This window comes from Canis aureus, chromosome 24 (assembly GCF_053574225.1).
Source record: "Canis aureus isolate CA01 chromosome 24, VMU_Caureus_v.1.0, whole genome shotgun sequence".
Taxonomy (NCBI): domain Eukaryota; kingdom Metazoa; phylum Chordata; class Mammalia; order Carnivora; family Canidae; genus Canis; species Canis aureus.
Window position 1 is genome coordinate 21,040,370 of NC_135634.1, and position 231,662 is coordinate 21,272,031.

The 231,662-nt window shown below is 38.5% G+C and overlaps 1 protein-coding gene and 2 long non-coding RNA genes across 6 annotated transcripts; 2 read left to right on the forward strand and 1 right to left on the reverse strand.

Moving 5' to 3' along the window:
• Positions 1-2,496: 2,496 nt before the first annotated feature.
• On the reverse strand, positions 2,497-182,673 carry SH3RF1 (SH3 domain containing ring finger 1). 3 transcript variants are annotated; one of them, XM_077868519.1, is made up of 12 exons: positions 182,518-182,673; positions 180,532-181,019; positions 70,029-70,304; positions 69,103-69,198; positions 43,096-43,398; positions 38,078-38,188; positions 29,563-29,723; positions 28,240-28,410; positions 25,235-25,494; positions 23,907-24,268; positions 14,744-15,090; positions 2,497-4,942 (listed from the first exon to the last, which is right to left on the reverse strand). In XM_077868519.1, exons 2-12 carry the CDS (start codon positions 180,922-180,924, stop codon positions 4,774-4,776), a joined length of 2,649 nt encoding a protein of 882 aa, XP_077724645.1. In that variant the 5' UTR covers positions 180,925-181,019; positions 182,518-182,673; the 3' UTR covers positions 2,497-4,773. The 3 variants fall into 3 exon arrangements, with proteins under 3 accessions (XP_077724645.1, XP_077724647.1, XP_077724646.1); XM_077868521.1 differs by lacking the exon at positions 182,518-182,673 and adding an exon at positions 168,546-168,678 and having other exon boundaries at positions 180,532-180,669; XM_077868520.1 differs by lacking the exons at positions 180,532-181,019; positions 182,518-182,673 and adding an exon at positions 77,606-77,759.
• On the forward strand, positions 29,077-38,701 carry LOC144295894 (uncharacterized). 2 transcript variants are annotated; one of them, XR_013363013.1, is made up of 4 exons: positions 29,077-29,726; positions 29,951-29,984; positions 36,817-36,954; positions 38,427-38,701. It is a non-coding gene; the product is annotated as an uncharacterized LOC144295894 (long non-coding RNA). The 2 variants fall into 2 exon arrangements; XR_013363012.1 differs by lacking the exons at positions 36,817-36,954; positions 38,427-38,701 and adding an exon at positions 32,129-32,553 and having other exon boundaries at positions 29,078-29,726.
• A 33,509-nt stretch (positions 182,674-216,182) lies between the features above and the next one.
• LOC144296472 (uncharacterized) lies at positions 216,183-222,829 on the forward strand. The gene is made up of 3 exons (XR_013363582.1): positions 216,183-216,333; positions 216,551-216,691; positions 222,552-222,829. It is a non-coding gene; the product is annotated as an uncharacterized LOC144296472 (long non-coding RNA).
• Positions 222,830-231,662: the final 8,833 nt, after the last annotated feature.

Here is a 231,662-nt window from a genome sequence, read left to right on the forward strand (position 1 = left end):
ACCTGAGCCAAAATCAAGAGTCAGACGTTTAACTGACTGAGCCACCAAGGAGCCCCTTATTTATTTTTTAAGTGAGTTCTATGCCCAGTGGGAGACCTGAGATCAAAAGCCACATACTCCATTGCCTGAGCCAGCCAGGCATCCCTGAACTGTCGATTTACATTGGTATCAGGCAGGGCAGTTAAGGGTAAGAGATTAGACTCCAGTGGCTTAAAATCAAGGGACTTACTCTCACATAAATCATCTCTAAGGCTGAGTAGTGCAAGCTGACTTGAAGGCCATAAGTGTATCAACATCTCAGGCTCTTTTTTTCTTCTCTATCACATTAAAATGTGGCTTCTCTCTTGAGTTATCTTATGGTTCAACAGTTACTAGAGTATCAGCCATCAAGTCTACATTGCAGGCTGGAAGAAGGAAAAGCAAAATGGTCAAAGGAAGTGTGCCTTTTTAAGAAAACTTACCAGAAGTCTCTTTTAACACTTAAGCTGTTTTCTCAACAACAGCTTAGTAACAGAGATGCACCCAAGAAAAACTGGATGCAGTTAACTGAGGACATTGCCCAGATATCAGTTCGTAAGGGAGAATAGGAAAATGAATATTATAATGGAGGCAATTGTCAGTTTCTGTCACAATTTTACTTTTGGGCTTATGTTCTTATTGATTTGTGGGAGCTCTTTATATGTAAATGAAATTGTTTGTTACAGGAGTTACAAATACTTTTTTCCCCTATTATTTTGAGTTTGATTATGGTATTTTGTCATGTAGATACTTCTTCTGTATTGAATGTATCAATGTTTTCTTTTTTCATGGCTTCTGGTTTTTATGTCATAGTTAGGAAGGCCTTCTCACTCTGAAATCTCTCATGGTTTTCTCCAGTACTTTTATAAGAATTCAGACCTTGAAAGAGTCAACTCAAGGTCAGAGCCTTCTGGAACCAAATTTCTTATTTAAGTTGGAAGCAATAGCAGTGACGTATGGCTCACTGATTACCAGTAGAGATAGTTCTGCTGTCTTTGGAGACTTAACAGTACCACTAAAGTAGTCTTGCCATATAATAGTAGTATTGAATGGTGGCTCAAAGATTAACGTGAATTGCAGGTCCATCCTAAATGAGACCAAGGTGGTGTTTTCAAGATGGAAATCCAAACAAGCCAAGCCAGGAAGTTATTAATAAGAAATGCAAAATAAATAAAAGAAACATTCATTTGTAAATCAGAGAGAGTATTTTAAAACTGTCACAGTTCACATTGGCTGGTTACTGCTCCAAAAACTTCTTACTATCTCTGATGATCATTACTCCCAGGAACAGAGCAAAGTCCCATTAGATATATCCTATGTACCAGAGCATGCCCCATTACAGTCTGCAGTTGACAGGAGTTCATGAAGGGCAAGGCCTTGCTAAGCCTGGACACTGGCTAATCCTCTCCATTACTGTGGTAGCTCGGCAAATTCTTTCTCTTGGAAAGGAATAATTTCATTAGGATGCCACTTCGGTAAGAACATAGTTTAATTGGTTCAAACAAATTTTTAAAAAATTTCACACGGATACACACAACAACTTAGCCTAACATCTATTAAAAGCATTTTTTGAATTCTAATGTTGTGAAATATTCACCTGAACTTCTGGAGATATGAAAAAGGTCCTATTCTCATCAGGAACAAAAAATTAAATGCATAGCAGTTGGAAACATCACCTTAATATGTTCTTTCTAAATTTAATTAGACCCAATAATGGAATTACATGCATGTACTCCAAGAGAATAAGAGGAAATATCTGAAACCAGATATGAAAATAATGCCACCTACTACAATAGCACTTTTCAAACAAGTCTCAGTGTGGCAGACAGGGCAGTAACAGGGGAAACTAAGAAATAAGTAACTTGCCCAAGTGGTCACAAAGGTAGTTTTTGGCAAAGCTATGATTTATAAACTGGAATTCCTGATTTTTAATTCTGGTAAGTAATTTGATAGTAACTAAAAGTTAGGTTAGGAAAATATTTTTAACAGGATGTACATGGTTTCTTTAAATTTACAACTTGTTGGCATTCCATGGAAGAGTAAAATCAGAGTCTAAAGATGATGTTCCCATGCTTTGCTGAGGCCTACTGGTTATTATACAGTTGGTTATAGGTCTACTACTTCTTTCTGTGGCTAAGAAACAACTTCTAGTGGCCACCAGACATTTTAGTTGCCATGAAAGGTGCAGGGGAGCAGAAGTGGTAATACCTATAAGGTCTTTTAAGAAGACTTTAAGCTTCTTGGAGAACTAACCAAAGAAGGTTTGTTAGTTGGAGAGGTAAAATGTATCATAACCACTAAACTGATTATTGTAGACACCTTCTTTTTGAGGTATATGCAAAGGGTTTTTATGAAGTAGAATTTACGTCAAATGTGTCTTAGGTTTAAAAAAGGAGAAAGAAAATTTAAAAAATTAAAAAAAATTTTTAAAAAAGGAGAAAAAGAAAAATTTTAAGAATTAACACAAGGAACACATGATTGAACATCAAATTTTAATCTTGAACCTTTTCTCCAGTCTTCAAACTATTAACATGGAAAGGAATGATAAATTGCAATTTTATCATTGCCATATCACTGTGTAACAAGCCCTTGTTACAAAATCTCCATCTACTGTCTCCAAAAAACCAATAGAAAACCCATACATTATATTATCTAAGTGATCTATTAACAGATGAAATTTTAACCAACTTCATACCAGGAAACTATTAACAGAGGTACGTCAATCACATAGCTTAAAATATGGAGAAGACAGGTAAAAAATTATCTTAAGCTGTAGTAGTCTTTTTACTTTTTAAAATTTTTATAAAATACACTAATTTCCCAAAATAAAGAATATTATGACACATTGGTGTCAACTTACACAGATGAAAGCTGATGTCAGCTTTTTTCCTAACTAAAGTTCATTTCACCAAACCTTTATATATTACATGAATATCCAAGTAAAGTATTTTTTTAAAAAAATCAACACACAGGAACATAATGTACAGTGTTTTATATATATATATATATATATATATATATATATAAAAAAAACTAAAAGGTTAATTTAGGAATGATTTCATTTCAACCATATAACATCTTTTTTAAGACCATGAAACCTCTTGCTATTGCAAGAAGACTTTTCAGTTCATGTTTCTATATCCCAGTTGTAATTCTTAAGAGTAAAAAATGAAAAAAAAAATTTTTTCACAAGAAAACTGTAGCAACAATTTCATTCACTACCAGGCTGTCTTCCCTCCTTTTGTTTTTAGGACTACCCAGACCCACAACTGCAGTGGCCCTGGAATGTAATGGGGAGAAGAGGCCAATGACATCAAAGAATGGATATAAAAAGACAGGCTCAGCTGGATCCTGCTGCAATTGTAAGGTGTGGCCATTTTCCCTTGAGGAAGGCCTCCCAGAGCTGCAAGGGAGCATCAAGGGAACGGTAACAGCAACAGCCTCCTGGCTCATCCTTTACCTCAATTAGCTAGGAGGACAGAAAGGAACATTTTCATGAATGACTGTATAATGGCTGATGGATGCCTTAGCCAGGGAGGGAGGGCGTACACCCAGAGACCTTGGTCAGGAGCGAAAAGAATACTGTTTATTTTACACCTCCTGCATTGGTCACTTCTGAGCACAAACTAACCTCAACAGGACACTGCAGTGAAATATACACTCCATGCACAGTCGATATTACTGTGGGGATCCAGTAACACATGCAAGACGGTGGGAAAAGAACCACAATGGATGAATGTAAACTTTTCACAGTGTTTCTTATAGCCTTTAACTTCAGCACGAGGGCATCACCACCACGATCTCACAAACGTTTTATTGTGTCCTGGGCATGCAGATCACTTGGGGTAAAAATAGGAGATTATATCTCATAGCCACTCTCAGGAGCACAACTTCAATTTTCCCAATTTCCAACAATGAACTGAGCTCCTTCTGTTATAAAACTAAATATATTTCTGAATACATTTTTGTTCAAGGATTGTGCTTTATTTTTCCTTATCACTTCATTGACTTCATTCTAGGGAAATTTAAAACCCACTAAATTATACTGAGAACTAGGTCTTAAGGAGGATTCCTGACCAAACCAGAAAGACGGAACCACTAACTTCTTTCCTCTCAAGTTTCTGTCTCCCTACCCCAGGCCTTTACTGATACTTGATTCAGTTATATGTTTAGTTTCCAAAAAACGAAAACCAAATTAGAGAACTGGCATTTCTATCTTAAAGAAGCAAAGAGTAACACCGGTAGGGGGAGAGAAGGGGGGTTCTTTCTAAGTCAAAAACAATCTCTTGCTCTCAACAGGAGATAATCCAGCTTCTCCTTAGCTATCATTTCATAAATTAATAATTCCTTAAAATCACAATCCAATGAATTTATCTATTACAAGAAAAATTCAAGTTTAAAAAAGCAAATAAATTAGTTAAGCCTTGTAAACAATTGTCCATTTTAGCTATATATCTTTTTAAAAAAGGTTTCTCTGTATAGTAAATCAGACAGTACAAGGCACACCTTATACATCCGAATCCAGAGTGACAAGACACACACACACACACACACACACACACACACACACACACACACGCACCCCTTCTTCATGCTCTTGGCTGGCCTAACCATGCTGGGGGCACTGGGGTCACGCACCAATCCTTTGCTCATCTCCTGACTATCTGGAAGTCCACAGATGTGCTCTTTCCATTAAAATGCTTTGTGCTACTTTGTTGTATGATGTGACTTTCACCCTTCTCAGTGTTAGTCTCCTTAGATGTTCTCCACAAAGCTTCCCGGGAAAAGGCCAGTTTTCCCATTACGCTGTAATGTGCCTTTGAACCAGCCGTCTTCTCGCTTTTTATGCACAAACACTATATCTCCTTCTTTAAGTTCAAGTTCTGCCTCACTCTGAGGAGGATAGGAAACTACCACCCTGTGCCTAGAAAAAAGAGATATATTTTAGTTAAAGCCACACAAAGTAGTGAAAAAAAAAAGGTGTACTACTAATACACATAGCTTTAACATGAACAGAATAGGAAATAACATAAGTTTGTTTATAACATTTGTAAAATAACTCAAAATACACTATTCTCTGTTTTGTAGAGATTGTTGGAATTTGGATGTGCTTCACAGTCCACTACTGATGACTCAGACTGGTTTATTTGAGTGACGTTTACAGGGAGAGCTATTCTTGTCCCCTCCCATATGGAAAATGTTATTCCATTTCCTAGGAGGAAATGCCCTGTCCTTCCCTCTCCTCCAAGAAGAAAGGAGTGAATTTATTGGATTAGTGAGACTAGGAGAAGCTGAGTAGGTGGTTTCAGTCCTTCCTGAGCTACCTTCCTCTGGGCTCTGCTCTGCCTCTGCTGCCACATTGGAAGCATGCAATGGTCAGGGGCCAGGGGGGCAGACCTGCCTTCTGGAAGTAGGTCTTAAGTCTGTCTCTCTGTGTCCTTTACATTGGGTCTTGACATGGATGAGACAGCGATTCTAAGGAAGTTCATTTCCCTTACATAACCAAATCCACCCCTGGGCAGGCTGTCCTAAGCTCTAGACAGGGAGGGGAGCACAATGGCTACAAATCCAATCCAGTACCACCAATAAGGAGGTTGACATTCTGCTCTACGTTAGTCTGATAACTGTGTCTCTTTCTCTATTGGTTCTCAACTCAGATATTAGTAGGGAAAGTATGATTATCACTTAAAAACCCCAGAAGCCTTATTGGTTTAATATTATCTGTCTCCCTTCTTCCTCTCTCTTGAGTCTCCTGGAAAATTATGATTAGCAGCCATGGAAGACAGATGTTCTGTGCCTCATATCCTTTTATCTTTCTCTATTTTTCCAGCATTATTGCCCTCCCTTATTCCTCTCTTGCTATTCCCAACAGGTGGTATATGCTAGCCAACCTCTAAGATGGCCCCAGTGACCCTCGTCTCCTGGTATTCATTCTCTTGTGTGATCTCTTCCCATAAATGCACAGGGATGACTAGTAAAATACTGTGGAAGTGTGTGATTTCTGAGGCTAGATCATAAAAGGTATTGTGGCTTCTATATCAGTATCTCTTAGATCACACAGTCTGCAGAAAATTAGCTGCCATGTTGTGAGAAAACTCTACATTCCTATGGAGAAGATCACATGGTAGGTACTGAGGTCTTCTTTTCTTTTTTTTTTTTTAAGATTTTATTTATTTATTCATGAAAGACAGAGAGTGAGAGAAGGCAGAGACACAGGCAGAGGGAGAAGGCTTCATGCAGGGAGCCTGATGTGGGACTTGATCCCAGGTCTCCAGGATCATGCCCTGGGCTGAGGCAGGTGCTAAACCGTTGAGCCACCCAGGCTGCCCTTTTCTTTTTTAAAAAGCATTTAATTAATTTATTTTGGAGAGAGAGCAAGCAGCAGTAGGAGGGGCAGAAGGAGAGGGAGAGAGAATCTGAAGCAGTCTCCCTGCTGAGCATGGAGCCTATGCAGGGCTCGATCCTATGACTGCGAGATTGTGACCTGAGCTGAGACCAAAATTGGATGCTCTGACAGACTGAGCCACCCAGCTGTCCCTAACTGAGGTGTCTTTCTAAAAGTCAACTAACTACCCAATAGTGATGTGAGAAAGCCATCTTGGAGGAGAATCCCCCAGCCCTGGTCAAGCCTTTAGATGACTACAGCTGAGGCCAATATCTGGACTGCAACCTCAGGAAATAATCCAGGTCAGAACCACGCTGATAAGGCACTTCCAAGTTCCCAACCCACAGAAACTGTGGGGTAACAAAATGTTTGTTATTTTACGCCACTCAATTTTGGGGGTAATTTGTCACATGGCAATAGATAACTAAAAAATGTGAACATACATCTTTCTCCACTGGCTTTATGCAATATTTGGTCATAAAGGTAATTCTGAGTTACTACTTTTGTTTGGTTCTTAAAGTCAGAAAAGAAGTCCAAAGCCTCATAGGGACTCACTCTTGACTGTAAGTAAAGACTGGTATGGCTTAAATATGGTAGTCATAACAAGTACTATAGAACTGCCTCTAAAGTATGAAACCGATTAGAGCCCAGTCCTTTAAGAAGTTTGCTAGCTTCACCAATCTCCATCTCATAAAAACTAGAATAGACTCTCATTAAGAAAGACCACAGCAAGAGCCCCAGACTATTACTCTATAAACAAAACAAAACAAAACAAAAAAAAGGGGCATCTCTGCAAAAGTTGCATGGCTTCCCAAACAATTCCTGAGCTACTTTGGGCACATGAACCAAATTATCCTCTAAGGGGATCCCTGGGTGGCACAGCGGTTTGGCGCCTGCCTTTGGCCCAGGGCGCGATCCTGGAGACCTGGGATCAAATCCCACGTCGGGCTCCCGGTGCATGGAGCCTGCTTCTCCCTCTGCCTATGTCTCTGCCTCTCTCTCTGTGTGTGTGTGACTATCATAAATAAATAAAAATTAAAAAAAAATTATCCTCTAAGGTCTGAAGCAAAAGTACAGCACAGAGGCTGACTTATTATTTCTAAGAAAGATTCCGTTAATTCAAACACGAATTACAAGGCTCAGTGTTCAATCAAGCATGAACTGAGGGAGGAGGCCTGGCACTGTGTGCAAAAACACTGTATGTGAAGCTCTGGGCTGGGTTGATGTGGCCTTAAAAGTCATTTGGAGTAGTGTCACTTGGGCTAATTATCTCTGATCTCTTGGTCCCAGCTTCCTTATCTGTAGAAAAAGATTGCAGTAACTTAAACAGATATTGTCATGTAATGGAGTAATATTCTAAGTGTGATGCTCTTAGCATGGTGTCTCTTACAGAGTTTATATCCCAAAATACTAGCTCCTATTGGGATCACATGGCTTACGCAAAAGCAGGAGGGGTCTGGTACTTCAAGGAGGTGAAGGATGGGCCAGGAAGTCACTGGCCACTTCTACTATAAAGAGACTCAGACCACAGCCTAAAGAACTGCCTTATAATGACACTTGACACTTTAGAATGATAAAGTTAGGTTTTGGAATTCCTTCTTTGATACCTTTAAAAGCAAGACAAATAATCTCATCAGACACTTATCTGAAGGAAGAAATCCAGGTGAAAAGATTTCTCAAGTCTGATGCCAACAAGCTAAAAACTCATGTAAAAAGCAATATAACAGGTTGCTATTTGGGGCAAGTTAAAATTTGAGCAAAGCGTTGTAAGTCTGGAAAGAAGCATACAAGTGATTCACATTATATTCAGAGTAGATCTCTCATGAAATGTATTCTCTGTCGGTTCTCTGTGAGCTGCCTTAAAGGTGAAATGGAACAAAAATAATTCTTGAAAAACTTGAAGTGAATTAGATTAATATTTGCATTTTATAAAATGCACTAAACCAATTTTGTCAAAAAATTTTTTGAACTAGAACTGCTGCTGGGCTAAGAACATAATCTTCCTGCCAAGTTCCCAGTGGGAGCAAATTTTCATTGCTCAGTTATAAACCTCAGCGGGGGGGGGGGGGGGGGGGGGGGGTAGGGAGGGGAAGGTGGAATGAGAAACCATGTGCATAATGGAAACTGTGACACAGGCCTAATTGTATGAAGACTACCAGGTGCAGCGGTAACAGACTCTACTTAGAAATCTTCCAGCTCCGAAGCTGGCCTCGAGCCTTGTGAGGTAGTATGTACACAGATTTCTAACACAGACTCTTAAGGCCAAATTCTGGGCACAACTGGCCAACCATCTCAGGCATGGAAAGTAGAATGTTTACAGACCAACACACAGATGTAAGGCACAGCTGCAGAGGCCCCTCACATCTGTTCCTTCACCCTCTGCCTCACTTCGATTATGCTTGTCTTTGAGTAGGGCTTCTGGGAAACAGTGAACCTCAGAAGTCAAAGAGCCTTCTCCCATAACCTTCACGGACCTGCTAATCCCACTTTCAGAGCCGCGCCCTATCTATTCTTCATGGTCACTGCTACCATCCTGGTTGGCAAATTCATGACCTTCCACCTGGTCAAATAAACTACCTGTCCTCTCTGACCCCATTCCATTCTATACAGAACTGACAGACTCTTTCTTTCTTTAAAGATTTTATTTATTTATTCATAAGAGACAGAAAGAGAGAGAAACAGGCAGAGGGAGCAGCAGGCTCCATGTAGGGAGCCCCATGAAGACTTGATCCCAGGACCCGGGACTCACGCCCCGGGTCAAAGGCAGATGCTCAACCTCTGAGCTACCCAGGCGTCCTGACAAGCTCTTTTTTTTTTTTTTTCTGACAAGCTCTTTCTTAACTGGCAACTCTACCTATAGTTGCCTATAGCTCAAAAATCATTACTGGCTTCCAACGCCTGTGAATAAGCCTAATCCTCAGCTGGTGAATAAGGCTAATCCTTAGCCTGGTATGTAAAGCTCTCAATGATCTGACCTTCCCCTCTATCTGTACCTATGATTATCTCCATAAATGAACGAAACAGGTCTCTAAACCTGAATGTGCCCACCATACATAGCTTTTATCTCTCCACTCCTTGGCTCATGCGGTTCCTTCTATTGGGAACTCCCTGTGAGGATCTCTGCTCATCCACACCTGATCAGCCCCCCACAGCCTGGCTCCAATTTGCCCTGCAAAATACACTTAGTGTTCACTGTATTGGTATCATCTCCATCCCTGTCTCATTTATTATCCCAGACCATAAGCTGCTTGAGGGCTGAGATGACGGTAAATTCACTTTATATGCCTCATACCACTTAGTATAGTTCATGATAATTCTTTTTTTTTTTTAGAGAATCTTTTTTTTTTTAAAAGATTTTATTTATTTATTCATGAGAGACACACACAGAGAGAGAGAGAGAGAAAGAGAGAGAGACAGAGACACAGGCAGAAGGAGAAGCAGGCTCCATGCAGGGAGCCTGACGTGGGACTATCCCAGGTCTCCAGGATCACGCCCCAGGCTGAAGGCGGCACTAAACTGCTGAGCCACCCGGGCTGCCCTTTTTTAGAGAATCTTAACCAGGCTCCACACACAGCATGGAGCCCACCAATGCAGGGCTCAATCTCACAACCCTGACTGAGATCATGACCTGAGCTGAAATCAAGAGTGAGATCTTAACTGACTGAGCCACTCAGGTGCCTCTTGTGATAATTCTTAATAAGCATGTTGAATGACAAAAGAAAAAGCACAATGTATAGTAAAACTATTTCCAAAAAGTGCAAAGCTCCCTAAAGAGGAATGTAATTTGACAAATGCTAAAACATAGAAGGACCTTGAGGACATTATGCTAAGTGAAATAAGCCATGAACAATAGGCCAAATATCATATAATTCCACCTATAAAGTTCCCACAACAGTCAAATTCATAGAAAAGTAGAATGGTGGTTGTCAAGAGGTGCCAGAAAAAGGAATGGGGACTTACTGTTTAGTGAGTGCAGAGTTTCAGTTTGGAATAACAAAGAAGTTTTACAAATGGATAGTGGTGATGGTTATTCAACAATAGGGACTTACTTAATGTCACTGACTTTTACCTTAAAAAAATGGTAAACTTTATGTATATTTTAACACAATTTAAAAATAAGATAAATGAATAAGTGAGTGAATAAAAAAACAATGGAAAGATTAGGGGGAAGAAAAGAAAGAAAAATGAAAAAAAAAAAAAAAGGAAAGCTGAGTGGTAAGATGAATGCTTGTTAAGTATGCATTTGAACAGAGCACCTGAGAGGCAGTGTGAGGCATACAGCATGGCTCACAGACTTGGCCCTGAATGGGCCTCTGCATTTTGGTGGCTTTCTGACCTTCAGTTTTTGTGACAGTTACCAGGATGGAATTCAAGACACAGAGGCTTGCTACACAAAGAAGCTTCACTAATACAAGAAATAGTGAAAGGGATTATAAGGGAGAGGAGGGAAACTGAGTGGGGAAAAACAACCTGAGAGAGGAAGACAAACCATGAGAGACCTCTAACTCTAGGAAACAAAGGTTGCAGAAGGGGAGGTGGGTGGGGGCATGGGGTAACTGGGTGACAGGCTGAGGAAGGCACTTGATGGGATGAGCACTGGGTGTTATACAGGATATGTTCGCAAATTGAATTTAAATAAAAAAATTTGAAAAACAACAACAAAGAAGCTCCACTGACATCCCACTGCCAATCTTCCAGGCTTGGGCTATGGTGTTGAGGCTTCTACGTAATAAGCACTTGCAATCTTTTATTTGTATAAATTTTCTATTTCCTTTATTTTTCTGGTCTCTTGCATTCTCTGCAATTCAAACATTTTTGTTGTTGTTGTTTCTAATCTCTCCTGGTACAGTCCAAATTGGACCCCCTGGGGTTCTGGGAGGCACTCTGCCCATCACCCTGGGTAAGTAACCTGCACTGCTTTCTGCCAGTTGCTACAGCAATCTAATATCCAATTAAGTATTTCACTGGCAAAACCATACTAGCTTACTTTGTAGCTTTGCTTGAAGTCCAAGTAAATTATATCCATTGCTTCACTCAGTGGGTTCATTGTCACTAACTCAAATTAATCATGCTGGTTAAACCTGACTGACTCTCTGTAAATCTATCTCTATCCAATTTGTGTATTTCCAAGTGTTCTAGCTTAATCCCTGATCAAAGATCATAGGTTCTTTTCCAATTTAGGAGATGGGTTTATAGGTATGTGGTTATCAGTTTAATTCCTAAGCTTCAAAATACACAAAGAGATAGTGAGCTGTGTTTCCTTAAGCCCTTATCTATTCATTTTCAGTAGAGAGAGAGAAAAAAAAAAAAAAGCCTGTCACATATACTTTCTTTTATTGTCATCCCTTCCGAAGTATTATTTTATTTCTATTTTCTCTTCACAATTTTCGAATTATTTTTTCCTCCATTACCTAAAATAGAACCTAAAATATTTGTTCTATTATTTCTGCTGTCATCAATTATACATCTCCTGCCTCCAGGATATAGCATCGCTTGCTTGTTTTCCTCAGCCTCTCTAACAAACACAAAAGGATTCTTTTGTTCCTCAGAGAATTGTCTCAGCTGACACCAAGACCTGTCAACACACCTCAAGGTTCATCCTTTCTTACTGTGAGATTGCTTAAGTCTTTATGTCACGTGAATGCTTCTTTCCTTTGAAGGCACCAGCTGCCCTACTTGCATTCTTTTACCTTAGATTTATGGGACAGAGCCATGGTTTGAGGAGAAATTTTATGCTCGTTCTCATTATAACCTGTAGGGAATTCTATCTCACCCTGTACCAATACTACAGTGACAACCACTTCTACGAAATTCTATCAGTAAAAATTCTACCAGAAGAACCAGGCAGGCTTCTGCACTTTGCCAGAGCAGGAGCTGTTGATGTTTACATGGTGAATCAAGGAATCTAAGATCCTGAGATACTTTCAGAATCATACTGATGTGAAAGTTAATCTTCCCTTCTTTTTTAGCAATAAGCACTTTTTATTGTGTTAAAAAATTTGAAATGTCAAAACAGATAATCCCTAAATGATATACTTGGTAGCTAACTAACCAAAAAATTTAATTCCCAGTGGATAAGATGTTTTCCCATATTACTTGTTTCCGCACATTTTCCCTATTGTTTTTATAGTCAGGCAGACCTAAGAATACAAGTTAAATAAATACTATCATCATCATTGTATGAAGGCAAAGGGGCTGTGAAAAGTTGATCAGTCTGGCTATTATTTTTAATATGCTACTGAACATATGGATTATAAATATATAAAATCCAGCAGAAATCTTCTCCAAAGACCCCTTTTCCACTTGTAAAAATTGAAATGGTTATATAAAAAACCTGCCAGAGAATTCCAGAGTGCCTGTGCCCATCTGTTCCATCATTAAATTCTCCCTGTACCCTAGGTGATGTGAATCCCCTGCTCCCTGAACCACCATCACCTGTCTGCATTAGCGATTTCTCCTTTTCAGACACACTGAACAGCAGGGCCTGCTGTTAGAAATGAGGGCCGGAATGCAGAAGCCACAGAGATCCAGGACATCTGGCAACTGAAAAGGAATGCATAATGGGGGAGGCAGGCAGCAGTGCCAGAGCCAGTGCCCAGGGAGGGGCTGGGCAAAATGAACTAACACTCAGAACAGTCACACAAACACCACAAATGACAGGGAAAAGAGGAGACAGATACAGGGCACAAAGGAAAAACTGCAGATCAATGCCTGGGGATGGGAAGGAAAGAAGGAGCCTGTCTCGAGTGGTGTAATACTGCAGGAGCATAGTGGAAGAGGGGAAAGAGAATGATTTTATTTGTGGGAGAGGAACACTTTTTAGGGTAATTTCTCATTTCAAAACTGGTTCTATAAGGATGAGAACTAGGGAAAATTATCTCACTTAACCATGAAAATATATAATAAACCATGTACTTTGTACTTAATGTGCATAGGTTGTTCAAAGTTTATTCTTTTCTGGTTTATTTTTTGGTAAGTAGGTATGTCCCCCAGATTTTATGAATGAAGGCCTCAAGTTTTGGTGGGCACAAATGTTCATCTGAAATACAGACCTGAGGGAATTTAAGTCATTTTGAAGTGTAACATTTTATAGTCAGACTTCAAATCAGTAACCTAAAATGCTACCTAAGATGCAACACTGCCACAAATTAGACAATTGGTTCATTTATAAAGTGCAGGTACACAAGGAATAAAGCTTACAGACACAATAAAACAGATGGCACTTTTAAAAATAAATGTTTGTATTATTTATGCATGATGTGAAAATTGTCCACTATTTTTAGTGTACTTCATGATGCTTTCCTGGCCAACCAACAGTGTTTAAAAAAAATTTTTTTTTAAAGATTCTATTTATTTATTCATGAGACACAGAGAGAGAGAGAAAGAGGCAGAGACATAGGCAGAAGGAGAAGCAGCGTCCCTGCATGGAGCCTTATGTGGGACTTGATCCCAGAACCTCAGGCTCCTGCCCTGTGCCGAAGGCAGATGTTCAACCACTGAGTCACCCTGGTGCCCACAACAGTGCTTTTTATTTTTTATTTTTTTAAAAGATTTTATTTGTTTATTCATGAGAGAGAGAGGCAGAGACACAGGCAGAGGGAGAAGCAGGCTCCATGCAGGGAGCCCAATGTGGGACTCGATTCCGGGACTCCAGGGTCACGCCATGGGCTGAAGGCAGGTGCTAAACTGCTGAGCCACCCAGGGATCCCCCAACAATGCTTTTTAAATTCATGTAGTCCTAGCAGATATTAGTCTTACTCCCCATATAGTTTTTCCCAGCGTACTCCTGGAACCCCACTGGTTGTATAAAACAGATTTGTAATCATTATTCAAAGCCAGAATCACTACAACAGGACTCCTAGTTCCAGGTATAACCAAACCGAGTGCCTCTGTCAGCAGAGGAGTCAAGTCTCTGAGAACTGGGTCACACTGTCCTCGCTCAAGAAGAATACAAAGAGCCTTCTCAGTTGTCAGAATCTCCAGCTGCTGTGCAACTAGCAGGTACTGATGTAAACGTTTAATGAAAAAGGCAAAGGACAAAACAAGGGAGCAATTGCTGGCAGTGGAAGAGCAGCAAGAAGGAAAGAGATGTGAACCAAGTTCCAGGGATTCACAAATTTCATCTGGATGCAATTCTGGAGTGGTTGTCTGGAGAAAATACACAGAGAGAGCGCTGGCGGCCTAACCCATGGAAGAAACACAGCAAGTGGGAAAAGAAAGCCAGTGGTTGGTTGTTACTATAAACTCAGTTAAAAAAAAAACAGGAGGGTGTGGAAATGTATCCTAATGTCAGGATAAATAGTTCGGCATGAAGGTCACTAGGAACAACAGTGGACTCACCTCTCACAAACCACCGGCCTGGACTCATTCATGACAGGGCCCAGGGATGAGCATGGCTGGCGAGGTGGTGGGGCAATGGGAATAGCCGAATCCAGAGAGCTGGTCTTGCGATGCAGAGCAAGAGCATCCTGGACCACAGCAGCAGCTGGACCATCCCCATCCGTGGGGCAGGAGCCAACCCTGCCATGGGCACCCCCGAGCGGCAGCTCAGGACCCACTGCTCCTTGCAGAGGCAACTCGCTGCCCCCAAGCTCCACTTCCAGGGTAGGTGAGGCTGGAGGAGATGTTCGGGGCTTGCGTTTAGTGGAGGCGCCAGAAAGCAACTTCAATAAACCCTTTTTTTCTTTCTAGAAAAAAAAAAAAAGTACATTAATTGGAGACCAGAGGTATTGCTGTTATTGTAATCAGTAGGGTGTCACAGTTTCAATTTTGGGTTTAACCTTTTTTTTTTAAATTTTGAAGTATCTCTATAACCCAACATGGGGCTCTCACAACTCTGAGTCAACAATCGCATGTGCTACCCATTGAACCTGTCACGTGCCCCTGGTTTGGTATTTTAAAATTTATTTCTGTGGATATTTGGTTATTTGTGATCTAGCTCCCAATTCCTGTATGCTGTTAATCCAACGTTTTGTCTCTCCTTCTTTTCCCTTTCTGCCTGCATGTTGTTGCTTGTTTTGGACACTCCAATGTTCATCACTATCTTCTATTAAACTAGAATAAGCAGATAAAAAAGAAGTGAAACAAAAAAACTCACCAAGTCATATCTCAGGCTTGGTGAAGGCAAAAACAGACATTTTAGGACAAAATGGAAATTTCTGATTATGGACTTACTGATTTAAACATCACAGCATTTTACTCTCTATCCACAGACTTGATTCTTATCATATATAGGTAGTGATGTCTTGATCAGGGTTAAGGACTAAAACACTTCTCAGTAAGCCAATAATGACAGAAGTCAAACCATTTCTATTGTGCAAGAATATCTTGGATTAGACAGCCAAGACTCCACAAGATTTTAAATAAAGCTTCAGTATAATCGAAAACATTTTTATGTTTCTTTGCTAGCAAATGTAGAAAAACATTTTCTTTCCAGCAATCTTACTCCATAAAAAACCATCTCTTGAATCTTTGTCTCTTTTGACACTTTTGTTCTCTGCTCTGCTAGGAAAACCAGATTAGAGCTAACTTTTCTTCATTTCCAAAACCCATGTCAACGGTCTTTCTGATGACCAAGCATAGTCAACAATAATAATTTTACATCATTTTACTAAGATGTCAACATCATCATAAAGTCCTCTGAGTGGAAGCATTGCTTGAAAATAAAACATTTCATAGAGAAATAATTCTTTAGAAAACTCTATAGGCAAACTGGAATCATTATGGTCTACTAAAAAAGGGAATTAGATTATGAGGGGCCCATACAAAGACAGAACACTGAGGAATTTTTCTTAGAATATGAGTTAGTTTATGCTCAGTAAAAATCCCTTGGGGAAAGGGGTCTGAATCCATAATAACACAGTTCCATTAGAGACAGAATGGCAGAAAAAAGACAAGACAAAAGCAATGTTTAACTAGATGATGAAAAAGCATTCCGGGGAAAAAGCATCCTAGGAAACTGCAGGCTCCATTTACCAAATACTGTTCACAGTTCAAACTAAGCCACAGGTTAGAAACAGAAGACAGGGAAGGATGGTAGGGAGTGCTGAATTCATTTCTGGACCGGTCGACTCAGGCTGCAGATGAGCAGAATCAGTCAATTGATCCCCACCCCTTTTCTCCCCATCCCAGCCTGAGGAAGATTCTTTTGCATTTTTCATCAAGGCCTGGCCGTAACTCCCCTTTTTGGCTTTTGCTTCATTTTCCAAAGGGCTATTAATACATCCCACTGAATGACCCTATACACTTGGGCTACCTGCTTGAATGCTTGTACCTTATCCACCTGGTGCCTCGTGCAGAGTTGCACCTACTGAGCTAAGTGTGGCCAAGACAGAAAGAGGATGAGACAGGTGGGAGGAAGGGGAAAGATTTGGCTAGTCCCAGGGTAAGGGCCTAAGAGAAGGCATTTGCAGTTCCCAAATCCTGTGGAGATGAAGATTTCCCTTTATACAGTAGCCAATGAAGTAGGCTGACCAAACGTTTGCCAAAGCTACTACCATACTTCTTTAGGAGAGCTTGAGGTCTGGAGGGCCGACAAACAAGCTGAGAAAGAATAATGTCTACACTTCGAATGGCCTATCAGCCACAATTTCCAGCTATTCCTTCCATGATGTAAGAAAGCACACGCTAATCCCTGGATCCCGACAGATTCACTGAGATCAAGTGAATTACAATCTCAGCAAGCCACGGCTACAGATGTTTCTTAAAAGCTCAGTTCTGGGCACTCAGAAAAATTCAGTTAACTGAATGGTGCTCAGGAAAGAGCCTCTAAAGTGATTAGGAAGAAAGATGACTTGGTTCATCTAAAATGATTAAGCACATTAAATACAGCTTGCTTTAATGACTTCTAAGGGATTTGTTATCATCATTAGCTGATGCCGACTACCATGGAGCAGAAGGCAGAAGATGAGGTGGTGTGGCAGGGTGTGGGGGTACGAAGTGGGAGTGCTAACACGGAAAACATGCTGCCCTAGCTTCACCAAACTGTGCTTTTAATATCATATTCTGATGTTTTCTACATTAGCAGAACAGTTGCCACTGGAGAGAGATAATTTTGCAAACACAGACACTTAGCATCTAAGGGTACCTTTGTTTTTTTCAAAATCAAAACAGCAGAAATGAGAACTATAGATGAATAAAAACTACACTTCAGCAAAGCAATTTTTAAAATGTAGTGTTAGCATGCATGCAAAACGGACATATCTTTTAACATAAACCTTAACAATTCTCCTCCTATGGGTTTTCTAGGAAATTATTCCTAGATGGAATAATATTTTTATACTCATAATTTTTTCTTTAGAAGGCCTGATGATTTAAAATCACAACTCATATATAAAAAGAACTATTTGGGTCAGAAAATTACTAGATGATGAGAAAGAGTAACTTTTACATACAAAAATCATTTCTGAACATCACCTAAATAACTTTCTATTAGTCATATCATGGAGGATGAGTACAATATAGGAAATCTCAAGTTCTCCTGACCAAACAAAAATAAATTCATTTGAGCAACTTATATAGTGAACTACATTCTACCTCAAGTCTTCTTTATTCCTCTCTTTGCCTTCATATGTACAAAGAAAGTAGCAAGAGATAAACAGTCTTCTGGGCCATTGCCATCAAAAATCCACACATATTCCCAACAATCAGTCACTCTTCCTAGATAAGGGATCTCAAAAGCTTAACTGATGTCTAATAATAATCACTCCTTCAGCAAATATTTACTAAGTGTTGAATATGAACCAACAATGTGCTAGGCTCTGGGAATATAGTAGGTGAACAAGACAAGAAGGAGTTCATATTCTCTAGCAGAGACTAGAGACAGTAAATCAGGCACTCTCTAGAAAAATAAAGCAGGGGAAGGGGAAAATGAATGACCACGCCGTGCTGTCTGAGATGGGGGGGCTCAGGAAAGGCTTTTTTAAAGAAGTGCAGGGAGAGAGAAAGGCCATGTGAAACTCTAGAGATTATTATTCTCATTGCCTACACCTCTCTAAGCTTGCCTAAATCACACTGCTAGTAAGGGGTGGGAGTGGGACTTGAACCTAGCCTTTGCTCTTCTCTTCTGAGAGTTCAGCACAGGGAACATTTCTAGAAGCACATCTACTCGATGGAGTGAAAAGAGCAGGTATGTTTGCCTAAGGACTGTGCATCATAAGGGTCACTGTGTGCACATCCATACCATCCAGACCTGGATCCTAGTTATTGACAGGGGCAGGTATGTGACTCTGATCACTTAATATGGACAACAGTGGCTTCTCCTTGAGAAAATGAAATGGTGAAGCTCACAGATCAACTTATTTTTGACAGTGAACTAAGAACTGGGAGGAAGGAAAATCATGTGGGCAAAGAAAGTGATCAGTAGGGACTCTAGGACAAGTGTTCAAGAATAGAAGAAAATGGGTATTGGGGCACCTGAATGGCTCAGTGGTTGAGCATCTGCCTTTGGCTCATGGCATAATCCCGGGGTCCTGGGATCAAGTCCTACATGGGGCTCCCTGTGGGGTGTCTGCTTCTTCCTCTGCCTATGTCTCTGCCTCTCTCTGTGTCTCTCATGAATAAATAATACAATTTTAAAAAATGGGTATTTATTTTTTAAAGATTTTATTTTGAAGTAATCTCTACACCAACTTACAACCTTGAGATCAAGAGTTGTATGCTCTACTGACTGAACCAACCGGGGACCCCAAAAATGGATATTTAAAAACTAGATGGACCCTTGGCTTAAGAAAACCAAGAATAAGAGCATAGGTCCACAACAAAGGTTGGCTCCTTAAGGGTGAGGGTCACAAGGACTTTGGCGGTGGAACATCTGAGGCACTAAATGTTGACCTTTTGTGGCCTACTTGTAGAAATGTTATCGTTTAGGAACAAATCTAGGATGTGGTAGAGGGCATGAGAACCCACACCTACTTCTGCTGATTGGTATGGGAAATAAATGACAATGTCAGAGAAGACTAACACTGTGAAGGGAGGGGAAGGAAATGGAAGCATGTGAGGGAAAGTGGGGCCTCAGAGATGGTTTCTTCTCTTTTCCTATGTGAGGGTAAATTCTGTTAAATTGACTAAATCATTAGAGATTTGATTAGAGGCCATTAGGACTGAGGGGATTCTAATATCCTACCAGCCACCACTGGCAAATCCAAACCTAGGCCTGTAAACACCTCAAGGTTAAGAAATCAAACCTAAGGACAACCAATCATAAATAGCCAATGGGGCTTTCCCAAATAAGGCAACTGTGTGCAGACAGCCAATCAAATAACTTCCCTGTTCTGCTCTGAGGTGTCCTTTATGTAATCCTTGCCTCCAGCGCAACTGTTGGTAGAGTGCTCCTAAGCACTTCAGTTTGGTGCTGACTGATTTGTATACATTTTTTACTCAAATGAAGTCTTAGAATTTTTAATATATATCAGCTCACCTTCAAATAAAACTTAGGAAATATAAGAACAGCCAATTATGTAATTGGTGTTGGAAAAAAAGATTTTATTTTCTGGATAAAAGCTTAGCATACCAAAACAACATTTACTGTATTTTCGTATGTGAGGGGGGTAAAAAGTATATACACACCATAGTATTAATGGCTGTCTTTGAAATCTTGGATCATACTTCGGTTTTCTATCTGGATACTTAGATTTTCTTTCACATCTAAATAAATATGTAGATTTTAAATTTTTTATAATAAGAAAACAATAAAATATACACACATATGCACATGGGCCCAAGTATCTCATAAGGACTGGGAAACACATTTGCCTGGAGATTAGCTGGTCAAATAATGAAGCCTTTATTATTTTTTTAATAACGAAGCCTTTAAACTGAACATGCAGTTAGAAAAATGTCCAGACAAAGCTGTTAAACTGATAACTGTAGAAGACATGAAGAATAACAATGGCAGAAAGGCTCAGGATTTCAAAGAAGAAATAACTGAGATAATGTTTGGAAACATATTACACAGTTTCAGATGCTTATTTATCAAATCACAGAAGCAGTTACCAGACAAAATTAGCTACAGGGACAAAAACACTTTTTCTTAAAGTCAAGGACAAACACATTTGAGATAAGACTTCCAAATAAAATATTGTTCAAAAGGAATAGCTTAGTTAGGCAAGGAGCTGCAACAGTCCTGTGCGCACATCAAAAAGTTATAGGTCTCTATGGAACACCAGTGGTAGCTCACTGCAGATGATTTATGTATAGAGAAAAGGACAGGGCATTCGACAAGCTATCATTTGGGGGAAACAGTACACACTATCTAAGGAGTTTCAGTAAATGGATGATGCTAATCACAAAATGATGAAAGCAGATAGAGATAACAAGGGGATTGTCAAATCCCTAGCTATCTGCTGGAAGTCTCAACTAAGACTAGGGTCTCTATACACTTAGAATCTCTGATACACTTTTCCCTTGAATTGTTGATAATTTAATCTCAATTTGGATCTAATTTTGATCAACTGGGGAATGGTAGAGACCAGTAGGAGTTGCAAAGTTCATTAGGTGAAGCAGAAATGTTGAAAACTTCGAAAGTAAGCACCCAAAGAGAAGTTGGCTATAGTGAGATTTAAACTCTGAAGTTTAAAAGAACTGATTTTAAAAGTTCAAAGAAAATATATGAATGACCTGGAACTCAAAAGGAAAGATACTTCAAGAAGAATGGGAGGGATCTCCAGAATGAAATTCCAACATTACTACTGCAAATTATCTGAATAGATAAAAATGTAGAGGCATCTAACGGCGCTAATGTGATCCCCCAGAGAGCAGCCTAATGGGCTCAAATTTTTAAAGGACTCAATACAAAAAGATCAAGAGAAGGGACCATAAGAAAGAATGTATTATGGCCCATAATAGCTTAAACTTGGGAAAAAAAAGGGGGGGTAGCCTTAAAGTTATGTTTGAAATGAGAAGAACAGGAAAGATACAGACCTGCTGCTTGAGATGGATGGTGGTTCTCAGAAGATAAGAAGAAAGAGAAGGATAATCTTCAGACTAGAAAGACCAAACCCTGATAAGAGGGAAATGGGTGAAGAGATTGGGATTTAGAGATCCAATAATTACTTGCCAGGATGAATTCACCCCAGCATACAGAGAAAATTAACAGCTGAAATGCAACCAAATAATCTTTGATAGATGTGGGTGAACCTGAGATCAGGTCAACTCAACAGGGCAATAAGGGATGTATAATCCTAATTTTCAAAAAGAAGACAACAATGTACTTTGCAGACTGTCTGGAAAATTCTAGAACAATATATTAAATGAAAGGAAATGAGACTCTGAGGAGGAGACTTCTTCAGGAGACACTTGCTAACATGAGTAACAGCTAAAATGATGGAGGACTGGGGAATAGTTTGGATGGGAGAATATAAAAGACATCTGGATTTTGACAGGCATCTGATAAGTTCTCCCATGATATCCTTATAGACCTGATGGAGGAATGTGAACTAAATGACACTCCAGTCATGTTAGTCATGGAATTATGGATTTTATATTAACCAAGAGAAGTCTCCCTGTGGATCTGGAACATTAAATGAGGTAGGAGATTTAGGAAGGAAAATTTATAATCTGTGACATAAGTACTAGTGACAAAAACTTCAAGAGTATAGCCTTAAAAAAGAAGATAACTTGCAAGTAAGTCAAGGCATCATATAGAAAGGAGAGCAACATTTTCTATGCAGCCCCTCAACATAAGGAAAATGGCATGGGACACTCTGGACCTAAGGCATTAATGGTTGGTTAGGGTGTCCAAACAGAGGCCATTTGTCAAGGACAGGGACTCAACAGGTAACTTGTTAGGCCCTATATTGTTGCTGTAACAAATTACCACAAACTTTGTGGTAAAAATCAGGCTTTAAAACTAAGGTCTCAGCAAGGGCTACATCCCTTACAGAAGCCCTAGGTAAGAATCTGTTTCCTTGCCTTTTCCAGATTCTAGAAGCTGCTTGCATTTCTTGGTTTGTGGCTCCCTCCTTGAATCACTCTGATCTCTGCTTCGGATGTCACATCTCCTCTGGACCCAATCCTCCTGCCTCCCTTTCAGGAAGATCCATGTGATTATATGGGCCCACTCAGATTTATCCCCTCATCTCAAGAGATTGATAAAATCCGTTTTGCCACATAAGGAAACATATTCTCAACTTTCAGGAATTAGGATGTGGACATCTTTGGGGAGCCATTATTCTCTCTGGCACAGCTCCCTTTCAAGTCTATGATTCAATTAATTCTTTCCTGGGAGGACAGGAGTTTAAGAGCCCCTGTTCTCAATGATGAGGGTCCTGAAATCTTAAATTCTAAACTACAAAACAATTCTTTAAAGATATTGACAAAGTTGAACATGTCAGCTTGAGTACAAGTTTAATGTAGTTAATTATAAACATTGAACAGATACCAATCTTTTTCAAAAACACTAAGGTTAACTGAACAATTAAATATTAACTTTTTAGTAGGCTGTAAAGTTTATTTCCTTATAAACTCCTATTTACAGGCTTACCTAACCACTTAAAATAAGCGACGTACATTACCACCGAACCAAATGGTTAAGAGTTTATGATTACCCTAGAACTTCCCAGAATCGGGCTAGAGTTGTGGAGAAAATACACAAAATACTGAGGAAAACAGGATTTTCCTCAGGTTGCTACTTCCTTTGATTGTAATACAATTATCCAGACTTTGTTATCACTTCGATTTCTGTTCACGATTACTCACCATCAATTTCCCTTGTCTCAAACCACCTGTCTCCAAACCCAAAAACACGTTAGTCTTTCAAACCCACAGCTTTTTATTTATATTTTCTTTGAAATTCAGCCCCAAATGAGAGATTTTTTAAAGATCTATAGATTTAGGGCAGCCCAGGTGGCTCAGCGGTTTAGCGCCGCCTTTAGCCCAGGGTATGATCCTGGAGACCTGGGATCGAGTCCCACATCAGGCTTCCTGCATGGAGCCTGTTTCTCCCTCTACCTGTGTCTCTACCTCTCTCTCTCTCTCTCTCTCTCTGTCTCTCATGAATAAATTAAGAAAATCTTTTTAAAAAAAGATCTACAGATTTAGGAAATCATTTTTCACCCATACTTCAAATCAAGAGGAACACTATCCATGCTGATTATAATTAAATACACTGCAGAAAAAATAAATCCACAAATAACACTTCTGATCAACAATTCCAACCCTTTCATATATTACCTTTTTTTTTTTTTTTTCAGAACTGACTGAATAGGAAGAATTAAGGATGGCACAATGATGAAAAAATGAGTTAACTAAAGAAGTAAGGAAATTCCTTCATGAGACATAAGCTGCAGGAGAAATGGCTAAATCTTATTCACTGTGGTTTCCCTAAACACCCAGTACAAGGCCTGGCAACTAGTGGGTGTTTCAACGCACAAAAATCATGAATCTAGCACCTGGCATGGTGACTCACACATGGTAAGCACTTGAAGGATTGTTGGACAACGAGTCCTTTCATTAGTTAGAAAGGATGGAACACAACATAAGCAGAGGAGAGGGATGTTGGTCTTACTTTATTATCCTTGTCTGGCTTGGTTGCTGAACTGTTCCCACAAGCCAGTGAAGCACTGTCAGGAGAGGTGGGAAGTCCAGGAAGAATAGTCACTGCCCGGCCACTGGGCTCAGTCTCCAGACAGGCAGTGGTGATGCTCGGAGAGGTCAATAAGGCAGCTGAACCACAAGCTAGGGGAGCACTGACTCGACCCATATTGACGGCAGCCACATGGGTGGTAGGGCCTGCCACTGGAACTGGAAGTTGTGGGGAAGCCAAGGGATGATGAGGCAGGCTCACGGACGCAGGGCTCAGGCAGGCAGTGTTCTGTACCTGGATGGGTGTCACTGCTGCCGTAGGGCGTTCTTGGTTATGTGCCGCCACTAGTAGATGACAGGAGAGAAAACAGCAAAGTTCGACTTTCTAATAATAAATGCTACTCACCAAAACATGAGTCATTTCACTATATCAGACCATAATGAAAGGTTGCTATTGCATTTTTACAATAAATAATGGATGTTTGGTGGCTTAAAAGCACTTAATCTTAGCTGGGTCCCTAGACATTATTTTCCTTGCAGATCAGCTCTTAGTCTGTTGAGAGCTTAGAAGCTTAGCTATAACTCCATGCTGTTCAGTTAGAGAGAAGGTCTTTCCACATATTTATAGACATAGCCTGTCTTTGATGGTACTCTACAGTGTCAGATTAGTTTGGCCTCCAGGCCTTTTCAAAATGATTCTCTCTTTTCTTAAAAATAAATAAATACATACATAATTTAATTAATTAAAATAAAATAAAATAATACATACATACGTTCTTCTCCCTTTTCTTAGTAACCATTTTCCTTCTTTTGGTTTTTCTGATAGAATTTACAAGTTTACCCCACCATTGTTACCCAAGAATCTTGGATAGGTTTTCAAAACCACTACGGAAAATAGAAAGTTATTTAAGATCCTATTGGGTCTAAAACAGATTTGGGATTAAGCTCATCAGAAATCAGCACCCCAGTTAGTAGAGTACAATGTCGTGGTCACACAGCTGACAGCGGTGAGGTTTGAGCTCCTCCGGTGTTAACTGCAGAAGTCATATTTTCAAGTCTATTGCTATTCTTAGGATTGGCTTAATTCTTTCAGACTTTCAATCTGGAGATCAGGCTTGAATTAATGTGTTGGGCAGGCTTAGCCAAAATAAGCAGATGTGGAGTGCTGCTAACTAGACTGTGCCTACTTCATTTCCTAATGTTCTTCATTACCGTAACATAACATCTGCTTTTCTCAACACCTGTTGGAGAAGAGCTGGTTTAGGCTAGCAGCCCCTTTCCTGGTACTTTCCATTCCAGTCTCCCCCTTACCTGTCCTCACAGCATTGCGGGCCTGGTTGACTGTCATCTGCCCAGTCATGTGCAACAAGACCTTAGCCTGAGGACTTGTCTGGATGTGAGCTGCTGACACCACGGCTGTGGGGACAACACTGGGGCTCCCAGCCATACCATTTCCCTGGAGCTTCTGAGCAGGCCCTCCTGCAGTGGAAGGACTGACCACAGTCACTCCTTTACTTGTCTGACCAGCAGTAGACATAGGGACCTTAGCTTGGGAAGCATTTGTCACGGCCCTGCCAAGACAGAGACAGAGACAGAGAGCCCAATCAAACAGCAAAATGGGGCAGAAAACATTAAATGCAAGAAAAATGACTCGGGGTTTTAAAACAGAACATTTTAAAAGAATTAATGGATTTTTATATGTTGTAAAAAATGTAAAAATCACAAATTCAAAGTAAAGATGGCCCTGAGGGAGAGAAAGGTCTGGAAATATATTGTGAGTCACAGAACATTACACGTCATAATCTGCTCAAGAATAAGTGATTACTGGGTTCAGCTTTCCATATCAAGGCTCAGCACCGGCCACTGCCTTCCAGGTCCTGGATTCTTCTGCTTCAGCTATCAAAGAAGTTGATTTGTTTGCTATTGCTGCTAATAACATTAGCAGTTTTGCTACTTTTTCATAGCTTTGCTCATGTTTTTGGCCCTTTTCTCTGCCTGCTCCCAGCTCAGATCACATGAGTGCCTGTGAACATGTATGTGTGTGCATATACACATATGCACACACTCTTGGAATAGTCTCTTTAGCTTCTCTTTACCTGTCTTAATCTCATGTATGTTTCAAGGCCCAGCAGAAATCTCTTCTTTTAGAGAAGACATTCCTAAGGCTTAGACTGAAGACCTTTTGTTTCTATTGTTTCACGTGAATTTCTTCCTTCTATGGCCCTTGATCACCAAATGTGTTATTTTTAGCATGTAAATTCTTTATTAAATACTCCTGATTCAGTAGAAGTTTCTTGAAACAGCTCTAAAGAAGCATTCATAGGTTAAATTAAATTAAAATAGGTTCAATGTAGTTTTGTGTCATGTATTTTTTTATATCCTAAATTCATTTAAACAACTCTACATAGTAGAGTTGTATAGTATAGCTGTATAGTTACTATATTCTATATAGTATAGTACTGTAACTTTCTACAAAGTAGAATACTTCATTAACTCAAACATCCATATTATTTATTATGATAAATAACAGAAAATTTATTCTAAGTAAGCATATCCCCAGAGACTTTTAATAATTTGTTTTTGAAAGTTATGAAAATGCTTTCCTTCATTAACTTAGTCTTTTGTTGTGGTTTGGTTTGTTTTATTTCCCTCAGTTGTGATGGTGGTTTTTTGTTTGTTTTTTTTCTCACCAGGGAAGGTCTATCTGCCATCTTCTGGATCCTGAATGTAGAGTTTAACATACACAGAAAAGAAGGTTTATATTGATTAAAAATCTGCAAGTCAAATTAAAGCTAACATTCTGTCACCATCTGCAACAATAGTGATCTTCATTTGATTAGGCAGCTGGCCAACCTATAAATCAAGGCCAACAGCTGACAAACATGTCAGTTCATTAAGCCATTTATTTAAAATCAGGGTGTTTGAGGAATGATTTAACACAGCTAAACCTGGACCATTTATTAAAAGCACAGTGGTTAAAATCTGAGGCTCCCTCAATGCCATTATAGGTCTTTTCATTCAGTTTCCAAGGCTACTTTCTTCAGTGACTAGAAGGTGAGCTATCTTTAAATAAATTTTGAGAAAAAAAAATTAAAAAAAGGAATGAAAATTTTGTATAATTAAAGCTCTTACTTCCTATTATCCTATAACGGAGTTTTTTTGTTTTTTTTTTTTAACCTCAGGGATGTTTTGGGTGAGACAATTCCTTTTGGTAGGAGGCTATTATGTGTACTATAGGACATTTAGCAGCATCCTTGGCTTCTATGCAACACATGCCAATAGCAACATCCTCCCACATCCTCCATAGTAACAATCAAAACTGTGTTCAGACACTGCCAAATTCCCTTGAGGAGCAAAATCACCCTTAACTGAGAAGGATAAAGGATCGATGTCATATTTAAGGAATTTTATTTCTGACTTTATTAGAGAAATTAATTGGGAGACAAATCATAAGAGACTCTTAATCATAGGAAACAAACTGAGGGTTGCTGGAGGGGAGGTGGAGGAGGAGATGGGGGTAACTGGGTGATGGGCATTAAGGAGGGCATGTGATATAATGAGCACTGAGTGTTATATAAGAAGACTTATAAATCACTGAACTGTACCTGGGACTCCAGGATCACATCCTGAGCCAAAGGCAGACACTCAACCGTGAAGCCACTCAGGCGTCCTGACTGAATTTAAATTTTAAACAATTAATTAAATTTTAAAAAAGAAACTCAGAATTTTGAGGTCATCAACAAGCTATTGTAATGAATATAGAACTAGACACCTAGGTTAATCACTTCTTCACTGTACCATCTCAGATGAGTTATTTAATATCTCTGTGCCTTAATTTTCTCATCTATTAAGTGGGAATAGTAACAGCAACTACATCAACAAGTTGCTTAAGGACTCCGAGTTAATATGTGTAACATGCATTTCAAAATCTGCCTGCCTGGCATATAGGAAGTGTTACACAAACATGTAATAATATAGCTTTTGTTGATGCTAAACATGTTATTTTTTATTTTTGAGCAGAAAAATATTGAAAGTGGTATAGTTGGATCTTCTCACATATAACTTGAAGCAAATAATTTAAAACCTAGTACATTTATTGGTTGAAACCTATAATTTCACATATACTCATGTGAAAAGTAAGCTAAGAATTTGAGAATTAGAAGGGATTTCAGCAAGTAGAGATATGAATTTTTTAAATGTTAGCTATGTAACAGACAATTATAGTGTGAGAAGGAATCTTGGATAGGCTGAAAACCATGGGAAAGAACAAAGCTTCTCTGTTTAGAACTTAGTAAACCATTTATTCAAGACCATACCTTGTGACTGGTGCCACATAATTGCCAGGGAAAACCCCTATCTTGCTGGTATGCATCGATGTCCCTTTGAACCAGCCGTCCTGGCAACGCTCAAACACTAAAAACATCTCCCCTTTCCTCAGCTCCAGCTCATCCTCTTTCCGGGGAGTGTATGGATATATAGCAACATACCTAAAATAAAAAAGAATATTTGATTTCAGGCTGAGTAGCAGACAAGCCCCTGAATGCTCAAAAACTCTTCCTTGGTACAAAGTCTTGAATATTCCATACAAGTGTAAAGAGAAAATGTAATGGTTTAACCCGTGAGTAGCATTGGTGATTTGCCATTGAGAGAGTTTTTGCAGCCTACAATTGACAGAGGCCTTCCTGATTAAGAAGTGCCAACCTGGTCCCCCTCAGTGTGAAGGTGACTATCCGACCAAATGGTATTCGTGGGGTGTGAAAGAATTACCCAGCTTCCCAAAGTGTCTAGCTTGCTGCTGGGGATTAGGGACCTACTGGGAAACCTGAGCTCTTCAAATGGCACTTGTTAGACGTGGGAAGTAGCCCCAAATGAGGACATATGGCATGAAATCCCACTGGGAGGCACAACATGCTGCCTTCCACACACAAGCTGAACCTAGAGGTCTGGGGTGCACCTGCTTTCATATGCTCAGCCAGGAAAAATAGTGAATTTGAAAAAGTCAAAAGGAAAAAAAAGTCCAGATCATAGTGCAAAACCACCCCACAGTGCAAGGCGACTGTGCCACCAACAATGGAAACTAAGTAGGCAACACCAACCAATGAATAGTTTTTTTCTTTCTTTCTTTTTTTTTTTTTTTAACCAGGGCTCTAAACTGTTCCGCGTATAAAATCACACATGATGGGGCCATAAAAATGTAGCTCTTTTCTGCCATCAGTAAACTTTGAACGAGACAATGAGGCTCTTCTGCATACTTATTGCTGGGGATTTCCAGCTTTCCACATGCACGCTCCCTCTAAGTCTGATTTGTGTGGGAATACCTTCCTGTTCCTTAGCATCCTCATGCAAGAAACGAAAATGAAGACAAAAGGCGGTATGAAGAAGCAAACACGATGTTTCCCTAAACTGTAAAAGGGATGGCTGCACGATGGCTGCCTAGCGAGCTCATGTGTTGGACCCATTTTGTTTCAGCAGTTTCCTCATTATATGCATGACTGGGTGTAAGTTTGCAGAACACAAACCACTTTGGTGAGCCATAAGCCTGTCACCAGCTCCTATCAGAAAGGTGTTTCTCTACCTCTGCTGTTTGGGCCTAGCTTGAAGTGGACTTTAAAGCAGTAATAAATGACATCTTCACTTACACACTGGGGCGAGCCTGAGGCCGTAAATGTGCAATCTGGTCAGCGGGTCCCGCTGTGGGCCTCGGTCCCACTCCAGCAGCAGCAACAGCAGCAACAGCAGCAGCAGCGCCTGGAGGTGTAGAGGCCAGTAAAGGGGGCGGCGGAAGAGGAGGATTCATCGTCTGGTATGAGAGTGGAGGGGGGAGAAAGGCAGAAAAGAAAGAAAATAATAATGAATAGTTTATTTACATCTTTCGTGGGAAGTGGGAGGGAAGAGGAATCAGGAATCCATTGGAAAAGACTTTAATGGAATCCACAGGGAGCAGAACCAGCAGGCTACCTTGTATGAAAGCCTCTTTAAAAAAAAAAAAAAACAACAAAAAAACCTCGTCTCTTGTTCTCCTTTAAGATCTTAGAGCCACAGCAACTTTTTCAGCAAACAGGTAAGTAAGGACGCTCGGGAAGGGGGAAAGAAAAAAATGGAACAACAGCATGTAATTTTATGATTAATAGCATTTTTCAGTATTGACTTGGGTAAGAACGCCAACGCTTTTCAAGGGGGCAGCTATAACATCACACTGCTTGCTAGGAATTAATTTGTGATTGTTTCTGTAACTGGAAACTTAAAACACAACACAAAACAATTTAGCTGCACTATATCTCAAACGACTCTTTCAGAAGAAAATTTCCTTTGATGCCTGGTTTCCAAAAAAGCCCAAACAATAGCAAGCCACAATCAGTAGGCTATTGTTGCCACTTTTGCTTATTCTTTTCTTAACTTTGCCAGCTTTTGAAATTTAGTACTATCAAGGCTGGTAATCTTTAACAAGTACACCAATGAAAAGCTGCTGGTTCCTTTATGGGCACAGCCTAATGGGGTTCTGCCTACAGGATTCCATGCCTTTTGAAAATCAATGGAGCAATTGTTACTTTCTGATCTATAAACCCCAGATGATTCTTTAGGGTCTGTATACTGAAACTCCTGGGAAAACAGGCACACAAAGACTTGCCTGAACCCCCACCTCCCCAAATCTTTGAACCACTAAATGTAAAAACTGAATCAAAAGAGAAATAAGGAGACTAGAGAATGCACCTAAGAAAGCATAAATGGCTCTAAAATCAAATGGTCTCTAAAATAGTTCATAACAGTCACCTTGCTTCTATTTTTTGAAATAATAATTCACATCTAATCAACATTTGCTTCATCTGTTAATATACATAGTTCCAGAAACACAATACACTGAGTAGAAAAAAATTTCAGAATTCTAGACATATGTTACAACTGTTTCACACATTATATTTAATTTTTTGCTGAAATGACTTTCAAGAAGGATTTTTTCCCATACCGAAGCTGGAGGTGCTGTGGAATACTTAGTGCAGAAATAAATGAGGTGCAGAGCTGCTTACAGAGTACTAACTTGGACAAGGCAGAGGGCAGCTCAAAAAGTTAGAACCGCATGAACATCACTCACGCTCTCCATACAAAACATGGCAGCCATAAGATTTGCTACAATTCTGGAATTGCAGATACAGGGGCTTAGAGTCTTCAAAACCTTTAATCAGGAGAAGGTCAAGCATTCATTCCAATCGGGCTCCTCCCAGTGACAGAATAGAGAGAAACAAAGATAATCCTGGTAAAAACACTTAGGACATGTGACCTGGGCAGTTCACTGGTAATAACAACACATCGGTGACTTGTCAGGCAAGATAACAAGTCTAGACTCTACATGGGATAATATATGGAGATTGTAAAATTACCACTCAATTGATTTCCACTTAAATCTTCCAAAGCCCAATCTCCAAACAGTTGGCTGTGGGAAGGAGGAAGACAAGAAGACCAGTATATGAGCACACAAGGAGTCCAACAAGAACTGCTCCTAGAAATTACTTAAAATAGTACCCAAGGCAGAGAACTAAAAAGATCCACTTCACACTCTGAGTAGAATTCTATTCTCAAGAGGAAAGGAAATTAAAATAGTCTGTTATATCTTAACTTTATTAAAACAGAGGCTGCACTAAATTAGCCCTAAGTAGAAAACGGCAAAAACAAAAACAAAAACTACAGAGCTGATAAAAACATGTCATATTCTGTTACCAAAGTGTAAAAAAGAGAGACAGTTAAAAAATACAGTAAACAAATGCTTCATGTACATACATGTACATTCACAAAGAGTACTTTTAGAAGTCATTTGAGATACAGCTTAGAAGAGGATATTCTGAAAGATCCCAAAGGTTGTGCTTGAGAGAAAATGCAGTTATCTCTTTTTTTGTGGTTGAAATAGTTTTAATAAAATTGGGCAGATTTTTTTTTCCCACTCTTGGGTTACATATCTTTGGGGAAATGTGCACATGTGTGTGCATGTGTACTTGGAACATAAGCACACAAAGACCTAGAGAGAAAGTCTGATTAAAATCAGATTCCTAGATGTTGTTCAGCCCTGTGGGGTTGGTAAAATGATAGGGCTCTGGTGAGTCCAGGGCTGGGACAGACTAGGAAATTCTGTGGGTTGCTTTATAAACAACTTAAACTGAAATAATCTGGTGATGTGGAAGTTCAAAAGGTAATTCAGTATGTGTTGTGCTTCAGGCAGTTTGCTATCCTGCAAGACCTGAAATTTCTACAGAGCAAACCACAGCCTTTCATTCACCCGGAGATGACCTAGAGACCTGCTTATTATTTCATAGTCTAGCCCAGACCAGGCCTCAGAGGCCAAGATGCAATCTCCATCAGCAGCAAAAAACATCTATGGACCTGCAAGAAGTACAGATCATATTTTGCTAATAATATTTTGTTAATATCGTTGAGAACCAAATGTCGCACTTAAATGCCATTTTCACTAGACATTGCATACTAACTTAATAGGGGTTTAAAAAGCAGCTCACTTATAATTTTATTTTATGTAATGTAGCAGGTTTATATTATCAAAGCACAGGTGTCTACAAACTATGTGCCACATCACAGAAATACTAATGTAGAAAATTGGAAGTTATTCCAATATATATTAAAAATGAGCTTCCAAAAAAAAAAAATAAATAAAAAATAAAAATAAAAATAAAAATGAGCTTCCTGGGGATCCCTGGGTGGCTCAACGGTTTGGCGCCTGCCTTTGGCCCAGGGCGTGATCCTGGAGCCCCAGGATCGAGTCCCACGTCAGGCTCCTGGCATGGAGCCTGCTTCTCCCTCCCTCTGCCTCTCTCTCTCTATGTCTATCATAAATAAATAAATCTTTAAAAAAATATTAAAAAAAAAAAGAGCTTCCTCCTTACATTTTTATAGATTCAGATCTTCTGTTTATAGTCTGTGCTAATGGTCTGAGGCAAGAATTACTATTTCTGAATAACATTTAGCTTAAAAACAGGACTGTAGTCTGCTAATGTGTAGTAATCATCCTTTGCCATTGCCAGGTTCTGTTGCCCTGACCTACTGATCTTGAGAGCAGCATCGGCTTTACACAGTAGGAGTATGGGCTTTGGGGCTCAAAAAACACAGATTCCAATCTTGGCTCAGCCTCTTAGGGCAGCCCTTGATAGAATGAACACCAGAAAAGAACTGTCCTCTCTGAAAGGGCTGGATTCTAAGCCAGACAAGCAACAACTGCTAGTGGACATTGTGAGTGAAAAGCTTAAGTACATGGAGATGATACCACTCCTTTCTGGTGCTTTCTCCTTTTTTTTGCTCTTTCATGTGACCAAAGAGTCAAATTCAGCCAAAGGTCTGAATTGCTCTTTCATGTGACCAAAGAGTCAAATTCAGCCAAAGGTCTGAATGTGGCTAAAGAAAGGTGACAAGATCCAGCAGGTTTTAAGCCTGGGCCATGGGCTGTAGGCCACCTCACCAGAAAAGTAGTTTGGGGCACAAGTTCAACTGACAATAAAAGATTCATTTTCTTTCCAATTGCCCTTTAGGTGTGCATTTCCCTCACACCCATTTCATTTCCCAGGTAAGAGTGACTGGCAGGAGAGACTTTGGGCATTTCTGGGTTCCTGGGCAAACAGCATGTGATATCTCCCAATACCAGCATCCTTTTTTTCCTAAACATCTGATTTCCAATCAACCCACCTTCACCCTACACATCAACATCTCTGAACAGCCTCCCTGTGTACTGAACTCAGACGCATGTATATAGGCTGAGGGGAGAAACAGTTGAAGCTGCTGCATGGTCATGCTCCCTCAAGTCAGGAGTGTTGGCAATTTCGGCAGCATCGCTGTGTAAAGCAGTGTTTGTGCAATTATATAAATGGTCTGCTTTAGTTTATGACAATGAGTAGGAAGAAGAAAAGTGAGAATACTGACACTAGTAATTAAAAAAAAAAAAACTTAGGTGTCAGAATTCAATAAAATTAAGATAAAGATGGAAGGTCCTAAGTCTTAAGTTTCAACTGGATGCTCACCGAATTAAGCCCATCAGTTGTGGGTACAGCTATGAAGAAAAAGAAATAAAATTAAAGAATGTATAAAAAAATAGAAATAGGTGCTTAGATGATTATGTCTCAAAGGGAAGATGTAGTGAAGAATTTGGCAATTTTTAAAAATCTCTCAAGAATGGAATTTCTCTCACAAATGATGGATTTATTGTTCTAGATTTGATTTGTAAGAAGAGATACCTAATGCTAGTTAACTGACTTTGTATCTGTTACATAAGGTCTCTATGCCTTAATATACCAATCTGTGAGATGGAGTTATAACTATAATAGCTTAGGTAAAGTTGCCTTTCCCGGTGCCCTCAAGCACTGCACAAACCCAATCAATAGAAGCTGTTATTATGATTCATGAGACTCTGAAGTGAGAAAACTGTCTTACTCATCCTTATATTGCTGTCACCCAGCTCCCACAGACAGACGTTAACAGATCCTCAATGAGCTTTTTGCAAATGAGAAAACATTCTGTGCTTCTACCTCCCTTAGGACAATATGATACGGACTGAGAGGCCTCGGTTCCTGAGATGCCAGAGTCCTTTTCCGCTGCTGCTGTGAACATTCTGGCCACATCCTACCCCTAGTCCTGATTTTTAGAATTCCCATCAATTCCAAAGGCTCAACTTGTACCTCTCAAACTACAGAGGTTGGCAGTTCATTACCCTTCTTCCAGAGCCCTTCTCTGATGCTGACAATAGCAGTTAAGTCCTACTGAGCCTTCCACCATGGGCTCCAATGGGCTAAGTACATATTGGCTATTCTGAGAACCTGACCTCATTTAATTTACTTCTTTAAATACACACACTATGTGTGTACGTGTTAAATTCTTTTAGTTAGGGTTACGCATTTTTGGAATGCAATCTATCTATAAGTTGGCCATGGGCCGTATTTGGCCTTTAACTGACCTGCCTAACTTGTGACATCTTGCAGCTAAAACACCTCTCAGCTGGTACAGGGAATCAGGGATTATTAATCACTTATTTAAGAGTTCTTCTGCCCTTGTGCAGAAATACAAGACTAACATAGATCCTCACCCTCTTCCCTTCATAAAATTAATTGGAAAAAAATCCCTCGTTACTATTAATAGCCAGATGTCTACATTAGATAGAAATAATGCCAGTTTTGCTCTTAATATTAGATATCTAACATTTTAACTGTTATATGTGAAATGTATAGGACAATATGCTCCTAACTTCATTCTGCATAAAAGATTCCAAAGTCTCAATTCATGACAAAAATACTAGAAATAATTTTCATTTCCTATTCTAATAAATCCACACCACAAAAAACATGGTTTCCTTTCTACCAAGCTGCATACTATTGCTGTGACAGTGTTCAAATTCTTAGAAAATATTTCAGATTTTATTTTGAAGATTTTATTTATTTATTCATGAGAAACAGAGAGACAGAGAGAGAGGCAGAGACATAGGCAGAGGGAGAAGCAGGCTCCATGCAGGGAGCCTGATGTGGGACTCATGACCTGGGCCAAAAGCAGGTGCTAAACCGCTGAGCCACCCAGGTGTCCCAATATTTCAGATTTTAAATAGGATACTTGCCATGATTAATGTAAGATATAGAGGGTACATGCTACTGAGATTTTTTTTCCACTTAAACCTAACATATTAAATCCAAAACATTTCTGCCAACCTACCAGGGACTTTGAGATCTAGACATCTCCTGGGATGACAGACAGGTCTGTTTATAATTAGTTTTTCATTAAATGGAATTGGCACAGTAGACATACTGTTTAATAAACCTTCCTCTTGTTTAACATGCAGGCTTTCTTATATAATCCGAGGATGAAATGGTTGAATGTAAATTAATTTTTGTATATTCATACTCTCTTGTGACCTGTCCCATTGACTTGCCCTACAGTGTGCCTCTAGCGAAGAGCAACTGGCCTTTTACTACACTGTAAAATTTTCAGCCCACAAGGGCTGAAATTCAGCCAGCTCTGTCTTTTCCACTAATTAATTTTTCTAAGATCAGAAAAAGCAGCCTTTTTCACTCAAGAAATTATGCTAGAATTTTTCCATGTGAAGCAGTCATCTGGAAATGGAAATACCAACTGGTTGTGTATGTACTGGGGTAGAAGAGCAGGAAGGAAAGGAGAGTCTTTTCTGGACAAAGGAGGGCAGGGTGATTATGGAACTTGGCTCTGGTCAAAACACCCGAGGCTAACAGAATCTCATGGAAACCACATTTTAATAAAAGTTAACTGAATTTTTTCTACCCAGAAGAATCAACACAACTTTTCTTACACCAAACAGTGGTACTATCAAGGCAGCTGTAATTGTTTTGGGAACATTAAAAAAAAAAAAAAAAAAAAAAATACAACTTTAACTCCTAACCAGAACATTATTAACTTCCATTTAAATACAAGAACATGCTTAACTCTATAAAAAGTTTTCTAAAGTCTAAGTCAGGCTCAGTAATAACTCCACATTTATTTATATCCCACCTTGTTTCAAAGTAAAGTGAGACAAAAGGAACATGAGGACAATAAAACTAGATGGAGCCGACATCTTGACTAATGTGCTAATATGTTGTGAGGTCTTAGTTGGAGGGGGGTACAGATTTGGCTCTAAGCATTCTAGCAGAAGGAAACATAATCTTTACAACATATATAAAATCTACAACCTAAAAACAAACCAGCTGCTTAGAAGCCTCCCTATTCCTGGTACAGAGAGCAGAGAAACCATAACACAATGGACCAGGCAGGCCCTCCAAGGCATTCGCACAATCACAGGCCCACCTCGCAACAGTCCTCAATAGAGAGATCAGTAATAGTCATCCCCTACTACATTCTAGGCATGGTACTAACTCTTCAAAGTAGATAGTATTGGTTTCATTTTACAGGTAGAGGAACTGAAGCTTAAAGAGGTTGAGTAACTTTTCATGGTCATGTAAACAAGTAAGCGGCTGAGCTGGGCTTCCAATCCAAGTCTGTGTCCACATCATTGGGCCATGCTGTTTCTCTGAGAGCATCATAGCCAGGTGAGACTCTATAAATCAACTTATAGGGGCAGGGCCCACTGGGGAGATCTGATTTGGTCATCTTTTCTATTCTCATTTGATTTAGCACTGAAAGAAACAGTCTGAGAACATAAGCCAAAGCAATGGCCTGGATGAGAGATGTCTCACAATTGCTGGTTCCTTGTAGTTCAACTGCCTGTAACTTCAGGAAACAGGGATTTATTTATTTTTATTTTTTAAAGATTTTTATTTATTTATTCATGAGAGACACAGAGAGAGGCAGAGACATAGGCAGAGGGAGAAGCAGGCTCCCTGTGGGGAGCCTGATGTGGGACTCCATCCCAGGACCCCAGGATCACGCCCTGAACCAAAGGCAGACAGATGCTCAACCACTGAGCCACCCAGGTGCCCCAGGAAACTGGGATGTAAACAATTGTGTTTCTGCTATGTAAGGTTGAGTTTAGAAATTGCTTGTTTCTTCTCTTTTAATTTTCTCTCCATAGTGTTCTTCTATGTATCTATCTCCCTTGGCTGCCCTCATTTCTCCTATTAATTCCTCCTATGAGGGTGTTGTAAAGCAATTAGTGTTTAGACTCTGTACGATGCTATGTCTTCACAAAGAAAATCAAGACAATCTGAGAGAGGCTTCCAAGGCAGCAAAGCTGCAGCTATCGTAGAGGAAGACAAGAAACCAAAAGCTGAATCATAAATGGAGAGATTTGGAATCGACTCATCATGTGACTGAAAGCAAACAGCTTAGCTTTTGGGATTCCTGTTTCCTCAGTATTTCTATAAATGTGTCTTTGAAAGAAATAATTAAAGTCTAGAAACTCAAAAGAAATGAAAAAGAAATTTTAGGTTAAGCCTTTGGGAAATCAGGCTGAACGTTAATGAAAATTAAAAGTATTCTATAGAACTCTTCTAATGGCTTCAGGCCACTGATCCTTACTGTTAAAAATTATGCAGGCTGTAGGCAAGAAACCTTCTCATTTTTCCTGTAAGATTAATAGAGATAACAGATGAAAGAGATCCACCCCCACCTAGCAAGTGTCAATATAAACTGCAGGTGTTAGGAGGTGGGTGTGCCAGATTAATGGGACTAAATACCTAAGAGAGAAACAGAGACCAGAGAGGCTGTACTCACTCCAAGGGCAGCTGGGTAGGGAACATCCGATGGGAAAGTGAATGAGGGGCCAGTTGTCACTGGGCTGCTGGGGGGTGGGGTCACAATTAACCCGGTGGTACTTATATGAACCTGTCAAAAAAAAAAAAGTTAATTGAAAGACAACTACATTTAATACAATAGACTGTACAGACTAAACCTTGGGGAGATGAGTTATAATTTTAAAAAATAATATCTGTAAGTTTTTATGATTTGGGGAAGGCAGAAACTCTTTCAGTTTATTCAATCAACATTTACTGATGACCTAATTGGTACTCAACACTGGGTGGTCACATGATAAGTACTGGCCACTGTGATGTTTTACATACAGAATTCAACTGCTGTTGGCGTTTGCAATGACATGCTGCCTCACTTGGGATGCCACTGTGAACCAAACTGACCTTTCAGATGGTTAGTCTGATGCTTGACGAGCCCACTAGCAATTCTCCTGAAGATTCTGGGAAGGTACATCGTGGCTGAATACTCACCTGTCTATCAATATGCAAATCTTTGTGAAATGCTTAAGGTATTTTGTTATTCTCAGGATCATTTTTCATGACTTCTACTCTTCAGTGGGGATGCATAATTAAAATGCAGCTGCCTAGACATGCCTAGAGCAGGTAATTATTTATAAAACCTTTAAAGGAACAATGTCAAGCAAAATTAGCTGTTTTCAAAGGTGTCTTATCCCTGATACTATCCAAGATTAATTTACTAGAAAGAAATTGAGTTATTCAGGCCATTTTATTGCCTGTGTTCAGTTAATCAATTTCACTCAGGTTGCAGATCAGGTCCAACTGCAGAATGCTGTCATCACTTGATGCTGCAGATGGAGGCACGTGGGTTCCTGTACAAATGGGACAATTTTCCTCCACTATTAAAGGAATGTGGTTGGCTGGTGCCTTGTTTCCCCAAGGAAACAATGATACTCCAACAATGCAGGGCCTTTTGTAATAAAACTTAATCCCAAACGTAGTTCCCTCAATTCCTATAAATTAAGAAAAAGATTATCAGGACAAAGAAAAGCTCAGAGATTAGTTCTCAGAGGCCCGAAGGAAACTTGAGTTTCCCCGCTGAGTTAGGCCTCACCAAGGCCAGGGAAAACCAGCATCACAGCATACAATTTATTTTCACAAATAAATCTGTGTTATACATGGAATCCACATCCTTTTAAAATCACATCTGCACCTGTTTGCTCAGATACTAATTCAACCAAAGGCTTAAACTAAGCAGATCCAAGTGATGCCCTAACAAGAATTTCTCCCCAAACCCTCCTTTTTTGTCTCTCCTGTGAACCAAAGCCTATTTCCAATCAATTTTTAATGGGAAGTACAGTGAGTTTTCATTCTAGGATAAAATCCAATGGCCTTTAGCTGTTTTAACCAATAAATCTGTTTATATACATACACACCACAAGAACATTTGTAAGTTGGCACCACATAAAAGATGGAGTCTTTCTCAGAAGATACAATGAAGCTCACTTCAAAGTGCATGTCATTGTTATGGAATCTTTGGGGTAGAAAAAAAAACCCCACCAAAATACAGCTTCCTGGGCCTGACCCTATAGATATCTAAGAATGATCTCCTGATTGATCGATGTTTCTCTAAAAGCCACAAACTGGGAGTCAAGATAGTTAATTGCTAACGAGCTCATGGTCTTGGACAAAACACCTCACAGCCTGTGAGAAGCTGGACCAGATGCCCTCTAAGGTGTCTGCTATCATGGACACGGGAGGGAAGCAGTGAATACTGAGACTTCTGCAAACCCCAGCCAACACAGGGCCACTCCTAACACTGAGTAAAATAAGAGATAAAAGTCACCAGAGAATGACTAAAGCACAAGTAAACTGGCTGAGTGGTGAGTATGCCCAGAATAAATGCCGGAGTTGGGAACAACTTTCTCCTGTTTTCTCTCTTCCTCATGGAACTGCAAATTAGTTTTGGCTCCTCCACAAGGACTCTGTGGAGAGGGAAAGAGGTAAGGAAAGCAAATGGAAATGAGTGGGTGCACCTCTGGCTCCCTTGGAGCCATTGTTAATTCAAAAAAATGCCACAAAAACACTTAATATTATGAAGCATTCCTGCAGCTGGCAGAGACCAAAAAATATGCGTGGAGACAGAGAAGGAGACAAAAAGGCTTATTTATTTAGAGCATCATCTGCTTTCACAGATGTCACAGACATCTGTGCGTATTTGTTTTGGTGACCCACCTGGACAGCACAGTCTATAAATAATTTCCCAATTTAGGTATTTGAAAATTCTGCCTTCACTCAACAGTCACCAAATGTAATAGCAAGCAAGCCCTCTGCTCCTTTCTTCTGTCCATTTCCCCATCCTGCTGACTAGAATTTGGATGTCATTGAGAGATCTCTAAATTCCATATAGACACACGAGGATAAGGTTCTACCCCCATGCTGGAAAGGTGAGCTGAAAAGCACCATCACATCATCACTGACTACCTACATGTGGATTCCATTCAGGTGATAGAAAAATTGACACTCACTTCTTTGGGCTCCTTACTTCAGATTTTCTAAGTGCAACCAAACCTAATTAAGGAAAAGCAAGAGAGAAAATGGGGCAAGTCAGGATAATAAAACATCCTTCTTCTCAGCATTGTCAAAATAAAAAATAAAAAGAAAGAAAAGGAAAAAGGGTCAGAGCAGGAGAAGTCAAATCTCTTGACTGGTCCTTTGCAGGGCAGAGAAAAAGGACAGTCCTATTTTCAACAGTATTAACATGAGTCATCTTTCCATGTACACTGATCTCCACAGGTAGGAGAGTGTTTGCCCATCACCTATGCTACACACACGTATTGCTTGATCATGGACTGTGGTTCCCTCCAATGTACACAGTGAGCTAGACAGGGAATTGTTTTCTGTAAACCTGGGCTGGAGAAGCTAGGCAGCACTTGAAACATCTCCCATCGGAGATGTTCAAATAACTTATCCCTGAGGCAACACATTACCACCTAAAACAGAATGAATTAGAATACAAGAGGAGGGGTGGAACAGTTGAAGGGGAAGCTGTTTTAATGGAACACAGAGAGAGCCTTGTTTCCTAAGCTACTCCAACCAAAACAAAAATAGCTCTACTTTTATGGTCTTCATTCCCAGCTCTGGTGTGGCAGCGTCAGACATGCTCACACCTGACTGCTGAATTCTCTACAAAAGATATAAATGGTAGGTTTATCCTCCTTTCTCTTTTAATTTTCTCTAATGCCAAAAGATTACTGTCTATTTTTTAAAGCTACTCATATTCTGAGTTGCCACTGTCTTACCAGAAATATACCTTTTATTTTAACAAAACATCATTGTGCAAACGTTGCTAGGTCACAAATAAAAAACACAAATGATTCAATTTTCTTATACTGAATGGCCATCTTTACTAGCCACCTCCATCAGAACCTTATTCAAAAATCTTTTGAACCTTTCCAGAGCGACCTCAATTGGTATTCCTTACTCCAATCTATAACCCATGCTTATTTTTCACATAGGTGCCATTAGTTACATATAAAGTTACATATAAAGTAACATAGCTCTCCTTTCTACCTATTTTTCAAGTATCTCATTTATTCAATACATATTTACTGAGTGTTTATTGTATGTCTGACACTTGGGATATATTGGTGAACAAAAAACAAAGACCTCTCCCTTCATCACACTTATGTTCTAGTGAGGTATGTCTGTATATCCTCGTTCCCTCATAAGATCAAAAGCTTCATTTCCCCACCACCTAAAAAACACCAATAAATCAGAATCTTATTCAGAAAATGAATGCATTTAACTCACAACATGCAGGATGAATCTAAAGGAGCAAGGTCAAAGAAATGAGGCTGAGAAAAAAAATTTTTTTTGAGAAAAAAATTTTTAATAAAATTGGCAAGGAATACCGAAAACTATGTTGTACATATTTATTCTGTGGCCCAAAACAGCCATTTTAATTAAACTGAAAACTTTCTGAGGACCAAGACTATGTATTTGTTTCTTTTTCTTTAAAGGAAATAATCCTTGTGTTTAAAAAAAAACAAACTACAGCTATATTACAAAGTAGAATGTAAAATCTGCATAAATTTTAAAAATTAAATATGAGACTTGAAAGAAATTTCTTCCTTTATGACAGACTGCTTTGGATTGGGCTCTCTGACCTTTGGGTTGAGGAAAAATATAGCTGTCATCTAACTGGATAATTATAGTAGCCCTGTGACTTAGGTGGGCTCATTTTACAGTCCAGAATGAAGGCCTAATATAGGGAAGTCCTATAGCTCCTTATTGCAGTGTACATGGTGCCTAGGAGGGTCTAACCAATGAGGCACTCAATAAATGCCTGCTGACTGCATGCGTGTTTCCAATCACCTTGTGTATTCTTACTAACACAAGAATAATGTGCAGCTACTTCTGAAGATAGTCCAAAGCCTTGATGAACTTATGAGGTTTTTTAAAAAAATATGGTTAATTCCTAAATTAAATTAAATGTTTCTTCATGTCCTTTCTTTTTTTTTTTCTCTGTAACTCCTACTGGGAAGCCTAAGTATCAGGGTAAGGTACACAGATGAAAGCAACTGTCAACTATCAGTTTCAACCACAGCATCTTCAGTTTGGATGAAGATAAGATTTTAGTTGGAAAAAAAAAAAAAAAAAAAAGATTTTAGTTGGCAAGATCTTCCAAAGTAGTCCCATGACAAACAAGGTTCTATAAAACTGAGCAGTTGCTTGAAACTTATTACTTAAATCATTTTGTAATTTCTGATCCTTCCTTTGAAAATGACTGAGTAGTTTCAGGTTAGTTTTCTCTTCTCCATTTTTCTATCTACAGAATGAAGAAAGAAAAAGGCTTCCCAGGAGAGCTATTATTTTCTCTCTCTCTCTCTTTTTTTTTTTTTTAAAGGAAAGTTACTATCTTTTGAAGGCAAAAATAAATAGCATTTTCCAGCTAGTGAACAAACATGTTTGTGGGTAGGTTACTTTGTTTCCAACCTCTTTTCATACCTTTATATGATTTACCTGAGAAGGGGCACTGCAGGAAAGCCCGGACAGCTCACTGATCCGCGCAGCCGCTGTGGGGTTACTGGAGCTGATGAGGACAGGAGGGCTGATCTCCATGGAGTGGCGGTTCTGGGATGCTTGGGAGGATTTGCTGGCCATGGTGAGGGAAGTAAAGGAGTGCCGCTTTTTGGTGTTCTTCTTGGTATCAGAGTGCTTTGGGGCATTGCTGCTCTGGGCTGCTGCTGAGGTACATTCTCCAGCATCAACTCCTGGCACAGGAGGCTTATCCCATTCTATCAGCTGCTTAGCAGCTGAGTTAAACTGCAAAGCAAGAAATCGACATAAGACCGTTACACAATTCTCAGGGACTCACTGAGATTTATTTTCAACCAGATTTTTTTTTTCATTTATATATTTGAGAGAGAGAGAGCAAGAGAGCAAGAGCACAAGCTGGGGAGAGGGGTATAGGGGAGGGAGAAGCAGACTCCCCACTGAGCAGAGAGCCCAATGCAGGATTGATACCACAACGCTAGAATCATGATCTGAGCTGAAGGCAGATGCTTAACCAAATGAGTCATCCAGGTGCCCTTTCAACCAGCTTTTATCTACAACTTAACATTATCACTTTAGAGTTTGCATTTGTGAGTATATCTTTTCTTTTTTTCCATGTGAGATGTCTTTTCTCTCAATACCAGGATTTCATTATATCTGTCAGCAATAGATTTTTTTTAAAGATTTTATTTATTTATTCATAGAGACACAGCTAGAGAGAGAGAGAAGCAGAGACACAGGCAGAGGGAGAAGCAGGCACCATGTAGGGAGCCTGACGTGGGACTCGATCCCAGGTCTCCAGGATCACGCCGTGGGCTGCAGGCGGCGCCAAACCACTGCACCACCGGGGCTGCCCAATAGATTTTTTTTTTTTTAAGCAATAGATGTTAAATCAAGAACAAACCATTTTAATTTGAGACCAATAAGGTAAAAAAATTTTCCCCAAGAATTTTCAGAATATCTAAATTTAAAATTTACCAGTAACAAATGAAGATTCATTTCAGTTCAGTGATGAAATTTAAAGAACAATTGAAAATTTAGGGGCACTTGGGTGGCTCAGTGGTTGAGAATCTGCCTTTGGCTCAGGTCATGATGCCTGGGTCCTGGGATTGAGTCTTGCATTGGCCCACCTGCAGGTAGCCTGCTTCTCCCTCTGAGTCTCTCATGAAAAAATAAGAAGATAGGAAAGAAAGGAAGAAAGAAAGAGAAAGAACGAAAGAACGAGAAAGAAAGAAAAGGAAAAGGAAAAGGAAAAGGAAAAGGAAAAGGAAAAGGAAAAGGAAAAGGAAAAGGAAAGGAAAGGAAAGGAAAGGAAAGAAAAGAAAAGAAAAGAAAAGAAAAGAAAAGAAAAGAAAAGAAAAGAAAAGAAAAGAAAGAGAAAGAAAGTCTGACCAAATCTTCTGTTGCCTGATAATGGCCGGGTATTTGCTCAGAGCACAAGTGAACACTAAGGGGCAACTCTTGGGTTTGGTAAAAATGGGCAAGACGACAAAGAATGAAAGCATTATATGTGAACTTACCCATTTCCACATGAATTAACCTCCTGCCTCTGTGAATTTTGGGAGAAGTTCACAAAAAGGTTGGTAGACATTCTTGATATCTGTTTGTAATGTCATTGAATCAATTCTTTTCATACATGCTTACATTTTAAAATCACAAGGGGGTAAAACATGAAATCTAAGTGCTACTGGCAAGCTAACTTGTCTATTCGAAAAGTTTTCTGATTACAAAGAGTCCAAGGGGTCCAAAGTTGTGCTCTGGGCTGGTAACACCAGCAAGAAAGGAAAGAACAAAAAATTTGTTTTCCCTGAGCTATAATACAATGTTTCCAGAAAGCTGCAATAATAACAAGCTGTACAGAACTTACCTAGATATTACAGTAATAGGAAATCATTGAGCACTTAATTTAACCTCTCATAAAAAAAAAAAAAAAAAGTGTTAAAGTGAAAAAGAATAGACTTCTTAAAAAGGTAATGTAGGTAAAGATTAAGGACAATAGGATCTTCTCATCTCAGCTTTGCATGTTCAGCACTTCACAAATGCCCTTAGAAAAAAATATCACCATCAGATGTTATTTTCCACCCACCTAAATGGTTAGGATCATGTCTCTTTACCCGTTGATGAAAATTTCCTACTGGAAGAATGGAAATCCCATCAGTCAATATTTACAAAGTGAACTTGCTCTGGTACAACTAGCTGCTCACAACACTGCATTAATCGCAGCTCAGTAGCCACTGCTTCTATAGATGATTGCAAATTGATTATTTCTTCCTGTGGCTTCCCCAGGACTTGAATTCATCTGGCCTGTGTAATCTACAATTAGTAGGGTACATCTTTTTCAAACAGGAGCGTGCCTCTCCTTCAGACTTCAGGGTTTTTTCCACATAATAAACTTTCAAGAGTAAAAGGCTGTAATGCCACCATTAACACAATCAATGCCTCAGGTACAAATGGCAGGCAAAAGAGGATCATAAGGACTCTGTGTTATGTGTTTAGGAAAGAAGAAATGAAGTACTATTAAAGGCTGGCCTTATTATAACATTATAGTGGCATCTCCCAAGAGATCCATAATTCACACTTCCTTGACCTGCTATTCTACCCTGAAATTTTACCATTTGCATAAGATCACTGGACCCTCCAAAACCTGAATTTACCATTTGGAGGACACTAGGGATAACCAATACTACCAATCTGACTGACTGTTGTCATTACCTATAATACTGGGATTTTATATTTTGAAAAAAAAAATTAGGTAGTATTTATAAATCCTACTTTGGTCTATCCTCTTACCTCCTGGTGGTCCCCAAGAAAAACACATGCCCAAAGGAAGAAATGTAATGTTTTATTATTATGGTGAGAGTGGCCCAAACCTCAGCAATGCCAGAAGAAAAGGAGTCAGAAAATGCCTTCTAATAGAAGTTCATTTAGATCTCAAGGCACAAAGCCTCAAAAGCATGATGTATCCATATGCTGGAATCTGGCCAATTAACTTAGCATTCATGTTGCACTGAGTAAGAAATAAGAAAAGGAGCTGAGAAGACTTCCTCCCCATTAAGGCCAAAAATAGGAATTTTAAAAACTATGACATGTCCTTGATATTACAGTTAAATGAATCCTGGGATCAAATCATAGGTTCCATTGGCACTGTCTGCTTTGAAACAGTTTGAAATATTACCATAGTCTAGTTCTGTTCACATCCAGCCAAGTGTCAGTTATAGTTAATATTGTATTAAAATTTCAGGTTTCTGTATGCTGTGTCCTGGAATAAACACAGGAAATAAAGAATTGTTCCCTATATTTCCTATTGTTTTTCTCATTATAAAAATACTAGGTGCTTCCCTGTATCTTCTTCTCTATTATATATTTGCCATCAAAATAAATACATATTGATCACACGTTCCATTGCTGGATAATACACTAGATGCTAGAGATCTACACATGCAGACTAACGGTCCCTGCCCTCAAGAAGCTTACAAACAGACTTATAAAGAAACACACGCACTCTATATTTTTCTGCGTCTTGCTTCCTTCATTCAACAATATACTTCTTGAGATTCATCCATATGGCCCTATGAATCAGTCTTTTAATTTAAAAGAGCTATGGAATATTCCATTGTACAAATACATTACAATTTATTTAGGAATTCTATTATTGATTTATATTTGGGTTCCTGTTCCCTCTTCTTTTTTCCCCTCTCCTTCCCTTTCTTCTTCTTTCCTTCCTATAGATTTTGGCTATCAAGAACAATGCTGCCATAAATAATCTCATGCATATTTTTTGGTGGACATAAGCACTCATCCAGATATTGGCTATATGTCTAGGAAATGGAACTGCTGGGCCATAGTAGGCATGTTTAGAAACATAAAGTGCACATGCAGAAGTATGTGCATATAGGTAGACACATCGTGGTACAGTGGGAACCAGTGAATTGCAGACTGAAGACCACAGTTCTGATCCTCATCCATAAAATGAGACAGTTGGAGCCAATGACCGTTTTTGTTTTTTTAGCTGTCCATATGTGTAATGCATTATCTCACTTTAAGCAAATATAATTCATTTTTCTATTTCACATCATTCATTTCTCTTCCTCTAAATCACCTATTATATTTTTCCCTCATTTCATTTTTACACATGGGCAGTTATATTTGTTAACAGAATGTTGCTATAATTTAAAATTAAACTTTTTCTGAAGCAGCAGAGGTTAGTACTAAAAAATGCTATCTGCTGCCTTTATAAGTCCCAGAGAATATCACAAAGTCAAGACTATTTGGGAAAGGCATTAAGTAAATCAGGCAGAAACTTAAAGACACTTTTATTCTCAGTGTAACTTAACCTTCAGCAACAACAGGAAAGCAAGGATCTGGCAGCTTATAATTGAATTTTGTTAACATTCATTTATGAATGTTTATTTGAGCTCACTCATGTAGGCTTTCTGTGACATTTATTTAACCATGACCTTTAGGTTTAGGAGTGTATTGTCACCTGCAAAATAAATTTGTGCCCTAATAATATACCTTCTCCAAACACTTGGTAAGGAATATCTGATGAGACCTAGGTTGCCCACAAGGTAAAATTCAGTACAGTGGAGCTAATGCAGGGACAAATGGGATTTGGTAATCTCTTTAAACTGTAATGTCTGTTTTTGGGAAACTTTAAAATTCAGATGGAGGATTATTATAAGTATAATTAAATATGAGAAAGGAAATACTGACAAAATATTATAATAAAAATAACAAAGCAGCTGAAGAAATGTCTAAATAATCTGTGTGTGCATGTAGCTATCTTCTTTGCTAAAGACAATATGACCTTTTTAAAAGATGAAACTTATATGTCTTAAAAAGAGAAAAAAAATGTTTAATAAAAACTATGTTGAATAGTCACTATTTGATATGAAGCTTTATAGATGAATCAGTCTAGTTTTTGAGCACCAGAGAATATAAACAGTAGGTCTGAGGAAGGAGCCTATTCTAATTCACAACCCATTAGAGTGTCCCTTAAACATAAAAGGTTTTTTTAAGAGAGGCAAATAGACTTTAAAGAACATATTATAAAAGAAATGTATGTCTGTTATTTTTATAAGAAAGAGTATAGAATAATATGAAGTAAAAATGAAAAGCCTCAGTTTCCCACGTCTCCCCTCAACTCATTTCCCAGATGTATCAAAGCTTAATAGTTTAGAACATATCCTTCCATATATTTTCTATGTAGACATTGTTAATTATGCATCTATTTTATTAATTTTTACTACAAGTGAAACCAAGGAGTATATACTACTCTCTTCTATTACAATATCACATGAACATCTTTCTGTATCAATAGAGAGAGGTTGATAGCATGGTATTTCATTATGTAGAGCTGTCTTCATTTAATATATCTTGGCATGTTTGTGCAGGTATATATGCAGGGTGAACTCCTAAAAGTGAACTTGTTAGATCAAAGAATAGGCTTAAAACCCTTTTGAAGGAAGGGTTAATGCCTTATTGTGCTCCAAAAGGTGTCAAATTTTGATCATCTCCAATGGTCTGGTTCTTTTTTTTTTTTTTTTAAGATTTTATTTATTTATTCATGATAGACACACACACACAGAGAGGCAGAGAACAGGCAGAGGGAGAAGCAAGCTCCATGCAAGGAGTCTGATGTAGGACTTGATCCTGGGACTCTAGGATCATGCCTTAGGCCGAAGGCAGGCGCTAAACCGCTGAGCCACCCAGGGAACCGCAAAACAGCCAGGGTCTGTTTTTTATTGCAATATATTTGACATAAAACATTGTGTAAATTGAAGATATACCTCCAATAGTCAATTAAAAAGTCTCTTTCTCCACATTGTTAACAGTATTGGGTATTATCAATCATTTTCTTATAGATCTATAACTGGTCTTCACATATAAACCATTCTTTAATATAATACGTATGTGTATATATGTATATATATCCATCAAATTAAAAATATTGTTCCAATTTGTTACCTTGGTATGTTTGTTATACATACCTTTTTATTTTATGTGCCAAATTTATCAATCTTTTCCATTATGCCATCTCAATTTACCAGATTTTATTTATTTATTTAATTTAAAAAAGATTTTATTTTTTAAAATATTTTATCCTTTTTTTTTTTTTTTTTTTTTTTGAGAGAGAGAGAGAGAGCAGGTGCATGTGTGAGCGCAGGGTGGGAGGCAGAGGTAGAGGGAGGGAGAGAATCCAAGCAGGTTCCATGACTAGCATGAAGCCAACCATGGAGCCAGATCTCATGACCCTGAAATCATGACCTGAGCCAAAATCAAGAGTCACATATTTAACCAACTGAACCACCCAAGTGCCCCTAAAGATTTTTTAAAGTAATCTCTGCACCCAACTTGGTGCTCAAACTCACAACCCTGAGATCAAGAGTTGGATGTTCCATCAACTGAGCCAGCCAGGTACCCCTCAATTTACCATGCTTTAAAAATCTTATTCTATAATTATTTTTAAAAATAAAATTACTTTTTTCCTAATATTTTAATGGCTCCTTCTTACATCTCAATCTTCGAACCATGTGCCCATCTACGTAAAGAATCAGGTGAGGATAGCATGCTGTTTTTTTCACACAGCTCAGGAGATGGCCCATCACTGTTTATTTAAGTCTCCCTTTCCTCGCTGGTTTGAATTGCACTTTCATAAAGCCATGTTTTAAAAAGATACTTTAGTGTTCTGCTGCACTGTTAGGTCCAACTGTTCTTTCTCCAGACAGTTAGACACTGAATAACAGCCGTCAACAAATGCTATAGGATATATATTCATGCTATTTACCTCCTATTAGCAAAAATATTTTGCCTCAGGTTACAGTCCTTTCCAAAATGTTTTTACATAATGGCAATGAAGAATTTCTATTTCCATTAGTCCTCCATTCTTCCCTGCAATTTAGGTAACAAGATTTTTGTTTTTGGATAATCCAAATATAAAAGCAAGCTCAGTCTTCATTTATAATACAAGACTCCCTCACAAAAAAGGAATAATTAGAAAGACTGAAGGGATTACTCAGGAGTCTTTTAAATTGATCTGAAAGCCTCCCTCAGCCAACAGCTCCATTTAGGGCTCTGTAAATATTTGTTGAAAGAATAAAAATGTCAGTCTCTTAGAACTATCAAGGGAAGAAGGGGCTCTCTCAGTTGGATAGCACTGTCCAACTGAAGTATAATATGAGCCACACGTGTAATAAAAAAATTTAATAGCCACATTTAAAAAGAAACAGCTGAAATTAATTTTAATAATGTATCTTATTTAATCCAAATTATCCAAGATAAATACATAATCAACATTAAAAAGTTATTGAAATAGGGGTGCCTGGGTAGCTCAGTTAAGCGTCTGACTCTTGATTTTGGCTCAGGTCATGATCCCAGGGTTGGGGGACTCAACCCCATGCCAGGCTCTGTGCTTAGCAGAGTCTGCTTGTCCTTTCCCTCTGCTTCTCCTTATTCTCCCTCTCGCTTGCGTGTGCTCTTTTTCGCTCTCAAATAAGTAAAATATTTAGAAAAGAAATAGAATAAATATTAAAAACTAAAAATGTTATTAAAATAGTTACATTTTTTTCTTTTGAAATCCAGTGTATATTGTATACTTATAGGACATCCCAATCTGGATGGGGACATTTCAAGTGCTCAGTATCTACACGTACATAATAGCACAGCTCTAGACTCTCAGAGGTTTCTGAGGAGAGAGGAGCTGCACCCAAGGTAGCTGTGTCCTGAGGCTCACTAAGCACAACAAATTTGCTGAACAGAAAAAGGAAAACTGAAACTTCTCCCCTTGTCTCCCCTAGCCCACATTCCTGAAGCCTCTGGAGCCCTGAGGCAGTTCTCTGGTAATACCGGTTACTCCTTTATGCAGCAGGGTGGTGAGGAAAACAAACTCAATACAACCTTCGTGATGTCCTAGCAAGGGAAAAGGATTTTCTACGTAACTGTCCCACTGCACTAGGTTAGGAGGTGAGACATCAGTTACTTAGTTCCTTTGCTTATTTTCATTATCTTCACCTCTGCTGGACCCAACCATTACAAAAAAAATAAACTAAAATTTTCTTTTTCAGGTTTCTAATTCTGAAATGTAAAGGACGAGGGGGTGTTTATTCATTGAAAGCCTAAAAAGAATTTTATCTTAGTGAGCTGAATAAAGGATTGTTGGAGAAAGAAAACCATAGGAAAAGCTGGGCACGTAAAGTTGCAAGGTCTGGGTTGGAGTCAGGTCTCTTCTCACTGGCTAAGTGATCTTGGATAGACCATTTAAATTCCATGGCTTCAGTTTCCTTAGCTGTATAAAATGGGAAAGGTAACATCAGTTCTGTATACCCGAGGTAAAAATGAATACAGGTTAAAGTGCTCTGTAACCTATAAAGCTCTATATAAATGTGAGTTATTCTCACTATTCAGAGGGATCCCAACTGGTCCTTCACTTGCTCTGCTGCCCTGGGCAAGTCACTTTATCTTGGGTGTGTCTCCTATGTGCTGTGTGTAATATGAAGTGGGACTTAATATCTATAAAGTTTTATTCCTATGTAAAGTACTGATACTTTTCCTCAACCCAAAACAAAAGCACCCCATTCAAAATACTCAGAGGCAAAGACCTCTTTGTCAAGTATAGAGCCCTCAGATCCACGGTGACCACAATCAAACCTAATGGAGTCGTTCACTCATTCAAATGTGTGGTTCTGTTTTGTTTTGTTTTGTTTCTGAGTGACTATTATAAGCCAGGCATAGTACTATGCACAGTACATAGGAGAAAAGGGATACACAGACACACGCCCTCTGACTTGTGAGAAAAAGAGACCTCAGAAATAGCACAATGGATTTCTAACATTAAAGGTAAAAGGTGCAAAAATGATGGGTCAGCAGAGCTAGGGCAGGTGAGGTCAACGAGTGAAGGCCAGACAGAAACCAACAGGGAACAGTGGCCTCTCTGGTGCACAGGGGAGTGCCGGTCCTCTCTCCAGAGGCAGCTCTTGCTGGTGTCAGCTGATTTTTCTTTTTTCTTTTTTTTTTATAAGGAAAGCTAGCAATTTAGGCCTATGTGAAATCTCCTGAGTTTTCCATCTTAACAATGAATTAAAACAAACCCACTCCGCAAGCTAAGCAGAAAGTCTTGTGGGGTCACATTAATTGGCATTCTCTGGTCTAGGGAAGAAAAAGTAGAGAAGATAACAAGTAGTAGGGAAAGCAAAAGGCACTCAGCATTTCAGGCTACAGAAGGGCCCTGCATAGTTTCCCAGACCAACCCACCAACCAATACCCCAGAAGTGAAAACAGCAAGTGGTTTCAGGAAGATTAAGAATGGTGGTTGGGATGATTAATCCCATGAGGGGAAAAAGAAAGGAAAAATAGTGGTAGATGTCACTGGGAGAATAGAACAACAAAATAAGTGCTAAGAAAAGGCAGTTCATGGAGGGTATTATACTGAGTGAAATGAGTCAATTGGAGAAGGACAAACATTATATGTTCTCATTCATTCGGGGAATATAAATAATAGTGAAAGGGAATAGAAGGGAAGGGAGAGGAAATGGGTGGGAAATGTCAGAAAGGGAGACAGAACATAAAGGCTCCTAACTCTGGGAAATGAACTAGGGGTGGTGGAAGGGGAGGAGGAAAGGGGCTGGGGGTGAGTGGGTGACGGGCACTGAGGGGGGCACTTGACGGGATGAGCACTGGGTGTTGTTCTGTATGTTGGCAAATTGAACACCAATAAAAAATAAATTTATTATTAAAAAAAAAAAAAAAAGAAAAGGCAGTTCACTGGCAGCCAGGAGGGCAGTTGCAGGGGCTGAAGTAGCCCAGGGCTAATTGCAGGTAATCACAAAGAGGCACGGAGCAAGTGTTGTGATTCTTCTGAGAATCGACAGAAATTCCAGTGATATATAATCAGTTAATAAGCCAGTAAACGAATATTTCTCCTGCCCTGGTACCTAAAGTGTGTGAGAGTGTGTGTGTGTGTGTGAGAGAGAGAGAGAGAGAGAGAGAGAGAGTGTGTGTGTGTGTGTGTGTGTGAATGCATGAAGCAGTGGGAAGTTATAAGGAGTAGGGAGAAAGGCTAATGTGAGAATAACTCACGTTCTTATAGAGCTTTATAGGTTACAGAGCTCTACCCTAAAGGTTAATTCTAAAGAGGCAGTCATACCTGTTAACTTCTGAAGCAACAGATCTACAATCTTATGATCATGCCAAGGAGAGAGACAGACCAATGAATAATTTAAAAGTTGAGCTCATTTCAGCTCTCCGTGTCTATAATTCTAACAATATATTAGATTTGTGTGTGTCTCATTCTGTTTGATATTTGTTCACCAAATGAACACCACAAATAAGAAATGTCTACAAACCAAAAGGATACATTCCAATGACACATTTTATTTTCAAGTACCTCATTACCAGAGGTAGTTAGTAATGCCACATCTGGAATATGTATCAGGAGGTTAAGAATATGTAGTTGTCACTAAATTCTAAGTAAAAATTTGTCAGTGTGAAATGACACACTGACAGAAATTCCAAAATGATACGTAATCAGTTAATAAACCAGTGAATCGGGATCCCTGGGTGGCGCAGCGGTTTGGCGCCTGCCTTTGGCCTAGGGCGCGATCCTGGGGACCTGGGATCGAATCCCACGTCGGGCTCCTGGTGCATGGGGCCTGCTTCTCCCTCTGCCTGTGTCTCTGCCTCTCTCTCTTTCTCTGTGACTATCATAAATAAATAAATAAATAAATAGATAGATAGACAGATAGAGAGAGAGAGAGAGAGAGAGAGAGAATCAAGATTTCTCCAGCCCTGGTACCTCAAGTGTAAGTGTGTGAAGCAGTGATAGGTTATAAGGAATAAGGTGGAAAGCTAATCAACAAGAAGTAATCTTATACATAAAAATACTGAGAATATTGATCACTATGACTTTGTACTTTTGTTTAAGATCTCCCTTCTTCTCAGCATAGAGAAATTTTTACTCTACACACATGTGAAGCCTAATAGGCACATTGCCACTAAACACTATTTTAAAAGGAATACTGTTTTACAACACTTAAGAAAAAATTTCCAGAAATACATTTGATTTCATTTTAGAGAAGCTTGTTCCCTAGTGGTTTAATAATCAAGATGCTTCTTTTCATGCTGCTTATATGCCACATACGCACACAAATGTGCAGAATAATACAGAATATTTATCCAATCTTCTTCAAGATACAAGAAAGGACTTAACCCTTGGCTAATTAAAATTAATCTATTTTGCTTCTTAAAGCCTTAGTTACTACCAAATTTAAGATGTATACAGTAATAGAATAAAACTTTAAAATAATAAATAATAAAATTTAAAAGGCCTTAAGATACTATGGTTTTAATTAACTTGTGGCTTTTCTCTTAAAAAAGAAAAAGGCAACCTCAGATATTTGAAATTGTTGAATAATGAGTCATTTCTGAAAATTAACCTTTTAGGTGTTAGAAATTTGAAAAGCTATCATGATTCTTGATGAAAAATGAAAATGTCCTAAATACTTTTTAAGCAAAGCATAACAGTGATTCTGTACCAGTATTAGGAACACTAGTATTACATATGCTATAAGGCTACTGTGGGGCAGAAGTATGGGGTAGCAATGGACAGCAGAATAGATACCACTATTCACTTCTCAGTTACTGGCTGGGTGTCTCTAAACAAGACACTTAACTTGTTTGAAAGAGGGGGAAAAATTAACTAAATTATGATTTTAGCTACCAAAATGTTTATTATGTAGTCTAAAAACCTGATGATTAGTAGTACTCTAATAATGTAGAGAATGGAAAAATCATGTATGTAGTATCATTAAAGCATAAGGGGAAAGAATGGGAAGATATTTACCAAAATTACATGTGATGATACTAAGGGCTGTTTCTTTTCCAACTTTTCCACAATGTGATTGTATTACTGAAATAAAATCATTAAAAATATTCTTTATGTAAGATGTGGCTCCCAAGGAACACAGGAAAACATTAAATCATCTACACACATAATTATACTCTTAGCATGTGCCAGATCTATAATGGTACAAACTGAGTATCACAGAACTCCAAAGCAAGGAGGAGGCTGGGTGTTTTTCTGTTTTATTTCTGTATAGGAGAATTAGAAAAGAAAGACTTTAGGAGAAATGGCAGTATTAATCTGGACCTTGAAGAAAGAGTGAGCTTCCCACAGATAGTTGGACAAAAAAAATATACCAGATGAGCCATAAAGGCAGCACTTCTAAGGTATGTTTTTCAGGAACAATCAGTAGATTAACTTAGCTAGGGCTCTGGGTATGTCTAGGGGATATGGCCAGGCTCAGTAATTTGAGGGTTCCATGGGGAATCATTGTGTATGTTAGACTCTGGTTAGTCATTATCCTCATCCTCTGATGAAGGCACTACAGGAGACCTGTATTTTTATGTTCTTTAAAACTACTCAGAGTACTGGAAACTGTCCATTTATGCAGTGAGAATTCAATAAACATTAGCTGATCTTAAGAATCTCAGCTCCTTGAGATAGAAAACAAAAAGGAAACTTAAATTAGAAAGAGGCTACTGAATAATAGATTGTCAACTGCCTTAAATAAAGTTCATTACCTAATTTAAAGGCCTTCTTGTCAGATTGAGTCTAGTCAAGTTGCTTCTAGCCATATGCATTAAGCAGCTGTTCCTGGAGTCCAGAGGAGACCCTCCTTTGCCCTTAGAAATTCAGAAACCAGTGCTCATTTTTCTTTCTAATCATTATGGCAGAACAAAAGGCAACAATTACTTATATCAAGTAATCTCCTGAAAGAAGACAAAAAAACATGCACTAGTAGATAAAGCCCACAATGCTTAAAAAAGAAAAAAAAATCCACTCCTATGTGTTCAGTTATCAGAATTTAAAATTGGAAATGTGAAAGAAACATCAAAATGAAACAAGTATTGCTATTTAAAATGGAGCCGGGAGGCCATTAAGGGAACCAAGGCTTACTGCATGTCCCCACCTGAAAGAAAAGATCACTGCCAAACCATAAGCATCCTGGAGCACTAGCTGCAACTGTACTGCTTTAAGACAAATGAATTTTTTGCTTAGTGATAGCCTTTAGCAATTAATCACGTACAGATAGGAATAGCTTCAGCTTTCCAGTATCAATCATAATTCTTGACAATTTTTGTAGCTCTATTGGAAATCTCCTTTGCCTTTAAAAGTCCTCTTTTCTCCCCACTTCAAAATACATTTTCAATTCCTGCTCATATCTGTGTCTCTTAAATTGCAATTCTCAAACATCAAATAAAAGCCTTTGGTTTGCCCTTCAGTCTTGCTGCATTTCTCATTTGACATTCCATGCTATCAGAAGTGGGATTCAAAGTGACTGGCCTTCCTCTCCCCACCTCTGCTGCCATTGTGGATTCAAGTAAGGTGCCTACAAGAGTCCATTATGCTCGGTCATCTCCTCAAGGTTTTTGGGTTGCATTAGTAGTCTGCTTGGTCGGGGAACTCCCATCTCAATTAAGGTTCAGGCTCTATTTGGGTCTACTGTGTTGCCAGCCTTTGTAAGATTTCCTGTTTTGTCTCCGGAGAGTACACACTCTTTGTTAAAACGGGTAGTTCATTCTCTAAAAAGAAGGCTACTAATCAGTCTCCTTCTGGAACTCTTAAAAAACTATGGACCTTTGTCCTACAAATGTTTGTCATGCTGACCGATGATTACTCAGGATAACTTATAATTGAACTGGCCTAAATTGGTTTATCTGTGCAGCCAATTGAAAGATGTTGTAAGACAAAACAGCCTGAGTGGGAAGCTTATTTTCATTGACATTTCAAGGCCTCTAAATGCCTAAGTACTTGCAAAATTGCTTTCCTGCAGAATGCTAACTTGAAATTAACCAAGGCTAATTCTGAGCTGTCTCAGAGACTCACTAAACTTGAGGAGTCTTCTGAAGGCTCATCTGTGGTCTGTTTGTATTCCCTCTGCTCCTTCTGCTTGCCCACCAGATCTCTGTATTTCACTAGCTGAACTTTCTTTCCATAATGATTCAGATCCTGAGCTACTAGACTTTGCCACTGCCTTTAAGGTTAAACCTAATGAAGGTGGTTTACGACCCCCTCCACCCCACCGATGACCTCCACTCCTTGGACAAAAACAGAACTCTGAACTATTACTACAGAGTTCTCAGATCCTAAATATAATCCTGTAAGCTTTGCAAAGGAATTTAACCTAGTGATCCAAACTAATCAACTAGGTTACTCCAATCTTTACCAACTGATTTCGATGCTCAATGGTGAAGGTAGAGCTAAAGAATGGATATAGTAAATTAGAAAAGTCTTTTTGAGAATTTCAATAAGTGGAGAGCAACTGACTGATTAAATGTTCTCAAACTAGCAAAAGAAATTTAAAATGAGATTCCTAAACTTTTTCCTAAAATTACTGACTAGAAAAAGATCCAACAATGTACTCAAAGCCTGATAAAGATGTTTATGCTTAATCTCCCTGAAAGAATCTAAAGACAATATTCTTGTCTAGATTCAATTAATTATGAAATGTCCACCCTTTTTAACTCAACCTTCCCGAACTGGTTCAATGAAGAACTAAGCACACTTGTCTAACCTAAGTAGCTTAACTGAGGCACTGTGGATCCTCACAACCTAGTCAACCTGCCTGAACACTTAACCAAATAATCCAAAGAAAAAATAAGAAAAAAGCCACTCAAGTTTTAAGTACCCAGATTTAAGCCACTCAAATAATGAGCTTATAAATGTAACACTTAACGAAACTTGCCTTCAAAATCTACCAGGCAAGCCATCCCTTAAAGGGATTTTCCACTACTGTAAAAAATCCCAAACACTGGGAAAAGTTTTGTTTACAACATAAGAGGCTCCTATAAGACCAATAGACTCTGAAACCGTAATTCCTTCCAGGGATTCCAACCTAAACACTCTCAACAGTAGGGATGCTCCAAGGATCAAATGAGGATTTTCCTCATGCTTTTGACTAACTCCCTGGGGAAAATAGACTTACTCATTGGAAATGAGGTAACTAAGGCTCTAACAGACACTGGGGCTATACTCAGTCCTCAACCCCACCAGCTTCATCTTTCCTTTCTCAGAGTACCAAAACTATACAAATGGTGGGTATTTCTAGTCAATCCAATTCAAACAATCCACTGTTTCTAAATTCCTTCCTATTCCTTTTCATCATGGACTCATTCAAGGAACTCATCAATTCCTTTTAGTTCCTTTTGCCCCTATTCACCTCCTACGACAAGACTTCTTTGAGGCATACAAAGCTCACATTTCTTTTTTTCAAAAGAGACAACTGACAATCCTCAAGAAGACTTGTCCATGGCTATCCCAGTCTTTTCAGGCACCGTAACTGAACCAAATCCCTTCTTAGATTCCATTCTACCTGAAGTATGGTCTACAATGCAATTGATATTGGCTACATTCATTGTATATTACCATTAAAAATATGAATTGATGAAAATAAGCCCTGCTTAATACTCATCAATAAAATGCAGAGGTTACTCAAGGAATTAATAAGCTCATTATTGAGGAATATATTAGGCAAGGTCTCACTGTTCTCATAAGTCATTAAAACATTCCAATCCTGTTCAAAAACCTCATGGAAAGGGATGGAGTTTTTTGTCCAAGATCTGAGACCAGTAAGCAATCCAGTTATACCTCAGAGTTCCATTGTGCCTAATCTTCACACCTTGCTCTAAGCCATACCACCAGAAAGCAAATTCTTTACAATTATATATTTCTGAAGTGCCTTTTTCAGCATTCCTATCAACTCTAGAAGTCAGTTTCTATTCATTTTCACTTGGGAGGACAACAGTACACATGGACAGTAATGTCTCAGGGTCACACTAAGAGTCCAACCTACTTTTCTCAAATCTTGAAGGCAGATATCGCCAATAAATGAGTTTCCACACCAGTTCTCCTTTCTATAATATGTACATAACTCCTCCCATGTTCAACTTCTGGAGAGGCATCTCTCAAAACCAGTCTCTACCTTCTTCAAGAACTAGCAAAAAAGGGAGCCTCCACAACCTTCTTGCCCCAGGGCACCCTAACTATTGATTAGGCGTCTTCTTAATGTTTCTATTGATTGCTACAATACACTAAACCCTGCTACTCTTCTCCCTTTGCCTCCAAATAAACTGCCTTCCAATGATTAACATTGACAGCCCAACTGCTGACTCCTTGAATTGATTTACAGGAAATCCCTCTTAAAAACACTGAATTAATTTGGTTTGCTGATGGACCTTACCTAAAAGATGAAACAAGACAGTATCAGGCCAGTTACATAATTGTTTCCTTAAATGAACAAATGAGGCTGACACAATGTTCTAAGCAACTTTCACCCAACAAACAGAACCCCATGCATTAACTTGACCTTGTGTCTTAGCCAAAAATTGCCAATATTTATACTGACAGTCAATATGCTTTAGTGTTACCCATGACTTTGTAATGCTTTGGAAACAAAGAAGTTTTCTGATCTCCTCTGGACAAAAGATAAAAAAAAAAAAAAAAATAGCACTTGTGTTTTAAGCCTTTTAGAATCCATTCAATTATCTAAAACTCTAGTCTATGAAAACTCCTATACACTCTATGGCAAATACAGAAGAAAGTAAGAGAAAGCATTTGGTTGATGGAGCTGTCAAGAGAGAAGCCCTCAATTTACCCCTTAAGACAATCAGGACATCCTTAACCTTGCCTGAGTCCTTTATCAATATCATGGGCCACATTTGGCTGCCCAACAAAATAAGAAAAAAATATGTTGAAGAAGGATGCAAATTTAAAATAAAAAGGAATTTATGGGTGGGACCAAATGGATGGCCAGTCCTCCCTGTATTAACAATTAATATACCCATGACTTAACTGATTGGAACACTGACAAAATGATCTTAAGGGGAAAACAGTACTATTGGAAGCTTTCCCAAGTGTACCAGAAATGTCAAATCTGTCCAAAACATAACCCTAGAAAATCCACTGATACCTTTATGGGACATTTTCCCTTAGCCTCAAGTCCTTTGGTTTATGGCAAATAGACTTCATATCCAGTTGCTGTTTTCTTAGGGATACAAAATTATACTGGTAATGTTTACTGGTATACTGGTAATTATTGGTATGTTTTATCATTGGGTAGATGCATTTCCATGCCACAGAGCCATAGACTCATCAGTAAGCAAAATACTATTAGAAAAAAAGTATTTTTGCTTGGGATATTCCCTTAGAGCTCCATAGTGACAGAGGTTTCCATTTCATTGGTCAGGTTATTCAATTTGTAAAATCTGGCACGTCCAACATTTTCATGGTGCTTACCATCTCCAGTCCTCAGGACTGGTGGGATGTACTAGTAGGATTATAAGAAATCAATTGGCAAAAACCACAGAATACTTTAAAGTGCCTAGGCCCAGAGTTCCACCTTTAGTATCACTCAGCTTTAGGTCCACATCTACAGGAAAAAGCAAATTGTCACTCTTTGAAATGATCATTGGCAGACCTATGAGGCTACATGATGGAATGTACGAAGCACTTTTGTTAAAAGAATTTTTTAACCTACTGCAAAGAATTCATAAAAGCCCTCAAAATTGACCTACAGCTCACAGAGCAATCTTTTCACAGCATGCTGCAGGGAGACAAAGATATATGTTACCATGACCTCCAACTTGGTGACTCTGTTTATTGGAAACATCATCCTTATGGCATCTTATAGCTCCAATAGAAAAGACCATACCAAATTATTAACCAATCTTTGAGCTACTAAACTCAGGGGTATTGACTCATGGATTCATTTTTAAAGGGCATCAAGTCCTGAGTGGTCATCTTGAGCCTTGGGGGATCTCAAATTAAAAGTCTCCAGAGCCCAAGACTACCTTGAAGACTACCACCTAACCAGGCAAATGACACCTGATGTAGACTGTTTTCCAATAATCTAGACTAGGTCCATATATTAAACTCTTTAGCCAATGGACATTCATGAATTATTGGGTATCCTACTCCTTTTTAAAGCAGTAATTGCACTCTGCTTGATTTCTTCTTATTCCTCCTGGTTGCAATTGTTTCTCTGTTTAAAGAGTTCTGATTTTACTATACCCAAAGATGATTCCCATAATCCTACTTATTCTGTCCTTAGCCCATATGGAAACATAAAAGTACCCTTATTTGGTTATTCTAGACTATCGCCAAAGCAGGAAACTTATCTGATTGCTAGATACGTCGTCATCAGCCCCTTACCAACTATGGTAAAACAGCTGATCCCTTTTTATACCTGTTGATAATTTTTCATCCCTTCTGAATTGCACCAAAAAGCAAATAACCCTTTCAAGCTCCACTTATTGTGTCAAAATAGTTTTGCTGCCAGGTAAAGCAAACCCCCAATGCTTTAGGGTTTAGACTAGGAGTCTAAACTGCAGGAGTACCTACAATATCCATTAGCTCTCCTTTATCAATGGTTTCACTCAAAAATAAATATTTTCCTACTATATCTTCCCCTGGCCTTCTATATAACACCTTCTCCCAACTAGAATGAGATCTATAGGCTGGGCAAACAAGCCAATCAATGCCTGAAAAAACAGTTACACCAACCTACATACAGATTCCTGGTTTGATCATATACCCTCTTCCATACTGGTAAATGAATCTCTAAGTAAGCAGACACTGGCAAGTGTAGTTTATGTACCCTCAGGACACATATCTGTGCATATAAAAATAAACCATAGACATTTGACTATTTACATAGCTGGAGACTCCCTGGACAATGTCTCCTGGGTTATTTAACAACTCCACTCACCATTCTTAAACTAGTAACTCAAGGTTCCCAGAAATCTGGAAGACAATAGAGAGTCCTTAATATAAATGAGGATTACTCTGATGAAGATCCCTCCATATATGATGACAACACCTTCTTGATACACCTATAAATTTGAAAAACTACTCAAGTGAGTATAAATTTGAAAAACTACTCAAGCCTTGTCTCCTAAAAACCTCCCTGTTGTGTGAATACGATCACAAGCTCTCCTCAAATATACCAGTAATCCTACTTCTACTTTCCCTCCTCTGTGGGATGTGACTTTATAAGAATGAGCCTTCCTAGAGCTGAGGATACCTATACTAATGTTGGATGACCTACTAGTCGATCCTCAAATCTTTCCAAGGAAAGATCTCAATCAAAGGGAGAAATGTGAAAGAAGCATCAAAATGAAGTCAGTCTTGCTAGGAGAGGTATTTAAAATGGAGCCAGGAGGCCATTAAGAAAGTAAGGCTTGTTTCATATCCCCACCTGAAAGAAAAGGTAAACTTTACAGTATAGGTCACTGCCAAACCACAAGCATCCCAGAGCACCAGCTGCAACTCTGCCATTTCAAGAGAAATGAATTTTTTCTTTGACTTACAAATGGACTTTTTACTTAGTGATAGCCCTTAGCAACCAATCATGTACAGAATAGCTTTAGCCTGTCAGCACCAATCATAATTCTTGACAATTTATGTGGCTTTACTGGAAATCCCCTCTTATGTTTAAAAGCCCTCCTCTTTTCTCCACACTTTGGAACACATTTTCAATTCCTGCTCGAATCTGCGTCTCTTGAATTGCAGTTCTCACACCTCAAATAAAAACCTTTGGTTTGCCCTTCAGTCTTGCTGACAAAAGTATGATGCTAAACAACAGAGTAATTCTCCCTTACTGATTTCTCAACAATATCTCTAAATTTCATTTGTAAAAATTAATTTACCTCAGAACTGAAGGAATAAGTGTGGTAAGCAACATAGTAATTATGCCTTTCTGAATTTCCAACAATTTCTCTAAGTTTCTTTTATAAAAATTAATTTACTTCAGAATAAAGGGGAAATTTGGATGCTAAGCAATATAATTATTCTCTCCAACTTCCTCCAAATTTTCCTACATTTCTTTTATTAAAAATGATTTCAATTAATTGAACATTTTACTTTGTAATTTTATTTTATTTTAAAGATTTTATTTATTTATTCAGGAGAGACACAGAGAGAGGCAGGGACACAGGCAGAGAAAGAAGCAAGCACCCTGCGGGAAGCCCAATGTGGGACTCAATCCTGGGATTCCAGGATCATGCCCTAGGCCGAAGGCAGACACTTAACTGCTAAGCCACCCAGGTGTCCCTACTTTGTAATTTTAAAAGAAAAGAATACACTGAAAAATACAGATAGAATACCTTTTTATAATGCCCAATCAACTCTGATTATTAAATCACGATTAATAAACAAGAACCATTATTTTGGGGGCACCTGGGTAACTTAGTTAAGCATCTGACTCTTGATTTTGGTTCAGGTCAAGATTTTAGGATTGTGAGACTGAGCCCAAATTGGGCTCATGCACTGGGCATGGAGACTACTTAAGATTCTCTTTCCTTCTTTCTCTGCTCCACCCCCTCTCCTTTCTCTCCCTCTCCCTCTCTAAAAACAAAACAAAACAAAAAAACTCACACAAACTATTATTTTGGTCTTCTGCTCTCATTATTCTCTAGAGCAAAGGCTTTAGGTTAAGATAGAAAGTTACTGCTATTTTGAGCTTCTCCAAGGATCAGTCACCTTGGCAACTTCGACTATGTACCTCAACCTCTACTTCTTCTTTTCTGGAGCACAGATGATTATCTCCCGATTCCATGACCATAGAGGAGAAGGCTAGCACTCCTATCCTTACGGCCACTTATGATCTCTGAGACCTGCACATATGACTTTTCCCTGTTAAGGCTGATAGTACTAATTCTCTTTCCTAGCCACAGAAATATCTCCCAAGATTTGCCTATGAGTTGCTTCTAAAAGTTGAAAACAACAAATAGCACCTGATCAAACTGTATACTTTAAATATGTATAGTTATTGTAATGACACTTATAACTCAAAAATGTTATTTTAAAAATTGAGGATCCTTGACAATAAGGCTACTGCAGCTCTGCTCAAAGTAGTCAAAGGAATAATCCTAAGCAGGTGAAAATTCATCTCAGAAAGTATTAGGGAGTCATCTGTGTATTCGAGATAAATAATCAGTAGAGGATTCAAGATCTAACCCACAAAATATGGTTATCATTATTTGGTCTGGAAAAATTCTAAAGTAGGCACAACCAAATACTCACCCAACCTCATTCAAAAAGAAAAGAAAGATCTTATTAAGGTCATAGAACAGATCTTCTAGGCTTTGAGAAACAGAGATTCCTGAAATAACACTAAGATAAATCAGTGAGGAACTAGATGCCTAGGTAGTGAATGATGGGAGTATTAGCTGAAAAATGTAAAAGCTGGCAACATCTGAAAATCAATATGGTTTTGGTTTAGAACCTTTCACTCTAAAGATTGTTAGGTTGCTCATTCATTCATACAACCAATATTTATTGAGAGCCAATGGGCAGATGCTGTACAAGGACTTCAGGGGACCAAGGTAAACCAGAAATAAGACAAGGTGCTACCCTTAGGAGCTCACTTCCTAATGGGGCAGGGAAATAGTAACCATATCAAGTAGTTACAGAGAATATAAAATGCTATAAAGGAACAACAATGCAGCTATCACATAACAGCTCTAACTAGGTGCTACAGTACTGCTTTTAAGCATCATTAGAATTAACTCACCCTATCAAGTAGTTCTATTGTACAAAAGAAGAGACAAGGACCAAAGTCACTTAGACACTTAGTGGTAGAGCAAAGACTTGAATCCCAGCCATCTGGGATTAGAGTCCAAGTTTCTCCCTACAACCACCATGTCAAGCAAGTGGAAGAGGAGGAACTACTTTAGATAAAGTGGTGAGGAAAAGTCTGTCAGAAGAAGTGACATTTGATCAGAGATCTGAAAAATGAGAAATATAGCCCTTCTTATTGGCAGGAACTAAAGAGTAAACATAGTTGTCTGTCTACTGGGCCATATCGACTTCATGCCATTTGCACATAAAAAATGCTTATCTTTATATTATAGCTATAGCAGAGTAGCAGGTTGCCAAATAATTTTTTTGTAGCTGTTAAAAAAATGAGCGATATTTCAAATGAATAAGAATCAAAATAAAATGATAAACTTAATAGGGATCCCTGGGTGGCGCAGCGGTTTAGCGCCTGTCTTTGGCCCAGGGTGCGATCCTGGAGACCCGGGATCGAATCCCACATCGGGCTCCCGGTGCATGGAGCCTGCTTCTCCCTCTGCCTGTGTCTCTGCCTCTCTCTCTCTGTGTGTGTGTGACTATCATAAATAAATTAATTAATTAAAAAAAAGAAAAAAATAAACTTAATAGAAATTTATAGTTCACCAGAACCTACAATGCACAATGGTTGAAAACATTCCAAGTCCCATATTTAGCATTTACTTCATTCAAACTTTTTTGCTTGCTAAGAATCATGTCATACTTGCTCAAATGAGTGCTAAACTTGAATGAGTCAGCTCTGAATTAATGACATTGTTAAAGTCTTCCATCCTATTTTGCAGAAGACTGGTATTTTTTTAACAAATAAAGAAGAAAGCTACTGATTTCTTTTTTAAGCTGCATTCAGTCCTTGACAAATATACCCTTTTATACATATCCTGGCATGGTGTCTTCAAGAATTCCTCAGATTTCCCTAAGAGACCCCTACCTCTTCCGACTTTCCAGCTTGCTCAAATCTAGGCAGATCTTGTCTAAGCAGAATAGAATCCACAACCTCTATGGCTCAACCCCAATCTTAGGAGCTTAAACAAAGGCTCCAAGAGAAGAATTCATGGCCATTTATATAGCCATTCTTTGTCCTACTCGCTTTCCTCAATCAGAAGCTCCCACTCTGCTCAAATCTTGAAGAATTTTGTACTTTCATAAGGGTAATTTGTGGCTATACCACACAACCATTTTATTACTTTATTCTAACACAGGTGCAGATTGTAGTACACAGATATGGGATGCTAAGGGAGAGAGAAAGAAGAAGGGAGGGCAAACTATTTCAGTAGCATTTCTAGTTCTTCAGTATCTCAATCCTCCCACTCAATTCTCTTTACCCACCTCTAATGTTCAGCTCCTTTCAATTTATCCCCACCCTCTAATTCCACAGCTGAACCTCTGACCCCATGATTCTACTCTAGGTCCATGATCCTATCCCTAGGCCCATTCTAGCATGTCTGCCATAACCAAGTCCCTTGAGCATTTCCATTAGCAAAGCCAACCAGCAGGAGTTGAGGGGGAGTTCCAGTTTCTGCTGACAGGCCTGTGGAGATCAGAGATGTCACTGTGAGACGCAGAATTCAATTCTGAACTCATTTCTTTCATTATATGTAGTGGTGAGATTCTCTTATTTGATCATTACTATACTCTGCCATATTCTGGATTACAGTTTAATCTGAGCTCCAAACACTACGCATAAAACACAGCAGTGCCAGACCCCTCAAAATATCTTATACTTTTGATCCTCTCAGAGCATCTGGGAGGAAGGTAACAGTTTTTGAAGCACTGTGAAAAAAACAAAAGCACCTAACAATCATAGAGACCTAAAAGTATATTTATAAGAGTCAAGAAAATGTTTTGTAAATGGATTTTTATAACACAGACTGTTTTTATACTGGGGATAGTCTGGGTCCTGAAGAGGTTTACAGAGCAAGAGAAAGACCATTTCAGGAAAAAGGCTCAGTTTTTGACTCCTTATAGTTGGCTTTAACCCATCTAAGACTGCCTTGTGTAAGACAGTCTATACTTTAAACAGTTCAATTTTGGTAGGTTGCTATTGAAATCCACCTCCCCTCAATTCCCCTGCAGGCTAAACCAGGTGTTACTAATCCCCAGATGCTCTGCTCCTACCAGAAACTTCAATCTGATGGCCTGACATCAAAGAAATGTTCACAGTTTCTTAGAGATAGCCAATTTGTTTATCTCGTCTCAACTAGCAAAATTCTGGTTCAAATGAGAAAAATATTCATTTGAAAGAAAGGAGGCAGGAGAATGAAAATACCTTCCACTTGGACAGACTTTTATCTTTCCAACTTAAGTTAGAATAAATAATCCCAAGTGACTCAAAATGACTCTGGATTTGCCAGGGGTGGATCTTTTACGCCTCTCTGCACAATTTTACACCTGCTCAATAACAAAAGTATAGCAATCCTTTTTCATGCATCACAAACCAAGTATTGGCATGTAATATTGATAATACCTAACAAGTAAAGACAGGTTTTCATTACTAATTTTGTGCTTACCCATGCTTTTCAGTGTAACTATTCAGATACTTGGAAATGCTTGTAATTTTCCATGACCCACAGCTAGAATATATAAATAATATATAGTAAGGATTGCCGGAGAGTTAAGAATTTTTTTTCTGTTGTTTACTTTCAAAGGAGAAAAAAATGTTTCAATAAATGAGAACATATGAAGGGTATGGATAAAATTCAAGACTCATACATGGTTTCAATTATTTTTCCATGGGTATACAGTAGTCAAACAGATTTTTAATGGAAATTTTGGCAATCTTACTGTCTATGGGAGAAGCTGAGTGCTAACTTCAATGACACAATTTGTCATTTTAGTTTTAAAAATCGTGCCAAAACAAATGCCTCAGACAAAAAGATGGAAAAATAAGTAATGGTGGTTTTTCTTTTTTATGTGCTTAAAACACATGCTTTGATATCTTAAATGACAGAACTACTTTCAATTACCCTAAACAACCTGTGTTCTTACTTTTTGGCTCTTGCACATGCCAGTCTTCCTGCGTGGATGTTCTTTTTGCCATAAAAATGCATTTCTTCCATTTATTTTGGTTAACCTTTATTTATCCATCACACAGATATGTACTAAGAACTCACTTCTTGGGACACCAGGATCAGGCGCAGTGCGTGATCCTGGAAACCTGGGATTGAGTCCTACATCGGGCTCCCCGTATGGAGCCTGCTTCTCCCTCTGCCTGTCTCTCTCATGAATAAATAAATAAATTATTTAAAAAAAAAAAAAAAAGAACTCACTTCTTCTATAATCCTTCTGTGATCCCAGCTAACTTTGTATGGTTGTTTGCACTGTTTCATTCTTTAAAAATGCCTTTAATTTGTCTTCAGCAAGAAACTCATGACTAGAGGACATGAATGTTTATGATGTATGATGTAATGCAGCCTATTATAAATTGTAACATCCTATTTCATTTTTAATTTGTGTTATTCTTTAAAATAATACAATCATGTTATACATACTCTCTATAAAGACTTCAGTGAGTCAGGTTGGCCATAACCTTTCCGAGTAAAGCTGATTAAAAGGGGGAAAGAGGTGTGAGGTGTTGCAGAGAATGACATGGGGGAATATTTATTCATTTACTTTATGTTTGTTAGAGGCCTACTCTGCAAATCAGTTATAGTTCTGATCACCTGGCAGATAATGAAAAAAAAAATAAGTAAACAAATACACACTCACCTCCCACCTTATTCAGAACTTCATCAACCTTCTGATGCCAAAGCTGGCAAAGGAAATAGAACACCTGGAAACAGTATAGGTACTGATAGGAAGCATTAAGTACCATTTAACAAGACACAGGAATGCTTTAGCAGAGGGACAAAGTGGAGCTTCAAACATCTCAGAGTCTTCAGTAATTGTAGGCACGATAGAAGAACTCTTCCTAATCCACCCAGTGATCTGGGACAAGGCATTCCTGGTTCTTTGTGTTATGTGTTCTTCTCTTGCTTCTCCTCCTTCTCCTCCTCCTGTCTTCTGCAGGCTAGAATTTTGTCTTTCTTCTTCTTTTTTTTAACCCCGGATTTATTGTGATATAATTGACATAAAACATTGTATTCATTTAAGGCGTACAACCTAATGATTTGCTGTGTGTATATACTGCAAAATGATCGTGAGGACTTCTTTTTTCTTAATTTTTTTTAATTAAAAAAATTTTTTTTTAAGTAGGCTTATGCCCAACAACTCTGAGATTAAGAGTTGTGTGCTCTACTGACTGAGCCAGCCAGGCACTCCTGGGAGAACTTCTGTATGCCCAAAATGCATAAATAAGATTTGTCTACTAAGCTGAGTACTAACATGATTGGATTTTCTACAGATTAACTTACCTCAACATATGAAATCGGAAATATTCCTATTTTGTCTGCCAGCATTCCTTCAGCCCAGTTTTCATCCACTCTACGGATCACAGTCAGAACATCATCCTGAAGAAACAGCAAACATTAGTCTACTTAATCCCATTTAGCTCATCATTTAATTTTTCTTTTCAATGAAGGGGCTCAAGTTTTAAAAGTACGTGAATTAAAATGCTATGACATATCTTTAGTACGTGAATCCAATGTTATCACGAACTAAATGGCCACTATCACAATCAAACTGTTGGTCCTCTCAGACAGTTATAAAACTATGAACTCCTTCTATACAAGGGTTGGCTGCGTATTTGGTTTAGATCCACAAATTATAACTTCAAATACTACCCATCTCAGGCTCTTAAACTTCTGTTTTAGATTGATTCTCAGGCTCTTTTCACGTTCTCTCTCATAACATACCAAATTCCCATTTAAAAATGCATATCCTACTGCTTTTCTTTATTAAAAACACTATTGTGTTAATCTACTTAAAATTCTAAAGCATTTTATCAATTCAGTGGATATACTCCTGTGTGCTGTCAGCAAAGAAATTTATGTTTAAAATAAGAAAATAATGATGTTTCATTTTGTTATTCATAATTCAGTAAATTAAAACCCCTCAGTGGCACACACATCCTATAAAGTGGCTTAGAATTAAATTTAGGCTCTAAATATGAAAATGATACCACAAAGAATATCAACCAAAATTATCTTTCATTTAAGAACAGCCTATGCACAAAATATTTTTTTGTGACTTTAAGAAAACTGCTTCTGGGTATTTTTAAAAGCACAGTGAAATACTAAAACTATTTCTATCTTTTTACAAAAAGAAATACCGGCCATACTGCTGTGTATCCGGGTCCAGAGGAAGAGGCAGCAAACAGAAAATCTCATTCTAAATTTACCTTGGCAAATGGAAGGCAATCTTTGTCTGCTTCCTTGTCTTTCACTTCGAAGTCATAAAGTGCTTTGCACTGAGGTGGGGGCTGAGGTAATGGTTTGATAATCTGCACAAAATTGGTGGGGAAAAAGCCATGGATCCCGTTGACTTCCCCATGGTACCAATTTTCATCCACTTGTCGCCGCAAAATGATGATGTCACCTTTGCTGAATTTAAGGTCTCCGGGTTCTTTCCCTTCGTAGTTGTATAACGCTTTGGCACAAGGTAACTGAGGTATACCCTTAAGGAAAGAGATGAGTTTTAATTAAAGAATGATCCAAAAATGTCTGAAATTTTAACTGTGTTATCATCTTTAGTCAAGACTAACTCAACATAGAGCGCAGGTCTCTAGCGTTTAGTGGGTGGGAAAATGAAACATTTCCTGGAGAAAGTAACACATGAGCCAAGTCTTCAAGGACACATAGGAGTTAGCCACAAAGCTGGAGTGGAAGAATAAAAGAGAAAAGTGAGGCATTCAAAGCTGATAGGACAGCACCCATCAAGACAGGGAGCATGCTGTGCAGAGGGACTGGAGTTTTCTAAAGAATGCAGTGTTCCCAGACAGGAATTACAGAACATAAAGTGTAGGAGAAGTAGGCAGAAGCTAACTCATGGAGGGTCTTGAAAAACATGGTAAAGAGGTTCAAATGCTGTGTCCTTCAGGCAATGACAAGCCCTCACAGGTGTGAAATACAGATGGCCATGGCAAGAAGCATGTGTCAGGAGATGAATCTGGCATTAGAGTGGGAAACGGACAGAAGGGGACAGGCAGGCAGACAGCTTATGAGCAAAGCACAGGCCTAAATTACTTGAAAAAAAATTTTTTTTACAGCCTAATCTTTCTAATGAAGTAGAGGAATAGGAAACATTACTCATAGTACTGCCCTCTCCCTGGGCTCCTCTATCTCCCCACTCCCCCAAAAAAGTGGATCTAAGTTTTATACCCTTGAGGCAACAGAACTTCATAATACAGTTTTTAAAATTTACTTTGGTTTCTAGTCAGAGATTTAGAGTCTGGCCTACTCCCTAAGCCAAACTTTTTTTTTTTTTTGGTTAAATATTTTTGTTTGGCCTAAGAGGAATAGCCAATTCTTGGCTCTCGAAATGCTATTGGCAGTCATCTTGTGTTGGCTTGATCCATGTGATGTTGCATTTGGTTAATGAGAGCTGCTCTCAAGGCCAATATCCCAAGGAGGTGGGAGCTGAGCCTTCCAGAAGTTCTGAAACCGTCACATGCCCTCTGACTTTTGGACCCTGCCTTAAGATCTTGCCTATGAAAGCATGACTCCTATTATCTGGCCATGAATCTTATAAACAATTCTGCTGTGCCCTTTGGTTTCTGCAGAAGGAAAATGCCCATCAGGAAATCTGGTGCCTCACAATCCTGTGAACTTTAGTTGTATCTCTTCAGTGTCCAACTTTGTGGGATGATTCTAATTTTCGTCTCTCACAGAGATGCCTCACTACATTCTCTATTTTATTACATATTTCTTGAAGTCAGGTTATCATAATAACTAATTTTCCCAAGATAGATTTGAGAAAGTAACAATAAATAAACAGAGAAATAAGTATCACTGTGAAAGAGGGCAAGAGTGATCAAACCAGAGACAGAGCACTGGCAAGTACTGTAATAAACCAACTTCTGGAACAAGTTGATAGCACCATGATCAGGCATTTTCAAGGAGGTTGGAAACACAGACGCTGGAAGCCAGAAAACCTGGGTTTGAATCCCAGCTCAGCCACTCACAAGCTATGTGATCTTGAGAAGGTTAACCTCTCCGTGCCTCAATTTCTTCATCTGGGTTGTTCTGGGGATTTAGTAAACCACTACAAAAGGCCCAGCAGTTAGTAAGTGCTACATGCATGAACTATCATCATCATTGTCCAGTATGAAATGCCTTGTTCACCAGTGAAACACAGCACCTGGAAATGTATTTGTGTCTATGCAGCTGGATGCTTCTCCTTTTGGATGAATTCACATAGCAATTATATTTTTAATACATATTCACTATATAGCAATGTAAAGAATGTTCCTCCTAGGAAGTGCTGGGATTTCGAACTGTGAATTTCTGAAGCACACATTTGTTTTCTAAGTGAAATCCATTCATCTTCTGGTTGAACAGAAGAAATTACAAATTCACTGACATGCACAGTTTAATAGGGGATGGCATTTTAGATGTGGCTGTAGTTCATCTTGACAGGGCTAATGTAAGGCATTGGAAGCCTGCATGAATTAATTGAAAATCCTATTACAAACTCGGTGACAAATAACTCTATTCACCATAATGGCCTATTCTCTTGATCTTTTCCCCACCTCAATTAGCTCTGTTTGGCCCACTCTGTCCAAATCCATGCCAGCCAAATCCATGCACCAAGACTTAGCACTCTTAGAAACTACTCTGAACTGCCCCTTGAAGAGATCTGTAAAATTCTCAAAAAACCACAGTATGGTTCTTTTGTGACATGCTCATGTGGGAACTAAAGGAATTTATTTCTTCACAGATCACTTCCACACACCAGTAGCCCAATGGGCTTATTAACTTTTCTACTAAAGCAAATCTATTAAGTATTCCTAAAATCACACATTCTTAATACAATGAATGGCAAGGATAAAATTTATGATAACAGTGATATACATTATGATTAGCCTAGTTACATCTTTGAGACTGCAACCTAAAATTCATTAATTCACACTGATTTGCCAAATCTGGACTGCTAAGGTTATTTCAATGATCAATAACCACAGAGAAAGAATCATAAAGCTTATGGCAATCTAATCCTTGAGCAGACATTTGTGCATCTGGCTGTGTTTTTCCATGGTGTTCTTTTTCAAATAATTCTAAGAGGCTAAAAAGCCAGTTTGTGTTAAGTTTCTCAAAAGAAGGTTTCCCACATTAAATAAAATGAATTCGACTCTGATTTCAAATCAAGCAAAGTTCAGTGATCTTTAAAAGACTTATTCCCACACAGACTACAGATGATTAAGGATAAATGGTCAAACGACTTGGAAAAGCAATAAAAGAACGCATTTTCCTTTTGCAATATCTGAAAGATAAAGCCAAAACAATTGGTTTGATAGCCTCGGACTACTCTTGTGGATAATATACGTCCCAGGCCCAAGGAGGCAATGCCTTCTCATTCATCTCCTTGGAAAGGTCTGGGAGTCATGTCATCGCCCAGGCCCTTTGCCCTCTATGCCTTCAGCAGGCTTTCCAAACGGCTGCCTTTCTTCTGTATCCTCTCATCAGGCCAAGGCCCCCGAGGATCTGCAGAGCTTACATTTCACTTGGCTACACATGAAAGGGAGGCTTAAAAGGAGAGAAAGCCAGAGAGAAACTGACTCTGCAGTCTAACCTTGGGTTTGCAGCTGTCATTCATGCTGCCAGCTTTATCAAAAACCTTGGCAATTTAGATAGGTGAGCTATTATAATAATTCTTAATCAGAAATAATTTTCAATAAATAGTGACTATTTTACTTATTTAAAATAATAAATATGACAATGGGCCAGTTTTACTCTTCAACTAATTCTCCTTCTACATTATATATACAGATTTTTTTTTAATGTATACAGATATTTTATATAACATTAAAATCCTATGGTGGGGATCCCTGGATGGCTCAGTGGTTTAGCGTCTGCCTTTGGCCTGGGCGTGATCCTGGAGTCCAGGGATCAAGTCCCGCATCTGGCTCCCTGTATGGAGCCTGCTTCTCCCTCTGCCTGTGTCTCTGCCTCTCTCTCTCTCTTTCTCTCTCTCTGTGTCTCTCATGAATAAATAAAATCTTTAAAAAATAAAATCCTTATGAGACCTGCACACAAATATTTTTGATTAAACACTCTACACTCCATTTTTGTACCATCAAGTGTATTCCAATATATCTGGTAAAGTGCTACTTGATGATGTGGCTGAGATTCTGATGGGTAAATAAAACATTCACTGCCAATTTATTTTATAGACTCTAAATGCCAATGCCCAGATATACATGCAAGACAGCGTCTTTAAATTCAAATCCCTTCATGCATTTCTTACTGCTCCATAAAGTAAAAGAGATTCAATGACCTACTAAAAAGAGTATCTGGAAGATACTCTTGCTGTAGGAGCAGTACCACAGGGTGTATAATTTAATAATTTAGTTATAACTAAATGGGCACAAACTATGGCTGATTTCTACTTGACTTTCAGAAACTTCCCAGAAAGAACTGAAGCACAAAGAAATTACAAGAATATAAAGTATTACACACAGAGTAACAGTTAGCAAAATGGGTTCAAAAAAGGATTTTTTAAAATGTGGCTCAGTCAGTTAAGCATCTGCCTTTGGCTCAGGTCATGATCCCAGAGTCCTGGGATCAAGCCCTGTACCAAGCTTCCTGCTCAGCAGGGAGTCCACTTGTCCCTCTCCACCCCTGCTTGTGCACTCTCACTCTCTGTCTCAAATGAATAAATAAAATCTTTTATAAATATATAAATTAATTGTCCTTTGTACAACAAAATACATGTTGGCTTTTCCCCACAATGTGAAAATCTATCAGAATATACCAATAGTATATCACAAAAATACTGATTCTTTAATAGTTAATAAGTATTAAGTATTGATTGCAAGATGCCTACGTTGGATTATTACTCAACTATTACTCAACTATTATTCCATCACTTGGAATGTTTCAACTTCAATATAACCAACATCCAAGATGAATACTACAAGTTATTTTTCCAAAGCAGTATCAGAAGGGACTGAGAATCCCATAATCCCATGATAGTCCATCTTTTTATCTGTACTTTCCTTTAAACTTTATTTATGGAGAGTACTGTGCTAGGACATTTTATCTGATGATCACTTTCTTAAGCTACCATCTGCCATCCACCCCAAGACAGTCACATAAAATCTTCTCATCAGACTCACTTCAATCATTATCTGCCAGCACTTTGAGGATGGTAGTTGTGAATAAACAAAAATGAAGAAATACATGTTTTCTTCATTCACATTTATTCCCTGTCTGCTCCTTCTCCTCACCGTCAGCAACTGCAGCTCAACCCACAAGCCCTCATGGATTTTCTGTCCCAACTCATGACTAAACAGCACTCAGCCAGTTACAGCTTTCAGCCTTGTTGTTTTAGTGATATCAATCAGTGTTTTAGGGAAAGGGTGGAGGGAGAAAAAAACAAACCCAAGGTTTAAAAGAGAGGAGACAAAGTAGCCTCTTTCTCACCCATTTCCCTGGGCAGTATTCTCACTGCTTCTTACTCAAATGATAATACATAATCATTTATTTAATCAATACTCAATCAAATGTAAATACAGAATGAAATACATTGAGGTCAAAAGATTATGTTCAAACATCCAGAGAGAGAATGAAGACAGTTTTCCAAACTTAAGAAAAAAATTATATGAGATTCTAAATTTTTTTCTAGGACTGCAGTATAGGGAATAGATAAATCCACCTATGTGGGGTAGATTCAGGCCTCAATGGGGCTCCCCTCTCCTACTTGTCCAGGAAGGCCTGAGGGGGCACTCAAGCACAGTATGAAAAGCTGTGTTATGGGGGGGGAGAAGTGATCTAAGTGGACTGAGTACACTGTTTAGGAAATACCTAGATTTAAGAGATTAAAAAAAAAACCTAAGGATTTGAGAGGTAGGAAGAGAACAAGCAGAATCTTTCTATCACGATAACCTATCTCAATGTCTGTGAATAAATTCTTGCTGAATAAATAAATTAATGAATTTATCTCTAGGTGGCTGGGGTCTATGACGTGAAAGGCGAAATGTAAAAATAGCATACCTAAAGGAAAAGCAACTTAAAAGACAATTCTGTGGATAGTCAGGCTCACCAGCTGAAATGTATTGTACAATATATGCACCTATGTATTTCTGTGCCTCTCGTACTCCTCATGAATAGCAGATCGTGAGCCCATCCTTTGGAAACTGTCTTCAGTGCCTCCTATGGAACACAGTATACGGTGGCTGCTTGACACTGAGACGTAGGAGGAGCAGAAACACTGTGGAAAGAATTTCATTCCTCATTCCCAAAGGCTGCTGGGAAGCATGAAGCACATGAAGGTGCCACAGAAAACCCTAAGGAAATGTGAGCAAGTCTGCTCACCTGGTGTCCACTTCAATGTGCTCTAGAAACATGACTAAAAACATGATCTGTTCTGGAAATGGCCAATTGAATTTGTACTAAACAAAATGCTGGCATTTAAAAAATGTGAAACAAATTATATAGCAAACCATAGCAAACAAATATTTTCCTTTCAAATTCATCTGGCGGTTATGAGGAAATAGTCACGTAGTTGATATATAGCTTTTTTTCTTAGCTGGCCTTAAGAAGGGGGTATCCAACTGACAGGCAAATCATTACAGAAAAAAACTTACTGTATTTCTCTAAGGGAAGACAGCTATTGAGAATGCAGTCACGGAAATAAAATACAGGAAATTTATGTCACTCATTGCCCTGAATATTAGTTTTCTGTTTCATCACATGTTTAATAATTACAATAGTGTTTTGCAAAGAGGAAGAAAAGTTATTGGGAAAATTCTCTGCAGTAACATGAGCTATCATCTTGGGGATTCATGGCAGGATGAGGGATGTTTCCTGGTAAAAGGTCAAGTTTCTGTCTATTTGAAAAAGTTTGATTCCTGGCAAGGAATCTGCCCCTGCCCTTTCCTAAACCTCCCACCTGCCCGTGGGGGCGTGGGACTAGATGAAGAAGAATGACTGTGTATCAGAATGCTATGTGGCCCTTGCCTAATCCTTACAGAAACCCAGAAATTTAGGGGAGTCAAAAATACAGAGGCAGAGGGGTCTGTGGGAGTAGGTTTTTAATTTAAATAGAAAGATCAGGTAAGGTCTCAATCTCATTCAATGGCCTGGTTTTAGACTTTTTTTTGGGGGGGGGGGATCCAATGTTTCCATTAATATCCCAAAGAGAGACACTCATAATTTAGACATGATATTATTTATGAAAGACAGTTCATAGTTTCAGAGTAAAATAACATTGTAATAAACCCACATGTATATGGGCAATTAGACAAAAGTGCCAAAGCACTTCAATTTAAGATAAGAAAGTATTTTCAACAGATGGTTCTGGGATAATTGGAAGCCCATATGGGGAAAAAATGAGTCTTGACTCCTACCTCACATCATATACAAAAATAATTTGAGATGAACCCCAAAAACCAAACGTAGAAGTTAAAACTAAGTTTTCCAGAAGAAAGCACAGATTAGTGATTAGATAGATCAACAAATAAATCAATCATAAAAATTTATAAATTAGACTTCATAAAATTGGAAAATTCTGTCCATCAAAAGACAATTGAGAAAATAATTTTAATCTGGAAATACAAAGAACTTCTACAAATCAACAACAAACAATGAATTTAAAAACAGACATGATATGAAGATAATAATTCAAGAAGGAAATGATTGATTATACAGCCATGTAAAGGTATTCAGCACCATTAGTGAAATGCAAAATAAAACCATAATGAGATATTCTTTCACAGTCATTAAAATGAAATTTAAAAGACTGACAACAGGGACTGACCAAGAGGTGACTCAGTTGGTTGAGCATCTATCTGACTCTTGGTTTTGGCTCAGGTCATCATCTCATGGGCTGTGGGTTTGAGCTCTGTGTCAGGCTCTGAGCTCAGCACAGAGTCTGGCTGAGATTCTCTTTCTTCTTCCTTTGCCCCTCTTCCTCCTACCTCCTTCCCTCCATATCTCTCTCTCTCTCTCTAGTAAGTAAATCTTTAAAAATAAATAAATAAATAAATAACAGAAAATGCTGTCGAAGATACAGACCAAACAGAACTCAGATACATTGCTAGTGGGAGTCTAAAATGGTACAACCACTTTGGAAAGCTGTTTGACAATTTCTTATCAAGCTATTCATATACCTGCTCTATGACCTAACAATTCTAATTCTAGGTAATAACCAGGAAATGAAGACATATGTCCACACAAAGACCAGTAACAGAAATGTCATTGCAGCACTATTTATAACACCAAAAACTGAAAAACAAATGTCCATCAACCAGAGAAAAGATAATGAAATCCTTAAGTTATAAAAAAAAAAAAAAAAGTGATACACGAGTGAAAAAAATAAAATTAATACTACACATTTATATGACCTCAAGAATAGGTAAAATCATTCTATTGTAATATAAATCAGAACAGTAGTTGTCTATAGGGATTGGGGAATAGAAATGGAAGGGTGAATGATGGAAATTTCTGAGATTAGAGATAGATTCTACATTTTGAAGGGATGTTGATTACCCAGCTATACAAATGTGTGAAAACATATTAAATTGTACACTTAAGAACTACAATTCAAAAAAAAAAAAAAAGAACTACAATTCATATAGGCCAATTTTATCTCAATATTAAAATATATGGGGCACCTGGGTGGCTCAGTGGTTGAGCATCTGCCTTTGGGTCAGGTCATGACCCTGGAATCCTGGGATCAAGTCCTACATCAGGCTCCCTGTTAGGAGCCTGCTTCTCCCTCTGCCTGCGTCTCTGCTTCTCTCTCTGTATCGCTCATAAATAAATGAGTAAATAAATAAATAAATAAATTCTTTTACGTGTGTGTGTGTGTGTGTATATATATATAAACAGTAGCAGCACTTAGAAATAAAAATTGAAATAACCACATATACCGAATATGTGACCATGTATGCACATGGAGGAAAAGATACAAAAGTATCACAGTGAATAACTTATGGCAATCAGGAGAACAGCAAAACTGGCAATATAAGAAATCTGAAGCCCAGATGTATGGAGATTAGTGCCTAGAAAGATGGCTCCTTTTTGAAAAGGAAACCCATCACTGACATACAGAGTATGTGTACATAATATAGGGTCTCTGCTATAATCTGACCTGACACTTAGCACCAGTCAGGTGTTCAGTAGATGTCCATGCTACATTCTGAATCCCATAAACAGAATGAACAGAGAGCTGTAGCAGGTTCCATGGGGAGTGGTATAGATGATAGAAGTGTTGGAAAATACGATGGAAAAGCTGCAGAAGGTGAAATATATCAGTGGGGCAGTATGAAAGTAAGTATTCAAATACAATGAAAAGGCGTTACACAAGGAAAGTAAATTGGCTTCATATTCACTGAAGAAAAAATAAAGGCTTAAACTGATGTATGTATTATTTAAGTTGGAGAAAAGAATTTTTTGCCAGTGAGGGTTGTTAAATACTGCAATGGATTATTCTATCTCTTTCACTGGAGACTTTTAAAAATAGGACAATCTCACAAGTTTGGTTCTGTCCAAAGGCAAAGGAACAAAGATTATGATGCGTGATCTCTGGTAAGACTATGATTTCTTTGGCAATAAGACCATTTGAAAGAGCAATTGTATTCTTGATGATTTTGTAATTTGTTTCTTTTTTTTAGGAGTGGAATCTCAAGAATAAAGAAAGTACTAAGGTATGGGAGAGTGAGCTAGGAGAGGGCATTTAGAAAGAAAACAAAAGGAGAATATGAATTAGTTTGTAGAAATCAAATCAAATCAAGTCAGCCTCAATACTCCAAAATCTATCACAACCTGTTGCAATGTTACTTGCAAAAGTAAAGGCAAGCTCAGCTATGGTCAGTCACACCAGGTCCTCTTTTATCTCATTATTTTTGTTTATGTCAAAAAGTAATACATAATATGTGTGTTATTGTTACTACTCTCCATAAGAGTGCTCTGCCAGTTAATTAATATGAAGTTTACACAGTGAAGACTAAGTAATTACTGCAGGATAATATCCTCTTACTTTGAAATAAATCTATTACAAGGACATAAAACCAATCCTGTGAAACCCATTGGGTAGAATCAGATCTTTAAAAGATAATTAAGTCTTCATTAAAAGAAAAAAACCCAATCTACATGCATATGCTTTGGAGTTTTGGCTTTCAAAAATTTTTTAAGTATTAACTGAATGTAGAGACAATCTTAAAGTTATTTCAACAAATCTCTTTTACCTTTAAGTCTGTTGTAAAATGATACTTTAAAAATATCTGTAAATATTCTGCAATACTTAAATGTTACTAGAAAATGCAAATTGCTTTTAATCTAATTTTTCTATTACATGACTACACAAGAAATGCTATGAAGAAAAAAATATTTGCAATGGATAATTTTACCAATAGATAATTATTTTAAAATGAGTAGTTTATTGAAACTTTTCTCAAAAAAAAAGTATTCCAATTTAAGTATATTGATCATTAAAAATATGAAATAAGAAGTGTAAGGGGGAGAAGATTTACTAACTACTCCAACACTGAGAAGCCCAAATCCAGCTCTTCTATTTTCCCCTATATTTATTATTTATATATTATATATATTGTTTATTAACAATAGGATATGAATTATAGGTATTTTCAACCAAAATGAACCATTATATGAAAATGATATATTGTTTTTTACATTTCTAGGTGATTAAATATAGAGCAAAGAATATAAAAATTATGCGGAGTCCATATGTGTGGATCCAAGACTTTCATTAAGCATTTAATACATACTGCACAAAGAAGATAAGACATCATTCTAGCTCTATTTGTAATAGAAAATTTGAGACAATGAGAAATTGATCATCTGAGATAGCCATTGACAACCAATTAAATTACGGTTTTAAAATACCTACTAATATAAAATACCACATCTGTATGTTTTTTAAAATGATTTAACTAAATGTTTCTTTGAATAAGGCAACTAGTTCTTCATGTGCACCAGGCTGTGAGCGACCTGAGGGCAGGGTCTGTATATCATTCATCTTTGTATCCAGACAGCCCAGAACATGGCACAGAACCAACTTGTTGGATGACTGATTTCTGCCTGCCTCTTACTTCATTCCATCCTACAGAAATTTGCCAGATTCATCTTCTTAAAATACAGCTTTTACAAAATCATCTGTCTCATCAACCTTTTTTCAATTCCATTCCTAACAAATTTAGTTCAAACCCTTCTCTCTGGCACTTAAGATGCCCATAGTCTGACTCCAAACTATTTTCTCAAATACTTGTTGGAGTATCTCCCAACATTCTAACCAAACAGATTCCCTCTAGTTCCCCTAATATGATCCTTCTTCCCTAACCTCTGGGACTTTTCTCTGCCATTCCTTCCACCCAAAGAGCCCTTGTCAGAAGTCCATCCAGGCTTCAAGACACAATTCAAACATCATATTTCCCAAATCCTTTCTCTATCGTCCAATATAGATGTATATTCTCCTTATGAACCTCAGAAGGTTTTATTTACAGTTCTCTCTTGGCTTTATTATACCTTTTATTATATATATTTGAGTATTTTACTAATATGCTACCAGACTCAAAACACTTTGAGGGCAGGGATGGTCTCTCACACCTTCTTGAATCACCTGTAGAGCCTAATAATGTATCTTATATACAGAAAACATATTTACTGAAATAAATTAGGTCAGTCTCTCCCTCTAGGCAATTCTCATCAACTACATAATTCTAAAAAAGAGGAGGAAGCTTCTCCCCTCCTATCTTGCACTCTCCATTCAAGCTGGCAGTCTATGTCTGGTGTTCTACTCAAAGGAATTCCACTTAAAAAATTAGTAGAGTGGCCCACATGGTAACTGCCTGTATGTACTAATCAAGCAGAAGGTCAGGGCACTGACTGACATGGGTGTCTATTTGTATTTTTGTTATTTTACCTGACCTAAGCAAAGAAATCAAAGAAAGAGACTTATATCAAGGCAGTACTTTGCAATGATGAGCTAAACAAATGCATTTAATTGCTTGAGTGACCTTTTTTCCTAAGGTCATATTGAAATAACAAATAATATTTTTAAAAAAATAAAACCACAGGAGCTCTAGAGAACAGGGAAAACATACCAGAAAACTTTAGGAATTTCTACAAAAACGAAAACAAATGGAATCAGAAAAATTTTCAGTGGCTGGATTGAAAAATATATGGGGCAGGACTAAATACCAGGATGGTAACCATCGTCATGAAGTCAACTATGTATCACAAAACATACAGAAAAAAGACAGATGTGAAAAATAACCAAAAATTTAAGAGATATGAAAGATACCTCTAAAAAAGCCTAATACCAATCTAAAGTAAGAATCATAAAGAAAAAAAAATAAGGGGGAAGAGAATAATGAAAGAAATAAGAGGATTAGAAGAAAAGTTTCATAAGCTAAAGACACTCAAGATCTGAATTACAATGTCATTAAGTACTAAGGTTAATAAGGAAAGAAATATTCATATTTGGAGACATCACTTTATATTGCAGAATTCCAAAGATAAGGAAAAAATTCTCAAAAATTTAGGGCAAAGTTTACCATTATGGAACCAGAATCTGATTTTTTGGCAGCAATACTGGATAAAAGAAAACGACAGAGCAATGCCTTTGAATTTCTAAGGGAACGTGATTTAGAAAAACTCAGCCAGCTAAGTTGTTAAATATTTATGTGGAAAAAAGAAAGATATTCTTGAATAAACAAAATCTCAGGAAGTTCATCCCCTGTGCATTTCAAATTAAAAAAAAAAAAAAAAGTTCAGGGATCCCTGGGTGGCGCAGGGGTTTGGCGCCTGCCTTTGGCCCAGGGCGCGATCCTGGAGACCCGGGATCGAATCCCTCGGGCTTCCGGTGCATGGAGCCTGCTTCTCCCTCTGCCTGTGTGTGTCTCTGCCTCTCTCTCTCTCTCTCTCTCTCTCTGTGTGACTATTGTAGATTAAAAAAAAAAAAAAAAAAGTTCAGGGGCGCCTGGATGGCAGTAATTTAGGTATTTGACTCGGTTCAGCTCAGGTCATGATCTTAGGATCATGACATCTAGTCCCCCATCAGGCTCTGCGCTCAGTGTGGAGTCCTGCTTGGGACTCTCTTTCCCACTCCATCTGCCCCTCCACACCTATCCCTTGCTCTCTAAATAAATAAATAAATAAATAAATAAATAAATAAATAAAGCTTAAAAAAAAAGTTCAAGGAGGTATCTCCCATCCTACCCCCAACAAAACGACAGAAGACTCCTAGAGAGAGGATATGTGATACAAAAAACATGGATGGCTAAAAAATGATCTAGAAGACATAAAGAAAATGGAAAAGAAATTTAAGGAGAATTCATAGAACTTCGAAGCTACATTCATCCTACTTATATTGAAGCAGGATCTGGTGACACAGGTTATGTTTCCCTTTTTAATGGACCCAACCACACTGCAGTGAATAATGCTTATATAATCAGAATACCACAAAATGTTTTTATGGAGTTTCAACCTATAGAATCATTCTCCAAACATAGAAAAGAAGAATTAATTACAGCTACATAACAGAACTCTATAAACTCTGATAATATAACAAACAAAAATCAGGAGTTAGGGAAGGGGAGATGGGAAGTAGAAGGAATCTCAATTTTATCCCTTAGTATCCGAAATTGATATTGTCCAAGGCTAAGGAATCAAGAAAAAGAAACACATTTTTTGAGGTTGTGCATGAAACCAGTAGAAGAACCAAATATCAGAACACAGTATAAGCCCTTAGCTCTGGAAAGTAAGATTAGGGTATGAGAGAAGAGACACTTTAATTTTCTATTTTAGACTCTTCTGTGTGGTTACATATTTTATATCATGAACAGGTATAACTTTAAAAATAAAGTGCATAAGAAAAAGGAATGCAGTGTGTAAAATTCTAATATAGTCAACTATAAATTTTAATTATCTTGTTTATTAAATAATTCAGATATGCAAAGAAGATGGATACTATAAAAGAGAGCTCTGTACCTACAACGTAATTTGAGAAACAGCATTTTAAATGCAGTCAAGGCCGCTTATATATTCTTAAGCAACCACATAATCACCTTTAAATGAAAATGAAAATGAAAAGAAGAAAAGTTAGGTAGACCCTAAATACACACCCCCTGTTCACACTTCCAGTTAATACTATTACTGATTAGGATATTTGGTTGCACTAAATAATTGACTCTGGCACTTTAATGCAATATCAACAGAACATCAGTAAAACCCCTACTATCTCATTTATTATTTCAAAATCTCTTATAAAAATACAGACTTTTTAGCTTGCTATGCTAATTATCTTTATGACTATTAAAAATAGAACAATTGTATAAAATAAGACAAATTGTTTTTTTAAAAAAAGACATAAATTGGTTCCACAATCATACCTTCCACTTCTGTAAGACCTGGCCACACTAATCAATGTGATTTCATCTTAAGACTTTATGTCTGGGAGCTGGTGATCCTGACATGCTGTAGATCATGGGGCCTGGAGAGTGAAGCATGTTAGCTTTGGAGGAAATAAAACCATAATGCCTTTCCTCAGATCAAAAGAGGTTAGTTTACTAAACTTATGAAATACATGTCACTTTCAAAAATATCTATTTCTCATGCAAACTTAAGAAGTCAACATATGATCCTAACTATCAGTTACCTCATCATTTACTTTTAAGCAGGGAGTAGGGTGGGGGTAGGAGGTAAGTTGATAGTATATGAATTCTTAGAGCCACAGTCAAAAAAAACTTCATTAATCTGAGATAGCTTTTAAAATGTTGAAAATAAAGCCATTTCTCTCTTTCTCACAAAGTGTTTTAGAAATATAAGGGCAGCTCCCAATACTACCAATCTGATTTAAGGATATAGCATGATACTTCCATTTTAATTTTCCCTGAGTGTGAGAGAGAAATGGAGAACCAATGAATGAATTCATATTTGGTGGAAGCCCTAACATGATTACAAAATCAAAACAGGTGCTTTTCAAACTTTATTTTTCAGGCCTATGAGTCATTTGGTGTTCCTATTACATGCAACTCTGATTCAGTAGGTCTGGGTAGGGCTGGAGAGGCTGCATTTCTAACAGCTCCCAGGAGATAGCAGTGGTGATGCTGCTGGGTCCAGGAACCATACTTCGAGCAGCATGGGAATCAGGGAATAGTCACCTTCCTCATGTCCTTTCTGATTCTTCTTCCTCAGTTGCTCCAGGATTCAAGCTTTTAACAGTTTCTCTTTTCTAAGTTTACTCCCAAGCCAATCTCATCTATTCCCTTCTTTTAACACCATTTATGCCAGCTATTACCAACTCTGGCTGCATATTAGGATCAACTAGGGAGTTCTTTTAAAGTCATATAAAAACCCCACCCCAAACCAATGAAGCAAAAATTTCAGGGTTGGGTCAGAAATATAGGCTTTTTAAAAAGCTCCTTCATGGTTCCCATATAAAAGGCCAAGACCGGGCAGCCCTGGTAGCTCAGGGGTTTGGCGCCGCCTTCAGCCCGGGGCCTGATCCTGGAGACCTGGAATCGAGTCCTGCGTCAGGCTCCCTGCATGGAGCCTGCTTCTCTCTCTTGCCTGTGACTCTGCCTCTCTCTCTCTCTCTCATGAGTGAATAGATAAAATCTTTAAAAAATAAATAAATAAATAAAATAAAGGGCCAAGATCTGTTATCTACATGCTAATATCTCCCAAGCCTGAACTTCTCCCCTGAGCTGCAAGTGCTTCTATCTCTCCTATCGAACGTCTAATAGATGTCTCCAAGTTGACCTGTCTAAAATAGATCTCTTGATTTCCACCTGACTCCACCAAAACCTGATCCTCTACCACTTCTTCCCATCTTGGTAAATGGCCCCACCATTCCTGTAGCTGCCCTGGCCCAAAAACTGAGCCTCATCATGATGCCTCTTTCATATTCTATATCTGATTCACCACCAATCCTGCTGGCTCTACCTTCAAAATATATCCTAAACTGGTGCATTTCTTACAACTTCGATTGCTACTAACCTAAGCCAAAATAACACTACCTCCATATTGCCACTCTTGAACCCCTAGAGTCTGATATCTACACTCTCTTGCCTGTTAACTTCCTGATGGCTTTCTTATCCACTTATATTAAAATACAAACTCCTTCCCATGGCCTCCAAGGCTTTGCATTATCTTTAACCAACTTCCTTCACTCTAACCTCTAACTCCTAACCCTACTGCTGCCTAAAACCACTACAGGCTCTTTTCTGCCTCAGGATCTTTCTCTTGTTTTTCCTTATGCCTACAATATTCTTTATAGGTTTATTTCTGCACATTGCTCAAGTGTCTACTCCAACATCACTTCAGAAAAGCCTTCCCTAACTATCCCCAAATAGCCTCACACAACCAACATCTATCATAATGTCCTCACCTTACTCTTTCTACCATGCTCATTTTCTTCGGCATTTCTCACCACCTGAAGTTATACTAGTCATTCCTTTGTTGGCTTGTTTATTGTCTACCCTCACCCACTCCAAAATACTAGAACATAAGCTCTAAAACCCAGCTTACCTTATTCAAGTAAGGATTATAAGCCTATGTCCATCCCTAACAAGTTGTAGAGACTCTAATGCATGTTGGTTGTTATGGGCAGAAAGTTTATGGCCTCTCCAAAATTCATATATGGAAGCTATAAGCTCCAATGTGATGGCATTTGGAGGAGGAGCCCTTGGGAGGTAATTAGGTTTAGATGAGGTCATGAGGATAGAGCTCTCCTGGTAGGATTAGTGCTCTTAAGAGGAGACACCAGAGTTTCCTTTCTCTTTCTCCACAAAAGTACACCAAGGAAAAGCCATGTGAGCACACAGTAAGAAGGTGGCCATTTACAAGCCAGGAAGCAGGCCCTTAACAAGAAACAAATGTGTCAGTACCTTGACTCTGGACTTCCCAGCCTCCAAAATTATGAGAAATATATGTCTGTTGCTTAAGCCCCACAGTCTGTAGTGTTTTATTAAAGAAACCTGACACTGGTAAAATGGATAAATGAATCAATAGAAAGTAACCTGGGTAGAGAGCTCTGTGGTGTACCCCAAAGCTTTGTAACTGTCCATCCTTTGGGATGTCCAGCATTTTTAGTAATGATTTCAAAGAAAGTATTTAGAACACAATTAAATTGCCAGTGACACATAACTAGAAGGAAGTGCTAGCCAACTAAAATGATGGATGACAGAAATAGGATTTTGAAAGATTTTCATCAATGAGAAATACGGACCAAACAAAGCAAGTATTTCCTGGGATGAACATTTACTAGTGTATTTTATTGTTTAAAACCACTAGCACAGGGATGCCAGGGTGGCTCAGTGGTTGAGCGACCACCTTTAGCTCAGGATGTGATCGCAGGGTCCTGGGATCAAGTCCCACATCGGGCTCCCTGCAGGGAGCCTGCTTCTCTCTCTGCCTCTCTCTGTATGTCTCTCATGGATAAATTAAAAAAAAAAAAAAAAAAAAAAACCTTTAAAAAAATAAAAATAAAACCACTAGCATAGGTATAGGAAACTACAAAAGACCTGCCCTAAAAGCAGATTAAATGAAAAAGACTCAAGGACTTTTGCTAGCCACAAGTTCAATATAAGCCACAAGAAACAAGGATGCTGTCAGATTCACTGGAACATTAGCCTGCATAAATGAGATGCTGGTGGCAATTAGAGAAAGGAACAGACCTTTCATGTTCCGACTGATCAGCCACATCTACAGAATCTTGTTCAGTTCTGCGTATCCCAACTTATAAGAGGAATATTAATAAACTGATCTTTAGAAAGGTGAATGGTCTAGAAATCATAGTAAAGAACATTTGCCTAAATGACTTAGAAGACTTGAGAAAAAACCTAGAAGGTGAAGACAGTAATAGTTGGTAGTTGCTGAGCATTCTCAATGTGCCATCATACATTCACACACACAATACACTGTGGGGTAGGCTATTATTATTATTCCCATTTAACAGATGCAGAAACTGAGGCTCAGAGAGGTTGTGTAACCTACTCAATGTTACACATTCAGTAAGTGGTGGGGTTTTATTCCAGAGTGTAATCTTTAAACACTCAAAGGGTTGACATATGGAGCAGTATTACAATTCTAGGGCCTAAAACTACAACAACAGAGGGAAGTTACAACGGGCCATGCTCATTTTCAATGCAAAGAAACATTTTTTCTAATAATGAGTTCCTTCTTAGTCAATAACAAGTATTCATATGAAGGCTGGCTAACCTGCTGTCCCTTTGCTGCCCAGAGAATAGTCAATTTGGGTGGGGGTTCAGAGACCCCTTTTTCCTCTCAGCACTAATTTTCAACGTGTTTCCTTTTTGAAGGAAAAGGAAACATTTAGATATTTTGTATCTAACTACAGCACAGAACACTGAATGGTAATGTCTACAACTCCTCAAAGCAGTGTTAGCTAGTTATATTTGAAAGAATGATAAGCCATCTCAAAGTCCAGCACTCAATTATTATAAAACAAGTAAGGGATGTTATGCCATCCTTTGTTAACTCCAAACACTAGGTAGATGCAAGTGTACTCAAAAATAGGGTCTTGCTTATCTCTTTGTCTTCCAATTTTAAATACGTTCAGAAAAGATAGATCTTTTCCTAAAGACTTCCTCAGCTTGTACTCTAGAGATCTTTACTTTATAAATACCCACTTGTATCAAAGGAGGCATTCTTCATCCTTTAATTAATAAGACATCAACTAAAGACAACACTTGCAAGAACAGAAACAGAGAAGTTACAAAATTAAGCATCAAAAGATCCCCACACTGATTCGAATGAACACACAATCTGTATAAGCAATGAAAGTTTATTAAATAAACAAGAAAGAATATATTTTTTAAAGATTTTATTTATTTATTCATGAGATACACACACAAAGAGAGGCAGAGACACAGGCAGAGGGAGAAGCAGGCTCCCTGTGGGGAGCCCGACGTGGGACTTGATCCTGGGTCTCCAGGATTACACCCTGGGCTGAAGGCGGCACTAAACTGCTGAGCCACTCAGGCTGCCCCATGAAAGAATATTCATAATCCATTGATAATCCATTGTATATGTCTATATCACTAAAAAGATTAGTCTAGTAAAAGCTATCTTTCATGTTAATATTTTTTTTAAAGATTTTATTTATTTATTCATGAGAGACATGGGGGGGGGGGCGGCAGAGATACAGGCAGAGAGAGAGAAGCAGGCTCCATGCAGGGAGCCCTATGTGGGACTTGATCCGGGGATTCTGGGATCATGCCCTGGGCTGAAGGCAGACACTCAACCGCTGAGCCACCCAGGTGTCCCTCATGTTATTAATTTTACAATGAGATACATCTTAACCACGTGTAAATGGTATTATCTACCATTTAAAAAATACTCAAATGTTTTAAAATCAATCTCTCTCTCTTTTTTAAAGTAGGCTCCATGTCTAACATGGAACCCAAAGCGGGACTTGAACAATTCTGAGATCAAGAGTCGGATGCTTAACCAACTGAGCCACACAGGTGCCCCTAAAATAAATCTATACCTTAAAGTTGCTTACATATATGTAAACAAGTTTAATGGAGTTAAGAGGTTAAAAGAGAAAAGATCCTATATATAGTTCATATATACAGTTCCCTGTATATATGGAATGGAAAACATCACATATATGCATGTATAATGTGAACACACATACAAATATTCACTTACAAGGCTGATAAAGAGGTGCTAAGGCCTTGATTCCCACAGATGACATCTTTGAGAGTTTAAAAGAAAAATCGCAATTAGAAATTATGAACCTAACCTTATTCTGAGGCATCAACTCAAAGGATGTTGGGGCTAAAAGGGATCTTAAAAATTATTTAGCCCAACTCCCACACATCAGGACAGAAAGGTGAGCTGAATGCCCAAAGCCACACAGCTAGAAACTTTGCAAATGTGATGAAGTTAAGAACCTTGAGATGGGCAAGTTATCCCCAGTTATCTAGCTGGGCTAAACATAGTCATAAAGTATTCAAAATCAGAAAACATTTCCAGCTGAGTTCAGAGGCAGAGGCAGAGGCAGAGGCGGATGTGACTATGGAAGAACACTGCTGGCTATGAATATTGATGCAGAGATGAATCACTGCTGGCTATGAAGATGGAGGAAGCCCACAAGCCAAGGAACGTTGTGTAGCCTCTAGACAGTGGAAAAGGCAAGGAAACAGATTCTCCCCCTAGAGCATCCAAAAAACAAAACAACCTTGCCTGTGCCCTGATTTCAGCCCAGTGAGACCTTTGTTAGACTTCTGACCTATAAAACTATAAGATAATAAGGTTGTGTTGCTTTAGGTCACTAAATTTATGTTAATTTGTTACAGCCAAGATAAACTAATTCACTATGTGACTCCATATTCAACATTCTCATCCCTTGGCCAGTCCAACATCTGAGGCCACCTGGGACAGACCTCACGTCTGCTTTGAGGAACTCCCCACACTCCGCAGGTTAGACAAGGATAAGTTGAGTAAAATGGTACACAGCTTGACAATGGAAAAGAAAGCTGCTGAAAGCCCTATACAAAGACAACACTGCTCGAACTTTGGATAAGTTAAATTTCACTGTTTACTTTAGCTCATTCTTTGAACTACATTTGCTTCCAAGTGAAATAAAATTGACTTTGAATAAATTTTACAGTGTTCTACTTGAAACAGCTGGTTGGGATTTTTCAAAAAGCATCTTGTCAGAATTATGTATTTTTTTCCTAAGACATATTCCACCCACTAAGTCATACCAGCAGCCTTGGTAATCATGGTAGATTATAGAGTGAATGCAAATCCCTTAGATTTCCATTCCTCAATAAGCTTCTTACAGGAAGGTGTGAATATATAAAATACCTTAAATTTAATGCAAAGGAAAGCTACAAAAATCTTTGCCACATCCAATACATGGAGGGGCAAGCAGAATTAAAAAGAAAACTTGTAGTTCTAGTGCTGAACAACCAACACCAGACCATCTGCATAACACCAAAGGCAAAAGAAGCAAATGCAGCAAAATGAGACCTAAGCCTTAACTGATTATTTCCTTTCCAATTTCCAACTTAATGTGTCTTGATTTGGGAAGGGATTATCCATGAAGAATAAAGTAGTGTGGGAAAGGAAAAAAAAAAAAAAGGAGTTAAACTGAAAACCTGTAGATGAGAAAAATGTGCCAAAACCAGAGAGGCTAAAGGCTCGTGTTCCAAGTCCCGCTTGTATAAATACTGATCCTCCACCTCATTGAATTGTTGACATTACATAATTAGCCAGTTACAATAATAACACTACAGCTTAACAAACTGCCACAACCAGAGGAATTTTAACTAGTCTGGTGAATTGCCCGTCACCAGCTACATTTGTGCTGAGCTTCAAAGCAAAAATGGAAAAAGAAAAGAGATGAACGTTTAGTATGCAGACTAACACAGAGTAAACAAGAGGAGTCTAGTCCATCCAGGATTTGGCTTCCTAGTCCCCCCACCCACCCCATTTGTTTTTGTGTTTATTTAATTGGTTCAGCCTTTAGCTATTGCCTACTTAAGTAAAATTCAGTAAAAGCACCACATACACACTGTGATATAGGAAATAAATACTAATTTACCTCATGTTAGTGTATACATGAAACAAATTCAAGACACTTTTACTCTTCAACTTTGTAAACTTTAACATAACTCCCCCAACAAAACCCACAATTTAAACCCAATACTTTCAGTTTTATTCTTCAACTTTTTAAACTCTAACCTAAACAAACAATACTTAAAAAAAAAATCTCAGATGTCTCAGGCACCTATTAGCATTCCCCTCACTAACCAGAGGAAGAGTTTCACCTGCCAGTGACCCTTTCTTTTCTCTTTAATCATGCGTTCACTCTAGGAAATGAAGGGCGCTGTATTCTTTCTTAGTAAAGTAAATTAAATTTGAAATGTAGCCTAACCCAGATACTTAGGAAAATCCTATACAGTATCCTGAGCGTTCTTACACATACTGTAGAGAAATGCTCAATCCTTCCATTGAAACGCAAAGTATTTTCTTACAATTATTTAAGATCACAGTCCTAGGAACTATTAAATCTGGAAGGAAGTTTAGAAATCATCTGTTCTACTCCTTTTGTTTTATAGAAAAACAGAATCACAGTATCTTTTCTCCGCTGTTGCAATGAAATCATAAAACCTTGCTGACTGAGCATTCCACAGTGGGTCAGTTCCTCCTGCCACTATTCCAGGGAAAGCGCAGAAAGAGGAACTGGGGCTCATATTTCATCCAGGGAACCATATTGAAAATAATGACCTTTCCATGTAATTTATCATGTTCTTTTTCCTCCCTTATTTGGTTGGTACCTAATCTTCATGTCATCCCTCCCTCCCTATGTCCCATATCCAAAATACTTTTTAGCAAACACTCACTTTGGAAAACCCCTTTAAGAAAGTCTCCTGAAGATTAATAAAATGATTTAAGTATCAAAGAAATGAAAATAATGGTGAAATCTGAGGCATTCTGATGATATTTGAGTGTGTAAAAGTCTTCCCAACACTCTTTTATCTATATCATGTTGGTAACTATCCACTACATTCGAATTTAAATCCTTATCTTGTCTAATTTTTATTTTACTTTATTTTGTATTTTATTGTGGTAAAAGAACTCTTAATATGCACTCTATCCTCCTAACAATTTTAAAGGGTATACTCCAGTATTGCTAACCTGTAAGCACAATCTTATGCAGATTTCTTATTCATCTTGCATAACTGAAACGTTCTACCCTCAAAATGTAGTATCTTGCCCACCCTGCCCTTTGAAGCTGCTACTCTTATCCTTTTATTCTCATTTTTCTAAGATTGTGGTACCAAAAAAGAACGGGATGGAAATCTGCACGAGGCCACACAACACTTGAGACTTCCAACTTCTTCAGCTCTTGGAACTAAAAATGAGGTTGTCACCCAAATGGTCTCCAGAGCCTGAACTCCCCTCTCCCTTTGGGTTTCACCAGCCCTACTGCAAAAAGGCGCTGCTGACAAAATTTTCTAAAGTAAAAATTAAAGATGCATGGTCTGACAAAAAAATGATCTGACATTTCTGTTCCTGACACTTTAAATCCTCTTACTCTGCTACATTTTTCTTTATGGTGTTTACAGTTCAATTCATATCTATCCATGCATATATACATGATGTTCTATTAGGTACCTATTTTTTGTGCTGTATAGAGACAGTTGCCTCTTCTATTAAAGTGAGGAATGGGATCATATTCATTTTACTCGCTGCTGTATCCTCAGTGCCTGAAAATGTACCTGGCATGAGGTAAGTACTTACCTAATTTTTGTTTAATGAATAAACGAAATTTTTGTTGCTTATGTGGAGAATGGAATGGACTATCTGAAATAGAGATTAATTCAGGAAAAGTCAAATACGTGATAACTTTCAAGTTAGTTATATCTTACTCTATAAATGAAAAAAAATTACAACTGATTTGTTAGGAATAGCTCATTTTTATAACCAAATTACCAATGATTGTATAAAACACCACCATTTCCAAAAGAATATAACCAAAAAGATCATTTACTAAGCAATGGCTTGTACACAAAGACATAGCATAGAATGTATACATGTTTCAACACACATATAATTAAGAATGCCAAAATATTTTCTATCTTCAAAGTATTCTTAATATCCTAACATTACCTGGAAAATTCAAAACTCCTCAAAAATATTATTACGGGGGCTTTTAGAGTATGGAAACTAACATAAAAACTAACCTGTACAGTTTAAAATAAAAGAGACCCGTTTATTAGTCTCTATCATAGAGTAATTTTAGGTTTTTTAAAACCAATTCTGCTCTAATGTGACTTACAAAGGGCTTATGGAAAATGTTTCTTCTGAACATGAACGATTAGCTCAGCACCCTGTTAATTACCATCATCCCCTTCTTGCCTCTCTTCATAGCTGGTTCTGTTGCAAAAAGGTCTATTAAAAAACCAAAATGGAGTCATTTGTGTTAAGCCTCATGTAAGCAAACCAAGACTTAATACCTAACCTAACTGAAACTTCAACTTCTTCCAGGAATGTAGGTTTTAACCAGACAATCTGGAATTAACCTGAATTGCACCATGAAATAATCTGTCCAATAGACCCCTCCTGTACCTCACATTAGGAGGGTGACCTTGCCTGAAACAATGCATATTCTTTGCTAATAATTTCCTTTTCTGTCCCTTTACACTCTTAAAATTCTTTCCTTTTCTGTAGCTCAGAAGAATTCTTTTCTATTTGCTGGTGGGATGCTGCTTAATTCATGAATCACTGATAAAGCCAATTTGATCTTTAAATTTACTCAGCGGAATTTTTGGTTTTTATCAGATTTGGTGGCAGTGGTGGGATCTGAAGTGAACTTCTGACAGCATTCAGGGACAAAGAGAAACAGGCATGATACCCCACAAACCCTTTTGAATTCACTGTTTTTTCTCAACTTCTTCTGAGGGCCATGGGTGAGTTCTCCTATGTTCAGAGTTCTGCTCTCTTTGCTTTGAGCTCCCAATCTAATTAGCTTTCCAATCCAGGGCTTATTAGGTCAGTCTGAGCTGGCAGACAGTTCCATCCAGAATCCAACTCCTTGCCCTTGATTCTGTTAGGCAGAAGCTAGACCTGAACAGTGGAAGGAATACCCTGAGGTATAGTTCCAAGTCCATAAAGGGAATGACAGAGACATGTGCTGGAGGCAAGAATGGTGATAAATAAGCTATATATTAAAAGCCTGGGAACACAACATCCTGACCTTGTGGCTTCTAAGGCCTTGGGGCTGACAGATCAAGAGCCACAGGTGCAGAGCATGCACTATTCTCTTCTACTTCTGCCCTAGAATAACCCGTAGGCTCATTGTAATGCATTTGCACTGTGGGTACAGCCCCTTCAATGGAGAGAGGCTGCCATACCTTGTACAGTCAAAAATTCCCCCTCCCAACCTGTGGGAGGGGTCCCTCAAATGACCAGAAACAACCTCCATCAGAGACCAGCAAGACTGAATGGCACAGCTCCTCCCAGCCCAGAGAGGCACAACAAATATCCAATCCTCAAATAACCTTAGGGCTGGTTCCACCTCAAGGCATCTGCCCACTCTCCCACCTAGAGAGTGTACTTTTGCTTTATAAACTGTTTTGTGCTTGCTACTTTCCTTCTGGCTGTCTTTATTAGAGTGGATCCCCCATGGAAATCTTCTCATGCAAAATCCAAGGACCAAGACCCCCATTCACACAATGCAGACTTTCCACCTCTAACAGTTCAGTTGGCAATTTACCAGTCATTTGTAATCACTTCCCCCAGTTCCAGTCCAGAGTCCCCACTTACTGGAGTTGCTGATTTAATCCATAGTGCGAACTGCTGGTGGTGTGCACTAAAATCCCTTGGTTACTGCTGGTGTGTTAAGATGCACATGTTAATGTTTGTCTTGTTTTGTGTAGACAAAGGCTAATTGCTAATAAGAATCTTGAAGTCAAAAAGCCACAAAATTGGTGAGCATAGGTCAAGCACTTAAAAGATGATAAAGCCCTCACCACCTAATTAAAAAATTCCCACGTTAGGATAAGTTGGTCATGGAACAAGTTAGATGGACACTACGTTACCCATTAGGTTCAAGAAAAGTTCCATGCAATAAGGTATACTGTAAAACAGCACACCATTCCAAACCCCATGACATACATCTTTTAGGTATTAATTTGGCTCAGACCCAAAGGCCCAGCTAAAATAATAATAGTAGTAATAGTAGTAGTAATAATAAAAATGATATCTTCAAACACCAGTTAAGCGTGCCATCTTCTGGCACACTTCCTTATTTTACGTCTAAGAACTGCAGTCCTAAAGGCTGTAAATATCTACAAAAATAACAAAATCTTACAAAAGCCAACTTAGAATTACAATGGCCATTATGGGAAGCATTCCAATTAGACACAATTGATTTCAGAAGGGTATTTGAAATTAAGGGTTGAAATTAAGGGTTCCCATATCAAATAAACAGAACGGGATACCTATTTTCATTGGTGTGTAGACGGTTCCAAAAGTGTCTTTAAGATTCCATAACAGCAAAAAAAAAAAAAAAAAAAAGATTCCGTAACAGCTTCATTAAAAAGTTCACTGCAAAAAGCTAATGAAAATCTAAAGACACAGGACCGTAAACAAAATCTTGCCAAACCATTAGCTTTATAGTTACAAAAGTTCCAAGGCCAGCCACATAAAATACCTGCAATGCATTCTCCTAGCAGTCCGTCATGAAAACAATGGTGAGGGATTGATGTTTCAGTTGTAATCAGCTAGGACACTGGGAAAGAGATTGTTCTCAAAGGGCCTGTGCAAATTTTTCAACATCAACTCAAATGAACTCATATCTGCCCTCAAAGGAGTCCATATGGGCCTCTCCCAGAGTTGATGAGACTCTGAGGAATTTTCTGGGAAACTATGTTATTCTCTTAAACAGCCAAGGGAAACTAAAAATTAATGAAAAACTTTGCCAAATTCTGGATACTGGAGCTATACCTCCTTTAAACATTGCTCAAGAGCCTGTAGATGGAATCCTGGGAAAACTGGCAGAAGCTGGTTAAAGGTGACAATTCTTACCAGCCTCAGCTTTCCTGGATCTCTGCTATAGTGCCCCATAAGAAAGAGGGAAGTAAAATCTCTCTTGTATCCTTCTTTGGGGGTGTGTCTTGAGTCCAAGGGGTTATCCAATACTGCCAAAAATATTTACTGTTTGTCTCAACTAAAAACTAAAGTAGTTCTGTTGTGAAAAACTAGCCAAGAACCTGATAGAAAAAAAAAACAAAAACGTTTAAGCCTTCTCCCCTAAGTTTTATTTTTACAAAATAAAACTATGTATCCAGGATAGAAGAAAAACCTCCCAAAGCCCTTGTAAAATGATTTATGAGTGGATCAACCTATCAGGTCATTGAAGGTGCAACCCCATCCCTTGAGGAATTGAGAGCAACTATCTTTATCTTAAAAATCTCTGCAAAACTACAAATGCAACTCTAGGGGCAACTTAAATTCCACATATTCCTCTTTACCAATCCCCAAACTTTCCCCATTTATCTTAAAATTCTTGTAACCTGCATTCTTTCCGGTGCTTTGGGATGTAAATGTTAAAGTACACACTTCAGAGAAGTAGTTCTTATCAAAAGAGAAACAAAAGGGGGAAGTCACTGGAGCTTGGGCTAATGGGAAATCTTGTGTTGTGAAACTATAAAGTCTCTGTTTGCATCTGTCTGTTTATGTGTGTTTATATATGTGTGTGTTATAGATGAGTGTAATATTTTCTACCTCTAGATGGCAATGCCAAAATTAATTTGTGAAAGACCTCTATTTAAGTGTCTTAAAGAAAATCAAGTGCTTATATAAATTAGTATTCATAAACATTCTCAAAAATACAACAGAAACAAACCCAACTACTTTCAGTTTCACTGATCCAGGTTAACCTTTGACAAATAAAAACTAGCTTGAGTTTGGTTTCATTAAAATAGGCATGTCTTCTGAGTTACCAGCATAAAACACAATACAGACACACAACTTATATTCTACCTGGGTTTACTAATCAAGTAAGTTCATTTTATCTCTTACAGAATTTGTCAGCAAGAACAATAGCTAGGCATGTGGCTGATTTTGTCTAACGTCTCATTAAGTTTTTGTGGGTAGTCTAAATATAATTGTTAAGAAAAAGATGTTAAGTGAAATAGAAGTCATTTTTAGCAAACTTTCAAATACTTTCCCCTAGTTTTTTTTGTAATCTAAAACCTTAAAGTTTTGCTAAATTAAGTTAAATGGTGAGTTAAGTTAAATTCATTATGTAGCCAGATCACTTCCAAATAAGATAAAATGCTGAAACATCAATTATTGAACACAGGCTTATCTACTTTTTGTTTCCTTTTACAGAGGAACTAAAGATATTTGGGTCTATAAGTAAACATGTTTTTTTTTGCTATGCTGAAAAATTATTATTGAAAAACATATATTTATAGAAATTATAAAAAGTAGTTTTAGATTTGCCAAGCCACAGAAAGCTATTATAAAAGACAGTTCATAATATTTCTTTATTTTCACTAACAATTAAGGTTCTTGAGGGTTAAAATTCTAATAGATTCAATTAAAGCCACTAGAAAGAAGGAAAATATCTCCAAATGAAACAGAAGTAGAATGTGTGTTTTCAGTAAAAGAAGGTATGAGGGGGCAGTCTGGGTGGCTCAGCGGTTTAGTGCCACCTTAGGCCCAGGGCATGATCCTGGAAACCCAGGATCAAGTCCCACATTGGGCTCCCCACAGGAGCCTGCTTCTCCCTCTGCCTGTGTCTCTGCCTCTCTCCCTCTCTCTCTCTCTCTCTCTTTCTCTCTCTCTCTCCCTCCCTCTCCCTCTCTCTCTGTTTCTCATGAATAAATAAATAAAATCTTAAAAGAAAAAAGAAGGTATGAGGAATGAAAATACATTTTTGTTAGAGGGAAATGAAAGTTTGTTCTAAAGAGAGGTTAATTATTTAAAAATGGTAAGGAGGAAAACATAGGACAAAATATAAATGTAAGAAAGTTGTAAGTCTATGGAAAAGAAAACAATTTAATGTGTGGTCAAGCTGGCTAAGATTAAAAAATAAAATTAATTAGGTTAAATGAATTTTAATAACAAAAGTAAGTCACTACAAAATAGAATTTGGTTTTTTTTACTCCTGATAAGACACTATAAAAGGTTTTCTTAACCTTTTAAATCATCTGCCTCGAAAACAAGGATTTTGTGTCTTGTCAAAAATTTGTCAAAATTCTGCGTCTTTATCAGGTTTCTGATTACTTAAGAAGACTGAGTCTTCTTTATTAAAAGAGCTAAGGTTTTTAAAAACTAACTTTCTATATTTGCCTTCAAAGTCTTTAACTGTACTATGGTTAAATAGATAACTAAGTATTGTTTCACAGTGACCTATAATCACTTGTCTATTTAATCAAGTTTTTAAAACCTTTTGATATTCTTGACAAACTTCCCAAAAATCACACTCATCTTCTTGATATGAAATTAACTTCAGGACTCTCTAGTGGGGTCCCTATAACATCTCAAAAGATTTTTTTCCCTCTTTTTATAAAAAGAGAGATGTTACACAAATTAGGTTTATTTGGTTTGTTAAATTACATGGGAAGTATTATCAAATACATGATACTAAACCTTCTTAGATTATATTTGTATAGATATGTTATTAATATGTGTTTCAGAAATCATATGAAACTGTGTCCTGGTATGTTATTACTTGTAATTCTAGTTCTTATCCTGAAATGTTATCATTCAGTGTTATCAATGAAATAACCAAATTGCTCTGACAGCTGCATTGTAATGAACTTTCCACCAGATCTTTAATCATACTGATTTTTAAGTCTTTTGTCATTTACTGACATCACTGTAATGCTTTTGCAAAAGTGTTTCATCTTCAAGGACACTCATGGAAAGCCTAGAACATGGTTTCTGATAACTTTAAGATCATAAAACTGAACTGGATAGCAATTTCCAGAACTAATGAAAAAACTGAACTCAAGTCAAACAAGTATTAATTCAATGGTACTAAATAAATTGAAGAGAAGGATAATCATTTTCCAGACTTACTGTTTGAAACATCTCTGATTCTTTAATACTTTGTTTTTCCAAAAATAGGAAGCCTTTTTCTCTTTTTCCTTACACTATCGACAATGTGGTAAAGATGCCTTTGTGAACAAAGATGAAACATTTACCTTTCTTCCTACCTGATCCCTCCAGAATTCAGAAACTCTTGAGTATTCTTTCTAGAACAATATAGTTATTTGCATAAGTCCAATAAAAATCTATTCTCCTTGTAACAAGACCCAATTGGGAACATTGCTCATATCATCAAGGCTTTGACTAGAATATTGTATTTGAGAGAGCTATGTGTAGACTCAGATTTGACCACACAGTTTTGAGGATCTAAGATTGACTTTATAGAACTAATAAAGCCCCTTGAAAAATTCAGCCTGCCATCGTGTTTACAAGGTTCTTGCTTACAAAGCAATCATAAAAGAAGCTTATATGGTCAATTACTACTCTTGTTGTACTTGTGTAAATAACCAGGCCAAGTCTAATGCAAACAAATTAGTTTTACTGTTATTATCCTTGGGAGAAAAAATAGGAAATACTATAAAAAAAAATTATGTTTGTATCCTTGTCTACAGTAGATTTTAATCCTGTTGTCTTTGAGGCTGAACTGATTCCTAAATTCTTCAAGTTTCCTCAAATATCTGGCTACAACTCACCAAACTAATATTTCCAATTCTCAGCCTTCTGATTTGGAATCACTAAGACTGCCCTTCAATCTCCTTGGAACTATACAGATGAAAAGGCTCCGTTTATCATCTGGTCGTGTCCAAGTCAAATTAATCAGGAAGAGAAGTAACTGATAGTGAGGTAGACTGCTTTCTCCCAAGACATCGAATCAAAATTTCATACTTTAAACATAAAACATCTTCTTCTGGGATCCCTGGGTGACGCAGCGGTTTGGCGTCTGCCTTTGGCCCAGGGCGCGATCCTGGAGACCCGGGATCGAGTCCCACGTCGGGCTCCCGGTGCATGGAGCCTGCTTCCCCCTCTGCCTGTGTCTCTGCCTCTCTCTCTCTCTCTGTGACTATCATAAATAAATAAAAAATTAAAAAAAAAAAAAACATCTTCTTCTTCTTTCTTTCCTTTACTCTGGCATTGGCCAGGAAAGATAAAACATCATACATATTTCTTAAGCCATTGCTAAGACAGGGAAACCTTGCCTTTCAGACTGCCGGATTTGTTATCAAAACTCCAATATGACCATTAAAAGTACCACCCCAATGGGAGTGGTTTGTGCCCTGACAGGATTTGTCTGTGGTGGTTGTCATTCTCCTTGGGCCTATGAATGCCTAGAGAGCTGGCATATAACTTGGAAGTGCCTCTTACGCTATCTAACTGCCCCTAATTATTAACAAATCATTTGGTCAACTCTGCTGAATTTACGCTATCAAGACAGAAAGAATCTACTATAAGTCTTTTATGATTCAGGATTCACATCCTTTGGTAAAGACTTATATCCCTAGTTAGGGATATAGGTCTTCATTCATGTAAATGAATCTATAATGAAAAACCTCCCCTTCACATTTAAAAATAATGCAAATCCACTGCTAAGACAATAGATGCCTAACCAAAAGCATTAGACTCTCTGGCCAGTTGTTCTTGATAATAGAATAGCTCTTAACTATCCTTTAACTGAGCAAAGAGGTGTCTGTGTTGCCAACACCACCCACTGCACCTGGCTTAACACTCTTGGAGAAACTGAAACTCACCCACATAAAATCACTGAGTAAGCCACTTGGCTTAAAAGGGGACTCCTTCAATACAGTCTTTCCATGACTTACTTGATTTTGATTGGTTTGGGTCTTGTGGACCATAGATCCAAAGTACATTCCAAACACTAGGAATTACCCTGCTTATAAAAATCATAGTAATCTCCCCAGTTTATTGTGTTCTTTCAAATCTTTTCAATGCACATTCACAGCTGCTAACCGTCAAGCAAATGATTTCCCCAAGACTGGAATGTCAGAAAACAAATGAAGACAATGACCAACCTAAAAACTGTGAACCTAAAATCATGGCCTATACAGAGATTAAGCAAAAAATGTCATGGCCTGTGAATACCACACAAAGGATCAACAAAAGTTACAAGAACTATACAGCAGTAGCTAAGAGTGGTGTTAATATCTTAAATTTTTATCACATCTCTCAATTAAGTGGAGTCTGAAAAAAAGGGGGCAATTTTTTTAAGAGACAACAGACCCAAAATGGAGTCATCTGTGCTAAGCCCCACATCAGCAAACCAAGATTTAATACTTAACCTAACTGCAGCTTCAACCTCCCCCAGGAATGTAACCTTTAACCACCCAAATTGGGATTACCTGGTCAAGCATCAGTGAGATCATCTGCCCAAAAGATCTTTTCAATTCCCCTTATGATGAGGGTGGGTGACTCTGCCTGAAGCAATCCATTTTTTGCTAATAATTTCTTTTTTCCACCCTCTTTCTGCCTTTACTAACTTTTCCTCTTCTGTGGCTCAATGGTGCTTCTATTTACTAGATAGGATGCTGCCTGATCTATGAATCATTAAATAAAGCCAATTTGATCTTGATATTTACTCAGCTGAATATTTGTTTTTTAATAGGACTTCAAGGAGGCAAAGTGGCCAAGTGTAAAGACTAACAGTACACTGTCCAGGTATTAGGATGCTTACTCTGTTTTCTTAAAGAGAATATATTATGAAATAGTATGTAAATAATTGCCTTTTTCTTTCTTTCTTTTTTTTATTTATGATAGTCACAGAGAGAGAGAGAGAGAGAGAGAGAGAGAGAGAGAGAGGCAGAGACATAGGCAGAGGGAGAAGTAGGCTCCATGCACCGGGAGCCCGATGTGGGATTCGATCCTGGGTCTCCAGGATCGCGCCCTGGGCCAAAGGCAGGCGCCAAACCGCTGCACCACCCAGGGATCCCTAATTGCCTTTTTCTATCATCAAAGAAGAAAGGTGGCTGTTAGTGGTTTTTTCCAAGACTTTTTAATAACTGCTGACTTTTTTTTTTAATGTCACCAAAAAAATGAGTCAGGACATGAGTTAGGACTTGTTGGAAGCCTTTGCTGAGATAATAGGAATGTAGGAAAGAGATATGTTATTTCCATAAAATCATGAAGTTTATGAGACTACAAAGAAAAGGCTGACAGACTGTCTCCTTTAGCAAGGCCAACAGGAAGGCTTGTTTGTTTTTAAAAACAATAATAGGGTATGTCACTCTTTTTGCCTCAATCTGTTACCTGGGATGTAGTAGTAAGGAAGCTGGAAAGCATTAACAATCCTTGGTGACTAACAGAAATTCACTCACAGAAGGTACCAGACCTCAAGAGCACCCCATCAGTGGACTGTGAACCTACATCCCCTACCTCTGAAATCCATTCGCTATAGTACGAGGATCTCCCACAGATGTCTATTTTCTCAAGGCAAATTATCTACTGAATGCTTTACGGCAACACATTCTGTTCAACTCTAAATTTTAAGGTGTTTCTAACTCCATCAGCAATACCAGGGCACATCACACAGGCACGTATCAAAAAATAGATCTGACCTTCCATGCTGGAAGATTCTAGAAAACCAGATGGTGAGGCCACAAAGCAGTGTGTAACCAACATGGACTGTGAAGTCAGTTAGACCTGGGCTTGAATCCAAACTGCTTCACTTCATCACAACTTACTTCACTTTTCTGAGCCTCCCATAAGGAGAGCTAGCTATTCTTTCCCTTTTGAGCCATTCAAAACTAACCATGTAATAATACTCTGAAGACAGCTAAGGCTCATGACCTTTAAATGCAATCCACAGCAACCACTAATTAACTATGAGCCACCAAAAAGAAGATATCTATCTCTGTATGAAGAAGGCTGGTGAAGAAAAGATTCCTAACTTCCCAATCATCTGAGGTAAGACAGTTTGTTGTTTTTTGCACACTGGCAATGTGTGGAAATATTTCAGACAACGTCTGTGCCCTAGGGTGTACAACAAACTAAGTTATATTTGAATAGCATTACCTAAAACTAAAGTGGACTTAACAGTAGCAAATGGACAGCAGTGGACAAGATTATACATGTGAAAGATTAATTTGCATGATAGTTTACTTTCCTGACTCAAATTCTTTGTGTCTCACCTTAGGTTTCAAATAGTGATGCCACAAGACCACCAGGGAAAAAGTCTCCTTATTCCAAATGTCTTACAAGTATGTTATTTGCATCATCTGCTTCCTAGGATGAAGTTTTAATCAAAAGGGACAAGTCTTAATGGGAATTTCAAGATTTCCTTCTCTGTGTAGACAGAGGTTGTTCTTTCATCCCACAAATATTTACTAGGTACCTACCACATACCAAGCACTGGACTAGGCACTGAGAATAAAATGATGAAAGAGAAGGATAGTCTCTGCAGTTTGGGGGGCCCACACCTGAATTCCGGGACAACTGCCAGGAGAGAAACAGTGGCAGGATGAAATGGTAACTTTTAACTCCTTCTCAAACTGTTGAAATATTCTAAATATAGCAAAGAGAAAGAAAAGAATTCTCAAATTTTCAGGAGTGAATTGCAGTCTCAGCTGATCTCTTAAGCTGCACAGAAAAAAAGTACTATTAAGGAATATTGTTCTTTTATTTTAAGCAAATATGTTAGTTAGAAAGTGGTTACCGGGACACCTGGGTAGCTCAGCAGTTGAGCATCTGCCTTCAGCTCAGGGCATGATCCTAGAGTCCTCGTATCAAGGCCCACATCAGGCTCCCCATGGGGAACCTGCTTCTCCCTTTGCCTATGTCTCTGCCCCTCTCTCTCTCATGAATAAATAAATAAAATCTTTAAAAAAAAAAAAAGTGATTATCAACTGCTAACAGCCTCAAAGCTGGTGTGGACAGGAAAGAAGAAAAGTAAAGAAGAGTTGACTTATTCTACATAATTAGGTAAGAAGAATTGGACAGCTGTCCAGGCTCTGCTCACCCAGGAGGAAACTGGGGCAGGACTGGGGGAAGAAGGACAGGATAAAGCCCCAGAGGAGGGGAAAATGGGTCTGGGGGTGAGAGGTAGGGTGGGAGGGTAGGGATGAGTCCAATGTCACAGCCACAGCCTCAAGCCAGAGGTTTTAGGAGTGATAGGAATTTGAAGGTGTTAAACTGTCCATTTTAAACTATGTCCTAATTCAGCCTCCTCTATCCAACCAAGCCTTCAGTAGAGGGAGGCTGCTATACACAACAGGTTTAGATAAACTGTGCTTTGAGGATGAAGGAGGGGGATTTTTCCCCCAGCTTAAGGCAACATCTGAAAGATGGCAGCAAATCACAGCTGAGAAGTATGTATACGGAGTAATCAGAGCCCAATGGGAACAGGATTTCAAAGCTACAGGGACCAGAATAATGCACATCATGAGCTTCCTGCACACACACTTCCACCAAAGTTACTCTTCACTGCCCACCTCCCCAAGATCCACAGAAACACTAGGACAGACACTGGACTTACCAAAATGTGTGAGATGGGGGCTCAGGTCATTTTTTTTTTTTTTAACTATTAGGATAAGAGTAACGATATAGAACTAAAAGATTTAGAGAACTGCAGGTTATATAGAAAATTTTACTGCAAGTAAAGAAAGGATTTCCTCTTTCAACATGAGGAATGACTGTCCTATTTTCTGAGTATTTAACTTTCGAGTGACTGAAAGGTGCCCAAACTTACTGTTAGTAATTTGTTTAGGCAGCTTAGGTATCTCATTTTATAAAACTGAAGTTATTTCTTCTCAAAGATCGACTATAAAATGATTGTTTATATCAATCTTTTTTTCTGATTATATTATAAACTATTCTTTTCCTTTAGGTACACGAAATAATGAAAATTACACTTACTGTTTTAAAAGGATCTCTTTAACTTCACATATTCCAAAATATTCTCTAGAAAATGCCAATATTGTGCTCGCTTCAGCAGCACATATACTAGAAAATGCCAATGTTAATAATAAAAATATGTCCACAGATAAACATTTTCTTGACTATTAAAATATCCTATCAGTAAGAATCTATTCTTTGAAGAAAAACAGTCTCTTCAACAAATGGTGTTGAGATAACATGCAAAAGAATGAAACTGGGGGGCACCTGAGTGGCTTTGGCAGTTAAGCAACTGGCTCTTGATTTTAGCTCAGGTCATGGTCTCAGGATGTACGGAGTCTGCTTGAGGATTCTCTCTCTGCCGCACCCCTCCCCCCATGTGTGCATGTGCTCTCTCTCTCTCTTATATATATATATATATGTTTAATATATATATATATTAAACAAAGAAGAAGAATGAAACTGGACCACTTTCTTACACCATATACGAAAATAAACTCAAAATGGATTAAGGACCTAAATCTGAGGCTTCAAACCATAAAAATCCTAGAAGAGAGCACAGGCAGTAATTGCTTTGACGGCTGTAAAAATATTTTTCTAAAAAAAAAATATATAAATATATTTTTCTAGGTATGTCTCCACAGGCAGCAGAAACAAAAGCAAAAACAAACTATTGAGACTACATCAAAATAAAAAACTTCTGTACAGGAAAGGAAACAACCGACAAAACTAAAGACAACCTACTGAATGGAAGAAGGTATTAGCAAATGACATAGCCAATAAAGAATTATTACCCAAAATATATAAAAAACTTATACAACTCAACACCCCAAAAAATAAAGGAAAAAATGAGCAGAAGACATGAAAAGACATTTCTCCAAAGGCAACCAGATGGCCAACAGATACATGAAAAAAAACGTTACATATCACCCAATATCAAGGAAATACAAATCAAAAACCGCAATGAATTATCACCTCACACCTGTCACAATGACTAAAACACACACACACACACACACAAGAAAACAACAAATGTTATGAGGATGTGGAGAAAAGGAAACTCTCGTGCACTGTTGGTGTGGATGCAAACTGGTACAGCCATTGTTAAAGACAGTATGGAGGTTCCTTAAAATTTAAAAGTAGAACTACCTTATGACCCAGTAATTCCACTACTGGGTATTGCCCAAAGAATACAAAAACACTAATTCAAAAAAATATATGCATCTCTAAGTTTATTGCAGCATTATTTACAATAGCAAATTATAGAGACTGCCCAAATGTCCACTGATACATGAATGGATAAAGAAGATGTGGTAAACACACATATACAATATTACTCAGCCATAAAAAAGAACCCAGCTAGCCATTTGTAACAACATGAGTAGGTCTAGAGAGTATACTACTAATGAAATCAGTCAGAGAAAGACAAATACCACGTGATTTCACTCATATGTTAAGAAAAAGACAAAAAAAAAAACACACAAAGCAAAAACCAGACTCTTATCTATAGAGATCAAACTGGTGGCTACTAGAGGGGAGATCAGTGGGGTGATGGGTGAAATAGGGAATTAAGAGCATATTTGTCCTGATGAGCATTGAGTAATGTACAGAATTGGTGAATCACTATATTGTACACCAGAAACTAATATATCACTGTATATTAACTATACCAGAATCTTTTTTAATTTTTTAAAGAAAAAAAAAAAGAATCTGTTGTTTAAATTCAATTTCTAGTACAATCTCCACTCCAAGGTAAATTAAGATTTTCTATAAAATCTCAAGATCTCTGTTTTATATAAAAGGATTCTTTTTGATATTTCTTAAACTATTAGGGCTACTAGCAACTATCTCTCTAGTTTATGGTTAAAAGCTTTAAATGAGCTTGTTTCAGGGGCTCAGTTGGTTAAACGTCTGCCTTCATCTTACATCATAATCCTGGGGTTCTGGGATCAAATCTTGCATCAGACTCCCTATAGGGAGCCTGCTTTTCCCTCTGCCTATGTCTCTGCCTCTCTCTCTCTCATGAATGAATAAAAAAAAAAAAAATCTTTAAAAAAAAAAAAAGAGGTACGCTTGTATTAGGTTAAACAGTCCAAGATTTTATGTCCACCTGGAGCCTCAGAAATGACCTTATTTGCAAACGTAATTTGCAGACGTAATTTGTTAAAATGAGGTCATCCTGGATTCTTCTGGGCTCTAAGTTCAAGGGCTGCTTCTTTGAAGGCTGTGTGAAGACAAAGTAAGACATACACAGAAGGAAGGAGGCTACGTGATATCAGAGGCCAACTTGGGAATGATGAAGGTGCAGACTAAAGAATACCAAAGATTGCCAGCAATCATCAGAAGCTAGGAAGACAGAAGAGAAGATTCTTCCCAAGAGCCTTCTGAGGGAATATGGCCCTTCTAACACCTTGATTTCAGACTCCTTACCTACAGAACCATGAGAAAATAAATTTCTATTGTTTTAAGCTACCCAGTTTGTGGTAACTTGTTGCAGTAGCCCTAGGAAACTAATATAATATCTTTGGCTGAAAGGCATGCTTAGATAGAGAAAAGCAGCTTTCCCACAACCATTCATTCTTCAAGTAAAATATTAATGCAGCAAAGATACATAACACTGGGGCAAATTCCTACTCAGTTTAACAACACAATCTTTATACTTTCTTCATCACTCTCATTGTAACCACCAGTGTTCATACCTTCAGGCAGCTCTTTGCTCTTAGACTATTGCAAGGTAAGAGCAAAATCTAACTACAAAAAAAAAGGCAGTGTACATGCTTATTATCCTAACAGTATGACCACTGAGGAATGATACACTGTTTTTCTCTAATCATTTCTGAAAACGCTTCCCTTCTTTACAGTACAAAAAAATAATGAAAATGTAGTTATAATCAAAATTCACTGAAAATCTGACAAAAAAAAGCCCACATCTCAAAATCGACATACTCAAAATCTTTACAGCTTTTCTGGCTTATTTAATAATTTCAACCTGCCTGCCACAGTTCAATAAATTTTAAGTGAAAAACTCTGTGCAGAAGTGGACAAAACTGGCAAAATAATTTCTTCCATACTCCCTATCTCAATTTTTTGTATGTGCTTCAAGCTTTCAGCAGGGAATGTTACACACATGCTCTTTTCTTCTCCAATATTTTGGTGGCTGCATTGCTAAGGAAATAGTTTATCAATGTACCAGTTGTAACTGACTTTTTCAATGAAATTATATAATCACCTTGACATTTTCAAGAAGTTAGCTACCTTGAAAAAAGAAAAAATACACACACACAGAGGCACAACGCATATATACACACTGAAAATGAAAATTTCTGGGGAAACAAATAACAGTATCATTCTAGTAAATATAGCTTTGGCTTACAATTACTGTAAAGACATTCTGACCACTTCAATAGAAGCTTTTCTAAATGTCTAAGATGAACACACTGTGGTTTTTACCATTCTGCTTTCATTGATGCTGCATTCAAGAGCCACCAGAACAAAGCAAACTGTATCGCAACAGTGAACGCAGTCCCCTTCCCAAGCCATTTCTATCAATTCAGAAAGGATTCTCTGAAATTAGTCAAATAAGTCATAAAGCAGGAAAGTCATCAGCTCCTAGTGCTGATATTTTGCTGCAATTTTAGTCCCATTAAAACACTCCCTTTTATGGGGTGCCTGGGTGGCTCAGTGGTTGAGCATCTGCCTTTGGCTCAGGTGGTGATCCCAGGGTCCTTGGGATCGAGTCCCACATCAGGTTCCCATGATGAGCCTGCTTCTTCCTCTACCTATGTATGTTTCTGCCTCTCTCTCTGTGTGTGTCTCTCAGGAATAAATACATAAAATATTAACTAACAAACAAACAAAAACCACTCTCTTTTAAAGATCTGGTCATGCATTTCGATGAGTTCCATGTGGGGCCACAGAGAGCTGAAGTCATGGTGAGTTAGTATGAATTTTTTCTTACTCCTCATCACAGCTCTGGACATGAAAATCTAAACGTTGGCATTAGGACAGGGAAAGAACTGGGTGGGAAGGCAAATACATTATTGCTGTCTCGTTCTGGAGATTCTTTTACAGATTTTCACAAATTTTCTGCTTCAGGGGCCATTAGTGCAATACCCTAGGTTAAAAATAAAATTCTTATTTCCCTACATTATTAAAGAAAGTAGAGTGCACAGGAAAAGAACAAGCTTTGGGACCTGCTCCACCATGCTTAGTAGCTGTTTGCTCTGAGGCAAGCTGCCTGACTTCCTTAACATTCGCTTTCTTCATCTGAGTGCTCCGTGGGGCTGAAAGGGGTGGTGAGAGCATGCAAAGCACCAAGGATACAGAAAGTAGGCTATGCTCGGTGCAGGTCAGCCTCTTTTCCCCTTCTCCCCTTCCCCCAGTTAAGTTTAGGTTTATGTTTTAAGTTTCGGCAGAATGCTGCAGATGTGTCAGCCTCCAACAGACAAAGCACAAGGACTCCACCCCCAGAGAGTTATTTGGGGCGTATTTTTTCTTTTAAACATAAATAAATGCCTGTAGCTATTCCAGGGCTGTTATGTTCTACTTCGATATATACAGATATTAAGTCTGCAAATTAGAACTGTCATTCCAAAATTGTTCCCTCTGGGACAAATAAGGAGACTTAGCCCTATTACCAAGACTGCTTAGCTCACTGCATGGCCGAGTAATTATTACAGTGTAAAACCTGTCAGGGAATGCATCACTCCATCGATACAATAAGGAAGGAGGGTCTCATCACACAGTCCTGCCAGTCACCTGAAGAATAGGTCCCTTGGCCTACAAACTGGAACGGAGTATGAGGTCTCTCCTAGCAGTTAATAGACACTCTCTCAGGGATGGAAAAGGACAGAGTCTATGAGCTTTGGGAATAAATTAGCTCTTGTTAGATTCAATATCTGAACAAAAGAGACTGTTTTTCAGGTTTATGATCCTTTGTTGTTGCTCATATTTTTTCTGCTTTTCTTCCATGGATATTTGATGAAAATCTTTTTTTTTTCAGCTGGGCTAACACTGTGAGGGATTTTGTTCATATTTGGGCCAGAGTTGTAAAACGGGACTAGCATGCTCCTGATGGCTAGCATGAGAGCTGCTAAAAAAAAAAAAAAAAAAAAAACTAGACCAAAAGGACCTCCCAAACAGACACACATCTAGATCATAGGAAGTTAAAATAGTTCTCCATTTAAAATTTCTTCTGTATGGTTTGAAAATTGTATGTGTGCATTTTAACATTTTTTGTTGTGAAATACAGAAACATGCACAAAACAAAATAGGCAGTTCAAAGATTTATCACAGGAAAAACACTCATGTAACCATTACCAAGGTCAAGAAATAGAACTTGCCAGAACCTATAAGCCTCCCTCATGATCATAATAACTAGCTCTTCCCTTTCCCAAAAGGCAACCAACCAAACTTTTGCCTAAGTATGCATTGTTTGACACTATGGTTCCATTTTTGTCTTTAAAGATGATATTTAAGCAAATCGTGCAGTCTTATATTCTTTTATGCCCAGCTTCTTTTGCTCCATTTTGTGTCTGTGAAATCTATCCAGGTGGTTATATGTAGTTGTTAGTTCATTCCTTTTCACTGATGTATATATAATTCCACTGTATGAATATACAATTTGTCCATCTAATCTTGGTGAACACTGGAGATCTTTCCAAGTTTTAGTTATCATGAAGGGCTCTGTTATGATTATTTAATGTGTCTTTTATATGCATTTATATTAAGCTGGATCATAGGGCATGTATATCATAATGTCTGCACATTATCCTACTTTCCGAAAGTGGATGAATAATTCACGTTCTCCACCAGTAGTTTCTGAAATCTCCAGGTAGCCCATATCCTTGCCATACTTGCCGAGTATAGTGGTATTTCAATGTAGTTGTATCTCTCATTTTCCTGTAACACATTTTGTTAGGTTAGTTTGTTTGTAGGTTTCAAAACCTACTTGTCGTATATATTTTAAATCCAAAAAGGCATTATTACTATTTTATACAAGATAAGGTATTAGATTTCTCTAATTATAATCTAATCATATTCATTTAAAGTTGCATTTCTGACCACCTGGGATAATTTTTCTCCTTCCAAATAAAACCCTTTATTATTCTCTTTGGTTAAAATCTGTTGGGATAAAGTCTTTCAAGTTTTGTTTGTCTGAAAATGTCTTTATTTCACCCTCATGCTTGAAGAATATTTTTGTTGTGCCGAAAACTCTAAGTTGACAGTTATTTCTTTCCACAGTTTAAAGGTATCATCTCAATGCAAACCAATGCAGCCACTCTGGAAAATCATATGGAGGTTCCTCAAAAACTTAAAAATAGAATTACCCTATGACCCAGCAATTGTACTACTAAGTATTTACTCAAAGGATACAAAAATACTGATTCAGAAGGACACACAGCAGCATTATCAACAATAGCCAAACTATCAAAAGAGCCCAAATGTCCATCGACTGATGAATGGATAAAGAAGATATGTAAATATATATACAATGGAAAAATACTCACCCATGAAAAAGAATGAAACCTTGCAATTTGCAAAAACATGGTTGGAGCAAGAATATACTGTGAGAGGTGAGATCAGTCAGAGGAAGACAAACCATATGATTTCACTCATATATAGAATTTAAGAAACAAAACAGATGAACATTAGGGAAGGGAAAGAAAAAGAGAGAAGGAAACAGACCATAAGAGACTCTTAATGATAGAGAATAATAAGCTGAGGGTTGATGGAAGGAGATAGGTGGAGAATGGGCTAGATGATGGGGTACTGAGGAAAGCACTTGTTATGATAAGCACTGGGCATTGTACGTAAGTGATGAGCCACTGAATTCTACTCCTGAAACCAATATTGCACTGATGCTAACTAAAATTTAAATAAAAATTTGAAAAAAAATAAAAATACCATCCCATTGCCTTCTGACTCCCACTATCGCTGCTAAGAAATCAGCTGTTAGTATAAGTATAGCCCCTTGGAAAGTAATTTTTTTTTCTCTCATTGCTTTTAAAATCTTCTTTGTTTCTGTTCTCATCAGTTTTACAACCATATGTCTAGATATGAGTTTCTTTTCATTTATCCTTGGAGTTCATAGGACTTATTAAATTTGTAGATGGAGGCTATTTAACAGTTCTAAACCATTTTCTATTCAAATATTGCTATTTTAGCTCTCATCTACCCTCCAAGATTCCAATTACAAGAGTGGCAAAGCTTCTTACCACATCCTTTATGTCTCTTATCCTCTCTTCTCTTTTTCTTATTCTTTTGCTCCGTTTTATTTTGTATATTTTCTTTAACCTAGAAAGTTCTCCTGAATTCTTATCTTTTCTTGAAAATAGTAAACATAATATTTTAAAGTCTGATTCTTGTTACACCAATATATAAAGCTTCTGTGCATTTTTCTCTTTTTTTAATTTTTATTTATTTATGATAGTCACACAGAGAGAGAGGGAGAGAGGCAGAGACATAGGCAGAGGGAGAGGCAGGCTCCATGCACCGGGAGCCCGACGTGGGATTCAATCCCGGGTCTCCAGGATCACGCCCTGGGCCAAAGGCAGGCGCCAAACCGCTGCACCACCCAGGGATCCCTCTATGCATTTTTCTATTGCTCTTGTTTTTCTAGGTTTTGCTAATATTTGTCTTTCTTCCACAAGCGTTTATTTTTGACTGTCCGACACTGTTTTCGCAAAATTGTTAGTAAAAATAATTTGAGGATTAGGATGTTATACTCTTACAGAAAAAATTTAGGCTTGTTTCTGCCAGATACTTGTGGGACTACTACTCTAGAATCACCTTAATCTAATTTCAGGAAATGATGATTTCTTAGAAGCTGGGCCTCCAATCTCCCTGATCTGGCCTCACAACTCTTCACTATCTTATAACCTCCCCAATGCCTCCAAGCAGATTTTTAAAAAATTTTATTTATTTATTCATGAAAGAGACGGGGGGGTGGGGGAATACAGGCAGAGGGAGAAGCAGGCTCCATGCAGGGAGCCCAACATGGGACTCAATACTGGGTCTCCAGGATCACACCCTGGGCCAGGGGCAGGCACTAAACCGCTGAGCCACCCAGGGATCCCCCATTTTTTTTTTAATTTAAAGACTTAATGTTTTAAAGCAGTTTTAAGTTCACAACATAACTGAGAGGAAAGTACAGGTTTCCCATAAATCCTCCTACCCCCACATATGCATAGCTTCCTCCATTACAAACATCCCCCATCAGGGTGATACATTCATTACAACTGAAAACCTGCATTTACTTATCATAATCACCCAGAGTCCATAGTTTACATTGACAGTTCACTCTTGGCATTGTACATTCCACACATTTGGACAAATATACAAGGACATGTATAATCAGAGTATTTTCATGACCTTAAATATCCTCAGTGCTCTGCCCATTCATCCTCCCCCACTCTTTACTCTCTGACAGTCAATCATCATTTTACTGTCTCTATAGTTTTGCCTTTTCTAGAATGTCAGAGTTGTAATCATGCAGGAAGTAGCCTTGTAGGACTGGAGTCTTTCACTTAGCAATAGACACGATTCTACCAAGTCTTTGCATGGTTTGAGAGCCTGTTTCTTTTTAGCCCTGAATAATATTCTAACACTTGGATGTACCAGAGTCTGTTTTTATCCATTTACCTACTGAAAGACATTTTGGTTGTTCCAAGAAGACGTTTTTAATATTTTAACTTGCTTTTCCAGTCTTCCTCAGCAAGAGGGTTAACCTAAATTACCTAGTCCACTACCCTGGCCCTGTGTTTTATTTTAACAAGCTGTTCCTTTACTGTATCTCCTCAAAGTCTAACCATATTAACCCATGAATTTGTCTATTATTGCTTTAGTTTTATCCAACAAAATAGTTGTTCTCTACTTTTGAAGTCCTTTAAATAGGTAATAGTCTTAAAACATTAAGTCTAAAAATACTGAGAAAGAAACACTCAAAGTAAAACAAAACAGTCAAGTAAAAGATGACACAGAGGGAAGACCAAGTGAAGATGCCATAGTCAAACAACTGTAAGCCAAAGAGAGAGGCCCTCAGAAGAAGCCAACCCTACTAACACCTTGGTCTTGCAAGTTCTAGCTGTTAGGACTGTGTAAACCAGATTTACATTGTTAAGGGGGAAAAAAGGTAAAAGGAAAAAGATCTATATTTCTATCACTTCTATTTTTAACTGTACTACTCTAGAATAACTATGTTTGTGGTATTATGTTTTATAAAGCAAACTGTATCTGGAATGATAAGAATGGGAATAAACTTTTCAATATAAAATTGACATTCTGTATTAAAATCAGAAGTTAAACAGACCTAGTACTTTCATAACTGATAAATGATAAAATTTCTCCTGCAAGTTTTGGTTAAAACAATATTACAGGGATCCCTGGGTGGTGCAGCGGTTTAGCGCCTGCCTTTGGCCCAGGGCGCGATCCTGGAGACCCGGGATCGAATCCCATGTCGGGCTCCTGGTGCATGGAGCCTGCTTCTCCCTCTGCCTGTGTCTCTGCCTCTCTCTCTCTCTCTCTCTCTCTGTGACTATCATAAATAAATTTTAAAAAATTAAAAAAAAACACAATATTACAGCCTTTTAAAATATGACTAAAAGTTGGCACTTAGCTACAGATCAAGTGGAAATATTAAAAGTTTCAACTGTTTGAACTGTTTTCTTTGCTGTATAAGAAAAAAACAATTGATACACATGAGCGGACTGCTAAATACAAAGTGACCCCCAAAATCCAAATGTTCTCCTTTGACGGGAGAAATGAAAAAGTTTCATAATAGTGCTTTAGAAAAATCAATTGGTCCAAAATTATTGCATCTAATAAGATTTTCCGCCCTTTCTAGCAATGTTTTTAGGCTGAAACAAAAGGTAAATTATATTATTAAAAGATCCACAACAAGGTTCTCTTGTCTCCACCTTTCTTTTGCTTTCTATAATCAGAAATTGTTAGGTTATTGTAGCTTTCAATACTTTAAAATGCAAATAAAGGCCTAATTCTTAAAATAGGGGCAAATGAATATTTTTAACATTCCTGGTTATATTCATAATAGCGTTCTCCTTCTGCATTGTATATATAGTCTACATAGAGAAGAATGTTGCCACCAGGTTCTTAACTTTTTATGTTCCATAACTTTCCATAGGACTGGTCAATATAAATGTGTATTTGATTTTTTTTAAAGATTTCATTTATTTATTCATGAGAGAGAGAGAGAAGCAGAGACACAGGCAGAGGGAGAAGCAGGTTCCATGCAGGGAGCCGACGTGGGACTCGATCCCAGGTCTCCAGGATCAGGCCCTGGGCCAAAGGCAGCACTAAACTGCTGAGCCACCCAGGCTGCCCTGTATTTGATATTAATACACCTTTGTAAATGTCCAAAAGTAAATAAATAAAATATATTTTTATACATTTTTATATCATGTTCAATATAATATACACATACCAACACATGTATTTAGATTTGTATATTTGCAAATCAATTTATTAAAAATAATGTACTTTCTATGGAAATAAATCAAATGATTGACTTTTTTAGATATTCAATTTGCCCAAATCTTTAAAATGTATAAATAAATATATTAAACAAAATGAATACTCAAGAGGATAAATTTAAAAACCACACCTAGATACATTATAATCAAATTACAGAACATCAAACACAAAGATTAAATTTTTAAAATTTTATTTAAATTCAATTAACATAGTTTATCATTAGTTTGCAAGGCAGAGTTCAATAATTAAGATAAAACTTTAAAAGAGAAAAAGGTAGACTAACAAAGGATGACAATTAGGCTGAAAACAGATTCAAAAGAAATAAAAGCCAAAGTTTGTGAAAGTATCTTTAAAGAACAAGAGAAAATTAAAGACATATTCATACAGGTGAAAACTAAGAGGATTTAATAACCAGTAGAGTTTTACCCACTGGAACTCCTAAAGAACATACTTCAAGAAGGTAAATGACTAGAAAGCAAGTCTGAGTGACGAGAAAAGGTAGCAAGGAAATAAAATGGTAAAATGAAGGCAAAGCAAAACAATAACAATGTCTAGGATTTACAAAAAAAAAAAAAAAGCATGAAAGATAAGAGGGAAGCAACTGGAGTTGTGTTCTCAGATCCCTGCATTGTGGGGGAGGGTTTTAAAGTCAGGTTTAACTTCAGACTCAGCTAGCAATACGTGGGCAAGGGGGCCACTAAAAGAACAAAAAGAGTGTACAACTTCTACATTATTCAAGAACACACCAGCTACCATAACAAACCACGCAGATTTCACTGGCTTAATACAGTATTTCTCAAAACAGTCTAAGGTTCAGTTAGCAAGTGATCTTCCTCTACACACAAAGTCTCAGGTTCTTTCCATCTTGTGGCTCCATCAATCCTTAGAGTATCATCACCTTCTACATCCAGAAACCAGAGGTAGAAAAGCATATAGATGAGGTTCAGGCACTCCTAAAAGCCTCTGTCCCAAAATGGCACACATCACTTCTGTTCAGATTCTATTCTCTAGACCTCAACCACATGGTAATATTTAATAGCAAGTGAAGATGGGAAATGTAGTTGAGTTGTACACTCAAGAATAAGAAGAGGATATACATTCAAGAGTTCACCTGGGAGTCTCGTTATAGCTTCCAAACCAGAAGTATAGTGTAGTGTAATAAGAACACAAAATTCAACCAATTAAAAAAGGACAAAAAATGGAGAAGAGAAAGACTAAATAAAAAGTGAGACACACAGAAAGTATAAGATAAGATAAGATGGTGGTAATACCAAATATATCAGCAATCATAATAAACATAAATTAATCTGCCAGTTAAGCATTAGATTGTTATAATGAATTTTTTTTTAAGATTTATTTATTTGAGCAGGGGCTGCAGGGCAGAGGGAGATAGAGAATCCCAAGCAGACTCCCTGTTAAGTGCAGACCACCACAGAGAGCTCAATCCCATGTCCCTGAGATCAGGACTGGAGAGGAAATCAAGAGTCAGACAACCAACTGACTGAGCCACCCAGGTGCCCCGATGTAATGCATTTTAAAAGGGTATTAAAATCCAGCAATACTAAAGAGATCCTAAAACATAAAGACATAAAAAGACTGAAAACATGGAAAAAAATATCAGGCAAATATTAACCTAAATAAATGATGTTAAAATATATTAATATTATATTTAAATGAGCTTCAAAACAATATAAAATAAAGAGAGCATCCACATAATGATAAAAATTTAACTTAACAGAAGGTATAACAATTCTATCCATATACCCTTAAAATAGCCTCAAATGTGAATAAAGGAAATTTAATAAACACAGGTGAAATTAGTAAACTTATCATGTAGTAGGAGATTCCAAAAGATGTTCAAGGTAGTGAACACATGCAGTGCACCAAATAATCAGAGTATGCACTATTTTCATACACCCATTGTCAAAGATTTTGTATTTGCTAAGCCACAATAGAAGTGTCAATGGATTTCCAAGAATAGGTGTTATATAGACCATGTTCCCAAATCACAAAGCAATTAAGTTAGAAATCAATAATATAAAAATAAATTTAAAATCTTCATATGCTGAGAAAATTTTTAAACATTTCTAAATAAGTCATAAAGTCAAAGTAAAGACTGGAAAAGAAATGTGTCTGTGTAAGAATGAACCACAGCTCAAAACAACATGGATGAATAAGAAGCACAATATTGAATGAGAAAAACAAATTGCTACAGTTTGTATGTTACTACTACTTCAAAACTACTTGTACTTATGTGGTGAACTACACAACTCTTTTTACAAGTAAATGTTAAACACAAAAATTGGAAGACAAATGGGACAGTGAATGAACATACAAATAACCTCGCTAGTAATGGTAATGTTCTGACTCTTAACCTGGGTAACAGGTTCACCAATCTACATATAAGTCTTATAACACACATACCTTACATAGTCTTTCTTTTGTTTCAGGCTTGACTGTCAACTGACACACTGTCACATAACCTATGACCAATTCAACTCTCTCTCTGTTCCTTTTACCATTTTTAAATTCCCTCTAATTGAAAAGTTCCAGTTACTCACTACTCTCTTTCTAATCACAGATTAGAAAAATACTTCAGATCCCAGAAGAGACTGGAAAGAGATTTTGGATCCCAGAGTAATCTATGGTACTAAGTGAAATAAGTAAATTGGCAAGTTTCTAAAGTTTAAGTGCCAGACAATTATGAAGTTCCTGTATAAAATCGTTAGCCCTTTCAAAGCAAAATGACAGCCATAAGAGAACAGAAGTCTTCGGTGCACCCTGCAGCAAGTCAGAGTAAAGTCAGACAAAATGTTAGTTAAATAAATAAAAACACAAGAGGATTACAAACATAAAGAAATTAAGAGCAATACCACTTCCAGTTTTCTTTGACAAAGTTTAAAGTACATGACCAATGTTTTTTAAACAAGCATTTTTTTGGAAAGGACTGTTTTTTTTTTTTTTTTTTTTTTAAGGACTGCATTTCTTAAACAGATACAGAAATGATGAATTTGAAATTAAATTTGCTATTGGAAAAATAGCACTTTAAAAAAAAAGATTTTTATTTATTTATTCATGAGAGACACAGAGAGAGCGGCAGAGACACAGGCAGAGGGAGAAGCAGGCTCCATGCAGGGAGCCTGACATGGGACTCAATCCTGGGACTCCAGGATCACACCCTAGGCTGAAGGCAGACACTAAACCTCTGAGCCATTCAGGGATCCCCCAAAATAACACTTTTTTACTACACCCCCTCCACGCAACTGCCAGAGTTGGCTTTAACAATTAATAAATACCAGTGCTAACATACTCTACAGGGAATGTGTTGATGCAAAAACCAGGAAACAGTTTATCTCCACTGGGGATATTGTGAAGAAGGAATTAGAGGAAGCTAGGCAGGGAAGATTCAGGAAAAAAAAAAGCCCAACAATATTTGCTAAACTAAAAGCACATATGCACACATGGGAATTACTTAAATTTCAACAAGTTTCAAAAATAGTAACAAAACCAGGGAGAGTTAAAATAATTTAACACTGATGTTTCAGGCATGCTTAGAGAGACTGGGCATTTAGACCTCACGTTGCTAAATTTGTTCATCTAAAACCTGAAAGGCACTGTCATGACAACAACTTTGCTATTTCTCAGCCTTGTCTCCTTAGGCAGCTTATTTCCCACTCGAGGTTATAATTCTGTATTCATAATACCATAATCATTTCCATGGTAACTTCTGTGATGTCACAGAGAAAACATTACTGGCTTCCCCTGCAGCTCTTCTTTCCCAGTCAGAATCATACATTGATTTTCTTCTTTCTAATGTAAATAAAAGACTTAACTATTAAAAGTTCTAGGAATAAGAACCAATATCCCATCTATCATCATTACAAAGGCAAGTAGAGAAACCTAGTAGCACAGGATACTCATTAAAACTGCAAGTACCAGCAGCTGCCTACTTGGATTCATTCTGGGCTCCACTGGTTATGAAATAAGGCTCCTCAGGCACAGTATCTAATATTCTCAAACTTTAGTTTACACATCTGTCAAATGGAAAAGCACTTCATTCAGTTGTAAGAATTAAATGAGACAATGTACACAAAACACTTAAGCATAAAACCTAGCAAATGTCATCCTAAAAAAAGAAAAAAATCTTGAGTTCCCCAGAACTATAAACTCAGGATATAGAATTAAAGAGGAAGTTATGATTTTAGTCACTGGGCAAATATTTACTGAGTGCCTACTTTGTGCCACACAGTGCTTGAATGCTGGGACCATAAAGAACCATGTTTGGACTATAGCCCTAACAAAAACTGTTCCTTTACCCTGCTTCTTCAATTTAATGCTTACCTCCTTCTACAGGAGGCTGGTTCCTGATATGAGATCAACCTCGAGCTCAGCCCTCTATTTTCTCTCCTGCCCACACATCTAGGCAAAAAGAGTACACATTTAATAACTTCAAACAGTGAGTCTCTGTGTAGATGAAAAATGGAGTCCAAATACTATTTCAATTTACCAACTCATCTGAAGGAGGGATGTGGTTCTTTTTAAAGGGTAATTTAAAAATGAATAAAAGTCTTCATCTCGCAGCCAGCTTATAATTATTATTTGGGTTTAAAGTATACTGACAATTGTCTGAACCTCTGAAAACACAATGGTAGTAAATATCTACCTTCAAAAACCAAAGTATCAATTAATTTCAGGCCTGTGTAAGTGCCTATTTCTAAAGAAATAACATAATAATTTTACCTAGCAACTTCATGACAAGCAGAGAAGAGTTTATGACAAATGAGTTCCTTGGAGTTCCTTACACACGTTGTTGTCATCAGATATTTCATTTTTGCACCTAGAGATTAATATATTTACCATTAGAAATGCTGAGATGGTCTTCAATAAAAGGAACCCTAAAGGACACAATTATGTGCTTTCTGAGTAGGAAAGAAAAACAAGTAAAGAAGGAAGATACAGCATTCTATAGCTAGACAGTACTAGAAGCTCTCCTGCACACTAGTTGGGCTAGACATCTCTTAGAAAAACAAGGTTCATAAGTTTGGGAAATACTGCACAAGATTGACAACGCACATTAGCATATTAAGGGCTCTAAGATGTTCTGCAGTAAAGAAATCTCTTTAACCAAACATTTTCCAAAATGATTCAACCAAATACTCCACAGAACACACCTAAAGAGGGGATCCCTGGGTGGCGCAGTGGTTTGGTGCCTGCCTTTGGCCCACGGCACGGTCCTGGGGACCCGGGATCGAGTCCCATGTCAGGCTCCTGGTGCATGGAGTCTGCTTCTCCCTCTGCCTATGTCTCTGCTTCTCTCTCTCTGTGACTATCATAAATAAAATAAAATAAAATAAAATAAAATAAATAAAATAAAATAAAATAAAATAAAATAAATAAAATAAAATAAAATAAAATAAAATGAACACACCTAAAGAAATGTTATGTAGTACTTTCCAATTATGCCACATATTAACATAGCTGCTAGATATATTATTGCATCAAAGAGTATTAACTCATTACTCAAAATATTTTTTATAGTTCCTTCAAAATAAAGATACCCTGGAGTTGTTCTAAATGCTCAACAATTCCTACCATATGGTGGAAGGGGAGGGGGGGTGGGGGTGAATGGGTGATGGGCACTGAGGGGGGCACTTGATGGGATGAGCACTGGGTGTTATTCTGTATGTTGGCAAATTGAACATCAATAAAAAATAAATTTATCATTAAAAAAAAACAATTCCTACCATAAATAAGAGGTCTCTTCTATAAATGTATACTATAGGTAAATGATGAAGAAAAAAAAAGTAAGCTGTTTTTGCCTGTTTGGTTAAGGATACACATAGAGGGATCCCTGGGTGGCGCAGTGGTTTGGCGCCTACCTTTGGCCCAGGGCGCGATCCTGGAGACCCGGGGTCGAATCCCCACATCGGGCTCCTGGTGCGTGGAGCCTGCTTCTCCCTCTGCCTGTGTCTCTGCCTCTCTCTCTTTCTCTCTGTGTGACTATCATAAATAAATAAAAATTAAAAAAAAAAAAAAGGATACACATAGAACAGTATCTGGCATATAAAAATATTTGTTGAATGAATGATTGAATAATTTGCATCCCCCACCCCCCCCACCCCCCCGAACTCTAGTCAAGAGATAACTCTTCTGTTCTTCAGACTCCCTGAGAGGTAGCAGCAATCTGTGATTCTATGAAATCATTGATTTTGAAGCACATTTACAGAAGAAAGAATACAGAGCTTGGTGCTAAACTTAACAAGGTTTAAAGTCTAGTTGCACTACTAACTAGCTGTGTGATCTTGAACAGTTACTTTTTGCAAAACAGGAATTAAAACTGTTTTTATCCCAAAAGACTACTGTGAAGAAAGTGCCTGGTATAATTTTGGCACTCAGAGGGATTCAAAAGTTACTAGTAACCTCTCTCTCTCTCTCTCTCTCTCTCTCTCTCCATCATTCTAACTTCTTTAACCCTGAGGAAAAAAGAAACTCAAAGGATAAGTAAACTTCATGGTAGGCTATTAAATAAGATGAAGTAAGGCAAAACAAATCCCACAATGAATATGATAAAATAGAGAATTAGTTTCTAACAACTGTAATACTATTTGGTCTATTTACCTAAAGGTCCTGAATACTGTAGTTCCTTTTAATTTTGAAGTGTACATCTTCTTTCAATTAAACTAATTCAACAAAACTTCCAGCACATAATTTCATTAAATTACCTTATTTGCTGTCAAAGGCTTTATCATCCTCAAAATCAGAACAGCGTATTTTTATGTTAATATATTGTCTCTATCCTCCAAAAACCCTCAAACATAAAAATTTCCCAAAGCATACTTAAGACTCTACAATGCTAAAAACAACGAGAGTATGATGTTGGGTATTTAATATATAACTAAATGACACAGATAAGACTGAATCTTGCCTAGTTATCACAGATAGCAACTTCTCCCCTTTGAAGCATCCAGGCTCATATCTATCTTGTTTCTGGAATTTGAAGCAATTTATAATATTAAGAAGTTGATTTACTAATTAAAAGATTTTATAAAAAGGTTAAATTTCCTTTCTCAGTCTCAATCAGTCATTAGTGAATGAAGTGAAGATAGGAATCATATATTAAAATGTAAATTTACTAGCTACATGACGTTGCCGTATGCTGACAGAGTAACAAGGGAGTCAAGAGAAATAGCTTCATTAAATACGCTATTTATGTTACAGTAAATCCAGTGTTTTAAAATTTTGACATTTGTTTTGAAACCAGATTCAAATTTAGTACATAGTATTTCTTTGTTGGCAAGAGCTGCAAGAAAGTTAATGCCAATAAGTCTAGCTATTTTACACACAACTCTTTGTATGTTAGGGTATCAGAGGACCTATGAATCAGGTCAAAATTAACACCACATGTAGAGCTTTGGAGAAACAGAAATGACTTCTCAGATTTCTTGATGAAAAGTATATTTTTGTAAATACCATTGATAAGGCAATAATAAGCATGGCAAAGTCTCTCATGCATTATCTTCTTTATATTAATAATTATGATTTTGTAAAAATAAGATCAAATCACCTAAAAATGCAGGCCAACTTCCAGGTGTGTCAAATATATGGCCCTACACTAAGGGGCATACTGCAGCACTGAGCATATCCTTCTTGGGTTATTTTTAAGCCATTTCATCTCATTAAAGTGTTAACAAATATTCACCTGTCAGAAAAATCTTCCAGCATATTTTTTCACTTATTAATATTAGACAGTAATTCTGAGAGGAGCCCTTAAACAGACATAATGATATCTTTAACTGGACTAATAAATTTCTATCTTCCCCTTTCTTGAAATTTGCCAACATACCATACTGATACTGAGTGGAATTCTTCTGACTCAAGGAAAGAGAGGATCAAGAATATTTAAAATATTTTTTTAACGAGAGAGAGAGAGAGAGAGAGAGAGAGAGAGAGAGAGAGAGAATATCCATATCCTGACTTAAGAAAACAAGCAAACCTTGTCCAAAGATATTCTCAGATCCCCTTTGGCAAAACCGCCTCATTCCAGCTCATTAGAGATATTTACATTTGAACTAAGCTTAAAATCTGGGGCCTTTTATAATTGGTTCTTCCTCTCTCCACCAAGTACAATAAATACATTTTTTAATTAATGTCTTTATTTTTTAAGGTTTATTTATTTAAGTAATCTCTCTCTCTACACCCAACGTAGGGCTGGAACTCATGACCCCAAGATCAAGAGTCTCATGCTTCTACAACTGAGCCAGCCAGGTGCATCTTAATTAATTTCTTTAAATGGAATAAACAGTAATGGAATTCTGGAATGCAGCAAACACAGAAACCTGAGAAGCATACACAGCACTTACAGTCAATCAGATGAGTAATTTCAAGGAACTTAACATTAGTTCTAAAGAGCACTCTTGAATATATCAGAACATTTCAAGAGAACATTAAGAAAATATGACAAAATGTATGAAATGTCATTTACTACTATAAATGACACAGTACTTCCAAATATTTGAAAATGATACACCTCTGTGCGCCATACATATGACTCTGGTTACAGGGAATGCTTGAGGTTCCACTGGATTCATGACCTCTTGCAAACAGGGGTGTGCCAATTCTGCCCTTAATTCTAATGTACAACAAAGACTGCTCATAAGATTCAAATTAAATAAATGAAGTCTAGAAATATTTGGGTCAAGTGTTTGCCATAGGGATGCCTGGGTGGCTCAGTGGTTGGGTGTCTGCCGTTGGCTCAGAGCATGATCCTGGGGTCCTGGGATTGAGTCCCAACATCAGGCTCCCTGCATGAAGCCTGCTTCTCCCTCTGCCTGTGTCTCTGCCTCTCTCTCTCTCTCTCTCTCTCTCTCTGTCTCTCTCATGAATAAATAAAATCTTAAAAAAAAAAAAAAGTGTTTGCCATATATAAAGCTCCACAAAGTTACTATAAATCTAAGTTATGCAGGTATCCCCTACATTCTGAAAGTTCACCTTACACCACTTCACTTATATAAAGGACCCTACATTACCACCTATTTTTGCTAACCAGAAGAAATCTGAGGATTCACTTTTACAAAATGGTAATTGCTTCCTCACTATAAGACATTTTGACTTATGAAAGGTTTCACAGGATATCAGGGGAAACCTGTACCTGTTCCAGGTAACCTAAAAGAAATCCCAAAAGGACTTCTGCATTTATCAAGAAAGGCAAAAGTGAAAACAGCATTCATCATTTGTTTTGCAGTAGTTATAAAGGCAGCTTCAGCCTGGTGCAGCCAGAAGGGCATCCTCAAGCTCCTTCTCCTCGAACTATACACTCAGCATCTCAACACCAAGCTCCATAGCTTTGAACGTGTCTGTGAGTATCTCTCCTTTATCTTGACTTATTCTGTGCATCCGTTAGCAAGATGTGTCTTAAGGTATCAAAAAAGCCTGAAAGAGGTTATTTCTGGGCCTGGGAACACTCAAGAACTTTCCCACATAAATTAATAGTATTTGCTTCTTCACTTTGCACCATTTTGGCCTACAAAAGGTTTCACAGGAACTCTCTACTTTCAGATAGTAAGGGAAAACTATACTGAGAATCTCAGGCTCAAGCTCTTAGGATACCCTAGGAATATCAAAAGTCCAATCTGTAGGGCACACAGCAGAAGATACACCAAGCCACATGAGATATAAGAAAATTTATAGTTTAGTACTATTGTCATTTTACCAATAGAAATGAACAAACAAGTTAAGGACAAAGTAAATGGGGCAGTAATCTAAAAAGAAATGAGATATGCTAACTTCTGGATATTATTCCATCTACTAAACCAAAATTCTTACATTTTAAAATAACTCACCACAATATACTAAAATCATTTAGAATTAGATTCTGGCCTCTGAATCAACACTACACCAGAAAGAACTTTAAAAAAAAAAAAACCCAGAGCTCTGTCCAGAACTGTGGTCAGCTCAAGTGGTCTTCTGCACTCTTGAAGTTCAGCCCTCCAGCTTCTGGCTGCTGTGAGCTCTGCTGAGAGATAAACCCAACAGCGGACTGTGATGCCTAGGCCAGTTCCAGCAGATCTACCTCTGTGGAGGACCCTTGTTTAGAAAGCTCCTTTATCCTTAACTGCTTATCCCGTGTCAAAAACCATCAAGATGCAACAGAGGACAACAGGAGATGGGGTTGTTTATACAGGTGCCACTCTCCAAAGGGCACTCACAGGAACAACCCTCTCTACAGGGCCGGACTCACATCACAGGCCTAATGACAACACCATGGTGGGGGGCGGTGGGCAGTGAGGGTGAACAGATTCTCCATAGAGAGAGGAGCAGGGTCTAGGCAAAAACCCAAACAAAACCCGGTAAGTACAGCTTCTAGTCTGCTTTACCAGGTTTTCCTGTCTGCGAGTATGGAACAGATACAATTAAACATACTAAAATAAAAGAACTTTATTTTAAAAATGTAAAGATTTAGTTCAGACTTTAAGGCTTCCAGTTTTGTTTTGTTTTTTTCCTAAAAGGAAACTACATTCCTTCACTAACTCTCCATCCACATCCCTGCCGTCTGACCCCAAGTATTAGTAGTTTCTGCCCAGAGTTTAAATGACCTTTGCCCTTCCACCCACTTTATCTTCTGGAGGAATTCCATTCATCCTTTTGTTACCCACTGAAACCCACTGTGCTCTCATTTTCCCTCTCACTTTTATTTACATTCCTACAGAAACTCTTTATAGAGAAAGGAAATAGTTATCACTGGGTAGGTTAGAGAAAAAGATGAAAAATAAATTTGAATACCATAAAGCTATACTCCTTTTTAGCAAGACAGACACAAGAATTTCAAAAAAATACATGTGTATACACACACATCTATTTTATGTTCGTTTTTTTTTTAAACTTAACAATTGCTATGAAGTCAAATGTTTCTTTCCTAATAATTCAGTAAATAACTATTTTCATTCCTATTAAATCAAATACACATAACCTAGAAGACCAGTAAATGACTACTAGCCATCTTAGTTATACCAATTTCACCCTGTCCTAGCATCCCAAGGACAAAATGAGATCATAGAGTTTTGAATTAAGCATCATACATCTACCCTGAAGCTGTATCAGGCTTATCTACCTCCTTCATTCAGGTCCTGCTCCTAGAAAGTTACCAAACATTCATTCCAAGTCATTTGTAACTCAAGGGACAAAGCCAAGAAGTAGGCTGGGAGCCTCAACCATGCATAAATCTCCAGGCATGAATACAGATATGAATATTTTTCTCAAAACTTGAGTTTCTATGGCTGAAAAATAAGGGATTAAAAGAACAGAAATGAGGAAAGAGATGAAAAACACCAAACAAAAGGGGAAAAGGCAGTTTGTTATAGGAGAGAAGAGTGGTCATTGTCAATTCATTTTTCAGTTCTCAGACAAGAATCCACCTCACCTCATCCAGGAAGCTTTCTCTGATGCCAAATCAGTGTCAGGTGTTTTCACCCTGAATTCTCCTACTGCATTCATTCTCCTATCTACAGCATTTATCACTTGCACCGAACCTGGATAGTTACTTGTCTTGCCTGTCCCACTGGAATTTAAGCTGTATGAGGACAAGAATCCTAACTACCTTGTAACTGTAGTATTTTTTATGTCAAGCTTGGTCTATAAAGAAGGTCAGTAAATATTACTAGAAAAATTAAATAAGGAGTTCAAATCCTGGTTCTACCATTAACTCACACTATAACATAAGATACTCAAGTTTTCTTATCTGTAAAATGGACATAATAGACAAATAATACTGTACTGTACCAGTAAATGCTAGCACAATTCAGGGACTCAACAGATGTTAAATGTTTACCTTTTTTTCATGCCTTTCATTAGTCCTCAGATCTCTGCATTCTGATGGGTCCCTTCCTACCTTCTTCCCTCACTAATACCTTTCCCTCATGTCATCTTGTAGGAGTCTTTCTGCCACTGTATCCTTCAGCTCCCTCTAACTTTCCCTCCCACTCTTCTTTCCATATTTGCCTTGCCATTTATTTCTATCTCCAAATCACAAAGGATCATTTGAATTTGAAAACTGTAAACTTTACCTTTTAATTTACACCAAGACAAAACATTTTATGTGACTACGTAACTTATACTCTAGATATGTTTTAACCAATGATTATTTATAGCATGATACAAAAATTGAACAAATGTTAATTTCACAAATTATAATGAAACAATATGCTTTAGTTTATTATTTTCAAAAGAGGTCTAAGCCTAATGAGGTGTTTAAAATAATAATTTAAAAACCCCCACTGAAATAAAATTGCATTTACCTAGTTTATAAAAACTATTTCTTTTCATAATAGCATGCACAACTTTGCATAATTATTTTTTTGGTGATGCTATTTCAATGTTATGTGCTCCAAAAACCCCACTTTCATCAAAAGAGAATTATTTATTTTCACAGGAATGTAAATAAGAACAAAAGACAAAACACTTATACCCTTAAATAGAAAGTTCCATTAAAAGTCTCTTAATCTACTGTCCATTAGTGAACAGGTTTTGTATTTTGACCCCTTCTCTGAAGAAGTACATCCAAGATTACCATGCTGCAACCATTCACTGGAGAGCTCAGAATAAGCAGGTTATCTCATCAGCACCATCTACCGTAAATGAGGAATGAGGTCAAACTGTTCTTAGTGAGTTCCTTCAATATGAATGAAGACCTTGTGCACTTGTACAATATTTTTCATCATTAAAGGGGAAAAGTTTCATAAACAAAGCCTAGATAACAAATGTATGTGTGTTGGTGGATTAAAGTATTCATAAGTTTTATGACCACATATATCAGGGAATCATTAGATGATAATGAAACTGGCACGAAATTGTGCTGCTGTCATCCCAAGTCTCCATCTAGATGGCCACCACTTCTAAGTCAACTCTCATATAGACAGGGCTTCTCAAAGTGATATCAATTTATCTGTTTTATACCCTAAAACCAAAAATATAAGAAAAATTGGGAGTGCTTGGCTGGCTCAGTTGGTAGAGCGTGCAACTCCTGATCTTGGGGTTGTGAGTTTGAACCCTATGTTGGGTAGAGAGGTTAATTAAAAATAAAATTTTTTTGAAATTCAAAAATATAAGAAAAACTGCAGGACCCAGTTTTAGATACTTCTTTCCAAATGTAGCTAATTAATCTTCTACTTTTCATATCACTTAGACTTTCATGAATAGTGCTAAAGAGAAATAAATGTTTCTATGTAACATCTTAGTCGTTAGTTTCTAAAATATTCTCTGAAATACTTAATCAATAGCAAAGACAAAGTAAACATTTCTAGTTTGAAGCAATATATTGACACAATAACCTCAGGAGTCTTTTTAAAATCTAAGCAAAATATGTATTTTTTCTTTTTCATCATTTCCTCCCATTTTTTCCTTTTAAATAGAATGTATAGCACTTTTAGATGTACCAAAAAAATTGAACAGGAAGTTTAAGGAAATTCCCATAAACCCACTGCAGCTCCACACATTCACAACTCCTTCCACTATCAGCATCCCCCACTAGAATGGTACATTTGGTACAATTGATAAACCTATCCTTAGGAAAGTCCAAAGTTTACAATAGGGTTCACTCTTGATGTTGTACATCCTACGGGTTCTGACAAATGTATAACATTCTACCATCATAGCATCATATAGAATATAGTTTCACTGCTCCAAAATTCCTCCATCCCGGCCCAAGACTCCTGACAACCACTGACCTTTTTACTGTCTCCAGTTTTGCCCTTCCACAATGTCATACAGTTGGAATCATACAATATGTAGCCTTTTTACACTGGGTTCTTTCACTTAGAAATATGCATTAAAGATTCCTCTGTGTCTTTTCATGGCTTGATAGTTCATTCATTTTTATTTTTATTATTTTTTTGAGAGAGAAAGAGCTAGCACACAAGAGCCAATGAGGGGTGGCAACAGAGCGAGAAGGGGAGAATCTTAAGCAGGCTGTGTGCCCAGCGCAAAGACTGACATGGGGCTTCATCTCACGACCCTGAGATCATGGTCTGAGCCAAAATCAAGACTCAGATGCTTAACCAACTGAGCTACTCAGGCACCCCAAAGTTCACTTATTTTTGGTACTGAAGAATATATATCATCAATGGGGCGCCTGGGTGACTCAGCAGTTAAGCATCTGCCTTTGGCTCAGAGCATGATCCTGGAGTCCTCGGATTGAGTCCCACATCCGGCTCCCTGCATGCAGCCTGTTCTCCCTCTGCCTGTGTCTCTGCCTCTCTCTGTGTGTGTGTCTCTCATGAATAACGAAATAAAATCTTCAGAAAAAAAAAAAGAATATATCATTGTCCCAATATACCAGTTTCTTTATCCATTCATCTACTGAAAGACATCTTGGTTGCTTCCAAGTTCTAGCAGTTATGAATAAACATCTGTGTGAACATAAGTAAATACCAAGGAGCATAACTGCTGTATTATATGCTAAGAGTATGTTTTATTTTGTAAGCAACTGCCAAACTATCTTCCAAAGTAGCTATAACATTTTGCATTCCACCAGCAATGAATGAGAGTTTCTGTTGCTCCACATCCTCAACAGCATTTGGTGTTGTCAGTATTCCGTATTTTGGCCATTCCAATAGGTATGCAGTGTCTATTATCTTAATTTTCATTTCCCAGATAATATATGATGTGGAACATTTTTCCATATGTTTATTTGTCATCTGTGTATATTCTTGGGTGAGGTACCAGCCCAGGTCTTTTGCCCAGTTTTAATAGGGTTGTTTGCTTTCTTATTGTTGAATATGAAGAGTTCTTGTAGATATTAGGTTAACAGTCCCTTATCTTATGTGTCTTTGCAAATAGTTTCTCCCAGTCTGTGGCTTGCCATATTTTCTTGACTATCTTTTGTAGAGCAAATTTTTAATTTTAATGAAGTCTAGCTTATCAGTTTTTCCTTCATGGATCATGCCTTTGGTGTTGTACCTAAAAAGTTATTATCATAGCCAAAGTCACCTAGATTTTCTCCTACGTTATCTTCTAGGAATTTGATAGTTTTGCATTTTTGTATTTAGGTCTATGATTCATTTTGAGTTAATTATTTTGGTAGGTATAAAGTCTCTGTCTTGGTTCATTTTACTGCATGTTGATGTCCAGAAGATAAAACTATCTCTTCTCCATTGTGTTGTCTTTGCTCCCGTGTCAAAGATCAGTTGATTATTTATGGGGATCTATTTCTTGGCCTTCTGTTCTGTTCATATATCTATATTTGTCTATTCTTTTGCCAGTACCACCCTGTCTTGACTACTCTAGCTTTACATCAAGACTTAAAATTAGGCAGCACCATTCCTCCAACTTTATTAGTCTCCTACTATATTGTGCTGATTATTCTGGGTCTTTTACCTCTTATATAAACTTTGGAATCAGTTTGTTGATATGCACAAAATAACTTGCTAGGATTTGCGTGGGTCTGCACTGAATTTAGAGATCAAGTTGGGAAGAACTGGTATTCTGACAGTACTGAAAGATCAACAGTACCCACTTACATGGAATATCTATTAAGTTCTTCCCTGATTTCTTTCATTTTTCATTTTCTTTCATTTTCTACCCACTTACATGGAATATCTATTAAGTTCTTCTCTGATTTCTTTCATCACAGTTTCGTAGTTTTCTTCATACAGATCTTATACAAATTTCGTTAGCTTTATATATAAGCATTTAATTTGGGAGGTCCTAATGTAAATAGTACTGTTTTTAATTTTGAATTCCACTTGTACATTGCTGGTATATATGAAAGCAATTGATTTTTGTATATTAAGCTCCCTGCAACCTTGCTATAATTACTTATTAGCACTAGGAGTTTTTGGTTAATTCTTTAGAATTTTCTAAATAGACAATCATGTCATGTGAGAACAAAGACACTTTCATTACTTCCTTCCCAATCTGGATACATTCTACTTCCTTTTCTTATCTTATTGCATTAGCCAGTATGATGTTGGAAAGGAGTGGGAAGAGGCAATATCCTTGTCTTGTACCTGATCTTACTGAGAAAGTTTCCAGTTTCTCACCATTAAGAATAATGGTAGCCATAGTGTTTTTGTAAATGTTATTTAACAAGTTGAGGAAGTCCCCTCTATTCCTAGTTTATTTATTTTTAAGATCTTATTTATTTATTCATGAGAGACACAGAGAGACAGAGGCAGAGACATAAGAAAGAAGCAGGCTCCATGGAGGGAGCCCAATGCAGGACTTGATCCCGGAATTCTAGGATAACGCCCTGCACCAAAGGCAGGCACTCAACCACTGAGCCACCCAGGCATCCCTCAATTCCTAGTTTAATAAGAGTTTTATAACTAATGGGCATTAGATTTTATCAAATGTTTTTCCTGAATATATTGATAATCATGTTCCTTTTTTTCTTAAGCTTGTTGATGTGATAGATTACATTAATTCATTTTTAAATGATGAACTTGACAGACTTACACGCCTAGGATAAATCCCACTTGATCATGGTGTATAATTCCTTTTACATTGTTGGATTCAATTTGCTAATATTTTCTTGAGGATTTTTGCATCTACATTCATGAGATATTAGTCCATGGTTTTCTTTTCTTATAATGTTTTTATCTAATTTTGGTATTAGAGTAATCTGGCCTCCTAGATGAGTTAGAAAGGAACTCCTCTATTTCTATCTTCTTAAAGAGAATGCAGAGAATTGATAGAATTTTTCCTAAACATTTGGTAGAATTTATCAGTGAATCTGGACCTGGTGTTTTCTGTTTTGGAAGATTATTAATTATTGATTCAATTTCTTTAATAGATTTAGCCTTATTTAGATTTCCTATTTAATTACATCATTTGTTTATTATGAAAGTTCCATTTTATTTCTCTCAGAAATATGAAATTCACAGATTTATTATCTGTGAATATGTGGCATACTCACTTGTATTCTAATAGTCAGGTAATGTAGTATATGTATATATTAGCTATATGTCTAACTCATTATTTCTAATGCAGACAAATAATAAAGAATCTTTTAAAGCCCATATTCTATAAGAATAAAGAGTTTAAAGTAATTTGAAATTATAATGCTTAAAAATAAGACATTTAACCATTAAAATATTAATTTAGCATTTATCTTTATGATTCCTGAATTTAAAATAGCCAGGCATTTTTCATTGTTTCTTCCTAGTATTTGAAATATCTTATTTTTTAGGCAAAATTTCCTGTAACTGCACTTACATAGTCTGCTATTAGCGTGAGTGTAAATAAGATTTATGCAACGACTACTATGAAGTATAAAAAATGTCCAGAAACAAGAAATGCTTTCTCCTCATGTTTTTACATCAAAAACTCATGTTAGGGGAACCTGGGTGGCTCAGCCAGTTAGGTATTCAACTCTTGGTTTAGGCTTGGGTCATGGTCTTGGGGTCGTGGGATCTAGCCCCAGATAGGGCTCTGTGCTCAGTGGGGAATCTGCTTTTCTCCTTCTCCCTCTGCTCCTTCCCCAGCTCACATATTCTCTCTCTCTCTACAATAAATGGACAAATCTTAAAAAAAAAATTAAGTTGCACTCTAATATTTAGGAATAGCTCGAGGGCAATTCATTTGAAAATTTTATCTACATATGCAAAACAGCGTAACTGCCTACTTACTCCAAGCAAAAATTCTACTCTAATTTTCTAGATATACACACACACATAAACTATATATAATAATTAAACAACTATTTTGGTGTATTTAACTATTTAAAGTAGTTAACAGTAAACAAACTAAATACATTAGGAATAAAGTTTAAAAAATATTAGAATAGGAGTGCCTGGGTGGCTCAGTTGGTTAAGTAAGCATTTGCCTTTGGCTCAAGTCATGGTCTCAGGGTCCTGGTCCCACATCGGGCTCCCTGCTCAGCAGGGAGTAACTTCTCCCTCTGCAACTCCTCCAACTCGTGTTCTTTTTCCTCTCTCTAATAAATTAAATCTTTAAAAATATAAAGAATTTTTTTTAATTAAAAAAATTTTAATTAAAATAAAAAATAAATTAAAAACCATCCTGGCATATTGGCAACATGTGAAGAAGCTAGACTAGACTGAGACTACATGGAGAGAGAAAGGCCAAAGCAGCATCTGCTGAGGGTGAAGTCATCCTGGACGTTCAAGCCCCAGTCAGATCACCCCAGCAGATAGCACAAGAACAGAACAACTGCACAGTTAAGCCTAGCCAATCTAAGAATTATAAGAAATAATAAATTGTTGTTTTAAGACATCAGATTCAATGATGGTCTGTTACACAACTAAAAAATAGCAACACAAAAACATAGGAAAATATCTTCATAACTTGATTTAATACAGCTTTCTTAAACATGCAGTCAAATTTATTAATGGGAATTGTCTCATCTCTTTTATATTATCTATTAATTGCTAACTCATGAATTATTTCTAGAAAGCTAGCTAACAGTCTTCAGTATTTTCCTATTTTTGGTAAATGAAATTCAGTTACAGTGCCATATTGCATTTATTGAAAAAAAAATTCACATAAGTGGACCTGCACAGTTCAAACCCACATTTAAGGGTCAAGTGTAATTCAAATGTGAATGCATTCATATATAGGAAGAATAAGCAGTAGCCAGAGTTTGCATCAGAATCAAGGTTGACACAGCCATGTTTAACTATAAATCATAAACATACATATATACATACAACACACATTTAGATTGGCAAATATTTTATTACTTAAAATATTTAAGTAAAATATTTGACTCTCCTCCCATCAAAGCCTCTGGCCTGTACTAAAACTTCTTTTATCCATGTCCTTGGACTGGGACCAGGAGCCTGGGTATGGAGGATTAGCCACCCTCAATACAGGGAGGAAAGGCTGCAGAGCAGAGACCAAAAGAGAATACTACCATCCTGACACTAAATACAGAGAAATCAGTCATTTACTGTTAAGAACCAGAGCCCCATGGGGATCCCTGGGTGGCTCAGCAGTTTAGCGCCTGCCTTCGACCCAGGTCGTGATCCTGGAGTCCTGGGATCGAGTCCCACATTGGGCTTCCTGCGTGGAGCCTGCTTCTGTCTCTGCCTCTCTCTCCCTTTCTCTCTGTGTGTCTTTCATGAATAAATAAAGTTAAAAAAAAAAAATCAGAGCCACATTCACTGCCTAGTCATAGCTGCCTGAAGCTAATATTGAAATGCCTTTGTAAGTCTGCAAAGTAGGTAGTGGTGTGCCTAACAACTATATAAATTAATTAATTTATGGAAGGAAGCATCTAAGAATAAAAAATGCTAAGTAAAGGGCATCTAGAAGTAAAATTTTGCCTCAGGTATCTGGGAATTCTTTCAAGGTACTTTAAAAACATTGTAATTTATACTATTTGGAAGTCAGACTTTTGCAGATCTACCCTCTAAAATATAGCCACTGAACACAGAAGCATGATTACCCCACCAAAATACAGCTTATCACAAAACCTCCATACTCAAACTCCTTAATAACCCTTCCTTATATAACAGAGACTTCACAATAAACCTAGTTATCTGATTTCTTAACTCAGAAAAAATTAGAAGGAGTAGCTGACAGATGCAAGCATAACAACATGGAAGAGGTGATAACTGACACATTGACCTCTACAAAAGACAAAGAAACAGACTGCACTATGTTGAGACTGCTCAACAATAAGTGGAAGGGTAATCCTAAACCACCAGAAAAAAGTTAATCTATGCTGTGTAGTCTTTGTTCGGTGGACGTAGGGAGCCCTTCATGTGTGGAAGGAAAGATTTAATAAAAATTACAAGAAAAGAAAAAGGGTTCTGGACTCTCACAGAATAAACTCCAGTTAGATTAAATATTCATCCTTGAGAATACCTTATTTCCTAGCCAGTGCCAAATAAAGTAGCCACTGCTTTATTTTCAAGTTTTTCTTCCTAAAAGAAACTACTTCAACGCCACCAGAGATTGCCTGCTAAAAAACTAATGTACTTTCCTCTGAAATCCCTTACCAAATATTTGAAGGATAAGGGGCAGCTTGTGTTTGTTCTTTGTCTACTGTTTTCTGTTTCCTTTAGGCCTATTTGCAGGCAAAAGGCCAATAGTAGATAGCTGCTCTGATTACTCTAAAGAACCCAAACTCAAGAACACTGTTCATGCATTCCTGCTGGTGAAGCCAGGGGTCTACACACTTTAAAGGTGAAATTATTTCTTCCTTTGTGCCCCTCTACTATCAGTCCTTATCAAACAATCATCAGAATAATTTATTTACTTGTCATCTTGTGTAAAATCATTTTATTCACATATAGGTTATGCTGCTTATTCCCAGATTTGTATTTTGTTTCAGCTGACTGAAATGATATTTTTGTTTTTTTTTAAAAAAAGATTTATTTATTTATTTATTTATTCATTCATTCATTCATTCAGAGAGAGTGAGAGAGAGGCAGAGACACAGTCAGAGGGAGAAGCAGGCTCCATGCAGGAAGCCCGACGTGGGACTTGATCCCGGGTCTCCTGGATCACACCCCGGGCTGCAGGTGGTGCTAAACCACTGCGCCACTGGGGCTGTCCTGAAATGATATTTGAATAGACAGTTTGTTATTAACAATCAACATTAATGCAATCAATTCAAGTTAGCCTGTGTAATCTAAATTAAGAGAAAGACAGAAGGGAGGAAAGAAGAAAAGAGAAAGGAGAAACTTTTGGTTTATGCTTTAAAGAAATACTAAAATTACTTCAAATCAGCCAAAGTGAATCATCTGTCTACCAGCATGCCTCACATTACATGGCCTATTTATAACTAAGAGAAAAGCAACTAATGTAAGAAATAGTTTTGTGTTATAAACTGCATAATTTTACTGTTTTAATAATGAAATTAAAACTAACATAATTTTCTTTCTTTCCTTCCTATGAACTTCCTATAATTATAACTCAAAGTGGCAAGTGGTGTCTACAGCTAGCTGACTCTTCACATGAAGACTGATGAAAACTAGGTTTCATTTTAAATACATGTCATTTCACAAGTTCTATGATTAAATATTTACACTAGTTTTCCTCAGTCAAAAATGAATGAACCGAATGAACTTCTGTTGATCCTCTCTTCCACAGGATAAACTTCTCTTTTTCTGGTACTTTTAGAGTGCATATTCTCACAAGGGTGGGTTGAGGAGTGGGACAGGTGTTGGGGATGAGGAACACTTGCTTTGTTCCAAGAGCAGCCGTCTTCTGGTCTTTGGCAATTTTAGCAATGTGCAGTTCTGCCCACTTTCCAGAAGTCTGGGCACCTGAGTACCCAGCTCCAGAGGGATCACTCCTCAAACAACTGACCCACAAAGCCCTAGATCTCACCATCATGCAAGACAAAGCTTGAATATACTAACCTCCTATTATTTATTGGTAAGTAATGCACAGAGGAACTTGAAATTACCTGAAAATATAATCTACAGTAAGAATCTACAAATCTTATGAGGTTAGTATTTATAATTTTCAAGAACAAAGTCATTGCAGAGGTTCTGATTACTGTTAAAAGTAATGAGACTAAAGATCAGTCAACAGGTAAAATTTGCCTTAAAATTAGAAGTTTGGCAAATAATTCTGGTTCGGTCAAAAGTACTTTGAACATCATGTATCAAAATAGTTTGAACACAACTTAACTTTAATACCAAAAGGTCTCAAGTGGTTAATCAGAAATGAGAGGCACACACACTGCATTTTATACTGTTTTCAATTTGCTGACACAACATCATTCTGTGCTCTCTAGTGAGCAAGAGTAATCCTCAATGGCATTAAGATGAGAGGCTGAGCATGAAACCACAGGCAAGTCAAGTAATGACTTTATTCTTTTTGTCATTTTCCTTTCAAGTGGAAGATTCCTAACACTCTTTGCTTCTGACAATGTTTATAAACAGAACTCTCAGAAGCATCTGAATGCAAAAAAAAAAAAAAAAACCAGATCTTTCCTACAAAGTGTGATAGACCGTCAACCAGCTGAGTCTTTATCCTGCAGACACAGATTTGGAAGCACTTTTAAGAACTAGTTTCCATAAAAATAAAACTCAAAAATTGTCCAAATTACTACTTTGATCTCCATCAAAGAAAAATAATGTATAACTTAAGATTTACCATAATCAGCTATACTAACAACAACTCTGTTCTGGGAAAATTTTAAAAACATTAACACTAGGAAAACAGGTTTCAACCAGATATATGGATTAGGCTAAAACTTTTGATATGTAGCATTTCATTCTAACATATAAACACTCTATTTGTAACATACCTATGTACAATTAAAGGCAGTATCTTTTATGCCTTATAATAAAAGAATGTAGCTGTTATGTTCAAGATGACACAACACTTCATCTGTTACTCCCTAAAATTTGCCTTAATCTTAAAATTCTTCTTTTACATAATATCTGCATTCTACAATTCTGATAGCCTTTTTGAGAGGGATCCTAAGTGAATTGCTAAGCTAAAGCATAACTCTAGTGCTTAGTGGGTGAATGGATTTCAGTAATAAGAGCTACATAAATTCATCCTTCTAAAACTAAGCCTTCCAGGGCATGTGGGTGCTTCCATGGGTTTAGCATCTGACTCTTTATTTTGGCTCAGGTCATGATCTCAGGGTGAGATCAAGCCTCTTGTGGGGCTCCAACCTCAGTGGAGAGTCTGCCTCTCTCCTTCTCCCAAGTTCTCTGCCCCCCTCTTCAAATAAATCTTTAAAAAAATAAATAAAGCCTTCCTCCCCTCATCCACTGAGAAAATACTAATTTTTCCTTGTAATATTATCAAGTGTAGATGTCTACTATCTGATGATAATGATATATATATTCAATCCATTTGCTTTTTCTTTTAAGGTCAACTTCTTTTCTTCCAAAGGCAAAACATACTACACTATAAAATCAGCAATGTTGTAATTAATAAATTATAAATCATTGGCTTTTCTGTACATTTTGAGACCTTACCAACAGGGATTTAAGATAACAGACTTTAACTCCATTTTAACCACATTGCTAGATAAATGCCATAACAAAATAATAACAAACTCTGCCTCAATAAAAATGGAATCGTAATCTGAGGACACATTTCAGTTTATTGCTTCCCTTGTTAATCTTTCACTTTCTTAAATGCATTTATAACTAAAAGTGAGAAAGAATGTACATTAACAACTCTCTATTTTGTGACATAACTTTTATAGAACATGTTTATTCCCCATTTCTGTCCTGCTCCCTGCCACATCTCTAATACAGAAGTTCAGCTGAGAAAATTTTGTCTCAAATGGAAAGATCTAAGCAGACTATGAAGCCTGTGTGGACAGCATCCCTGTACCGCTGTGAGTTTTGTTTTTTGGTTTTTTTTTTAAGATTTTATTTATTTATTCATGAGAGACAGAGAGAGAGAGGAAGAGACACAGGCAGAGGGAGAAGCAGGCTCCATGCAGGGAACCTGACCTGGGACCCGATCCCCAGTCTCCAGGATCAGGCCCTGGGCTGAAGGCGGCACTAAACCGCTGAGCCACCTGGGCTGCCCTCCTGTGAGCTTTTAGGAGGTGTAGTATCATGCCTCATGTGGCTTGCTCAGCTGCAGCCCTTTACAAAGATGAAGCACACACAATATTGCTTCTACTTTTCTTCCCAAGTGGTATCAGTACTCCAACATGCTGACTCCCTGATGGCAGTGCTCCAGGGCTGTCCAGGCATAAAATGTCAAGAGGGGGGCCCTTTCTCCCAGGCAGACACAAAAGGATACCTATTCAACTGACATATAACAGACACCCACTGCAAAGTGCTGTGCTCAGCACACAGGGATAGTAGGTTGAAATGGACACAGAGCATGGACAAGCAAGGAACACTGAAACATAAATAACAGAAGTCAGCACACATAATAAGAGCTACAAAGTCCTCTGAGAGTTCTGAGGAGCTAGAAAGATCACAGAAGGGACTATGAAAGAGGGGACAGCTGAAAAAAACCCTCAAAGGATGGGTGGGAATTGGAGATACGAATAAAATACACTCTATAGGTAAACAAAGAGGAGACACCACAGCATGAGGCTCGCAAGTGTATAACATCTGCTCATTCTGTCAATATTTATCTCAAATTATTCTACTCCATATTCAAAAGTGATTCATATCTAAAAATCACTGTCAATAAATGTTTACTGAACACCACACAGTCACAGGCACTGTTCTGGGTGCTGAGGATGCACTGTAAAAGGCAAAATCACTGCTCTTATCAACCTTATTTTCAACTGGAGATGAACAAAGAGATCCACAAATAATATAAAAGTTCATGTCAGATAGTGATAAGTACAAGAAGAAAAATAAAGCAGAGCAAGGGAACGGTGGCTTAGTTAGGGGGATTTCTATTAAGGGTGATCAGTGAGGTGGTATGTGAGCAGAGACCTGACTCAAGTGAGAAAATAAATGATTCCAACAGAGGAAAGATTGGGGGGGTATGTACAAAGGCCCTGCGGCAGAACAGTCTGGCATTATCTAAGACTAGCAGGAAAACCCATGTGTCAAGAGTAGAATAAGTGAAGGAGAAAAAAGGCAGGAAATGCTTCTGGAAAGGTAAGTGAAGTAAGAATGAGCATTTCTCAGTAAGAGCACTGTTGTCATTTGGGACAGGATAATGTTGGCTTCTTTCTGTTCAGTATCATGGTCCTTGAAGCACTGAATACCAATAGCACCATCCTTGTAATGACAGAAGAAACCATGACTTATTTCTAAACACTCCTATAGGTGACAAAAAGGGAGTAGTATCTCCCACTGAGAACCACTGAGGTAAATCCTGTTTGGCTTTATTGTCATAAATACTTGATATGATTTTGTTGAGCATAAATGAGAAGCCACTAGAGAGTTGGAACATAGGAAATAGTCTCTTTCATGGAACTATGATCTGAATTCGATCTTTAATAGACGTCTTTGTCTACTGTATAAAAAAGTGAGTCTAGATCAAAGTAGCCCCACAGTAACCAGGTACAAGGCTACCATAATCAGCTAATTGTGACAGCTTGAACTGGGGTCATTATAGTGGAGATGCTGAAAAGCAGCAAGACTAGGGGCATTTTGTTGACAGAGCCATTAGAATCTGCATGATGTAGCTTCATCCAGTTGAAGCAAAATACTTCAAAAGGGAAAGTCAAAGTTGAGGTTAGAGTGGGAAAATGAGAAGAGATCGCTGAGGACCTAGAGAGCCAGCTCAAAATCTGTAGTCTCATCCTGTAGGCAACAGGGTGCCAAAGCAGCACTCCATGCATTCAGCAGAGTATTCCAATAGCAGTGTACAGACTAAATGGGAAAAGGAGAAACTGAAAAGGAGGAGACCAGAGGAGTGAGGCCAATTACATAGGGGTAAAGGAAGCAGGCTCTGCATAGGTGAATCCAAAAGACATCACAGAGACAAAGGCAGTGCCAGTTAATGACTGGCTGACACTGAGATTCTACTCTGGCTGACAGAGGGATGACAGGACCATGAACAAAGCTGGGCATTATGGAGAGAGAGGAGAGGGTTTCAGAAGAAAAGGAGTATGTCCAGCATCAGCTTCAGATAATATCCTGGGTTTGAGTGCTGGCCAATCTCACAAGTAGGAAAGTCAACTGAATACGTGGGGCCAGAGCTCAAACATCAGGGCTGGAGATCACTTTTTGGGAGTCATTAGCAAGATGATGACCAATCAAGTCACAAGTTTGAAATAGCGCCACCACCAGACAGAAGGTCGGCAGAGAAAACCGTGGATACAGAATGTGGTGATGGGAGAAAAGGAAGAGGCAGTTTCAAGAACACAGCTGTGTGCAATGAGGTCAAATGCACAGATGTAAAGGGTGAGAAAGCCTGAAAAAGGCCAAAGGACATTGTGACTAAGAGTCAGGAACTGCCAACAGTGCAGTTTCATCAAGAGAGAGAAAGTGACTGCAAAGTGCTAACGGAAGTGAGTCAGTCTAGGAAACCAACACGAGAGTACACTATTTGTCAAGGTGTGGTGATAAAAGGAAGTACATAAGAGGGGGGTAGCTTGGGCAGAGCTGAGAGGAGATTGTGTGAGTGCATGTGCGCGTAAATGTCTTAACACTGGGAGTTAACTTAAGGGGCTTAAAGAGAAGAACTCCAGTGCAAACAGAGAGAATAAAACTGCAAGATGACACCTTCTGCTGAGGAAGAGGATAACAGAAGAGATGGGCAGAAAGACATCCTTGGAGAGGAGAAGGCATCCTTGTTTCTTTCTCGACAAAGAAGGGAACACCATCAGGCCTTGTGACCCATGGTGGCCGCCACGTTGCTGACAGCGTAACAGACTGGTGTCAACAGTATGTGAAACTCTGAAGTGAATGATGAGATAAGGAATAACGCTATAGATGGCAACACAACTAATAATCATTCTAGAAGAATCAATATTCTGACTAATGCCATTATTCTAGTTAATGTCATGACATCGGAACAACTGAATGTTATGATTCACAGTTTGTCTCTTTTGTTTAATGCACTTGATGTGAATGAAAGAGGTGGGTGGTTAAGTATCTTTGGTAAATGAATGAAGAACAATCTTCTAGACACCGTTTAGCATGCTATATATAAAACAGTATGTTTTGTTTCTGAAATTCATTTAGACTCCTACTTAGTTTGTCTTTCTCAATCACTTGACATTTACAATTCAGTTTCAAATTCATAAATCAAAAAAATTCTGCTTTTTACTGTAGTTGTGTATATCCGTCAAGTTTTTTCCTAGCCACCATGACACTACCATTCCATAGCATTGAAAAGCAAAATATACAGAGTGCTATAATGAGAAAAAATCTGATGGGGCTTGATTTTTTAAAAAGGAGCAGGAAAGAACAGAATACAAAGATAAGCTAAGTAATTAACAAGATAATCAATCATAGCTCATACTAACCACATTTAACTAGCCCTCCCCCAAAAAAGTAAACTACAGAAAAAGTACAAGGCAGCAGCAATTGTCTTTAGATCAGGAGCTTTTAAAGTAATTGGTCATGATGTATCACCAGGAAACATTTAGAGATAATGAAAATGCATCTTTGCAAATATATTTTATATAGTTTGCCAAAATTATCAATGAAGCTAAAGTCTTATAAGAACTATAATTGGTGACATCCTAAATAAATTAAAACAGCATTACTCACCCCAATTCTAAACCTAAGTTGTACTATATCTCAATTACCAAACTAGTTTTAAAAATACACAAAAAAAAATCGAGAGTTCAGTTAATTCCAATTACAAAATAACAATAGGAAAAAAATTAAAAATTCACTAGACTATCAACAATCAATAACCTATTTTCAAAGAACTCTTAATTTATTAGACACTAAAAAGTTCTGAATGGCAGATGATAAAGAACTACTCCTTATTTCACATATTTTTAAAATATTCCTGTTGAAAAAGCTGTAATTATCACCAAATATTTCATCTTTCACTGATAGGTAAATGGCAAAATGATTAATGGAGACCATCTATGGCTACAAAAGTATGTGGTTTTCTTAACAGGTGTCAGGTGTCAAGTTGGAATTTAGGCTTTACAACTTGTGATGAGCCCACAGCAGCATAATGTTTCTTTCTAAATCTGAATTAGCATTTTATATTCTGAAACAACATTTGGCAGGGATAGTTGGGATCCCTGGGTGTTGTACAGCATCCATGCATTATTTATTTTTCTATACTACCATATTAATCTATAATTACTCTCTCTTTGTGCCTTTTTCCACCAGTAGACTGGAAACAACTTGAGAGTAGAGAGACAACATCCCCAGGAAGCAGAACAGTGCCATTGAGATAAACCCAGCCACTTTTAAGAGGTGTATCAAAGGGCAATAGGATAGCTACAATACAGTTTCCCAATGGAAACATACCATCTCTGGATACTTGAGCAGAATCTAATTGCATCCCCAAATACCTCACCTTAGAAAATTCTTAAGGAAAACCTTGAAAAAATAATGCCACAAGAGTGAATGAAGGGAACCCCATAAATTCTGGAGTCATAAAATGATTCTAAATCCCAAATGCCTGATGTGAACTTTATTAAGGATTTTATTTCCTATAAAAGTAACATAATGCATTTCAATTTTAATCTTCAAAGTTGTTTCACTATTCTACTTTTCAAGCTGTTTCCATGAATAGTAAGTACATCATCATTAAATACATAGATACTCTAAATGTGTATCTTCTAAAAATCTGCATTAGAAAATTACAGGCTATAAAATCAAGTAGTCTTCAAACACAGGGAGCCACCAAACATATTACAGTATACATGTGCATTAGTTTCCTATGGTTGCTGTAACAAATTACTGCAAACTTCACAGATTAAAGTAACACAAAATTATTATAGTTCTGGATGTCTGAAGTCTAAAATGGGTCTCACTGAGCTAAAATCAAGGTGTCAGCAGGGGTGCATTCTTTTCTGGAGGCTCTAGGAAAGAATCCATTTTCTTGCCTTTCCCACCAGACGCATTCTTTGGCTCATAGGTCCTTCTTCCATCTTCAAAGCCAGTAGCAGAGCTTTAAGTCTTTCTCAACCTAGCATTAACTCTGCTTCCCTCTCCCGCTTCTAAAGGCCCTTGTGATAACATCAGACCCATCTGGATAATCTAGGATCTTCTCTTCATCACAAAGTCAGCTGATTAACAATCTTAATTCCCCTTTGTCAGGTAACAACATATTCACAGGTCCCAAGGATTAGGATGTGGACATCTTGTGGGGAGAGGGGCATTATCCCGCCTGGCACAATTTGTAATCATCCATTAGTACACATACCATTTTATCTTTTCACATAGATACAAAGACATATACCATATCCACACACACAAAATTCTTTAGATTTTTCTGTTCTACTTTATGAATTCTAGACTATGCTGAATAATTCCACAAATATCTCCTATAACTTTGTAGTGTTAAAATTTTATTTTAAAAATCTGTTCTTAAAAGAAATAACAGATGGTTCAAAGAGTGCAAACCAGAAAATAGCTTACTTTGATCAAAAAGTAGGATAACAAAAGCACAATAACCTCAATGAATAACTCTTTTAGGTTCACAAAGTTTAATATCTACTATGATCTCATTTTAGGCTTATTCTAGAAAAGGTCCTAAGGCTCCTGTCCATAGTCTTAATTCATACTGCTATAGGCAGGCTGACCTATGGCTACACTTTTGTTAAGTTAATTTTACTTTATCTCAAAAGAGTGAGTCTTTCCAGAAATTCTCAAGGTCTCCATTCAGTTAACCAAAGATATTTGAACTCCGTCTCAAGTGTCAGTGCTTTCCAATAAAAATAAATCATGACATTTTAATTTCAACTTTAGTTATGGGAAAATGGATTCATCTTTACAATTCTTTTTTTTATTAAGTGAAGAGACGTACATAAAATGATTAAAGTATTTGAATTTAATTAAGAATGATTCTTTTGTCAAATTCAAATAAATTACCTAATACTTCTGTTGGCCACTTTCTTTTCTTTTTTCTTTTCTTTTCTTTTCTTTTCTTTTTTTGAGCACCCAGAGCATTCACAAGACAACTGGGAACAAAAGCAACCCCAGTTTAGCTCATGAGAGCTTATGAAATATAGGTACAAATGTCAAATGTAGAATCAATGCCGAATTGCAACTATGATTAAGATTTACTTGAAACAACACAAATAAAAAAATGCATTGCAGCCTCTAATTGTATTTATATGGATGGGTCATTTAAAAGAAATACTGTTTAACTCAACATAACGTTAAATGATCCAAGTATAAACAGACCATGCCATGTTTATAAATAGTCAAAATGTCTCTCATTCAAAATGCTGGCCCTCAAATAGAGCCATGGATGTTCCATCCACTACATATACACAGCAGATTCATAAAAGGCATGTCAAAAGTTTTTTTCCTTCATTCACTGAGTTAATAAAAACTAACATTTAATTAAAATACATTGAGGTTAATTCTAAAATGATAGGAAATTTCTTTCAAATGGTTTTCACCTTGTTTTTCAATAAATTCTAGAATTATTTACATCTAAGATAAAATTTCAACTTTAATCCTACAATGTTAACTATTCAAATATTATTGACTCCCCTTTTTTAAAACTTCTATACAAATGGCATCTACAATACGTGAGGCTCAACAAGTTGAAAAACAATGTCTTGATCATTGTCCTGCTCCTGTGAGATGTTAAGTAACAACAGAAAGACCACACATTCTGGGGCCTGGAGTGGGATCCGGCTCTGCCTCCCAGCAGCTGTGTGTCGTAGGCATGCTCACTTTCTCAGAGCCCACCCTGCTTCATTTATATAAGGGAGAGGGTAATAACACCTACCTCGTGGGGCTGCTGTGAGAATTAACTGAGTTAAAATATGCCAAGCAGTTAGAATAGTACTGGCACACGGCACTCAACTAATGTGTCGTTACTATATTACAGTTATTATATTAACGTTTTTACTACACTGTCTCTGACCATGTTTGTTGCCCTAAATTTGTCATTAATAAAAAGAAAAATACATTTCTGAAGAGTCTATCTAAATTGCCAACATTCATTTTGGCCCAAAGCTATGACAGGATACCTACACCTCTGCCAACTCTCTGTAACCATTAACCTACTACCCATTACTGTTTCCATCACAGTCCTGAACCAATGCCTTTTTCTTTTTTCTTTTTTTCCAATGCCTTTTCTACTTCTACCTGAACCATCTCTCTTCAATTATCAATTCATTCAAGCATATTCAAATATCTACTAATGTCAAGCACTGTCCAGACATTGGAAATAGAAAGATATAGTAGTATCAGATCCTGTCTTTCAAAATCTATTAGCCTAGAAAAAGAACAAATGAAAAGATGTTAACAGTTTAAAAAATTCCAGAATGAAGGACGTCTGGGTGGCTCAGCCTTTGACCCAGAGCGTAATCCTGGGGTCTGGGTTCGAGGCCCACATGGGGCTCCTGCAGAGAACCTGCTTCTCCCTCTGCCTGTGTCTCTGCCTCTTTCTCTCTCTGTTTCTCATAAATAAATAAAATCTTTAAAAGAAAACTAAAATTAAATAAATAAATAATTCCAGAATGAAAATATATCTAAGACAGAATATTGGCAAAAAGAAAGGCCTGACATCCTTGCTGAGGAGCGAGTGCGCCAGGCCAGGGAGCTGGTCAGAGGAAGAAAGGGAGGAAAGGCATTGTAGGTAAAGGGGGTGGCTTGCACAAAGGCAGACATGCAGGAATTGCTGAGTGGTCTATATACTAGATAGCCAGTGAGGGCACTGGTATGGCCCTGTGCAGTGAGAGTCAGAGGAGGTGAAATCCTACAGGCTCTTTAGACTGTGCTACACTGTGCTAAGAGTTTTGGACTTCATTCTGTGTTCATAGAGGGCTCTGAAGAGATTTAAACAGGTAAACAGGGGAGTTGGTGGTTCAGATCCATACTTGGGAAAAATCACTAGAGCAATGTGGAGAATAAAAATAATAGAGAAGTAGAAATTAGAAAAAACAGGTATGCCAAGTCCACAGGCTTCATGATTTTTCCCAGTGTCTTCAAAATTAGAACACTCTTACAAAAACTTTGTGTGGAGTGGCCTCTGTTACTCCCATATTTAATGTTGGAAACTGAGCTTCACGAAGATCAAAAGCCTTGCCCAAGGTCACATAATGGTGACAAAATAATAGCTAAGAGGCCCCTTGAATCCAGGTCTTCTTCATCCCACTGAACTTCTCCCAACCCATGAAATTAAAATAAAAGGCAAACTTTGGTCATATCACAGAACTGTAGCCAACCTAGTTTAGCTGGGGCAATGAACTGGACTTGACTAATCAGATACTTTCTGATCGAAACGGCCTAGTACATACACCATAGCTGTACAAAATGAAGTTGATTCAGTACATTTTTATAAACCGCACTTCAGTCCTGAAAGTTGGCTACTATTAAATATTTTTTACCCTTCTCAGTGATGTGCACAAATACCCAAATAATGTTCACGTCCATAAAACAATAAGGCAGGATTTTAGTTTTAATCCATAAACTCTGAACATCATGTAATCTACAACTCTAATCAAAGGTGGAAACTGCCTGGTTGGAAATATTAAGTCTTTAAAGGTAGCAGATTATAATATCAAAACTCTGATTTCCTCAGAATAGTTGGTAAATGGGATGTTCTGGTTAATTTACTATTCTGATTATCTGGAAGGCAACATATAAGCTATATATCACAGAAGAATTACCAATTTTCAAAGCATTATTATAATAAAATAATTTAAAATTAAAACCATATTGAATATGATGATTCATGGTCTTCATTTGAACAGCTGATGGCATTATGGAAAGGTTACCATGGGACAGGTACTCTTCTAAGCTCTTTAAATCTATTAACTCATTGCATTATATTTTACCTCACCAACTCGTTGATAAACAAGAACTGCCACTGTTAAGTCATGAAAAACAAACCCAGTTACTTTAGGTTCTTTTGTGAGGATGAGTGGTTTGGCTTCTGGAAAAATAAAAGTTAGATTTCACCACCATAATTCACTGACTGATTTTCTTTACAGCCTCCAGATAATGAGCAACTTAATCAGCAAACCGCCTCTCTCTACACCATTATTTCACAGAACCATTACTCCTTCATACTTGTCAGCTCTGCCCTTACAAGCTGACATTTCATTATGGCACATAATTGAAAACCTCGCTTTCAGGTAAGTCTTAGGGTCTTTCTTCCCCTTCGATTTCTCTATTTTGACCCTTGCTCCAGAGCCACTATAAAACATCTTCTGTCCCTGCTAGTTACCATCTGCTTCCTCATCCTGTACTCTTAAATTTTCTCCAACTATCATTCTGATTTTCTATATATTCCTTTTTTTAAAAAAAATTTATTTATTTATGATAGTCACACAGAGAGAGAGAGAGAGAGGCAGAGACACAGGCAGAGGGAAAAGCAGGCTCCACGCACCTGGAGCCCAATGTGGGATTCAATCCTGGGTCTCCAGGATCGCGCCCTGGGCCAAAGGCAGGCGCTAAACCGCTGCGCCACCCAGGTATCTCTGATTTTCTATATATTCCTAAAGCTGAAAAGTACTCCTGGTTTGCTGAGATTTTTTTCCCCATTCCTACCTCACTCTACTAAACCTATCCATTTAGTCAACCTGAACACCCCAGAGAAAGCAGTGTCCTCATCCCAATTACTCTAGAACAGAAGTTCTTTGTTAGGTGCATCCCACAAAGGAATGTTTGGCAATGCCAAATTTTTTTATTGTCCACAATGGTCAGATGGAGGGGATAGGGAGGATTTTGCTACTGGCATCTATTAATGGGTAGATTTCAGAAATGCTGCCAAACATCCTACAAACAAACCCTCACCAAAAAAAAAAGGATTATCTAGCCCAAAAGGTCCATGGTTCAAAGCTAAGACACCCTCATCTAGAACATTATCTAAAATCAAGTACCACAATCTTCCACTTCACCCAGGAAGCAAATTAACACAAGACTCTTCAAATATACTGCCATGGTGGTTAAAGAATATCAGATTTGGTGAAGAACACTTTTTACATCTATATAGAGATATCCTAATAGCTCCTTTCATGAGGATTAATTAACACATTTCTAAGACCAGACTTATCATTTAATAGACATTGCTATACCTCACAGTACACCTATGCTAGAATGAGCTGCTTGGCAGTATTTAGAAATAGCCTCATACTATTTCCAATAAGTCATTATAATGGTATTTACAACAGGAATCTACCTGCACTCTAAGGATTCTTTCTACTTAAAGCAATCTATGGCAAATTGATTTCTGTTTCCAGGACAGGGTTTTTCAACCTTGCCACTATTGACATTTGGACTTAATAATTCTTGGTTGGAGAGGGTGGCTATCCTGTGTATTGGAAGATGTTTATCAGGATCTTTGGCCTTGAGACACTAGATGCCAGTAGTACCACTTCCCCCAGTCCAATATGACAAATGTCTCCAGATATTGCCAAATGTCGCCTGGGCAGGGATAGAGAAAATCACTCCCTTACCCCCACTGACAACCACTATTCTAGAACTTTAAGAAACAAAAGCCAGCTTTCCAACCTGGGCCCGAAGGAATGGAATTCTGTAGCAGGATAAAATTCATAGTAAAAAACTGTAGGTAGCATCTATTCAAAATTATTATGTATTTCATACTTCTTATTCTAATAGCACCAAACATACACAATTTTAAAAATCCCTTTCAATGATACAATAACTCTGTAGGATAGTTGCTACTACTTTTCCCATTTAAATATGAAGCAATTAAACAGAAACGTTAAGTAATGTGCCCAAAGTAACAGAGGTAATCTGTGACAGAGCTGGCACTGTAATCCAAGCAGCATAACTTAGAATCTATGTTCTCACTTAATATGCTATACTGTCTCTCATATACTAGCATGTCATATTAATAATTATAAATGATAATAATGAGCATATTACAGAGAACTGTTAATGTCTTTCAATGACAGTTCCTCTGCATCCTAAGTGACAAAACTGTTGTAGACAGTATATGCCTCAAGAAGCTGTTGTGTATTTTCTTACAGTTATAGTCACTGTGCTATAACAATGTCACAGCCTCTGTAACCTGACTGCCTGCTTTCCAGTCCAGGTCCACCACTGTAGTAATTGTTACAGCTTTTCACAAACACTCCAATTCTTTTCTCCCTCTGGGCATATGGCAGGACTGCACTTCCCTACCTCCTTTAAATGGAGTCATCGCTGAGTGACTTGGTTTGAACAATGAAATGTGAGCAGAAGTAAATGTGTCACTGCAGGTAACTTTAAGAGCCAGAGCTTGACTCCCCGTTCCTCCTAAAAGTATAAGTTTAGACAGAGCCTATGTCAGCTGGGGTCTCTTAGTAATTACGATGAGGAGAGCCCCCTGGGACCTCACATTGGCCATGCATCGTGAGAAATAAGTCTTTGCTGTGTTGAGCCTCTCATATTTAAGGTACTACACATATTGTCCATTACTGTACCAAAGCTTAACCTATTATTTCTTCTTTCTTTAAAGATTATTTTTTTGAGAGAGAGAGAGCGATCAAGTGTGGGGGTGAGGGGAGGAGGGGCAGAGAGAGACTCTCAAGCAGACTCCCCTGCTGAGTACAGAGCCCAGTGCGTGGGCTTGATCCCAGAACCATGAGATCATGACCTGAACGAAACCAAGAGTCAGATACTTAACCAACTGAGCTACCTGGGTGTCCCAAAGCTTAACTTATTCTTTTTTTTTTTTTTTAACTTATTCTAAATAATACAATTACTTCCAGATGTGTAACCTTAAACAAGTTACTTAACCTCTCTGTGTCTATTACCTCATCTGTAAGATGGAGATAATAATAACAACTACCATAGGGGCACCTGGGTGGCTCAGCAGTTGAGTGTCTGCCTTTAGCTCAAGTCGTGATCCCGGGATCCTGGGATGAGTCCCCCATCAGGCTCCCCGCAGGAAGCCTGCTTCTCCCTGTGCCTGTGTCTCTGCCTCTCTGTGTCTCTCATGAATAAATGAAATCTTCAATAATCATAATAGCAACTACCTTATAGTGTTGTTCTAAGAATAAAAAAGGGACCCAGGGATCCCTGGGTGGCGCAGCAGTTTGGCGCCTGCCTTTGGCCCAGGGCGCGATCCTGGAGACCCAGGATCGAGTCCCACATCGGGCTCCCGGTGCATGGAGCCTGCTTCTCCCTCTGCCTGTGTCTCTGCCTCTCTCTCTCTCTCTCTGCGACTATCATAAATAAATAAAAATTAAAAAAAAAAAAAGGGACCCAGAACATTGTCTGGAAAACAGTTAAGTATCTACTATTTATCCTACATACTTTTTTTATTTTTTAAGATTTTATTTATTTATTCATGAGAGACACAGAGAGAGGCAGAGACACAGGCACAGGGAGAAGCAGGCTCCCTGCGGGAAGCTTGATGTGGGACTCAGTCCCGGGTCCTGGGATCACGCCCTGAGCCAAAAGCAGATGCTCAACCTCTGAACCACCCAGGGGCCCTGATCCTAGATACTTTCATGCAAGCTAACTTACATTGTCACTATGGTCACAGGTCTTTACAATATGAGGAACGGATATGTAAATATATACACTGTTTCTCATTATTCTAATAATAAAATGCTAAATACAGATCCAAAAGCTAACAAATAATTGACTGACAGGCATAAAAACTGAATAATAAAATGCATGATCCACTTGCTATAAAATGATGAAAAAGGAAAAATAAGGAAGATAGAGAAGAGACAACTATATTTAACCAAACCAACTTTTGCTTATGCCCCATCCTCTGCCAGTACTACACATATAAATATAAACACACACACACACACACACACACACCCATCTCAATGAACGGATTTAATTTGCCAGCCAACTAGAAAGAGATTCATCAGAAGGAGCCAAAAATGTGGTGCCAATTGGCTGTGTGACATGCACAGTAATGTCTACTAATGAACCAGCACCCAAATCAAGTAGCTAGGGATAGAATAAGCAGATAGAAAAGAAGTGATGTGATTCCAAAAACCAACTTGGAATGTTCTAGACACACAGTAAAGGTGATTTGATTAGGAATAGGGTCATGCTTAGAATCATAAAACATTTTAAAAAGCATAATAATTCAAAGACCATTTTCACCAGGTGCTTTATTTACTCAGGAGATCATTACAACTGATTTCAAGAGGAGAAATGGCTGTACCTGCCCATAAGATGGTTCCCCATATCAAAAACTAGCATGCTACAATGATAAAATTCTGAAGTCTTTATTAGACAGTTTTGGGGAAAGAAATAGAGGAAGGCTTTCTTAAAGGTAGAGAAGAACCACATTGACATACTGAAAAAATATCCTACTCTACTAAAAATTAACCTACTCAGGGGGCTGCTATAATAAAATGTATTTGTGGAGTTTTACATATTTTTTAATGCAAATATGAATTAGAAAGCCCTGAATGTGGCTAATGGAAGGGAATGATATATCCAGCTAAATCACAGGTAAAGTGATGAAATCGAGGAAGCTTGGCTGTGGCAAGTTACAGAGCTTTTAAAAAATTAAGAAGAGTAGGGCACCTGGGTGGCTCAGTGGGTTAAGTGTCTCGATTTTTTTTTTTAAAGGTTTTATTTATTTATTCATGAGAGACACACAGAGAGGCAGAGACATAGGCAGAGGGAGAAGCAGGTTCCCCATGGGGAGCCTGATGTAGCACTGGATCCCAGGACCCCAGGATCATGACCTGATCATGACCTCAACCGCTGAGCCACCCAAGCATCACCTGACTCTTGATTTTGACTCTGGTCATGATCTCAGGTGGTGAGATCGAGCCTCACATGGAGCCTGCTTAAGATTCTCTCTCCGTCTCCTTTTCCCTTTGTCCTACCCCTTTTCGCTCCCTCTCTAAAAAATAATAACAGTAATAATTTTAAAAAATAATAATAATTAAGGAAGAGTGCCCTGAGACCAGAAAGGCCAGCAAAAGAATAAAAATAGTGAAAGTCAGATGGACATATATTACTAATAAGCAATTAATAATAAGACTGCAGAGAGAGAATACCCTACAGCACTAATTAGAATATAAGAAACAGGCTTATTTGAAATCTGTGGTTCTTAACAATTTGGGGTAATGGAACCCTAGGAAAGTCTGAGGAAAGTGTGTGGTCCTTCTTTCCAAAAAAGAAAAAAAAATGCACGTACACACAATTCTCTCAAAAACTCAGAAGAGGGACGCCTGGGTGGCTCGGTGGTTGAGCATCTGCCTTTGGCTCAGAGAGTGATCCTGGCGTTCCAGGATCAAGTCCCACATTGGGCTCCCTGCGGGGAGCCTGCTTCCCCCTCTGCCTGTATCTCTGCCTTCTCTCTGTGTCTCTCATGAATAAATAAATAAAATCTTAAAAAAAAAAAAAAGCTCCTAAGAAAGAAAAGAGAAAAATGCCAGAGGTTTCTGGATACTCTAGACTTATGTCAAAGGTCAAGGAGAAGAAATGAGAAAGTAGTAGAAACTTCCTTTTCTGGAACTGGAAGATGCTAAGTTAAACTGTCTGACAAGAGACTGAAAGACAAGAAGATAAGCCAACAGGTCGGCACAGCCTCTATAAGCACTTGGCCACCATTCCAGGGTGCCTCTAGAAAAATGCTCAAATGCTGCCATTTTTTTCTATAATGTTAATGGTGAGAAATGACAATACTAAGACTAGAAGTCCCCCTCCCTCCCCAAAAAAGTTGAGACTGGAATGTTATCTCCAAGATTGTCCAGGGTTGAGACAGCAGCCCAAATCCAGCCTATACAGGTAAAATTCATCACAGCAGGAAGAAGGGAGCCCAGCCAGCCATCCTAGTGTGAAAGGTTGTAGGGAACTCTGGCCCTAGCCATCTTCACCACTGAGAAAAAGACAGAATATTAAGCTGCCATAGATTCTCTGCTGCATTCCCATTTTACCAATACCATGAAACTATAGGACACTTCAGTTTCAAACACAGTACCTTCTTACAGCTCTGTCCTACTAGATGCCTATAAGGTAGACGAGGCTGAGAATTATGGGCCGTTGTCTACCAGGGTAAAATGACTTTCGCAAGATCAGATCTGACAGCACAGAGGTCAAGCATCAGCTCTGTGCTCTCTTCACAAGAAACGAGTCATTGCCTCCTTTATTCTGGCACAACTCAGCCAACTATGCTGCCAGGGTTTATTCTTCCCATCATCTGACTGCTGAATACAAATTCTTATAGGCTCATTAGTTTAGGGAATAGTCACTTCCATTCTGAAAACATGTTGGCTGTGGTAATAGATAGAATGCTGTAAAGAACTCTTTTATGATACCATCTTCCTCCTATTCCCTACTGCCTCACATTTAGTTCTGTCTCCCATTTGTCAGAAGCAGCATTTACAGCTGCCCATTCCTTTCTTCCTATTAGATTTTTAGGCTATTTAACTATTTCAGGAATAAAAACTGACAGGTAAATAATCTCCCAGCTTAGCCTTTCTTTCTTCTTCCTTCCTTGCCCAATTCCAGTCTCAAGATATCATACGGGTCCTGCAAGCATTTTCACAAAAGATAGCTTAACTGCTCGGCACTGGCCTTGGTTAATTCTTATACTAGACTATACTATACACAGACCATACTAGATACATTTGCTCACTTAAGTAATACTTCACTGATCTTTCTTCTTATTCCTCCTCCATGTGGGATTTTGGCCTTTTCACGACCATCTGTGGGTCACTATTTCAGCCAAGACTGCACCAGTAAGAAAGCTTTTAAATCTACCCACTTTGTATAAAGGGAGTATTTTTGTTACCATCACTTATCTCTGTTAAACCATGAAGGATATAATGCAGGCCAAGCGCACAAGCAGCAAGCAGAAAAAAAGCTGAAGTTCAAGAAGTCAAGCATAGACGGATAGAACGAGAGGTTAATGAAGTGATTTCTGGGTTACAAGTGTTGTTCAGAAAACAAAACAGAGGACATCTGTAAGGATCAACCCTGAAACTAGTCACTGCTCCACAATCAGTGTGTAAATATGTGTTTTTACCAAATAACTGTTCAGAGACTTCCAAATAAATTAAAAGGCAGTCTAAGTTTTAAAACTTTAAAAAAAAAAAAAAACTTTTAACCATTCAAGCTTTAGCAACGTACACCTCATGATCAAACATTCCTATATGAATGAAATGAGTACCTTATTTGAGAAGTACTCAGAATAACTGCCATTAATTAATTGCAAATTATAACATGAAACTACCAATGAAAAACTTTTCTTTAAAAATCATTAAGATCTACAGTAAGATTTACAAAGCATAAACCCAAAATAGACATTGGGATATCCAAAAGTGGAATCCTAAGACAAGCAACTTTTTCAAAGTCAATAAAAACTTCCCAAGGTGTTTTATAATAAACCACTTAAGAAAGCAATTTAAGAAACCGTGTTCAACTTGGAATACTAACCTGCTTTATACACTACTCAACTCACTTGCACACCAGCCCCTCATTCAGTACAACGATCCATGTGCTTACAAGACCTAACTGAACTTCACCTAAGCATCATCCTCTCATCAGGAAGGCCCTCCTGAAGTGAAGCCTTCTGTTTAAAGGTTTACTAGGGTCTAAAAAATTCAAATCAGTGCCACTGCTCAAGTCTGTGAAATGGACCAAGTTTAAACATTCAAATTAACAGGAAATACATGCTAAATACTACTGAGAAGGCACTTGAATAGATTCAATAGATTCAAATTCATCCTTCAGCAAATAGGCAGTGAACTTCACCTCCAATTCCATATAGAATTGTTGACATGATTTTGGGAGGTTCTGTTTGTGTCTTAAATTATCCACTAAAGTAAAGGCCTTAGGGATAGAAAAGTGTTGGAATGTATCTGAGCAAATGAAATGTGCTTTGGCATAGGCTTACTGTCAACAGGGGCACACCTGAGCTCTACCTGGGCTGACTCTGAGAAAACCAGCACGTCCTGGAATAGGGCTCCAGAAATGTATCAGGAAAGGGAAGGAGGGAAGGAGGGAAGAAAGGAAGAAAGGAAGAAAGGAAGAAAGGAAGGAAGGAAGGAAGGAAGGAAGGAAGGAAGGAAGGCAGGAAGGCAGGAAGGCAGGCAGGCATCGGAACAACCAAAATGAGAAGGTGGTTATCTTTCTAAAATGAAAAATTAAAGGCACAGGCTGAGATCCTGCTGAAATGTCATTCGTAGTGTAGTCACTGAATACATTCTGCACTTCCAGGGACACAGGAGCTAGTTCCTTCCTACAAGGCCCTCTGACCCTTGGCAAAGTCAGTGTGGGCTTCTCTGTCCTTATGGCTGAAGTCCCTAAGTCTGTTAAGCAGACAGTAAAACAGTAGAAAGCACAGCATCAAAAACTGTTTTCAAAAAATAGGAGATAAAGTTTCAGGTCATTTGAGTTTCTGGTCATTCATATTTTTAATAAAATCTGAAGATGATATATATACACAATAATCCTTAAATGCCAAAAAAACTATAAAGAGGATCCTTTGGTAGGAAAGAAGGGATTTGATTCTTAATCAAATATTTTTCTATTTCAATTAGAATATTTTTTTTAACAGAGTAAAAAAATATAGTGCTAAATGATTCTGTCACTCTCCCCAAAGGGAAAATATTCTGCCTAAAACCATTTCAATCATTAAGCTGATGTGTGATTTAATCACAAACATAAAACTGCTTCCCATGAAAACTCTTCTCCCCCCACAGGCACCTCACTTGTTCAGTGGCCCAAATTCTAGCATTTATGTAATCTTTTTCTATTAGGCAATATTTTTAGGATGAAATATCACTTCTAAAATCATACTCAGAGGAAAGAGAGATTTGAAACATTCAATCTGTGCAGCTTAATAGGTAAGATTTGCATTTACATTTTGGAATTGGTTTCCCTCAAACATTAAGTGTGCACCAGACCTTGTTCAAAATACAAATTCCTGTGTCCCAGTCCCCGGAAATCAAAATCTCTGGTTCTGGGCTGGGACTAGGAACCTGCACTTTAAATGAGCACCCTGGCGTTTTTCATGCAGGTGGTCTTGGAAAATAGCACTGCAGGGAAAAGAATTCATTTCCATTACAGCTGTCCAGTCCTCAAGCCCCTTATCCCAACTCCATGATTTTTTTTTTCATTTGACACTTTTTAAACAATCCCTAGTTGGATTAGTGTTTCTCAAGGAAAATCTTTGAAATGTCATTTTCACTGCAACTACAGAATAATAATAATGCCAGAAGGCAAGACACAGCAGAGATGGTGTAAGAGAAAGCTGAAAAGCTCACTTGCTCTAAGGAATCATTTAAAATTAGGACTAGATGGGATCTTGACCATTCTAGACCAACTCATTTCAATCTTTAAACAATATTTTAAGCACTCCTCTGACTATTAATTTTGTTATCTATGTTCTCCACTTACCTCACTCATGCTATAAAGCGAGATGGTGCCTGAAATTTAAATCAGTCTCAACAGATCTTGCACTGGGTTTTCATTAAGTCTTGCTTTCATTTACTGTGTTTTCTTATTTGAACTTTTTAGAAACAGAATTGTTTATCCATTTATTTCATTATTTTCCATAAGATGACTTAAAATCTCCTGGAAATTCCCACCCACCCAAATGTAATTGTATTGACTACATACAGTAAACTTATATTTTTAAGTCACAAATTCAGATTTTCACTTAAATAACTGCAGACATGGCAGGCTACCCTGGAGTTGCCAAAGTCAATATGTTAAGTCTGTCTCTAGGGCAACAGACTAAAGAGTAGTAAATGAGGTTTTGAACTGCATTCCTGTTCATTTCTGATTTAGCAACAGGCTTCTACATGCTCCTATTATGCTCTGGCCATCCCTTTGTCTGGTCTCAAAATTACACGGAGTAACTTTTTGGTGGTTCTACTTTTTTTTTAAAGACGCTCTATTTCAATTTTTCTTGCTGTTTCCACATACATTATTTTTTTCTAATTTTCACTCTCAATCATTACAAGCAGCTGCCCTATACAAACACACATACGTACACGCGCCTCGCCACCATTTTAAAATTTTTCCATGTGAATTGAGGACTGTAAGTATTCAGTGGCTTAATTAGAAATCTGCAAACCCCTTCACACAATGGACGAGTGCTGATTCAGTAAGTACTTCCTGCTGCTTTTGTAAAAGCTCTTCCCAGTTTTTTTGAAGCCACTACACAGATGATCTCTTTCTACCCAATTCTAGAGTTTCACAATACATCTTTTTTGTGGACTCAAGAATACATTATACTGCTAATGCCAGAATGTCAATCAATCTAAACTTTCCTAGTCCATAAGTTAATAAATTTAAATTCATCGAACTATAACCAGCATTACTTGAAGGAGAAAGACATGTAAAATCCAGTGTCCTAACTACCCAAAATGCACATGGAAATACTTATGATAAACTGATATGTATGTGAAGGATATCTAATGAAATAATATATAGAAGAGAATAATGATTTTTTGAGTTGCACAAATTTAACCAAGACACAATGACAACCCTGCAGCACCAAGCTTTTCTAAACCTAGTCAATGGTTTTCAGTTCTGTTGTTCTAACCTAATTCCTTTAATATCCTAAATTGTACTATCATTTAACATCCTATTAATAAGAAACAAAGAGGGTGGTACATAAGACTCATCATGAAAAGAAACACTGAAACTCATCCAGTTTTTAGTAAAGGTTATGCAAAAACACAGGTTACATACTTATATAAATCACTTAACACACAGAGGTTATACACTACAGTAAACATACCTCTATTCTATAAGCAGCTATTCCATCATAATGATAGCACAATTGGCACCAAAAACCTGCTAAAATAATACATTTATCTTTTGTATTACAAACCAAATTCCTAAATTGGTCTAAATTTGAAAACAACTTGTGTTTACCATAATAAGAGTAGTTTGTTTCAAAGATTAAAGGAAGAATAAACGTCTCAAACACAACCTTAACTACCAACTCTAACAAGGTAATCTCAAGGGAAGAAGTAAAATGGTACTGTCAACAAAAATCTAACAAATCTACTTGGGTTTAAGCCTATGTCCATGCATGAAATGTGAACAAAATGCCCTAATGATGGCGCATACTGGAGTCAGAGCACAAGCCATATTAACCAATCTTAATTGCATACTCAAACGTCCATGTTTCAAGTCTCTATCTATCATTCACCTAAATCCACTATATTTTGATAGCCACAGATGAAGTAAACCATGTTCTCATACCAAGATTAGCAAAAACAGTCCAGAAAGCAAAGCTCCAACTGTCCTAAAATCACTAGCTATCTATCCTCAAGATCCTGTTTTTGCCTACGTGGAGAAAAACACACAATCCAGTTATAAATAGAGCAATGATAATAAACCTCAGTTTCTGCTACAAATAATATGGTCAGAAATACAGCAAATGCAGCTGAAAGAAAAAGCAAAATCGCTGTGGTAGGTTGGTAATAAAGACTATAGTCTTGTAACTGTGGAATAGCCTATAAAATGAAAATGTAATTTATAAATCATTTTTAATGCTACCAGAAACCAAAGGAAGGGCAATAGGGGAATATTTACACAAGACCACCTTCAAAAGATTCCAATAAAGCTGAATCTACTGAAGAGAAAAATGGTCACATTAGTTTTTAATGAAAGACAGGTGAAACATCTCTGTTCATTCACCTGTCCAGATAGCAATTGCTGAAGCTGAAAAGAAAAACAGTTTTGTCAGGTGTGTCACATCCATTGTAAGCTGCAGCAACTGAAGACCTGAGAGGTAAAAAAGTACTTCAGAAGCCCAGATGGCACTTCTACCTGGCCCCTCTACCTCGCCTGTAACTGAGTCATGCAAATGGTATGCTGTTAGGCGAGGTGTTGCTTATTCAAGGTTTACTCTGAAACTCAAATTATTTCATAACACTCAGGATAGGACTCAGCCATAGTTTACTCCAAATTGGAGTACGAAAGAAAGAGTTCATAAAGAGAGCTCAGCTTTCCAAAAGTTAGATTTGGCAGTGGTGGAGGGGAGCGGTGAGCTAGAGAACATAAATTTTCTGTAGTATGTTTTAATCTTTGTATGTACGTGTGTTGTGCAGGTATTATCACTGAAGTATCGAACTCTGAGCTGGGAGATCGTGCAATCGTGCTCATCTGCATTCTGTCACTCTGTTCTGCTCCATAGACACTGATGAGGTCATGCTTAATGGCCAAAAAATTCACTACGTGCCTAAAGGATAAAGTATAAAAAGATAGGCAAGCCTGAGGGTGTGATTATCTATTTAAGCATGCAACTGTATTTTAAACATAATTAGACTAATTGCCTCCCAATCTTTGCTGATGCATCTGCACACGCGATTAATTAGAACTGATTTTAAAAGCCCTGTTTGGAATCCTTTGTTCCCCACTTCCTACAAATCAAATTACCAAGAAACAAATTTAATTCTTCAACTTTTATTTTAAGAGAGCCACAAACTTATATTAACTAAGTCTGATCGACTAACATTGTCATTTAACTAGCAATTATTTTATTCTGAAACTAAAAGCCAATCCAAATTTTTTCATCTATAAAATAATCCCAGGTAATATGACAATCCTGTAAAACTGCTATAGAAAAACTTGAATAATTTCATAGCTCTTCATCTAAAAAGGGAAAGTAAAAGGAGATAAAGTTCCATTTTGCAGAAAAATTGCAAAGTATACTTATTAATGCCTCTTTTTACTATGTGTTTTATTCACCATTGGTTTTTCTACCATAATTCTTTAACCATGTGGTTAAAGAATTTTAAAAAGGACATTAAGACATGATGTGCTTACTGGGAAAAGAGGGATGACTATAAAACAAAGACTGAGATACTCAAATTGGAGATTTGGGAGTGGGTAATAAATAGGGATAAAAAAGAGGCAAACAAAAAAAATGAAAAAAGAAAAAACAAGCTTGATATAGTTTAGACAGAGACCATAATGGGTGAAAAGAAGACATGGTCAAAGTAGCTCAAGGATCTTCTCCCATGTAAATATTTACTGAGCGAATGAATGGTGGATAACCCACAGCAACATCAGGGGTATGTACTTGATTCGGGGACACTGATTAACACAGGACACAGCCTGGTCATGTGAGGCAACACTAAAGGTGCAAGCTAGAGCCTGGCTTTAATAATGGGCCTATGTACAGTGACCTTATAGAACTGCCCCAGAATCATTAGTGGGTAGGGGGGACAACCTCTATTTTTTTAAAGATTTTATTTATTTAACACGGAGAGAGCACATAAGCAGGGGGAGCAGCAGGCTGAGGGAGAAGCAGACTCCCCACTAAGCAGGGAGCTGGACCTGAGACTCCATCCCAGGACCCTAGGATCGTGACCTGAGCCAAAGGCAGCCACTTAACTGAGTGAGCCACCTAGGTGCCAGACAACCTCTAATTCTAAGTGGAAAGCAGACCAGTACCAATATATGATAAAACACAGAATTATCTGTTAGTGAAAAAAAAATACAAAGATCCATCCCTCTCATAGAAGCACACAGGGCAACAATGGGAAAAATAAATTTTTAGCAAGCTCTGACTCCATGTCAATAAGCTAGAAAAAACACATACAGATTTAAGGATGGTAAATGATGGAACGTGATGGTGATCATGTTTATAAGTGTCTACACAGAGACACTTAAGTGAATTTTACATATAATGCACATAGATTAGATTAGAAAAAGAACTTCATTTCTAATATTAATCAACAGGCTCAGGACACTCAACAGTATCAACCCACAATTCAGTAGTATTATTTTGCAAAGGAAAAAAATGGATACTTGTAGGCTAATTTGAATCTACACAACATCCCATGAGCAAATATTCTCAAATCACGACACAGCCAAGATTAATAGGTGTTTCCACCCACTCCTTAAACAGTTTTAGGTACAGAAAACAATGTCACTTCTCTTCTAAAGAATATGTTAAGCATAGGAGTTTGCAGAAATATATGAAAAAGACAGTGCTCCTTTCCATGCTCTCATTATCTTGGGTGTTCTGGGTAGCTTTAAATGTATGAGTACTGAAGTATGCTGACAGTATCAGTTATAAAGGGTGTGTATTCATTTCCAAAAGCTAAAAACAGAGATAGTGCTATAGTTTGAAATCATGCTGTTCATCTCTTGTACTGGAAAAAAAGGCTCATGGCAAAATTATTTTTTAAATCATTCCATTTTTACATTCATAAGCCAAACAATACAAAATGAATTCCTAAGGAAGCAAATATGACACTTTAATTCACTTATCTATAAAACTTTTCAGTTCTAACTTAAACATCTGAATGATCAACAATCATATTCCTATTTGCATTATTTTTTCTTTTTTTTAAGATTTTATTTATTTATTCGTGAGAGACACAGAGAGAGGGAGGCAGACACATAGGCAGAGGGAGAAGCAGGCTTCATGGAAGAAGCCCAATGTAGGATTCGATCCCAGCACTCCAGGATCACACCCTGAGCCAAAGGCAAGTGCTCAACCGCTTAGCCACCCAGGCATCCCTGAATTATTTTTTCAACATGAGGTTTGCAGAGTTATTAGGGCCAACATACATCAAGTAAAACTCATTCACTGATTTGTTAATTAAACAAATTCTTACCGAGGGCGTACTGTGTACCAGGCAGTGTTCTAGCTGCTGGGTATACTGACAGCAATAAATTTAATCAGTCCTGACCCTCATAGAGCTACCGTCTATGGGGGTGGGGGTGGTGACAAAGTAAACAAGTAAATATATAATTTTAAGTGGACATAAGTGCTATAAAGAAAATATCAGGGCACCCCCGGTGGCACAGCGGTTTAGCGCCGCCTGCAGCCCGGGGACTGATCCTAAGGACCCAGGATCAAGTCCCGTGTCAGGCTCCCTGCATGGAGCCCACTTCTCCCGCTGCCTGTGTCTCTGCCTCTCAGTCTCTCTCTCTCTCTGAATAAATAAATTTAAAAAAAATACTTATAAAAAAAAAAAAAGAAAATATCAGACTAGAAGATTGAATATGGTGGCCAGAGAAGACCCTTCCAAGGAAGTGACATCTGAGAAGAAATCAAATTGAAGAAGCAAACCATCCTGGGGCACCTAGGTGTCTCACTCGGGTAAGTGGTTAAGTGTCTGCCTTCAGCTCAGGTCCTGGGATGGAGCCCCACCTCAGGCTCCCTGCTCCTTTGCCTGCCACGCTCCCTGCTCGTGCTCTCTCTGTATCAAATAAACAAATAAAATCTTAAAAAAAAAAAAAAAAAAAAGCAGCCATCTTGAAATCTGGGTAAAAGCAGACCTTCCTTCCTGGTTCCATGGAGAGTGAGTACAAATGGCCCCAGGTGGTTTGATGAAGAGCAAGAAAATTTGTATGGCTGAAGCAAAATATATAAGCTTAAACGATAAGGTAGAGGAAAAGATATGGCTCAATCATACTGTTTCAGTCTAATGGGCCATTACATAGTTTTAAGCAATAGAGTGTCCCTTCACATTGAGATGTAAGGGAACGCCAGGAGATGCAAGTAGAAGAGGAAGATTAGTTAGGAGACTATTTCAATAGCTCAATCTGATACTCTATAAATACTTTAAGCCCTTTAGATTTTGTGGGGGTTGAGGAGCTAACTTCTTAAATTTAATTCTATTTAAAGAAACAGACATAAAGGTGTGTTTATAGACTTTATACCACACATCCCTCTCAGTGACTTTGTTAAATAACTCAAAACTATTGTTTCAAATAATCTGTCAAGCTGCCTTAAAATCATGCACAAAACAAGATGACCATCCTCCTAGCTTTTATTTTAACTACATGAAAGTCATGTAGGAGTGAATAGTTCTTTTGTCCTTAAACAGGCTATTTGAAAAACAGAAGCATACTGTCTTTTATTGTCAATTCATGGTTCACAAAGCCTCTGAGGTTGGCTTTCGTCCTTCAAAAGCTTTTAATGGACAGGTACATTTAAGCCTTATTTTATGGGCTGTGAGAAATGGAATGCACTGGGAGCGGTCCACATCTCCCTTTTATGAAAGGAAAAAGATATCAGCAATGCAGAGTGACCTCACCTATAAAGAATGCATCAGTGACATGGAACAAAGGTGGCTTCCTTCGTAAGGAAACACAATCTGTTTCAAAAAACTGCTTCATTTCTTTTGAATGATTTAGGGCTGCACAGTCTACCAGAAAGAGTTCTAATCTTTAACCTCTATTTATTTTATTAACAAAACCGATTGTGATACCATTCTTTGTTCAAACCTAAAGAAAGCCTAGTATATTCATTAATCAAACCGGTATACTGTTCAGATCACCTTTGATCATATGTGTTTGTGCCAAATAAGGGTATTTATCAGTTGTAGACTATAAACAATAGAATGCATATCTACAGAAATAAGAACTTTGGTATGCTGTCCAGAGACTCAAGAACTTTGTAAGATGTGGAAAATAAAGGCAATTAACCCGATGTTTCAGTATATAAAAGGAAGCCCAGCATTTTCACATTCTAAGGCATCCTGAGTTTTCCAGCTTATGAAATTTACTATAGCTTGCTTTTTTCAGTGGTATCAATGCAAAATAAGTTATTCAAGAAAAGAATGAATTCAATCATTGCTAACCTAGATGCAACAAACAGAGCAGAGTTACAAAATATCAGTTTACTCAAATTCATTAGCTCACTCAACTCATTAGCTCACTCAAGATCACAAAACATCATTACATATTTTCCCTTAAGGGCAAGTAATAAAGAACTTATTTTCTTGAATCAGATATACATTTTTCCATGTGATCAGCTCATAAATGATTTCATGATCATGTAAGTGTGATTTTGGAGTCAAACTAAAATTACTACTATTTTCATCCTAAAGCTACAGATATATCATTGTGATCTAATTACTCCCCACCTGTGCAGAGAATATTATCCAGTACATGGCTGCCGATAATTAGCAACTCTGCATGCTTCTCAGATGACACTTGACTAGGAAAATTGATATTAAGTATTAAACTATAAATCGGGGATCCCTGGGTGGCTCAGCGGTTTAGCGCCTGCCTTTGGCCCAGGGCGCGATCCTGGAGTCCCGGGATCGAGTCCCACGTCAGGCTCCTGGCATGGAGCCTGCTTCTCCCTCCTCCTGTGTCTCTTTCTCTCTCTTTCTCTCTCTCTCTATCATAAATAAATAAATAAATCTTAAAAAAAAATAAAATAAAATAAACTATAAATCAACTTTAGTCTCAATCTATCTTTAACCCACCTATTCAATTCTTTGGCTTAATATCCCAGTCTGTCCGGTAAGAGTACCAAGAAATGGCGACCTTTCACTCCAGACACAAAGAAATGTGTACCAATGACTGATAACATGCCTGCACTAAACACAATCTCTGTTTTCATACATTCTCAATTTTAACATATATCACTAAACATAAACCACGTTAAATAAATCCCAAGCTGGTCAAAAGCCTCCATTTACAGAAGGGCTGGGTGGCTCATAGCATGGCTGCATTTACACAGACAAGACGCTAACTAATTGCTAATGATGGGTACCCTCTGCCCAGATACTAACCTGACACCACTAAATTGGAAGGAGAAAGCCACCAGCAAGGACTGACCAATTTACATATTGGGTTGATGTGAAAAATAAACTTGCTTCTCAGTCCAGGAAATAAAGAAAGCTGGGATCACAAAAGAAAAACGTACATAAACCTAGCAACATATGCAAATTTACATAATAAGTATTCATAGAGTATTCTTACCCCTTCCACACCAAGCTCTTCATTCACTGCATACCTAAAAACCACAGCATGACACATTTCTAAAGTTACCAAGCCTTCCTAACATGCTGCTCCTGGAGATATGCCATTCTCTTTCATCTATAATAAAATGTTCGGTGGATCTAGTGTTACTTATTTGTAGGTATCACATAGCTTAGTCTCCTGAGGGGTAATAATAACTCGAGGTATTTCCACACATTATAGTTAAATATTTGATATACTAACAATCACAGAATATCAGCCTTGCCGCTACCTGACCTAGAGAGCCTGGGGTCCTTGTCATGTTTCATATCATAGCTGACTGGCTTATAATTTGAGAATTGGAAAGAGTCACTTGGGGCTAATTTATTCTTCTAACTGCCTTTTTCCCCCCTTTCCACTTCATTCTCGAGAATTTTAATTTTATTTTGAATGAGCATGTTGCCTCTTATGGGAATTAGAATGTGGAGGTGCTATTACAAACCACATCATTACCTGTGCTTCCTACCATCCACAGGATTACCTACCATAGGAATTACTTAGTATATAGAAAATCTACATCAAAACAGAGGCCTTTATTACATGTAATGTTTGCATTCCAAAAGTAGATATGCAAGCAAAGAAATCACAAGGTGTTTGGTAAAGATCAGCTTGACTGTTGGATAGCTAATTCCTATTAGATCCATTTCATTTTCCTCTATGTCAGAGCGATGGGGTGCCTGGGGGATAGGAGATAACAGATCACATATTTTAACTTTTGTGAAGGCTTCCGATTCAATTCAGCAGAACATTCTTTCTAATAAACTAGGAAAACATGATTTCCAGACCACCATGGTGGGTGTAACACAAATGTTTTGAGGGCCACCCTCAAGTGAACTATTACTCAAGATCCAGTTACAGTCAAGTTTCATGAGGGTTTACCCAGCCTTTGGGTAATACTTTCATTGCTGACTTAAATAATGGAGAACTGAATATGATTAAATGCACCAAAAATATACATGTGGTTAGGCACTCTCTCCGATGAAGATGTAATTGTGTTCAAACGGACTTCGGGATTCTGGAATGCAAAGAATCTATCAATCCCATCAAGATGTACACTGAGTTTTCAACAGTAAAGAACAGAAAAGAGATATAAAACACAAGAGTTCCTGCTTTCAGGTTATTTACAACTTGGTTCAGAGACAAAACTAAAACATAATTAACTAAAGAACGACCAAAAACCTAATGGGGGCAGAGGATACTCAAAACATATATGATAAACAGGTTATATATGTGTTTAAGATCAAGCATCCATATAATTACAAATACCTATTAAAGAGATAGCATTTTGGATTGGCATTTTTCTGTTCCCATCGATAGCTGCAAATTGCTGATGCTGCCATAAGGATTACAGAAACAACAGGAGGCAATTTAATTAGAAAGGTAGTAAAAACTAACCACTCAAGTAAGAGGTAGGGGGAAAACAAATTTTATATAAAAGAAACTCTGAGGGTCTAGGCAAAGTATGAATCAGCAACAGTGAGTTATTTTTAAAGATACATAAGCATCAGGAAGTACAAACAAACGAGCAGCCAGCTCAGGAGGATCATGTGCTAGCAGCCTTCCACAGCACGATGGTCTAGTTGGGACTTTAGTACCATGCTAAGAGCTATTCTGGACCTGAACCCAACCAAGATGAGGAGAAGTTGGCCAGCATCCAAAGGAAAACGACGAAAATGATTAAAATGTCAGGAAATGAGTCCTAAGAGGACCTGTAAAGGAAATGCAGTTATTTAGGCCAGATAAAAGATGGCTGAGTGAGGAGGTCAGCCGCACAACCGCCTGCAAGGTTACAAGGAGAACGTACAAGGGAGCACTTCTTTTCCATTAAGGATGAGACTAGAGGAATGTGATTAAATTGCAAGGACAGGGATTTGTATTTGATACAAAAGAAGGAACTTCCTGGCGATGAAGCTTGCAAGTCACAGGAATAAGTTACCAACCAGTTTTTGAAATGCCCCTTTCAAGAGGCTTTTTAAAATACAGTAGATGACCATATTCATAAAATATTCACTCAGTGTCCTTTTTTACCCTTCAAACTCAGGAAGTGAATATTTTAACTATAAATAGAAGCTCCATTTAACAAAAAAAAAAAAAAAAAAACCAACTTGCTTCAAGTTGAAGCACAGCAAGGCTCTTGACTATTGCAGCATTTTAAAAATTCACCAGAAAGTTATCAGTTATGTAAATGCATTTATTTAGCCAAAGATAGCTCTAATCACATAAAAATAGCAATCAGTTGCTCTAGACAGGAGATATAAAACTAATGAAAACATGGAACATAATCTTGATGCTCTATGGACGCGAGGGGTAGGAAAGGGTAGGAATGGTAAACAAAAATCAGCCACAAAGGAATAAAACACACATGCATTCTATATCCAACAGTAGTAGCATTTAAGAACCTGTGTGAAGGCATAAAAATCCTTCCTGACACTAACGTTTAAAACTTAGTGCACTGAACAAAAATTGCACTACAAAAGCATATCTACTTTCCTTTACAGAAGTTTTAGAGATCTAAGTCTTTTTAGTACTAAGTCTTTAAATACAAAGATCAGTATTTAAATTATTTGAACTATTATCTTCCCCACAGCAAGAATGAAGGCAGGAAGGAAAGCAGGCAGGCAATGAAAACAGTCACAGATGGTCTAATACAATGAATTCTGCTGGCTGAGTGTCTTATAGGATGAGAGAACAGGAAGAGGTATGAGAGATAATGTTGCTCACCATCTCCTTTCACAGATGAGGCCCGAAGAACCAGTGTCACACCAGAGTTAGTGGTAGAAGCAGGACTTAAACCAGATATTTAGCATCATGTGCAGGCACTAATTGATGGACAGCTTGTGCACCTAAAGTCTGTCTGTTGAAGAGAACAAAATCTCCTGTGGCATTAACATTGGAAATGTGGATTAATTAAATAACCAGACTACACACACCCACATGCACGTGCACACACATGCATACACACACAGATAATTTTACAATGTAACTGATATAAGGTGCTAAAAGTTCTAATTTCTGGAAAGAGAAAAGATAGAAGGTACTAACATTTACTGAACGTCTAACTAGGTCCTAGGCACTTAACATTCTTTATCTCATAAAATCCTCACAACCCTGGAAAGTAGATCTTCATCATTTTACAAATAAATAAATTAGGCTAATGAAGTAACATGCCCAAGAGCCACATGGATAACAAAGAATAGAGGAAGGTCTGCCTAAAGCTAAATCCCCTGCCTGTCCTACACTATGTAACATTTTTTCTCCAGCAAGAACCACAGAGCCCACAGAAAGAAGCATTCACAGGAAAAAATCAATTCTCTTGCATTTAGCCTGAAAATGTTTGAAAGAGCTTCTGTATTCTTTGGCATCTTCCCCATACTTGATGAAACTTTCTTCTATTTCCTGGGCTCACTCACACTGCTCTCAGCTAGGATGACCATATGGCCTTGTTTGTCCCAGACAGACCCAGCTTACCCCGTTGACTCTGCAAAATTATCAAAAGCATCCCTTTACACTCAAAAGTGCAGAGAATAAATTACATGGTCACTCCACTAACGACCCTCTGCACTCCCTTCATCCAGGCTTCTCTGACCCCAAAAGAAACTCAGTTACTTCCATCTCTCCCTTTCAGCATAAAGAATTCTGTCCATCGGAGCAAGTATTCTCAAGTCAGTAAGAATGGGAAAAGCAACATATTTCAATGATTTCATACCCCTTCTAAAGAGCAGAACATTTTAATATATGGACAATCTCTAATTGTCAGATTTTCCAGCAGTGTGACTACTACACGAAGGTAATATTCAGGCATGATCGAGGTAGACCATTCCACAGAAAAATGGCCCATCAAGCAAACCAGCCCTCCTTGGAGCCTGATCCCAAGTCAGGCTCCCTACACTGTCCTTGCTTCTCTATTCTACCTCACATAACCAAATTATCCAACAGTTCCTCTGAAGGTTCCTGTGGCAGACAGAAGTGTGGGCTTCTCGGGGGATATTAGAGTCTGGTGTCCATGGGTGACTCTGAGAGCCACCTTTCACCTCATCGCACCAAGATGATATGCAGACTCCAAATCAGTTTGTTCATCATGTTCAATGTCAAAGCTTAATTATTTCAAAAAAATCAGGAAAGCAGAGGAACTTGGGATATCAAATAGGCCCTCATTTTACAAAAGGAAACCATGGCCTATAAAAGAGAAATCACCAGCATAGTCAGCCACACAGCCAGTAGTAAAAACCATCATTCTTATCACCATGTAGGTGATTGCCAACTTCTGCACAGCATACATTTTCATATTCCTATACTGACACTCAATACTTTTTTGATATAGGAGTGGAACTTTCTTGAAATATATAAACATTTTTAGCTGTCACATGATGGTGCCTTTCAATGAACACTCTAGACAGCTGCATCACTGTCTTTGTACAGCAAAAAGATCAGGTTTTTAATATCATCTAATGTTCTGGACTTGTTTTATAAAAATGAACAGAAGAGAGGAAAATGAAAGTGTTAATTCCAGCACATAGTATCATGTACTATGAAATAAATACTGAATGAAAATAATTAGGCCCACCAAAAATGCCAAAAATATTTAGCCTACAGACTTAAGCTCTTCAGCTGTGTTCAACTGTGGAGGAAAAAAGTAAAAACATGAAATACCAGAAATAATTCATCGAAAGTGTGCTTAAAACACAAGCTTAACAGGGGAAAAACTGAGATTTGCTAACTACATGTCACTTTGAACAGGCTGAACAAATAAAAATTTGTTTGAAATTTAATTTTTTATATATAATATTTAATCTGTGTTAAAGAACTTTTAAAATTATTTAAAAACTGAATAGTTATGTAATTAGGAGTATACACATGTTTTTAGCTCTATAGAAACTGTATCTCCTTAAAACAAATCAATGTTCAACTTTTAAACATTAGTGCTCAACCATACTTCCAAGGATATTATACAGATGCCAGAGCTGTCAGTATCCCACACTGATATTTTTACTCTACTGCTATTGTTTTACTGGGGGGAGGGGTGGCATCCCTTACACATAAATTAAAACTAGATATGGGGCACCTTGTAATAAACTTCAATTTTACTTCTGTATAATTCTTCATTGCTTAGGACTACTCACTATATCTTAAAATAATGAAAATCCACTCTTGTTTAGTCATTGCAATGTTAGAAACAATAAACATACACTGTTTCAAAAGGATTTTTTTCAAAAAAAACGGATTTTTTTCTTGCAAAAATAAGGAATTTTTTATTTTCTTGGGCTAACAGAAAAATGTTCAAACTTGCCAGTCCTTGCCTTTCTGTACTATAATTAATATAATTTAAAAATTCATTTGCACATCTTCCTACTGCTCCCTTTTATCCATGCTTCACAACTCAAATAGTCTACTACTTAACTGCTACTGTCAACCATTTGAAGTGGCACCTCCATTCCTTTCCCTGCTACCCCGGAAGAGCCCATTCACACATTTATCTTTAACATGGCTGTGTTTACAGTTACCCATATGTCACTATTCATGAAACAACTGCTACCACCATCCTCTTGACTAAGCACTGGCAGGCATATACACTGCAAAGGATTGCAGGAACAGAAGAAGGGGGATTGGGGCTCAGAATTTTTCTTTTTAAGGTTACTACTTTCAAGGTCTCGGAAATTTAAAAAAAAATTTTTTTAAATAAAGAGTTAGAGGGGATAGACCCATTCTTTCTGATAAAAGCTTTGTGCGGGTGAGAGGTCTAAATTCCACAATGAGGGAGCCTTACTAGCAAAACTGTTTCCAAGTGTAGTATTTCTATCACAAGTTCACCTCACTATTCTATGTTACTATGTAAAAGAGGCTTGCCTGACTTGACATCTGATTTGATATCCAAGTTCCTCACTACACTATGTTGCTATACATAATATTTCTATCTCAAGTATTGTCACTATACTGTACTACGTATACTATGTTGCTCTACTATTGTGAATCCTCATAAAGAATCCTGCTAGAAAGCAAATTACAAAGTCATCTGTCTTGAGCTTAAAATAAAAAAGGCTTTTCAAGTACTGTCTCAGGTTTGCTTAAACCATATCAATGCAATGGACTGGAGAGGTATGGATTCATAAACAGAGTGAGCACCTGATGGTGGTGGGGAAAAGCAAGCATTCTTCCCAGTAGAGGAGGTGAGTTAAGGAATGGAGGTGTGCAAAGAGCCAGGGACTCTTGGAATGGTGAAGTGGAGGTAGGACTACCCCTACCTTTTTGTATCTATTTTTAATCTTTTAAATCTTTTTAATCTTTCTTTTCCCAGCCCAGAGACTAATCATGACGGAAAAAGGAGCAATTTGTGAATGCAACCTGGAAAAACAATTCAAGGAAGGAAATGGAACGACACAGGAATCCTGCTCTCCTTTTTGTTCCACCATTTCTTTCATATCCCTCATCTCAGTTACTTGGAAAACACAGACCATGGTTGCATGACAGGACAATGCAAGGTGGCTAGAAGACAGAAAAGTGAACAAACTACAGAAGTTCCACACCAGCAGAGGCTGGAGGTAGGAGCCGGAGGCTGAAGCCAGAGAACTCACAGCAGAGATAGGACTTTTCAGAGAACAGGAAGAAGGGCAAGGGCTTGTGACTAAACCAAAACTAGACTATCTCATTATCCTCCTTTTCTCTGTCCAGCTAGCAACAATAGAATAATCTCCCCTTCCCTTCCTCTCTTTCAGTCATGTCCAGGAGAATTAAGGGTCGAGGGAATAGTAATCAAGTGGGGGAAATCGGGGGAGAACCTCCAGGGGTAGCCAAAGAGAATGAACATGCATCAGGTTGTTTCTCGCAGTAAGGGACCAAAATAACTGAGCTAATGTCCTCATTTTGTGTAGTTCTACATTCATTTTGTGAAATTTTATACTTCTTCTCAATTATTTGTTTCTTGTCACCCAAGTAGAAGTGATATTATATTCCCTATGAGGACTGATAATTTGTATAGTAATGATACTAACAATAATACATCCATTTATGTTGACTTTATAATTTTCTAAATGTTTGCACATCAATTCTTGCATTTATCCACTAGGCAACCTATTAAAAGGAAGAAAGGGGGTATGTACAAATAAATTGTTGAGGGAACGCACAGCTAAGGATCCTTACAAGGTGATTAGAATTCACATCACGGGGGATCCCTTGGTGGCTCAGGGGTTTAGCGCTGCCTTCGGCCCAGGGCATAATCCTGGAGGCCAGGGATGGAGTCCCACATCGGGCTCCCTGCATGGAGCCTGGTTCTCCCTCTGCCTGTGTCTCTGCCTCTCTCTCTCTCTCTGTCTCTCTCATGAATGAATAAATAATATCTTTAAAAAAAAAATAGAATTCACGTCACTCAATCATTCATCCCTGCATTCATTCAATCTGTTATGGGTTGAACTGTGTCCCCTAAAATAACATATTCAAATTCTAACCCCCAATACCTTACTTAGAAATAGTCTAGCTGATGTAATCAAGTTAAGATGAGGTTATATTAGTGTAGGGGAAGTCCTAATCCAACGACTGGTGTCCTCATAAGAAGGAAATTTCGACACAGACACACAGGAAAGGAATGTGAAGACAGAGGCAGAGGTTGGAGTGATGCATCTACAAGCCAAGGACTGCCAGAACCACCAGAAGCTAGGATGAGGGGAGGAAGGATTCTCCCCTGAAAGTTTGAGAAAGAGCATGGCTCTACCAATACCTTGATTTCAGACTCTGGCCTCCAGAACTGTGAAAAAATAAACTTCTGTTGTTCTAAGTCACCCTGTTCACAGTTCTCTGCTATAGCCGCCCCAGAAAACTAACAAACATTCATTCAACAAACCTCTTTTTGAACGCATAGTATGTGCCAGATACCACAAAGGGTTCTGAAAAGTGCAAGATGAACCAAACTCAGCAATTCTTGTCCTCCCATCCCCTGCATGGAGCTTAGGGACCTAAGGTTCTGCACTTCTGTGCTGAGGATACAAAACCCAGAAAAGCCAAACAGCTGGTTGATGGCAGCATTAGAAACTGAGGCCACAACCTCTTCTTCGAAACCACACTCCTCCCGTGTGCCAAGCTAAACAAGATCTGGTCTCTTGGTCTACTGTCACTGTAAAGGAGCTTCAATGTCCCTTTAAAACAACAATGCATACACCAACAGTAATGACACAAGTACCTCCACTTAAAAGCTGTCCCTGTTACAAGCAGCATGAGGACCCTGGAAGAATGTCTGTCACTTAAGTAGAGTGTGGGAAAGGAGGGAAAGAAGCTCTTGGGACCAGACGCGCTGGGGTGAAGGCCCATCTCCACCACGTTCTAGCCAGGAGACCCAGAACAAGTTATTCAGCCTCTTTCTGCCATCCTCTCCACATTCATAAAATGAGAATGATAGTACAGAACATCCTCTTAGACATCAGTGAGAGCAGATATGGAAAGCTAGGAAAGCCTTTTTTCTAAAAAGAAAAAAGAAAAAAACCTCAAATTGCAGAAGAACATATATAATGTGATCTTATTTCTATAAATGGGGGGGGGACACCTCTTCACGTAGTCACTCCTAGAGGTTAAGAATGGAGAGATTAGAAGCCTTGATTTTTCTCCATTACATCTTTTTCTACCATTAAGTTTCTTACTATGAGTGTGTATTCCTTAATTTTTTAAATAGGGAGAAAATTCCAAGTCATTTAAAAAGAACGAAGCATGATAACTCAATGAGTTGTTCATTTAAAATAGGTGCACTTCTCTGTGTATGATACCTCAGTAAAGAGGTGTGTTTTTAATGAGACAGATATATGTGCTCAAACATGAAAAGGTTTCCCAGATATATTAAATGAACTATCAAATCATCAGATACAGAGTGTGAAATTCCATTTATGTAAATATATATATATATATATATACACACATACAAACATATATGAAGATATGTGGAATGCTATGCACACTTCATAATATTATACATCTATATTGTTGAATTCTTTTACCACCAGAATATTTTTAGGAACTCATTTCGAAATTCACATTCTTTTTAACTTTTTAAATAATAATAGTACTTAACCCCAGAGGGTTGTTGCAAGATTTACATGATAATGGTCACATGATACTTTGTGTAATAAAGAAAAGAGTCCTTAGGCATTTCTTTTTTTAATTATTCATCAGTATGCAGCCAGACTCCTCTCCATCCCTGCCTTCTGTCCCATTCCCAAATCTGAGCCTTGAGCCCTAGCCATTGAGGATGACTCGGGAATAGAAGTCAAGTCAAGGACAAGATGAACATAAGGACTAAAGCAGGGGTCAGGAATGAAATGATCAATAAAAGAAGTCAATAATTTCTCCAACAAACATTGTTTGGCAAAAACAAACACAATTTTCTATTTTAACTCAGCCATTCAGAAATAGCCAAACGTCTCCATCATCCAAACCACCAAAGACATCTATTCCTGCATCAGTGTTGGACGGAGTCTTCCACTGAAGGGTAGCACACCCTGCCCTGTCCAGTCCACCCTAATCCACACTACTCCATTCTTGGACCACACACTTAATCCAGGGGCCACAATACACGAACCTCACCACAGAGACTTTTTCCATTTCTTATCCCATAGCTTGATGCTTCACTATACACTGCCTTATTTGTTGCTTCTTGTGTTTACTTCCCCATAATGTACACTCTCTTTCAACAAAAACCTGCATGAATGCCACCTCTGTTCTACAACATATCATAGCATAGAAGTGAGCCAGAAAAAAATTCTCCGCAGGTACCTGTTCACTGAATGGAGGTTATAGATGGCCAATGGGGCAACTCATAGCACTAGTTTCCCACATCCTACCTGGAGCCACATTGTAGACTCAACTTTCCCCCTATCTTCCCTCTGCCCCTCTCACTTCTCTCTCTCACTAAAAAAAAAAAAAAAAAAAATATATATATATATATATATATATATATATATACACACACACACACACACACACATATATATATATGTCATATTGTGGATTAGGGCCCACTCACATGACCTCATTTGACCTTAATCACCTCTTTAAAGTTGCTATTCCCCAAACACAGTCACATTCTGAGGTACTAGGGGATACAACTTCATCTTATGAATCTGGGGAATAAGGTAGAGGAGGACACAATTCAGCCTCTAATAGTCAGCAATAGGGAAAGGGAGAGAAAGCTGTGAGTGTAGCTATGGAGAAATGAATGCATACTCTACATTTGCAGAAGGAAATTTCACCCAAATCTAGAATTCCCTACCTTCCTTCTCTCTCAGTCCTCTGACACGAAATTGCCATTTCCATTCGGAGCCCTGATGATCTCAGTCCTAATGACTCATAACTGTAAGCCCAAATGCAGAGCACTTACTAGCTATATTGCTCATCTGGCCCTTAACCTCCTGTGGCCTGTGGTGGCTCTGGATGCCTTGTGCATTACTGCACTTGAGGCCTCATCTCAGGTCACTATCCCTGTCCCTTGCTTAGTCCACATTCCCCTTACATTGGTTCTTCCCAGAATCTATACCCTGTCCTACAACAGATCAAAGCCACTGGAATACTCTTCCCCCTGCTCCTTCGCCTGCCAAGTCTTCTCTCAACTAATAAAAATCATTTTATCCTTAAGATCTCAGCTCAAATGCCTCTTCATCAAGGAAGCTTCGGAAGCTTCCTCTGACCACCTCCCACACACACACTTACCTTCACACTAAACACAGGTCTTTCTCCTATCCTCTCCCCTAGCTTTCTGTCATAACACTTACCAAGTTTAATTATGTACTTGCATTGTTGTGTTATTAATGTGTGTCTCTCCCCCAAGGTTGATACATACTCCTAAGTTCATAAGTGGAATCTGTATCTCATTTATTCATCATTATCTACTGAGCAGCTACAGCAGTGCCTGGCACCCAGTACGTGCTCAATACATATTTGTTAGATAAATGAAAGAATAAACGAAGTGTGAATTAGCATAAATCAGTGGTTATGTGGATCTATTTTTGCTGAATAAACTCACTTTGAGATAGAGGCAGTGTGAAACCATTAATAATTCCTAGACAGACAGATAGGTGCAAAGGTATGAATAGATCTTGAACGAATGGAATCCCTCATAGAAAACAGAAATTTAACCATTCTACTATGTCATAATTCTGTAGAAATTACTTAAACATGTCTCCCATATGGAATTTTGCATATATTTTTTTTTTAATTTTATTTATTCATGAGAGACACAGACAGAGAGAGGCAAAGACACAGGCAGAGGGAAAAGCGAGCTCCCCATGGGGAACCCGATGTGGGACTTGATCCCAGGACCCCGGGGATCACTCCCTGAGCCAAAGGCAGACTCTAAATCACTGAGCCACTCAGGTGCCCTTATATATATTTTTATATATTATCTATCTTCTGTGGGCATTTTTAATCCATTTAAGCAAATATCTGCAATCCCCCTCACCCTGTGGCTCATTCCACTGCTCAACTTTGGCCTAAAACCAACAGGAATTCTTTACATGAGGTAGAGACCTGACGGATTCCCACAGGGACTCCAATCCAACACTTTTTCATTTTCTCCTTCATATTAGGCAGGAAACACTAAAATTCTGGGAACAAGATCTGTGTCACACATTGGAAATGTTTGTGTCTGCTGATAACACTCAATCTACCTCGGCTAAATGCATGAGGAAGCCACATGGTCACAATCTAATAGAACATAGAACATAACTAATACACTGAAGCAACATTCCACATGTTATCACTTTCAGCTTTGCGCAACATGTGGAAACAGGCTCATGTACCACTTAGTTGTGTCAGAAAATCTAAGAGAGAAGAATGCATGTTTGGGATTTATTATGGTCACTCACCTCAGGAAAGTGTCCAAAGGAGTGCATTACAACCTCCACATGCCTGAATGTTACAGATTTCTTTTTTAAAAGGAGGATTGTCTGAGATGTATTTATCTTTCAGGTACTTGGACTATTTGTACAGCTCTGGTTGTTTTGTTTTTGTTTTTATTTGTTTGTTTTTTGTTTTTTTAAAGATTTATTTATTCATGAGAGACACACAAAGAGAGAGAGGCAGAGACATAGGCAGAGAGAGAAGCAGGTTCCATGTAGGGAGCACAATGTGGGACTCGATTCTGGGGCTCTAGGATCATGCCCTGAGCCAAAGGCAGATGCTCAACCACTGAGCCACCCAGGCATCCCACTCTGGTTGTTTTGAATACTTGAAAGCAAAAGGTACCAGTAACTATCAATGAGAAATTATTTTAGAATAGAAAAAATAAAACTGCTCTTTTTATAAGTATTGCAGCATTTGTATGAACTCAAATTACTGTGTAATTTTGTTTTGTCCTCTACCATCTGTGCCTCCCCATCCCCTAAAGTAACAGACATCATCTTCTGTTTTATTTACCTCAACTATTTTATCCAAGTTATAAGGCTCAAGTTCATCAGCCTCTTGGTCAATAATTTTTCTCTTGCTAAAGAAAAAACATGATGCAAATTAGGAATTCATATAAGACAGAAAAATAACAGTAACATCATCAAAATCCCAAAATAATTTACCCAAGATAAATGGAGCTCAACTTTGAGAGTTTAGCAGTTGAGATAAATGAACATTACAGCATTACATAGTCAATTTCTATGTAAGAAAGAAAACAAATTCAAAGGACATTAAGTTGAATGCTTAATTAAAGCCCTTTTCTTAAATTCCTTTTTATTTTACTTTTTTTTTTTTAAGATTTTATTTATTCATGAGAGACACAGAGAGAGAGGCAAGAGACATAGGCAGAGGGGAGAAGCAGACTCCCTGCAGGAAGCCTATGCAGAACTCAATCCCAGGACCCCGGGATCATGAACTGGATCCCAGGACCCCGGGATCACGACCTGAGCCAAAGCAGACACTCAACCACTGAGCCACCCAGGCGCCCCCCTTTAAATTCCTTTTTATCAGTAATCAAACATTCAATGCATTCCTCACAACAAGGAAGGCAATGTGTCAACAACTAAGATACTTCATTCATAGCCAGAAGCTACACCATCTCTAATTAACAAGGAAACAAAATCTCTCCAGAGAAGCAAATCTACTGTCTCACTAAGCTAAGCAGACCTGGGTCAGGTGTCTCAGAAATGACCAACTTGATCACTGGTTGTGAGGTTAAAATAATAATGACCATATACACTAATCAATGCACCAGTAAACTCCATAAAATAAAGGAAATCCAGGAAAAGTGCTATAAGACCAACTTCACAACACATGGGCTTCAAATATGCAAAGAATATCTCCCTATCCCAAAGTTTTCATTGTCTTTAAAAAAAAAAAAAAATTAAATACAAATCACAAGAAGCCTGATAGCCTAATAAATTGTTCCCTAGCAATTAAAATGCTTTCCTACTTTACATCTAGTGATATAAATATTTTGTATTATTTTAAAAGATGAACTCGAGAAGGAAGGGAATTGGTATACCCTTTAATAGTCACATCTGTAAATTTATACTATCTAATGCCATCCCAATGGCTGTTCTCACACTAAATGAAAGAAGTCAGCTTTAGATGTTAACCATGAATATTTGAAAAAAAAAATTCTTATCCAAATTAACTGTTCTTTTAAAACCTATTTTATCAGTCAGGCCAACTATCAAAATCATTTCTTCCAACAAAATGAAATTGTTTTAATTATCTGATGCCCATAACTACTTTTTATTTTTATAAAAATGAGAAAAAATGTGTCTTACTGGGATGCCATCACCCACAACATAATATAGACTTATTCAGAATACCTTACCTTCTAGGAAATTTAAAATGTGGTAACTATCCAAATAGCTTCATTTAAAATCATTTCAGCCCAAACCCCAAACCCAAGAAAAATCATTTTGATGCAAACATTTCATTTCACTCCCTGTAAAACCCAACATAAAGCTAGATTCTCCTCCGTTACACATAGTCCTAAATGACATTTCGTTGCTACAGCAACGAAACTCTGCTACCTGTGGCCATGATTTGTTAAGAATTCCTCCAACCAGTAAATTCTGTGCTGTGCATTCATAAAACCAAAAGAATGACTAGAATGGCTCAATGCAACATAAAAATTAAGGTCTAATTTCCTACTTGTGATTCACCCACACACATATTTATAACATATATTACGCATATACACATATATATGTAATTATGGTTCTCCCAACTCCATGAAAAAGGGGAAAAAAATAACACCAAATTTCCATTTTAAAATGAGCATCAAAAAACTGCTTTGTTTTAGATTTCAGTGAATAACGCCTACCTGTTTCTCAAAATTTATCTTAAAAGGTACTAGGAACTATCTGGAGAGAATTTTTATTTTTAATTTTTTTTCAAGATTATTTATCTATTCATGAAAGACACACAGAGGCAGAGACACAGGCAGAGGGAGAAGCAGACTCCCTGAGGGGAACCCTATGCAAAACTCAATCCCAGGACCCTGGGATCATGAACTGAGCCAAAGGCAGACACCCAACCATGGAGCCATGAAGGTGTCCTGGAAAGAATTTTTAAAAATGAAAATTTTGTTATTTATATCCATTCTCATTCCAAAAGGGGGAAAAAAATAAACGTGAGGTATAATTTCCTATCTGCTCCATTAAGTGTGGCTTCTTTGGCAATGAACTGATTTAGAAAATATAAAGCTGGAGCATAAAAAAAAAAAAAAATGTAGTTGTCACCACCTTTATTCACCAAACTGCTTCTGCAGGCTACTCACCCTCACCGGGGGACTCCAGGCTTGCACCCGTGGCTGCTGTCCTCCCTGGGAGCTCTGCAAATCTTTTGAGCTACAATTAGCCACAGTGCTGCTCTGAGCCCTTAATGCATTTGTGCAGTTCATCCCACTGCCCCCACCAGGGCCAGGTTTCCAAGGCCTCTGCTTGATGCCATCCAGAAGTCTGACCAGCAGGATGTTACTTGGAAGCTCCTCAACACCCGAGCCAACAAGAGTCCTACACTCAGGACATCTGAGTTCATTTCGGGAACCTACAATCCCCAGCAAACATCGTTTGCAAAAGGTATGCTGGCATGGCAAGACCTTTGCAGAAGCATCAAGCCGCTCTAGACAAACAGGACACTCCAGAAGATCCAACAAGGCAGATTCATCCATCTTTATCTAGTTTACTGAGAAAAAAGCTTCAGAAATGTTCATAGTTCCGTGCATCCCTTAAAGTGACTCATGTAACATCCATTTCAGACTTTGCTCTGGAGTGATGGGGGAGGAGGGGAGAGAGAAGACAAAAAAAAAAAAAAAAAATTAGTACTGTTATTTGGGGAGAAGGTTCACAGAGGAGCCAAGAACCAAAGAGTACACAAAAGTGCTTCCTCTGAATAGTGCAGCTTTGCTTTGGAATGTGGTTCCTGAACTCCAAAGTCAACAATTAAAAACAAAATGTGCTTTTTAAACAATTCAAAATTAATCCCTAAAGGTATCTAGGAGTTCACTGTGCAGAAACAGCTAATAGGTACTATATAGAATTCCTGCAGTAAAATGGGATTTACGAAATGCAATAAAGAACATAATTTCTTCAGCTCTCAAAGCGATACTGGCTGCCTTAATAAAGTCTCCAATACGTATGAGAAGCTGAACAGAAGCAACGGAAAGTTTCCTCTACCTGAAATTACTTTTAAACCCAACAAACCTCCCAATCTTTAAGTCACTTTAGTGTTTAAGAAACCATGCCTCGCGTGATCACTTGTGGTAAATGATCCCAATATTAAATACATATGTTTCTTCGCTGGTCTTAAAGATAGAACTGTTTCATCTTGCCCCAGCAAAACGAGCCGAAGGTTGACAATTGGAGAGGACACCACTAAAGGTCTGTCTGAGAGCAGCTGAAATATAAAAGCGCCCTTCAGAGCAGTGGTTGACAAACTCTGAAACATATTTCTGAACAGCTTGTCCTAATCCCATTCAGAAAATCTGGCAAAATCATCGCCCAAAGAATTCGACAATGGAATGCTGGGCTGAAAAATGGGAGCATCCTATGAAAATGGGGCCATTCAGGAAAAAGCTCTGAAGCCAGTGCCCGCGCCGCTCGCCCCTGCCGCCAAAGCAAGTGTCAGCGGGAACGGAGGGGAGGGGAGGAGAGGGGGAAGGGGAAGGGGAGAGGAGGGGAGGGGGAAGGGGACGGGAGGGGAGGGGGTTCTGGTGGAGGCATCCACAGCTGCTCGCCGCCGGGTCGGGGAGCCCCGGGCGCGCCGCCCGCGCGCCGCCCGCAGGTACAGGTGCCCCAGGCCCGCGGACACACCCCAGGGCCAGGTGCCGGCGACGAGCACGGGGCCCCAGGCCGAGCGGGAGCCGGGATCTCCCTCCGCCAACAGCCCGCTCCCACCGCGCTCCGGGCCAGGCCGGGCACGAAAAGGCCCCCGAACGCCTGCTGAAGTTTTCAAGGACTCCAGCACAAATCCGCAGCCTCGAGTTGCGGAGGACGGCCGCCCAAAGTGCCGCGGGGACCTCCGTGCCGCCGCGGAGAGGACGCGGGAGTCCCCGGAGAGTCCGGCCGGCGGGCAGCGGGAGACCGCGGGCCCGGGGCGCTTCCTGCCGGGCTCAGAGGCGGCGAGGAGCGAGGCCGCGGCCACGGGGCCGGGCGGGGGGCGGGGGCGGGGGCCGGGGGGAGGGGGGAGGGGAGAGGGGCGCCCCCACCACCCCCCCGCGGCCGCCGGCGTCTGCCCGCCCCGCGCCCCGCGCCCCGCGCCCTACCTCGCGCCGCGGCTCCTCCTCTTTGTTCGCGGCCCCGCAGCGGCGGCGGAGACCGAGGCACCGGCGGCCCCGCCGCGCCCGCCGCTCGCAGGGTCTCTGACGCGGCGGCGGAGACGGAGACTCCTCTCCGCCGCCCCCCTCACGCGCGCACGCCGCCGCCACCTCCCACTTTCCCAGCCGGGAGGGCGGGGGGGCGGGGGAGGAGGAGGAGGAGGAGGAGGAGGAGGAGGAGGAGGAGGAGGAGGAAGAGGCCGAGCCGCCGCGGGCGCCCGGGGCGGGAGGGGGCGGCCCCGCACCACAGCGCCTCCCCTCGGGGCGGGCGGGGCACCTCCGGGAACTGCGGGGCGGGCGCGCCCTCCTCCCCGCCCCGCCCGCCCCGGGCCCGAGGGGGCGACCCCGCACCACTGCGCCCGCCCCGGGCAGGAGGCGCGACCCCAAACCACCGCGCCTCCCCCCGCACCCCCCCGCCGCGGGCGCGCCCTCCTCCCCGCCCGACGTCCCTGCCCCGCCCGCCCCCCCCAGGCACGGGGGGGCGACCCCGCAGCACCGCGCCCCGCCCCCCCCCGCACGACGGGGCGACCCCGAGCACCGCGCCTCCGCACCCCGTACCCCCGCCGCAGGCGCGCCTTCCTCCCCGCCCAGGTCCCGGCCCCGCCCGCCCCGGGCACTAGGGGTGGCGGCCGGAGGGGGCGCCGCGGAAGCCGCGAGCCCGGGAAGCGGGGTCCCCGGGAGCGAGGGAGGTGGACGTTCCTGAGGGCAGCTGGCCTGGACAATGAAGCCGCGGGGAGGCGGGGCGGGGGTGGAGGGGGAGTGAAGAGGGAGACGCCACCGGGCGGGGCCCACGTCCTCCTCCTGCCCGGGGTGCCCGGGGTGCCCGGGGTGCCCGGGGGTGCTCGGGGCGGGAGGGGCGCGAGGGGAGAGGGCCGGGCCGGAAGGGACCTCACCTCCAGGCGGCTGCCCGCCCGGCCCTGTGGAGACGCTTGGTGGAGCGAGCGCGGAGCGCGGTGAGCCCGAGGCCCGAGGGAGGCTCCCCTGTGTGGGAGTCACAGGGGGACAGCCCCGGGGCAGCTGTCCGTCCCGGCCTCCCGCGGCCTCCCGCGGCCTCCCCGGGGCACAGACCTCGGCGGACCCAGAGACAGACCCGGAGGGCAGAGGCGAGGACAGCAGGTGTGCGGGGCTGCTGATACACCTGCCCTCCTGGGCACGGCTCAGGGTGACCCCGGGGCGGCCGCCCGTCCGGGCCGCTCACAGGCGCCTCTGGTCTCCGAGCCTGGGAGCAGCCCCAACCATCGCTGTGATCTTTGCTTCGGTTGCCCCAGGCGCACACCTGTAAACTCTGAAATGTAGTTTGGAAAAACACGTCCACAGGTTTTGAGATGTGTTTTTCAGACTCGATTCAGAGGGGAACACAAATTAAAATGTTGTCATTATCTCAACGTTGTCATAATGTGACTTGCACGTCACATTTCAACTTAGAAAAAGTTATCCCAAATATCCTTCCTCCAAGGGGGGCAGAAACTAGAAGAAAATAAGAAGGGTTCTAGAGATATCTTGTGAGAAATCCCTGCTTGGCCAGCAAACAGGGTGACGTTCCGAAGGGGAGCCGGATTATTCTCGTCTCCACCCAGGCCACGGCTAAACTATTCAAGACCAATGAGATCACTTACCTAAGAAAAACATGATAGCAGTTCATGATTATGTAGCATTCGCTGTATGATCTAAACATTCATTAATTCGATCCTTACGCAGTCTCAGACCTCATCATGCCTTAGCTTTGTTTTAAATAGATTAATATGCTGAGAGTCCTATCGTGTGAATACCAGAAATAACAGCCCACTTCCCCTTCCATTAGAAGTGAGCAAATACACATGCATTTGAACTGAGAACGCAAGGAAAAGAATGAACATGGTGGAGAATTTTTAACAATAATCGACAAATTCTTCTGTATCTGGACTATACTGATGATAGTGGGGCTGGCTGGATACCATCACAGTCAACAAACAGGCAAATATGAGTACATGCAGTGTACAGTCTTTAAAACCGAAGTCCAGATAGGTTCATTTCACCCCCAGGTCACACAATCAGTAATGCTGAACCAAGATTCAACCTCGGGCCTATGGATTCCAAGTACCCTTTCTCACAGACCGCCTCAGGCAAAACCAAGTGTACTGTATCTGCTCCCGGGGGAAAGACGACACTGTTCATCATGTATTTACTCTGAAGAGCAAGGAACAATTTTGTTTTATTTTGTTCTTATTTTGGGGTTTTTTTGTTTGTTTTTAGAGAGAACAGTATAGAAGGTCATGTGTGGAATGGTGCAGCTTGTGAAACTAGGCAAGAAAATCAATCATCACACCCATTATCAAAGAACTGAAGACAGCATACCCAAGACTACAGTGATCAACACAAGCACCCCCGCCCCAGTCCCACAAAGATTATCTGGCTCATGGCTGCAGTTGCATGTCCCTGGTGCTAGTTCGCTATATTTTATAGAACACAAATATTAGCCTTCATTACTCTAGCTAAAAAAACTCTTGAGCCATCTCTCTTCTGTTAAATGGTGAAAAAATAATACCTTTCTTAGTGTCCTTGGAAGAGTCAATGAAATAATGTGTTCATTCTTTGTAATCTGTACATCTCTATTAAAGAAAGATCTCATTATCATTACCTGCCAGAAATTACCCAGGCAGAGTTAGACTGGGCAAAATCCTTCCTTCCCATGGTCTTTGAAAAGTTTGAGAAACTCAGAATTGCAAAACCCTGTCAAGAGAATACTACAGGGGAAGGAACAGTTGGGGAAAGAGAAGCATGTTCATCTTATCATTTCTGGGAACTGAACATGAACATGTAAACATATTATACTTAGGGCCCCTGTGACTTTGAGGAGATACAAGAAAAATATAAACACACCCTGTACACAGTAATGATAGCTTCACTTAATATAGTTCTCATCCTCCCAAGACTTCAAAGTTACTTTCACTTACGTTATCTCATTTATCTTCTAAGCATCCCTCTGAAGTAGTAAAGATAGATATAATCATTCCCATTTTCAGATGGGAAAAAAATGAGGTGTAAGGCAGCTATTGCTTCTAGTGATAAATTTATGACACAAATCAGGCTTTTGAATTCCCAGACCAGAGCACTCTTTTGTAAGCTTTGGTATCATGCTTAGACATGCATGTTCATACGTGTGTCTGATCATCATTTTCCCTCAAAACTTTTTTTTAAGGGGATCCCTGGGTGGCGCAGCGGTTTGGCGCCTGCCTTTGGCCCAGGGCGCGATCCTGGAGACCCAGGATCGAATCCCACATCGGGCTCCCGGTGCATGGAGCCTGCTTCTCCCTCTGCCTGTGTCTCTGCGTCTCTCTCTCTCTCTGTGACTATCATAAATAAATAAAAATTAAAAAAAAAAACTTTTTTTTAAGTATAGTGACATTTTAAAAAATATTTTATTTATTTATTCATGGGAGACAGAGAGAGAGAGGCAGAGAAATAGGCGGAGGGAGAAGCAGGCTCCACGCAGGGAGCCCAACATGGGACTTGATCCTGGAACTCCAGGATCACACCCTGAGCCGAAGGCAGACGTTTAACCGATGAGCCACCCAGGCATCCCATCCCTCAAAACTTATCTAGCCCCCAGCTGCAGTGACACTGGGAAATGCAAGCATCGTTTACCCAGTTGTTTAAACTAGAAACCTAGGGGTTGTCTTCGATTTCTCTCCATCCCTCCATCAACAAGTCTGCCAGCTATCCCCAAAATATCTCCATTGCACCTGTATTCAAGCCAGTGTGGCTCTTTGTTTCCGGCCCTCCTAACCAGCTTCTCTGCTCCTTTCCGTTCCTGTCCCCACAGTCTTGCCCTGAATGTAGGGACACCCAGAGCAAAATACAAAAAAAATGCATGATAGATCATGTTACACCTCTTTTCAAAACATCAATTTCTTTCTATCATACTTGGAATAAAAATCATGTATCTTTCCCGTTTTATGAACCCGTGTCACTTGGACTTTACACCATCATGCTCTACCACAGCACGTTATTTATCTCCTTCACAGTACTGTTCAGAATCTCATTCTTTGATTCCTTATTTATTGCCTATCTCCCTTACCTGAATATAAGCAACCTGAAGACATGGAATGGGTCTGTCTTCTTCACCTTGGTAGCCTAGACAGCCAACCATGGTGGGTACCAGTGAATGGTTCTCAAACAAAGAATTAATCAAGTATAGAATCATACATCTTCCCATCCTAAAGCTACAAATATATTAGTGCCTCACTGCCCCAAAGATAGGAAATTGGGCAATGTTCCAAATTCCATTGAGAGTCTTTCTTAAAATAAATAAATAAATAAATAAATAAATAAATAAATAAATAAATAATAAAGAGTCTTATAATCTATTGGTCAATAAGTTTTTATGTAGAAGATGAAAAGGACACATGATTCTCTTCTCAGTTAAGCTGCAGAAAAAGCTAAATGCCAGCTATGTAACACAGAACATAAATGCAATGCCAGTTTGTCTTCATTCTAAATCTTGGTCACCATCTACTTTGTTTTCCAACCAAGCAGGAAAATTCAGAGTTCTCTCCAGCCCCTCATTTTCCCTCTGCTCCCCCTCCCACCGATAAATGATCCAAAGATCATCGGAAGTGCTTTTTAAATCTGCCCCTTCTCCCAAACCTTATTTTCAGGACTGTTTATCTTCTACCTGAATAGTAAATCCCTCTCCTAGCTTTCAGTCTCTCAAGAGTACTGAATTCTGGAGAGAGCTCTGGAATCAAAAGCTTCTCCATCTATTAACCAGGTGACCTTCAGGCCAGTTTCTAGTCTTCTGTGCCTGACTTTCCTGGTAAAATGGACCTAAAATGACTACCCGCCTCAGGGATTTGTGGAGATTTTACATAAGTTAGAAAAATAGAATGCTTGGAACTATGCTCAACACATGGTAAGTGCTTAATAAATGATGGTTAATATTATTTTTATTAGAGGGGTGCCTGGGTAGCTCAATCAATTAAGTGTCCTTGATTTCAGCTCAGGTCATGATCTCAGAGTCGTGAGATCGAGCCCCAAGTAGGGCTCTGCGCTGGGCATGGAGCCTGTGTAATATCTCCTCTCTTCTGCTCCTTCTCCCTTGCACCTTGCCCCCGTGCCCCCCCCCCCATGCAGCGCGTGCCCGTGCTCTCTCTCTCTCTCTCTATATATATATATGTACATATTTTTAATCAGAATCTAGATTCAATTCAGAATCCACTACCTGTTAGCGAAATGACTGCAAATTTCCTTAATTTTCTGAGTTTCTAACTTCCTTATCTATACAAATGAATACACTGTTACCTACTTTGAAAGCTTACTGTAAAAAAATTAATGACAAAACTCATTGAAAAAATGTATGGCACATAGTGGGGACTCAATATAATATTTGTTTCCAGTCTCCGATTCTATGTACATCTGCACCTTTTCTCACATAATTGGATTGATTATCTCTAAGGTTCTTTCCAGCATAAAAAGTGTATCTCCATCCTAACTGCATAAAGGACATCTAAGGGCAATGGATTCCTCTTGTGAAGAGCCAAGTGGTCTTGAAGCACCCTCATTTATCAGTTAGAGTCAGGCAAAGCCCAAAGAAGTTATTTTGGTCTACGGTAGTGGGAAGGTGGTGCAAACGCCACTGTCTGGCAGAAAATCTGAGCAGATGGAGTATTTATAGGCACTCCCCGAAGATTTCAGTTCAATCAGGATGATGTTAGGGAGAAAGACTGATGAGTGGGAGGTAACTGAACTGAATCTTCCTCCAGCCTTTTTGAAACAGGTCTGAATATTTGAGGAGTTGTTTGACAGCAGAGTACCTAGAGAAGGCTGGAGTGCTCTAAGCTGACTCTAATTCTAACCTGGCCTTCAGGGAGTGGCTCTTGAGATATAGCACAGTCAGAATCACTTACAAAGCTAGTCAGAAATGCAGACAACTTAGCCTCGTTCCTAAAGGTTCTCACTTAGTAGGTGTAGCAGGGGTTAAAGAATCAGGTGATCCTAATGCATGGGATGCTGGGACAACAATTTGAGAAACACTAGCCAACTGTCACCCAGAAGCACATGAAAAGGAGATACCCTGGGCATTGACCAAGGAAATTCATCTCCAAAAGGCCCTCTAGAGCTTTGGTGTTGTTGAGAAGGATATGGGAGACTGGAGCCGTTGCTGGTTTTCTGAGGACAACAGAAGAGCCGTTGAGTATTTCCACCTCCATTCGTTCTAGTCTGTATGCCTCTTCACCTCCCACTTCACCATATAGTGCTGTCTCTCCTCTTAGTAAATACTAGACAGATTTTTATTTTTATTTTTTTATTTTTCAAAGATCTAATTTATTTATTAATTTGAGAGAGAGAAGGAGAGCATGAGTGTTGGGGGGGGGGGGCAGAGGTAGAGGGAGTTGAGCAGGGAGCCTGACTTGGAGCCTATCCCAGGACCCTGAGATCACCACCTGAGCCAACGGCAAGACGCTTAACTGACTGAGCTACCCAGGCACCCCATACTGGATAGATTTTTAAAGAACATAAGTTTGAAGGGAGCTAAAATATTAGTCTGCCCAGAGCAACACACGTGGCTGGCTCCAAGTTGCCCTAGGACCCTCAAATGTGATGAAGGTCACCCATATCAAGCCTCAGAAGGTCCTGTTGCTCAATACTGTTAAGCTTCAGTGAAAACATGACTGAAAACTAGATGCCTCTAATATTTTTTGACTCAAGTACAAAGAAAAATTTAACCTACATGAGGAAAATATAATAGGATTTCTTCCTTTCTATTAAAAAATACTTTCTCTTGTCAAATTTCATTATCATTCTAAAAGTTTAAGCTTTCAAGTGGTCTTTTTGCTTCTAAGCAAACTTTACCTGTCCCAACTATTAAAGAGAGTAGATAAATATCCATCACTCTATCTAACCATCTTCAGGAAATGAAATTCCATCATGTTTCTTGGTAACCTGTCTTTATATATCAAAGATTATTTATCAATTTTGAGACTTTCTGATCAAATCTAAAGTCTGACTTTTCTAATGCATTTAAATAGATCAGCTTAGACACACACACACATGGACATGTGCTTGAATTCACTAGGGACTCATGACCCAGGTTCAATTTTTCATTATAATACTGAGCAGAAGTGGGTCCTTCTCAATTTATTCACCCTAATTCACATGTATACTCGAATAGAAGCCTATATTCTATGATTTCATAATGAGTAGAAATGATCCCATCATAACATTTTCTTTTTTCTATAGCTAGTACCTCACCTTCTCTCTTTCTTGCTCCCAAATAAAATGTGTTTATTTATGTTTTTAAAAGCATAATTATCATCACGTGTACTGATCATGCTATACTTCAACTCATTTTTCTGAAAATTGGCTTGAATTCAGGAAGTGGTTTACTTCCTTTTGTCAACAATTTCCTTACTATTTTCTGTCCCTCATTCCCCTAAACCTGTACCACAAAAATGTTCATGCCAATCTTCACATTGTTCCTTAGAATTTCTATTCTTATAGCTTCTTGTACATGTTTTCTTCCTTTAAAATTTTGTGAAGCAGGCAAACAAAGTTTAAAGGAGCAACTTGGAAAATTTGTTAAAGTGAGGTGTCCAGGGGGCACAGTCAGTTAGCATCTGACTCAGGTAGTGAGTTCCGGCTCAGGTGATGATCTCAGGATCTTGATCTCAGGGTAGTGAGATCCAGCCCAGCACTGAGCCCAGTGTCAGGCTCTGTGCTCAGTGCAGAGTTTGCTGGACCTCTCCCTCTGCCCGTCGCCCATTCTGTAAAATAAGTAAGTAAATCTTTAAAGAAAAGAATAAAAAAAAATAAAAAATATTAAAAAAAATAAAGAAAAGAATAACTCCTTCAAGTAATAAACATAATTTTTAAAAGTAAATTCCCATCATCAGTTTATGCCACTGAACTTCATGTGATGAAATACCTAATAAATTTATTATAAAGCATTCCCCATGTAAATTACACATGCTACAATACAAGTATTGAATAACTCATCAAAAAAATGTATTAGTGGTTGGTGTTAATGAATTAGACCTAAGCATAGCAATATAGAAGATAATGTCTTTAATCATCTCACTCAAAACAATCTCTTTTTTCTGTAATTCAAAATGAGCTGCTCTAGAGTTTTTTACAAATAGGAAACCAAGATAGTATCAATCCAGTTGACATTTTTCTCTTCTACAAGATTGTGGAAGACTAAAGATGAAGATAATTTCCTTGTTTTCCATGATGCTTTTATGCAAAAATGATAATTTGCATAATTTCTTCTCTGTCTCAATTGAATTCCTGAAGCTATTTTCAAGCAAACTTCCACATGTCTCCAGTGTACACCATCTGTCTCATCTCTCTCTCTCTCTCTCTCTCTATTTCTCTCTCTCTTTTTTAAGTATTACAATTATCTTGTAACAGGAGCTGTCAAATCCTTATTCCCCAAGGATTCTTTCTTTTGATAAATGGAAAGGAACTGTATATATTGTTATGTGTAGTTGTATGAATGGGATGGGGGTTAAGGAAAGGTTAGATGTTCAAAGCAGTTATGGCTAAGTTGACATATTGGAGGAAATGTGATCAGGTAAGTTAGCTAGAGTTTTTAAATCAGATTCTTTACCCCAGGAAAATAAAGGAATGTTTAGTCAAAAGATCAGGAGGCCTTGAAGCAAAGAAGAATTCATAAATAGCTTTACTAAGGATTCTGTGGCCCATACTACAAGCATTAGAGAAAATATGGAAAAAGAAGATGAACTTACTCACAAGCTGCAAATTGCTTATAAAGCCTATTGGCATTTGCAAATGGTTGATGCTTTTACTGGGGGAATCAAGTTTTATGTTTACGTAGTAAGTTTATACTCAGCAGGAACTTCAGGAAATCATATGGATTGCCAAGAAAAAGTCCATATTGAAGTATTTTTTAGAAAAAAAAAAATCCTGCCAAAAACATTTAGAAGGCTTTTTTTAAAAAAGGAAGTTTGCAAGGAAATGCAATAGATAAAATTTATGTACTACTCAAAATTTACAACCAATATATTTTATGGCATTTCATAAAAATTTTATTTGCAACTCAATTTTAATCAATTTGTAGAGCTATAATTACTGAAGTCTAGTAACAAGCTACAGAGTACAGTTAAAGCTTCAGCTACCCAGAATCCTTGAAGAATGGACCATTCTGAAAAAAAAAAAAACAAAAAAGGAATGGGCCATTCTGGAAAACCCAGTTTTATTTGGCTGAAAATATTTGAAATATAGTTTAAGTTTCCCTGAGTTTTGAAATAAAGGGCACTGGAAATTAACATTTCAGGATGACTCCAGACCATCATTATAAATATCAGGGTTTGTACAAACAGAATAATTAACTGTGGAGTCAGATAGGCTTGGGTTTGAGTCCTGGCTCTGGGAATTTTTACTTATGTGACTTTAAGAAAGTTATTCAATTTCTGTCAGCCTTAGTTTCATCATCTCTAGAAGGGAGATAATGGTACCTCCCTCATTGGTTGTTGTGAAACTTAAAAGTGAGGATACATTTGAAAAACTAATTTACTGGCCCTTAGTGAGAGCCCTTAACTAGTCTTAGTATTAATATTAATGTTAGTATTGACAGGTTTATTTTCATTGAGGTATTTAGGAGCATTTTTCTAACAACAGAATTATATTCTTAAGTCTTGTGTTTATAATTTTTTTTTTGTTTTCATTCTTCTTCCCTTTCTATTGGAACCAGGAGCTGCCCAAATCTTTTATTTTTAAAAAAAAATTTATTTATTTATTTGAGAGAGAGAGCAGGGGGAGGGAGAGGGAGGGAGAGAAGGAAAGAGAGAGAGGTTGCGCCTGACCAGGAAGAGGGACAGAAGGACAAGTACCCACCTCTAAAACCCACCTCTAAAACCGCTCCCCCACCCCCACACAGAATGGGGAGCCCGGCAGTGGCTTGATCCCAGGACTGCGAGATTATGACCTGAGCCTAAATCAGACGCTTAACCCACTGAGCCACCCAGGTGCTGCAAGGAGCTGCCCAAATCTTTTAATGGTGAGGGTTTGGAAGTGCCAACAGGCAGACCCAACCACACCGCTCTGTCACCAAGTTCACTCCTCTGAGCTATCACTAAGCTCCATACCCATCTTCATCTTCCACTTGGATGATTCTAACCATTAGGAGTAGTCGGAGTTTTTACACATTCTTGGCCTGCAATATGCTCTGGTGCTTGACTGTCACATTGGGAATCTTCCTCTCCTCCTCCCGAACCTCCCCACGCTTTTGGTAAATGATCATCACCTGTGGATTTTAGTTTAACTTTCTCTTGGGCCTCCGTTCTCACAAATTTTCTTCTGAGTATGTTAGTCACTTGTCCTGCTTCCAACTGCTGATTTTTTTCAGATCCCAGCCTTCTCCGTTGGGGCCTAGCAATAGATCTACAGACTATTACTTCTTACTATTTTCAAAGTAACAGTCTTTCTCAATTAATTAACCAAACTGCTAGCATTTCAGTAATCAATTAACCCAAATGTTAAGACTTGATTGTAGAGCAATAGAAATTGCTCAAAACGGAGCAGTACTGCCAAAGTTCATCTTTTCCTTCTTATCTATATCCACCCCTTCTCCCAAACATATATATATATTTCCATGTATCTTTCTACAAGCTCAAGTAACCAAATATAAAATATATGTACATATATTGGGAAGTTAACTTTGCTGAAAGAATAGGATTGTATCTTATATATTTCTCTGCATCTTGCTTTTTGTCTCCAAAAACTGTAATGTAGGAATCTCTTTTAGTCAACAGGCATAGAGCTAACATTCTTTATATTGCATAGTTTTCTTTGGAATGGTTGTATCCCGATCATTTTTCTATTAATATTTCACTATTAATTCACTATTTTGTCTTTTGTAACTAGAAACAAAGCTGTAATAAACATTCTTGTTTCTGTGTCCTTATGTAGCAAATGAATTCCATAGAATGGGATTTCTGGGTCAAGGGGAAAGTACTTTTAAAAATGTTTTTATTGAGATATAATCACCATATGACATTGTGTAAGTTGTTGGTTTGACACATTTATCTATTGCAATATGATTACTACAATAGCATTACCTTTATCATGTCACATAATTATTTCTTTTGTGTAAAGAACAGTTAAGATCTAGTCTCTTATAACTTTGAAGTTTATAATACAGTATTGTTGTCTATAATCACTATGTTGTGCGTTATATCTGCAGAACTTATTTATCTACTAGTTGTAATGGAATGCCTATTTTTAACAGGTATTGCCGGATTCATTCCACAAACAATTAACAATTTAGATGTCTACCATCAACGTATGAAAAAACTCATCCCACATCCTCAAATCAACTTTTCTGACCACCACTTTTTAATATTGTTATAATTTTGATATGTGCCTTATGATATTTGATTAATATTTTAAATTGCATGTCCCTGACACCTACTGAGGTAACCTTTTATTTATCATTCACATTTTGATTTTCTCTTGAGTTTGTTAGTCCTTATCAGTTTAACATGTTTAACTTTATATGTTAAATATATTAGCTACTTCTCTGACATTGGCATTGCTAATATTTTTCCCAATTGGTAGTCTTTTCACTTTCTCCATAACTTTAAATTAAAAAAAAATTTTTTTTGAAACCATTTTAGGGACCTAGATGACTTGGTTGAGCGTCAACTCTTGGTTTTGGCTCAGGTCATGATCTCATGGGTATTTTAGTTGGGCTCCATGCTCAGCAGGGAGTCTGCTTGAAAATTTTCTCTCCCTCTCTCTCTGCCTCTCCCCACCATTCCCTCTCTCCCTTTTTCTCCCTCACTCAAATAAGTAAATCTTTAAAAAAATTTTGAAACAATCTCAAATGTATAGAAAAATTGCAAGTAAACATATCAAGAACTTTCATTTTCCTGAATCATCTGAGAGGAGTTGCCAGTGTGATGCCCATCACCTCACAGACATTTTCCTGCATAACCACAACACAACCATCAAAACTGGGACATTGACAATCATACAATATTACCAGTGAGTTTTGTCAAAAACAATAACAATAATAATAATCCCCAATAATTTCCTTTGTTTTTTTTTAAAGGTTGTATTTATTTATTCATGAGAGACACAGAGAGAGAGAGGCAGAGACATAGGTAGAGGGAGAAGCAGGCTCCCCATGGGGAGCCCAATGTGGTACTCAATCGCAGAACTCTGGGATCACTCCCTGAGACGAAGGCAGATGCTCAGCCACTGAGCCACCCAGGCGTCCCTATAGGCTAGATATTTCATATAACTTGAGTTTAAAACTATTCCATATTATTAGATTTAGGTTATGCACCTCTGGAGAAAAATCCACAGAAGTGATGCTGTGTTCTCCTCACGACACCCTATCATGTGGCACATGATTTGTTTTTAGTGTTGTCCAGTTTGATAACTTATTTAACATTAATGTCTTCCAGTCTTCTGCACTGCAAAGTTACATTTTCTCTCTGTGGTATTTTCTTAGGGAGTGTTTTGAGATTAAGTAAATATTCTCTTATTAAACTTTCACTTTCAATATATGTGTGTGTGTGTGTGTGTGTGCGTGCGTATGTATTCTCATGGTTTGCAGTTTCATTCAAAGGATATTTGCATTTCCATCATTAGTTGTTTGGGTGCTTAATTTGCCCCAGATTTGTAGGCATCTCTTCAAACTGGCTTCTGTATGTTTTTGCTATATCCCAAATTCTTTGAGCAACTCCTTGCTTTTTGCCACTATAAGATGTTCCAGGTTCCTTTTGAACTTACTCTGCCCCAGTCCTAGAATCTCATTTCTCCAAGGGGCTCTGGCTCCTTTCAGTGGAGAATGGTTTTCAGAAATCAAGATCCTAGTACTACTGTGCTCATTGCTTTTGGAATATCTCTGCCCTTAGAACCTTCTCAGTGGACCGATAAGGAATGTACACACACCTTTGCACCCATATTTATTTCTATAGCTCTATATATTGAAATCTGTGATCTCAAGATACTTCCAATTTCAATCAGTACTGCAGGGCTGATTCCTTTTTCTCCCTTTCTTTATTCATAACTCCTTCCACCTGATTCCCATTTTCCTTAGTATAGTTACTTCTTTGATCAATCCTCCGGCCTATAACCAATCTCCCATAACCCTACGCTGGCACTTCAGCCATCCTGCTCCCCACACAGGATACCCTCCCTCCCTAGCCTAGTTCGGTAGGGCCAGGCCAATCCCCTGGGAGAGCCACTTCCTCACCCCAAATGTCCTGATCCCTGCAACATGATGTCCTTCTATGCAGAGGGCCTCCATGCCTTGCTTGCACCCTGACATCTTACACTGGGATGTCTCCTCCGAGTCCTTCCATTCAGACACACTCCTTACCCTGGTTGGTCTCTGACAATCACACCTGGCCACGCCTCCTACAGCAGCCCTCCTTAAGCCATTAGATCTTTTCTGGTATGGCATGAGATACGCCATTTTATTCCATTCGGCCAGGTGTGCAACATCACTTACTTCAACATACTCCTCCAGCTAATAAGAAAGAAAACTAGAAGAAATTCAAAAGTGGGATTGCAGAGAATCCACTGGGCAGAAGCTGCTAGTCTAGATGGGAGTGCTGAGGAAGGCTCTTGTTTCCTTCACTTCCTGTCACAAACCAACTGCAGCAAGCTTTAAGAAATATATTTGTAGGAATGCATATTTGATAGAAAGGAGGCTGGCTGGGGCCAGGGCTGAGCACAGGAGGAGTGCCAAGACAGCTTGACTTGTGTCTCCTGAAGCGTGAGGCACATTTGTGAATAGAATGCTATGGCTTTTTCCTTGAAGAGTCTCAAGGGGGCAGGTGGCCTTGAGTAGACTGCACAACCAGGGCAGGGAGACAGGCTTGTGTTGGAATAGGTGTATTTCCACCATCTGACAGCAAAAGCATGTTTGTGTTTTTTCCATAGTATCAATAAATAGGTAGCAGGGCCTGGGTCATCTTGAACTGAATCCAAGAAAGAGGGTTGCTTGCCAGGGGGAATTGAATTCCAAAAGAAACAAACAAAAAAACCCCACAGAAGCAAAAGGCAGAAGGCAGGGACTAGGGATACCTGGAGTCTTGCAGAGGTTAGCTAGCATGTGCCTCAGGTGCTACAGGGAAAACCAGTGCAGGTGCAGAGGTCTCCAAGGGAAATCTCCCAAGGTTGCTGCACACCAGGGAAGAACCAGAATTTGAAAATGAGTCAAGAAGGAGGGCTAATACCAACAAAAGAAATGGTATAAATGTTGTGGGCTCATCCTTCCCTCTGCACACTCTCGGTCCCAACAGTGGAGGAGGCTTGGGGGAGCCAATGGAGATAAAATGGGCCCCCACACCCCTATCTCACCATGGTCTACAAAGCAGTGGATCAGATCTGAGTGGGAAAGACTGGAAAATCACTGAATGGGAAGAGATACTCATGTTTTCATTTAGGCTGCATCAAACTACAAAATATCTAAGTATGGGACTGATTTTAGACTCCAAAGTGGGTAAAAAGTCATAGGGTCTACCAGAAATGTCACCAAGAACAAAGAAATATTTCTGAGAAAAAAATGTGTGAGGCAGTGGTGGGAGAGAACAAAGCTGTTTGCTGACTGCACGCTGATCAGTCCAGTCAATTGAATAAGCCTGTTGTTGCACCATGTTCCTTTGCTCCCTGCGTTTTCCTCCTGTAGGCTGGGGCTTCAACTCTTTAGGGGAGTCTGCCATAAGAATCGGCTTTGAGATGGACTTCTCTTTTCTACTTTATTTGCTTTTGGTTTTTTGGATAGATTTATTTATTTATAACTAAAGAGAGAGAGTGTGTTCATGCACATGAGCAGGGGCAAGGGCAGAAGGAGAAGGAGCCTCAAGCAGGCTGGACTCAGGCTCATCTCAGGAAACTGAGATCACACCTTAGCTGAAATCAAGAGTCCCACACTTAGCTGACTGAGCCACCCAGGCACCCCCTACTTCGTCTGTTTTCTATTCATTATTTTCTATCTTCATTCACTCTTCCAAGTTTTTCTTTGGTTTATTTTGCTGTTGTTGTTCTAACTTCTTAGACTGAGTTCTAAATTTATTTTTCTATTTTTTCTTTAATAATAAAGCATTTAAGGCTATAAATTCCCAGTAGGAATGTTTGAGCTGTGTCATATACGTTTTGGTATAAAGTTTTCTCCATTACTGCCTGGTAAGTAGTTTGGGTAATTTTGGCTTTATTTACATTTTATTTATATTTATATAAAACTATGTATTTATATATTTATTATAGTTTTATTATATTTCTTTTATATTTAGTTGCATTTTAGATAGTATTTATATTTTGAAGTGCTATTTGGGACATTGGTTCTCAATTTCCAAGTCATAACAGGGGTTTTATTAGGGGGCATCCCCTTTCATTACTTATTCTCTCCCCATTTTGGGATTACAGTCAAGAAATGTGGCCTATAAAGTCTCTACTTTTGTGAATTAGATATTAGATATCCTAGATGTTATTCTGAACCAAATACAAGACTAACTTTTGTAAATGTTCCGTTAAAATACAAAAGAAACAAAGTTATGAGATACAATGTTCATACATCTTTTAGGTCAGATTTGCTGGTTATTTTATTCTATTTCCTCTTATTTTATTTATTTTTTTTTTGTCTGCTAGATATGTCTGAAAAAAGTATCTTAAAATCCCTATTATAAATGTATTTTTACTAGATTCTCTTAATAGTTTTTGCTTTATATATTTAGCTTCTGTATTGATTGGTTAACATGGTTAATGGTTGTTATACCTACCTATAAATTTGCCTTTTATCATTACATAATAATAATATTCTCCCCGCTTCTTCCAACGTTGGTATTGCCAGACTTGGCTTCTTTTGATTTATATTTATCTGATGATATCTCTTTACATCCTTTGAATTTCAACTTCTATCACTTTGTTTAAAGTGAGTTTCTTTAGGAACATGTGGTTGGGTTTTGCTTTTTTAATCCACACTAACAGTTGTCGGTAGATATTAACCTACTGTCTTCTGATTGCAGAGTTGTGGTCCAGTTCTTTTTTGGTGTCAATGACTTGTCCTTCCCATCTGGAGGACGTAGAACTTTGTCATTATCCTTGGAATTAGCACATTTTACTGGAATTTGTCTTGTTTGTTCCCTTTTGTGTAGCTCCGTCCCTTGGATCTTAAAGATCCCTTTATATCTGAATGGTTTCTTTAGCTCTGCAAGATTTTCTTCATCTATTTGTTTTAATAGCGCCTCTCCTCTCTCTATTGCTATTTCTCCTTCTGCAATTCCTATTTATTTAGACATTACAACTTCTGGGTCTGTCTTCTGGCTCTCAGATTTGCTCTGATGGTTTCTGTCTTTAAATTTTTGCTATTTGAAAAAAAATAAAAAAAAATAAATTTTTGCTATTTGGAGAGATCTTTCCACTTGCTCTTCTAGCCCTGTGTTCACGTCTCAGCAGTTGCCATACTCTTTTTCAATATATCTGCTGTATTTTTAAACTCAAAATCATGTTCTTGAGTTCCAGTTATAGCAGTTTAATGCTGTAACTGGAGCCCCTTGATTGCACTAATTGGTTTTTTTGGTTCAAGTTGCCCTGTACAAGCCATGGGATTTTGCTGGCAGCTGCCCATCCAGGGTGCTATGAGTATTCTTTCCCTCTCTGGCTTGGTTGTTGCTTTGTCTACCTGCAGTATCATTCACCCTGGGCCAAGTCTTAAGTGATCCCATGGGTTATTGAAGGTCAGTGCTCTGCCCCTATAGACAGACAAGGTATCAGCTGGAAAATCCTGTTTCTCATCCAAGCTTTCCTGCATCCTGGTTTCCTCAGCTATAAAGGTTAGTGCTCTTCCAGCCTCAAAAATACAGAGGCTTTAGCTCACCCATTAAATCACCAGGCACTCTTGAGGGCCAGAAAGACCAGCAAATCCTTCCAAGGACAGCTGTGTCAGCTGTAGGGTTGCCAGATAAAATATATTTCATGGGACATACTTGCACTAAAAGAGCTATTTATTGTTCATATCAAATTCAAATTTAACTAGATGTCCCATATCTCCCTCTCTCCTTCAGTCTCTCTCTGTCTCTGTCTCTCTTTTTGGCTCAACCTGGTGACCCTAGTCAGCTGAGTTGTTCTCCCTCTCATCTTTCCTCTTATCTATGGATCTCATAGACCAAGCTCTCTCCAATAACTTTGGAGCTCTGACTCTTGCCTTCAGGCAACGTTTCTGAGGCCCCAAACTCTCTCTGGCCTGGAGGATGTCAAGGTCCACGTCCCATACAGGCTCTCTCTACATCGGATCCCCATAACCCTGAATATCCCTTCCCACTTCCAGGCTCTACTCAAGAAGCTGTTCACAGTTAAACTTAGTTGCAAGAGCAGAGAATACTGCTGAGACACACATATATGCAACTCTCATAGAATATATGAGGAAAATAATTCTTATCCTAGAGCTCTGTAGCCAAACAATCTACCAATTACATAGAATACAAGCAAAAATATTTTCAGAACTGCAAGCACTCAGAAAGCCTATCTCTCAAGTATTTTTCTAAAGAAGTAATGGGAAGATATGCTCAAGTAAACAAAGGAGTAAAACAAGAAATAAGAAGATATGGGTTCTGAAAAGGGGTGGGTCCAACCAAGGAGTGCCAGGATGGGAAGTTCCAGAACACCAGCTGGCAGCTGGCCTGAAGAGGAATCAGGCAAAATTGGAGTAGAAGGACAGAACTGCAGAAGAGATATTTTCATACATTAAATACTATGTGGAAAATAATGGAAGAATGTAGTGACTTGATAAAGGGCAGACAATCTAGGTCTTTCCAGGCAATTTTTTTTTTCTTCCAGCCAATTTTTATTTGAGATGGGATCAGACCACTCAGAGCTGCTCCCATCAGATCTTACTGGGAGTTGGTCTTATTCAGATTCATGTCCCCATATCCTCAGAGACAGATTAAAATCACACCAACCCCTGGAGACAGAATAGAATATATGTTAAAGGCTAATAAATGCAATAACTTCTGGTCAAATTCAGACCTCTGAGGTCAAAAGAACTCAAAACTTGAGTTCCTACTTTTTTTCTGTCACCACTCATTCCAGCTGACAAAAACCAAACTAAGAAATCTACTTTGGGTTCTGGTCTGGCATGGAAGGAGCCTAGAAGTTGCTGCTCCATTTTAACAACAAGGAAAAAATTGAACAAACTGAAAAATTGACAACTCTCCTTAGATCTGTAAGAGAAGTAAGGGAACAGGTCACATTGCTGCCTCCAAATTTGGAGAAACTGACAGAAGGCTACAGAGAATCACAACTTACTGGAGCAGCAATCCACAGTTAAAGCTTCCACAAAAACCAGTACCAAAATAGGAAAACCTGACCTCCACAGGCAGACTTCATTTTATCACACCTCACTTTACTGTGCTTCACAGATACTGTATTTTTACAAATGGAAGGTTTGTAGCAACCCTGTGTTGAGCAAGTCTACCAGCACCATTTTTCCAGCAGCATTTGTTCACTTTCTGTCTCTGTTGTCACATTTTGGTATTTCGCACAATATTTCAAACCTTTTCTTTTTTATTATATTTGTTATTGTTATCTGTGATCAGGGATCTCTAATGTTACTATCATAATTATTTTGGGGCTCCACAAAGCACACCTATATGAGATGGTGTACTTAATCAATAAACGTGTGTGGCTCAGTGGTTGAGTGTCTGCCTTTGGCTCAGGGTGTGATCTCAGAGTCCTGGGATGAGTCCAAGGGGCCCCCTGCATGGAACCTGCTTCTCCATCTGCTTATGTCTCTGCCTCTCTCTCTCTCTCTCTCTCTCTCTCTCATGAATAAAATAAAATCTAAAAACAAAAAAAACAAAAAATGTGTGTGCTCTGATTGCCCCACTGACCAGCCTTTCTCCCACTGTTCTCCCACTCCTTGGTCTTCCTATTCTCTGAGACACAACAATATTGAAACTAGGCCAGTTGGGATCCCTGGGTGGCGCAGCGGTTTAGCGCCTGCCTCTGGCCCAGGGCGTGATCCTGGAGACCCGGGATCGAATCCCATGTCAGGCTCCCGGTGCATGGAGCCTGCTTCTCCCTCTGCCTATGTCTCTGTCTCTGTCTCTGTCTCTGTCTCTCTCTCTCTCTCTGTGTGTGACTATCATAAATAAAAAAATAAAATTAAATTAAATTAAAAAAAAAAAAAAGAAAGAAACTAGGCCAGTTAATAACCGTACAATGACCTCCAAGTGTTCAAGTGAAAGGAAGAGTCATGGGTCTTTTACTTTAGATCAAAAGCTAGAAATGATTAAGCTTAGTGAGGAAGATGTGTAGAAAGTTGAAATAGGCTAAAATCTAGGCCTTTTGCACCAAATAGCCAATTTTGAATGCAAAGGAAAAGTTCTTGAAGGAAATTAAATGTGCTACTCTAGTGAACACATTCTTATTGCTGTCATGGAGAAAGTTTGAGTGGTCTGGCTAGAAGATCAAACCAGCCACAACGTTCCCTTAAGCCAAAGCCTGATCCAGAGGAAGGCCCCAACTCTTTTCAATTCTAGGAAGGCTGAGAGGTGAGGAAGCTGCAGAAGAAAAGTTGGAAGCCTGCAGATGTTGGTTCGTGAGGTTTAAGGAAAGAGGCCAGCTCTATAACATAAAAGTGCAAGGTAAAGCAGTAAGTGCTGATGTAGAAGTAAGTTTTCCAGAAGATCTCGCTCAGATAATTCATGAAGGTAGCTACACTAAACAGCAGATTTTTTTATAAATTTATTTTTTATTGGTGTTCAATTTGCCAACATATAGAATAACACCCAGTGCTCATCCCATCAAGTGCCCCCCTCAGTGCCCATCACCCAGTCACCCCCACCCCCCGCCCACCTCCCTTTCTACCACCCTTAGTTCGTTTCCCAGAGTTAGGAGTCTCTCATGTTCTAAACAGCAGATTTTTAATGTAGATGAAATTGTCTTCAATTGGAAGAGGATACCATCTAGAACTTTCATAGATAGAGACAACTCAATGCCTGCTTTCAAAGGTTTAAAACACAGGCTGACTCTCTTGTTAGCACTAATGCAGATTATGACTTTAAATTAAAGCCAATGTTCATTTACCATTCTGAAAATCCTAGGGCCCTTAAGAATTATGGGAAATCTATTCTGTCTGTGCCCTATAAATTCACCAACGAAGCCTGGATGGCAGCACAATGGCAATGTACCTGGTCACCCAAGAGCTCTGATGGAGATGTACAACAAGATTAATGTTGTTTTCATACCAACTAACACAACATCTATTTGCAGATCAAGGAGTTATTCTGACTCTTAAGTCTTATTGTTTAAGAAATACTTTTTGTAAGCCTACAGCTGCCATGGATAGTGATTCCTCTGATGGATCTGGGCAGTCAGTTGAAAGCCTTCTGGAAAAATTCACCATTTTAGATGTCATTAAGAATATTCATGACTCATGGGGAAAAGTCAATATATCAACATTCACAGGAATTTGGAAGAAGTTGATTCCAACTCTCATGAATAACTTTCAGGGGTTCAAAACTTCAGTGGAGGAAGTAACTGCAGATGGGGTAGAAATAGCAAAAAAAGAAAATGAAAAAAAAACCCCACCAGAATTAGAAGTAGAGCCTAAAAATGTAATTGAATTGCTGCAATCCCATGATAAAACTTGAACAGATGATGAGTTGCCTCTTATGGATAAGCAAAGAAAGTGTTTCCTTGAGATGTAATCTACTTCTGGTAAAGATGCTGTGAAGATTGTTGAAGTGACAACAAAGAATTTAGATATTACATAAACTTAGTTGATAAAGCAGCAGCAAGATTCAAGAGGATTGACTCCACCTTTGAAAGTATTTCTATGGGTAAAATGTTGTCAAACAGCATCACACATTACAGCAAGATCATGAAAGAAAGAGTCAATCAATGCAGCAAACTTTATTATTGTCCTTTATTTTAAGAAATTGCCACAGACATCCTAACCTTCAACAATCACCACCTTGATCAGCAGCAGCCATCAACATGAGGCAAGACCTTCCACCAGCAAAGAGATTATGATTCACTTAAAGCTCAGATGATGATTAGCATTCTTTAGCAATAAAGTACTTTTAAATTTAGATATGTATATTGTTTTTTAGACATAATCCTATTGCACACTTAGTAGACTATGGTAGGTGAGCATAACTTTTATGTGTGCTGGGAAACCAAAAAATTCATTTGGCTTGCTTTATTACGATATTTGCTTTATTGTAGTATCTGGAACCAAACCTACAATATCACCAAGGTATGCCTGTAATTGATTGACACTGCTGAAGGGTCAGTGTGGACAAGGTAGGAAGAGGTGTCACAATTTTGGGATCCTTACCCCTTAGAGCTCTATTAGGTTCTTGTGAAATACAGAAAATCCCCTCTGCTTCTGGTGAAAAAGGGGGAAAGGAAGCATTTAAAAATATGCCGGAGCCTTCTGCTCTTCTTAAAAAAAAGTCTGCCCTCAGGAAAAACTATTTAAACGCCTCCTAGTCTGCTGAGCTTTATCAGAGGCTAAGTGACCTGCAGAAAGGGAAATACTCAACTCCAGCCCATTCTAGCCATCCTGTACCACCTAAGGGGTGGGAAGGGGGCAACCAAGAAGCACAGGTGAAGCTCACAGCTTGAAGTACAAGCTCAGGAAAGACTGAGACCTAGTACTAGTACTATGGAATGCTTCCTCTTCTCTCACACCTCACCACCACATTACCAAAAGCCTATTTACAGCAGTTTATATATATATCAAAAAATTAAAAGACATACAAGAGGTAACCATTTAAGGAAGAAATATCAATTCACTACAATCTCCTTCTACACACAGAAGGAGAGGGAATATTTTCTAACTCATTCTATGAGGTCAGCATTATCCTAGTACCAAAACATGTCCAGGTCTATATGAGGAAAATTTCAAATAAATCAAAGAAGATGAAAGAAATTAAAGAAGAACTAAACAAATAAAGAGATATTCCATGTTCATGGATAGGAAGACTCAATATTGTCAAGGTGTCATTCTTCCCAACTTGATCTATTGATTCAACACCATGCCAATCAAAATCTCAGCAAGCTATTTTGTGGGTATTGAAAAACTGATTCTGAAGTTTGTATGGAGAAGCAAAAGACCCAAAACAGTCAATACAATGGAAGGAAAATAACAATGTCAGAGGACTGACACCATCCAAACTCAAGACTTACTGTAAGGCTATAGTAATTAAGACAGTGAGGTATTGGTAGAAGAATAGGTTACAATAGATCAATGGAAGAATAAATAGCCCAGAAATTGACCTCTCTAATTATAGTTAATTGATCTTTGACAAGGAAGCAAGAGCATTACAGTGGAGCAAAGGTAGTCTTTCCAACAAATGATGCTGAACAAAATTTTTTTTTACCTAGATATAGACTTTATATTCTTCACAAAAATTAACTGAAAATGGATCACAGACCTAAATGTACAATGCAAAACTACAAAAGTCCTAGAAGATAACATAGGAGAATATTCACATGATCTTCGGTTTGGTGACAATTTTTAGCTACAACACCACCAAGTATGAGAGAAAGACTTGATAAGATGGACTTCATTAAGATAAACAGTTCTTTTCTGTGAAAGATGTTGTTAAGAGAATGACAGACAAGCTACAGACTGAGAGAAAATATTTGCAAAAGACATATCTGATAAGGGACTGTTATGAAAACTACACAAGGAACTCTTAAAGCTCAACAATAAGAAAACAAACAACTCAATTAAAAAATGAGCCAAACACTTTAGCACACACTTCACCAAAGAAGATATACAGATGGCAAATAAGCATATGAAAAGATGCTTCACATCATGTGTCATCAGGGAAATGCAAATTAAAACAATGAAATACCACTACACACCTATTAGAATGGCCAAAAAACCAGAACACTGAAAACACCAAATGCTGTGGAGGATATGGAACAACAGGGACTGCCAATCACTGCCAGTGAAGAAACCAGCTTGGTGGTTTCTTACAACACTAAACCTGCTCTTTCCACATGATCTAGCAATTGCACTCCTTGGTATTTACCCAAAGGTGTTGAAAAATGCATGTCCACACAAAAACCTGCACGTGTTATTTATAGCAGCTTTGTTCATAATTGCCAAAGCTTGTAAGCAACAAAGATGTCTTTCAATAGATAAGTAAATGTATAAACTGTAGTATATCCAGATAACAAAATATTTTTTCAGCACTAAAAAAGAAACCAGTTATCAAGTCATAAGAAGGCATGAAGAAACTTAAATAAATATTACCAGGTGAAAGCAGCTCATCCAAAAAGGCTACATACTGTATGATTCTAACTACATGATATTCTAGAAAAAGCAAAACTATGGAGACAATAAAAAGATCAGTGGTTGTTAGGGGTTTGGGGAAGGGAACAATGAATAAGCAAAGCGTGGAAGGGTTTTAGGCCAGTGAAACTACTCTGTATGATACTATAATGGTGGATACATGGTGTTATACATTTGTCCAGACTCACAGAAATTACACCACCAAGATGAACCCTAATGTAAACATTGACCTCAGGGTTACAATGTGTTAAAGTAGGTTCCTCAATTATAGCAAATGTACTGCTCTGGTGGGGAATGTTGGTAATGAAGAGGAAGTCTATGCATGCATGGGGTAGGAGGTACATGGGATATAAAATCTAATATGTACACACATGCACACTTTTGGCTAGTGAGGAAAAATAGACCATGAATGTGTGGGTATGTGGGTGTGTATGGGTGTGTGGGTGTAATATAGACTATATCCCCATCTTCTGATAAAAAAACATAATAGCTTTCAAAAATTTACTTGCCTTGGTTTCCTCATCTGTAAAGTGAAGCTAATAATGGCAAAGGATTATGGGAGGATGGAATGAATTAAGTATTTTCAACAGTGCCTGGCACATGATGAGTGCCCTGTACATGGTAGTTAACACAATTAATGAATGACAATAGTTCTTTGTATTATTGGAAAAGTGAGCTCAAGAGTCAAATTGGCAAGAAGAATGATGTAAATTTGAAATTATTATAGAAAATTATATCACTACACAATGGGGCGCCTCTGTGGCTCAGGTGATTAAGTGACTAACTCTTGATTTTGGCTCAGGTCATGATCTTAGGGTCCTGGGATCAAGCCCTGCAATGGGCTCTATGTTCAGTGCAGTCTACTTGAGGATCCTTTCTCTCCCTCTGTGCGCACTCACACTCTCTCTCTCTGTCTCTCCCTAAAAATAAATACATCGTTGTTGATTTTTTTAAAGAAAATTATATCACCACATGAATAAAATGCAAAAACTAAAATTCCTTTGACTACTGTGACTAAGTAGTAGCTGTAATGTGTTTGCTGTGTTGACACACCTAGCTGATGATTGGGCAAGTTGATGGAAACTTAGCAGTAAAATAATGGATTTGGAGTCATTTTATACAAAATTGGACACTACTTTCCAATAGAGCACAGTATCTTACTGCAAAAATTAAGGAAATTTAAGAGCAAGTTGAATATAAATTTATAGCAAACAAATACTAAGGAAAACTTGATGCTGAGAATGTGATATGCCCTGCTTCTGGCTAGACACTCGCAAGACTCTCAAACCCTTCGAGCACGAGACGTTTGCTGGGTAACAAGATTGTCACTGTGACTTCATCTTGGCTCAAAGCTGCTTGTTTATTTCTGGTTTTCAGTTATGCTCTGGACATAGTTCAAATGCTCAAGAACATTTATCATCCTTGTTCATGTTTCCAAAGAGGACAGGATTTGTTGTTCCCTGCCTGAGAGGGGAGCATGGAGCGAGGACACCTGCTGTCCTTCCCACTCTGGTGAGGGGACAGCTCATCTGGTGAATGAGTGCCTGCATTCCTGGGGCTTACATTACTAGAACACAGGATTATGTGCCCCAGGTCCCAGGTGCCTGGCCTGTGGCCCTATTGGGACCACTGGCCATCAGGCGGCCTATGACCTGCCTCTTGCTTCCTGTTCCCAGCGTGTAAAATGCTTCTCTTCCACTCCTTCTCTCCTTTCTGCCCATGGGGAAGATGAGGCCAGCTTGAGGTTCTTGGCAGCTGCTCTGTATGTGGACTGAGTGGGCCCCAGAAGTCTAGATTTAGGGAGGAAGCAGAACACCCCAGGTTTAAGTGCTAAGCCTCATTCTTCAGCATGGTTTCCTGGAAACCCTACTCAGTCACTTATTCATATAAAACCATTCATTATATTAAAACCATCAGTTAATATAAATGTTATGCTCTGATCTACGTTCAACTGCTGATTCTTACATCCACTCTTTCTGATTATGCAGCCCTAGACAGAGAGGGAGACAAAGGATAGAACCCAGGGCCTGAACTCTTTCACAAGCCTAACACCTCATTTGAGTGAAACCTTCCAGAAAACATTTGTAGAGCAAACACTAAGCATCTGTGTATCTACACACATAAAACCATGGTTTTTTTAAATCTGTAAGTTTCTTATAGGAATTATGAAGGTGATGATAATTTTTGCATAATATTCCCAGCATGGCAGGCCAATGCAGTCATGTGGAGACAGTCTCAGATCTGAATCCTGTGTCTGCCATCTCCTGGGTATATGGCCTCAGGCAACTTGCTAAACTTCTTGAGCTTTGGTTTCCTGTAGGTTCTATCATCTGATCTGACCTATGATCTGATTTATCATCAAGTTCAGTGCACTAACATGTAAAGGACCTAGTGGCAAATATGGGTGAAAAAAAGGAGGGGGGCATGCCTAATTGTCTAATTCACATCAACATTTCCCCTTTGAGGTTGCAAAGCAGATAGGTCTACAGGCAACCCCTACCTCTGAGGATCCTGTGCCACCTCCTAACAGCTTTCAGGAACTTTGTCTGCTCTATAATGAGCCCAGTACAATCTGATATTTCCAAGCTTATCAAAGATCAATCCATAGACATTGTGGGCTCAGTATTTTGTGGGAAGATGGGAGCCGTGCTCTATTTGCAAAGTGTTTGAGATAGTGAAGGCAACCCAGAAACATGCTCATAGCTTTAGAACCACTCTGTATTACTTCTGACAAGACCTACCCCAGTTGGGATGCACTGATCTCAGGTATGTATTAGATTGTACACCAAGAAAGACTCTGCCTTAAGACTACCTCAGTAGCCTTGGGACGCCTGGGTGGCTCAGTCAGTTGGGTGTCTGACTCTTAGTCTTGGCTCAGGTATTTATCTCAGGGTTGTGAGTTCAAGCCCTGCATTAGGCCCAGCATAGAGCCTACTTAAACAAAGAGACTGTCCAAGTACCATTGGCTTGGCTCAGCAGGTTGACTTCAAAAGCAGCTAACCTGAATGTACATTCTAAATTTTGTAAAAACATGCAAGCACGAAAGCAAATTGAGACCATAATTTCCTCAAATAAATAACAAAGTCAACCTCTTATATAAACCAAATCATAATTAAAAGCTACTTTTTGTCAGGATAAGATAATGTTGCACATGGAAAATTTGTATTAAGAATTATGAAGTAACAGGATTGTTCTATGATGGCCTAAAGTCTCTTTGAGACTTACATTCTGTCATTCAAGCTCTCTGGGGCCATGCTACCTTGGAATCCCATTCATGGTGGATCTCCTTTCAAGGAGTAGCCTGTATCTACTGTTGAGCAAAGTGAGGTCACTATGAGCTGTTGGTATTCATGTGTTAGGAACGATCCAAACACAAGAACTGCTGAGGTTCAGGTGGCAGGGAGGGTGTGCAGATGAGGCCAGAGCCTAGCCAGGGAATGAAAGCAAGCAGGAGACACATAGTCAGAAACCTAATACATTTTATGACTAACTTATTCTTACGGTTCTATGAGATGTGACACGCTGCTCACCATCAGAAAAAACCCTCTTGAACCTCTTCTACATCTATAGTGGGCAACCTGTAGCATCTTTTTTGAATTTTTTTTCTAGACCAAAACTATTTCTGCCTTGTTTTAGGGATAAGAACTCAAAATTTCAGGGTAAAATGTATTTAAGTACTAAAGTCGACCCAGAGCTATTGAGAAAAATCTTTATTTGTGTGGCCACCTTCTTTGTGAATGTGGGATAGCTTTCTATTCTGGCAAAAACATAGGCTACACTTCATGATATTCACATCTGGGCGTCATCTCTACAGTCCCCTCCTTTGTTTTCCTAAAGGAACTAGCTTGAATCAGAAATGGGGAAGACCAGCACAGCAGCCCTTGTAGACAGCAAATGCTTAAACAGTTTACCGCCAACTCTTACAAAGAGCTGTGCAGAGGGACAGGATTTAGAGAATGTCATAGGGATGAAGCATCTAGAATTCAGCACTTCTGGGCTGTTTAAATTCCACCTTAAGTCAAGTTAGCCCACGGAATACTATATCCTATGAACTCAATGCTAGAATCATTTTTAAGTTTCAGCATTCAGATTTTACTGAAGATGGCTGCAAGTATCACTCATGTGGAATCTGTTTTTTGTATTTGTTGCAAAAACTAGAAAAATCCTACTGAAGATATCATCCATTTCACAGCATACATGATTTTAACTATGTGAACCATCTATGCTTCAACAGTGAGTAGGAAAAAGGAAATTATTTAAATGGTATAACTTAAAATAAGTAAAAATTGCATTTTGTGCATGGTGTATTTACCATACTGCATACTTCTACATATGTTGTGTATATGCATGTTTTATTTTATGAACAATATAAGGAATTTTGTAAGAGAAAATTTTTGATTAAATGTCATTTTTTTCCTATACCCTATCTGGAACCTAACTCATGTGGAGGACCCGTCACACAACACATCATCACTTCAAGTGGCCTCTCTGACCTGGTGGGGCTCCTATCAGGCCTGGATTCTGTGAGCTGATCTAGGACCCACGTTAAAAGCTCACCCTACTGAAAGCACAGTTTCCTGCTTCCATCCAACCCCTGGGCACTTCCTGCTCATGTGTCAGGCAACTCTCCCATACAATCTGTTGCTTACTTCCTAGACTTGAACTCTGCATGCTTGTCGGTGAGCTGCTTGCTCAGCTTATAACCTTTGGCGTCACTTGCCATCAGCCTCTCAGGAGCAGGGCTATTTTACTGTGTTTCACCAGCATTTTGTACAGTATCTGGCACACGGTAAATGGCAAATAAATATTTGTTGAACAGAACTTATCTGTATTTGGCTTTATCACTGCTTTTGCGGCAGGCGCATTCCTGAGAGCAGAGCCACTGGTAACAACCTCCCACTCAGCAAACACCCCTTTCTGCGCCTAGCCTTGAGTAAGCCTGGGCATCTCTTCTGTAAAGACCTCATATAAAAAATATTTTTCGGTATCTAGTGTTAGGAAAACACTTGTCTCCTAAGGAATAGTACACTTTTGCCTTCCTAGTCATGAGAACGGTGTAAATTATCATCTTTCTCTTTTTCTGCAGTTGCCAAAGACCTCAAAATAAATTTAAGCTGCATCTGAGACACTGCATTGGCCTTTTCAGCTACCATTTTCATATGCTTCCTTCTCTTTGATCCTGATTTTTAGTTTGGGGATACTATTGCAATGTTTCTCAAAATCAGCCCTAAGGGAGAATCACTGTCGCTGGTTGTTAAAAATGCTCTTTCCTGCCCCCTCGACAGACATGTTAATCAGACTCTATAGAAGTGGGACTCAGGAGTTTGCATTTTACACAAACATCCTAGGGATTCTAATGCTCAGTGAAGTTTGAGAATTACTGGCCATTTTCATATGCTTTTTGTTATAAAATGCCCCATCTATTTCTTGGGAATTTAGACACATAATATAATATGATAAAAGAAAAATATCCTACATATTATGATGCAGAAAGCATTCAGGTAATGTTAACAGCATTACTTAAAATAATTAAATCAGTAACAGAATTATTAATGTATTACTTTTTTACTTGACTTTTGCACAATATAGGAAAATCACTCTCTATCAAAATTGATGTTCACAATATTCTAAGCACTTATTACTTTTTTGGTTGAGAAATTAAGACAGCATTCAGTGAGTGTATTAAATAAAACAAAGTATCAGTGCCTAAGAGCTATCTGTAAACTAACGGATTTACTAAGCAAACAATTTATCAACCGCCCCAATTTTTTCACTTAAGGAAAAAGACTCAGTTCCTGCGCTCAGGCTGCTTATGATCTAGTGGGAAACGTGGACAGATGAGCAGGTGAGACGTCCCAGTTGCCTAGGACATCTGGCAGGTGTGCAGGCACAGGCCGTTGCCAGAAAAAAAATCACCTACTAGCCATATAGAGTTCAGAAAATGATGCAAAAACACTTTCCCCAGGGAAATGAATCCCTTTCAGTCCACACTGGTGGAACCAGAGCGAGTCCTCCAAAAGTCGCTTAGGGCTCTGGGCTTCCTCCTCTCTCCTCACCGAGCGTTTCCCTCCCTCCCCAGCGCAGCTCCTGGGCTCCTGGCCTGGGCTGCTGCTTCCTGGGGTTACACAGGAAGAATTTCCATCTCTTTGATTCTTCCCAGGAGAGCATCTACCGTGACCAGCAAGCTGCCCTCCAGGCTCAACAGATGCACACCAAGTGGGCTTCCATAAAGTCCCCAGCACTGGGAGAGGTGGGGAAAGGGGGGACCAACCGGGAAAGCCCATCCCGCGGGGGTCTGGTCTGCTAGGGCGTGGGAAGGGGGGCTTACCCGGAGGGGCCTGGGGCTGGGGCTGGGTGCTGAAGCTGGAGGCAGCCCCTGGAAGCCAGGGCCGGAGGAGACCCAAGAGCACGGAGCAGTGGGGGGGAATTTAAGGCCATTTTAAATCCTCAAGACGTAATTTTATGTATGTATGTATGTATGTATGTATGTATGTATTTGTGTATTTATTTATTTAATTTAAATTCAATTTGCCAACATATAGTATAACACCCACTGCTCATCTCATGTGCCCTCCTTACTGCCCCTCACCCAGTTACCTTATCCCCCCACCTCCCCTTCTGCAACCCTTTGTTTGCCCAAGAAGTAATTTTAAATCCTACTCATATAAAATAAATAAATAAATAAATAAATCCTACTCATATTTCAAAATTCCATATGAATCACACCTCACCTATGAAGCTTTCTGGGATTATGCTGCTCTCTTCATCGTCTTTTATAGGTGTCTACAATATTGATCATCACACAGAATGACCTGACATTTCATTGTATAGTGACTTCTGTTGTTCATTTGCTTCACGTGAACAAACTGATTTGCTTAATTAGACTGTAGCCAGAAAAGGACAGGGACCATGTTTTAGAGTTTATTTTTTAAATAATTGCTTTATGGAAATATAATTCTTATACCATACAATTCACCTACTTAAAGTGTACAATCCAACACCTTTTAGTATTTTCATACAGTTGGGCAACCATTATTATCACAATCAAGTTTCAAACATTTTCATTATCCCCAAAAGAAACACTGCCCATCAGCAGTCACTCCCCATTTCTCCAGGTTGTGAGTTGAATTGTGTCCCCTGAGAGACATGTTCAAGTCCTAACCCCCAGATCCTATTAATGTGACCTAATCAGAAGCAGGGTCTTTGTAGATGTACTCAAGTTAAGATGAGGTCATACTGGATTGGAGTGGTCCCTAAATCCAACATGATTTGATGTCCTTATAAGGAGAGGGAAATGTGGATGAAGAGATATAGGCATATAGGAAGAATTCCTTGTAAAGACAGAGTCAGAGATTGAAAGGATGCTTCTACAAACCAAGGAAAGCCAAGGATTTCAGGTAACCAGAAGCTAGATTAAGTAAGGAGGGATTCTTCTGTAGATGCCTCGGACCTTTATCCCAATGTCCTTCAGAAGGAGTATGGTCCCACCAACACTGATCATGGAATTCTAGCCTCCAAAACTATCAGAGAATAAATTTCTGTTTTTCTAAGCCACTCAATTTTTAACTCTTTGTTATGGCAAGTCTAGGAAACTAATATACTCTTCCAAACCTCCCTCAACCCACCCTAGGCAACAACTAATCTACTTTCTATTTCTATAGATTCATCTACTCCAGACAATTTATATAAATACAGTTATACCATATGTAATCTTTTGCTATGAATATTTTGCGTTTTAATGTCTTCAAGGGTTGTCCATGTTATAACAAGCATTGATACTTCATTTTTATTGGTAAATAATATTCCACTATATGGGTACAGCACATTAGGTTTCTCCATTCATCAGTTGATGGACATTTGGGTTGTTTTCACTTTGGGTCTTTTGAATAACGCTGCTATGAAAATTCATGTACAAGTTTTTCTGTGGACATGTTTTCATTTTTCTTGGGTATATACCTAGGAGTGGGATTGCTGAGTCATTTGGTAGCTCTATATTTAAAGTTTTGAGGAAATGCCACACTGTTTTCCAAAGTAGCTGTACCATTTTACATTCCTAACAACAGTGTATGAGCATACCAATTGATCTACATCCTTTCTTACACTTGTCATTATCTGTTTTCTTAATGATAATCATCCTAGATGATCATGATTTGCATTTCCCTATGGCCAGTGTAGTTCAGCATCTTTTCTTCTGCTTATTAGTTGCCTTCTTTGGAGAAATAATCAGATTTCTTATCCCTTTTTAAAAACATATTTTAGTTATTTATGAGAGAGAGAAAATGGGGGGGGGAGGAGCAGAGGGAGGGGGGACAAGCAGATCACACTGAGCATGGAGCCCAATACAGGGCTCGATCCCAGGACCCTGAGATCATGACCAACCACCCAACCAACTGAAACACCCAGGTACCCCTCTTGCCCATTTTTTAATTGGATTGATTGTCTTTTTGTTGTTGAGTTGTAGGTGTTCTTCATATATTATGGATGATTGGGTCATCCTTTGATTCTTGGGTTTTAAGTATTATTTATTTTATAGTTTTTAAATATTCTTCACTGTACCTAACAATACTGAGCATATGATGGAAATTGTGCTTATACTCTTGTACATTTCTGGTGTTCAAAAAGGATCATTTGTTTTTTGTTTAATGAGTGAGCTGTTGATAAAAATTTAGAGTAAGGAAAAGAACCTAAGATTTATCGACTGCCTATCATAGGCCAAGCATTGTTACTGGGAGAATCTCATAGTAACCTAAGGAAACTCTGTGTCATTTTCCCTGGTAAACTGGTTAGCACAATGGAACTGCTTACCAGACATCTCATAGTTGATAAAAGGTGCTTTTGTCACCAAAACCTGTGTTTTTTCAATCCTGCTCCCTTTTTCCTTCATAATGTGGTAAAAAAAAAAAAAAGATATCAAAACTGGAGGACCTACTCCTCTGGCCTCTAATGCATATAAATTGTCACCTCTCAACTGCATGTCTCACCCAAGGAGCCATAAACAGTTTATATGTTTTTTCAGCTCATAAATTAATGAAATCTATGCAAATACTCCTCTTGCAGGGAAGGATCAGAATATAGGAATTGTGCCAATTCTTCTGTTAAAAACTAAATCACAGAAATGGGAATATGCCTAAGTTCCCTGAATAGGAAAAAAAAGAACATGTGACTCTGGACTCCCAGTAGAACGTATGTGAGTCCTGCAGGGGTTACCTGTATGTGTATGCTTCAAAAACCACCAGCATTTTCCAGGCAGTCCAAAGTGCAAATGGTTTCTGCAGCTCATGATTCTGGCTCCAGGCCAGGGACATGCTCACTTGAATTGTAGCCAAACGCCTTCAGACTCACTGCCTAAACATGTGATTGGCCTTCTCATGTTCTACAGAGTGTACTCTCCTGGAGACCCACTGACATCTAATTCTCTTGGATCCCATTTCATTTTTTATAGACAAGTGTCTTCACCCTTCGAAACCTAAAAATAGAGGTGAGATGAAGACATAGTCTTAAAAGCTCTAAGTAAAGTCCCTAAAACATTTAAAACTCATTAAAACTGAGATTCATCTCTGGGAAATAGTGCATCTGATTATCTTTTTTTTTTAAAAAAAACGTCACAGCAAATTGTAATTTAATCTTTTTTTTTTTTAATTTTTATTTTATTTATGATAGCCACACACACACAGAGAGAGAGAGAGAGGCAGAGACACAGGCAGAGGGAGAAGCAGGCTCCATGCACCGGGAGCCCGATGTGGGATTCGATCCCGGGTCTCCAAGATCGCGCCCTGGGCTAAAGGCAGGCGCCAAACCACTGCGCCACCCAGGGATCCCCGCATCTGATTATCTTAATCTACAACCTGTCCTGGACATTTCTCTCCTGGGAAAAAGGCCATTTGCAAATGATTCCTGTTTGTAAATAATTTTTTTTTTAATATCCGAGGAAGACATCAGAAAGTAGAAAAAAAATTAAAAGTGAAATAATTCTTTGAAATTATGTAGATTATGGGAAGTAGATTATGGGAAAGAAGGACATCTATGGGGATACAATTAAAATGGCCACATTAATAGTGTAATTTGACTTATTTTCACAGAGCTGCCCAAGTAGAGATAGAAAAAAGAATTATAGATGAAGTTAAATCATCCCTGTGAAAGGAAATCCAAAGGAACATTTCTGCTTATGAAAGAAAATCATGTCTGTGCTGACCAATTCCTTGGGGATTTCCTCACATGGCTTGTGTCTGTGTGGTTCTGTCCTGTTTATGGACCCACTTCCTGGTTGAACATCCCCACAAGGCAGGCTGCGAGAACACCTGTAGGATACCATTGCTTGCCAAAATTCTAGGAACAATGGTCAATGGAATTTTGCTTCCCTGGTCTTAGAAAAGGGGGAAAAAATGTTTCCCACAAAGGCCAATTGAAAGATGTCACATTATCCCTGGGCCTTCCCCATTGCTCAGAGTCAATTGGCACCTCCAGGTCCTTGGTTTCCCTTGGTGACTGACTGGTGCAAGGTGATGCATCCCTGGGCTTGTCCTTTGAAGCCTTCAACAGCTGTGACTATTGACACTTGTTTATCCAAAGGAGGAAGTAGCTTTGGAAGATTTTGAGATCCAGCTCACAGTCTGGATGTTTGAAAGGGTGAAACCAAACTTTAATATAATTTTAAAAGACGAAGGTTACATTTATTTATACAGTACCTGCTTCTTTTTTTATTCTATGCTTTCCTAGGGTACATGTTAATTGAGAGTGTATGTCATCCTACATCAGGAAGTGATGAAGTTTGATGGTTAAGTTTTCCTCTGGTTCCTTGCCCTAGTACACTGAGTTTTATCCATCACATCTGAAAAGCTAGTATGAACCACAAAATAGGTAAGAGGAGTAGAGGGTAAAAGGATGGGGTTTTCCATTGGATAACTTTTTCCAGGGGTGCTGAAGATTTGGGGGACTTATTGTCTTGATTGAATAGTTGGTCTTTACTTGGGTTAATTCAGGGGGTTATGAAAGAATTATGTAGACTGGGCACAGAAAATTGTACATGTAAAAATATGTAAAATATTATTTTGAACATACACTCATATCCCGGAACACCTGGTTGTTGCGGTTGGTTGAGCCATTGACTCTTGGTTTCAGCTCAGGTCGTGATCTGAGGGTTACGAGATCAAGCCCTGCATCAGGCTCAGTGCTCAGTGCAGAGTCTGCTTGAGATTCTCTCTCTCCCTCTGCCCCTCCTGCTTGTGTTGTCTCTCTCTCACTCTCTAAAATAAATAAATATCTTTTTAAAGATATTTTTTAAAAATCCATATCTCTCCTTCACCAAAAAGCTGGTCATGTTGATGACAATAACATATTTTTGCTTGTTTTCCAAAAATAAAAAATTATCAGAATAATTACTACAGCACCTCTGGAATAATAATATGGGTTTACTGAGCACCTACCATGTGCCAGTCACTTTATGAATATGATTCCTAATCTCTATAAGGTGGATATTCTTACCTCCAACTTATAGAGGAGTAAACTGAAATTCAGAGAGAGATCATTTGCTCAAGATCTGAGCCCTGTGGGATCAAATCCAAAGTCTACCAGGATTTAGCAGGCCAAGGAGGTCTCAGATTTCTAAAGCTATGCACAGTAAAGGACACAGTTATTCAATATAAATGTAAAAAGAAAAGATAAATGTAAAATGTGTGAGATGCCAGGACAACAGGCAAATCAGGACATATGAACACTTAAACTATTAGGCATCATCTTGAAAATATGTGTACCACCACTTCATACTTTGCAAATGCTTAAATGTACAGGGAGCTGAGAAAGTGAGCATAGAGTGAGTATAACAGAGTTATGGGGAGTGCTTAACAGAAGAGTGAAGTGTGAGAAGGCAGAAATGGAGGGTTAACTTCAGGAAAGTTTTTCAAGGATCAAAGTGCCAGGCAAGGTGTTTGAACTTGACCTGTAGACGGTGCCACATAACTACTAACATCTGTATAAGTGTTTTCACACACATTATTACACTTCACACTGAAAGTGTGAGAGAGTATTTCCAGAGACTTTAGGTGACTTTCCCAAGACTACTAAGCTGATAAACAATACTAAGCTGTATTCACAAAACTTGGGCTATTCCCACTTTTTCATATTAATTGCCAGCTTCCACACCAGGCAGTCTTTCAGAATTACAAATTGGCATTAGAAACCACCAATAAAAAGCAAAATACATCATATGGGAGAACAGCACATGGACAACCCATCGTTCTGTTAGTATGCGTTATAATAGTTTTCCTAGAAAAGTCCTTAGGATTAGATGTTAGGAACAAGAAAAGAGTTATTCATAATTTTCTCTTGATTATGAAAGGAATAAATACTTCATAGACAACTGGGATGAGGCACCTGGGTGGCTCACTCAATTAAGAGTTTGGCTCTCGGTTTAGGTCTTTTTTTTTTTTTTTTTTTTTGGTAAGGATTTTATTTATTTATTTGAGAGAGAATAAGCATGAGCAGGGAGAGGGGCAGAGGGAGAAGCAGATTCCTCACTGAGCAGGGAGCCTGACTGCCGGATCCAATCCCAGGACCGTGGGATCATGACCTGAGCCAAAGGCAGGCAGGCACTTAACCGACTGAGCCACCCAGGCACCCCTCAGCTCAGGTCTATGATCTCAGGAATATAAGAAGAACACAAAAATTATCCATAAATTTATGACTTATAGATAATTTGAACATTTGAGTGCATTTGTTTCCAGTCTTTGGTACACCCTAGCAATATACTCGAATGTCATTCCTCCCTCATATGCTGTATCCAACCAGTCTCCTGGTCCAACCCCGTCTTCTGAATACATCCCAAACCTGTCCAGTTCCTCTCAGCTTCTACCTTGGCATAGGCTACCATTGTCTCTTGGGATTATTGCAGTTTCCACCAACCATTTTCCTTAGCTCAGTCTGGTACATCCTCTCCCTGTTTATTCACCACACTGCAGCCAGGGTTGTTTTTCTAAAATGCAAACTTCTCAAAAGTTCTGGATGGCATCTACCACCCTTAGGATAATGCTCACTCTACTCACCATGGTTTCCAAGGCCCTGTGCTGACTGCTCCCACTTCCCCTCTGATTCTGCATATCCAGTTGTGCAGAACTTTTCTACCATCCTCTGCTAGTTACACTCTGAACAACACCTTGCTAGAATACTCTTCCCAGGCTCTTTGCCTAACTGCTTTACAGCTTTCATATCAATTCCAGTTCATATATCAATTCTTTGGGGAAGATTTGTTTAACCCATTTGCCCTCTTTGCACAGAGTCTCTCACTACAAATTCTCGCCCTACAATAACACTTATTTCACTTTATTATTATCCTTTTGTTTAACTGCCTGTCTCCTTCACTAGTTGTAAACTATGAAGGCAGGGTCCCTATCTCTTTTATTCACCATTCAACATGCCACATGTAGCACCATACCTGGCAGAGGGTGAGCATTTGATATCCACTGGACATGCCTAAGCATACGGATATATAACATAAAATGTGTTTAATAAATTTGAATAATCTTTCTATAGATTCTCTTGGATTTTTGATGTAGAAACTAATGTTATTTGTGAACAATGATGGTTTAGCTTCTTCCTTTCTAGGTCTTTCTATTGTTTTCCTTGTTTTGCTGTGCAGCTAAGATCTCCAAGAATAGATGTTGATACTTGGCATTTTTGTGACTTAGTTTTAAAAGGGAAGATTTATCATTTCAACAGTAAGTATTATGTGTGATGTAGAATTTTGATTGATGTCTTCATTATTTTAAGGAAATTCCTTCTAGTCTCAGTTGACTAAATTTCTTTTTTTTTAAATAAATTATAAATGAATGCTGAATTTCATCTAATGCATTTTCTGCTTTACTGAGATGGTTTATCTTCTTTATTTTTTTAAAGATTTTATTTATTCATTCATGAGAGACACAGAGAGAGAGGGAGAGAGGGAGAGAGAGAGAGAGGCAGAGACACAGGCAGAGGGAGAAGCAGGTTCCACGCAGGGAGCCCGACGTGGGACCTGATCCCAGGACCCCAGGACTATGCCCTGGGCTGAAGGCAGGAACCAAACCACTGAGCCACCCAGGGATCCCTGGTTTATCTTCTTTAATCTGATAATAGGTTGAATTATATTTTCTAATTTTCTAATGTTAAAACATCCTATATCCTTGTATTGTCCATGATGTCTTATTGTATTATGTGTTGCTGGAGTTGATTTATTAACATTTTATTGAGAATTTTTAAAATCTATGTTTATTAGTAGAATTGACCTATAATTCTGTTTTCTCTTCCTCTGATGGTGTCTAGTTTTGATATGAAGAAACTTTGTAGTCTCATAAGATAAGATGGAGAAACTTTCTTTTTTTTTCTATTCTCCATGACAACATAGACATAATAAAGAGTCCTTAAAAGTTTATTTTTTTCCTTAAAAATTTAGTACTCATTTATAAAACTACCTTGACCAAGTGCAGGTATATATATATATATATATATATATATATATATATATATATATATTAATGAAGTTTAATTGAAGTTTGTTCATTGTTTTGTTCAAATCACCACCGTGTCCTTTGTCGTTATGCCTTCATGTTTTCGGAAAGACTCTTAAACTTGTATTTTACATTTTAAATTCAGTTTTCTACACTGGCTGTGCTGCTGTCTCTTGCCCTCATCTGTTTTACTTTTGGTTTGTTCTTTTAATCCAGCTCTATTTTGTCTCAACTTGCATCCTTATCAGTTGTTCTTTGTATTTCCTATATCATTTTTTAAAGTTAGTATTTTCTGGTAACTGTTTGAGATCACAGAGAAGCTGCTTTCCAAAGTTGGCTTCCATTTTTCCAGTAGTAAATCTCCTTTAAAGCATGAATTTGCTCTGTGTCTTCAGGGCCATGCCCTTCTTACTTGTATGTTGTTGTTTCAGTTTGTTCATCCTTAAATAAGGAAATCTGGAAAGATCATATGTGTATGGAGACATCTACTGGATATCTATTAGTTTGGATAATACTGCTGTGCCTGAAAAGTTATATATCATTCCAGTATACATTTTTGCCGAAGCCTTATTGAGATAGGCTTTTTCACAATACTCAGCACTTACTGGTAATGTCTGATTTTTAAAAAATATTTATTTACTTATTTGAGAGAGTGAGAGAGTGTGCACATGCCCACAAGTAAGGGGAGGGGCAGAGGAAGAGAATTTCAAGCAGACTCCCCGTTGAGTGCAGAGTTGGATGTGGGGCTCAATCCCACAACCCTGAGATTATGGCCTGAGTTGATACCAAGAGTCTGACACAGCCAACTGAGCCACCCAGGCACCCTAAACTGGTGTAGTCTCTATGCAATTTTAGTACTGGAAATTTCACATATGGCCAAGACATGGCAAAACAAGTCATCAATTAATTGGTTTGTGACAGCATGGTGCAGGGATAACAAATAGGTGTTATCTCAATACCAGTTCACCTACCAGGAATGATTGCCTGGACAACTTTGTTGAAAACAATTCTGAGGTGCTTTCTGGCTCAGTTATACCTGCTAGAGGCATGAGTGTGAGGAGTAGCAGAATGAATGCCACTATCTGCTGTGCCATCCTAATAACTGTCAACAGGTGCAGCATAAGATACAGAGAACAATAGTCCACGATGTTTAAAGGACCTTGGCCTCCTTGATGCTGAGGAACACAGTTCCATGTGACCTGGCATTATCTGACATTGGGTCTTCTTAGGAAGTACTTTCCCTAGATGCTAGTGATCAAAATTTGGCCAATACTTCAGAGATCAGCAGACTAAACCCTGGCCAGCTGTGTGACTGAGTGCTGAACTCCCCAAGCCCTCACACGTCTAGATGTGGAAGCACCCAGCCTCCTCATAGCCGTATCAGAGCTGGGTCTACATAAGCCTTTGGAAGTGGGCCTCCATCTTGGATCTGGCTAGAATCTCCACCCTACCCCTTCACCCACCCCCTACCCAAAAGAACTGGCCATCCCAGGCAGAGCATTAGGCCTGTGACCCAGGCCTGCCCAGTTCAGCAAGTGTCCCCAAAAGGGTATGTGACCTGGGCTGGAACCAGAGTCTTTATCTTGCAGATTATATAGGAAACAACTCTTTTCTCCTCTGGAATTGCTGAGCAGGGATGATCCTTTCTTTGAAGTAAAAGGTAGAGTGTACACAACATAGAGATTTATTTCTCCACTCAGCTCATCAGATACAGTCTCTCAGGTTTGGGGAAAACAGCTTTCAGGCTATAATGTTGCCACCTGCATCTTCCAGGGCCCTCCATGAGTGACCCAATTGGAAAGCAAGGTAGGATGAATGGGGTGCCTTTCACTTGCAATGGGGATGATGTGGAAACTCCTGGACAGGTATGTTTGGCAGTACGTTAAGGCCTGGGGGGAGCACCCAGAGCTTTGGCATCAAGGGCGCTGGCCAGAGGCAGCTGGAGGCAGCAGAAGGTCCTAGAGAAAGGTGCCACGCTTAGCAAAGGAGTGGGTGGCAGTCAGGATGAGCTTTGACAGCTCAGGACTTTGTCTCTAGCCTGCCCTGACCAGCGTAGGCTTGTTAACTAAAACATTCTTCCTATTCCTTTCTCTGCCTGGTTTTGAATGATGACAGGATTGTTGATACGATGCATTGACGACATTTAACCACAAATGGCACAAATTAGTCATAATTTGTCAAGACTAGTCATTAGTCTTTTCATAAAGTTCAACATGCACCGATACAGTTGCTTATCTCAGCTCTCAGGGGCTGCCCGGGAGTGGAATCACATCTCCTGCCTGTAGAGAAGTTGTCAAAGGAGAAGTTCTTCATCTAATTTGAGGTGACAAGTACGGATGACAGATTCTAACAGAAGCATTCTTGACTCCATATGACTTTGTAAAGATGCAAAAATTTGCTCCTGCTCATGTGTGCATCAATCTCTCCATTCCTTGACTCAGCAGATTTTCAAAAGCAAGAATTTCCCTCTCCTTTACCCCCCTTTACTAACTGATGAAAATATAAAATGTTATAATAAGTCAGTCTCTTTACAGATGATGTACTTCTTTGACAAATAATGTTCACATAGTTTTAGAGAATTGTAAGAGAGGGGACAGGATTGAACTAGGCATTTAGACAAGGTGGGGACGGAGGTAAAGAGGTACTGATGGCCTAATTACACAACATCTAAGAATAGTATCTGTCAAGAACTGTGAAGATGCTGAGAATTCACCTACATTCAAATTAATAAATTAATCTACCAGTTTCCTGGATGCTGACAGAAGACATGAATCCCCTGGGATTGGGGATGGCAGACAATGTATTCCCCACAGTAATGGCAGTAGCCAAAGTATCAGCATCACCAGCCACCCCTTGAGCCCCAGGTCCCACAGTTGATGCAGAGCAGCCAGGTGACACCTGAACACACAGCGGATCTCATCACAGGGGGAAAAGCCTGAGCCTAGAAGCTCACATTTTCTAAAAGGGCCAGTATTCAGACCTGCCCACTGCTCTGAAGGGGAACACTAGCTCTACCAAATCTATTCCTTCAAAAGATAATCCAGGACTGTCAGTGCCTTGCTTGCAAGAGAAACAGAAAAATATACTTGTGGGAAAATGTTTCCCAGTAATTTCCAACCCTCTTTTCAACACAGTAGTATTAGTGTTCTGAGAGTACCCTAACAAATTACAACAAATTGGCGGGCTTAAAACAACATAAATGTATTCTTGTGCAGAGGCCAGGAGTCTGAAATCCAGCTGTTAGCACAGCCATATTTCCTCCAAAGGTTCAAATGCTTCCCAGTCTCTTCTAGCTTCTGATGGCCCCAGGTGTGCCTTCGCTGTGGCCACGTCTTTCTACCAGTGGCCTCCATCTTCACACAGCCTCCTCCTTTTTTTCTGTGGCTCTCTTCCGTGGGTCTCTTATAAGGACACTTGGCATTGAATTTAGAGGCTATCTGGATAATCCAGGATAATTTCATCTCAAGATTCTTAACCTAGTTAATCTGCAGAGACCCTTTTTCTTAATAAAGGTCACATTTACAGGTTCTAGGGGCTAAGACAAACATATCTTTGGGAAGGCTGCCATTCAACCCAATTATCTTGGATTCTGGTAAATGTTCCCATGAGTAGGCCTCTCTGTCAGCCATGCTCATTAATCTGACTGACACAGAATAAAACCAAATCCATTCAAATCCTCTTGTACAGCATTTAATTAAGGTTACTATTAACAGGACTCCAAGCATCAGGATGAGGCCAACTTACAGTGTCAACCTCACCCCCTTAAATCCCAGGCCCAAGCTGAACAAATCCTATAAGCCATCAGAGTCTACTTTGGAAATGCAGGTGGTTCACTCTGTTTTGAACTTTCCAGTTGGCTGAAGGCAGTACTCAAGTACACCAGTATGTATTACCAAAGGCAACAGAGGAAGTCTTGGGCAATTCTATGATTCTTAAGAGTCCTGGCCAGTGAGTTAAAGTGAACTGATATCTTCGGGGCTTTTGTTATCTGTAAACACTTGAAGACCTTTTATAACCGCTACTAATGTGCATGTCACTATAGTTCCAGGAGGGAAGCAAGTTAATGCCTGGGTTCTACATAAGAATTACCATCCTTGGAATGCAAATGGTGGTCTAGAAAGAATTTATAATTGTTGGTGTCACTTAAATGGAATCTGTCAGTCGGGGACCCTGGTTGACAGTGTCTCAGACATCATCTCCTGGCTGGAGAGGTTTTTCTTGGCAGTAGAATAATTGATTCTTTTTTTTTTTTTTATAGATTTATTTTTTATTGGTGTTCAATTTTCCAACATACAGAATAACACCCAGTTCTCATCCCGTCAAGTGCCCCCCTCAGTGCCTGTCACCCATTCACCCCCACCCCCCGCCCTCCTCCCCTTCCACCACCCCTAGTTCATTTCCCAGAGTTAGGAGTCTTTATGCTCTGTCTCCCTTTCTGATATTTCCTACCCATTTTTAATTCCTTCCCCTCTATTCCCTTTCACTATTATTTATATTCCCCAAATGAATGAGAACATATAATGTTTGTCCTTCTCCGATTGACTTATTTCACTCAGCATAATACCCTCCAGTTCCATCCATGTTGAAGCAAATGGTGGGTATTTGTCATTTCTAATGGCTGAGTAATATTCCTTTGTATACATAAACCAGAAGATGTGGTTTATGTATAGAATAATTGATTCTAATCCTTGTTTTTGGAGGGACTGCCTCATAGCAGTCAGTTCAACTTGTCCTTTTGTCCATGTCCCCAGTTGGGTGGCAAATGTTCACTCCATGGAATAACTGAGTAATGCCTATCAGTGTATGAAGATATCCAGAAGCATTGACCAGTATGTTGCTACCCAATCCTGACCTTTTTTCTTCTTTTAAGAAAGTTATTTAAATTCAATTAATTAACAATGTATTATTAGTTTCAGAAGTAGAGTTCACCAGTCTTATATAAAACCCATGGCTCATTAAATCATGTACCTTCCTTAATGCCCATCACCCAGTTACCCCATCTCCCCAACTCCTTCCCCTCTAGCGACCCTCGTTTGTTTCCTGTGATTAAGAGTGTCTTCTGGTTTGTCTCCCTCTCTGATTTCATCTTGTTTTATTTTTCCCTCTCTTCCCCTTTGTTCCTCTGTTTTGTTTCTTAAATTCCACTTATGAGTGAAATCATATGACAATTGTTTTTCTCTGATTGACTTATTTTGCTTAGCATAATCCCCTCTAGTTCCATTCATGTCATTGAAAAGGGCAAGATTTCATTGGTTTTGATGGCTAAGGAGTAGTCCAAAGTGTATATATATATATAGATAGATAGGTAGATATAGATATAGATATATATAGATATTATATCCCACATTGGGATCCAGTTTCTTTAATATCCCTTGAACTTAAGGAGAAGTTTGCTTTCCAAGAAAAGTATATATATATATGTATATATATATATATATACATATATATATATATACTGCATCTTCTTTTTAAAAATATTTTATTTATTTATTCATGAGAGACAGAGAGAGGCAGAGGGAGAAGCAGACTCCATGCACGGAGCCCGACATGGGACTTGATCCTGCGTCTCCAGGATCACGCCCTGGGCTGAAATCAGCGCTAAACCACTGAGCCACCCGGGCTGCCCCACACTGTATCTTCTTTATCCATTCATCTGTCAAAGGACATTGTGGCTCCTTCCACAGTTTGGCTATTGTGGACATTGGTGCTATGAACATTGGGGTGCAGGTGTCCTGTCATTTCACAACATCTATACCTTTGGGGTAAATACTCAGTAGTGTAATTGTTGGGTTATAGCGTAACTCTATTTTCAACTTCTTGAGGAACCTCCACACTGTTTTCCAGAGTGGCTGCACCAGCTTGCATTCTCACCAACAGTGTAAGAGGGTTCTCCTATCTCCACATCCTCACCAGTATCTGTTGTTTCCTGACCTGTCAATTTTAGCCATTCTCACCAGTGTAAAGTGGTATCTTATTGTGGTTTTGATTTGTATTCCCCAGTGCGCAGTGATGTGGAACATTTTTTCTTCTTTCTTTCTTTCCTTCTCTTTCTTCTTTCTTTCTTCTTTCTTTCCTTCCTTCCTTCCTTCCTTCCTTCCTTCCTTCCTTCCTTTCTTCTTCTTTCTTTCTTTCTTTCTTTCTTTCTTTCTTTCTTTCTTTCTTTCTTTCTTTCTTTCTCTTCTTTCTTTCTTTCTTTCTTTCTTTCTTTCTTTCTTTCTTTCTTTCTTTCTTTCTTTCTTTCTTTCTTTCTTCTTTCTTTCTTTCTTCTTTCAAGATTTTATCTATTTATTCATGAGAGACAGAGGGAGAGAGAGAGAGAGGCAGAGACATAGGCAGAGGGAGAAGCAGACTCCATGCAGGGAGCCCGATGTGGTACTCGATCCCAGATCTCCAGGATCACAACCTGAGCTGAAGGCAGATGCTTAACTGCTGAGCCACCCAGCGTCCCTGGAGCATTTTTTCATGTGCCTGTCAGCCATGCATAGATCTTCTTTGGAGAAATGTCTGTCCATGTCTTCTGACCATTTCTTGACTGGATTACTTACTGTTTGAGTATTGAGTTTGATAAGTTCTTTATAGATCTTGGATACTAGCCCTTTAGCAATATGTCATTTGCAAATATCTTCTGCCATCCTGTAGGTTGTCTTTTAGTCTTGTTGACTGTTTTTTCTGCTGTGCAAAAGCTTTTTATCTTGATAAAGTCCCAATAGTTCATTATCACTTTGGTTTCCCTAGCCTTTATAGATGTGTCTGCAAGAAGTTGCTGTGGCTATGGTCAACAGGTTGTTGCCTGTGTGCTCCTCCAGGATTTTGATGGATTCCTGTCTCACATTTAGGTCTTTCATCATTTTGAGTCTATTTTTGTGTCTGGTGTAAGAGAATGGTCCAGTTTCATTTTTCTACATGTGGCTGTCCAATTTTCCCAATACCATTTATTAAAGAGACTCTCCTTTTTCCATTGGATATTCTTTTCTGCTTTGTTGAAGATGAGTTGAGGGTCCATTTCTGGGTTCTCTATTCTGTTTCATTGATCTATGTGTCTGCTTTTGTGCCAGTACCATACTCTCTTGATGACCACAGCTTTGTAAGGTAGCTTGAAGTCTGGAATTAGGATGCCACCAGCTTTGCTTTTCTTTTTCAATATTCTTCTGGCTATTTGAGGTCTTTTCTGGTTTCATACAAACTTTAGGATTGTTGGTTCCTCCTCTGTGAAAAATGTTGATGGTATTTTGATAGGGATCGCATTGAATATATAGATTGCTCTAGGTACCATAGACATGTTAACAATTTTTGTTCTTCCAATCTGTGAGCATGGAACGTTTTTCCATTTCTTTATGTCTTTCTCAGTTTCTTTCATTAGCGTTCTATACTTTTCAGATTACAGCTCCTTTACCTCTTTGGCTAGGTTTATTTCTAGGAATCGTGGTTCAGGGTGTAATTATAAATGGGATTGACTCCTTAATTTCTCTTTCTTCTGTCTCATTGTTAGAGTGTAGAAATGCAAATGATTTCTATGCATTGATTTTATATCCTGCCACTTTGCAGAATTCCTGTACGGGTTCTAGCAATTTTGGGGTCAAGTCTATATAATTGCTATATGATTCCCTCTAAGGACCACCTTTGCTGCATCCCAAAGGTTTTGAACAGTTGTGTTTTCATTTTCAAGTTATTTCCATGAATCTTTTAAATTTTTCTTTAATTTCCTGGTTGACCCATTCATTCTTTAGTAGGATGCTCTTTAACCTCCATGTATTTTAGTTCTTTCCAAATTTCCTCCTGCGATTGAGTACAAGTTTCAAAGCACTGTGGTCTGAAAATATGCATGAAATAATCCCAGTCTTCTGGTACTGATTAAGACCTGACTTGTTACCCAGAATGTGATCTCTTCTTGAGAGTGCTCCATGTGCACTGGAGAAGAATGTATGTTCTGTTGTTTTAGGATGGAATGCATTGTATATATCTGTGAAATCCATCTGGTCCAGTGTGTCATTGAAAGCCCTTGTTTCCTTGTTGATCTTCTGCTTAGATGATCTGTCCATTGCAGTGAGTAGGGTTTAAAGTCCCCTACTATTATTGTGTTATCAATGTGTTTATTTAATTTTGTTAGTAATTAGTTATATAATTGACTGCTCCAATGTAAGGGGCATAAATATTTACTATTGTTAGGTTGTCTTGTTGGATAGAGTCTTTGATTATGATATAGTGTCCTTCTTCATCTCTTATTACAGTCTTTGGTTTAAAATCTAATTTGTCTGATATGAGGATTGCTATCCTAGATTTTTTTTTGAGGTCCATTAGCATAACAAATGGCTTTCTACCCTCTCAGTATCTGGAGGTGTTTGGGTCTAAAATGAGTCTTTTGTAGATAGCATATAAATGGATCTTACCTTTTTATCCAATCTGATACCCTGTGTCTTTTAATGGGGCATTTAGACTATTTATGTTCAGAGTAACTACTGAAAGAATATAGTCTCTGTATATTACCTGTACAGTCTATTACTTACCTGTACCTGTACAGTCTGTATATTGTCTATGTTCTTTTCTGGTCTATGTTACTTTTGGGCTCTCCCTTAGCTTAAAGGATACCTTTCAATATATCTTGCAGGGTCAGTTTAGTGATCTCAAAATCTTTTAGGTTCTGTTTGTCCTGGAAGCTTTTTATCTCTCCTTCCATTTTTTAAAAAGATTTTATTTATTTATTCATGAGAGACACAGAGTCAGAGAGAGAGGCAGAGACACAGGCAGAGGGAGAAGCAGGCACCATGTAGTGAGCCTGACATTGGACTCGATCCCGGGTCTCCAGGATCACACCCTGGGCTGAAGGCGGCGCTAAACCACTAAGCCACCCGAGCTGCCCTCCTTCTATTTTGAATGACAGCCTTGCCTGATGAAGTATTCTTAGCTGAATATTTTTCTCATTTAGCACCCTATATATATCATGCTAGGCCTTTCTGGCCTCCCACATCTCTGTGGAGAGGTCTGGTGCCAGCCTAAGGTTTCTATCTTTGTAAGTTATAGACCTCATGTCCTCAGATGCTTTCAATATTTTGTTTCTGAGATTTGCAGATTTCATTATTATATGTTGAGATGTTGGCCTATTTTGATTTTGGAGGTGGGTTCTCTGTGCCTCCTGGACTTGAATGCCTGTCTCCTTTCCCAGATTAGGTAAATTCTGTACTATAATTTGCTCCAATATACCTTCTTGCCCTCTCTCTTTTTCCTCTTCTTCTGGGTTCCTAATTATTCTAACACAATTCACTTTGTTTTATGGTATCACTTATCTCTTTAATTCTCCCCTCATGATCCAGTAGTGGTTTATCTCTGTTTTTCTTAGCTTCTTTATCCTCCATCATTTTGTCTTCTCTATCACTAATTCTCTTCTGCCTCATTTATCCTAGCAGTTAGAATAATTTTTGATTGCTTCTTATTAATAGCCTTTTTAATTTCAATCTGATTAGATTTTAGTTCTTTTATTTCTCCTGAAAGAGATTCTCTAGAGTCTCCCATTCTTTTTTAAAGCCCAGCTAATATCTTTATAATAGTTATTCTGAACTCAAGTCCTGACATCTTACTTATATCCATACTGATTAAATCCCTGGCAGTCAGTATTGCCTCTTGTTCTCTTTTTTGAGGTGAGTTTTTCCATCTTGTCATTTTATCCAGAGAATAATTGATACACGAGAGAACCAAATACTAAAACAGCAACAATGACCCCAGAGCATTATATACTGAACAAATCACAAGAGACTAGGAACTGATAAGAAAAAATAATAATAATAAAGGAGAGAATACAGACAGGTGAACAAAACAGAGCAATACACTAAATCCTGCATGTATTTTGTTCTGTTTGTTAGAAAACTAGATCTCAAAATTGTAAAGAAAGAAAGAAAAATATATATGTAAATATATATATTTATATAAAATTAAGTATAATGAAAGGATAGAATGTGACTAGGGGCATTACAATGCCTGACCTCAAGCTGTGTTACAAAGCTGTGGTCATCAAGAGAGTGCACAAAAGCACACATAAATTAATGGAACAGAATAGAGAACCCAGAAATGGACCCTCAACTCATCTTCAACAAAGCAGAAAAGAATATCCAATGGAAAAAGGAGAGTCTCTTTAATAAATGGTATTGGGAAAATTGGACAGCCACATGTAGAAAAATGAAACTGGACCATTCTCTTACACCAGACACAAAAATAGACTCAAAATGATGAAAGACCTAAATGTGAGACAGGAATCCATCAAAATCCTGGAGGAGCACACAGGCAACAACCTGTTGACCATAGCCACAGCAACTTCTTGCAGACACATCTATAAAGGCTAGGGAAACCAAAGTGATAATGAACTATTGGGACTTTATCAAGATAAAAAGCTTTTGCACAGCAGAAAAAACAGTCAACAAGACTAAAAGACAACCTACAGGATGGCAGAAGATATTTGCAAATGACATATTGCTAAAGGGCTAGTATCCAAGATCTATAAAGAACTTATCAAACTCAATACTCAAACAGTAAGTAATCCAGTCAAGAAATGGTCAGAAGACATGGACAGACATTTCTCCAAAGAAGATCTATGCATGGCTGACAGGCACATGAAAAAATGCTCCAGGGACGCTGGGTGGCTCAGCAGTTAAGCATCTGCCTTCAGCTCAGGTTGTGATCCTGGAGATCTGGGATCGAGTACCACATCGGGCTCCCTGCATGGAGTCTGCTTCTCCCTCTGCCTATGTCTCTGCCTCTCTCTCTCTCTCCCTCTGTCTCTCATGAATAAATAGATAAAATCTTGAAAGAAGAAAGAAAGAAAAAAAGAAAGAAAGAAAGAAGAAAGAAAGAAAGAAAGAAAGAAAGAAAGAAAGAAAGAAGAAAGAAAGAAAGAAGAGAAAGAAAGAAAGAAAGAAAGAAAGAAAGAAAGAAAGAAAGAAAGAAAGAAAGAAAGAAGAAGAAAGGAAGGAAGGAAGGAAGGAAGGAAGGAAGGAAGGAAAGAAAGAAGAAAGAAAGAAGAAAGAGAAGGAAAGAAAGAAAGAAGAAAAAATGTTCCACATCACTGCGCACTGGGGAATACAAATCAAAACCACAATAAGATACCACTTTACACTGGTGAGAATGGCTAAAATTGACAGGTCAGGAAACAACAGATACTGGTGAGGATGTGGAGATAGGAGAACCCTCTTACACTGTTGGTGAGAATGCAAGCTGGTGCAGCCACTCTGGAAAACAGTGTGGAGGTTCCTCAAGAAGTTGAAAATAGAGTTACGCTATAACCCAACAATTACACTACTGAGTATTTACCCCAAAGGTATAGATGTTGTGAAATGACAGGACACCTGCACCCCAATGTTCATAGC

Excerpts from the sequence above, each read along its gene's own strand:
- SH3RF1 (XM_077868519.1), bottom strand. The coding sequence starts at position 180,924 with ATGGATGAATCTGCCTTGTTGGATCTTCTGGAGTGTCCTGTTTGTCTA. Across the intron at positions 70,305-180,531 it reads CCTGGAGTCCCCCGGTGAGG|GGTATACCTCAGTTACCTTG; the intron begins GTGAGTAGCCTG and ends TCTTTCCTTAAG. Across the intron at positions 15,091-23,906 it reads AGCCAGACAAGGATAATAAA|AAAGAAAAAAAGGGTTTATT; the intron begins GTAAGACCAACA and ends TTTTTTTTCTAG.